The sequence below is a fragment of the Protomyctophum bolini genome, assembly GCF_963924005.1.
Source record: "Protomyctophum bolini genome assembly, chromosome: 6".
Lineage (NCBI taxonomy): Eukaryota > Metazoa > Chordata > Actinopteri > Myctophiformes > Myctophidae > Protomyctophum > Protomyctophum bolini.
In genome coordinates, this window is record NC_137867.1 from 15928972 (window position 1) to 16173237 (window position 244266).

Genomic DNA, 244266 nt, shown 5'->3' on the forward strand with positions numbered 1-244266 from the left:
TTGCACTTTAAGGTCAAAAGTGCACTTAATGTACTTTTTTCTGGTATCGGCTATGAGTATTGTAGTATTTTATTGTATTTTATTGTGTTGTTTGATGTAGTGATGACTGTCTATGATGCTGCAACCACTTGAACCTTGTTATATGGTGGCGTGACGTGTCACGAGGCGTGACCATATATGGAGGCATGATGTCACGAGGTGTGACCACTGACCATATATGGAGGTGTGATATCACGAGGCGTGACCATATATGGAGGCAGGAAGCAATCCTGTGCAACCAGCACCAAGCTTACAGGGTGCCGGACCCGTAACTGGTCCAAAAGGCCATTGATATATTTTGAAATCTGAATGAAAGATAATCATCAATACACAAGGACCTTGCCGGTTTCCTTTCTACGATTCAAGGTATATTTTTGTTTGTTTGTCTTTTGTAAATATTCCTTCAAATGACTTTCAGAGGGGTCGTCTGCACTCAGGGGGCAAGGACTCTGTCTTATATTGTTTTTGTGTCTTATGAATACTGAAAGAAAAATATCTATGTGGAAAAAACAAGAGTGTTTCATTATAAAAAAGGGTGGTATTAAAGTACTTCAAATTGAGAAAAAAACAAGCCCAAATTGATTAAATCAATTAATTACCAGCTGCATTATTATTATCTGTGGGTCTGCTGCGGACGTTATGCCACTTTTTAGCTGCGCTCCGCTGTTATTCTCAAATTAGTGACCCTAAAGAATTCTGAGGCAACATGGCTGGAGACGAGGCAGCCAATCAGAACTGCTCGACTAGCCATGCCGTGCAGACGATGGGATGTTATGGGTTGTTGCCAGTGGTGGCAACTGTCGTGACAGAAATAAGCTAAGCAGCCTCCAAAAACCAAACCAGGCAAGCAACTGTGAATGAATCCACGTTAGGCTTGGCAAACAGTGTTGCCAACTGGTGACAGCGCAGGCTCAGCAGAAAATGATCTCCTGTCGGGACTTTCACAAGCTAATATTGACCAGCTTGCAGCTGGTAATAATAAAGGAATTCTCAACCTAGGAGGCAGACAGAATGGAAAATGGAAATGCTCCTCTTTTAACAAAAAAACCCCAACAACATCAAGTACCTTATACCTTTGATGCTATATCTATATAATTGCTTTTCTCTCACACTTATTAAGATTAACTTTAAGCGAGTGGGCAGGCAGGGCCTCAGTATCATTCTCAAGGGCACTCTGACTCCTCTCAGGGTCCAATTTTGTCCAGGTAGCAGCCTGGATTGTAACAAGTGGAAATAGCTTACACAGTATAATATTGGCATGAAAATGTACAGTACATTATACGGTAAATATATATAATTTCAAACCAGCTATATTTGCAATGGTATGGAACCCTTCCTACAGTTAAATGTGGAATTGAATGTACTGTATACATTGAACTCTACCTGTATTTGTTTATACAATCACTGTACGCTTTATCAGGGTATGTAATGCAGCACCTTGGAAGCCAAAATATGATGGTATTAATCTACAATGTGATGTCAGTACTGTATAATTGTCAGGCCTCTCCATATTTTGGCTAAAAATAAGGACAGATAAAGTGCCATAGATGGAGGGAGTGAGCTAGGGCAACACACTCAACTCTATAGATGGAGGGAGTGAGCTAGGGCAACACACTCAACTCTATAGATGGAGGGAGTGAGCTAGGGCAACACACTCAACTGTATAGATGGAGGGAGTGAGCTAGGGCAACACACTCAACTCTATAGATGGAGGGAGTGAGCTAGGGCAACACACTCAACTCTATAGATGGAGGGAGTGAGCTAGGGCAACACACTCAACTCTATAGATGGAGGGAGTGAGCTAGGGCAACACACTAAGGACAGATTTAACTGCCATAGATGGAGGGAGTGAGCTAGGGCAACACACTCAACTCTTCACAGTGACTAAAGAGTGCTTATTGTTTGTAGTATATCGCCTTTTTGCTTGACTAACAAATTACAAATTACAATTACAATTACAATTTAGGCATTTAGCAGACGCTCTTAATCCAGAGCGATTTACAATAAGCAACAAAACTAAAACCATGGCAATACATCACAAAAGTAGTTATCATGAAACATGCGTAAGCTAAGAACGTAACAGTGGAATATCTATATAATGAAACTATATATAAACTATACATACTATACTATAAATATATACTATAAAGTGCTATGACTACATAAAAAGAAAGTCTGTATAAGTCTGTATAAGTCTACATAAAGTTGTATCTAAGGGGCTAGGGTAAGTGCTGCGGGCCATGATGGAGTCTAAAGAGGTGGGTTTTCAGACTACGGCGGAAGATTGGGAGTGAGGTTGCAGTTCTGGTTGTAATTCGGAAGTGCATTCCATAGTTTTGGAGCCAGAAGGGAGAAAAGTTTGGGACGTGTGGAGCGTTGTGATTAATTATTGAACTGGTATGCTTATGATCTATAATTAAGTGACAAGTTTGACAATGCATATCTTATACTACACAGATGATCTATTCTACGCCAGATTCAGGAAGGAAATTTACGACCAGGTGTAAATGAAGTGCGTAAATGAGTATGTGTATAATATGTATGTTCAATCTCACATGTCATTCACCAAAGGTTGCGTAAAGGCTTCATTTGTGCGTATCGAGGCTGTAGCCCATTTTTGCCTCACAGTCACGGGACTCTATTTCCCAGATATTTCGGCCCGGTTAGTACAACATCTCTGCCCATTTTACCTCCAAAAAGGTAACCGGAAACTGATGTTTATGGTCGCTGAAATCGACAGATCTTTAAGCTAACAGCCAAGCCCGTCGGTACCATAGAGTTATATACTGTATAAACGAAACGGTTGGTACCACCGCATAGCAACTTGTAGATCAGCTTATTTTGTCACGCTGCTGGCTGAACATTAATAACTGAAGTTAATAAAGTTTGACTCTCACGTATAATGAGAAAGAAGTTAATTTGTACAGTTCAACCTCATGACCAAATGCTATTAAAACTCGGCAAGGATAGTATAAAAGCCCTTTCTACGGATGAATTGTGCACTGCACCTTTGCAGAGGTAAAAATTTAATCTGGTAATTTTCATCAGAGTTTATTAATTACTGGGTGTGAATGATTCCCTCCACTGTCCCACTACATCGGATTAGGAAATCAAATGGAATAATGGACACAGATGTCATCCATACCGGACCATAATGTTGCATTTATTGGTTATTGGGGGTGCATACTTAGTTTAGACTAGACATGGGTTAAGGTTAGGTTTAGGTGTGCTGCCCCGTGGGAGGTTAGGTTTAACCTTGCACTTGCACTCTATATGCTGCTTTCAAAGGCTTGTATCTCCAAATGATACTCGTGGTCTGGGTTTTTCACCACCGACCGAGATAACAACAACCGGTCAAGACACCACACACAGCATTTTGTCATTGTAACACCCGGTTACATATTTGGCTCTTCAAAATAAGAAGAGCGCGCGATAAAACCTTGGCAATGCACGGTTGGATTAATTAATCCTGGCGGTCAAACGGTTTTAAGAGGATAATATTCATCCCCACTGTAGCCCCCTGCACACTTGCGTGAATTCCGTTTGTGTCCGAGCATAGGCATGGTAACGCCCCGCCTGCCTGTGATTGGCCTACCGACACTGTCCTCCGAGGTGGATATGCTGGATGCCTGGATAGTCTGATGTGAGGTGGTGGGATAGTATGTTTATGCCGTTTGCTTGATGGAATAATTGATTGAACATGCACGCCATAATATGACTTGATTTGGGTGTGTTCTAATATAAAGTGTTTGTGTTGTGTAATTTGTTTGTATGTGTAAACTTGAAACATTATTGTACTATAAAAATGTCTATTTCCCCTTCATCTTTATAATAGTATTAGTTTACTATAATTAGATTAATACACGATGATCAACAGTATCAAAGCAAACGGCATAAACAATAAGTTTGCCTCTTCTACAAAAAGTTAGTTACAAGGCTCGTGTCGCGCGTGTCAAGCTGTCATTCTCTTGTAGCCTATTATTTATTTCTCAATCTCACCATGGAGTAACCTGCATCTCGGAGGACAGTCAAGACGGGCAGTGTCAGTAGACCAATCACAGGCAGGCGGGGCGTTACCATGCCTCAGCCATGCCTATGCTCGGACACAAATGGAATTCACGCTGCACACTCTCACTCTAAGGATTGGCTATCATTAGTGCACACTGTTTACTCATCGCCAGAAATGTCGGGAGTGATGCGAGACAAAGTCACAAATGACATCCGAACTTTGGATGTCTGACGATCACCAAGGAAAGCGATTCAGCATGAAGACTAAATAAAGCATTCTAAATACATATACGCATGCCTTGAGAACTGGTACGTCACCCTCCGAGCTGACGGTGGAAATGAGCGGACGGTATGACCAAAGTCACAGCCCAAAACAAAAATCATGAATTCCACACGTGACGTACAAATGGTTGTAAATGTCCGTACGCTCAAAATATGAGCGTAAATTGCTTCCTGAATCTGGCCCTATGCGTTTTAATTTATTTCCCTACTCCACTCGCATGGTGGTCGTAGAGTGCATGTGGGGTGCAGGTGTGAAGGCGCAATTAGCTATTCTTTTACAATGATTGAACTATTAGAAGCCCTTCAAAATTAATATATTGAAGTAACATTTAGTGTATCTACAGTATACGTAAATAATTAATAAATAATTCCCCATCAGTGCTTCCGTCACCCGTGTGTGTCGGGGGGAGTGTGTATCAGGGATGGAGATGTGGAGACCCTGATGTCATAGTGAATTAAGTTATTAGTGCAGCCGCGCCCGGCAGCCGGCGAAAACTACAGTTCTCAACAGGTCCGAAAATTAAGGCCCTTAACAAACCCTATACACTCAAGAGAATGTCCCCGCTACCACCCTTAGATCTCCATATACTGTATGGAGCTCACCTGTTCTGACATTCCATATGTTGATCGGACCTCATCAAACCCTGTACACTCAGTCAAGACATGCTCCTTATATGGCCAGTACAGAATTCATTCCATGTTGATCTGACCCCCCATGCCAAAGCGCCAGAGCTCACCCTTTAGAGCAAGGTCGCTTCTCGCCCTCAGGCGTCGTACTGGAAAAAGCATTGGAAAAGGCTGATAGAATTGATTTTTCCGGAAAGAGTGAGATGAGAAAAGGGAAGCAAACAAAAAAGTCCAGACAAAAGGGATAGAGACAGAAAGAGAATTGAAAATCCCCTTTGAACAGGAGCAGCTGGTCCACTTGTGATTCCTTGTACAGTGTGTTCCCTGGCTCTCTCACACGCGCACGCACGCACACACGCGCTTACGGCGTTACCATGGAATCTACTTACTACAGACATAGTGGCTTAGAGCAGCTTTAAGCGTTTAAGGAATACAATAATTCTCATTATAGTCATTAAAGAATGTTTGATTTGATAAAAAGCCTTATCTAATTTAATCTAATGAATCCCTATTTCATTTGAGGAAAAACTTTTACATAATAACATCCATGTTTTTCAGTAGTTAATGAGATAAGAACAACTTTACCATTACTCCTACTTGTACTTACTCTATAATATCACTTCATTGGCTTCCTCTTCCTATACAATAATTTATTTCAAAGTACTACTTATTTATTTACAAGGGTTTATATGGTCTAGCAACAAGTACAATATGTCTGACCTGCTCACTTATATAAACCATTGACAGCTCTCAGATCACCTACATTTTCTTAGGTCGCATTCACACCTCTACTTCGGTAGACTTGATGCGAATGGGCAGAGAAGTTGCATCATTCTTGCATATTAATTTTGCTGTGTTTGCCTTCACACTGGCTGTGTCAAACCGCAGTAGGGACGCATCAGGGAACGTTACGTTATCAATGTGTTCAATTCATAAACCATTTAAATATATGGTGTTAAAAAAATAGAGTTCGAGTAATAGTTAGGACTTAATAGGACGTAAAGTGAGGGGGTTACGTGGATGCATTCAATGTGTCGTCAGGGATTGGACATTGGTGTGTGCGTGTGTGTGTGTGTGTGTGTGTGTGTGTGTGTGTGTGTGTGTGTGGCGCGTGCATGCACTCTTCTTTTGGGCACATTGCGGAGGCACAACAGAGACTGGAGTGCAAAATGAATTATCCAACGTTTATCCTCAGTAACGTCTATCCACGGTAACGTGACATCTTGTGCTGCGTAAAATATGCCCTCTCCGTCTCCAACTGTGTTTACCCCTCATGTTTCATTTCCTTTATTTGATGCGATTGCATTCACACCTGCAGTGAATCGAAGTCAGGTGCGCTTTGAAGCGATTTTCAGCGTTTTTTGGTGAACTAGAATGCGATTGTTTGATCCGAATCAGACCCGACGTCCTGTCAACCTACTTTCAATCAATAAAGGCCCCCCAAAAAAACAACAACAAAAAAAACTATCAGGAAAATGCAGTTGACTCAGAACGTTGCTGCTCGAGTCCTTAATACCAAGAAAGTGGAGCATGCAATATCACTCCAGTTCTTAAATCCCTTGCTCCCTGTGTGTCAAATAATTGATTTCAAAATTGTACTGTTGGGGCTCCATCTTGCACCACCCTTATCCCTTATCCCTAAACGTATTTGCCATTTTTTAATGGTTCATTTTAAAATAGTTCAACTAGCCCGATCTACATCGAAACATTGTGAGCTTGTAGATTTGAACTATTTTAAATGGTTAATTAAAATAGTAACAAAATGGCAAATTAGTTTAGGGATAAGGGTTAAGGGGTGGCGCAAGATAGAGCCAAGTGTCTATAAAGCTTGAATGGATTAGGGCAGAACATTTCTGATCTTGTACGCTATCATGAACCATCCAGGTCATCTGGGAAAGGTCTGCTTTCTATCCCTAGAACAAAAGTAAATGTGGGGAAGCACCTTTAGCTTTTATGCACCACATATCTGGAACAAACTCCCAGACAACTGCAAGGTCTGCTGCCACTCTTATTTAACAATTTAACAATTAAAACCTTTCTGTTTGCTGCTGCCTTTGTTTGAGTTACTTTTCTTATTATTTATCTCTTATCTTATTATTTCTTATCTTGTTTCATGCATCCTAATGTCATTGTATAATTGCGTTTATCCTTGTTATTGAAATGTGCAAATAAAACTGCCTTGCCTCGCCTAAAGCCTTTCGCTCCCAGCTCCCTGTGATCTGCCAGTGGCTAGCTATGGCTATGGCTGGGACAGATTTAGATGTTACCGTTAACTCGTTTCATGAGTATATTAAATAGAGAGTTTAGCCTGATTTTAGTTTAGTCAGTTTTCCATGATAAAAGAAAAAATGTGACTGACAGTCCAAACCGTCCTTATATTACTCATGGGGTGCCATGGAAGAACCAGTCATAAAACTAAGTTCACAAATCATTGTATTAATAATGTAATCTCCCGTGCTTTCCAGAGAGCATTCCGTCATGATGCATGCACACAGACAGGCTAGAAAACCTTTTGATGTCTGAATTACATAAATGAAGCCTACCTCTTTCTTGTTCTGCAGGAAGATATGGAGGCCGTGCCACCCTTACTTCAAGCTGTGCCTAGACTGTCAATGGCTGTTTTGATCTGGCTTTTATCTAGCTTTTTATTCATGAACGCAGAATCAGATACTGGCTTTCCAACTACAAACTGCCAATACATATTTGATGTGGGAAAATTAACAAGATTTCTGTTTTTCTAATTCAATTAAATTGACGTGACATTGCTCCCCCAGCTGATTTCAGAACAACATTTATTAATCATTAAATAATTACTCTAAAACGGATAGTCCCAATCCTTGATTATGATTGGCTGCTTTCCGTTTAGTAGACGTGATACAAGACACTATAATCTACTACTTAGATTAGTTTACATAAATCACAGGTGGGTTATTTGTTTCTACATATCTGTAGCTGAATGAGGGAAGGGGAGCACTTGTTTTACATATCTGTAGCTGAATGAGGGAAGGGGAGCACTTGTTTTACATATCTGTAGCTGAATGAGGGAAGGGGAGCACTTGTTTTCATATCTGTAGCTGAATGAGGGAAGGGGAGCACTTGTTTTCATATCTGTAGCTGAATGAGGGAAGGGGAGCACTTGTTTTCATATCTGTAGCTGAATGAGGGAAGGGGAGCACTTGTTTTCCTTACAAGCTGTCAAAAACGGTGAATCAAATGGGGGACACGAGATTTAGCACGGTCTACCTCACTTTAAAATATGTCCAAGATGTGTACCAAGAGGCTGGAAGGACGTGGAGAAACTCACCGCATCGATGCCATATCGCCAGATTTGCTTGGCTTCTTAGTTGAGTTCCTGCAACCATTCTATGACGCCCAGCGTGAACTTGAGGGAGACCAGTACCCCACAATAAACCTGGTGTTAATCTGGTTCCATTCTATGACGCCCAGCGTGAACTTGAGGGAGACCAGTACCCCACAATAAACCTGGTGTTAATCTGGTCCCTCCGGCTGACTCGCCACTGCAGGGAGAACACAACAGATACACCCTACCAGGCAATCATCCTCATCCGTCAACGTCATCACAACTGGATCTCATGGAAAATTTAGATAAAGGATTATCACAAAATAGCCACGTTCCTTTGGCCCAAATACAGCCAGCTGAGAATGTTATCCAATGATGAGAGTCCAGCTACACCAAGAGGTAACTCTCGCTTTATAATTATAATATAATACATAATGATTCATATTATTATTATTAATATGAATAATTAATATAAGCTTTAGCTTTTATTGTTATTGACTCATTGGCTGTTGTGCCTATCTATATTAGGCTTATAGGCAATTAGGCACTGGATTAACCCCACTGACCCAGTCATTAATCAAATCCCGTGTCTCATTCTCTACAAAATGATGCTTATTGCAAACATTATCACCTGACAATTTCCTTCTTATTTATTGATTATTGAGGTTCGACGACAGCTGAGCGACATCAACAACAACACTGTGACAGAAGTTGAACCGGAGGAGGAAGAGCAACGCGCTGTCACAGGTGGTGATGATGGCCCTCCTGCACCCCTGCGGTCAGTTCACTGGAATATGAGGACTGGGAGTCTCAGTGGGACAATGTACCTGAGGACAATGTAATTGATGAAGTCTAGCTGTATTCCACACAAAATCACGCCATGAACAACAAGAGGGATATTTTGGGTGGTGGCGAGAACACCATCTCACCTACCCGAAGCTAGGCATACTTGCCAGGGGAATTCTGGCTATTCCAGCCAGCAGCAGCAGCAGCAGCGAACGTAACTTTAGCGTAGCTGGAAGAACAATTGAACTATCCTATTCCTCCATGATAACATGCAGCTTAAAACCGTTGGATTAATGAAAATATTTAGTTTGACTAGTTGTAGGCCTAAATGTTAAACAGTGAACAGTTCAAGTTGAGTATGAGTAAATAAATACTCAATCCATGCCCCTTGCCCAATGGATGGATATAACGTGTACTATAGGCCAGGGTTCCCCAATTAGCGGCCCGCGGGTCATCTGCGGCCTGCGGAGCGCCCCCTTGTGGCCCGCGGAAGAATTGAGGAAAATTAATTGGGGAACCCTGCTATAGGCTATAGCCTACCATATTGAATAGCCTGCCGCTGATTGTTTGATTGGATACTTTATTAAGAAACGAGATGACAGAACAGTCCTAAAGTAGCCTAGCGCAGTTGCGCTGCCCGTGTGGAATTGTTGATTAAAAATGCTGAATTGCTGATGCCAATTGTCTACTCTGATCCATCAATGCTGGTAAGACTGCATGAATAATAAAAGCTATTGTTTGAGAACTGTGGAAAATGTGTGTGTAATAATGACTATGTGTATGTTTGTGCGCACAGTGCTGTGCAGTGTGTGCACGTGTTATACTAGGCTATTTATTAATCAACGTAGTATTAGGCTATAGATATAAAACGGACCCCTTTCATGGTAATTTACAAGACATAGTGTGGCATAATTATGTATAAAGGTAACAGTCAGGCAAGCTGTACATTATAACATTTACATGTTTGCTTCAAAAAATAGGAATAAAAAAAATCCCAAAAAGGTAGCTTTTTGCTCTGATGCTCTGATGAAGGCTACAAAAACTCCTACATGCCACCCGAATCCATATGCACTACATCGCTTCCCCACAACTGCCATATTTACTGTACAAATATTACTTTTGTAAGACACTGTTATTGTGCAACATTTCACTGTGCTGCAAATTACATCACAAATTCCCCATTCCTCACCCCCTCCCCTTCTCACTGCACACACACACACACACACACACACACACACACACACACACACACACACACACACACACACACACACACACACACACACACACACACACACACACACACACACACATACACAGGGCGGAACTATTGCCACTTGCCATACTTGCTTTTAGATCAAAATAAAAATAAGCAAAACAAAAAATAGGGCCACTCAGCCAGGATGCCAGTTCCAAGCAACTGGCCTGGGTATATGAAAACATCATGGGTTGCCATGACTTGATTAAGCATGTATTTTTCTCGAGTCTTCATTTTGTAATTCTCTAATGTGAAATTATGTGGGGTTATTTTGAGGCAAATCAAATTGCACTCGTCCGTTTTTAATTAGATTGCAGATATTTTTTTTCTGAGATTTGGCAGGTTTTCTTAGTTCGTTTTCTTAGTTTTTATTCAGCATTTTGTATTTTGAAAATGACTTCGAAATATAATCGACAGATAATTATAAAACAAAAAAATAACAGTGGCAGATAAATGTAAATGTTCCAGATGAATACAAAAAAAAAAAGAAAAGAGAAAAAATTTAACAAAAAAACAGTTAAACGGTTACAATAGCAGAACAATTTTGTCAAAACAAAGATTCTCATAATTGGTCCAAATCACTTTGCTCAAATCAAGGTAATCTCGTGATCCGTGATGTCAGGCCTGTTAGTGACTTATAAAAATAACCTCAACCTTTTTAGTCAAAAAAGGAGACTAAGGACACACTTTATCCTCGCTCCAAGCAGCTTGAGGATCCTCCTCTCTCCTTGCTCTTACAGTAGATGCTCCAAAAGAGAATTAACATTTGGGACGCAAACAATGTCCCACTTCAGGACGGAGGAGGCAGAAATTTGAGTAGTAGTTTTCGCCGACTGCCGGGCGTGGCTGCACTAATAACTTTGGGGCAGGCCCCTCTAGAGTTTAAATGGACAGGTATCAGTCAAAAGGGAGACATCGAAGAAGAAGGATAGATGGGGAAGGATCAACATACAGTATGGAATGTCAGAATAGGTCAGCACCATATATGGAGATCTAAGGGTTTGAGGTCAGATGTACAGTTGCTGGCCAATATTGATGACATCAGGGATCTCCATATATGGGCATTCCCATATATGGGCTTAAGGCATCAGGGATCTCCATCCCTGATGATGTCACGTGATGTCACGAGGCATGACAATTATATGGCCATGCCTGGGGTGACCAAACAACCAAACGACGACGGGAAAAAACAGCAGGGATACTGTAGGTATAGGAGGGTTGTTATGAGGCTGCAAGAAGCAATACTCACAGAAACGGGTTGTAGCACTGGGCACCACAAAGGGTTAATCTGGCACTACCCACAGGCATAATACTGAACATGAACTTAAACAAGCCCTGGGAGAAACCAAGGACAGTTACGCCTGTGCATTTTTAATATCTCTTCAAAACATGACGTCAATCGTCGCCAGGCTTCTTCCCCGTCTGTCAAAACCTTTCAACACTTGCTTTCACCCCCTCCCACACCCAGCTCTGGATCCCTCCTTCTCCACCAGCTGAGGAAGTAAACAGTGAAAGTCAAGTGGAGAACGCTTTTGTCCCTGGTGATAGCGTAGGCTAGAAGCTCTTCTAATTACACTACAAAACACCACAATTCCTCTTCCCCTCCTCATCCTAAACTCTCATTCTTTCTCCTCCCTGGGTCTCCAGCGCAATCTCCTCACATCTGTGCAGAATTTTTAACAGTGGTGAAACGCAAGCAGCGAAAGAACTCTCGCCCACTTACTTCTTCTGCTGGAGCCCCCTCTCTCCAGCTCCAAATTGTCTTGCCCTTCTGTCACCAAGTGGGAAAACTAGGGAAATACCAACCATCGTTAGCATTTACCAGTTTTTAATTTTAAAACTAATTTCTTCACCAGCTCACCTATTATACACCAAGTAATTTGTGTTTATCTGGATTGCAAGGGCAGCTAAGCTGCGGGACTGAAATGTTTATTTATATTTAAATTTTATTTGAAAAAGGCAACCGTGAAGAGATCTTATCTCATAAATATACAGCATTCATCAAGTCAAGACATTTTGCAATGCAATGGAACAGTCAGGGTCGAGGGATTATTCTTTTTTAAATTCTACTCACAACTTCGACTGCAACCACCGCAAGGAAAATTATAAAGAAGGAACTGAGGCAAAAACGTTCAACGCATGGGAGGCACTGGAGGCAAACTGGGAGGTTTGCTGGAAGTTTGATGGAATTCATTGCAGTCAATGAGAGCCACCTGAAGCAGCTTATGCACGCACGCACGCACGCACGCACAGTCGCACACACACACACACACACACACACACACACACACACACACACACACACACACACACACCCACACACACACACACACACACACACACACGCACACACACACACACACACACACACACACACACACATATGGCGAAGGAATAACGACAATAACGTCATATCTGGGGAGAGTTTTTGGGGAGTGCTGTGTAGCTATACATAGCAGATGGAGAGGTTCCATCATATGGGGCTAGATTAATGTTAGCTTTCACACGTTTCACATCGAGTAAACCAGAGGCTTGGCATTCTGAGAGTGATATGCATAATCACCACAAACGCTACCGTGGCTAACGTGGTTAACTTTTGTAGTGGTTAGCTATCCAGCTAACGTGAGCCAACGCCACCCCCACATGGAACCTCTCTCTCTGCTATTGCACACAAACGTCCACGCTTCCATCCTTTCGCCTTTTAAATCAAATTGTCCTATCATCGGGGCCAAGCAACGTGTTCTCATCTGGTTCTTCATTCATGTTAACGTGTGGCGTTTGTTGTCGTCTAGTACTAGTGGCCGATGCTGCTGCCGTGTTGTAGGTGTGGGGTGTATCAGCATATAGGGTACGTGTGGGAAACGCGCCCAGTGAGAAACGTTCCGCATTCCGTGGTGAAAAAAAGGAGCAGTTTTTCTAGTTTTGATCGGTTCGATACCGCATTTTAAGGCCAACATCGGCCGATAATTGTCCATCCCTAGCCTAACCTTTGAGGCACATACTGCTTTGAGGCAAAAAGAGATGATCAGATGGAAGAGCCCTGCTTGAAAGAATAAATAGCATTCATTACTGAATGAGTCTCCCAACACCTCCTGCCTGCTGAGCTCTCGGACCGTCACACACGTACCGCCACAGTTTAAGTTTATGAATCCCTGGACAGGCACTTGTGTGAGCGTGTCCACGAGTCCATAAGCAGCCAAATACTTCTCAGTGTTACCGCTAAAGTTGAGTCCCCCCACCCAACCCATGCCCTGGGGTGTCGTTCTTGCCAGACATAACTGTGCGGCTGTGCCTCATAGGAGCCGAGCCAGAAGGCAGAGCTATCATGGCCGCCTTAGTAATTGCACGGGTAGAAATAGAGCGTGACTCTGGGGCCTTGGTAGAGAGCATCCTGTGGCACGGAATCAAAGGCACGCAAGACTCCATCCATCTGCCTTTTTTCACTGTAAAGGTTTGGGGCAAGGTGCTTGTGGAGAGACAGGCATGTGCAGCTGTGTGCTGTGGATGAGGGCTTCAAAGAGAGACAAGGAAAATATAATATATATAATAATATATAATCCAAACACCTCTATGTCAATTGTAAACGAACAGTAACATGAATGAACTCTTCAAACCTGACAAAAAAAAACAACCACGGTTGATTTGATTGATCATAAAGTTAAACAGTGCCTGACACAGGCATGCATTACCTCTCCATCAAATAAAATAATACAATCCAAAGCAGCACAGCACACAACAAACGGCATTTTGCTTCTCTCGTGTAACATTTATAACTGAAAAAAACTCAAAGGCTTCGTGGAAATAACACCACCCGACCATAACATGAACTTTTATTAAGCACAACCAATCAATCCTGACACATGCCGGCATTCCTCTAGGTTATATGGAACTGAACTAAAAACTAAAAAAATTGGCTAAATAATGGTACTGTAGGCATACAAGTAAGTTTGCCAATCAAAACGGCACACGCTGTCAAGTGTAATCAAACGGCATTTTGCTTCTCTTGCCGTAAAACGAACTGAAATAAAGCGTCATTTAATCAAGGCTTTACGACAGCAGCGCAGCAGAGCTTTCTCGCGGACCAAAAGCGGACGCTTTTTGAGGAATGAAACACAATAGACTATAAGTTCAATCAGAGCTGCCTGGGAGAAATTAAAGGCCCTGTGCTTTAATAATCAATTAATTAATATCCAAAAAATTATCACATTTCTATCTATAAGGACAAACCTTATTAGAAAAAATATGAATAGTATATGAAAGCCTTTTGAAATGTGTATATAAGGTTACTATTGTCATTGCAGGTGCTGCAAAATAAGTAATTAGGCTACCTCATGTCAGTTGTGCAAATATATAGGTCAGATCAATTAGCAGAGCGAACAGCATGAGCCACGAGGTAAGAAACTATATAATTCTTCACTGTTCACAGCACCCAGGCAGGTGTTCTTAATCGCGTCGCATTCCTATCAAAGTAGCCTATACCACACTAACTTTGTGACCAACCTTCTTAATTTGCTTATTTTATTTGTAAAAAGCAACACTGTATTGAAACATGGCAGTATAATATTGGTGCAAAATGGAAATATGTAATTAAATACCGGTAGTTAATATCTAGAGAGAGAGAGAGAGACGTTCCATTTCAAAGAATAAAAAACGCCGTCTAGCGAGGCCTCGCAGGCGCGACTCCGTGAGGCCCTGTGAGGCCGCACCGTTCGCACAACCTAAAAAGCGGCTCTGTCTCTGAGTGCAATATTATAGTTACCGTACTTATATTAGTGCAGAAAAGAGACAATAAATCCAGCTTTGGAGAAGATATGCTCCGATGGGGTTGTAGTAGCAGCGGTAGGGAATCGGAGATGGATAGAATCCTCTTCCGCTACAGGTGCCGTGATAATGTGGCACATTATTTTTCCACCACGGTCGTGGACTTCTTTGCATATTTTAAAATGCAACCATGTCTTTTTCTGCGTGGATGGCATGACTGTAGCTGCACCTTAGAGTATATATGAATACAATATAATAATACTTCATATACAGTATACTCTTAAGAGCTGCACTTGTTGACTTCCTCGTCAACACGTGAGGACGGAGGAGGCGTTGCAGGGCGCAAGCATGGCTCGCGGACCAAAATGGGCCGGCTCGCGGACCAAAAGGGTCCGCTTAAAAAAAAAAAACTTTTTCAAGATCGACTCCTGTGCTTATCGAACAAACGTCGATTAGTAATTTTTTTGGGGTCAGCCCTACAGATGGGTGCTGCAGAATTATACGGTAATTAATATGATGTCATGTAGAATATGTTTGGTGTAAATCTGTGAGCCTTGAATATGATTATTATTTTGTATTTACATTGACTAATCCACTAGGTTGTATAGCTACACAGACCAAACGTTAGTCCCTCCAGAAAAACACAATCGCATATGTGTGGGGGGCTGCCAAGGATGGGTCTTGGCCGAGCATCTTAACCGGTTCGGTTTCCTGTTCCTAAATGTTTATGTCCATTGCCTTTTTTCCCTCCTGCTTCTCTTCCAACTAATAACTCTTCTAACTGTCTTGCATTAGCTCTGTTTGAATCTCTCACCCACATTACCTAATTCTCCCTCCCTCTCTCACTGGATATACTATATGTCTGATTATCTCCCTCTCTCCCCCGTTAACTCAGTTTTATTTCTCTCTCTCCTCACGTTATCTCAGTTTGATTCTCTCTCACTCTCGTTACCTCGGATTATCTCTCTCCTCTCTCACTCGCATTTCTCTCTCCCTCGCAATACCCTCTCTCACCCAAGTCACCTCTGTTTGATTCTCTCTCTCTTCCTCTCACTCGCATTACGTCCGATGCTCTCTCCCCCCTCTCACTCGCATTACCCGTTTGATTCTCTCTCACTCACGTACGTCACCTCTCATATACTCCCTCTCTCTCCCTCCTTCCCTCACGTTACCTTGGTTTGATTCTCTCTTTCCCTCTCATTGACGCAGGTTATTTCTCCTTCAGGAGCCAATCTTGCTGTGATTGATCTTCTCATCTGTTCAGCATTAGAGTGCTGGAGGAACAGACCGTAGTATTAACAACACCAATAAAACTGATGACGGTAATAAAGAAGCACACTAGCATTATCAGTGCTCATCGTCAAATAAGTCAAATCTATTTAAGAAGGTAATTTATGCTATAACAAACCCATAACTTTCTAAATCACTGTGTTTAACTTTCATAGGGAAACACATTCATCCGGCTCGCCGACCCTGTTGAGGCTCTGACAACGTACCTCTCTGCTTCAAGGTAAAAACTCACAGACGGACGGACGAACAGACATGGGCTTCTAAAGAACTACTCTTTTCACTTTGGATCACTGAACTTAAAGTATAATATTCTCTTCATCCTTGATATCGGGTGGTAAACTGTACCCTACAGGCATAAACAAGTACCCAGTGACACTGTGTTCATACTAAATAGAATCCTCTCAAATGAATGCTGTAGTGCAGTTAGTGCATGGTTTAATAGCAAGAGCATTTTGAAGCAATTTTCAAAAAGACAAAGAGCTGTACAGTATTTGTATATACTGGAAAATGAATGTTAATTTAACTCAGAGAGTCCACTAATGGTAAATGTAATTTAGCTGCTGGTTAATATTATAATGCATTACCAAGTTATCACCGAAAACACATTTCAGCAACAGAAAACAGTGGGGGCAGAATGCACTGCAGTACTAGGAGTTGAAACCTTTCTTATAAGCACTGACTGTAATATATCTGCATTAGAACACTTCACCTCAGCCTTGTAAGAGGGAGAGTAGCCAGTGGCATAAATATTGACCTGCAACCGTTTCGCTGCACCAGGGCCCAGATGCCATGGGGGCCCATGAAGGAAGAAGAATAAAATAAAGTAAAAGCCAAGGCAACGGTGAAAAGTTGACTCAGTCGCATGAAGACACCCAAGTTTTACACCTGTCCAAAGTCATTTCTGATAGCCTGCAGGCTGCCTGGGGCCTATCACCATGATGTTACGCCTGTGAGAGTAGCCGTTGATTCTGATACACAAACAATAAACCACTTCGACGTATTTTCTTGCAGTACTGACTGACATTAATGAGACCTGAAGTAAGACCATCTGTGAGGTGGTTTTAAGGTTTTATGTTATTTACTTTGTTATTTACTTACTTAAGCCCTTTTTAGACAAATCAGTCTTAAGTAAGACTGATTTATAACATAAAACCTAAGTGATCATCTACTGTTGAAACATGGCAGTCAGAGCTACATACAGTATACTATAATGAGGATAGACTAAATGCCTTTTTTCCACGTAATATGTGTGTATCCATTCCACTCTTCCCGTATACGGTGATATTATACAATTATTGTAGTCCTGCCCTGCAGGTAGACGGTACCAGTGTCACACAGCACTCAGATTGATTTGGCCAATAATTCCATGAGAAGCTCATTTAGGTGAGGGAACAACACCTGAGCGCTCTCCCTCTCCCTCCCTCTCTCTCTGGCTGCTCTCCTTCACCATCTCTCCCTCCATTTATCACTAGCTTAATTTCTTCTAGGTCCAGAAAGAAGTATAGGTGGTGGTACGTCAATCAAAGATGTTAACGCCTGATTTATACTTGTTGGGTGCCGGTGTCTTTCCAGTACCGAACATAGCTGACCTACAAGCTTACATCCTTCCAATGTGATGCTTATTATGGATCTCATAGATAGGAAACCAACCATTCAAATCTCTGACCTAAAAAGAGGTGGGCCCTACGGCTACTCTAACGCACGTAGCCAGAAGCCGAAGGTTAGTAGTTACCAATGACTTTTTTTTATGAATGCATTATGTAATGTTAGTATAATTAATGTGTGCCACCATGGGATTAACACCTTGAATCCCCGGATGTAGTTGGAACCGGTAAATTAGCGTGCCCAGCGATTTGCAGCTTCAGAGCCCATTTCAAGGTTGTTCCGCGCCATCTTGGAAGTAGATAGAAGTATCTAGATGTAGCCAAAATAGGAACCGGAGCTATGATTACTTCTAACGTGACAAGCGACGGGACCGCGATGGGCCCTCAAAAACACAATCTGTGGTTAGAATTGGAATCATTGATTTAGATCAAGAGTTATTCACGTTTTAAGATTTTGATCTGATCCATTAGAATGGAGGGGGAACCACTTTGGATGACATCCCGGAATTGACATTGAATGTTGCCCAACAGGCGCTCCCAGGCTGTGTGTGCTCGGTGGTGTGCTCGGTTATGGAATGATTAATGTTACGTCTTTATTCATCTCCGTTCCTGGCATCTGACGTAGTGATTTAATAAGGCGGAGACCTCCGTCCCGGGCCCTCAAACTCTTTTAACTGGCGTCCAGACTACCAATTTTAATTTGAGTAAAATAACATTGAATTGGAGCAATACGTTGTTCTTCCACGTGACATTGTGAACACTTTTCCAGATTCAGAAATAAAATAATAAAGGTTCTCATCTTTGATATTACCACTACCAGATTAATTTAGAAGGACTTGGAAAAGATGCAAAAGATCTGTGTTGTTGTCATATTACCTAGAGACCTCATTTATCAACACTGTGTTGATTATATTTTTCGCATGCATGACATTTTTATTCATTACCACCTGTTAGTAATCATCCCTTGATGAAACCCAGCTATTCTAAAACCCTGTGCTCATGCAAACTCATTCTTCTCATTAACAAAATATTTCCCAAATTAACCATACGGAATCAAGCCTTCTGAATACCACAAATGTAGCCGAGGTTGAAAATGAGACTGGCAAAGAGAACAAAGGAAAACTGATTATTAGTCACACGGTCAAAGTTTTAGTTTCACTTCTGCTATTTTCACCAATGTTTTCAATTAAAGACACTATTTTCTTGTATATTTACAGTATATCGTATATTATGTATTTATTGTTAATAAATAGTTTAATCAAATACAAATTAACACATTTTACAATTAACTTGGAAGAGAATATGGGTGATTGGCCAGGGTATGTTTCAACTGGTCACCTACACAGACAGATGTCATGAAAAAAGACGATTTGGGCTTGGTTGTATCCCGTCTCCATCTGAGCGTGAGGAGACATTATTAATCATTGCCATTAAATGCACAGCCACCTACTTGAGTAGTAACCATCAATCTCAAGCAAGTTTTCAATAGTGTGCAACATCACAGATATAGCACACATTTACCCATGAGCCATCCATTTGAAACAATGCACAATAAAGCAGTCATGCATCTCACCCTCTGACACGACATTCAGCAAAGCTAAGAGTGCAATGCATATGACCGGAGTTGTGTGTTCATCGAGTAGAAGCCTTTTCTGTTAACAATAAAAAATAAAATGTAAAGGTGCAGTAAGTGATACTTTTGTTAAAATAAGTGTTAGCTCTATATTCTGATAGCAATCGTGTATCTTCAGTAACTGTGTCTTCAGCTCTTTAGTAAACAGAAATTGCATTTCCAGGTCACGATACCAATCTACTACCCAATTATATTGTGTTTGTGTGTCCGTGGGCGTTGTTGATGTGTCAGAGTGTCCTACTTACTTGCAGAACACATGACACATACACAGCCATTTTCATGCATTGCAAAGTGTGTTATGATTAATGTAATTATTGCGACCACAGGTCGCATTACTATGAAATCGTGCATTTTCCGTCAGTCAGTCAGATCATCAGGGATGGAGATCCCCGATGTCATTAATATTAAGCCCATATATGGGAATGCCCCCATATATGGTCAAGCATCGTGACATCATGTCTAGTCCCCCAAGCCTGCACACGACCTCGTGCACACAACCTCGCCCTACCCTTAGATCTCCATATATGGAGCTGACCTGTTCTGACATTCCATATGTTGATCTCACCACATCAAACACTGTACACTCAAGAAGACACGCTACATATATGGCCAGCACAGAACTCATTCCATATGTTGATCTGACCCCCCATGCCAAAGCGCCAGCGCTCGCCCAGCAGTCTGCTGTCACCTAGGCGGATGAGTGCACGTGACCTCGCTTCTCGCCCTCAGTCGTCTTACTGGTATTTCTTTACCTTCCATTTAGTATTAAGTATGCTATTTAGTATGCTATTGTTGTTGATGTTACAATGTTGTCTTACTCATGTAACAAAAATGAATCTTTAACAAATATTGAAAATACAGTATCCTACCCATCCCATCTCAAAACAATGTTTCAAGGCAAACAAGAACTGTGTTAATTTCTGACAGTGTGGACATTGAGCCACGCAGGATGGCATGGTCCACTGAGAGGGCCTGTACTGCTGACTCCTAGAAGACATGAAATATGGATCTGCTGCTCCCAGCATCTTGATGCCCCATCTGCCCCCAAAAGGCCACGGCTCAATGACCCCAGTATGAATACTAAACATCAGCAGTATGCCTGCATATGGCAAGGGAGTTAAATATATACTGCATGTGTTTTGAGAGGTCATGGTGGTACAATTATTGTGAATTTAAGTGTGACTGGTACACGGAAGACACGCAGGTGTAGGTGTAGAGTGTGTGAAATGCATGTGAAAGTGTGTGGGACGAAGCAATGATGGCTGACTGTGAGGAAAATCTGACTGCTGCGAAAAAAGTAAATTGGTATTGTCAATGTACGATCTACGGTCTGGGAAGAAGAACAAACGATTGCTTGTTCCTGTGCCTGGATGGCTTAGTAAACTAATTCCAACTGATTCTATATGGCTCCGAGTTCTGCTTACACGTGTTCTTTTCTCTTCCCTTGGCAGTGATGCACAGGTTTTAACAGAATTTGAATCTCTTTGGCAGGATCCAATCTATTCCCCCCACACCTCTTTGTTTTATATCACTTCCTTTATCTTTATTGGTTATTGCTATGGCTAAGAATTCGACAACAAATGCCTTGAAACAGTGAATCGTCCATAATACCGTTCTAAAACTCTACAGTACAGCAGGACAAATCGAGGCACCGTGTATAGAGATTCTGCAATACTGCCTTAACCCTTAAGACTACCAACCCCAATAGCAGCTTCTGAGTGACATATGGTCATATTTTTTATTCATAATTTTAATGCCAATAGAAACATCCATAATATACACACTATAGCTCATTCTGACGCGGCAATCCTATAGTATTAGACACTCAGTCCTGAAGGTGGCGGTAACGTCACCATTATGCCGATTTTGACCCAATAGAGCGACTCTGGCGAGATCACTTCCGGTTTAACGATCCTAAACATCCGGTAATAGTTTGACCCAGTGTCGCACTATGAGATGTCCGGGAAGCTATCATCGTATTTTTCATAACTAAGTCAAATGAAGCTCTAATCAAGCCCAAAGTATCCCAAAATATCGCATTTTACGCAGCGATGCACATAAAGACTGCGCACGTGCGTGATCGACCGTGCACGCGAGGATTTCGGCCGGTTTTAGGAAGATTACATCGGCCGTTAGCCAAACTAGCTAAAAGTTGCTACATTTTGCTACATTGAACCCCCGATGATTGACAGGATTGACAGCCCGTCAATCCCGTCAACGGATGGTTTAGATGTATTGATTTAATCCGTCAATCCCGTCAATAGTCGTCTAACAATGTTGCATCCATGTTTTTACAATGCAAGCCAACGTGATGTTTAAAGGCGCCAGCATCTTCATTAGAAAGGTGCATGGACCTTAAACGTCACACTGTCCTGCCTTGCCGGCTGTTCCTTTTACACAGATGTCGATTCTGCTCTGTGACTACCTCTATTGTCAGCTAAAAGCAGCACAACAATGGCTCCCTATTCAAGTGAAGTGCATTGATGCCCAACATTTCCGCAGGCTGTGTAAAAAGGGGTAAAGAACTAGAACAAGAGTTCAGTCCAGTTCAACTATGAGCTATGACTGAGCAGGACAGAGAGAGGAGTTTCTTCAAAGCCCAGCAGGGTAAGTGAGGGAGTAGATAAGAACAGAAAGGTGTTAAGGAAGAAGAGTGAGTCTGGTCATCAATGTGAATCAATCCCAGGATGTGTTCACTGAATCCCAACATAATGCTTGGTTGTTTCAATAGTTCTAGTCACGTCACTCACGTGTACCTGTAACATACTGTGCAAACTGTATACTGTACAGTATGTTATGCAGTACAGACTCACACCTGTTCTCCAAGTAGAACAATGTGAAATCATTCATAAATGTTTGCAAACACCCTGTGTCCCAGCGGCCACACATTAAAACCCTCAGTGTTATATTGATATGTACACATACAGTATATTTTACCCTCAGTATTTTGCAGTGTACCAAGCTTTCATGTCAAAGACGGCCAGAGGATAAAAAAGGCTGCAAATGACTGCTGATGGAAGATAAAGAATGATGAAAGCTGAACGAGAGAGATGAAGGCAGACATCAATCTGACAGGCTGTCCATGAAGCCTGACCAGTGTTGGGAAAGTTCATTTATTTCATGAACTAGTTCAGTTCACAGTTCAGAAATTTAAAAAGGAACTAGTTCAGTTCATAATTCAACATTTTGAACTACAGTAACGTTCATGGTTCCAAAAAATGAACTATTTTTATTTTATTTTAATTATTGCCACAGCCCATAGCCATATACAGTAGAACAAGTTGGACCACGCCATCACAGTCATGTCACCATGACTCAGCCATAACCATATAAGGAGTCCCCAAAGCAGCTCCATATATGGGCACAAAAGTGTGACAGACAGACAGACATGATCTGCTAGGTCTCATAGTAAGTGCTCACTGCATTCGCAACCACAGAATTTAATGAATAAAAAAACCTTTGGGGATTAATAAAGTGACAACTTTTACAATATCTCCATTACCATTATCCAAATTAATTCCTTATTATATCATTTTTTCTTTTGCAATGTGAAATGCCACCGAATTCTTAATCCTTTTCCTTGTCTTTATTATGGGCCAACTTGTGAAAGTTCAAAGCTGCATGCTTTTATTGTGAAGGGTCTCAGTTCTTAGAGCCTGCAAGCTCACAGCCTCACAGCCACAGCCTACAAGCTCACAACACGTTGCGGACGCACCGCGTTGTGAGCTTGTAGATCAGCTATTTTCAGCATGGAACACGTGTACGAGGAAGAATATATCAGGCATCACTGCGCTTCTGTGGAGGGAGAGAGATATATTTTGTTGGCCGAACAAGGCGATTATGTATGGAGAGTTGGACACATACGACATACCTCATCGATGCAAAAATAACAAGCAATTGGAATTTATTTTTCGTGGCACATTATAAACACGTTTACTTTACCTTCTCAGTGTTTGGGTCGGGACATGTAGGACTGTATGTGTCTGCTGTCTGCGTGCATATGCGTGCTGCGCACTCCAGTGAAATTGTGTGGCTTGAGAAATATTAGTTAATTTGTGTTAAGGGCTTATTGGTGGGTTTTCCCCTAGATATTAAGGACTGGTTAGGGTGTGTTTTAGCGGGGGTTACGCCTCGAAGGCTCACTCACTCTTGAACGTGAGAAAGTGACGTTCACACACGCCAGAAAAGAACGTTCCCACGTTCCCACACCCCACGTTCATCAGGCAGAAATACAGTACATTCAGTTCACGTTCAGGCAAAATATCAACGTGTTCGTGAACTATCGTTCTTTGCGTTCGGGTGCAACACTGAGCCTGACAGACATCTGACATTGACGTTGTGTCCGGTTGACGTTACAATGGTTTATCATAGTTTCTGACAACTGCAACTTTGTAATGCCGAGAATAGTTAACTGTGTTCCTGGATGCTTCATTTGCCACATCAGAGGTATTACGTGTCAATATTTGTCTCCTGCGCTGTAGCAACTTGTACTAGAACAGACAGAACAGGATTCAGTCAACTAGTACAGCTGAAACGACGAAAAATCTAAACTAAAATAAGGATGACAAATGTTTCTGTAAATTAAATTCTAAGGTAGGCTACGGCACAATCTCAGATGCTTTTGCAAGTAACCTCGGCCCATAATGTAAGGTAGAAAAGACGGACAACTTACTGCATCAACTTATTTATTAGCACGACGCGTTTCGGCATGAGCTTTGTCAGGTGCTATACAGAGGTGTGAATGTGTCAAGTATATAGGGACATTCATTATACAGAACAACCCCCCCCCCCCCGGGTGTGGCATCAATGATTCAATTAATATTCATATATGTATATATATAGACATGAGCAGTTTGGTACAAACCCACACACACAATTTCGATTCGCTTCCCATGTTCCCGTTTATGGATTCCCCTTGTGGGTTCTCATTGGTGTACTGTAACTGCAGGTGGTAACTCAAACCATCTATTTAGTGCTTTCTCTGTTTGAGGTTTTAGACACTGACAGAGAGCATACTGTAGCTTGCACACAGGACTCAGGAGGCATAAACACAAACACCAAAGGAATAGAGTACCCCCCCCACCCCCCAAGCAGTATTGACCCTTTGTTATTTTTGAGGGGCACTAGCCCCTCCTATGTCCAGCTTTAAACATTGTCCTAACAGTAACAGTAAATGCCTTTTTTTTTTTTTATATATATTTTTTATCCCACGATTTTGTAACCCATTTTTCACCCCTGTGTCAATCATCTACTGTGATCCTGGGCTCTACACACCCTCCGCCAACCTGGGGAGAGCAACGGACTTAACTCATGCTTCCTTCATGCTTGAGTGTCCAAGTTGCTCCTTTACACCTGACAGGGGGGAGTTTCCCTGGTTGGACGTAGCGCGTGAAAGGAACACGTTATTCCAACCAGTTCCTTTCCCCTCCATCAGGCGCCCCGGCTGGCCAGGGGGAGGCAGTTTAGTAACAGTAAATGCCATTGACAATGAATAGCCAGTTTTGAGTGTTTGTGTAAACACAAACATTGTGTAAACACAAACATATACAAACTATATGACTAGGGATGGAGCTCGTTACTTTTTATTGATAATGAGCGACAGTGACCATCAAAAATCAAAAGAAGATGGCAAAAGTTACAAATATTTTTGCCTATCATAAAAACAACCATTCATTAATGTGAAATAAGTGTTAAATGGCTTTATATTATAGTACTGTACTGTAATAATTAATTACTATTAATCTCTATTTCTTAATTTCATAAAATGCATATTTATTTAACCAAATAAATATCACTTGCACTATTTGGGCCTTCAAATATAGTACTTTTCTAACTTTTGGAAGACAAATTTTAAGGAACTGTTAACTGGTTAATGTGTGTACCGTCACTTTAAAAGCGTAATGTTGTTTCCCGGGCAGCGCTGCTTGACAGGTATCAACCAGACCAATATGTTTGTGCCAGGATGGGTGGGGGAATAGATTTAATTCTTGATCGCCTCTTGTCTTGATTGTTTAAACATGACGTAATGTGCCGCTCTGCTCGACAAGCCCAAAGCTTATTGATACAGTGTCTCAATTTCTAATGGGCTCGGGTTTTGAGCTCCATCCCATTTTGACATGGACTGACAAATGCTGTATGGCCATTTGCCATGACCTCCCTTTCATGGTCTCTTTTTATGTGATATTGGCTTAAACAAAGAGCAATGCAAATAATTAAAAAACAGAAAGATACTTCCCTGCAGCTCCATGACCTGCAGACATGGTGAGGGCAGCTCACTAACAGACTGGTCAGACACGTGCACAAGGCCAAACATTCTTTCTATGACCTTCTACCTCCACACGTCTACATTCCTCCTTTACACAAACAATAAAATGTCTGAAGGAAGGACGGCCATGCCCCCTGGCATCAAGTCTTTTTCACAATACTGAAACTATTTCCTTGCAACTAAAGTTTTAGTTTTTTGGAACTAGAAATAGAAACTGCTGACATGCTTCCTTCTTTTATCACCAAATACATGTTTTGGTTGGATTTGTACGGTTAAACAGTAATTATAATAACTAATTTTAAAACAATTTCAAAACAACTCAACTGTGCGAATGTCAAACATAATTTTATTTCATGGTTAACAGTGTTAACCATGAAATGTTATGACAACAATAATAAAAGAATACATAACTCATCTTGTCTGCCAACAAGAAATAGGACTGAGGGGTAGTTCATTGGTGGGAAGGTCTATAATGACTGGTTAAAAAAAGAGAGGTTCCAGAAGAAAATAATTGTGGTTCAAGGTGTTCTTTATCGTTATATCTTGTATACAGGTGCATAACTAGTCATTTTGTTCCAGTTCCTTATGATATTGTAGCAGCATCAATAATAATACATAATAATAATAGTAAAAATTGATCTACGGTATAAATCTGTGGGTGCAGGCTTTCCCTGCATCTCTTGAGAACTGTTTGACGGATCAACTTTAAACTTGGCATGTGTTTTGCTGAGAACCTGAGAGTGATGTAATGAGTAGGAAGTCGGTCGGTTCAGCAGCTGTCCAGAATACTACCTATGAATCCACAAATCTCTTTTAACGTCTGCCCCTTTTATTCCCATATATATATATATATGAAGATTCTACTATGTCGTCAATATTATGTCATAGTATTGATGCCATAGACTAACTGAAGGGGCATCAGTTCCGAAGAAGAGAAGGCTGTTGCCGAAACACACATTTTGTCCAAACTCAAATTGGTACACCTTTTCTCTGTAATCATAATGTTCAATCGGTCAGAAGATGGATTTCAAAGTTTGCGGGAGAGGCACAAAATGCCACAATGAACACACTGGTCAGCCATACCATATCTCAGGCGACAACACTACTGAAAATGGTGGACTGAGGTAACAGTTACCACGAGGCCTATCGAACGGGAAATGAAAAGCACCGCTCGGCGCTCACTTCACACTGTGGTGTGATTTTTTACTTGGGTTGACACAACACAGCCTGTGACACTAACAACAGGTTGGTGAGTAAAGCAGACTCCGACCTGAGGATCTCACTGGAGGGATGGAGGAGGTGGCTAAGGTGCGTACAGCAAAGGAGATAGACTCAAAGTGGGGGGCATCTGAGCAGGATAGGAAACTACAGATTGACGTGGAGTGGCATGAGACTTGGCATGTCCTTTGTGCCAGTAGTTATGAGGGTTTACAACTTGACACATGATGGTTCGTTCTGCTAGGTCAACTGTAACAGAACTTGGAATAATATGACCTGCAATGACACTTAGGGTATGGTTATTGTACCGATTGCAGTGTAAACACTTTGACTTTTCTCTTGCATTGCACCGATTTAAATAGACACTTTTTTTGTTTCGGGGTGGGATACGGTGACACACACACGCTCGCACACACGCACACACACACACACACACACACACACACACACACACACACACACACACACACACACACACACACACACACACACCGTCAGATGGTTGCGCTCAGTAGGGACAAATTGGAGAACTAACTAAACTATTTTCTTTCTTATTCTTTGTGATTGTATGTGTGAGGGAATCAGAAACCCCACACTTTCACTCTTATAAACTCCCTGTGTTGGAAGTTAACATATCCTCTCTGAACAGATTCTCTGACCAGAACAATTTGTCCATAGTTTGCCCAACCAAAACCAGCGTGTTTCTTATGTCCCATCCTCAAAGACACATGCACATATCTTAACGGCAATCCATTACACAAGAAAGCAAATAAAATGTGTTGCGTCCTCTTTGTGTCATGTCATGTCATACAGAACACATCTCTACTGCAAGGACAAACAATGCAGGCAACAGATTAAATGTCTGTTTGTGCTTGGAGGGAGTTATAAATTCTGTACTGGCCATATATGGAGCGTGTCTTGAGTGTACAGGGTTTGATGAGGTCAGATCAGAACAGGTTGAGAACTCTAGTTTTCACCGGCTGCCGGGTGCGGCTGCACTAATAACTTTAGGGCGGGCACGTCTAGAGTTTAAATGGACAGGTATCAGTCAAAAGGGAGACATCGAAGAGGAAGGATGGATGGGGAAGGATCAACATACTCCATATATCCATATATGGAGATCTAAGGGTTTGAGGTCAGATGTAGAGTTGCTGGCCAATATTGATGACATCAGATTTCATAGTAAATGCGACCTGCAGTCGCAATAAGAATAAAAGTATAATTGCACCTCTCAGTTTTCATTTATTGTGAGGGTACTTACTCTAGGGACACATGCAATGGAGAGCATGCAAACTTCACACAGAAAGGCTGTTTCACCAACCCCAAATAGAACCCCACCTAGATAATCACAAGTCTGCTGCCACTCGTATTAGACCTTTCTGTTTGCCGTTGCCTTTATTGAGTTACTTTTCTTTATCCTCTTTCTCTTCCAAACAGTAATTTAAAAAATCCATGCATTTATTGAGACTGTAGGTAAGGAGGCTGGTTAATGAAGATGGTGGCACCCTGTAGAACGCCGTCTTTCTGAAAGGAATAAACTAGCTTAACTTTATAACACAAAGAGGGAAGAACTACAGAAGGAAGGAAATCATGCCACCAAAAAAGCAACGTTCCAACTCTGTCCCCGTGATAGAAGACGACGACTTTGAAGAGATCCGTAAGTCGCTAGACTTCATGTCAACGCTGACGGAACTTGTATCTGAAGTCAAACAACTTAAGGATAACCGAACTACTGAGGCAGTGGAAGAAACTGGATGGAACTGTAAGGTGCTAATACGGTCAAATGGATTCACTCCTGAGGAAGAGAAGACCGACATGGTAAGAGAGCTCAAAGACCTTGATGCATACAAATAATGTTGCTGTCTCCTCCCCCCGGAGGGCTCCAAGTCTAAAAAGATATGCGCTGATGAAACAGGCGCTACTATTATTTAACTTTTTGAGGCTGATTTGTTGGTTCTGCGGCTGCCCTTTGGTGCTGTCATGGATTAATTCTATTGTCAGAGGGATAGCTGGAACTTTTCTGCGTTTTCATATCCTGGGTTTTTGCATGAGAGAAGTTGCATGCCACGGATTTAGCTGTTTTACTGCTATGTTGTATCCTCACTTGCCCCCTTGCTTGCATGAAATTGCATGGAACTTGTATGGGACAGACATGCCCTAGCCATTTATTTTTATTTATTGTTCGAGGACTGTACCTGGCAATGGCAAATTATGGATTTATTTTTCTACTTTTGTGCATGGATGTTTAGTTCGTTCTACTATGGTGGACATATGGCTCTATGGGGCACTTTGCTCTGTGACTGTTTGTTTTTTTACCAGACCTATATATAACGACCTATATATATTTTTTCTCGCTCTTTTTTTCCCAACCTTTTTGTCTATTGTGTGTGCGTGCGAATTAGCGTGCATGCGTGTGCGAGCGTGCGGGTGTGCCTGCTGGTATGTGTGCGGATTTGCATGCGTGTGCGTGTCTGCTGGTGCGTGTGGGCATGTGTGCGTGCGTGCAGGTATGTGTAAAGACTTTTAATATCAATGACACTAAATGAGGATTAAATTATGCTCCCTTTTAGGGACATTGATGATGATTTAGAATCTACTGTTAATGTTAACTGTACTTGAAAACCTTAATTTGAAAAAGTTTGATCACATGGAATACAAAATGCACGATTTTGGTAGAAAATCACTTCTTTAACAGGATTAGTAATACTTGTAAATTGTGACTATTATACTGACGACTCACGAGCAATTCAAACATGTCAACATGCTTTTTCAATAATTCACTTCAATAGCAGTCTATACAGAAATCATAAAGAAATTGAGAATTATCTGAGTCAATTTAATGAATTCAATGTAATAGCAGTTTCCGAAACCTGGTTAGAAAAAGTAAAAGGTTATAATGTGGGAATGGAGGGATATGATTATGAGTTGTACACAATGGATAGGACCAAAATAAGGACAAAATAAACTGAACTGAACTGAACAGGAAAAAGGGAGAGAGAAAGTAGGAGATTGACAAGCAGCAAATGTTCTGCCCAGCCAATCCAACCGTGGACTTGCTGTCAAGAGATCAGACCCTTCGTGTTATGAACCCTAACCACATCGACACCCAAGTCCCCTCGCAAAACATTTTTCCATGGATGCAGAAACTCATTTGATAAGGAGCGTGAAAAGGCAAAATGAAGAGAAATAGATTAAACATGCTTGCAAGCCATTCACATCACACTGCTCACTAAATATTGTATCATCATAGATTCTATTCTTCCTAAGAACCCCTTGAGCTCGCCTCCCAGCTAACGCACCCACACCATCCTCCCCTGAAGGACTACTGCGATCCTGTTAAGCAGTGAAGGTTTGGAGATAAACCCCACCTATGACCGACCAGCCAGCTTCAATCTCAGAACTTGAAGGCATACTGTAGTCCTACTGTATTGTAGTCACTCACTCCCCAGGCTCCTTCTTGAGTTCAGAGTCCTCTACACCTATAGTATTGTCTGTCAATAATAAATGCATACCACTATTAATATTTAACAGCCAGGTTCAGCCTAGCTCTGCCCTGGATAGAAGACTACTCGACAGAAATGCCCAAGGCTCCCCGTGACTCGTTCCACAGAGGTACAAGCAAGAGGAGAATGAATAATTCTGGATAATATGCATAACTGTACACTACACCACCCTACACTTTTCAACTAAGGGCTGAGGAAACCAGATGGACTGTTTTCATGCCAGCAACTTTTCACAATAACTTTAGAATTTTCGCCATTGCTTCGATGTGTATTACATTTGTTTATTGCCTTGATGCTGAAGAAATCCCGGAGGATACTCCCTGAGGGACACACAAACACCATCCATCAACACTCAATCCTCTCAAGTGTGGTGCATCTGGTACACAACTGCAAAGTAGGAGTTTCTGTCTTTGTCTTGTTTAAGACACATTCTGAAGATTATATCAAAGATGGAGAAATACGTTGCATAGTTTACATGCTGCTGCTAATAAGTCTTCACTGTAGCTGCTAGGGTTGTGAAATGTGAATGGATGAAGAAAAGATAATCGTGATAAAAGCCCGTCAAGATACTCAATGCTATGTGGAAAGGAGAGACACCCGCATGGCGCACACTGCCACTTGCTGGGTTCAGAGCATTTACTGAAGCAACGTTTCGGTCTTGCGACCTTCCTCAGGCTTAATTCAAGAATGGGCTGACATTGTCACTAAATACATTTCAGAAAGTATAAACAACCAATCAAAATGCATGTAATTATCTACACAGATAACAGCTGTGAAAAACCCAAATGTTATGCTATAGAAACTGTTGATCTGAACTTCTTGACCAGCCGGTATTATAGGCACTTCAGGTGCAATGTTTTTATTATTTATTGCGTGGACGCAAGGATTTTTGCGATGGCTAGCGATGAAGCTAAATAGGCAGAAAGCAGAAAAAGCCCCCAAAAATATCTTTAAATATATATATATATATATATTATATTAAAAATATAAAAAATTGCTTTTTCTGCCTTTATTGATAGGATGAAAGTAGTCCGACAGGAAATGGGGAGAGAGATGGGGGAAAGACACGAGGCAAAGGCCGTCGGGATCGGGAGTCGAACCCGCGACAAGCCGTCAGGCTGGCTCAGCAGCCTAGGTGCCCAGACGGTTGAGCTAACCGCCCGGGCCAAATCATATATTTTTTAAACTCTGGATTAAGGCTAATTTATCAAATCTCAGGATCTCGTCACTGGCTAACTGTGCATTAGTAAATTCATCTCGGGCATGGCTTCCAAAGAGATAAGGGCCTGGTTTCCCAAAGGACACATGGTGTAAGAGGTATGGTGTTGCACATGCTCAGATGCCCTCTAGGCCGCACACAGAAGCCTGTGAACATAGACATTTCGTGCATAGATGTGCCACCCAATGGTAGGCCTCAGGCCTCAGGTCTACCATTCTGAAATTTAATTTAATAACATTTGCTGACAGTATATACGTGTATATATATATATATATATAATATTTATTATATTTATTATATTTATGTATATATATTTATATATTTTTTAAGAGTAAAGAGAGCCTACTGTCAGCTGTCCAGCAGTCCAAATATTATTAAATTAAATTTTAAAATCGTAGACCTGAGGCCTATCATACCAGGCCAGAGGCCTACCATTGTGTGGCACATCTATGCACAAAATGTCTATGTTCACAGGCGTCTGTGTAGAGGGCATCTGAGCATGTGCAACACCATACCTCTTACACCATGTAAAAAAAAATCACACCTGTGTGAACCAAGTGGTGCAACTCCCCTCTCTCTCTCTCTCTCTCTCATTAGAGACACAGCACTACCCCTCTCTCTGTTTCTGGCGCCCCCTACTGCTATAAATAAGTAACATACTCGTGCTCATAGACACAGGTACACATGTAGGTACATGGACTGCAAGCTGGTTGTAGAAGTGGTTGCACCACTTAAAAATAAATCACACCGTGGTCACACAGATGCTATTTTCGTGCTCGGACAGACCCAGCCAGGCAGCCAGAGACAAACAAAGCTCCGTAATGAAATGGTTGCACCACTTCCTACTGGAAGGGTAGATTCAGAGTGGATTACCAGAGCAAAAACACTATATAAATAATTTTCATTATAAATAAGATGTTATTTTGTAAATTGAAATACCTTTATGGTTTATTAACAAACATCTTCATTTATTTTTGTCACATTACCGGCAAAATTGTCTGATCCTGGATCACAAATTATAGGATTTCAAAATCGGATCTGATCATTAGGGATTACAAAATGTTGAACTTCTGGGCCCAAGGAATGATGTATTACCCACCACAGATTAATCATATATTTATTTAAACTACCCCTTTTTGATTAGTGGATATTGCATTAAATGAACCATCACATGGACACGGTAATAGTCATACAACCCAGCTGTAATCAGCTGTCAGCCCTCTGATTGAATCAGTGTTTCTAATCAGCCAAGCATCTACGCACCAATCAACAAGGTTTAAATACAATACTCTCTCTCCTTCACTTGATCCCTGCTATAATAATGCTGCTACACTCACTGCTGCTGCTGGCAAAGCTTTGCTTCCACCACCCTATAGCCTCTACCTTTCTAGTTCAAAGTCCTTGCATAGCTCAAAAGTTAAACTGAAATTCCATGTATTGCTTTGGGCCCACTCCTGTATAATGAAGCATTGCATTGCACTCCCTCTTTTAGCTTAGCATGCTTCTTGGATAATTCAGAGAGCAGAGAGAGAGTGGAGCCATCAGTGCCACATATAATTGCATTCCATTTGTTGTGATAATTGGTGAAATGCACAATGTGTGAGCGGTCCTGACTGAATGGCTTTTCTGGTAGTTGTCATTCCTCTTTGACAGCAGGCTGCCCCAGAGCTCAGCGGCGGCTGGCAGCGTTTGCCGACTTGGCGTCTTTGATGGAAGGCTCCAGCATGCTTGGAATATTTGTACAGTACATCCTCATTGGCTGCTGGCAACAGCAGGCGGCCATGAAGGCTTTATCAACAACAAACACTTGCAGGGAATCAGTTCCAATATACGATCTATCAACATCGTTAGCTCCCACAGAGCAGTGAATAAATCCACAAACACGATATGCAGCAGCACATGTACACAACACACACACACACGCACACGCACACGCACACACACACACACACACACACGCACACGCACACGCACACGCACACGCACACGCACACGCACACGCACACGCACACACACACACACACACACACACACACACACACACACACACACACACACACACACACACACACACACACACACACACACGGTGTATATCCATAAATACAACAATGATGGACTCATTGACTCATGGACTCACTGACAACCAACTATGGAGGGGTGACGGACGGATCGGCTGACAGGTTTTGCAGGTTTTAATAGTAATCCTGCGACCTACAGTGGCAGTAAAGTAATTGTTATGGGGGGTGCTAGCCCCTATACAGCTCTTTGTCTTAACCTATGTCACATTTGCCATTGACAATGAAAGAAGAATTTACCTCATGTATCTGAGCATATCAGCTTTTAGTGTAACCCTTTTTTTGTCCTAACACAAACATTAAATGCCATTGACAATGAAAGGAGAATTTACGTCATATGTGTGTGAGCAAATCGGCTTTTTGTGCTAACACAAACATTAAATGCCATTGACAATAAAAGGAGAATTGACGTCATATGTGTCTGAACAAATCGGCCTTTTTTTCCTACCCTAATGGACATAGGGTACACAAGCACATGGCCGTTTATCCGTCCTCCTTCTCCTACCAAACCACTCTGTTAGCACACATCTCTCCATGCACAAAAAAATCGGCATTCCACCTGAATGCAGATGCACTACATTGCATCCACACAACTGTCATATATACTGTACAAATATTGTTTAAGATCAAAACACGATCCAACTGCCCAGCTTGCTGTGACGTCAAAATTGTCACAACTTTCCACACCATCTTCTCCAAAGACTCCACCAGCACAGACTAGAGCACAGCCATCCGAAGGTCCCTCCCCCTTACTGCTGTGTGCACTGTGCACGTTCCGTACCACTCGCGCAACAGAAACAGAAACCAGTCACCATAACATGTTGCATGCGCGTGCTTCTGCAAACTTTGCTCCGCACGCACGGCCATGCACATTATGTCGCCAATTACTACAGTACGCCTACGTAATTCCCTGTGTATAGAGCAGGTCGGGACAACAGTATGGCTCCGTACGGTATGCCATGTCTTTCTCGCTCTAACACCGAGCATTCTTTCCCTTCCCCCCACAGACTCATGTTAGTAACCTCGCATCAGTGTCCCCACACACATGGGTTCACACTGGAGGACTTCTGCAGCGCATCGAACGACTGGACGTAACGGGACTTGAAGTGACGAGTGAGACTCGAGTGTGTGCCTATCGATTCTCATCTGTGCTGCTGTGCCAGGGGAAATTCTCCGTTCCGTTTCATTGTATGCTCTGCAAATAATGCATGCATTACAATATTATCACATTATATACTCTGTAACATGTGGTTCCATTTGACGTTCAATGAAAAGGAAGGGATGTCCGCACACTGTTTCACTGCTCCCAGGGAAAGCTGTGTGGGTCTTCGTCATACCTGACGAAGACCAAGTCCATCTTAACCGTCAGGTCCCGTGGGCAACAGCTCCACCAGTGCACTCTACACATTAGTTACTTCCTCCTGGGGGATCCCCAGGAGTTCCTAGGCCAGTGAGTCGATGTGCCAGTGACAGCCCCGCGTCTCCTCCCCAAGCCACTCGCTACAGTGCCGTCGTTACCTATACGCGCACTATGCACTGTGCGTAGGGCAACATGTTGCTGAGGGCAACACAATGAGCGAGGCAGCAAGCCCCCTTTCCCATTTTGAGGTTGCCCCTCCCTCTCCCCCCGGTCTGTGTGAACATTATTTTGTTTTGAAACAAACGCAAGAGAAGGACATAAAATTAAGGAACCCGACATTTACAGGCTCCAGCATCACTTGCAAAGCTGCAGGTGTGTTGTTGTGTTAATTATTTTACTAACATTAGGACAAGTGGGGAAGTGGAGAGGAGACAGTACAATACGGAGTACAGTACAGTACAGTACAGTACAGTACAGTACAGTACAGTACAGTACAGTACAGTACAGTACAGTACAGTACAGTACAGTACAGTACAGTACAGTACAGTGACTGCATTGGCTCACGCACATGACATATGTTTACTCCTACTCCAATGGCGAGTAGTTGCATTTAGATTCACAGCTATTATCATGTATTGTTAAACAGTCACAGGAAGAAGGGGTTGTTTTCCTGTCTGTCATTCTCAACAACAAAACCTGTCTAAGGTCCACACAACGCAATGACCGTACAGCAACACTACAGTTAAAGTACAGTAACAGAGTATGATTACAGCATACAGTAAGAGTACAGTAAGGGCCCAGTACCACTACAGTACAGCACACTGTACAATCACAGTACAGTATACAAAACAATACAAGCACAGTACAAGAGCACAGTGACAGTACAGTATACAGTCAGAGTACTGTATACAGTAAGAATACAGTATACAGTAACAACAGTATACAGTAACAGTACAGTGCACCGTAAGAGTACAGTATGCAGTAAGAGCACAGTATACAGTACGCGCACAGCATACAGCAAGACTACAGTACAAAACAGTACAAATTAAAACCTGCCCACTCGGCCAGGTTGCCAGGTTTGCCAAGTTTTCTTTTCCAAGCAAAAAAAAGGTATAGGCATAGTGTCTAGTTTACGTCATGATGATAGGAGCGCCCCTAACTTCACACGGGTGTGATTTTTGAGAACTAAATAGTGTTTCCCTCTGCTCCTGCTTTGACCGTAGCTCAATATGCAATTTGGCTATACATTCATAAAGTGGCAAATGCATGCAATTCACTGTGAACGCAAAACACAACAGTGTTCACCGAGTGGGAGCTAATGTGATTACAGCGATAATCTAAACCCTCAAACCTCAAATAAATAAAATAAAAAAGTTTGGGCCTTCCCGCTTCCATTTAATTTGTTTGGAGACCCATTTTTTCTGACCCCTCTATATTCCAACAAAGATGGTGAAGCATGAGGAAATTAATTCATTGGTGTATCTGCTATCATGAAAAATCATGGCAACTTAGTTATTTTGTTTGCATTATGAGGGCAATGTAGTGCAACATAAATGTTAAAAACGTTTAACCATAGTTTGAAAATAAAGCTGTCTTTGAGCTGGACAATTTTTTTTAATGTATATATGCTACAGTAAAATAGCCAGTATTCGTTTTGTTACAAGCACTTCTATCGGTTGTATCAATAAGTGATTCCGATTCCAATTAAGAACAGGTGATACAAAGTGTGGTATAGGATATGTAATGACGTTTTTATGTCATATCCTGCTCCATTCACGTAGTTTCACCTGTTTTTATTTTGCAGCATAATTTACTTCCATGGCTTGACTAAATTGCAATGTCATGTTCAATTGAATGACAGGCCAGACTAATTTGTTATTGGTGACGATACATCTGCCTGTGAAACCCCCGACGTGGTGAAAATTATAAATATCAGATCCGCCTCTGCATGAACCTGCAGATAAGCAAGAATTAATTAATATGCTAATTTAGGCAAGGATATGAGAGTCTAAAGTTATTCATAATGTACTCAACAAAAACAAAACAAAAAACACTTGGTGCCCCACAGATCCTGAGCATCTATCTACCCACGTCACAAGGTGAACCGAACTGAAAGAACTGAATCTGTCCCTTACATTATGTTGTGAACTGTTGAGACATTACATTACCATTACAAAAGGCAGCGCCATGATTCTATCTATAAAAATGTGCCACGTCTCTGTACGTCTGTAATCCACGTAACTCGAGAACCGTTCGCCCCACCGACTTTAAATTCGACACACGCATTCCACACCACCACAGGGAGTGCAGTGCCGGCCACATGATGACCTTCTGGTCATAAAGCGTAAACTGAGGTGCTATGGACACATCACCAGATCCTTAGGCCTTGCAAAGACCATCCTGCAAGGCACCGTACAAGGTGGCAGGAGAAGAGGGAGACACAAGAAAAGATAATATCTGAGAATGGACTCACTTGAAACTCACTTGAAACTCAGTGAGAAAATGAGAGCCGCCGAGGACAGAGAGGTACACATTTCACATTTCAAGTACCTCAAAGTCATCCTGGACTCAACTCTAGCTTTTAAAATTCCCATCAAGGTCTCGAACACTGTTGTACTCTTTCAGTAAGGTTTATAATAGAGCACCGAAGTCTGACGTCAATATCGGTAGAGGGCGCAAATCCATGGGTTCATGTATTTTTTATTTGCATTGTAATCCCCATAGGGGGATTTTAGATTGCCTCATATAAGAATTGTTTGAAAAATAAACAAAGCATCCAGGCCGCTTCACTCATATGAATATGAAGAATTAACTGACTGAGAGAAAACGCTAATGTTACTGCTGCTGAATTAGTTACTTTTTCGCTAGAAACAGACTATCTGGATATGAGTGACTGACTTTCGCAAACGATACAGACACCTCCCTGACAATAATAAGTAGACGATATTAAGATCACCCCATGTTATTCTCCATAGAGAAATTACTTCCATGAATCGAGGGCATGAGCGATTGACGTCAGGACTTCGGCGCTCTGTGTTCTTTGTTGTAATGTTGCTTATTTTCTCTATGGGGACTATGGATGGAAATGAGCATTCTTGCTAAATCGGGTGTATTTACACAGCATTGTATGTGTGGTGTAGATTAATATGTGCCCTCTTCCAAATAAGTGTAATTATGAAATTATGACCGATATCGGATTATTTGTAGGGTCATATCTGCCGATACCGATTCTGACCGTTTCCGATATTATACAGCGGACCAAATTGGAAACAAGGACCTAGGGGCTTGGCCCAAAGTATTCAATCAATCAATAAATAGCATAATACTTTTCCAAGTGTCTGTTTTCACAACTGAATGACTGAATGAGATGAGTACACAAATTAAATGTAGATTTTTTCATTTATTCATTTTTTGCTGGTGAAAACCGATTAAATAATCTGTATTATTTTGAGACCGTTCCGATAACGATGTGGCATTTATATGACCGATATGGCCAATTCCGATTATGCTACCGATTAATCGTGCATCCCTAACACACACACACACACACACACACACACACACACACACACACACACACACACACACACACACACACACACACACACACACACACACACACACCTTATTCAATTGATATTTTGTTTTATTTTTAATGCTGCAGAATGAGCCAAATCTGTTGTTCCTCAATAACTTTGTATGAATAGACCCTTTTACGCCTTGTTACTGTGTGCATTGCCATCCTTCGCCCACGTTATGAGCTTGTTGACATTGACACAACAATTTTTTCCAGTCTCTGAGGTCATAGGTGTGACCCTAACCACTTGCCCACCCTCCTCCTCTTCTCTGAACGCTGACAAGAGACCCTGCTGACCCAGCCCCTCATAAAAGATTTACAACGTACTCGCTGAATCAGAATTCTCAATTAACAAACAAACAGTAGTAATTATAGTAATTATAATGGGTCACATTGTTCTCATGTCCCTGAAGGGCTCGACATAGCTGTATGAATTCACCAGCATGGGACCTCTTCTATACAATAATGCCTAACACGTACTGATGTGTTGTGAGCTTGTAGATTGGATATTTTTGGCACGGTACACTATCATATAAGTATAAATCAGGCATAAACTCCTTGGACAAAGATTGTTAGTTCTGTAAGAGATGTACAGGCAGACGGGGCTTCGTTTATTGTGGCAGAGAGGAAACGATGTATGCCACACTATGCTTGTTTTAACATACAGTACAGTACATTATATTGCTCACAGCCTTCCAGTTTGAGCAGTAAGAAGGGATGCCTTTAATAGATGCCGTGACACAGACCATTACCATTCCCCCCCTAATTAATTGCATGGTGAAAGAATTACCCTCTGATTCTCGTCTAAAGCTTGACAGTTTGCTTGATGTCATTGACGTTCTCTTGTTCTCAGTTGGATTCCAATCATTGCTCAGTGACCTCTGGACAGTGTTGGAAAGCTTTACACAAACATACAGTACAGAGCTTGGAAATTGTGCCTGACCTGCATCGCTTTCTTTCTGCTGCTAATTGCCTTGTTTTCCAGCTGGAGTATCTGGCATGTCTCGTTTGCTTCTTTAAGCCGGAAATTCGTGCGGAATGTTGTGCACCGGAAATGGATGATCTACAAGTTCACAATGCATCGCACAAGGACTTATTGTGAGCTTGTAAATCTGGTATTTTTGGTACGCAACACCTCATGCAACGTATATCAAGCCTTTTACCCTTCGATTTCCTGTTCTCATATCAGCAGGCTTGGCCTTTGTTAGATTGAAGCGACCAACACTCCATGTCTTTGTAGAGAGTTGAAAATGGACATTGCTTGGGTCAGGTTAGGGTCATGGGTTTATCTATCATTAAGCATTTATGGGGCCCATTTATTCAAAAACCTGACATGTTTGTAAGGCCATGCTTTTTTTGTAGCATTGTTTTTCCATTTAAGTCCCATAGGTCCTTCAATTTCAAGGGCACTTAGTGCACTTCAGCTCAGTGCTACGTAATGTTAAGGAGTTAGACCATACACTGTGTAAAATCCTCAGTGTTCATTTAACTTGTATTAAATTAAACTTGTATTTTATGCCTTGGTTGTTTCTTAAATCTCTAAGAGTGTAAAAATTGTATATTTTTAAACTCATTCAAATTAACACAGATTTGTTTGTGCTTGCTTGTTAAATCTAACAAGCAAAAATGGCAGGTAATGTGTTGATCTGTTGCCTGTCTGGACAAATTAATTGTGATAAACGGACAGCATGTGTCATCCTCACTCTATGAGCAACATCAGTGTTGGCTAACCTTAGTTTTCAAAGTAACTGCTAACTGGTTACATTATAAGATGACTGCCATTAAAGGCTCACAATTAGTTATGCTACAATACCTACTGAGAAAAGCAACTCGTTAGAGTACCTTTAGAGTATTCTTGCATTACTGGAAAAAAAATGCCTTGTGATTCCTTACGCAAGTTGGTTATATTGTCCAGACTGAGGGATCGTAGTCTGCTGTACAGTATCTCTGCCTTTGAATGTATTGACTCTACCATCATAGTGTATGGCCCGTAATCTTTAACTCTAAAAGTACAGAGAAGGCTTGTTTCACTGACGCTACGGGCCTACAGCAAAGTAACACTATTCTAATTATCACATAAAATAAAGCATAAAACATTGTTTGAAGAGAATATTGACCACTTGGTGAAAATTATGGTCAGACTATTTTCCACATTAGTTACATTTTGATTAATATTTTTCCAGCTGAGAAATTTTAATCCAATTTGTTTTGCTTGGCCTGTATTTTAGAAAGCACTCAAAACGTTTGAACCGCACAATTTAGGTCACGGACTTTTAGTGTTTGGGTGGGTGAAGCCATTTCCATTAGAAATTTGGGTAGCAGAATGTGCAAAATAGCTCTGTGTTTCCTAATAGGATGAGGTATATTATGGTGAAATATCTTCTGATATCTTCCTTGCATTCTCTCAGCAGTTATATAGCCACCATCATCAGAGTTTTCATTTCTCTCCAGAAACAGTAATGTTATTACTGTGCTTAATCCAATCACACGACTCCAGTTCAGAAGAATGTCACTCACTAATAATAATAATAATAATAATAATAATTATTATTATTATTAATATTAATATTAATATTAATATTAATATTAATATTAATAACAATAATAAGAATGGATTTTATTTATGACGCACTTTACATTCATCAGAATCTCACAGTGCTACAATGTGGCTGAGCAGAAGGCCCGGTCACCCATGGTGCGCAGGTTGGTCTTGATATGTTTGAGGCGGTTTGTGTTTGAGGAGCGGAGCGGAGGGGGGCGAGGTGAGGGTTGATATTCCTTGAGGTAGGGGGGAGTGTTGCCGTGGATGCACTGTGATGGGTTAGCAGGGATATCTTTAGATCAGTCCGAAAAGAGACAGGGAGCCAGTGGAGGAACCGTCCCAAAATACTATTTGGACCGTTCCAAAGTGAATGTATACAGTCCCTATTTTTTTTAATGTTGATGTCATTCTAACTATTCACACTAATGTGAGGGTAGAACATATAACAGTTATTTAAAGACTTCCAGCATTGCTTTTGAAAGTGGCAAGGAATCATAATAGGTATCAAGGACAGGTATCATAATAATCCTTGATAAATGCATTAATCCTTGAAGTAAATGCCTTCTTAGAATCTTTAGATCAGCCCCAGAGGGTTAAGAATTTTTTTTGAGGGGTTGCCAGTTGCATTTCTGAATATGTGCAAAGTAAGGAAAATCTGAATAAAAATAAATATATCCATGTAAGTTTTAGTAAATATAGAATATTTAGGTAATTAGTAGGTAAAGAGTTTTCGGTCTGCGTGTGTGGCACTGAACTTAGTTTTTCCCTGACGTGCGTCAGAACCTCAGGCTCAGACACAGGGCTGATCAATGCACAGCCACAACTTGCCCACTGTGATCTTCTCACTCGCAGGTCGAAGTTGTCAGTGTGGGGTGTTAGGGTAACACCTCCGGTGTCAGGTGTGTGATATCTTTTTATGGATCTTAATTATCTTAACAATAGCAGGATGCTAGCACATTGTTCCATCCAGCTATGACAGCGAGATCGGATGGTTTGTGGGTTGGAAATATAGATTTTAAATCGCCACAGTAGCATGTCACCAAGAGTCAACTTGACAAAATGATTGCTAGGTAGCCTATGTTGTTGAGGAAATGCTTCCCCTCTCAACGCCGGTGGAGTCTGTTCCCTGGTCAGCAAAATACCAGTGAAAGCAGGACCAATGTGCAGAAATACATTTTCCAAATATCTGAACACTAACAGTGAATATTCTAAAATGGAAGATGAGCTCAAAAATACATTTGATGAATTAGAATATCTCTATAAAGATGCCTGTCAAAATTCCTGAACATGTTTTATTGTTCCACTACATTTCATAATGTTAGGAGGGAGTTGTCTTTTCTCTTACTTGCGACAGAACAAAAAACCTTCTTTTAAATCGTTTTTAAAGTAAAGTAAAGTAAAGTAGTTACTTTCATAATTTAATGTAAAGTAAAGTAACAAATTACTTTTTTAGTAACGATAACTATAATTCCTTACTTTTTAAAAGTAACTTCCCCAACACTGACGATATGTACATTTTCAGTGCAAAAACTCCTCTAGTCCCGAAACCGTCCCGGCTGAGATCAATTTATGTCCCAAATAGATATTTTATAGTCCCCGGGACGTAGTCTGGAGCCCTGGAGCGGAGGCTGGTCGCCTTTTTGAAACTAACTCCTCGTCACTTGCCCTACACACTTCCACTCGATTTGAGCATAGATATATAAATAATAGAGACAGCACTGGAATTCCCCTCCCATCCACTTGCATTCCGGTGGCGTCTCTATAATTTAAATATCTATGCTCAAACCGAGTGGAAGTGTGTAGGGCGAGTGGCAAGGAGCCGGTTTCAAGAAGGTCCTGAGTGTGATGTGCTCGTATTTACACACTCTCATCAGGATTGGAGGGGGGCGGGGGGGTCTCCCATGGACTCCCTTGTCGATTTGTCTCTCTCGTTTCGTTTTCCACCACGGGCCGGCCACCAATGTCTACTTTATCGTGTGTCACTTTTATTGTGCGTCAAAATGCGGACTGTTTGTACTTTCGGGTGGCCAAGTCATAGACCATGACGTATGCTAAAGTGCCGTTTACACCTGTGCTTTGTGGCCGTGATACGCCACTGACTTGAACAGTGCCAGCCTGCCAGGCAATCATAATTTTTCAGAGATCATCAAAAAGCAGAGTAAAATTCTTTCATGTTATTTGCTACATTTGACAGATTAACTAATCGTTCTGGTTCAATATCAAGTCACTAACAGCAAATGCGTCACTGCGTCACTGTATAAATCGACGCGTACATAGGACGTCCTCAGACGTCCTAGCGCATCCTCAATGAATAGAATGTTCAGTATTATTCCGTATGACTCCAAACAAAGTCTGCGTCTCCAAGCACTTTCCAAAAAAAGTTAATCCAAAAGCAAAATTAATCCACCCCAGAAGCGAAAGTAATCCACATGAATGTCCAGTTAAAGGGATTGTGACATAAAAAAGGTTTTTGTAATTTTCCTTATTTGGTGGTAAAAGGGGAATCCGATTGCAGCCTGGTGTTTTAGTACAGGAATATAGTTGCACAACGTCCGCAAGGACACACTGAGACTCCTCACTGGGCCGGTGGTTAGGGGACTTTAGCAAGTTTTATGGAGTCATGGAGAGAATTGACACTGGAACACATTGTCCCACAGGGGGGTTAAGACACAACACCATTAAGCCAAACAAGTCATTGTGTGTGTGTGTGTGTGTGTGTGTGTGTGTGTGTGTGTGTGTGTGTGTGTGTGTGTGTCATGTACAATAGGTCTCTTAATGTCCTCTTCCCCGATGCCCCACTGCCTCCCCTCCTCTGTCTTCACGCCCATGATGACTCTCTTGTCTCTGCCATTAGTGTTCAGAGTTCGCTGCCTGGGGGAGTTCGAGAAAATAAATGTGCCGATGCCCATCTCTGTTCATATAGAAGGTGACTACAGCCATCGCAAGGAGCTGTAATATGGAGAGGGGCAGGGGGTGTTAACAAAAGAAAAGAAAGAGAGAGAGGAGAACTAACAAAGCCTTCTGGATGTCTCATCTAAGCATTTTAAAGTAATGTAATTAGATTCTGGGGGAGACGGAGTAGAGGGAGGAATAGGATCACGATGCCGATGCATGATCTCACTGCTATAGAAATAGATAAATCAACAACTGGTTGGACCTCTGACTGAATAGGCCTGCAAGGGACGAGAAGAGAAGAGAGAGAGAGACAGACAGAGAGAGAGAGAGAATGGGAGGGGAATCACTCGTTCCATCTCTTCTTGACACAAAATGTCTCTCCTTGCCTGAATTGCCTTTATCATTTTCACCCCCCTACTTCCTTTGCATTTCAAATGTCCAGTCTCTGGAAAAAGTTCATGTTTGGTGTCGCCCGTGACATAAGAGGAAAAGGGAGACTCTAGCTTGAAGGAGTGTATACAAAATGCGCTGATAGACAATTTGGACAAAATAATGAACTAAAGTAAGGGCTGAGACATGGGGGAGGGTAGGTGTGCACAATCATCACCTACTGAGACAGAATTAGGTGGCAAACAAAAGCACAAAGTGCCACTTCCCTGCTTTCCTAGAGAGAGCTTTATGAGAACAGAATAACAGATCAAAGACAAAATCGTTCAATATGTTTCGATTAGACCCCGGCCTGTTTGTTTCTGCAGCGGAGGCATACCCATATCTAGGCTGTGGTTAAGTTCAAGGCCAGGCAGTCGTATCTGATGTGTCCTCACATCAGAGGTTAAATGACTGTCAAAAGGACAGTGGGGGACAGCGACAAAAGACAAAGATAGACGCACACATTTAAGCAGGCAGACTCCAACAGAAGGATGGAGAGGGGATACATTGAGGGAAGAATGAAGGTCACTGGGCAGAGGAGCTGGCTGTGAAGTCAGTGATGTTTCCTGTTGTTCAGAGAAAATCAATAGATGCCCTCGCCCTCCCCTGGGGCCTCTGAACACCGCAAACTAGGCCTTTTAAGTATGTAAGCCAGACACACCAACCGACACACACTTTTATCAATAAAACTAAAATGCATACTAAGAAAGTTTTGGAGTTACACTAGGCCGTGAAAAGAGCATCTCTTATCATGGGGGGAAAAAAAGTGTGTGGCTAACAGTCCCCACACGTTTGGCATGTTTGGCTGACAACTGGATGTTGATGAGTTGTTAATGTGACAGTTGAGGGATGTGTGAGTGATGGAGGCTTCCGAACTTGGGAAGGGACGTAGTGAGATAGATGACAGCCGCAGAGAGAGGGAGATGATGCTAAACAGGTGGAGGGAGAGGTGGTGGGGGAAGGTGGGGCAGCACACGGGAAGGATAAAGATAAATGCCGTTTGCTCTTCAAACAGACTGACTGATCCATTACAAGATCTGAGGCCAAGCCTGCATTTACTCTGCACCGCCCGGGAGGGAGGGAATGAATGCAGATGGCGGGAGGAGAGGAGGGGGGAGCATGGAGGGCGGACAGGTAAGTGTCACAATGTAAAATAAGTTTCCTTACGCAAAATACGCATCTTCATCTCAGCTCTCTGTGGCTTCCTTTCCCTGCTGCAGAAGAGTTTTGAGTAGATGGCGAGGCGAGGTTTGTGTGTGGGTGCATGCATATAAGTCTTTAAGTAAGCGAGGTTAAAGATAAGCGAGGTTAAAGCGGTTATAAAGCAGGTCACGGAGGGCCAGAGGAAAGAGAGAGTGAGATGGGAGGGACAAATACATGAGTGTAGGTCAGAGCACATGGATGGGAAGGGGTGGGGGGGTTGAAGAGATGCAAAAGAGGCATATAGTGTCTCCAAAACACACAGGGTCATGGGGTTCGTGGCCGTTGTGGCGGTGAGTCATCCATTAAAATCCCTGCCCAACCCACAGCCATCTCCTGCAATCCAATTTTACAAATTAAACTATCCCTCAACCGTGCATAGCTATGGGGCCCATAAATCCACCAGTGATACAAAGATGCCGACTGTGTCAATATCCAATCCTCCTGATGCCGTTAACATCTCAAATCATAAAAGGATCCTAGCAACAAATTGACCAAAAAATTGCACATTTAGAGAGGAGTCCCCTGCACCTCGGTATGGAATAAAGCTCTGGGTTTGTGTGCTGCACAATGAGGAGTGAAAACACTAAGCACATTATTATCCATAAGGCTTCTGAAATGCATCCGACCCGACCACGCACCACTACAACACATCTATCTCAGGAATGCACTTGGGCACCCAGGCATTCACACACTCATACACACACACACACACACACACACACACACACACACACACACACACACACACACAAGGATGCACTGTACATCAAAGAGAATTATCCTTGCAAACTGTGTCGCCCAGAACGTCAGGTGGACTGGATATACAGTACTGTGACTCATCTGTTATGGGGATCTGCCTAGTGAGTCACTAAGCGAGTCAAGTATTCAACGTGTGCAGCACAAGCACCATAGGAAGTCAGATCACAGATGTATTTTTATGTCATCCTGACCTCATAAACGTGGCAGACCACTAGTTGACCCTTTGTCTCCTCAAGGCCAAGAATTTGAGTGGAATAAATCTGTGGGAGTAAGTTTAACTTTTGATGAGGCATGCTGCTCCTTCACTTGTCTGGAGTATTAAAGGCTTTCTGTTCAGGTCAAGTGCATGAAATTCAATCCAATCTGCCAGGTCCCACTGGCATAAACAACAGTACATTAAGTACATCTCTGCCAGAATCAAGAGACATCTGTTGACCATCTTGACATCTTCTACTGTATACAATAACAATAAAAGGACGAGAAGGTGGATAGGTGGGCGCATAGAAAGGGAAAGAAGAGCCTGTTGTATTTTTCTGTTTTGTTTTTTGTTTTTTTTTGTACATCTGTGATGCTATATGTATTGTAAGTTTGTTTTTTGTCTTGTCTTGTAAAACAATAAAAATTTAAGTTAAAAAAAAAGAAAAGAAAGGGAAAGAAGAATCAACTGGAAGTCTATGGATCCTGCCTGTTTAAAGAGACATTGTTCTGAAATGGCTGACATTTCAAAAGGCCAGAGTTCCAGAGAGGCACCCACTCTTCCTCCATTAGAGTGGGCCAATCCATGATTACACATATCAATAACATTGCCCATCCTTTACGTAACATCTCTAGTGTGTGTGTGTGCGTGTGCGTGTGCGTGTGTGTGTGTGTGTGTGTGTGTGTGTGTGTGTGTGTGTGAGAGAGAGAGAGAGAGAGAGAGAAATCGAAGGATGTCGCCCTGCTGCATCCAGCATCCCTCTTAAGGGATGTACAGGCCAGTCAATAGGCATAACTAGGTTAAGCAGAACAAAAAGGATGTGTGTCTTTACTGACATTTAGTGATTCAGGGATATTTATAGATACTGAAAAACAAAACAGCCCTTAGCATCCAAACATGTGACATTACAAAAAATTAAGAAAACACATTTTTGTCTGCTAGCAAAGTATACGACTAACAAGTCAACCACCTGTTCCCACTGATTCATAGCTAAATCTATCATTGGATTGCATGGTCTGATCCCTTTACTTACTGAATCAATGATCCCACTTTAAAAAATCATTAGTTGGTGTTAAACACTGATATTATATAGCACCAATAATCCTTTTGCTTTTTTTGACCCCCTATATCTCCCCAATCTAGTCGTTAAGCCAATTGATTCCTCCCGACACACCTCTGTGTGTTGTCACTACGGTTGTACCCTGATCACTTGTCACTTGTCAGATGTCCGGGATGCTAAGCTATCATCGTTGATTTTAATAACTAAGTCAAATTAAGCTCTAATCAAGCCCCAAAGATCTAATTTTACGCAGCGATAAGGGGGTTAGTTTAATACATTACCCTACAAATGCAGAACACAGAGTGCGCTACACCAACATCTAACTTGTTCATTAGGGCCCGAGCACTGCACAGTAGTGCAAAGCCAATTGAAATCGCAATTATTATTATTATTATTTTATCCACGATTAATCGCATTTTTGAGACCCAGTTCGATATTTGCCCATAACATGCAGAGTGCAGACGCGCGAGGGCCCGGTCATCTTTAATTGATTTTGAGATAAATTTGAACTATTCTTGTCCTACTCTAACGTTTATTTTTGTGGTCTTTTTGGAGTCACTACTGGTAGCACTATGGTCTATATTAGTGGTTTTCTTTCAACTGAATTCTGGGAATCAGATCCATCAGATCATTATAGACTCTATAATGATCTGATAGATCTGATTCCCAGAATTCAGTTGAAAGAAAACCACTTTAAGTACCACTCCAAAGTGTATGCTGCAGGGTCGCTAGCGCCTGAGATGTTTTGGAACACAACAACTACATTGTCAGAAACTCTATAATTATTTTATTCAATAAATACAATGTCAGTACATTGCCAGTGCCTGTGTAATCTTTGCATGAGTGACTGGGGCAGAAACAGCAAAAATGTGTTTAGTGAAGTTGTACTTTTAAAAACACTTTTAAAAGTGAATGTGAAAAAGTTAGTTACACAGGATTACTTTAAAATGCATTACAATCTGTTCCAGCACCTATCTTTGTCAGTCTGAAAGACTAAGATATTAACAGTTGTTCTCTCTATTGTTTTAGAACCAAAATAGGAATCAATGTGTTATACTGTATTAAGATAATAAATTACGCCCAGGCGGTGGCGTAACCGTCTGCGGGCACCCGACTGGTAATCCAGTCGCAGTGTGCCGCGGGTTCAACTCCCGAGCCCGACACGGCCTTTACTGCATGTCTTCCCCCATCTCTCTCCCATTTCCTGTCGGCCTGTCTGTCCCTTCAAAAAACCAATAAAAGACGTAAGCCGCAAAAAAAATATATCTTAATATCTTAATTAACAAAGGGTATTTTGTTCTGCCCAACTGCTGCTTGACATTATCCAGAAATCATGGCATTGTAATAGGTGTAGATTTTACGGGGGCCAGTTTCGAATTGCAAGCTGTCAGTAGGTGCCCTTTGAGAGTGTTTTTGAAGGAGTCAAGGGATTTGCATGTCTTAATGACTGTTGGTAGGGCGTTCCACATTTTGGTGTGCTGCTTGGGATACTATTTACATTATGAAGAGAGGATATACATGGAAGCGATGGAAAAAAGCAAATTAGCACAACACCCCAATGCCCCATTCAATTCAAAGAAATTCAATTCAATTCATTGAGGGCTTATGGTAGGGGATATAGCCAATAATGCGCTTTTGCACGAAATAACACCTGTACCTCTTTGGTGGGGATGTAACAACTACAAATAAAGGTAAGAAAGCTTCTAGCATGGGAATCTCCTTTAAAGGTGATATAAGTTTCCAGTGTTTGTACACAGAATTCAAATACTGTAGCCCCACCCCCCGCCCCAATGAAATTGAGTTGACAAAGTTAACTACAGGGTAACTAAACTGTAACTAACTGTAGCATAATCGCAATATCACACGACGAGTCCTATTAGTAGTCGCAAATGAGAAGTAGCGGAGGTAGAGACTCCCTGGCTCTCAACATATAAATCCTCTTATTTTTAATCGTGCATATAAAACATATATTGCCCCTCAAATGCCCCAGCCACTACAGCATCGTGTGAACTAATTTGTCCACGGTTATTCATTGCAATGAAGAAAAATCGCTGTCACCGTTGGCGAAAATTCATTTTCATAGCATGGTGGATCGACTTGCACGGGTTGAATGCATGCTTCAAGCCGGCAGGCAGCCACGGTCGCCATGGTGGTGACATGATACTATTACTCACTATAGCGACTTCCACCATTTCAACAAATAAGCACATACAACCCACTCTACATGAACGATATTGATGTAACCAGGAGATTTTATGGGGGTCGGACGTTCTGACTTCTGTAGGATCCTCTGAGTTCTGAGGGGTGCGTGCTGCTGGTGTTTACACACCACCCAGACCATGCGCTATACATAGCGATTCTCATTATTTATACATAATCATACTATTTTACATGAACAATGTTGGTGAAACTAAGATATGGGGATATATATTATACATTGCAATCGCATCGCATTTTCATTATAATACTGCTGGGTTGAACACACCGTCACAGCCTCGTGCTGCAATTGGCTAAAAGTTTAAATAGCCTGAGGCGACGTCCCGAACAGTAAACTCTAGTGGGCATAAACAGTCCCTTCAGCCAGAGGTAGGAGAACACCTCAGCATCATAATATAAACAGTCCCTTCAGCCAGAGGTAGGAGAACACCTCAGCATCATAATATAAACAGTCCCTTCAGCCAGAGGTAGGAGAACACCTCAGCATCATAATATAAACAGTCCCTTCAGCCAGAGGTAGGAGAACACCTCAGCATCATAATATAAACAGTCCCTTCAGCCAGAGGTAGGAGAACACCTCAGCATCATAATATAAACAGTCCCTTCAGCCAGAGGGGGCCACACCTCAGCATCATAATATAGGGGAAGGGCCTTGGCCCGAAAGCCGTAAAGAAAACATTTAAAATAAAATCAAAATATATAGGGGAAGATAGAGGGGGGAAAAGGCCAGATACATTTATATATATTTTTTAATTTTGGCTTAAAACTTGTCTATATCACCTTTAAGATTTGTATTAGTGCAATCTTTCCGGTCATCTGCCATGTTGCATTCTTCACTTATTCTGCACTTCATTCTACATTCTCAGATTTGATAGATCAATGTTTCTGCATTGTACCACTACCCAGCACATTCAAGGCCTGCCCTTTGAGGATACAAACTGAGACAGAGAACAAGTTTTTACCACGGGATTCGGAAATACACTGAAATAGAAGTGCACACTGACTAATCCGAGGGGGGGGGGGGGGGGGATGAAAAATGAAAAGCTTGGTCTAAGGAACCACAAGAAGGCCATTGGGTCACCAGAATCGGTAGGGCGCATAATTTGGGATCTATGAACTCGCACAGACAATTCCATGACAATCCGGCCAGGTGTTTTTTAGTGGATAGTCATGTCCAGGTTTTGAGCCCAGTGGCCAGTGGAGAAAATAAATGATCTATGTATGATATAGCCTACTGTACATGCTATGGACAAACCGTGATACATACAGATATTGGTATGGTCCTATATTAAGCTATCGCAAATTCACCCCAGAGAGCAGGTAGAGCCATTGAGTGAGATTGAGAAACAATAGATTAAAAATATATAAATATATATATATATATATATATATATATATATATATATATATATATATATATATATATATATATATATATATATATATATTATATTGTCTACTTCATCCTACTGGGAGTCATCAGTCATTTGAAAACGTTAAAGGTAGACAGGTTTACCACTATCGACAACAAGGAAGTCTTCACATTGTCTTTCATTTGGCAACGTAACCTTTAAGGTTGAGCGACCTTGGAAGGTCATACCCATGATTCATTTTTCTGAAATGGATCAATGCCCCAAAAAGCCTGGGCTTGTCTGGCATTTGTTCTATTTAAAGGTGGGTGGGATTTGTTGTTCCTGTCACCCCTTGTCTTTGGTACCTTAAAGGAGTACTTCACCAAAGAAATTACGTAAATGATAAATTAATCATTTACGAAGTAAAACAAACGTCTGATCACCAAAAAGGCAACCAGAACTCTTGAACAAAAAACATATGCTAAAACATATAGATGTGCTTTAAACCTTGCCCTTTGTTTCTTGTATGTACAGCTCCTTCTCAAAAAAATAATAATATTGATATTGTGTAAGAGTTCATTTTCTTCTGTAATATAATTCAAAAAGTGAAACGGTCATATATTCTCAATTCATTGTGCATAAACCATTTTTTGTTTTAATCTTGATGATTATGACATATAATGACATATGGCTTCTCCAAATCCACAAAACACATGTAGACCACGCACCAACTGATAAATACAAAATGAGAGTAACAAATAAAGTGAGAGAAATAGATTTACTGGGTGAGTAAGGACTACGAGTAATGAGCAAAAGCGGAGCTGAAGGAGGAAGCGAGATACAAAAGAGGCACTACTTTGGCGCACAGCCCAGAGATACATAGATGATATGAATATGATAAAATAGAAGAAAAAAAATGTAATTGGAGAAAGATGACAGCAGAGTTTGGCATTTCTCCCTGCTGCCTTCCTATTCCCCTGTGGAAATGTAAAGGATGGCAACTCAGTCAGCAGTTTCAAATTCTATAACAGCAGGCAGCGAGAAAAACAGGAATACTAACGAGGTCCCTTCCCACAGCCTTACCAACGTTACCCCTCGGCGCCTCGGCAATCCCCTCCTGCTCACTTCATCTCCTTGCCATTTTATATTGTTTTCCACCAGTACCCTTAAGTCCTCCATCCTCACATCCCAGACCCCTCAATATACAGCGCACACACACACACACACACACACACACACACACACACACACACACACACACACACACACACACACACACACACACACACACACACACACACACACACACACACACACACACACACACACACACACACACACACACACACACACACACACACACACACACACACACACACACACGACTGTCAGCCACCAACTGGCCATAATTATTTTCTCTCATTCAGCATCCTGCTGCCTCACACTTCTCTCCTGTGACGGCATATGGCTACTTAACACCGTCTTAGCCCAGGTGATGGACAACCAAGCGAGCCCTCCCATATTAATCAACACCCCTCCCCGTCCGTGCCTTCTCTCGGCCTCACACGCTCTTTCACTCCTCCTGTGCCCCGTCCCCTCGCTATATGCGCTCACAAGTCTGATTTACGTCCCACTTTCGCCGTCTGTTCCCAGCTTATTCTCTACCAATCGTCTTTCCCTCACCACTAAATCTATGCTGCGTCAGCTTTGCACCATCCCCATCTACACTTTACTGTGACAAAAGCTTCCGAGCCCCCACCGACCCGCACTCCAACACCCCCTATTCCTCTCTGGGTTAGGCAAATTGACATTCTCTGTAGCATTACGTTTAAGCCCAGGTCCACACGTACGCGGGCAAAAAACCTAGCTTTTTATAGGCATTTGGGGGTGGTTCGTCCACACACAAACGCATTTTTGTCCAATGAAAACGAATATATTTGAAAAGATTTAGATTTAAAGCGCTGTATTTGCTGTGTAGTAGTAGGTACAGTACATGAGTGTACAACCAGTGTAGAAATAGCACCCGATAGCATTTTAGGCGAGAAATGGGCGAGAAATTTCATTTCATACTGGCAACAGTTCTGGACATAGGCTACCGAATTGCTGGTATGAGTCTGACAATATTAAACAGAGGTTTCTCACATTATAGTCATGCACAGTGGAAGTAGTAATATTCTAAGCTGTCATTGCATGACTCAATAATCAATGAATAACAAAATCACGTTTGCACTGAGGAAATATTTTGTGTAATTCAATGATAATTGATAATGTAACGTAGGGGTCGGCAACCTTTTTGACATGAAGTGCCATGTTTTTAACATTTCAACATTAAGTTTAATTATAAACATAATAAATATTTCCAACTGAGGCTATACTACAGAACCTTTATTTTTCTTCTTCAGAAATATTTTCTTGATCAAGATGTAATGATCATTAGAGAATAACCCACGCATCTCCCAGACTCCCTCTACAGAGATATCAGTTTGAATTAATGTAGAATTATATGCAGGATGTAATTTCATTTGTATATGTGAGGGGAACAAATTTAACTGACTAAACCTTTTTTTTAATTTTAAAAGAAAAAAACTTTCTCTCACACTTATGCCAGTGTGCCAGGCAGTGATCACCCTCCCCTGCGCCAATGTTCCAATTTCATACACAGATCGTTTCTAGTCCATGACCCATGCATTGAATCCAATAAGAGCCAGATGGAAAAGTGTGAGAATTGTTCTCTGATACACCTAAGCTGTAGAAGGCAGTGTGTCTTGGCCTGTCCAAGGTTGTGGTGAATCTCCCCACAGCCCTAATTTCAAATCATGATGCGGGGATGAAAAACGCCAAAAACAATCATCAATTTAGCATTTGAAGAAATAAAGTCTTCGCCCACAGCCCCTGGCCGCCACCCAACCGCTATCAAATTAAGCAAAAAATAAATAAATCTGAATTCTGAAATGACATTTCAGAGCCAGAGGGGGGGGGGGTAAGAAGAGACAGAAAGGATAAACAGACAACAGAAAGTGAACCCTAGGTCTGTGCCTGTGTGTTCAGGGGTTCCCAAACTTTTTTGGCCCAGGTACCCCTTGGGGGGAAGATTTCTTTTCCAGGTAGCCCCTCATCCTCGCAACACCGATAAGCATATTTACAACCTTACATTTAGATGCCATTGGAACTATTTGTATTAAAACTTTTTAATCAAAGTCTAAACATATTTTCACAACATTTATTTAAGATGCTATCTTAGAAGAGATGACCTATTTGACAGGGCAGAAACATAATTGCCTTCCTTGAAAAAAAACTATTCTGAATTATTTCACCCTGGTTATGCGTTGCGGACCCCCAGATTTTTTTGGGAGCGTTTTACTCATTGCAAAAAAAGAGCATTACAATTTTGACATATTATTGCTTATAGCTACTTTAATGGCTCTCCGGTTGTTACACAGCCAACACTCCTAGCCTCTCTCTCTTCAGTTCTCTTCCCACACAGTAAAATCCTTCGTAATGGAGTTAGCCCAATTTTCTCTCAAGATTTTAATTAACAGAGGATTTGACTACACTTTTAATAGTCAATAAGGGAAACATTAGTTACATTAGTGTTTAGAAACATTAGTGTTAGTTGTACATGTATGCTCATAAGCAAATTTACCCTAAAATATTTGATTGGCTGTTCAACTACTGGGCAGCCCAGAATTAACCTGGGATTGATTGATACATCAGCCAGACCACTGCTGCACAGCAAACAGCATGTATTTGGGAATATATGGGACATCTCTGCAAAGTACACTATGGGAGAATACAGACTCTAGAGCTGTACAGTAGCCCCTCCCATGACATGACATATCCCCACTGCTTTAAATGGTTATTGTACAGGGAGCAAAGACCAAGGACCCAAGGGGGTCTATCATAACTCATGACAATTCTATGTGTTTGTGTGTTATTTCAATGCTGCTGGGAAACTCATTCTTCACCCTGGCCCGCAGTAGCATGATTTGCAGAAAACAAGACACCCAACACAAAAAAGCAAACTGTCAAACCTAATCAGGATACAGAACAGACCTTAGGAGAGTAGTCTACACTTACAGTAGCACATGGGTCATTTGAATGCCTCGAGTCCCCTCACATAAACATGCATGCAAAGAGCCACAATCAAACAAGTACACACCCACACATGTAATCACAATCTCAAGCGTGCACATGTACACAAAGTTGAGAGCCCTGAGGAGCACTTGATTGATGTCACGGGAATACAGCCACAGAAATGTCCTTAAAGGGACAGCATGTCCAGCACATGTTGGGACTACGACTACCATTAATTATTTTAGTGCACAGTCAATATCTACAGCAAATAAATTAAAAGGAATTACAGCACATGCCTATTTTTTAATTTCTAAAAGTGGATAATTTCTATGCACTCTATATTTCTATATTTCCACTCTGAATACAGACGTGCTTTTCCTAAGAGACAGTGCATATTAATTCACAATGCATACTGTACAGTAGCTGTACATGACACTACATTAAACATTCTGCTTTTCCTTGCACTTAGCGGATATACTCAAAAGTAATGGAGAAATAAAGATAAACCACAGAACAGGGAGAATATAATGGGTATAACTAACACATTTAAGTGAAATGAAAAAAGAAACTTAAGCTATGCCTAATGTGAATTACTCTTTTATTATTATAATTATCATTGGCATGCTCTTGTAGGAGTTGTGAAACCGTTCATGTTAAATCATATCATATTCAATTATGCCAACAACAGAGGCGCAGTCAACTTGTAGGCTATATACAGACACATAATCAGGCTAAAAAATTAGGATATATATTGTAAGGCTTGGTTCCTGGTGAAAAAGCATGAAGCCAAGACTTAATCAATTCAACAATGAGGAGAGCAAATTACACCCTGCTTTCCTCCACGGCCCAAGATAGTGTTGGGTGTCTGCTGAGAACGATTTCAGACATACTGTAAAAGTGTAAATGAACAGCAAACCGGTGGGAACCCTTTTTAATTACATCAAAATAATGACAACTCCATTACCCCAAACACATCATCTGATAAATAAACCATTCTAATAACAGGCCTGCTCTGTAAGATTGAGCCAAACAATTTAGAGATGATATGCGTAAACATCCTACGGAGTACACTCCAAACTCCCAGGGGGCAACTCTGTGATACGGGAAGAAGAAATTACTTCCAGAGAAATGAAAGGAAAGAGGGATTCAAATTGAGAAAAGGAAGAAAGAAGGGTCGACAAATAAATAGAAAGGGGTTACATTTGAAGTACAACCCAGTGGTGGTGATGGAAAAAAGGGAGCTGATATTGACAATACAAACAGTGAGAAATTACAAAAACACCCACTAGAGAATTTGATGGAGGTATGGCGGTGCTCACTCACTACTTAATAGGCAGACTCTTTTTAGAAGCATACTGAAATGAATAAACACTCCACAAGCCTCTTCACATCATGCAGATGTAGCAGCAGCCGGCATGGCACTACAATGTGAAGTGAGAAAAACATTGCATACACAATACACCACAAAGAATGAAGTGCATGTGCCTTACACACTAGTTTAGTTTGAGTCATGAGAGCTTAGTGCAGAGGCAAACAGTTTTGGCTCAGGTAACCCCTGTACAGGGTTGGGAAGTAACGGATTACATGTAACGCCGTTACGTAAATCACATTTTAAAATGTGTAATCTGGATTACAGTAACGGGCGTATAGTAACGGGGGTTACAGGCTTGATTACAATCTCCCATTCCCCTCATCAATTTTAGGGCTACAAATAAGTTAAAACACCAAACAAACAATAAAATAATCAAATCTTAATAGTACGCATGCCTGACACATGATGCGCTGCCTGTGTGTGTCGCTGCTGCTGCCCACTGCGCAGTGAACACGCAGGCTCGCGTGGTGTGGCTCCAACACGAGCAACTTCATTATGGTGCTGTGATCTGTAACCAGCGGACAATGATGTGTAGGCAGGCTACTGTACCCGGGGCCAGTGAGAGGAGGCGCCGAGGCAGGGTGGACTGACTGTGGAGCTCTCTGGGTGAGATTATGACGGAGTGACGGGGAGTGGGAAAATGATATAAAAGACGCAACAGGGTGTAATCAACCCTCAACAGCTTCACAGTGTGGTGGTGGTCGTATCATGTAGATATAGTGTAGAATCAAACGGCATATGAATCCAAAAATGTTTCAGTTGAATCGGTTGTAATTAAATCTGCGATTAATTTCAGCTGTCACCAATAGATAGATGCCTTGCGCAGTGAAACAGTCTGAAACTCATTAACTCTGTTGCGCTAAGCTGCCTGCCTGCCTGCCTGCCTGCCTGCCTGTCTGTCTGTCTGCCTGTCTGTCTGTCTGTCTGCCTGTCTGTCTGTCTGTCTGTCTGTCTGTCTGCCTGCCTGCCTGTGACAACTTAGTGCCAGTTTTTTTCCTTCGTTTTGTTATCAATATAACAAAAATCAATATGCCCTACAGCATGACTTTGGCTAGGGCCTATATATATATTGTTTATTATTATGATTTGGAATTAATTTGCCTTTTGTGTGAACACGTGCCTTGCCTAGCTGAATAGAACTGTATTTTAACATGAGGTTCTGCTTTTTGTAAAAAGGTTGAGAACCACTGATTTAACCATATTTCTGTTGTCCTTTTTTTCATAAGCTCAACATTCTTGTCTGGTTATCAATGGTAAAACGTGTTTTATCTAATTAAATAGTTTTGCTTAAAAGTTATCCAAAAGTAACTGAAAGTAAGGATTATAATTATGCACACGCGGATTCGGGTGACAAAAAAGCTCATCAGGTCCACAGATGTTTTCAAGTTTAAACAGACATGGAATCTGATGGGAGAGGTGGTGGTGTGGGAGGTTTTTAAGATCAAAAGATACTGATGAGCAGCATATAGTGGAGGGGTAGAATGCCTGCTTTGTCTGTGTACACATGCTCCACCAGGGGAAAAGAGAAAGAGGATATAAGGGAAGAGAGCGGCCAAAGTCTTGTCACAAGATTGTGTTGCTTCACAGTCATTGTTGATCGGGAGGAGGAAGGAAAGATGAAAGAGAGTGAGTAGAGAGAGCGTCAGTTGACTGAAATGGTACAATCAATGCTTTTGGTTTAGCACACACTTTGCTACTAAAATAGTTTTGACTAATGCTTCTTTTCCTAGACTAGCCACAGTGATGGAACATTTCTGTAGGGCAAATGTAACAACAAGGGAACAGGAACACTTCACTGAATGTCCGACTGCCCTTATGTGATGTATTAAAAAAAACTACCTCTAACCTCTGAGTTTTGTTCAAGGGCAAAAGAACAAGAAGAGATACATTACATAAATCAAATACACAAATGGCCCTATTTTCACAACACTTGTCCTTGTTCAGGTTCAGTGTTAATTTTGTTGACTATGACTAAGAATAAAAGAGTAAAAGAGTAAGACTATAAGACTAAAGCATTTCAGATGACTAAATAGGACCAAAATCTGAATTTTCTGTCAAAATGAACACTATTCAGGTCTTAACTTGCACTGTGTGGGGTGTGTTCAGTGCAATGTTGCTATTTACACGCCACAAGAAATGGGCACTAGACGTCCCTGAATTAGTCCTGGGTGTGTCATGGGCGTTACATTAATAAAACCCGTGTCCGGTGACATCACCTTTAAGAACAGGTTGCGGCCTGTGTTGAGACAGTGCCATTGTGGTGAGATCAAAAGAGTACATTGCTTTCATAGCAACAAAGCGAATGTCCTGCATGAAGTGAAGCATGCCAGTTTAAAATCTACAAATTTGTTATAATAATGTCAGGAGACATTGGGTTATCTGTTATCTTGTAGTGTGAGCAGGGCATCGATCCCTCCCCTGAAGAAGTACGCAAGGATGAGGTGCTCAATTACATGTTATACAGATGGCAACGGATCGTATTGTATCGTATCGTACTGTTATTACTACACTAATGTTTTATAAATTTCCTTCCACAGAACATGAAACATAAAAATCATCATCAATCATGTTTTAGCAGACTAGGCGGTAAACAGGAAGTGATCATGCATCGTCACACACACACACACACACACACACACACACACACACACACACACACACACACACCAACATAAGATCATAACATCCGGTCTGGGTTTTTGGCTCTTCAAAATAGTTGAACGGGGGAGTGATTTTTTTATTAATAAATGCTGGCGGACTAGGTGTTAATTGTCATTGGTCGATGTCGACCGCGCCGTTTGTATTATCTGTGGTGTTTCCATTGTCAGTAAGGTGACTGCAATTACTTATAAATGTATTATTTATGGAGCAAGTGAAGAAAATGTTTGAGTGTGTATTGTTCTTACTTGTTGTTGTGGCTGCTACACCAACGCACCTGTCGCTTAGTCTTTAATCGGGTGTTCAAGAGACCTGTAAAATAAAATATGCTTAGTAATTGAACTGCTTGACATTGTCCCATACAGTAGATCCACCAAAGCACAACGAGAAGGCTACAATTTATTCATAAAAACACCACAAACACGTAGGTATTAGTGTACTGTATAGGATCTGAAAAATTGGTATGTCGGACTATTGGTTGTCGGACTATTGGTATGTCGGTATAGCGGGCCAGAATGAATGCATGAATGACCATGTATTTCAGAGGTTTTAAGCAATTTTTTGTATCTCTCTCTCCACTTTAATCAATTGGGACACTTTCACTCTAGACTCTACTGCAGTGATACTCAAACTCCAGCAATTTTGACTGGCCCGCCAATCAAATGTCCTCAATTTCATGTATCCAACAAGCTTTAAACTGAGCAGATTGGACCTTGCGTTCCAGAGATAATGACCAAAATGGTGACGATCCGTTTGGAGCCACCGTCATTTTAAGACTCAAGAGCAACCTAGAACCTGTCACTCAAACTTCACACCCACGCCCATTTACACACATCTCCGTTGCGTTGACTCGACCACTGAGAAACGATCGCGCACCCACGGCAAGCGACGCACAGAGCACCGTGTTATGAGTGTGTGGAGCACGAGAGAAGGAGTGTTGAGGAGTCACGCTGCAGAACGGCGTTGCATGTTGTGTTTAGTTATAGCTTCAGTATTAGCTCTAGTGTTGTGTGTTCGCCAGGAGGATCGGCTGCTTTCATTCCAATGTCCTCCTGAACAACTTGTTCTCCTGAAGGACAGTGTTGGTTCAGAACAAGCGCAACACACTTTGTGCACCACACACCAGTACTGTCTGTGTGTGTGTGTGTGTGTGTGTGTGTGTGTGTGTGTGTGTGTGTGTGTGTGTGTGTGTGTGTTTCTACTGAGCAAACGTCAAAATCCGGACAGGGTGGGAGTGGAGTGGAATGGTATTCTGCTGCTGAGTTTGTACGGGTTTATGTGAGCGTTCATCCACCCTTTGTAGCGTTTGATTATTTTTATTTAATACTTTATTATTGTCAGGCCTCGCCCTGACTGGCATCCCAGCAACCAATTAAAAAAGGTACCATTTCAAACCGCTACATATTGATAACAAAATTAAATTGCCAATTTTCGTTCTTTTGGGGCAGGATGGATTTGACAACTTTAGATTAAAATATAATGTATTTTATTTTATTTAGCAATATATTTTTAACCATTTATTTTCCCAAGTTTATTTAATGGAAAAGCCATGTGTGTTGAATGTGGGCCAAGTCATAAATTACATTGTGAAGCAATTGAAACAGACAGACAGACAGACAGACAGACAGACAGACAGACAGACAGACACTCAGACAGACAGACAGACAGACAGAGACAGGCAGGCAGACACACACACACACACAGGCAGGCAGACAATAGTTTGTTTTATGGAAAGTTGTTTGTGTTGAATGTGCTAATTGCACAGAATTGTTTAAACAAAAGAAAATGGCCAAGCCATAAAATTGCACATTGCACTTATCTTTTCATACGTTAGGTGGAAATAAAGCAAAAAAATGTATCATAAATGTTGTACTTTTATCGGCCCCTTGCCATTTTCATAATGTGGCCCACAGGTTCAGCTATTTGAGTATCCCTGCTCTACTGTATCAGACCACTGACAATGTCCTCTCTGTAAACTGTGTTTTTTCAGACCAAATTGAGCAGTGATCAGTTACGGTACACCCTCTGCTGATCAGGGCAGCCAAACACAGCGTAGCACAGCCAAAAGCATGTGTTTGACAAAAATATGTTTGAAACAAACTAATGTTTTATTTGGGAATAATATTTGTTATTACATTTGAGACAGGCACAACTGAAGCAGCCTAGTTCCTTGCCAGCTGTCTTAGGACCTGTGGTGTAATTGAACAAAAGTAGATCTAATGTTTGAGAACCCCTGATCTACTAGCTGGCATCTCCCTTAGAGTTAGGGTGAGAAGTTCAGTCACACGAGAGAGACTCTGAGTAGAACCGCTGCTCCTTTGCCTGGAAAGGAGCCAGCTTAGGTGGTTCGGGCATCTGGTTAGGATGCCTCTCGGGCGTCTCCCTAGGGAGGTCCTCGACGCACGTCCCACTGGGAGGAGACCCCAGGGCAGACCAAGGCGCAGTTGGAGGAAACACATCGACTCACTGGCCTTGGAGCGTCTCGGGGTCCCCCAGGAGGAAGTCAGTGGTGTTGCTCTGGAGAGGGAGGTCTGGAGCGCTCTGGTGGAGCTGTTGCCCCCGCGACCCGACTACGGTTGAAGATGGATGGATGGATGGATGATCTACTAGCTCACAACTCATTGCAGCGCAAAGTGCTGTGAGCTGGTAGATCGGCTATTTTAATTGCGGGACACAGGCACGCAAATAACAGGATTCATAATATACACACTACAGTGGGCTAAATGATGACATTGGACCAAGGAGGAGTCTCAAGTCCTCTAGAGTCATTAACAAATAATGTTCGAGGAAATAACATACAACAGTTTGTCTTCTGTTTTGTTTTGATTATTGATGTGAATTTTGATGTGAAAATGAAATTGTACAGTGATGTATCTCGACAACGCTGCATCGAACGATTGCATCAGACTGAGCTTTGAGACAGCGAGAAACAACTCAACTCAACAACTACAGCCCTATTTCTATTCTAAGCTCCATCTCGAAAGTGATGGAAAAAATAGTCTATGAACAGGTTGAAAAGTATCTTGCCCAGGGCTCGACAGTGCGACTAGGTACTCGCATTTGCGACTAAAAATATCACTGTGCGAGTTGTAAAATTAAATTTGTAGCACAGGTGCGACTACAGGATTTGACCATTCAATCGTGATAAAGACAAGTCTCTGTCTACAGCAAGTGCACAGTCTATAGTCGCGGTTCTATACCTACATTTATATTTCTGAACGGCGGTGTCGTTCGCCAAAAAGAGCAGAGCTACAAGCTAACAACGCGTCGCGGCTCAATGCGGTTTTCATTTGAAGATCTGTCCCTTTGCTCCCACCGCCCCGCCCCTCCCTGTGTTGCTGATCAGTTCTCTTCTCTTCCCTGTCAGCAGCGGAGCGAACGCAACAGGATAGCATGTATTGATAGCACAGAAGACAGAAGGAGTTGCTAGGACCCCGACACGTTGAATACTAAAGTTATTTAGAAAGTTTGTAATGTTAAAACATCACTTGATATAACTTTTAACCAAACGTGGGTGCGCACGCACATGGAGTGGACGGATTGATGTATACCGGTATACCAAAACAACCCTTGCTAAGCACCTCTCTAAAAGCGTGTGCGCAGCAGCGCAATACGAATGACCAACCTGGCTGGATATATTAGTCAGTGGCTTGCTCAGGACCAGGTCCCCCTCTCCATAACTCTAAATGCAACGCATTAGACTAGCTATGGACCAGAGCTAGTCGGTGGCCTCACTGGCCTGCATAACGAGCAACGTAAAAAGCCTATATGTCGGATTTTCTGTCTGAACTGAAGCAGTCAAAGCCAAGGAGAATGTTACATTACTAATTCACCATCGAGTAGCCTCTACACTAAATGTCACACTTGATAGAACAGCAAGATAAAAACGGATAGTCTGTCCATCCATTCATAAAATGAATTGACTATCTATCTATCTATATATCTGCATACCAAACTAATAGTCTATCAGTATAAAAACAAATTGATTATATAGATTATATAAAAAAATATGATATCCAGATGATCCAGATCAATATTGTGATAATTTCTGAAAAGATATTGTGATATAATATTTTGTCATATTGCCTGCCCCTACCTCATATCACTTTATTAAAGAAAAATCACACCTGTGTGAAGTGAGGGGCACTCTTATCATCATACATCATGTTTTAATTTACGTCATATTTAGCAGAATTTTGACCTAATTTCTCCGTTCATTGTCAATGGCAAATATTGAGACGTGTGGGGACTAAAGCTGTATATAGGAGGGGCTAGCGCCCCTCAAAAACACATTATTTGATAACTTTTCATCGTGCTCCTAAAATAATTTGTGTGCTACTAGATTTTTCAACTTAGGCGCACACGTGCTACTTGGAAAAATGCTAAGCGTCGAGCCCTGATCTTGCCACTAATAAATGATGTACGAGTTCCAATCTGGTTTCAGAACATCCCACTCCACTGACACATGCCTCCTCTATTTGAGCTGGCAATGCTGGATGCTGGCAAATACTGCGGCATGGTCATGCTGGACCTCCAAAAGGCTTTTGACACCGTGAACCAGTCCATACTGGTTAACAAGCTAAAAGCTATTGGTTTTGATAGCACATTAGTGAGCTGGATGCAATCCTACCTGGAGGGGAGAGAACAGATGGTGGAGGTGAACGGAACTTTGGAGCAACACAGTTTTTTACTTTGAATGTAGTGGCAAACTTCCTCTTCTTTAAGTTTGCACACTTAAATGTAGCAGTCTATGGCTAGGGCAAAGCTTGACGCACAAAAGGAGTTCACAGTATTGTACAAAAAAGAGGTTCTTTACTTGATCAAAAAACAATACAAAGACGTATTTCCTTTCTGTGTATGTATGTGTGGTCAAAAACTGTGTTGCTCCAAAGCTGCTTCACTTCACACTGCCAGCAAGTGGCCAGCACTATGGCTTCTTGTTTAGAGTGGGTGACAATATTATCACACGAAAAGATGAAATTACCTACCTAGGTTCCATCTTGGAGGCTAATCTTTCCGGTGATAAAATGGCCACCAACGTAATCAAAAAGGTCAATCAAAGAACAAGATTCCTTAAGTTTACAGGATCTCCTCACTGGTCAACAAAAACACCTTGAAGACCTTAACAGGAGCCCTCGTACAAGGTTTCTTTGACTATGCATGCACCTCTTGGTACCACAGCACATCAAAAGGCCCTTAAAACAAAGCTCCAGACCTCCCAAAACATCTGGTCAGGCTCCTAATTGGCCTCACCCCCCGAACCAACCTCACCCCTGCCCACTTTGACAGGCTGGGTCAACGACAGAGTACAGCATCTTGCAATGGGTCTGGTCCACAAGATTCGATACACCACCAAGATACCCATGTACCTGTCTAAATACTTCCTTAATGTTAACAAAGTCCACACCCACAACACCAGAGCGAGTGCAACAAACCATGTACAACCCAGATTCGGCACAAACAAGGGACTAAATTATTTTCGCTCCTATGCCACCAAAATGTGGAACGCCCTACCAACAGTCATTAAGACATGTGAATCCCTTGACTCCTTCAAAACCGCTCAAAAAGGGCACCTACGGACGGCTGCAATTCGAAACTGGCCCCCGTAAAATCGGAATCCCCCCCCCCTTTGTTTTCCCCCCTCACTGTATATGTTGCTTTTCCCTTTTTACCTCCCTTATGATGAATTCCTGTTCTGTTCTTTGACTATTTAGAAGTGTCTATTTGTAAGTCTCTAAATGTTTTGATGAATTGAAAAGGGTAGACCCTCTAGTAAACAAGTGTAATGCTTTATTGGGTCGTCCATTCACAGTTAACAGTCTTTTGTATTGAGTTGTGCTTGAAATGTACTGTAATTCTGCAAACTGTTAATAAATATTTCAATAAAAAAAACAGTATGTCAGGGTGCCGGCCCGATTCCGGCGAGCCACCCCGTCCGTGTCTGCATTTCCAGTTTCCACCCCGCCCCAAAGTTATTAGTAGAGTTCTCAACAGGCCCGAAAATTAAGGCCCGGCCCTACCTGGGCCCTCATCAAACCCTGTACACTCAAGACACTGCCCCCGCTGCCACCCTTAGATCTCCATATATGGCGCTGACCTGTTCTGACATTCCATATGTTGATCTGACCTCATCAAACCCTGTACACTCAAGACACGCTCCATATATGGCCAGACCTCATCAAACCCTGTACACTCAAGCCAAGCCCCCATGCTAATGTGCCAGCGCTTGCCCAGCAGTCTGCCATCACCCAGGTGGAATGCGCGCACGCGGAGTCTTACTGGTTATAGTATGTGAGACAAACTGGAAAATATAAATCAATGTAAATAGTTTTTGTAGGAGATCTGTAGTAGCACTAGCACAATTTGAAATTTGCACCATATGGCCAGAAAAAATATGAAATCTGTGTGTTTGACTAGGCCGGGTTTGACTGGATTGCTGAATTCCTACAATGACCATAATGCTTTGGTGTACTGCTCCTCCTTGTGGACAGGGGAGGCTGTCTTACTGAGACAACATTTAGTCCAGGAAGGAAGTTCCAGGAAGGAAAACATACCACCACCACCAGGAAAGTGTTTCTTGTGTCCTAAACATCATTAAAATAAAATATAGTTGCAAAAGGGGTGAAGTGGCCCTTCGATGCTCTTCAGACTAGCAGTCTTTGCCAATGTATTGTATTGAATATGTAATCAAAACATTTTGTTTATTTGTATTTATTTGCTTGCTTTTTATGTTAGCTGTTATGTTATTTAGTAGATGTCTTTAATAAAAACATGAATTGAAAACATGGGTAAACTGTCAAAATTGGTAGTGGATCCAGTAAGACTCACAGATTTTCAACACAGATCATGCCACATGTACCACATGCCACCAGTACAGTTTACAGTTAGACTGTTAAATTATTTAATGGTACTCTATGGAAGACAATTTTCATGTATTCCATCCATCTTCAACGGCTTATCTAGAGTCGGGTTGCGGGGGAAACCGCTCCAACAGAGATCTCTAGACTTCCTTTCCCAAGCAACATCACACACTTCCCCCTGGGGATCACAATGCATTCCAAGGCCATTGTGGAGATATAATCCCCCCGCATCTGATCTTTGGTCTGCCAGTGGGACGTGCACCAAGGACCTCCCTAGGGAAGTTCAGGAGGCATCCGTACTATTCCTTTTTTCATTCAAACCTTTATTTATTCAAAGACATTGAGGTTTCATTCATTTGCAGCGTTGTCGAGATACATCACAGTACAATTTCATTTTCACATCAAAATTCACATCAATGATCAAATCAAAACAAAACAGAAGCTTTCCCATATTGTGTGATACAACATAAGTTTAAAAGCAGTAGGTCTGCAAACAAAGATTTAAATTGTCTGTATATTGTGGGAGAACAGATCTTTAATTTAGCTGTAGGTCATTCCAAGTGGTTGAGGGCAGGCACTAGTAAAACAAGTCTTCTAGATGCCCGAACCAATTTGGATGGAGGGCTCGTCTGAGGACGACTTAGAGAGAGACCTTATTATAAATCTACTGAATTCTGCAGCATTGATTATACAAGGTCGACATACAAGGCTAGTACTGTACATGGATGTATGCCTTAATCATATTTTGCCACCCTGAAAATAGCTACAGTACTAGTGTCAGGTCACATTCTCACCAGAGAGCTTTGCTGCGATTAAAACGAATCCTGCTGCGTATTTTCAGAAAGTGTGCTTCGTTTGGCAGGTGTGAAGGCTCATTCGAATCCTAATGCGCAGCAAAGAACTGCATTTTACTCCGCCCAAAAACGGGGGTTTCGCTTCGCTTCCAATCGCACTTATTAAGATTCGGTGCAGGTGTGAATGCAATCCGCAGTAAATAAAGGAAATTAAGCAAACAATGTGGCGGGTGAGGAGCTGAACACAGTTGGAGACGGAGAAGGCATATTTTACACAGTGCAAAGATGTCCCGTTACCATGGATAGACGTGGTAGAATGAGGCGACTGAACTGAAGCCCTGATCGAAATGAGGACGAGTACATTAATCAATTGCTTAAGAAAACACTGCAGTGCAGTGTAATAGTATTATAGCCTACAGAATATTCTGTCTGTCTGTGCATCACTGTGCTGTCACTGTGTGGGGACTAGTGGGGAGTAGGAACTTTCATCTCAATAAACGTGTAAACATTTTGCGCTGCTGTCTGTTATATCAGTACGCTCAGCGCTGTGCCTCCATGCCCAAAAGAACATTGTGTGGCTGCGTGCGTATAGTGAGAGAGAGAGAGGGGGGGGTCCAGTCCCAGACGGCATGACACATGCACGTTATGAGTATAATTTTATCACCATAGATTTCACTGTGTAGGCTAGTTTATGAATGGAACACATTGATAAAAGGTCCCCCCCCTGCTGCGTTTCCAATTGCTGCGGATGACAGTGTGAAGGCAAACCGCAGCAAATTAAGAATCCCAAATTCTCCGCCCATACGCATTGAGTCTACCGAAGTATTAGGTGAGAACGTGACCTCACACATGAACACAAAACTGCGGGCTCAATGTATTACTGTAACAGTAGGTAGATTACTGTATCTGCTAAAATAAGCATTGTATTAGCTACAAGTACAACATCCTTTTAAATTAGGTGGCTGAGCACCGCCATCTTTGTTGACATGGCAGCAAGTATCTGTCATCTACTCATCTTGCACTGTCAGTTGGCAGTTGAAACGCAGGTGAAGTTTCTGTGAACGCATAACACAGGGATTTATTTAGCTGTCAGGCTAGCACAGCATTGAAGCAGCCTTAAAAAGGAAGGGCTTGGGCAGAACAGTTCTTCCCTCAGGCAGACAGGCTACTCAACTCCCTACCATCCCTCCCCCACATCCTCAACACAAGGCCTAATCTCCCAAAGGCCTGCCTCATCCTTGTTTAATGTTTACTGACCCTGTGTTTCCTGGAATACCTAGCATACATTCATGGTGAATATACTCTACATTCCAAAAATGCTATCCATTTTGGATACAATGAAGTCGATCGGAAAATAAATTCCAAATTATAATGAAATGGCAGTGATAAATACGCATAGTACTCGTGCAGTACATACCTCCAACCAGGGGTGAAAGTGGGCCGGGAGCTCCAAACTTTCCTATGCACTTGTGCAAATGGCAAATAAAGTTTATTCTATCCTCATACCGTATTCTATTTCCTTGTCGTCATACTGTCAACAAAGTGGGTGCACTTTAATAAATCAAATTTCCCAACAGAAAACTGGAATGTATGTAAAAAAAACAAAAAGAAAAAATGCAAAACACATGCAATGAAGCATGGTTAATCATTTGATGATGTGCATACCCGCGGAATACTGGCTCATCATTTATCTCAAGTATTTTTTAAAGCTTAGTCAAGAGTTAAATCCAACCTAAAGCCTCAGTTTTCGTAAACATCAAAGGCTGGGTTTCCCAAAGGACATCATGCGTAGGGAGTGGGCGTGTGGTTCTTCTCAACAACACCCCCTTCACTGTGAATATAGATATTCTGTGCATAGATCTGCCACACAATGGTAGGCCTGAGGCCTGGTATGGTAGGCCTCAGGCCTGGTATGGTAGGCCTCAGGCCTGCTTTTTCATATACGTAGGCCTACATTTACCTTGCCGACATCACTTCACCTCTGAAAATGTATTTAACCCATTCTGACCTAAGATCAGATTCATACAAGGTTTCCACTGGACACACACTGGTCTGATTAACCCATTCTGACCTGAGATCAGATTCTAAAAATGTCAGTCGTTCTTCGATTTTTCAAAAATAGCAGACCTACAAGCTCCTTGTAGATCTGCTATTTTTCAATAGCTAAAGCACGACATGACGCTAACACCAAAATGGGTGCCCGCCCAAAATGGGTTAATAATATTTGGACTGCTGGACAGCTGACAGTAGGCTCTCTTCACTCTTTTTTTATTTTTTTTATTCAATTCAATTTCTTTGATGCTGAAGTAGGCCTAAACATGTTTATTTTCAACGTTTTTATATTTAAATGAGATGAAGAAAGTCACCACTCAGACCACACATTTATCTGCAAATGGTTTTACTACTGCCACATGTCGACAGGTGTGTGTAGGCTAAAGAGGCTTTAGGGAAACAGGTTTGTTTATGTATTCATGCAGGAGGTCTTACAGTACGTGCGCAATGAGGACAGGTGTGCTTTAGTCTAGGTTGTCTAATTCTATGTTGTTGTGTTTGATAGTGTTTCCCAAAAAAGGACATAATGTCTGATTTGCTGCCAATTAGGCCCCACACAGGCTTCTGTTTGCGGCCTAGAGGACTTTGGGAATACCAGCCAATGTCATTTAAAAGTGAATATTAAGGTAATACTGAATGAAAGTGCAATAAAACCTTTGTTTTTAAAACCCATTGCAGCCCTAACACATAGTAGACACAGATTAACTACCACATTCCCTCAAGAGGGATGTAGATTTAGACAGATGCAATAATTGTCGAGCAGATGCCATCCATCACTGCTACAGTTCCCTCGACACAGCGGCACTCATAAGACACACCACTTCAAAAGAACAAATGCAAATCAAGTTGGCTAAAGCCAACCAGGGCAGCCTTCAAAATGTATTCTGTAGTTTTGTGGAGAGAGTTCGTCGTAAGTAAGACGGCATTTTTCTCTCTTTATTACTGTGATTAAGTAGGTTCATCTATATTCCTAGATAGAGATATTTCATCATCAAAATGCCACTCACTCTGTCTCCCTCTATGGTACCATTTCCCCACACTCCATGGCTGCAAACACACATAGCCTACACAGAGTTTGTTGTACTGCGCTTAGAATTCAGAGGTTGTTTTCAAAAAAACACACTCTCTGATAGTGATGACGATGGACTGTTGCTATGGTCACTTGTAACATAGCAACTAAGTGACTTGTTCAATATATTTTCAATAGCATGGCTGTAGGCCCCCCAACCAAGGCCTTGAGAGCAACCCCAAGGGCATAATACCCCCCCAGCAACCATGAATAAGTACGACTGTTGCGTTACACACACACACACACACACACACACACACACACACACACACACACACACACACACACACACACACACAGAGGTTGGTGACAGGAAAGTCTCATATTGATCTCACTTTGTACCCTATCACCAGCAGGGTTGGTTTTGCCGAATAGCGTACTGTTCGAAGCCAGAGGCTCAAGGCTGTCTCACAATAAAACACTATTTTACACCAAAAAACTGTTTTCACAACAAAAGAGATTCAGATATTTTGAGGCAAGTACTCAAGGCCAAATCTGTCCATGCGAACAGATTGAAAGGAAGCCATTTACTTTTCAGTGACTGCACGCATACGAACACATGGTGTGCGCGTGCGTGCATGCTTCAGAGGAAAAGTTATTGGTTAATTATTGTGCCATTTATTTCAGTCTGTGACAAACTTGTTATCCTTAAATTCACTGTGCATTAGATGGCACATGGTCTCATATGGCCTTGGCCTTATTGGCCTAGCACTGTTTGGAGCTTAACTGCTTTATTAAACAGAAGCTGTTCAAATATTGTGTTTCATTATCAGTTTGAGCCCAGGTGTGGTTTTCATTTTAGTCTGAAAATTATGAATTCATACACAGTAAAAATCTCAGTGTTCATTTAATACCAGATCCATCATGTCATGTGTGCAGTACACTTTTCAGAGGTAAATTAACTATGAGGATTTTGTAGGACAGGCTGCAGAAAACGGGGGAAAAACTGCTAATGTTGAAAAAGTAAGACTTTTGGCAGGGAGAAAGTATTATTATTTCTAAGTAACTAATAATATGTAATATATTACCGTTTTAGAGTAACTTTTCCAACACTGAAGTTACATGTTAGTGCACTGTGTTATACTCACAGGCACTGAGAGAAGGGACAATGAGAAGAGCAAAACAAATCAGTGGTGAGGATTTTCAGTGAATAAAAGTGTACATCTTCAATATGATTGGGTATTCACATCCACACAAGCAAAAATCTGCGGTAATAGCAAAGGCATGAATTCACAGAGGGAGACAGCTGAGAGAAACAGGAGAGGCTAGAGAGGAGTGATCACCTCAAAGCCCATTTGATTGCGGCAATCAACCCCCCTTCTCAATGTACTATAATTATGACACAAGCATGCCATGCACACATATTGACAAACATGCATGACATGCTACATACAACTTCCAGCGGATCAGCACAATTTAGACAGGAAATATGCCAATTAACACTCATTTACTGCCAGAATTGATTCAGTCTGTAGTCCCTTCCCTGCTCATGTAACAATGCTGTGGCTCTTCTCTCCTCTCCATCAGAGGGTGAAATAACATGATACCTCTGATCCCGTTAGAGCTCCAGCACATTGCATTAGGCTTTGAATCAGCCTCTGCAGTGTTCTCATCTCTCATTGCACCCTACCTTCATTTGCCTAACCTCAACCCACACAATGGGAACATGTTTTTTAGAGAACGCTCTTTTACAACTGTGTACTCGGCAAAAAGGTAGATAATGAACCGTCCTACAAGTACACAGGTTCACAACCTTTCAAGAGATTACTTTCCAAACCTTTAACATAACTTTAATTAAGTTTAAAGTTGAATGTGTAGCACTGTTGAAGGGTGCCATTTAAAAGCCCTGGAGCTTTTTGTCTTATCCTTTTAGTATAACTTTTGACTGTACTACACATACTTATTACTTGTTAATAAAGTACTCAATACATTGATCAATTGACTGAACAGAGGTGAATCAGGGGTCAACACTGGTGATTATTCAAATAGTATAGGTACCTTCTTCCATATGGTTTGGGAATGTCCAAATGGTTCCACATTTAGTATGGTTGCAGTTAAACTTTCATTACTTTTATGAGGTTAACATTACACCTTCTCCATCTTTATTTATTTTAAATTATGTATCCCAACTACTGGCACTTAATGGCAATTAATGGCACTCGCAAACGTGTCTTCTTTGCTGGTTTAACAGCGGCAAAGAAAGAAGTAGGTTGCACTTGCATTCGTTTGCAAGCTCCACACTTGATTTCTCTACAGCAGTTTTACAATTCCTCAAGTGACAGACAGGCACACACACAAAGTGATAAATGCAACACACACACACACTAAGTGACAAATGCAACCCACACACGAACCACACATGGTTAACTATGACACAGATACATTGCGACTCATATCAAGGATAGATAACTAGACAAGACAACAGTATACCGCACCAGATAGACAAATGACTACAGTTAAGAGAGGGAGAGAGAGACTTCAGTTAACAGAGGTGGGAACTGAACAGCACTTTCTAAATACCTGCCAACTGTACTGTACTGAGTAGTACAACAATGTGTAGTAGTACAACAATGTACAAACAGAGCAGCAAGATTTATGTTCTGACAGGAAAAGGACATCCATTGAAATACAACCACTATGAAAAAGAATAACGTTTTATTTGCCACTACTCATACAGTTACAGAGCCAGTGACGGACAAATGCAGTTCTTAAGGTCCGCAGAAATACTGTAAGTGAAGGTAAATTAACCTACAGCTGCACACGGTTTTGCACCTCTGTAGCTTACTACCAGAGAATGCCCTCTGTAGCTCAGAATCTGCTAGATATGCTGTCCATTCCAATGAGATGGACAGCATCTGAATCAAGTTAGAACATAGTAAAAAAAAATCACACCCGTACGAAGTGAGTGGTGCAACTCTGTGTGGGGGTCCCCGGGGGGTCCCCGGAGGTTCCCACAGGACCACGGCCAGGGTGCCGGCCCGGTTCCGGCGAGCCGCTCCACGTCCGAAACAGTAGAGAAATGAGAGTTACCATGTGGGGGTCCCCGGAACATCCAGACCCCCTAGGAATGTGCCCATGGGGCCGGTTCCGGTGAGCCGCCAACCCGGAATCATCATATCTACAGTTAATGTGCGTTTGTGTGTGTTAGGTTGCGCACAGGTGGTGGAAAACAACCATGCTGTTTTCGTGCTCAGACTGAGGCAGCCAGACACCCAGCCAGCCACACACACATAGCTCCGTAAGCATCAAAAACAAGCTTGTTTTAAAAGCAACAGCTGGCAGAAATTATCTGGAGTGGCTATGATTTTTTAACATTTTAACATTTGTTTGTTGTCTCCACCAGGCCGAAGGCATGGGGAGAGAGTATGTTTTGCACTCTGTGTGCGTGCGTGTGTGTGTCCGTCCGTCCATGGAAGATCATTTCCAGCACTGTTGGCCCGGTCGATGCCAAACTGTGCACACACACTCCCTGGATGCCAACACGAACCTCTGCTCCAACTTTTCCACAATGACCCGTTATAGTGCCACCATAAGGCCGATTTTAGCAACACACATTTCTTCATATTACCCCTACACATTAATTTTTGTCCAATAGCCACGGGTCTATACTATTGCGTAGACTCTGTAGAGTACTTCATGGGGGAATTAACTCACTTCTTTTGCTGTTTGTGGCCGACATGGCAGGGCAATGCGTATTGCTGCCTCTCCTTTTTTGGAGTGGTACTGCTTACAATAAGACAAGATGCCAGCCCAGTCAGAGACGTGAATTAAACCTTACTTGGAGATCCTGCTTTAATCAATTGAACCCCAGCATTCACATTCTGGGGGGAACATAGCAGATCAACAAGCTTGTATATAAGCCAAAGTAGCCCAGAACAAAAAGGAGTTGTTAAACGACGTACTCGACTTACTACGAGAGAGAAAAGTCGGCTTCTCCGTCCAGGAGAGCACGACGGGTGCATGGATCCCATCTGCTGACTGTAAGTTCAGTCAGTTGATGTTACTGTGTACTGGTTTGTCTTTCGCTGATTTGAATGAAAACACAGGCGTGCAATTATACTTTATATACAGATCCCGACAACAGTGTTGACCTCAACGAGGTGAAAGCAAACTAGCAAAGCTCAAATTAATATAAGAAGGTTTAAAGCAACCATGACAACTCTCATGTGTATCCCATTCCCCACACGTGGATAAAGAGAGAAAAGTAGGAGCTGTTTATAAGTGCATTGAGTGTCGCGCCTTAATATTCCATTCAGCCAAGACTGGTACATGCATCTGCTTCTGCTAAAACTCTGACGATTGTGTGTAAAAAACAAATGATCCGTTTGGTTGATTTTAAATGCATATATGCTGAGGAGACGAGAAGAGACGAGACTTTTTTTTCTCTCTCTCACCCTCTACTGCAGCGTGCAGCCTGCAGGGAGGCTCTCTCTCTCTGTCTGTCTGTGGCTCTCTCCCTCTCTCTCTTGTGCGCTTTAATCATAAACTGATAATTGGTCAATACGTTATATTATTTCTATATAGTCCACATGTATGTCTGCCTGGCTGGGTCGGGTCTCTTGGAATGTCGGAAATAATCGGATCTCTGTCGTAAAAAAATAATAAAAAAATAAAAAGACAGCCAACCGGAGACCAAACTATTAGTTTGTTAGGCCTTATCAGCATACATCATCTCATTCCGTCATTCCGGCTAATCACTTGAGGCGTCACGTCAACAAATTTCTGTCCATTTCTGTCCTCACTTTTTATCCTCAATACCAATACCATATTACAAATCAAAAGCCAATCAAATCGTCGCTATGGGGTACACACAAACACACAAAGCTGGGCATAGGAGGGGCTCAAAAAAATTCTGAAAGAAAAAGATTTTCTGAAGATTTTCTGAAAACTTAGGTTAGGATTTAGAGGCAGTTTATTAAATCAGCCTCCGTTCAGCTTCTGAGTGGGTTAAATAAACCTTTTTGTGCAAATGTTCATGGTTTAGACTAGAGAATATAGGATTTATTCACAAAAGACATTAATTTACACATCCCAGTCCAGACCTGGGAGAGAAAGTACGAGGTGAAATAATAATGATAGGAAAATCCTTAAGGCTTTCCTTTGCATCTAATATACTGTAATACACCAATATTACTGTTCCAATCAACATTTCCATTCCACCCATGACTTTTGTTCTGTTTTACACACCTTCTGGGTCCCATTATGAGCCACTATAAGAGTTTGAATTCAAATTGATTGTGTGTGTGTGTGTGTGTGTGTGTGTGTGTGTGTGTGTGTGTGTGTGTGTGTGTGTGTGTGTGTGTGTGTGTGTGTGTGTCACAAACAATGACAGAAAATAATTTCCTAATCTAACTCCATCTCAGTACTTTGATACAAAGGCGGCTGCCCCTTCAATCCAATGTTCTTTAGAAGTGAATGAATCAAAACATGGCCTACGATTCTTTTATCTAGTGTAGCTCTATCAAAAATCAAAGACCGTTATTCATTGTTTATAAAAACCTGAGAAAAAGGGACAATAGGTTGGCCATTCTCCATAGTTAACGACATTCAAAGATTTCTCTACACGCAATACATGACAATGTGGATGCTGAAATTGTCTGTCCAATCCTGCCCCTCTGTCTTTCTGTTTTCAATAGGGTCCAATGAAAATGAAAAGAAACTGGGATAGGGACAGGATAGAAACCGTATCTTTTGTCAAGCTTCTTTTAAGCACATGTAGGGTGGTGGTGTTAGTTACAAGATGTTCAAGGACTAATATTCTTTGTATATAATCTTATTTATTTATTCGCCGTAATAAAGTAAGTAAATTATTTCATAACTGTCAGTGTTTACAGCTGGGAAGCAGTCAGGGAATGGGTCCTTGGCGCTACAGTGTTGCCCGCCTACCTTAAGCTTGTCCGGTGAAACTCTTCGCAGTCAGGTGAAAAGCGGCTGGCAACTTCATGTGTATCAGAGGAGGCAGCTGGTTGTCTACACTCTCCCTAGGCAACATAGGACACAGCAGACCGCAGTGTAAATCGGAACTGGCAACAACTGTTGGGAGTAAATGAGAATATATTTTGTATTATTATTTTTGGCCTGCTGCTTCTGTTCTTCACTGTACACACAACATACAGGACTCACAGAGCAAGTTTAGGCACACAAAAAAAACTTCTCACTTCTCTAATCACAACCTTTGATTGACTGGTGATACATAATCGACACCAGGAAATAATGAGACTTTGCAAATTACAGATACGGTACATTTGAAAGACAGAAACATGTTCAAAATAATATATGGGATTTTACAGACATTGGAGCTGTGAGGGTTACGCACATATTGCAATGTATCAATCTGGCTATAACATCGTAACTTTGTCCTCTTGATGACATCATTCCACACAATTTGTCGGTGTGTCTAGTATCCAAATTACTGGTCTCTCTCTCTCTCATATATATATATATATATATATAATATATATGAAAGACAGTGCTGTCTTTCTTATCTAAATTATTCGGTCTAGATATGTCATCAGAATCCTATATTATATCCTTTACACTACTTCCTTGCACTGTGCCTTATTGCGTATAACCGCAAAACATTGTCATCACATGCCCAAACAGATGGAAAAAGATAGACAATGATATGATGTTAGATGTGTATGACAGATAGAGGGAGGAAGAAAGTGAAGACTGGAGACAATGTGCAAATTGTACATTAGAACTGGTAGACGATGAATGTGTATGACAGAGCGAGGGAGGAATAGTGGAATACAGTAAACAGTGTAAAGCTCCAGCTACACTACTATAACTGTAGGTAATTTAACTGCACATCACTATCATTATTAGGACAGACAAGTGTTTTTTAAAGTACACGGTGCACCTTTCTACTCTTTGTAATGCGGTGGTGTGATTCACTTCTGGAACACACACACCAGGCAGCAGACATGGACATGAATGCAGTAATGCACATGCATCTTGTATTTGGGTACATTTGTATTTGGATAGAGCTGCCAATAGTCTTAGGAAAAATATACCCACATTGTCCAATAACCTACTACCGGATGATATTTCTCATATTCTGTATTACAATTCAATTTCCCACTTTTAGTATTTGCAGATCAGCACAGGCTGTCAGGCCAATTCCATCTTTGTCTTTGACTCACTTGCTTTTAGCTGACTTCTTCACTTCACAAAATAAATCATTTTAAATTAACAAAGCGCTGCATCTACAGAAAAGGACTCAAATGTTCACTGGAGTATAAAAATGAGAATGTAATTTACAGTTCAGCCATTTAAGTGCCACTGTCAGCAAGAAATAGCTACACAAACGTGCATGAACAGTTTCCTCCCACATGGCAAAGTTATATTGGACTAAGTACAATGAATGAATGTTGAACCTAAAGCATCCACTTTGTTATTCAAATGGCCACAAAGAGACAGTTATTTGTAAAGTAAAAAAAAAAGCCTTCACATGGAAATCTAAAACAAAAAAACTATGCAAAATGCCTGCTACACTGACGTTTCTGTAGGGTCAATACCTTAACGTTGAAGGGCGCTGAACAAGCAATAAAGCATGGGGTCTGTTCACTGATTTTAAACATGCCCCACTGCATGTTAATGTTAACTGTAGGTCTGTAGCCTACTGTACTGTACTGTACTGTACTGTAGGCTACCTATACTATACCTACCTACCTACCTTACCTTACGGTTTTTCTGGAGATAAGTTGCTAGCACGAAAAAATCCTCAGCTGACAAAAGAAAATTACATATTTTCATCATTATAAATCTACGCGTTAATTTACGTTGCCTTTGAGTCTGCTTGAGTAGAAAAGGAATTCAATAAGCCCCCTGGCCTTCAAAGGAGGACTGACAGACGTACGTCAGCGTTTTGTTAGCAATTGGCACGAACAATGTATAAGTGAAATTGGTTTAAAAAGCAGCAGAATAATTACTTTTACTTACCAATACTGTAGGCTACTGAACTGAACTGAACTGCGTCACCATGCTTTCCAGTTTAATTCCACCACGGAAGTTCGGAACCGAGTGGAAAGGAAAGTTCTCCTCTTCTCCTGCAGGTATGAACCATGTGATCAACTGTTGACTTGATATCAACAGCACAACAGCTGTTGCGAATTCTGCAGGAATGATACAACACAATTAAATAGCCTATAGTACCACAAATGGTATGAAATGGTAATGTGATTTATACCTATATGACTCGCTAGCTTAAATAGCCTTACATTTACAAAGTAGCCTCGGTCCCATGAGGCTTACTTATCTGCGAAAAGATGCCTAGGTCTATTGCCTTAATCAATCTTGATCACCGGCAGATGTGAGTCAATAAAGAAAGGCATTCATTTGTCACTCAACAAAATGTTCGTGCATGTGTGTGTGTGTGTGTGTGTGTGTGTGTGTGTGTGTGGCGTGTTCCACAAGAAAACTACTAGGCTAACAGTTAATACAATTTACATTAACAAAAAGATAATACTGGATTGCAGGATAATACAAAATAATAATAAAATTGTTAAACGAAGAAGGAAAATAAGCAGCCTAAACAGTAAACAGTCTCAGCAGCACATTCACACTGCCATGCACCCTCCTAGAAAAAAGGTGTAAAGGTATGCTACAGGTAACACAACCCTCTTTAAAAAAACTCTTGGCAACAATGAAGATGCAGGTTCGGTTAGCCTACATCAAGAACACTCATATAATACATTAGTGCAGTGGGCAAATACAAGCATGGTTATATGTATGGATGAATGCAGTGATTTAGTCCGGGGTTTAGTCCATTTGAAATTTGGGGGGAAAAAGGCAATATTATTATTATTATACAATATATATATGGTTGGTGAGTGATCTAGATCCATTTTGGCTTGGTTGCCCAAAGTTGCCATGGCCACTGAATGCCAGGCAAAATGTAATTTGACCAACTCCTAGAATGATGTGTAAATCAGTTTTAGGGGTTGTGTTTAGAATTTCTGATGTTCTATTTTTAATAGCAAGTTACCTCTCACTGGCAAGCAGGTGAATTTAACATTTCTATCTGTTCAATACTAAACGTAGAAATCAAAATGTTCTTTGCAATTCCTATTTTTGTTGTTGATTTGCATTGCCTATGATTATGAACTGGAATAATGGTTTTAGTTATTTATGGGTATGTGCAATAATTATAGTTTGTCTTCTCTCAGTTTTAACCAGTGTGATGTGTTTCTAACTAACTAAACCTACCAAATATATGTATATTATGTATGCCTGTATGAGCTATGGGATATCTGAGTTTCCCTTTGGGGATTAATAAAGTATCTATCTAATCTATCTTCATCGTGTGCTACATGAGAGTGTGACAAGTTAATGTCACCTCCTTTCTATGAGAAGTGTAGGAAGAATGAAGTAGTCTACCCACTGTCAGCCAGTAGGATGGAGATGAGCATGTGTCCATGTACTGGTAATCTGGTATGTGTTCATTAACTGTCTTCGGACCAATTGGCAGAAACCACTTCAAGAGTGCTTCTGCCATCATAGGACCATTTGAGTCGCCTGTCAGCCCCCCATATGCTGCAACCGCATCAGTTTTGCGATGCAGCTGAGCAATGTATGATATGCATGCATCCCAGTCCCACCGGGATGCATGATTACATTATAGAGCTATACACCGGCTAGTTCCAGCCAGAGTATTCTAGTAAGAGAGTGGCGACACGCTTTGATCTCTCCGCATGGGCTATAGTTCCAAACTTTGGCACTATCCCATTGAGTTAGAATGAGCACTTCCGCATTCCATTGTTACAATGGGAGTCAACGCTAGTGTTGCCACTCTCTTACTAGATTACTCTGGTTCCAGCATACTTGCTTGCAGGTTACATGACCTAATGACCTTTAACATGTGAGATTGACCTGCAGTTGAAAATATAACAATTTAACCTTGACCTAACCTTTAGCACATGAGTTTTACCTGAGTACCCATACTGTACAGTATATTAATATATTCCCATACAGTGTGAGCAGAAGAGGCTGACTAACTAGCCTAGATGCTGTCAGTTGGAGACATGACCAGTGCATGGCATTTAGGTGACATTCACACCAGAAGGCTTTACTGCGATTAAAACGAAGGTGTGAAGCCTCATTCGAATCCTAATGCGCATCAAAGAACCGCATTCTACTTCGACCAAAAACGGGGGTTTCGCTTCGCTTCCAATCGCACTTGATTACGATTCGGTGCAGGTGGGAATGCAATCCGCAGCAAATAAAGGAAATGAAGCAAACAATGTGGCGGGTGAGGAGCTAAACACAGTTGGAGACAGAGAAGGCATATTTTACGCTGCGCAAAGATGTCCCGTTACCGTGGATAGATAGACGTGGTCCAATGAGGAGATCGAAGCCCTGGTCGAAATGAGGACGAATACATTAATCAATTGCTTAAGGAAATACATAAAAACACTGCAGTGTAGCCTACAGAATATTCTGTCTGTCTGTCTGTCTGTCTGTGCCGTAAACATGGAGTGCTGTCACTGTGTGGGGACTTAAGGCCTATTCATATGAATAGGCCTTTATGGCTCATACAGTCTGGATTTTTGGTAGTTAGGTGACCACCGAACTACAACATGACGTCACGAGCCGCGGTGAAGAGCAAACCACCGCCACCGCTCCAGCCCTTCTCTCTGTTTTTACTCACCACCGCTCAACGTTATTTCAGCTCCGGTGGTCAGCTCACCACCGGAGCGGTGGTCACCTCACCACCGAAAATCCAGACTATCATAGGCCTTTAGGCCAGGGACTTTTTCTGTCTGTGCTCAGTGCGCTGAGCACGCTGTGCCTCTATGATCAAAGGAACAGTGCGTGTAGAGAGAGAGAGAGAGAGACATCCAGTCCCCGACGGCACGAAACATGCACGTTATGAGTATAATTTTAACACCATAGATTTCACTTTGTAGGCTATAGTTTATGAATTGAACACATTGATAAAATTCCCTGCTCCGTTTCCTTGCTGCGCTTGACACAGCCAGTGTGAAGGCAAACCGCAGCAAATTTAATATGCAAGAATCCCATCACTCTATGTTGGGTCAGAACTCAGAATCCAAAAGTGACTTCCTGACCCACAAGGTTTTATTTGCTAACACAGAGCTAGGCACAGCAGTATTCTCTGTCTGTGCTCCATTTGATTGGAATGAGCTCCAGAAGTCCTTACAGGACAGAAGTCTGCACAAATAACTTTGGGGCAGGCCCCTCTAGAGTTTAAATGGACAGGTATCAGTCAAAAAGGAGACATCGAAGAGGAAGGATGGAGGGGGAAGGTTCAACATATGGAATATGTCAGAACAGGACAACAGGTTCTGACATATATCCATATACTAATATTGATGACATCAAGGATCTCCATATATGGGCTAAATTGCGACAGCAGGTCACATTTACTATGATCCCTGATTTACTTACGGCTGATTTGGTCTGGCTTATTAGCCAGGCTATGATTTACTATCATCCCTGATGATGTCATAGTGATGTCACGAGACCTGGGCACAATATTTGGGGGCTTTCCCCATGGGGATTTTGAGTGATACACTGACGGACAAAAAGTGCATGATTCCATAGTTAATTAACTGTTATAGTTCTTTTAAGTTCTATTTTCTGTCTTCCGATTCAAATATATTTAATTGCGAACAGCTACGCAGATTACTATGAAAACCTGCAAAACCTGTCACGCTAAAACATGTCAGTTAGTCCATCTGTCCGTCACATCTCATGTCATGTTCCATATATAGCCGTCAGTCCGTCATGCCTCGTGACACGCTCCATATATGGCCGTCTCCAAAATATGAAGATCACAACACTGACCTCTTCAAACCCTGGATAGCCATACATGGAGAAGACAGGATCATCACCTAGATCTTCATATATGGAGCCGGCCTGCAACTCTACCTGTACATCTGACCTCAACCCTCAAGCCCTTAGATCTCCATATATGGAGCTGACCTGTTCTGACATTCCATATGTTGATCCTCCCCACCCGTCCTTCCTCTTCGATGTCTCCCTTTTGACTGATACCTGTCCATTAAAATTCTAGACAGGCATAAAGTTAGTTAATTAGCACACATTTTACGCCCTACCCAGCCCCGAAAACGTTTAAAAAGTCCATATACTGTATATAGTAGGCATTCCTATATCTGTTGTTTTAGTGCAACTTCGCCCTGCTTCTCGCCCTCAGGGCGTCTTATTGGTTTTGCTATATTTAAATGTATATTGTTGTTTTTGTGTTCTGTATCTCGGCTTCATCGAAAATGAGGGCCTGGCTCTCAATTGTACTCTAAGTTTAAATAAAGCTTATGATGATGAAGTCAGGTTTATAGATTTGTTTTGTATCTATAATCTTGAATTGTTAGACTTGCTCTAATTGTACACCGTAGACATCAGTATTTAACAGACCATTACCCATGCATGTCCTACTTACTGTAGGCCTATATCTGCTATACTCCAGGGGCACCGTTCATAGGTGAATGTGGAATAGACTGTATCTGCAACCCAGGTCAATTTTCATGGCCAACTTTTGAGTTGGACTGGAGTGCTTAACTAGAGGTCATGGTGGCTCATTTAAAACGTATAACCTTCTACAACGCTCTTCACAGCCAGGTCTCCACCATTGGACTGGAACTGAAATATGGAGGAATCAACCCTGGGAACATGAGGATCTTGTGTTAGGCTGCTGTGGTCAACCTTGAACTGAGTCCCCCAACACCCTTCCGTATTTGTGACCTGACCAATGCAATCATGTCCTCATTCCAATTAGACAGATAAACTGCAGCCTGCCTTGTATAAAGGAGAGGCTAAATTGGGAATAGAGATCGAGAGAGAACGAGAGAAAGAGAGTCTGATTACACATCTTTAATTGATCTCTTTTGCATGTGGGGGCGTTCAGCTGCCATCTATGTTCTCAATATGGTATTTAGTGTGCTTTCAGCCAGGCAAGCTGGGGTTGATTTAAGTTAATTAGGCATCTGCCCCCACATATACACGCACGCACTCATGGTTGGACGCGTGCGTATGTGCACACACGCAGGGTTGAGCGGTATGCAAATTTCATGATGTTTATTAGCCACTCAAAGACAAATCAGGATATATCCTGATTTGTGTCACCACCAATATCATTATTACTAGAATCACATGTGTGCATAAAATTACCCTATTAGCAGCCTAAACAGTCTCAGCAGCACTTCACACATGGTGTGATTAAAGCTGTTGGAGCCAATACCCTTAAAGAGCCACGCCTGGCAATACAGAGCAAGTGCAATTGTTTGTTGTCCTCACTCAGGTTTAGTTTAGTTTATTCCAGCCTCCAGTTTATGCATTAGTAGCATGCAGTATGCAACAGTAAAATGTGTGTGTGTGTGTGTGTGTGTGTGTGTGTGTGTGTGTGTGTGTGTGTGCGTGTGTGTGTGTGTGTGTGTGTGTGTGTGTGTGTGTCATAATTACAGTTCTCACTACGTTGGTCACAGACCTTATGTAACATTCTTGCTTAGAATATGTGGGTGTGTCTGTGTATGTGTTTGGGGGGTATAAGCTACGCTATTTGATGTAGATATCACACATACCCAATTACCCACCCACCCATATTTGTATGCTTCCATAAATACAGCAGTTTAAATAGTTTTATATGGAATCTTGTCCTGTTTCCCTTCTTTCTGCTTTGTTGATTATTCATCCCATCACTCAGTGTCCACTAAACCAGTCTGGAGAGTCTGCTCTTTCACATCCCAATGAAATCACACTTTGCTTTCTCCAATCTGTCCTTCCCGTTGTGACCTATAAAATGGCAGCTTATGTCACTTTGTATACATGACAAATGTGTTTGAGAGGAAATTCACGCACACATTCGTACACATACTGTATACACACACACACACACACACACACTCCATACTGTCTTTGACACAGAGGTTATGCATGGCAAGCTGTGAATTTGGCTGCTGTTCATCTGTTATGAAACTCTCAAATATGCATCCTGTTAGTGTTCTCAAGGGGCAGAGTTAACTTTAAATAGAATACGTTTGTCACCAAAACAAGTGCTTCCATGTCACTTGCTCCAATTAACTTCTACTGTGCGTGTGTGTGTGTGTGTGTGTGTGTGTGTGTGTGTGTGTGTGTGTGTGTGTGTGTGTGTGTGTGTGTGTGTGTGTGTGCGTACGAATACTAGAAGCTTGCAGGTCTGCGTCACGCTCACGTTTAACACCAGTACACCACACATTTATGTTGCAGTGTGATCTGAGTGAGACACACACTATACATTTTGAACGAACGCAGACAGCGATGTATCTTTGGCCACTGACCGTGTTTTTTCCGTGCTGGGCAGGTTGTGTGGGCGCTCTGTAAATGCTACATCGCATCATGGAGAGGGAAACTGCACCCACAAAGCTGGGTTGAAAACGGAGAGGTAAAGTCAGTGACTTGCCACAAAGCATACGTCACGGTCTATGACTTGGCCAACCGAACTGTGCACAAAGTGTGCTCTTATCAATTATTTCTCAATCCTTTGCAGATTGCTTGGTACCCTTTCCCTCAGCCAGCGCCGCCGCCAGGCATACGTGCAAGGCGCACTGTGCGTAGGGCAGCGCGCCGAAGAGGACAACAAAATGCACCAAGCCGATCCTAGGTGTTATTTAGAACCAACATTAGGACAAATCAAAGTTATCAAATGGCGAAAGTGGCCGATCTACATGAAGAAACGCGACACTCTAGCTGGCCCTCAGCATCCCCAAACTAGTATTTTACCATAATTCACTTACAGTACACGTATGTCTATATGAAGCGATAGGGTCCTTCATCTGTTCCCTGCTCAGCGATGAAAAATAAAATCTAATTTGCATGCCATGAAATCGCTTCGATGACTATCTCTCTCTCTCTCTCTCTCTCTAGGTCGTCCTCGGACGAGCCCGCCATCGTTGCTTCCAGTCATCCCGGTTCTGCATACAAATGGGGCTTGGTGTCTTTGGCAGTGTCCTGCTAGTCTCATTCTGCTACCTGGGAGAGGTAGGGATGCCATATACTGATGTGTCGTATAGGCTCAATACTGTATATGTCAGTTTGTCACCTCCCCCTTCACATTAAATAGATCCTGTGATCTTTTGTGGCCAAATGTAATTCCCTGGCGTCTAATAGGACTATAGTAAATAATAATAAAGAAATCACCATAATATATCATAAAAAAGACGTATTAAGCCCTATGTTCGAATACCCCCACCCTGTCACGATGTGGTTCTGGAGATGTAGGACTCAGGTGCAGAACGAACCATAGGAAGGCAGGCAGATGAAGTTAAAACGATATTTATTGACTAACATAGGATATACACGGACGGGCTTTACACACCATAACATAAACTATAAACTGACAAGTGAACACTGAATACACAGAGGCTTAAATAGACACAAAGACTAACTAGACACAGGTGCAACATAACTACAAACAACACATGATTGGCTGACACTAAACAGGACACAGGTGAAATACAATTACAAAGCAGACTGGCGAGACAAGGCAGGAGACACAAAACAAGGCAGACAGGAAATCACAGAACACTACTACAAAATAAGGTACAGAACACAAATACAAGTAATAAGTCCTAAAACACAGACAAAGTCCAAGGGCAGAGGAGCGTACCGTGACAGTACCTCCCCCTCGACGGACAGCTTCCAGATGTCCCAAAACTCAGACAAGGAACATTGAGCCGGGTGGGTGGAGGGGGTCTGGAGGAGGGAACAGAGGGAAAGGGGTCTGGGGACAAGAACCCCAGAGGGATGGCCAGGTTGAACTGAAGGGTGGAGTTGGTCTGGAGGACGGCCAGGCAGTTGGAACCACCCAGGAGGACGAAGAAGTTGGCCTGGCCACTTGGGAAAAGGGTCAGGAGGACGGCCAGAGGGGCGGAGCCACCCAGGCAAACTGTGACATCGGCACGGCCGCTTAGGAGGGTCCGGAGGTCGACCAGATGGGTGGAGCCACACAGGAAAACGGTGTAGTCGGCCCGGCCGCTTAGGAGGGTCTGGAGGTCGACCAGATGGGCGGAGCCACCCAGGAAAACGGTGAAGTCGGCCCAGCTGCTTGGGAGGAGAGTCTGGAGGACGACCAGACAGGTGGTCCCACTTAGGAGCACTGGGCCACACAGGCCCTGGGGCGCAGAGTTGTGGCAGTGGAGCCTCAGTGGCAGCAGACTGCAGCGGCAGGACCTGAGAGGAGACGAGCTGCAGGGGCGGGACCTCGGAGGCGAGCTGCAGGGGCGGGGCCTCGGAGGCGAGCTGCAGGGGCGGGACCTCGGAGGCGAGCTGCAGGGGCGGGGCCTCGGAGGCGAGCTGCAGGGGCGGGGCCTCGGAGGCGAGCTGCAGGGGCGGGGCCTTGGAGGCGAGCTGCAGCGGCAGGGCCTCGGAGGCGAGCTGCAGGGCCTCGGAGGCGAGCTGCAGGGGCGGGGCCTCGGAGGCGAGCTGCAGCAGCAGGGCCTCAGGCAGAGGAGACAGAGCCGCAGACGGGAGTGCAAGCGGAGGAGCTGGGGCTGCAGACGGGAGTGCAGGCGGAGGAGCTGGGGCTGCAGACGGGGCTGCAGGTCGAGGAGCTGGGGCTGCAGGCGGGAGTGCAGGCGGAGGAGCTGGGGCTGCAGACGGGGCTGCAGGTCGAGGAGCTGGGGCTGCAGACGGGGCTGCAGGTCGAGGAGCTGGGGCTGCAGACGGGGCTGCAGGTCGAGGAGCTGGGGCTGCAGACGGGGCTGCAGGTCGAGGAGCTGGGGCTGCAGACGGGGCTGCAGGTCGAGGAGCCGGGGCTGCAGGTCGAGGAGCCGGGGCTGCAGGCGGAGAGCTGGGCAGTGGGGTGCTTTGGAGACCACTGGGAGGATGTTGAGAGCCATGGCGACCACGTCTACTCCTGGCAGGCCCACGGTTCCCCCCACAAAGGGCCAGGCGAGACCCCTCATAAGGGTCCTGGATGGTATTCGGCTCAGGATAGACAGGTATTTTTACCGTCATACAAAAGTAAGCCAGCAGGCTCATAGGCTGGTCTTCCAGTGGTGCAGGAGTGGGGATGGCAGAAGTAGATGCAGGCTGGAGGCCCACAAACCCGAGTCTGATTGACTGGGGCATGGGCTGGTTACAAGCAGGCTGGGAAGCAGGGGGGCCAGAACTGGACAGCTGAAAACTATTCAGCCTTTTCTTGACCACATCAAGGTGAGGGACGAAGTGGCTCACCCACGGCCTCTCACGAAACCATTTCTGCTGGGCTGAAATCCTCCCCAGCAGCTCAGCATGCTGGCTGAGAGGTGAAGCAATGAGGTAATTCACAGCATAATCAAACTCCTGTACCTTCTGCTGAAAGAGCTTTCGTTCTGCTGAGTCCATTTTGGTCAGTTTATACTGTCACGATGTGGTTCTGGAGATGTAGGACTCAGGTGCAGAACGAACCATAGGAAGGCAGGCAGATGAAGTTCAAACGATATTTATTGACTAACATAGGATATACACGGACGGGCTTTACACACCATAACATAAACTATAAACTGACAAGTGAACACTGAATACACAGAGGCTTAAATAGACACAAAGACTAACTAGACACAGGTGCAACATAACTACAAACAACACATGATTGGCTGACACTAAACAGGACACAGGTGAAATACAATTACAAAGCAGACTGGCGAGACAAGGCAGGAGACACAAAACAAGGCAGACAGGAAATCACAGAACACTACTACAAAATAAGGTACAGAACACAAATACAAGTAATAAGTCCTAAAACACAGACAAAGTCCAAGGGCAGAGGAGCGTACCGTGACACACCCCCTGTCAAAAATAGCTAAAATCTCTAAAACGAAAGAAAGCAGAAAATGAAAATAAATTCTCTAATAACAACCTAAAACATGAACCTTGGTTGAAAAAACAGAAGTTGTCCTTTAAGTACTGCACACAACATTCTGGTGTTGCACCCATCTAGAGACTTCTGTTGGCTTCAGGGTCCACACTGCCGTATAAGAGAACGAAGCTAAGTTTGATTTGACGGGGAGATTGGAATTCCATACGCCATGGCCTTGCCGTTCATGGCCCTCCATGCAAGTGCCTTCCTCACTTTAAGATCTTGCTCAGTTGAGTTGAACCATGATCCAAGGTACTTCCTAAGTCATTGACTTACTTCAGAGCAGTGATTTTTGTTGACTCATAGGTGGATGTTCCAAAGGGATGTTATAGTTGATAACCTTCTTGGCACATTCTGCCTCAACTCTGGTCAGGAGCTCCTGAGCTTGTTCCACGTGGTCGGAGAGCAGGCTGATGTCGTCCACATATAGACTAGGTCTGTCTGTATGGGGTGTCGTCTTGACCTCGTTGTTATGGTGAAGCCAAGATCATGCTCTCGTCCACTGATGGCCGTCCTTAGCACGTAGTCCAGGACTATAGACGAAGAGGAAGGGGGCTAGGGTGTGCCCTTGCAGTACCCCAACCAAAATGTCAAACCCCTCACTGTTGCCATCTGGGGTCACCACCTTTGGCCCTTGTTCCTGCATACATGGTCTCTATTGCCCGAAGTAAGTTGGGAGGGACACCGTAGGCCTTAAACGGACACTTCACCCTTTTTGCTAAAAAATATATGTTAATGTTATTAACATATATTATGGACACTTGACTCAAAGTCACATGAGACTTTGAGTTCTACAGTATAACAGAATTGCATGAGCCTGTGCAGAGCCAGATGAAAAATAAATTAGCCAATGCAGTAGGTCACAAGTTTGAACTTCAGATAGGAATAACGGTTTACTATGTTTTAGAATGCAGGTAGGGTTTAGTAAGACCAACTACAAAAGTGAATTGCATGGTAAAACACAGCACTGTAAAAGCACAGAAACTGTGTCAGAATGTATTGGTACGCGACTACTCAGATCAAATATAGTTATCACAGTTATAGTGTTTAGAAATAAATTCCCTCTTTTATCTATTGTATTTCCACTGGATGCTGTCCTACTCATTATTCACTTTGGAGCCCTGATCCACACCAGAGACAAGAGAACGACTGGAACCAGAATCAGTCAGTGTCTAAGTCGTGGAGCTAGAGGCTCAAGCTGACCAAGCATTTAATGTTTGACTGATAATCTTTGTCTGTTGGGAGGGAGTGAAAGACTTATGAGATCACAATTTGCTGTACTACACTGTAAATCCTGTGTTCATATAGAATACACGTGTCCCCTTTTCCACCGGTTGGTTCCCAATGGGAACCGGTTCAGTTATTTTTGGTTCCTAGCCAGAGCTCCAAATTGGAACGTTAGTTATGAATTGAGTAGGCAAAATAGATTGTTATCACCATGAAAATTCCCCAGTTGATTACTTACACAAAGACAATGATTTATTGTATTACAAATGTAAAAACTTTAAATATGCAAATGAAGCATTATATAGGAAAATATGCAACAAATAGAAAATATGAAAAAGCTACTACTGTCACTACTGTGGAAGGGTTATCATATATAAATGTACTTATATTGATCTTATAAACAATTTAATATGGGTATAGTTTTGCCCACTCAATTCATAATTAAAGTTCTAATTTTGGAGCTCTGACTCATGGACTAAGAACCAAAAAGAACTGAACCGGTTCCCATTGGCAACCAACCGGTGGAAAAGGGGTAATAGTGTACAAATAAAACAAAATGGAACCCTATTTTACTGTGTATGCTACCAGATTATACAGTTCACCAATGGACTCACTGAGAAATAGATCAAAAACAATATATTAGTGAAGAATACAAATTAACCCCTTTAACCCTGGCATTTCTATTTGAATTGTATAGGCAAAATATTTAAAAGAATTAAACAATGTTAACATTTCAACATTTCTAAACATTTCACACAAATTGTCGATCTACAAGCATCTACAGTTGTCAGTTTTCTGAAAACGTACGTTTCTATATCAGTGGTGCTAAAAAAAATATATATATATATATATATATATATATATATATATATACATTATTTGGCCGGTTTGCGTTGAAGTTCCTGACATGCTATGAGCTTGTATAACTGCTGCTTTTTGAATAGCCAAAATATAAAATAATGGTTTAAAAGACACTTTTCTCAGGTTTTAATGGATTAGGTCGAAGGCAAAAAGTGATGGTATATGGAAGCAGGGCAGCGTGCTGTAAAAGAAAAAGCTACTGTGTGCTACTACTGGAACTGTTGCATACAAACAGCACATCCTGTTTCTCTTCCCGTGCCAAAACATGAATACGCACACAAACGCAGCACACACACACACACACACACACACACACACACACACACACGTTCACATACTCACACATGTCAACAAATTCCCTTTTTATTTACTCTTCCACCACACTTGTCGTTGCCATTCACACACACACACACACACACACGCACATGCACACGTGCAAGTACACACACACACACACACACACACACACACACACACGCGCACACAAATACAAAATACAAAATCAGACTACAACGATAACAGTTAAAAATGACTTGACTGGATAAATCAATTAGTCTGGAGATCTTTGGAGAACGTGTGTGTGTGTGTGTGTGTGTGTGTGTGTGTGTGTGTGTGTGTGTGTGTGTGTGTGTGTGTGTGTGTGTGTGTGTGTGTGTGTGTGTGTGTGTGTGTGTGTGTGTGTGTGCGTGCACTTGTGTGTGCTTTGTGTACTGCGTGCGTGTGTGCATGTGCATTTCTGTGTGTCAGAACGAACTATGTGATCTTTCCATGGCTAAATAAAGACACAACAGTCCTTCTTGTGTCTGCATATTTGGTAACCTGACCTCACACAGCATAATTCATCTTGCTCTCTCTTGCACTCTCTTTCTCACTTTCTCTCTGTTGAACTTTATCTACTTCACAAGCAGGATCTTTTAATCAAATACTCTGTCCGTAATGATCTTTGGCTTTTATATTCACCACTATATTCAGAACATGAGAGAACTTTTGGACTGTTTTTGACCCTACTCCCTTGTGTCCGAGCAGTGGCCAAGCTGCAACTTTCCTAAGGAAATACATCTGTTCTAGCCCAGCTCAGTGTCAAGTAGTGATAAGAATGTGAGGGTCATGCACTGCCTTCCAATCTCTACTAATATGAGGCATGACGATGGCCATAAAAACATAAATAACATGAGGGTAATTGAATCCAAAGGGGAGGCAGATGTGAGTCTCATTCCTAATTCAATGCTATGTACGGGAATATTCTCCTCCAGATGATCATAATTCTACTGGCTGAGAAACAGCATGTCTTTCATTCTGCAATGTCAACGTCTATTAAGCATGTTATTTATTCTGAAGAAATTAATTTTACAGTGGCTCACTGATTATTGATTAAGGCTTAATTAATGTTACATAAGAGGATGCACTGGTACATATTCTTGCATATACACACAGACACGCACACAAGCATACAGATGCAAACTGCAAAGGCCTGTTTGCTGTCTGTAAGGAATACGCATGCAATCACGGAATGTTCAGTTTGAATCAGCCATACAATCCTATAGATGCCCAATAATGCTATTTTAGTAAAATACTACATGTTATTTGATCTTTGAGAGTGTGAAAATGGGCAAACCATGGGCAAATTTGTACAGTTTCAGATTCAGAGTTTTACTGTGTACATTGACTTTAACTGGGGAGAGTGCCAGGCTGCGTTAACTTCCGACTCATTTTTCACCCAGCCTCTCGGCTGTTTCCAACAGTCAAATTATGGAGTCAAGAAAGCTATCTGGTATTATAAAGTGAAGGATACTGGAAATAGAAAATGTTCAATGCAGCTGAACGCTTTCCAAACACATACATATTCATACTGGGGCAATGCTACATCCATCATAAATCTAAAAACAAAAGTTATCGTACGTACGTGCGTGTGTTTCACTGAGAGAAATGCAGTGGTGGAAGAAATATGATCCTAGCTTGCTGTTGGTAATCTTAAAGTGTTACTATGCAACATTAATTATAAGAAGTCATTTTGGCAACTCCTCTGGTGCTCAAAAAGGAATGCTGCATTAAGGTCCTAGTGCCCAGCGATATTTTGGAACGCAAAACAGGTTGTCAGAAACTGTAGGTATTTATTATAGAATATGCGAAGTGAAAGATTATGTCAAAAATAACTTTTGTTTAATTGAAAAGGTTCCCCATTATGACATCCTCTAACCAGGGTCGCATCTATTTTCAGTTTACACCAAATCTCACAAAAATAGCCTAGAAGCTCACAATGTGTCACATTTTGATGTAGATCTGCTATTCTTGGCAGCGTCTACAAATCTGAGGCCTTGTGCAGTCCAGGTAGGGAATGAGGCATTACCCTAGGTGAAGGAGTTTAAGTATCACAGGGTCTTGTTCACGAGTGAGAGCTAGGACGGAGAAGGACATCAGCCGGAGAATCAGAGCGGCAGGGGCGGTATTGCAGTCACTGTACTGCACAAGCGGCCGAAATGAGTTTTCTTCGACGGGTAGCTGGCATCTCCCTTATAGATAGGGTGAGAAGTTCAGTCAGTAGTAGTCTGAGTAAAAAGTGCAATATTTGCCAGCACTGCTGTGCAGTGGGATGGATGGGGGGGGGGATCCATGCCTCTGCTTGTGATACACCCCTCTGGTCTAGTGAGGATTTTTTGTCTCTGCTTCTGGAAATACGTTCATTTACTTTTGCAGACGATCGGATATGTTTGATATTTTAAAGGACCACTTCACCACTTTTCAACCTATCTTCATATAATAAGTCCTTACTAATAATCATGTCTCTCACAGGAGGGCTGTGGGCAAATCAGAAACCGTCTTCCAGTGACATCATCGATGGGGAATACAAGCTAATAGAAACTATAGGCTTTCTAGTCCTGAAAAGTTGAAATGCGAAAATGGAAGCGATCGTTCTCACGATAATGAAAATCGAAACATTTTTGTCAAAAAATCTTAAAATAAACAAAAGAAAAAGAGGTTTCAAATCAGATCTCCACATGCACTCAGAGTCACCACGTATTGCATGTGAACTCGTAGATGGGCTATTTGTACTATTTGTCATACAAAGAAATATATACTGTAGGATCCAGACATTGTAACCCCCCACCCACCAACACACACACGCGCGCACACACGCACACGCACACACACACACACACACACACACACACACACACACACACACACACACACACACACACACACACACACAACCACACAACGGTTATGTGTGAACAAGAGGCTTAATGAATGCTGTGTCATTTTGGTCACGCATGTACATGCTCCATGACAGTGTCCACTCCAGCCTCTTTTATATTCCTGCCAAGGCTGGAGAGCTGAGGAGGTTGCAAAGAGCAGCTGCCTCTGTGAATATAGAACAGTGGAAATGTGTACTTCACTGTTGTCTGCACTTGGCTACAATAAGTCATCTGTTCAACACCTCCCCCTTGCTGCTTAATAACACCTGCATGAATATGGAAATCGGTTTGTGAATACATGTGGTCGGGTACCACTTAAGTGCTGGCTGTGCGTGAGTGGAGGTCTGTGGATGTGAGTGAGAGAGAGAAAGACAAAAAGACAGAGAGCGAGAGATAGAAAGACAGAGGAAGGGAATACAGCATGGGGGGTAAGAGAACTCTCTAAGCTAAGCTATCAGCATAAACCATCCTCAATACACAGACCTGCTGACCTCACTGTAAACAAGCTGTCATAAGAAGGTGTGGGTCTGTTTGGTGCTGTAAGCCTTTTGGATCCATATAGTTATGAGTTTATACACACATGGTTGTTACATTCATTGCAGGGTTAATGCATACAGTATGTGGCCTGATTATCAGACTAGCTTTTTTGAAGCTTCAGTTGGTCACATAATAAACATGTTCTTATTTGTTATAAATTTGATGACTGCTGGCAGTGGGCCTAGTTCTAGGGCTTTTGTAGTGTCCTACTTGTCTCATATTTCATCTCATCGTGGTAAATGATTCTCCAGTGACATCTTTAAATGCATTTCCGCCACTATGCAATGGATATTTCCTGCAAAAAACAAGGCCTCCTCCATAATGACTGAGGGATGTTCATTGTGGTTCAATTTGAATATATTTGAATATACATTTGATATACCATAAAAGTAGCATCATTTGTGTTCATACTGTGTCAGTAATGACTTGCAAATGATTGATAAGTATATTTGTAGTGATACTTTCGTTCTTATTCATTTCCCGCAACTTCCCTGATGGTGTGGATTCCATCAAATCAGACAGACATAATGTTGTGCTTTTTCAAAGGGCTTTATTTCCAAACTGAAGAGACAGGTGGGAGATGATGATACGGCTCAAGTCATAGAGTCATGGCCCAGAGGGGGGAGAGAGGGGGAGAGAGAGGGGAGAGAGAGGGGAGAGAGAGATAGAGAGAGAGAGAGAGAGAGAGAGAGAGAGAGAGAGAGGAACGATCAAGTTTGCTAAGAGACAGACAACTGCATCTGTCACCATAACGCCATATTTCAATATTGTAAAACAAAGCAGCAGCAGTCTCACAACATAATGTACAGTAAAGTTGTGGAGTAGGAATTGAGTAGTCTCCTATTTACGGAAAGAAGCCTGCATACACTGTGATGCCATACTGTTTGTAATTGTGGAGAAAAAGCGACCACTTACAGTAGGTAAAGCCAGAGAAGCAACTGTAGAGCAAAGTTTGCATTAATTAATGTCAGAGTTTTTTATACCGCAGATTTTATACTTTTGCTGTCCTGCAGAGTCCCCAAATTATAGTTGAAACTGGTTAGAAGTCCAGCTGACAATTTTGTGGTTATCTAAGCGGGATCTTGCAGCTCACCTTTTTATGAAACAAAGTTTTTATTTGTGACAAACAGCAGATACCTAGCACATAGTATATGCTGTTTGTCCAAATAAAACTTGCATCATTCAAAAAGTGAGTTGTGAGACCCCGATTCTGTTCTTACAGTTTGGCTCAGCACAGGAAACGGAGGTTTTTTCTTTAAATGGTTACATATTTAGCAGCACTATGAGAGGGAGTATTCTGTAGCTATATGTTTGACAAAATAGTGTGTTTATCAGTGTGCTTGTATTTTTGATTGTGCATTTTACAGTACCATGAGAAAACAACAACAATACACATTGCATTGCAGGTTTTGTATGACACAAATGTGTCCCCAACTCAATGCCTAGTTTAAAAAAAAGAATTTTTAAAAGAGGAAGGAAAAGAATAGAGAAAACATTATTAAACATAGAATCTGTACAATGTTCTTGCTCTTTGTCCATCTTTAACTTAATGTACAATTAGGAACAGGGAACAAAAGAATAAATAGGCATAAAACAGAAAATTGTTCTTAATAAATAAAATAATTAAGCATTTTCAATCTTTGACCTCCATCTCATACACCGTCTATCAAACGCTGCTTTATTAAAGCAGAACAGAGGCATTTATTTCGAGTCGAGCTGGTCCTAAGGCTCTTTGATCCCTTGAGGGTAATGACTAAATAGCCATGCACTCCACATATTTCATTTAACCCAACCCATTAGTTAATGTGTTTTCCATACCATATAATGACCTTTTAATATTGCCATATTGTCCATTGAGCATGTTCACTTTGCGTAGGCTATATGTCCCAGGATGTTAAATGAGCTGATCTTAGCAGTAAAGCCTGATTTATGCTTTGTCGTATGACAACGTTGTGCGCTGAAAATCACCAATCTACGACGGAGCATAAATTAGGCATGATAGATTTGTATCTTACAGCATCCAGGAGACACTGACACTCTCTGGAGAAGCACAACTGAGTTGAAAAAGATTAGCACTCTGGCATGCTGTTAAAAATGGACCAACATGCATTCAACAAACTCATAAACTTCAGACACACACACACACACACGTGCACACACACACGCGCGCACGTACACACACACACACACACACACACACACACACACACACACACACACACAAACACTCACACGCATATGCACGCGCGCACACACACACACACACACACACACACACACACACACACACACACACACACACACACACACACACACACACACACACACACAGAAGCATGCATACACCCCCAGACTCAAACAACACACTCTCTTGCACAAGCAAGCAAGTATCTATGTACAGTTGTACACACATGTGCACTCACACACATGTTGTGTGTGAGTGCACCCCCCACACACACACACACACACACACACACACACACACACACACACACACACACACACACACACACTCACAACATGCATGCATGCATACAGGTCAGCAGAATTAGACAAGATTAGATACTTATCTTTGCTGACAGCCCTTGTCCCATTGAGTCTATATGCAAGTATAGCATTCACAGTTAGACACTCTTTTATGTAGGACAAACCCACAGAGCATCAGTTTATTTGTGGGAGAAATAAAAGGCATCATTGCCTAGTCTCAGCATCAGAGCAATATGCCAAATCAGTCAGTCAAATAGTGATTCAACTTAAACAGTTCTCAAAATACCTCATTGAGACATAACTGTGGGTTACATACTGTAACATGTCCTAGAATGCATGTATCCTTTGTGATTTAGGTCTGTATCAAACGTCTATATGAGCTGTGGCTTGTAATGAGCCACGGCTTCAGGTAAACTCTTGATTATGGATTATAAGACATGCTATGCCTAATCTATGCTTTGTTGCATGACACTGTTGTATGCCGAAAATAGCAGATCTCAAGCTTACAATGCATCACAGATACAACGCATTGTGAGCTTGTATAATGGACTATTTTCGGCATGTGACATCAACGTACACTACAACAAAGTGTAAGTCAGTCATACAGTAGTAAGATTCAAATAGCTTTCAGTCTATAACACCTGTCAATTACATACACACATATACAGTATATAATGATCCATCCAGTCACTTCAGGCAGTTCAAGATGTGAGGCAGACATTCAGTGTTTCTGTCAATGTGATGCGGGGGATGATTGCTTTGTGCAGTCCATCGATGTGGATCGATCACGTTAGAAAGAAGAAAAAATTACGGTCAGTTTAGACCTCACGTTTTTTATTTCATTAAAAGTGTTTTTCTTTCCTCTGTTATTCATATCCTTAAACTATTAAGGACGGGAACCCCTTTTGGGGTTTTTACCTTTCAAGACAGGAACCCATTTTTGGGTTGTTGCTATGGACAGTATATATAGCAACATAATTGTTTTGTCATTTTGGAATAAATATTTGAAGTTTTTCAGAAAACAGATTCAGAAGGTGTTTTTAGAATCAGCCTCAAAACGAGTCCATGCGATACCGTATGACTATTCTGTATTTCAGTCATGTTGTTGTGAGGTGGATTGTAGTGATAGTGAGGGTGCCATGACTCATGGTCCATGAGAGCCCATTATCTTAGGACATACTGGCTGTCCATATCATGACCCACTGAAGCCATGGGCAAGGTGTTTGGCACAAAAGTGTCTTTCAAAGTAAAACCCCACAATCTCAGTTTGAGAGGGTGCTGTGGTGAGTTATTTGCTGCCGTAAGGATCTGCAGAACAGCTCAGTTGTTGTCGGCCTCCTCAGATAAAATCTGGGATTAACACATGCTGGCCCTGCAGCCAGAAAAATGGAGACTGCAGATGAAAGTAGCATTGTGTGTTCTTCATGCTCTGTACTGATAAATATGCTGCCTTAGGCTTACAGGTATCTGAAGTCATTTCTTCTTGATAAGCTGTATTTTGCTTTTTTTTCTTTCCCAATAAAACTGAGGACTGAATCATACTGAAGTATTTAAATCATTTAAGAGTTTGTCAGCCCTGCAATTTTGTGTGGTGTGCGTTTGCCTTTGCCTGACATTCTTACTCTCTCATATCTCATATCTATTTCGCACCTCTCACATTGCTGACAGAATGATTTTATGTGCCCACATCTCTCTTACAGCATGTTTTTACCCCAATCTTTTATATAGCTCTGCTAAAAAGCTAGGACATTCAGTAAACTGAGAACCAACTCTCTTCTGCATTCTGTCATTGTTCAGTATTTGGTGCATGCATGCTTTCAAAATGTCAGCAACACAGGTGAACTTCTACAGTATTCCATTCCCATTTGTACAGTAGATCTGCTTCCAGTATAACATGATGTACTGGCTGTAAACTGCCATTTCTCAGTCCCAGTTGTGACACAAACAGTGTCATTTCAAACAGTGCCCCTCCCACCCTCCCACTTAATTATGATGGAATGGACACAGTTACACATTTTGAATCAGCAGCCCTTTGTGATATCGGTGACAAGACAACTGAGCAGACAAAGCTTTGATAGTTTTTTTCTTCTTCAATACCCCTGAAATGACAGTAGTTGTTGTTTGAGTGTCTATTCAATCAGTACACACATCATCTAGTAGAACGTGCCCTTAGTGTTGTTGCAAAGTATCTTCTTGAAGGCTTTCCGAAAGTCTTTGTTGAAAATGGTGTATATAACTGGGTTGAGACAAGAGTTGCAGTAGCCGATCCAGAAAAAGAATGTGAACAGCGGGTCTGGGATGGTGCAGGTGTCAGGGCACACTGCCTGCAGAGAGTAGGAGAAGAAGAAAGGGAACCAGCAGACCACGAAGACCCCAATCACCACCGCGAGTACAAAGGTAAAACGTTTCTCCCGGTTGACCATGGCTTTACGCCTGGCGGCTCCAGGGTTGTCCGTCTGAGATCCCCTCTCGGGCACCAGCTGAGCCCCCTTAGATGTGGCTAGCATGTGCCGGTATCGATGGGCCGATGCTGGTGAGTGAATGCCGCCTCCTGCCGGGGAACCTGCGGTGCTGGTGCTGACACTGCCCTCCCTGTGATTGTGTTCAATGTCACTTTCGTTGCTTGAGCTGTCGCCGTTGTTGTTGTCAGCCTTCCTTCCTGCTGCTCGCTTGTTCTTTTTACCCTCCACTTTGGTCTTTGCGGGGCAAAGCTGAGGCGGAGCAGCTGGGACTGAGTGGGAGACAGAGGTGGGTGTAGGGCCAAGGGGAGAGACTGTGGGAGAGTTGGGTGTCAGGGCTGGGGACAGGGATGGGGGTTGCAGGAGGTTATTGGGTGTGGGGTTATCACAGGACGGGGATTGTTTATCCCTCATCAGGGAGGGAGAAGGGGTGATGGCGAGGGTCGGGGGTCTGGCATTGGAGGTCTTCTCCTGCAAAGGGGAAGTACTGTCTCCGTTTCTGTTGCCATGGACATTCCGCTGAGGCTGAATGGGGGTGGCACAGCCCACCCCATCTTTTCTGGGCTCTCCTGGTGGGCACCTTGTTCTCTGCTTGGCAATTTGGTAGATTCTTACGTAGACAAGGATCATGATGAGACAGGGAGCAAAAAACGAGCCAATTGTTGAATACAGGATATACCAACGCTCATCGTTCAACTGGCACTGAGGTCCTCTCTCCTGTTCCTCAGGTCCAACCTCACTCTTGTTCAGCGACAGCAGAGGAGGGAAGGAGATAATGGCTGAGATGAGCCACACCACTATGATGGCAGCCTTGATGTGCTTGGAGGTCCGCTGACGACCATAGGTGACACGGGAGATTGACAGATAGCGATCCAGTGAAATGGCACACAGGTGAACAATGGAGGAGGTGCAGAAGAGAACATCCAGTGCCAGGTAGATCTCACACCACAGAGATTTGAAGTACCAGTACCCAAGCAGCTCATTGGCTAGTGAGAAAGGAATTATAAGAGTGGCCACCAAAATGTCAGCTGCAGCCAGTGATACTAAAAACAGATTCTGTGGACTTTGAAGCGACCGGCTGGTCAGAACGGCAATGATGACCAGGATGTTTCCCACGATGGTGAAGACGACCATGAGCGTTATGGCAGTAGCAAAGAGCGCTGTGGCTTCAGGGGAGTAGGGCGCAGCTTTCATCACACTCTGGTTGCAGGGGATGGATGGTCTGACGCTGACGCTACTGTTCCAGCCGCTCAGCTCCATAGAGCAACCACTGACCATAACAGAGGCCATCGGATTTGCATGGGATTCTTTTAAAAATAAAAATGAAATAATATTTAAATAATGACTGTCACTGAAAATAAATAAATATATATATATATATATATATATATATATATAGTTTGACAGCTCTTTTTTACAGGAAGAAAGTATTTGATAATTAGAACCGGCTATAGCTGTAGACTATATATTTTTAATTTAAAAGGGTTAAAAGAGTGATATTTACCTCGTCTATTTTAGTTTAGTTTTTTCTTGTGTTCTTCTCAAATGTTAGCTTTCTCGAGTCCTCCACGGCAGGTCCTCTAATTCCATTTTAATCTTTAAAAAAAAACTGTTCGTAATGCGTCAAGACAAGACAATAACTTTGGATTTAAAAAAAAATCGTTGCAATAAATTTCACAGTAGGCTAACCTATAAAGCATTTTCCGTTATGTAGGCTGCAGCTTTGTGCACCAGCACTTGCAGACTTAAATTAAGTCCAAACAATTACAACTTCTTAAATAGCGCACAAAAAGCTATACTTTTTAATTTTCCGGCCGCTTTGTTGTTTGGTTTCTGTGACATTTTGAAACTGGAAAATAAATATTAATATCCTATATTTTCAGACCGCCGAGCTATAAACGACATGTTAAATTATTATAACCTGAATTGTATAGCCTTATTTGTGCGCCTTCTGCGCGTTTGGCTCTCCTGTCATGCAGATGAACGGTTCAATAAATTAAAACAATAAAGGTAGCGCTGTATTTATAGCATTTCAATGTAAGAAATATCCAAACCTTTTTTGATGTCCAATTTCTAATAAGCGGTTGAACACTCTTTGCCAAATTGCTATCCACGCGCACCACGAACGTTTGGAAGGTATAGTCGGAGGGGAAATACACGTTAAAAAGCCCTGATTGACGCCAAATAAAAATTTGTGAAAAATAATTAGTGAAATCGGCAACCGCGTCTCAGGAGTTGTCTCCTGGTCCTCTCGGTGCGCGTATAGCCTATGTGGTGCCTGTGCTGGCGCGGCTGTATCCTCCTGAAAAGTTCAACGAGACGCCCCTGATTCTGGCGCTCATCAGAATCTTCCTCATAGAGATGCAGCAGCAGCATCGCGCACTTGTGAACAGGACAGGACGCCTATAACCAGAGCGTCTCTCAACTCCCCCTGCGTCTCTTCACAGACCAAGTGATGTCAGCGTGTTGTCATGAACGTCATGTGGCCCTTTCCTATTCTTCTCTCTCTCTCTCTCTCTCTCTCTCTCTCTCTCTCTCTCTCTCTCTCTCTCTCTCTCTCTCTCTCTCTCTCTCTCCCCCCTCTCTCCCTCTCTTTCCTCTCTCTCTCACACACTCACACACACACACACACACACACACACACACACACACACACACACACACACACACACACACACACCCAACCCTGCAAGCAAATGTAAGCCTTTTCCCAAGCAACAATTCCAATAAGCCTTACTTGCAATAAATGGCTTGTGTGCTGGCTTTGGTCAATTAACTCCACAGGACTCTGCCGTCTCCATGCAGTTGAGTGTATAAAGTATAGGTCATTTGAGTAACATCAGAGGTCATTTTCAGGACAAATAGCACTATATTTAGCTGGAAGGAACTAGTATAATCCTGTGTGCTTGCCTTGTTACTGCCATCACATCCATTCCAGATCATCATTCACTATCCTCCTTCATTTGCTCTGTCTAAAAGGCCTATAATCTTCTACCTAGCTCCATTTCAGGTTCTTCATGTTCTCATTCCGCGTCCTCCATTATCAGTGCACCATCTTCACCAATTTGAATTGTGATCATGATCATCATCCTCATGTAGTAAGGTAAGTAAGTGTTCAGTTGTCATGACACATTCAAGAAATCGCAAGACTATCAACAAAGACTTGATGTACAATGTTACGGTATACTAAACACTACATTGTATAGGCCTATATCACAAAAAGCCAATAATCACTAAAAACATCCAATATCTAGATCTAGACAAGCAACAATACAAATTACAACTTAGGCATTAGCAGACGCTCTTAACCCAGAGCGATTTACAGTATAGTCTACATAGAGCCCCATTGTGAACCCGTACATGTTGAGTAAGTAAGTAGCCTTGCCGAGCCATGAGGCCCATAGGGCAGGATCCTATCTCCTAGTTCTGTAGTGTGAGGCAGCTTGATGTACAAGTACACCCCCTGGACATGATGCTAGTATGCCCCAATGCAACCCTTGATGCTGAGTGTCAAGCAGGGAGGCACTGGGTCCCAGTTTTAGAGGCTTTGGTATTCCTGGCCGGGGATTGAACCCTGACCTCCCAGTCTCAGGGCAGACACTCTAACCACAAGGCCACTGAGCTGGTAACATGTTGAGTACACCAAGTTTTTATGTTAGTAATGTTAATTATGGGTCCCCAGAATGTAGAAACTGCCTGATGCTAACAATCACAATTGGCATAATATTATATATATGTGTCCATATACCATTAACAACTAGAAGGCAATTTCATCATGCTTTATGTAGCATGTGACATATCAAACAACAAAACAACAACAAAATAAAACACTCCTTGGGCTAAAAACAGCCATAGCCACAGCACTTGCCCAAATGTGCTGACATCATCACATTTGGGATGACCGCTATATGGCCGTTTTTAGTCTGTTTTTTTTTTTCCAAAACTAACTAACCCCCTAGTTTGACACGTCACATGCTACTGCATGCATGATGAAATTTAGATTTTCTTTTTCCTTATAAGTTGTTAATAGTATGGTGACATATTATGCCAGTTTTTTTTAAATCCGGCAGTTTCTACATGCTGGGGACCCATACTCAACATTTCTAACATAAACCGTTGGTGTACTCAACATGCCTGGGTTCATATTCTGGCACTAGTAAGCAGGGGAAACACATGGTACTACATCAAATATATAGAAATAGTCATCAAGGTTCATAAGTAAGCTAAGAACCTAACATCTGTCTAACAGTAGAATATATGTAGGCTACCGTAGGCTACAATTAAACTCTGAGTATACACTATAGAGTGCTATACCTATACAATATGCTATGTCTAAATGGCATAAGTTTAGCCATTGCATACACCTGCAAGGTCGTCGAGGCTAGGGCAGGTGCTACGGCAATTCATGCTGATAACTTAAAAAGGAAATGGTGGCCCAGGAATCTATTATTGTACGTTGTAGGCTACAATAGTCTACAACCTATACTGCTATCATATTTTAATGTCTATTTATGCTTATATCTGTGTATCTGTGAGTAAATACTAATAGTTGTATTTTCCCCCCCACATGGTTGCTTCTGTGAAATGCATGATGTGACTAGAATTCCTTGTATGTGTAAACATACCTGACAATACAAACAAATTTGATTCTGATTCTAAAAAGAATTTACTATCTGGTGAACTGCTTATAATCATGACGGTCACTTTCATCAGCTTTAATAGGCCTATAACTTCCTTCAGCTCCAGGGCCATATACATCATCAAAATATGGAAAGGGGAAGAGGTTGCACAGGCCCAAGACAAATAAAGCATACGCACAAGCCTAAAACCTTTTAAGGGACAGATAAGGTGTTCTGTTTGATGGGTGCATTAGGCTCATTTGAAGTGGAAACAGCAGCAAAGGCACATTACCAGGACCATGTGAGGGAAAGAGCAAAGGGCAAGCAGGCGTTGAGGCCACTGTGCACAGAGCCTGTACAGTATGTGTGCAGCAGCAGGTGCAATTATGGCAAAATCTAAATCTTATTTTAAATCTGAGAGTGTACAAATGTAACCAAATGGCCAAATGTAACTAAATGGACCCCATTTACATTACATTTGCATGCTCTCAGAATTACAAACCCCAATCCATAATTTAGCATTTAGCAGACACTCTTAATCCAGAGGGATTTACATTAAGCAAGAACAAAAGCATGGCAATAGGCCTACATCACATACATAAAAAGTAGTTATCTTGAAACATGCATAAGCTAAGAACGTAACAGTGGAATATCTATAATGAAACTATACATATAAACTATACACATATACCATACGATAAAGTGCTATGACAAAATGCAATTCTAGTGCTGTCTACATAACATGCTATAAGTCTGTATAAAATACTATCTAAGTCTACATAAAGTGCTATCTAAGGCCATGATGGAGTCTGGAAAGGTGGGTTTTCAGACTACAGTTTGGGACGTGTGGAGCGTTGTCCTGGCGTTTTCAGTGAAGGTACTTCCAGCTTCCCTGCGTTGGCTGATCTGAGTGCACGAGAGGGTTTGTAGGGTTCGATCATACTTGCAAGATAAGGAGGGAGTTACAATAGTTAAGTGTCAAGTTTTAACAAGACTGTTGTCTGGATTAGGAGCTGGGTTTACTCCTGGGTGAGGAACGGTCTAATTCGTTGTATGTTATTTGTTATAGAGCAGGGGTGCCCAAAAGGTAGATCGCGATCTACCAGTAGATCACAAAGGTTGTGCAGGTAGACGGTCTACTTATATATGTTTTAGGGCCATGTCATGTGGTCTACCGTAGACCACATGACATGGCCCTAAAACATATATAATTTAAATAAAAAAATATATAATTTGGCATCTTGAATTAAGGTGACTTGATTGATTGACATAAAAAATGGCCTGTTAACCCACAACAGAATACTTTGTTTTCAAGAGTGTTGAGCACAAATATCCGTAACATTAGAAAGTTACATACAAAAACAAAAACCTTTTTCATTTCCCCCCTATATTTCCCATTCCAAGTGTGTTTGTCATGTTCTTTAAACTATTTTCAGCAATGAGATCCTATTTTTTGGTGGGTAGAGCTTGTTGCGCTGGTCAGTAGCTCTCAAGTCACCCCTGTTATAGAGTGTAAACCTACACGATCGAGTGACAGCTGTGATGTGTGTTGGGACAGACGTTATAGGGGCGTTGTCTACGGAAATATATATATATTTATAAAGAAATATTATATAATATATATATTTGCACCTGACTAGACCTATTCATACACGCACGCATGCGCACAGACACGCACGCACAGACACGCACGCTGACCAGTGACCCCACTCACGACTCAAAGTCAACAACACATTAAGCTGGCCATTATATAGAGGCATAAAATTGGAATATTACTGGAATGGTGTGTTCTGGGTAGGCAGGTGACCTCTCCCACGTCAACTCACACAGGCTAAACACTCACAACACACACACACACACACACACACACACACACACACACACACACACACACACACACACACACACACACACACACACACACACACACACACACACACATTATTATGAATGGTGTGTGAGTAGGTGGTCCATGTTTATGTTTGTTTGCTTTTGTAGTGCTTCCCCCACGCAGTGCTCATTTAGTGAGAGAAACCCAGTCAGTCATCCATGGAATGACAATCCTAAGCAACACTCGATTCATTTATGTAACCTCGAACTGCAGCCGGTAATGGCTAGGGGCATTTTTCCCCCAATGATTCCACGCCATAAAGGGGTAAGAGAACAAAGCTTTTAGTTGGAGAGTGCTCTTCAATCAAGTGCCTCTGTTTTCGTGAGTGAACTGTAGTTATGTGAAACATTGAAAATGGTTTCTGGGGGCTGGGGTGTGCAAGGACCATGGAGGCCAAGGTTATGCAGAGTGAACACACACACACACACACACACACACACACACACATACACACATGCGCGCGCGCGCACACACACACACACACACACACACACGCGCGCGCGCGCGCGCGCGCGCGCGCACGCGCACACGCACACGCGTGCAAGTACCCAGCATGCATATAGGCCTGTAGTTATACTGTACATGAATGAATCCATGCCCTCACATAGTGCACAAGCATGCATCCACAGCTCACTGATACAGGAAAACATTTTAATATTCACACCAGAAACCAAATGAAACCAAAATGGGCCTGTTTGGTGCATTACTGTAAGTGGGCTACTACATTCTCAGAGTTAAATGGATAAATTAACACTCAGGATTGTGGCAGGGTACTTTAACTTCCGTCTGTCAATAGCCTAAAGTTTATTTGAAACTGATTCAGTCTTGCCTAGCCCATAGGAAGGAGTAAAACATTTTGAGAATACAAGTGGATTTGTATGTCCTAATTGAAACTCATATTTTATTCAAGACAATGAAATTCCAAGGATTTCAGAAGAATTTTAATTAGCCTAACCAAAAAAAAAAAAAAAAAAAAACGGAGGCAGGGACGACAACAATGCTCATGCTGAAGTGTCTTGCTCAGGGACACGTAAAGCAAGTACTGTATGTTAGGGAGAGAACCGTGACCTTCTGATTACTAGACGGCCCCTCAATATATTACCCACAAAAATAAGTATGGCTTTCTGTTCAGTGTAATTTCACGCTCGTGCACACACAGTGGAGACTGGTACATTCTTTCTACCTAACCATCTAAACTTCAGCATGTAGAGCACACAGTTATCCGCCCTACTTTTGTGTGCTCTACATGGATTTTTAAATCACTGTATTGTTGTTGTGGCTCCCCAGCAGTGAGTAGGCTATTGTGAAGACTAATAAGCAGACTCAATTCTTACCCACTTTCTGTTTCCAGGTTGTTTCCAGTGGTGTCAAGATTGCTTAATACGTTTAACATTAGACTGTGTATATGTATATGTAATTTGTAAGTTGATTAGCGGTATACTGTGGTTACTTTGCGCCACTTTTGATGCGTATGCACTGTCCCAGCATATGACGTCAGGGTATAACTGGTATAACTAGATCTCAATGATGACGTAATAAAGATGTGGATTAAAGGACCCAATGCCTTCGATGGTGACGTATATGTCGATCAGTGTCGGGTGGATTAAAGGAAATGCCTCTATGTATATATATGTAATTGTAAATTGATTAGCGGTATACTGTGGTTATTTTGCGCCACTTTTGATTCGTATGCACCGTCCCAGCATATGTTGATGCGTATGCACCGTCCCAGCATATGTTGATGCGTATGCACCGTCCCAGCACAATAAAGATGTGGAATAAAGGACCCAATGCCAGAGTGTAATTGGTTTTCGTTGGTGACGTAATGACGATATGTTTTAGTGTCGGGAGGATTAAAGGTAATGCTCCTACGTATGTACAGTATACATGTATGTAATCTGGCACCACTGCTGTATCAGGCACAACCGCCTGGGCCCACATCCGCTGGGTCAGCATATGGAGATCTGAGGGTGGCAGCGGGGGCAGTGTCTTGTGTGTGTGTGTGTGTGTGTGTGTGTGTGTGTGTGTGTCTGTGTGTGTGTGTGTGTGTGTGTGTGTGTGTGTGTGTGTGTGTGTGTGTGTGTGTGTGTGTGTGTGTGTGTGTGTGTGTATGTGTGTGTGTGCGTGTGTGTCACGTGCCCATGCAATTTTTCCGGTGCCCAGTCTTCCTGGTGCCCACTTTTCTCTATACCCCAGAGACTGTACAATACCTACTAATAACAGTTGTCATGTTGCACACATGCCTAAAATTGCTATTGATATTGATATTTGCGCCGCCCTCGTTGAAAACAATGTATTTCAAACTCCAGCTTGTCACTCTCCAGGCTGCATGAACAGCGCTCAATTGCTCAGTTTTCTGCCACCTCAATGTCGTAAGTCGTAACTCTGTCTTAAGCCTAGAGGTGAAGAGATGGGCAATTCAATGGACAGTTAGTCATGCAATGTGCATTGTTGGCACTTGACAGTGGCACGCAGTATGATAGCGTCATCTACTGGATATAATACCTACTAACAACCTTTGTTTGTGGTCGTCTACTAGAGTTGTCACTGGAGAGCGCTGTCTAACCATGAACAAAACAAGCCATGGAAATTCACTCTTACTCAGTGATGGATCTCTTGGTCTGTCTCTGAAACAGCTAGCGTAGGCCTACTGTTTTGTTATCACAGAAGGGAACACACAAAAACAGAGAATGTTTTACCCTGGTAGTGTGTTTCCCTGGGAAACTCCCAGTGTGGCCAAATGTGAAAATGTGGGTTTTAAGTAACACATGGAATGTCCTGACTCGTGTCCTACCATGGAGAGTGAGCAGTGGATACTCCACTCAGCAACAGGAAAGCTGAGACTAGCAAAACATAGGATATACTTTGGAATTGTAAACACTACACTGAAAGAGGTTTATAAAGAAGAGATCAGACCTAATTTCTTTACCATTAGAAGACAGATCTGTAAACAATTAGTAGGCCTAGGCTACAATAAGCCAGTGAAAACAGCCTGTATAGATGTAGCCTACATGATTTGACCATGAGATTTGTGTAAAAATGGCATTGTTTCCCATCAGACCAGGAAGCAATTTTTTTTAAGGGAAATCCCACCAAAGTTATATAGGCTACACTATATGAAAACATGTATTTTTGTAAGATGAATGTCTGCTTGCAGAAGGGTGAAATAAAGATAATGTTAAGGCTACATCTGAATTTCAGATCCATCCATAATATCTAAAAAGAAAACGTGCTTTTTGTTTCTGCTTGTCAAGTAACATCTTAACCTCAGTACAAACATTGAATGTAAACGTAATATAGCTTTCACCCAAGATGCTTTTCTGCAAGCCCATTTTGGAAAGATAGTCATAGAAATGGAAAAAGCAGGGGTAACAATAGTGTGTAGGCCTATAGTATAAAATAAGATGTGTGACACATTTAATGCCTACGAAATTACAAAGGTAGTCTTGTTTGTGTCAGACTGTTGGGCCGTTGTATTATGGAAAAATGACTGAGGTTTCTTTTAACTCACAGGTCACATTTTACACACACAGAATTGTGTAAAAACAACCACCACTCATCTGCTGAAAAAACTTAAGTGAAAAATGAAGTTCTGCACACTCAGATCTGTGCACAATCAATGTAGGCCTATATATTTTGCAAGCTTTCAGTCTACTGATCTTCTTCAGGCATACACTCAGAATTAAATTAGGCCTAAACACTTAATATTTAGCCGCGTAACCGGTAGAAAATTACAGGATATTAAATAGTTAACAGAGAGCTGTGATGAAAGGCAGGGTTTACAGGACTTAATTAAGAAGGGAAGGTGAGATGAAGGAGGCTTTGATTTATTTCATAAACCGGCTACCAGCTCTCTTATAGAAGATATTTTATTTGAGAGCGCTACTGGGTTCATGAGGGTTTAATCACAATACTCAGTCTCAATATTTATACAATCCTGGATGTCATTTTGTATCATATAACTGTCCAGCCAGCAAAGGCCAGACAATTTGGTAAAACTCAGACTGAAGCTCATTATAGATACTACATACTATAATGTAAAAAATTAAATCTATTAAACTGGCACTGTGATAAATCACATGGTATGAATGAGACAAACGTCAAAAGGCTATTGGTGTTGTTGGTAAAAGGATGTGAGTCATGGACTTCTGCCCACAGCCACCAATATTATCTACAGTAGTGGTTTTAAAACTTTTTGTGCCCAATGCACACCAATGGGCAAGTGAAAATCATTTACCATATTGATTTCCTTGACTGAAGAAAAAAGGAAAAACTATTAGGGTATAGATTTGTGCATAAAGTATGCACAAAGTAGGCTACTAATAAATAAATATTTGACAAAATGAAATGCAAATCAATTTATATCTTCATATAATGTGATACTCATTGTGAAAATAAACCTACCATTAAAATGATATAGGCAAGGGATCAAATAATTATTTCCTTCACTTGACCAATGTTTAAAACAAATATCACAAAGCAAGATATGGCTCTTTCATGGCAGAAAATACAATGATGCAGTAAAGAGCAGACAATGAATGCGTTTGTTTTCCAGCACGTTTAATTTGACTAGGGACGAGATTAGCCATACTCATTTACATATAAAGTGCAGCAACACAATTCTGTCACAACAGATAATAAATAAGAGGTAAAAAAAAAATGAATGTACATTATAAACATTTAAAAAAATTAAAAAGTTGACCTTGGTTAACCTTTTCCAGTATTGTGGTGCATTAGAATAACATGACATCACAAATAAGTGCATCTTTGCATTTTAACGAATAAAACAAGTATGCATAGACAGTGGTTGTCATAACAAGACAGATCATTTCACAGTAATCATTATCTCTGTACCTTTCGAGCATTTGAAATAGAAAACCCTCAAAGATCAGGCACCAAAACAACAAACAGATGAGACACTTGCTCACATCCACTCCCACCCAGGCACACAACACATTATCAGGCACACACGTAATTCAGGAAATAACCACATACAGTACATACGCTCATCATTCTGCTTCACAATCAAATAGAAGCGACCTTGACACAGCTCAGCTGGTCATACAGCAGTCAGTTCATGTGGGATATGTTATCCCATCACAAGGTCAGTTGCAATGACTGTTTCTCAGTTTGTTCAGCATGTGAGAATCCAGAACTGTATACCGTGTGGTAATAGCAGCCACGAGCAGCTTTGCTCTGAATCGAAAGTGCAAGACGTTATTGGTATAGGTCTCTCTGATCAACCATTATATCTTTGTTTACACAACATAAAAGGAGGGGGGGGGGGGGGGGTTGTACAGTCTTGAGTGTTTTATTCCCTGTGTCTCTAGTCCCCCCCTCGCCTGAATCTTCCTCATGCGTGACAGAGAACATCCGTCTCAAACTGGAGCAACTGTCCCATGAATGCAAGGTTGGGAGAGATGACCTGGCGGCGCCGCTTCACAAAGTCAAAAGCCTCGTCCAGTCTGACACGCTGAGCGTGCATGAGATAGGCCAGGCAGATGGTGGCTGAGCGTGAGATACCCGCCTGGCAGTGCACCAACACCCGGCCTCCACGTTCTTTCACAGATTCTAGACAGAGAGATAGAGATAGAGAGAGAGGAGATGACACTAATGACAACACCGTGGGTTTCCATTTTCTTTAAAGATCAGTCGCACAGTGTCATAGTCACTGCAAGTGTGCTACCCATTATATGATTAGACAGCATAGTGCCATACTATAGAGTGATGTACTGCAGACTGAAGGGGAATAGTCACCAATAAAGGCAATAGCCTCTGAAAAGCAGGCTCCGATATCAGCAGCCAAGTTATCCTCCACAGTCAGTCTCAGGTACATCAGCTCCCCTTCATACAGGTTGGGACAGGACGAGGACACATTGAGCACGGCCGTGATGCCTGCCGCTGTCAGGGTCTCCCTGCGAGACGAATGGATGGCACTGCCCAGAAACAGGAAGGGAAGCAGCTCCACTGGACCCTCCTGTGTATCAAACAATCAATACAATTGAGTAATTGACCATAATGTGGCAAAGGATCTTATAAGATCAAGACAAGAACTTTGGGCTGAAGTTTCATATTTGGTCATTAGTAGAGTCGTTAGTCTTTCTGGCTGAATGTTGTGGCCTTGTGTCTTAAATCGGATGAACATTTCTGTTACAATAGGATTATGTAATAGAATTATAACCAACATTTTGATTGTTTTTTGCTGACCTGATCATATAACGGAGTGCTCCTGCCTGTTGACATCGGCTCCGGCTCCATAGTAGGAAGGGTACTACTGGTTGAAGTGTAACACATGTCTGGATAGGCCTCTGAGAATCCTTCAAAACCACCTGGAAAGAAGTGTGATTAATGGAACGGTTAATTTTTAAATGGTTTTGTATATGAGCAGCTGATCAGGTTTAAAGCTGCACAAAATACAGAGCAATCTTCGTTCCATGACCTATGGTCATGTGTGGGTACTTATGACCGAAAGAATAAGGTCGCGAATACAAGCGGCAGAAATTAGTTTTCCCCGACAGGTGGCTGGCATCTCCCTTAGCGAAGTTCAGTCACGCGAGAGAGTCAGCTTCTTCGCCTGGAAAGGAACCAGCTTAGGTTCTTCAGGCTGCGGGCATCTGTTTAGGATGCCTCTCGAGCGCCTCCCTAGGAAGTCCTCAATGCACGTCCCACTGGGAGGAGACCCCCAGGCAGACCAAATAAAAGATCAGATGAAGGGATTACATTGCCACACTGGCCTTGGAACGCCTCTGGATCCACCAGGAGGAAGTTACTTTGCTCCGGAGAGGGAAGTATAGAGCTCTCTGGTGGAGCTGTTGCCCCATAGATATAAAAAAAAATCACACCTGTGTGAAGTGAGGGGCACACTGTAATGATGATGTAAATTGAAAAACAATCACTTGGTGACAAAACAAACATTAAACCTGTATATAGGAGGGGCTAGCGCCCCTCAAAAATATAGATGCCTCACTGGTCGCTGCACTTTCGTTGGAGAGACCCGTCTCCAACGGGAGGGAAAGATTGCCGATGCAATCCAATCACGCATTGCCATTGCCTCCCGTTGTCTATGTTGCCTTCCCTTTGCGATACAAACGCCCCAGGGCCGGAAGAGGTGTCTACCTTTATGTCCGACCCGACTAAGGATAAGCGGTTGAGGATGGATGGATCATGGATAGATAGATAGATATATATAGTCGTTAATTTAAATAGGCCTATAGCCTATTTGTATAAAGCGTATTCTAGGCAACAAAAACAAAACATAAATTTACCTTGTAAAAAACAGATCTGTACAGAGTTTCCATGGACTTCGTTTTGAAGCGAGGTGAGGAGCAAATTGGCCAGGCTTTCACCCTTCAGTTCGCTCACGCAGCGACTTTTCTCATCCACCACCACGACAGGCGAGAAGTCCCCGCGGCGCAGCCCTCCTAGGATGGCCTTGTCAGGGACCAGCAATTCCAAACACACCGCTGAGCTCTTTGACCTGCGACGGAGCATTGAGTTCCAGTTGACATTTCTTGATTCGCGTATGTGTCCCCAGCAGAATGATAGAAAGGGCCTGCAGTCAAGCACCACACATCCACCTGAGGAGCTGTACTGGTCTTGAGGAGTCCTAAGGATATGAATCAGTTCATTCCCTGCGATTTCCAGCGGTTCACCGTTTAAACTCATAGTTTAAAACGTTTGGATAATTGAATTCCAAAAACTAAGAAATAAAATTAAACTGTTTGGGCAGCTATATAAATGTGGATGTAAAAAAAAGAATAGGCTGTTGGGTCTTCGTTACAAATAGAAGTAATCGTTACAAACTCTAATTTCAATAGCACTGTATTTTTGAATCCTTGCTGCTCAGACAGAGTTGTTCTAAATTTACCGTTTCACTTCTCTCATTGATAACAGCTGGCTTAGGGGCGGGGATTCGTGGGTTGGGCTTGGGCCGCAAGGCTCTGGTAAGCAAGGGTGGGTGGGTGGGTAACATACTAAGGTAACACCCAGTTCTTTCCACTGAAGCAGGCAGAAGGAACAACGTCACAGCGGAACAGTCATATTTGGTCGTAGGTAAATATCCCGGTACTCCAAATATGGAGATTGACGTAGCTTTCCTACCCCGCACGTGGTTATTTAATTCTCATGTTTTTGTGTTCAACGTTCAACTCTGAGGGATTTTATAATAGCCTACCAATTGATAGGCTATTATTTGGGCATCACCCCCTTCAAACTCACATGGGACATTTTTATTTTATTTTAGATTGCTGTAGTAATTAAATTAAATAAAATATAGTCTAACTATGAAGATATAGTCCCAAATTATTTGTCTATTTTGCTTCATATAATGAATGTGATTTTGTTAAGCCCTGATTGCTTTCTCTTCCCCTTTTATTTCAGTCTGCATGTGTCTGTCTGTGTCTCTCCTTCTGCCATGATGTGGCTCGATCAGGCTGTCACTTCTAGATCTCTGACAAAACAAGAGGCAGAATTAAAGGATAATGTAAATAAAATATAAATATATGAAGTGATAATCAGGGAGTTAGGCTACTCTGACAGTTTGTATACTCCCTTTCCAGGTTTTGGATGTATTAATTATTCTCTGGATTAGAGGGCCTGCCTATCTGTCAGTTCCCATTAGCCCCGGGGACCAGGCGATTTCCTATCTGTTTGCCTTGAGGGGTGATTGTATATTGTTGAGGTTCACTGCTGGGCAAGGAGGAAGAGGAAGTTGGTTACCCTATTGTCTTGTTTTATTACAAGGTAAGGTTACCAGCTTCCCTTTCAATTCCTATCAACCGCACAAACCATTCTCTCTCTCTCTCTCTCTCTCTCTCTCTCTCTCTCTCTCTCTCTCTCTCTCTCTCTCTCTCTCTCTCTCTCTCTCTCTATATGTCTCCCACTCAAACCTCCAACACAACTTCCCTCGATCATGCTCCCCTTCCTACTCTTTCGTCTGCAGGTCTCCAAATGTTTCATGTTCCCTTACTCACTGCTGAGGCCTCATTTTACTGCACTCTGGGCCTCATTTAATCATGGCTGTCAGTAGAGTTGATGAGCAGACATTTACTGTAGTGTACTCTCAACCCACTCTTAGGTTTGCATGATGCACGCACGCACGCATGCGCGCACGCACGCACGCACACACACACACACACACACACACACACACACACACACACACACACACACACACAAAGTTTAGCAGGACTTCAGTAGTTGAATGTGTTCACAGTGTTCTCATTTTGGTTGACCTCCCCTCATGTCACTGAGCGGCAATAACTGCAACAAAAGGCTTTACTTCAATATCTCCCTCAAGCTGAAGGCAGGGCCAGAGTCATCCCTGTGTGTCTGTGAATATCTGCAGCTAATCTCAAACTATTAGACTGACCACTTAATGTCTTGTGCATGTTGCCCACACTTTATGTTTTGGCCTGTCCTGAATCATAGTTCGTAGACTCAAACTTTTCAGGGACAACATCTTGAAGCAGAAAGAGACAAAGTTCTACGCCAGTCACATGTCATTGACGCACCTGGGAGGCAAACTGATGTCAGAAGTTTGATGGAATCCATTGAAGTCAGTGAGAGCTGATGATCACAGCATCCAATCAACCCCAAATTTGAATAACATGTTGACTTCAACTGTATACCACACTTTGGCCAATAAACTGACACACTTGACTTTTGTATGTCCGTTTGAACAGATATGGACCTGATTTTTGTTTTCATCTGGCTCAGTAGTAGGCTACTAATATACTGGTAATTCACACAAGGCATTCAAGATCAACATCCCTTGTCATAGCCTTCCTGTCATTGTCCTATGCCTTTTCATAAATATGCACAATGCCAAAACAATGTCATCACATGCTCCACACAGACGCAACGATGGAGGGTGGTAGGACCATGCCTCCTGGTCTATTTGGACAGACATGGGGGCCGCTGTTATTTACATTCCTGTCCTGATTGATTTGTATTCCCAGTCTGGACCTGTACAAACATATTTGACACAGGGCATTAACAATCAGCATCCTTTATTATAGCCTTTCCCGCCATTGTCCTTACTCCTTTCATACAACGGCAAAACATTGCTATGATTTACCACACGTGCAGACAGACAGGCAAAAAAAATAATTATATAAAATTTACTAGTTACTAGAAAACAGTAAAATTATATAATCATATACTACTAGAAAATAGTGTTCCTGAAGAAACAGTGTAGCCTTGAGTAGCTCTCTACTTGACGATGATGTATGATCTCCCTGTTCTTCACATACATTGCCATGTATGTCCAATGCTGGTTGACAAGTAATCCTCCTTCCCAAATCTGTCGCCTGTTATAGCTCAATATGGTACAATGTCTGTGTTTATGCGTGTCACCCGGGCTCGAATGACCTCAATACACACATACTGTACAAACATACACGTGCAATAGGGGTACATACACGTGATTATGAGCTTAGATATGTAGAGTACACATGCACGCACGCACGCACACACACACACACACACACACACACACACACACACACACACACACACACACACACACACACACACACACACACACACACACACAAGGTTTTTCCTTGGCATCTAGGGAGTGTGCATGCACACTCCCTGTTTCACTCAGATCGGTGCATATAGGTAAAGATTTGAAAACAGGTGCTGTGCCTCTCACTCCTTTCACCCCTCCCACTGGGGGATTATCTGGGACTCATTGGGTGCCTGGGAATAATAATCTCTGCGGAAAAAAGACTATTGTGGGAGATTTACCACATCCCTTCCCTTGTTCCCCTCATCCACTCTCCCACGTGGCTGCCACCATCCTTGCGTTCAGGGTAAAACGTGCCAGGGTCAGCTTACTGATGTGTTCTTTCCAACAGGCTGTTGATGGTGTGTTAAGCCAAGCAGTTTAAGGGGTTTACAAATGTGTGTGTGTGTGTGTGTGTGTGTGTGTGTGTGTGTGTGTGTGTGTGTGTGTGTGTGTGTGTGTGTGTCTGTGTGTGTGTGTGTGTGTGTGTGTGTGTGTGTGTGTGTGTGTGTGTGTGTGTGTGTGTGTGTGTGTGTGTGTGTGGTGTCTCATAACTATATTTTCTGTACTAGGAATAAGGTTTTCCAATTTGAATATGTGATATAAAGCTAACTCATGTCATGACTCATTGGGTACTACAAATTAGACAGCAGCTGTTGTGTAATGAGAAACGTTGGTTTTGATTCCTCAACATTATAGCAACAACAACAATATCTGAATAAATAATATAAGAATAACAAGGAGTGAGGTAAACAAAAAAGCACACATAAGGTATACTAGAAAAAGTACCCTTTGCGGTTTACCTGAAAACTGTGTGCCGCCCCCCCCCATTCTGAACAGGCTGTTCAGAATGCCAAAGTGCAGACTGAAAACCAATGAACCAGAACTGAACCAATACAAATATTCATGCATTCCACCTCAATCAAGATATTAAATAGAAACATGGTACTATATGATTTTAGTGCAGTAGTAATTTCCTTTAATAAACTTATCTTATCTTATCTTATCTTACATACTGTCTGGCTTCTGTGTTGTATCATCTCTCTCGTCTTCACTCCTGCTGAATATACTTCCTTCCTACTAGTCGCTTCTCAGCTGCACTCACTCACCGTCTCAGCTCTTTAGGGGGGAGCCGCTGCCTGCCAGACACAGGGCGATGACCACAATGGAGACAGACTGCAGTAGGTGTTTAGAGAATGAAAAGGTGAGGGCTTGTATACAGTGGTCAGGGAGGGCAGAATTACGAGAGGCTTGGAAGTGTGGTTGGGCAGAGGATATGAATAAATAAATAAATAAAGATGGGAAAGGGAAAACAAAAAGTTACGTGGCAGTTGACTTGATTAGAAAGATCATGTAAGGCAGGCAGGCAACAAGTGGCAGTCGGGAGGCTGGATGGGGGATGTGTAGGAAAGGTTGAGGTTATGAGATGGGCAGATGGCTTGACTAAAAAACCAGCAGCAGTACTGCCGTTCACCAGAACTGAGTGGAGGAGCGCAGTGGTTACCCAAATTATACTTGTTTTATCACAGACTATAAATCAAGCATCAGACTACCAAGAGGAGGCCTTTTGCCTCAGCTGGTGATTTGTTTACATTCTATGGTCTTGTGTTGAGCTGGAAGGTGACTCAGGGGAAGTTGTTTCCACTTTGGTCCTGCAGCGAGCGTGTATAGCGAGCAGCCCCTGTCCGTTTACACACAGCTGATTCAGCACCATGTAGCGAGCAGCCCCTGTCCATTTACACACAGCTGATTCAGCACCACGCCTCAAAACCAGAGCTTTAAACAAACTCTTGGTCAGGTTCACTTGGAAGACACGAATGATGGAGAAAGTGTGAGGGAGTAAATGCCATATTCATTCATAGTCATTCAGCGCATGTCAGCTTTAGTCAAAATCACATTTTCTTTCATTATTTTTGTTGTGAGCTGAGACAGAGTCTTTATGTATCTGCTGAATGACAATAAAGATATCTATCTACGGTGGTCACTCCAACAACATCAGACTGAGGGAACAGTCCAACACAGCCTGACCCCTCTCCTCTGCCTACACATGCATGGAACTCTGCAAGGGAGAGAGAAGAGCAGGGGAAGGAGGGGCAGATAAGAAAGGGAGAGGTAGGGGGAGTAAAGAAAGAGAGAGAGGAGATGGAGATAGGGATAGAGATAGAGGGAGGGGAGGACTGATGTTTCATTCATTTGATCAGGATTACTAGACTAATGTTTTTCTTAGCCTGCACATGGCAGCCAGGAGCTGTATCATCAGCAGATATGGGAACTCACATTCACACACACAGGATGTTCTGAACATTGTAGAATGTAGTGTAGGCCTATACACCAATCACACACACCAAACAGACAGACATGACAACCCCTCAACGGCCAGCCACACACACACACACACACACACACACACACACACACACACACACACACACACACACACACACACACACACACACACACACACACACACACACACACACACACACACACACACACACACACACACATATATATATACACACACACATATATATCGTCACCAATAAATAACATCTAATAATGGGACCTAAATTGGAAATAAATCGCCCAGCTTCTGGTGTGATGTTATCTAGTGCTGCCCTCTAGTGGTAGAAAGCCTGTCAATTCAACACGTTTACAAATTGAACAATTATTTACAAACCAATCAAAACAAAACAATGTAGACCTATGTAGGCTACATTTAAATAGGCATACAGAAAAGTGTAAACAGAGTTGTTGCATTGAAACTTAGAGAAAACTATCTTACAAGACCATAATAATTATTATAATAGTTATACATCCATATGACAGCAGTAAAGTTATTTGTATTTCAATGTTTTGCATTCACTTTGTATGAAACCTTTGGGTGTATTCTCTGTTTAAATTTGCTCTAGTTTTGGGTCGATTCTTACCCATAATAAAAGGGGGGATCTTACCAGTAGGTCACTGTATGCAGATCCTTATGGCTCTGACTGTAGGTGTATCGGCACAACGGCACTACATTTCCCAGAAGCACAGTTAGTTTGTTTTCGGTCCACATCCGGTCACATCTCGAAAACTTGTTTTGCAAATGCGCAGTGTTCGTCAGTACTGTACCCCAGATACACAGAGGAGTCGGGGGGGAAAGGTGAGTTAACTTGCATATTGGACTAAAATGATAGACGTTTGTTGCTCATTAAAATGAACATGTTTATTCAAATGTAGCGTTAGTAAACGGCCATGGATTTCCTGTTTTTTATTTAGAAGTCAGTGTATATTTGTACGTCTCTATTAATGTTCTGATGAATTGAAAATGGTGGACCCTGTTGTAAATAAGCTTTATCAGTGTGTCGTCCACAGTAACAGTCTTTGTATTGAGTTGTGCTTTCGTGTGAATTGTACCCATTCTGCAAACTGTTAATAAATACTTCAATCAATCAATGGAACAAATGTGGAGCAACTTGCCCAGAGAATGATGCACCGAGAATATCGATGAGTTTTTCCACGGCTGTCGAAGGCATACTGTAGTAGTAGTAGTAGTAGTGGGTAGTAGAATGATATTCACCTATGGTCCTACAGTCCTTTTGTAGAAGTATGTAACCTCTACCTCGGGTAGAATAATTCAAAGACTACGTCTACGCATGAGCTGGACCAGCAGCCACAGTGTAGCAGTTGTCTACCAACAACAAGAATGAAACAATGGTGTTGAGGAACCAAAGGCTTAAACAGGCGTTAGACCTTCTAAATCATGAACAGAGAAACACTTAGGCTATATTTTCTACTATTGTAGGCTACTATCTTCTTATTTAAAAATGTTAATGAATTAGTAGTGTTTGTCCTATTAGGCAGTTAGTGTGTAATAATAAAACTAATGTTTTGGCAATATAATTCATGTAAACAGTCATGAGAGCCAGAGTACCATTGACATGCTACTACAGGGCTTGACATTAAGGCTTGTCTGCTTGTCCGGGACAAGTAATAAATCTTTCCGGACAAGTGCCTAAAAACTTTACTTGTCCGTTGGACAAGTGACTCTTGGTTTAACATTTTCTGTGACGCTCCTAGCAGCCAACAATATTGTCTGGCATTATTGTCTGGCTTTCCAAATAATCACCTTTCCAATATTGGTAATAGCCCTAGAATGTCTGTAATCTTATATACATTTCATGTATTCCAAATACACAGCAATCGATTGGTCCTATCCAAGCGCGGTTAGCAGACTGATCATGTCGGCATTTAAACTTGTAGCTCTATGTTTGTACTGCGCTTGTACCCACCCAGTAATGAATTCCTATGACTATAGGAGTCAGATATTGTGCTCTAGTTTCATATACAAGTTTTGATATAGTGCTGCACTCATTCCGGGCCCCTCACCGGAGAGAATGTCGTCCATGTGCAGCTCGTGGAAAAGTGTGATATTTAGGCTATGTAAACCATTTTTGCACAGATGCAACAAAATATCCCAAAATAAAACAATAACAACAAAGTTGAATTTGTCCAGTAATTATTGCGTTTACCTATACAGTGATTTATAAATGTCCTTATGGATCTAATTTAAACCAGTACACTTAACTAGTACCAAATTAAAATACAAAAAGACCCGTCACAATCCACCCAGAAACATTTTTCTTTTTGTGATAGAAAAAACACTTGCTGCATAATGCTGTTTATAATGCATTATGTATAATAATAGTAAGTGCTCATTGCGTTCGCAATAAGAACTCATAAATAATCATAATACTTTATGACAATAATCATAACACATTCTAAAGCATTGATTGTGATTATCATAATATTTCATAATTGCTGGAACAAATTTTGAATTAAGAAGGTTTTATTTTTCACTAACTTATACACGTACTAAACAAAATTTGCTTGCAGGCTTCCTCTCAACGGTTTATTGGGGCATTACAAACTTGTTCTCGCCTCTCCCGTTTTTATTGATTACCTGAAACACAACCACAACCTGGGCCAGAGTTGTGAGACAAAACCGTTTACCGTTGATTACTTTTTCAATTCATTGAATAATCGATTGAAGCAGCAAGTCTTCTATTACATTGTTTATATATTAAAAAATGATTCTTTTTTATAACTGACTGAATTAACTAGTCTATTTCATACTTTATTACATACAGCGGTGTGAAAATAGTCGTGTTACATCGGGACTAGTGAGCTTGTAGATATGATGATGAAAACGTAATATTTCAATACAGCTAGTCGAGCTGGAATAGAACTGAATGTGTAGTTGAGCAGCTCTGCTGTGGATGTTTGGCCCACATTGTGGTTGTGGAAATATAGGCTTTCCACACCTGAACTGTAGCAGTACAGTTATTTGAGGGCTATGCCAGATAAATAGTGTTTACAGATTTCCAAGGTGCCCTGATCTCATAAATCTGTAATTCAAACATGCTGACAGGGTGTCTGCACGTTAACATTGTAGAATCTAAGAGTGTGTTTTGCAGTGTATCTGGTGCCTTTACCTCCAGGGATTGGCATGCTGCCAGTACTGCCACACAGCAGCTGATTTCCACCGTGCTCTCAGTTGAACTGCTGCTGCAGGCAGCTGCTGTACTCTGCTGCAGACAAGCACAAGGAATGTAGACTTAAATCCTCAGATATAACTCAAGACGCTGCCACCCTTAGATCTCCATATATGGAGCAGACCTGTTCTGACATTCCATATGTTGATCTGACCTCATCAAACCCTGTACACTCAAGACGAGCTCAATATACGGCCAGTGCACGTGACCTCGTCCTTTAGGGCGAGGTTGCTTCTCGCCCCCAGGCGTCTTACTGGTATCAATTATCTCAAATAATTGCTAATACGCGATTATGTAATATGACATACTAGTGACATACTAGCGTTGTGTCCTATGTGTGTATGATCAATTTACAATTACAATTTAGGCATTTAGCAGACGCTCTTAATCCAGAGTGATTTACAGTAAGCAAGAACAAAAACATTGTAATACATCAAATACATAAGAATTGTCATCATGAATCATACGTAAGCTAAGAACCTAACGGTGGAATGTCTTTATCTATATAATGAAACTATGCGTATACACTATAGAGTGCTATGTCTACATAAAATGCTATCTAAGTAACATAAGTTGAGCCTATGCCTGTAAGGTCGTCGAGGCTAGGGCAAGTGCTACGGCAGTTGCAACAGAGGAGGGTTTTCAGACTATGGCGGAAGATTGGGAGTGAGTCTGCAGTTCTGAATGATTGCAATGGGAAGTGCATTCCATAGTTTTTGGAGCCAGAAGGGTTTGGGACGTGTGGAGCATTTTTAGGTACTTCCAGCCTCCCTGCGTCGGCTGATCTGAGGGTGCGGAAGGGTTTGTAGGGTCCAATCAGACTTGCAAGATATGGGGGGTGCCATACCTTTCATTGCTTTGAAGGCTAGCATCAGAGTTTTGTACTCGACGAGTTAGACCTTCCTCACCCAGGAGTCTGGGCTGACTCGAATGTTCTATTATTGTAACTATATTAGACTATAATATACTAGTGTACTGTAAACCCAAAGGATTGAGTGACAGCTGTAATGTGTGCTTTGAATGAGAGCTGACTGTCCAGGACAACACCAACATCCATCATGCATTGCTAAGGAAAGATAGGGAGATAGGCTCTTGACATTTCAGTCACATGGCTTGGGCACCAACGGTTCCCAACTTCCCAAGGCTACTTACTTATTCATATATGAAACCTTAACACCTTTTAGATCTGTTGATCTACAATAAACCTTACCGAACCTGTATGTTTAATCTCACTATTCCAGGGATGCACAAACCAGCAGCGATTTAGGAATACTTCTCAGCAGGACAGCAGCAGCACTATGTACCAGATCGTCCCCGGAGGTCCTGGGGACCAGATAATAGGCGGCGGGCGCGGTGGCTCCCCAATGAAGAAGAAGCTGGGCCGCGAAGGACGCCCCCTGGTGCTGGCGGGCATGTTGGGCTGTGTGCTGGTGCTGGCCGCTGTGGTCTCCTGGTGCTACTACTCCGCTTCACTGCGTAAGGCTCAGCTACTGAAGGCCGAGCTTCTCGACCTCAACAAGGACGGCTTTGTCATCCGCAACCAGGCGGGGGCTGTCATCTTCACTATGGCCTTCAGGTGGATTCCCCTCTCTTATTCTCCCTATTTAGACGTCCCTCTCTCTCTCTCTCTCTCTCTCTCTCTCTCTCTCTCTCTCTCTCTCTCTCTCTCTCTCTCTCTCTCTCTCCCCATTCTCTTTTCTCTTGCTGGACTAACTGTGTTTATGTATGAATTGAAATCTAATCAGCCTCATCATACTTTCGGCACATTGCATTGCATCTCTGTATTTGGGCTACGTTTTCTGGCACAAGTCTCATTCAGAAATGTAGTTTTGTGTCAACGTTTGTTTGAATCAAGAGGGGTTTATTTGTCACTCACTCATTGGTGTGGCATGGTCCCCAAGACTGTGCAACATCATCAATCAATACAATGCACACGATCATAATGACAATAGTGCTCCCTGCTGGGTGCCGACTCCGAGCTATACCAGCCTGTGTGTGTGCTGTGTGGATGGACAATGAGAAGCTGGACACTAGGCCGACACATAAGTTAACACACCCTGAGGGGAAGGAACAAAACCTGGTCACATGCTCGGTAGATTTGCAGAAACATAGACAGTATAGACAGAGACAGACGCAAAACAATGTCCTGCATTTACATAGGAGAGAAGGTGTGTGAATAACACAAGTTAGGATGGAGGATTGGAGGTCTAATGATATTACACAGTAAAATGTTAATTCATTCAATTGTAACTATTTTCTTTTTTACTACAATTTTTATCCCACGATTTTTGCAACCCATTCTTTCACCCAGTGTCAATTACCTAATGTAATCCTGGGCGTTACACCAGGATTATTGTAACTCTTGAAAGTGTACAAATGTAACAAAATGGACCCATACTGTATATGTCCATTTTGTTTTTGTTCACTCTCAATAGTTAAATGAACACTTTAGATTGTACTGTGTAATTGATCTAATATAAATTATGCATAGCTTGTGAACTAATTCAGGCAGATATCTTTTGAAATGGTCACAAAAATAGCTTAAATAGCAAGGTCACAACGCATTGCATTGTGAGTCGTGACACATTGTGTGCTTGTTGATTGCCTGTTTTCACTGTTTGCTGTACAATGATGTATATGCAGCTTAAAGGATATTTCACTTTCAAACATGATTGAGGTCATTTTAACTCTACTCAGAATAGGAAGGGGGCGTTTCTGATCAAAAAGAATATCAAATATCTAAATACTGAATCAACCAACTTAAAAACTGTCCGAGATGCTCACAAAAGCTTGATTAGATGTTAAAATTATAAGTGCTGTGCACAACCCCCACATGTTCTCACTTCCTCTTCTCCTCAGGTCTGGGACTCTGGACCTCGACTCATGCTCAAAAGAAAGTAACACCCTGGCTTGCAGCCAATCAGACTCTGGAAAGCTCAACTTCTTCATCCAGACAGTGGATGGACACAAGGACACGGTCATGTGCTACCGCGTTCGTTGGGAGGAGCTGGAGCATGAGCGCTTGGTGGAACACGCCATGTCCTATAATGAATCCCACTGGTACGGAGGGGCGGAGACTGCGACGCAGCACTGGCCGATCAGCATCCAGGGTGAAGAGGAACCACGCCCTTTCATCACTAGCGACGTTTATTCCAACCGCAATGCTTTTGGGGGGATCCTGGAACGCTACTGGCTGTCGTCGAACGCCACTGCCATCAAGATTAACGACTCTGTTCCCTTTCACTTGGGCTGGTCGGAGCGAGACAGGACTCTGAGGTTCCAGGCGCGCTACCAGGACTCGCCATACAGACCACTGGAAGGACAAAAGGCCCTGCCTGAACTCAGCTACAGGGTGTGCGTGGGGTCTGACGTCACCTCCATTCACAAATACATGGTGCGTTTCCAAAATATGCCATATGTTCTTACCTTGTTCTGATTTCAAGAGCTATAATTTAGTACCTGTCCAAAATGCTGTAAACAATTATTGTATTTCTTTTAAATCTATACACATTTTGCCCAAATTCTTGTGTGTTTGTGTGTCCACGTTTTGTATAGGTTCGGAGGTATTTCCAGAAGCCGATCAAGGTCCCTGCCCCTGATGTGTTCAAACACCCGGTGTGGTCCACCTGGGCCCTCCACAAGACAGCCATTACCCAGGAGAAGCTTCTGAGCTATGCCTCTGACATCACCAAGCATGGCTTCAACTGCTCCCACCTGGAGCTGGATGATCGCTACACCGCTGACTATGGGGAGTTTGAGTTCGACCCGCAGAAGTTCCCCAACGCCAGCGACATGTTTGACAAACTCCGCGAGGATGGCTTCCGGGTGACACTGTGGACACATCCGTTCATCAACTATGACTCCTTTAACTTTGGTGTCGGTGTGGAGCGAGGGCTGTTCGTGCGCGAGCCAAGTGGCGAGCTGCCCGCCCTTGTCCGGTGGTGGAATGGCATCGGCGGGATCTTGGACTTCACCAACCCAGATGCCCGTGAGTGGTACTCGGCGCAACTCCACGAGCTCAAGGAGCGCTACGATGTGGTCTCCTTCAAGTTTGATGCCGGGGAGACTAGCTACCTCCCACGGCAATTCAGCACCCTGGTGCCCCTCGCTGACCCTTCCACCTTCACCCGCCGCTACACAGAGATGGCCATGCCATTCAGCGAACGTGCTGAGTTAAGGGTGGGATACCAGAGTCAGAACATTTCCTGCTTTTTCAGGATCATTGACAGGGACTCTGTGTGGGGCTATGAGCTGGGCCTCAAGTCCATCATCCCCACTGTGCTGACTATAGGCATACTGGGTTACCAGTTCGTCCTGCCTGACATGATAGGAGGCAACGCATACCCCAACCGCACCACACGTATGTAACACCCACAGAACATATGCGTTTAAGTTGGATGACTTGTCTTGATGTGGTTTTATAATCCAGGGTAGTCTTCTTGAGTATTGTGTTGTGTTTCAGGTGGTTTAGATGGTAAAGATGGTCTGCCGGATAAGGAGCTCTACATTCGATGGTTAGAGCTGTCTGCCTTCATGCCTGCCATGCAGTTCTCTATACCACCCTGGGCCTATGACAAAGAGGTGAGAAAGCTAACCAGTTGATAATGATCACAGTCATAATTATTATAAATTACTGTCCTTGGAAACCTGTGGGTGGCTACAGGGGCACTGTTGCCTCACAACAGGAAGCTTCTGGGTTTCCCACTGGGGGCCTTTCTTTGTAGAGTTAGCATTTTCTCTGTGCTGTTCACGTGGGTTTAGTCACACCAAATGACATCCATGCTAGGTACATTCACATCTCATACCAGTGCCCTTGACCAAAAAGGCCTGGCCTTTGAGCTGGAGCTGGTGTCCGGGTGCTGGAGAATGGATTATGATGGTTAGGAGCAGGGTAGACGACAAGGGAAATTGCTCCAGTCCAGTGGCTTTTAAATATCACTGGCCCCACCATTGTAACCACTAGCGCAGGAAAATGTATCAAGAATTAAAAATTGATTCCATATAATATCATATGCAAATAAGTAAATATAAACTACTATAACTACGGTAGAAATTGTTCATTATTGTATCACATAACTCCCTCATAACACTCTCATATGAACACATGCACATCACAACAGTGAAATGTTTTATTTTCGTCTTGTACTCTCATTCTCCCTCAAATTTTCCAATGACTTTCTTTTCTTTGTCACTGGCTTTAAATAATTGTACCACAGAGATGAAAGGATGAAATAAACACTTCTCTGTGCACTGTAGAGAATGCACGCGTCTCGCCGGGGCAAGCATTGACCTACTGCAGCATTCAGGGCTTTTTTGAGGGGCGCAGCTATAGTGTCGATTTTTGTCCTAACACAAACATTAAATGCCATTGACAATGAATGGAGAATTTACGTCATATGTAGACGAGCAAATCGGTATTTATGTTAATTTCCCATTGACAATGAATAGAGAAATTACATGTCTGAGCACGTCGGTATTTTTGTCCTAACACAAACATTAAATGCCATTGACAATGAATGAAGAAATTTATGTCATGAATTGTAGACGAGTAAATCAGTATTTTTGTTAAATTCCCATTGACATTGAATGGAGAACTTACGTCATATGTGTCTGAGCAAATCGACATGTTACGTCATGATGATGTACGATGATAAGAGTGCCCCTCACTTCACACAGGTGTGGTTTTCTTTAATTATTTTTTACAAAACATTATTTTAGTAGCCCGAGCAGGGAAGTAGGAGGTGTGCTCTACTGGTCCAGACGTTTTAAATCGTTCTTCTGGGCCACCAGACCATTTATAATGTTGAACCCTGGTTCGTGGGTAAGCAGGTAAATGCACTTGCCTAAATACACCTAAGGCAGCAGCCCTTGCTACAAGGCAGTGTCCCAACTCCCTAATCAATGTGCCAACTTGCCATCAAGAGGTTAAGCTGATGGTCATTCAAGGTCTCGGTTACCCTGTCATGCTAACATGTTTATGCTGTTATCCAAAGGTTGTGGAGATAGCACAGAAGTTCACTCAGCTTCATGAGACCTTGGTGGCCCCGAGGGTTCTAGAACTGGCCGGGGAAGTGCTGCATACGGGAGACCCGATTGTACGCCCCCTCTGGTGGATCGCCAACGACGATGAGGCAGCCTATAAGATCGACTCCCAGTTCTTGATCGGGGATGACCTAATGGTGGCTCCAGTGCTGGAGCCCGGTAAGCAGGAGAGAGACATCTACCTGCCGGCAGGACGGTGGAAGAGCTACAAGGGAGAGCACTTCGATAAGGGCCCCATGTATCTCACAGACTACCCTGTGGACCTTGACGAAATAGCTTACTTTACATGGGTGCACTGAATGACAGATCACACACACACACACACACACACACACACACACACACACACACACACACACACACACACACACACACACACTGATTCTAGTGAGCACACAAGTTGAATGGCTTAAACACAACCACACAGATTTTAGTGAGCACACAAGTCAAGGGAGAGCAGGATGCTTGTTTTCATGGAGAACTGGCCAAAAGCGGACAGCAAACTCTAAATAACGATTAAGCCCACATCTCCACTGACCCTGCTCTCTGCCCACAGCTAGATCATAGTAGCGCCCCACTTTCTAATCCTTTGATTCTCATCTTTCAGCTGTTCCATCCTCATGTGTGCCTTCCAAAGCTAATAGTCAAACTGACCTGAGATTGTATCGTGATCAGATCACACAGTCTTCCATTTTACGGATGTTAGATTCAAGACTTTACTTCCTGGTCTACTACAGCACCTAGGCTTGAATGGTTGTTGTGGTTTCAGATCAACTTACGCCGACTATCGCCGTGTTTCTGTGCCATATTTCTAACGATATTTTTTCTAGTATTCTGTGATAGTGCCAAGCAATAGAGAAAAGGGATGCCAAGCAGCAAAGGGCCTCGGTGGGATTTGAACCCAGGCCACCGCGAGAAGGACTTGGCCTTCATATGGGACACGCTCCACAGGTGAGCTACCTGAGCGCCCCATCTCTGTGCCATCTTTTGAACTTTATTTCAGGGAATTTGATCAAATGGCTGTAGGAATAGTCTCATTTAGTCTCGCGTATCCAGGCAATCAAAGATCAATGATACGTCTTATTGAATGGCCTTGAATCGCGGGGAAAAACCAGTGCCAACAAACCTACGCCTACTACTTTGAAAACCCGTCTCGATACCGTCCCAATATGAAGGACCGCCCTAAAGTCTTTGCATTGGTTCTGCAATGCTTTTATTTTAACATTTCCTAATTGTTTTCAACTGGTTTAAGCTGATCTCTGATCATATGTCTACACAAGACTATGTTTAAAAGAGAGAACTCTGCACACAGTTCTGCTCCAGTGCTTAATGTATTTAAAAAACTGTTACATGAAGTCACGTGACCCTATAAGGGAGGCTGTCATTGTCATTAACTTTGTTACCTGATGAAGGCCAACCATGGTCAATATGTTGTGTCTGATTAATGCCAGTGTTTTTAAAATAAATTAAGCACTGTGGAGCAGAGCTGTGTGCAGACTTCTCTCTTTTAAACTGTATCTACCTATTGTCCAGCACCAGCGATGGACTGGATGTGTGCAACCCACCTGTTTTTAAACTAGGTATGCAAGACCAAGTCCCATATTAACGTGTGGCTTTGTGTGTGAGAGTAAAAGATGCACTGGTATTTAATAAGCAATGTGTATTTTAGTTTGTAGTTTGACACTGTTGGGGTCCTGAAGTGCAACAAATAGTGCACTCTGAGTTGGACATTGCACCCCGACTCAGAGGACATTCCAAGTTTACCTGATGTTTCCTGACCTGATGTCAACATGGAATTGGCTCTTTTATAGGAAAGCCTAAAGGGTTTTTGCTGTTCCCACCAGTTGAGCTAAAATGAACAAAACTATAAGCATATTACAACCATTTGCATTATCAGGCCAATTGTGTGCACAGTAGTCACCCAAAGCACTTTCTCTTAGCTTAGTTTTTCCTTTTTAGCTTTTGGATAGGATTGGAGCATCTGTACAGACGGGTGTTTTGTTATGTAGATCATGCTTAGGCGTGTCACTCAGCACACTGACAATGTTTATGTCAACATTCCTTGATCTGTGGTGTTAACTGTTCACCATTTGAGTGCCAACAGCTACTGTATTGTGCATTTTCACTCAGACTGGTTAATACAATCACAGCTCAGGGAAGACATTAAAGAGCCCATAAGTTTATTTTATTTATATACTCAAAAGTGTGCAGTTAATCATATGAAGGACATTGTAGCATTTGTTTGAATATGTGCGTTTCGTTTGCCTTGCTAAACAGAGATTGTCCTCAAATATCCCGTCCATGTCTTTCAGCAACATGCTCCCGCCTTGTTCCTTTGCCTTATCAGCTCAGTTAAGATATCATAACCATATAACAGCCAGCCAGGTTGGGTTAAAAAAATGCCTGCTGCATTATAATTCATGCCTACGTATATATATATGGCCTTCAATTTCCTACCTGATGGCAATGAAAGCTTGAAATAATATGATTTGAGATTTCAATCTTTTATCCAACTGCCTATGATCATAATTATTTGCACCTTGAGATTTGCTCAATGTCAACAGGTGTCATAGTAATATATTGCAAGGAAATGCTTTGAAATGACCGGCTTAATTTATTTGTGTCCACTATGTGATCTATTATTCTTATGTAATATTATTGAATGTATTACTATTATCTTGGATTGCTTTCTTGATAGGGATATAATAAGGGATTACATAAACAAAAAGTGTGTGTATTGAACTATTCATCTGCTTTAGGGTGTCAGTTTTGGACAAAATCCATCTCTTCATTCGCAATACACAACTCTGTGCTTTGATAATGACATGATGAGGAGATAATGACAATGAGCCATGGGCTCATTACCATGGGAGAGCCTTCAAAAAGCCATGGATGAATATTCTTATATGTGGTTGTGGTTTTTCATAGTGTACTGTACACTGTATTTGCTGCAACTTAAATGGAAGATACTATGAATGTGTCACTTCTCCAGCCCAAACAATTAAACACGGCATAATTTATTTATTTTTCACTCATTAGTATGTTGTCACTCTTAAACTCCTTGCTTTTCTAGTAGGGTGTAGATTTTCTTATTCCAGTCTCCCAATAAATGTTAACTTTTCTGCCTCATTAAGACTATTTGAGGACTAATAGCCAGTGTGCCATAGATAAACCACATTGCCTGATTTCCTAGTTTTTGTGGAAAAGATGCTACGCTTTACATTTCTTGTTCCAGTTTTTCAGTAGATCGGAGAGTCTACAAGTCAAATTGTGGCCTTCTCATTTGTTATCCTCCTTGATTGTGTAAATTAACCAAGAAGCTATGCAGTAAAATCTGTAGTGCTAATTATGCTTTCAAAGTTAAATTAACACTTCATATTTGACTGTGCATGTCACATTGATACACCAGTCCTCAAACTGTTTTTGTGTCGTTTTATCCCTGTCCTTTCAAAATAGGTTTTTGTAACCAACCTATTACCTGGAAATGTGAACACTGTACTGATAGTGGTCAATAAAAAGTAACAGTTTTGTGGTGACCAATTATTAGATTTAATTATTGTTCTGTTTATTAGTGTACCAGGAAGACAAGAGACTTTAGTTTAACAGATGTGATTTTCTTGCCATTGAACCAAACAAACAGGAATTGGTGCAAGGAGAGAACAAAGCAACCCATTTCACTCAAGAATTAAGTAACTTTTTTCAGATCTTCAAATTGAGGAGAATAACAGCTGAGGACAACAGCAGCAGCATGATGTTAGGACCAGTGTGCTTGGTGCTGTTACACAAGTCTCCCTCACAGCAAGCCATTGCACCTCCACATGCTATGCTGCTCTGACAGCCCTTGGTGACCATGTTATAACCTGCAAACAGAAGAAAATGGAAGAAATGAAACACTGACCTAAAAAAATAGCATCAATTGGTTGGTACAAGTTTAGGCTACTGATTACTTGATTACACAAACTTGCAACCTGTTTGATATATGACATCTCACCCATGTATAAATACCTAAATATGAACTATACTTCATACAGGAGTGGTGTGCCATCTTACCCTCAAATTGTAAGGAGAAACAGCGGTTGAAGACGATGGGACATGATTTGGTGTCTGTGCACGAATGGGGTTCAGTTGCAGTACATGCGAAGCATCTTAATCCATGAACTAGGGAGACGTTACAAATTGAGCTAGAAAAGGCCTCATTATTCTACTGTTATTCATCAACATGGAAAACATCTGTAAACAAATTGCAGCAATAAGACAACCACTTATACTGATTGTAACTTTTAATGAGTATACAGGTTTCTTACCTGTAGATATAGTCATAAAAAGAAATGCAAGCTGGGTTCCACACAGCTTCATCGTGCAAGGCTGGTGTACAAATAGAGTAATGGACTGGCTTTAAAAGAAGTGGATTGTGGGTCCAACCTTTTTAAACCGGCTTGTTTTTCAGCATTTGCATTTCTTAACAAAGGCTCTTTACAAGTGACCTGAATAACATTAGCCAAAATGACCTTTTCCTTCTACCAGTAACCAGCCTAAGTGAAAAAAGTTAATCTTGTGGATAAATTACTAGACTGAATAACTAACGGCTTGTAGGCTATATGGTAGAAAAAGTTTTGGTTGCCTACATGACCTTTCAATTCTTTCGTGCACTTGTTGTCGTTCACGTGTTCCGGTGGCTTTGTTATTCATTCCCTTCTGTTGATATTTATGAATCTTATAACTTTGGACTCATCATGCTTTGCCAATGCATATGAATATGCATGTATGAATATTTGTAATGGACAATGGTAGTCCTCGGTTTGTTGTGGTCATAGAGCATGACGCTCACTGTACAAGTAACCAGTAAGAGCGCAAACGCGGGAAGCGAATGCAGCTCGTACATATTTGGGTTTTGGACGTATAGCTGCTTTGGGGACTCCTTATATGGTTATGGCTGAGTCATGGTGACGTAATCACTCAGCTCCATATATGGGCACAAAAGCGGGACAGACAGACAGACAGACAGACAGACAGACACACAGACACACAGACATGATCTGCTAGGTCTCATAGTAAGTGCTCACTGCGTTCGCAATCATAGTAAGTGCTCACTGCGTTCGCAATGATCATGACTAGCAGGAGTAAATCTTGGGCTAGATCATGACCTTTTCAGAGCATACCTATTTACATGCACCTCGACAGTGGGTGCAGGGCCAATAAGGCAATTATGGAAGGAGGTAGGGCCCGCACACCATTCTTTTGGTAAATAATTACTTTATTGAATAAATAAACGACAACGTTTCGATCTTGACAGATCTTCGTCAGTATACAGATGCACACAAGTTCACTTTTATCCAGTACCCTCAGATTGAGTCCCTCCCCCTAGATCATGACCTTGACATCACAGTGTCAAGAGCCTGGTTCACAGTCAAGAATCTAAGATACAGTAACGGTAAGTACAATGGTATGGAATAGGAATACACAGAGCAGGTGTTCTGCCATTTTATCCAACTCCCCCTTAATTTTGAACGTATTCCCTTATTCTCAGTGCTGCTTTTTGATTGATATATTAACAGTTTGCAGAATTACAGTACATTTCAAGTACAACTCAATACAAAAACTGTTAACTTTGAGTGGATGACACCATAAAGCATTAGACATGTTTACAATAGGGTCCACCATTTTCAATTAATCAAAACATCAAGAGACGTACGAATATACACTATAGTCAAAACAGGAAATCATAGAGGAGGTAAAAAGGGAAAAGATCTAAGAAACATACTGTTGTAGTATACAACATGCTGTGTACTCATACAAGGTACTTGTATGTGAATATGGAATGTACTTGATATGTATTGTGTACTGCCTGGAGTGATAGACTGACTGTCTTGATAGCCACTGGAGACAGCTCATAGAGCAAGGTCAACTTGCTGCTAGCTGATGTTATTGTTATGTCTCAGTGGCACGGCATTAGGACACCAGGATCCAGAGGTATATATGATTCTGTATGTGTAATAAACTTTGTGAACGTTTTAATGTGACCAGCCTCGTGTCATTAATCTTCTCCCGGGCCGGCCTGTCTGTCTGTCCGCCGCCGAACCACGGAAATGTTCAACCGGGTTGTCACACACCAGAACCAGATGAGGGTCCAGTACTTAGTATATAATCATCATAACACATACAATTAGGGGATAAAGGGGTGGGTGGGGGATTCAGATTTGACAGGGGCCAGTTTTTAATGGCAGCCGTAGGTGCCCTTTGAGAGCAGTTTTGAAGGAGTAAAGGGATTCACATGTCTTGATGTCATGTCTCTTGACTGTTGGTAGAGCAAAATTAATTTAGTCCCTTGTTTGTGCCGAATCTGGGTTGTACATGGTTTGTTGAAACCCCTCTGGTGTTGTGGGTGTGGACTTTGTTGACATTAAGGAAGTATTTAGACAGTTACATACATGCACCATTATGGGTATCTTGCTGGTGTAGCGAATCTTGTGGACCAGACCCATTGCAAGATGCTGTACTGTACTCTGTCGTAAACCCTAAGCCATTCCAGCCTGTCAAAGTGGGCATGGGTGAGGTGGGTTCGGGAGTGTGCAGGCCAAGTAGTAGCCTGACCAGTTTGTTTTGGGAAGTCTGGAGCCTTGCCCTTTATTAGAGGTGGTACCAGGAGGTGCATGCATACTTGCATAGTCGAAGAAACATTGTACTGGTACTGCTGCCAGTAGATGGAGACAAATACCGGTAATCTGTTTTCAACGTCATCCCACGTCATTTACGCGCCGGTGTCGGTGTGATCTCAGCACATGCGACAGTACCACAATGTTTTGAAATAACCAGGGGTTGTCTTTTATGATATAGGTTTTGTACTGGCAAATTAATCATGCATTAATTCGTGACGCATAACCGCCCGGTTGTGTTGTTAGGAAGGAATCGCGAGCATGCCTAAATCACTCAAGAAGTCCTGCACCGGCGTCCAGACCTCCATTAGCAAGTATTTCGGGGGTTCGAGCGGCAAGAGTGATTCTCATTCTAACACCAAATCAGGGAATAACCATAATAAAAAGCCCGCTGAGCAGCACCACCAGCTTTCTAGAGGCAAGGTGAGGTAGTAGTAGTAGTCCTATCACACTTCATTGTACTTGAACTGATGTCATGTCACCAACACCAGTCACCAATCAATGTGCAGTGTATTATCCACCACCATAGCTTGTACAGTCATGTATGTTCGACAGTTCGAGAGATGTTTACTTGTGTCTTGCTGACTCTTGCAGCAGAAGCACGTCTCCTCTGGCTCTGATGATGGCTTCGGGTTGCCAGGAAAACGAGCTAAACGGTCCCACAATGGTCACCAGGTGGAGGATGTGGACTGTGAGGATGTATCCGACCAGAGCGTCAAAGAAGGTGTGTGTGTGTGTGTGTGTGTGTGTGTGTGTGTACTGACTATTCTTACGTTACGAGGACCAAATGTCCCCACGTATAGTAGAATGTGAGAGATGGTCAGATGGACGTTGTGCCCTTGGCTTGATTCCAGACGTAATGTCATTACATCTGATCTGTCATATGTCATGACAAGCAAAAAAGGGTGATTTTATGGTTATAAAAAGATTTCTTTATTGGTAGAAAAACATTCAGGTTAGGATTAGATCTTTAGAAGTTAGTTAGTTTTAGAGATTTGAGATGGAATTATGCCCATTAACAAAATAGACAATCAACTAGTCTGTGGGCTTGTAGATCAGATATATTCAGCCAGTGTGTGTGTGTGTGTGTGTGTGTGTGTGTGTGTGTGTGTGTGCGTGTGTGTGTGTGTGTTTGCTCCATAAACATCTGATTACTTTGACTGAAGAGAAATCTGAATGAACCCAGCATATTACAAATAATAGACACCAAGCACTTAATTCTGAGTAGGAGCAACTATTCAATAGTCCCCTGTACTGTCGTAATGCCATTTTAGGCATTTAGCAGATGCTCTTAATCCAGAACGATTTACAGTAAGCAGAACAAAACATGGTAATACATCAAATACATAGTCATCAAGAATCATACGGAAGCTAATAACCTAACAGTGGAATACTATATAATGAAACTATGCGTATACCATAGGGCGTATACACAGATAATACATAATGTTTCCATTATTGTATTTCCTCTTTCTTCAGAGACCAAAACACCATCGTGTCGTGTAGCAGCCGGCCTCTCCTCATACACCATGGCACGGCTGAAAGGTTTTGCCTGCTTAACTGAGCCCCATGCCATGATTGAGGGGGAAGTGAAGGGACCTGGTGACACCACAGGTGCAAGCTGTGACCCAGGAAAGACAACTACGCCCCCTTGTGATGTTAGTGAGAAGTGCCACAATAATGACAGACTCCAAAAGAAAGAGAGGGAGGCAGAAGTCACAGAAGAGTGGAGACAAGCAGGTGAAAAGCAGGTAAGAACTATTATCTTCACGGATGCTGTCAAAGGCATCAACTCGTCCGGTTTATTTTCATTTTTATGATTGCACATACAAGGAATTTGTCTCATTGAGGATGGCACATTCCATCGAAACAATGGTGTGATACGATTGAAATCAACTATTTACAACTATTTGCTCAAAATAAAGATAAGCAACAATAAAAAGTAAGCACAATTAGATAGAATGTAGGGCTGCACAATTCTTACTAAATTTTAAATGTTTTAGTTTTAGTCGACGAAATACGACAGTTGACTTAGTCTACTATAACGTATATTTACTGGCCGTGTTGGCGTTGAAATGCCTCAGCTTCTACAAGCTCAGATCATCTATTTTCGGAGTGTGATATTTGCACACAACAACAAGCATAAAATGACTGATCTACTTGATCTCTTCTCCACTAGTCCCTCCCTAACATTTTAGTCTAGCTTTAATTTGTTGACGAAATTGTCAGTATATTTAGTCATAGTTTTAGTCATCATAGCTTAGTTTTTATTGCATTTTTATTTAGTTTGTCAGTGAAAAAACCTGGTCGATGAACTGTTGTTTGTTGAAGTGAATTTCAACTGGTTAAAATATAGGTTTGTTTGGTCCATCTCCAGGGGTTCAGCATGACCAAGTTTGTCAAGCCAGGAGGAGGAATGAGTGCAGAGCGGAGTTCTCCTTCTGACCAGCCCTGTAAACGCTCTACTAAGACTGTTTACACGCCCCTGGAACAGCAGGTTATCCAGATAAAGGAGCAGCATGGGGATGCATTACTGGCCGTGGAGTGTGGATACAAGTACAGGTTCTTTGGAGAGGATGCAGAGGTTTGTGCTGTTGAACTGGTGTCATTCCCAACAAAAGTGTGTGTTGTTTTCATAATCGATCATTTTCAAAATGACACAGATGCTATTCCGGGTTGAATAGGTTAACGGGATCTGTGCCGCACATTTACGACCGTCGTTCAGGCTTCCCTGCCTATGATTAGAACCCATTTTGACCTGAGATCAGATTCTAAAAATGTCTTCTACATCCTGACAGTTTTCTGAAAAAGCTATGTTTCTATGTCAGTGGTTCTTCGATTTTTCAAAAATAGCAGACCAAAAGGCCGCCCAAAATGGGTTAAAGTTACCTTCGAACAGCCACTGCACCGACCGCTGAGTTGCTTGTCATGAAAATCAACTTTAAATGTTTTTTCTTTTTGCGTGGCTTTCGCCTTTATTTTATATTTTTTTATGGAGGGACAGACAGTAGGCTGACAGGAAATGGGGAGAGAGATGGGAGGAAGACATGCAGTAAAGGCTGTCGGGATCGGGAGTCGAACCCGCAGCACACTGCCAGACTGGATTACCAGCCAAGGTGCCTGGACCATTGAGCCATGGCCCAGGCCGAAAATCCACTTTAAAACGGTGTAATCGCTTGTCGTAGAGTTGAAAAGTATTCCAAGGTGGCAATGACAACAAGAGACCGGACGAGGGAATGACAACAAGAGACCGGACGAGGAAGCTCGGCAGCTTTCCCATTGTAAACAATAGGGACTCCCTTTGCACGCCGGCGCGACAGACCTTTTTTGCGATGACGTCATCAAAACGCGCCTGGTGGATTGCACGTATGACTTAAAACTGATTAAAAACGTGGATTAAACAATGAAAACATAACTCGGGCAACTCTCGAATCGCAGGGAAAGTGTTCTACAATTAATTATATAGTAGTAGTCAAAGTGGTAATACTAGGGCTGCAATTCAATTAATGTTTCACCCAGTTAACACTAGAGTAGGAGTAGCCAAAGTGCCCCTGGAGTCAGTCGCACCACCTCAAACGTAGCCTAGTTATAGCTTAAATGGCTTTTAAGTCAAGCAATTTACCGGTAAGCTATAACTAGGCTAAGTTTGAACTTAGTGTGAGGCTTTGATGTAAGAGCAATATGGCCACCGTGTGAATATGCTCAATTTGCTACTATTCAGCAGAGCTGAGGTTGTGGTGTGTAGACACTTTAAACCTGTCAACCCTATTTTGTTCAGTTATTATCCTATTTTATATCCTATTTTGTTCGGAAATGTTCCAAAATGTTCCATCACTATAGTGATAACCAATAATAGATCTACAAGCTCAGATCGCAGTGTAAAATAGGGCCCTGGGGCTTTGATGTGTAAACGATCGCATTTAGAACTACTTGTTGTGTATCTGTCTTTGTACTGTATGTGGGAGCAGATCGCTGCGAAAGAGCTCAACATCTTCTGTCATCTGGACCACAACTTCATGACCTGCAGCATCCCCGCACACCGCCTGTTTGTTCACGTGCGACGACTGGTCTCCCACGGACACAAGGTAGGAGAGGAGGGCAAACCAATCCAAGTGAGTTTTCACTCTGATTTCCCTACCACTCATCTGAGTAATGAGTTGTGCCATGAGTACTGAGTACGAGAAAGCCATGCAATTATTTCTCAAAATGAGGTAGATTTTTTGCCACAAATAAAAGCATAAACCTGTATGATATGAAATATTCATGATACATTTTCAGAGCTTTTATACGTGGGTAAGGCAACAATAACATAACTTTGACATAATGTATTCTCATGTTTTATAGCCATTCTATTAAGTTCTCTAATTATGTTAGCCTACTTTAAACACATAAACCCTCTATACTTAGTACACTAATATGTAGCTTATTGGGGTCGGTGCTGTACTTGGTCTGCTTTTTCCCCCTAGTATATATAGCAAATTATTATTATACAAAATGAAACAAAACGATTTTGCAAAACAAATCATAACACCTCTGGTCGAGGAGAATCATTTGAGGAGCAGTCTCTGTTTGCCCCATGGTTTCTGCCCGCCTGACGAAGCAAAATTATATCTGCTTTAGACCGTATCAGAAAACTGCAAAACAAGTTGATCCCAGTCTAGTATTCAAGTGGTGAAAATAATCATACTGTTGACTGTAGTGATTAATTTCTATTGATGATGCACTGATGAATGATGTGCTGATCCATCGTATAACAATACGCAGTTTAATAGAATAATAAATAGTTATTCAGGCTTAGTTTCCAGGCACTGTTCTGAGTTGAATACAAATTTCTTAGGAGCTCCTAAGTCTAAAGTTAAGTTGAATATTAAAATATGAATCCTCAAAAGTGTCACTGTGTTGTGTACAGCAGGTTCTTCTCAACTTGGTTCAGTGAACTGTTGTCATTGTTTCATGTGTAGGTCGGAGTAGTTAAGCAGACAGAGACATCAGCAATCAAAGCCTCAGGAGCCAACAAGAACACTCTGTTTACTCGTCAACTCAGCACTCTGTACACCAAGTCCACTCTGGTGGGAGAGGGTATCCTTTGTGTGTGTGTGTCTGTGTGTCACATACTGTGTAAAAAAGCATACTCCTTCAGATGAGTTATGCATTTAAAGGACTATAACATCATAAATGCGTGACATTTAATTTAGTTCGTAAATCTGTATTTTCTTCAGACTATTTTCAGCTTGAATGTTCAAATCAGTCCACACTTTGAAATGCTTTAAATAATATACATTTGAATGCTTACCCTACATACTCAGTTGACTGGGGTCCTCACGGCTCTGTACCTTTTGTCTCTCTTTCATGTGGGCAACGATAACCTAAAATAAATGGTCGGCATAATTCAGCAGTAATGTCAAGAATGCTGTGAGTTGTAATTTGGGATATACATGCCAGGCTTGTATGGTCCTTGATGCCTCATTTCCACTGAACTCTGTGTGATGTCTGGAATTAATATACTCAATATTCCTTCTAGTGTTCAACGCAATGAAATGCATTCATTTTACGGATTAAATCAAATGTTATTAAACCCAGTCAAGCACCTGAATTGAATGAAATACTGTCTTGTGCTTGTTTCCTGGCACACAATGCATTTCAATAAAAACTGAAGCACATCTGAGATCACAGAGGTTCCCGTAGGAATGAATTGACTAGATCGAATTACGGACATCGCACCGAGCACAGCGGAAATGAGGCGCCGTTAACAGATCCGTGTTCTATGCTCTGTATCTGACGAGTAGTACACATTTGAATGAAAGAAAATGCAGAGTGATTTCTTTAATCTTTGCCTGAGATGTGAACCCGGTGTGCCGTCTGGGAGACACGGAGGAGGGGGGTTGTGATGACCTGGTGTTGGACTCCTCTGACAGTTACCTGCTGTGTGTCAGTGAGAACTGGGACAAACCAGGGAAGCAGCTCACCATTGGCCTTGTGGTGAGTGGGATCATAGAATAGAATATTGATGGGAATCGGGAAAGCACAAAGGACCACTTCACCACTTTTCACATATCTTCATATCATTTCTACTTGGTCTGTGTCTCATAGGACTCAGGGCTGTGGGCAGTTTAGAAACCCATCCACCAGTGACATCATCGTTAGGTAGATTTATTTTTAAACAAGACTTTTTTTAAATATATATTTAGATTTTGAAATGTAACAAATTATTTGTAACAATTACAATTACTGTGATGCCCAACACGACCTACCTGTTCACCAAAAAAATATATATATTTAGATTTTTATTATCGTGAGAACGATGGCTTCCATTTTCGCATTGGAACTTTTCAGGAATAGAGCCTGCAGTTTCTATTAACTTGGATTTCCCATCGATGATGTCACTGGTGGACGGGTTTCTGATGCTATAGATAGAATATGACTTTAAATGAACACTCACTCTGGATTTCACTCAAAGGGAAGACATTCGTCTTTAGGTTTGTGTGCTGCGTTTGATGTAAGTAAATGACCTTTCATGCTGTGTGCAGGCGGTCCAGCCCAGCACAGGAGACGTACTGATGGACTGCTTCACAGACGGACCGTCCCGGTCTGAGCTGGCGGGACGGATCCTAAAGGTCAACCCTGTGGAGATCCTGGTACCTTCTGACCTCTCGGAACACACCCATAGACTGCTGCACAGCATCACCAATGCCAGGTGAGTGTCTGACAGCTGCTCTCCGATATCCTCACTGTCGGATGGAAACCTTTATGTCCCACAATCGTAACATTTTAGGAAATGGGGAAAAAATTCCATGCTTTTCAGCATAGATAGATAGATAGATAGATGTATGTTTGTGGGTGAATGGTGGCTGGTAACCTAGTCTCGCGTTACCAGACTGTTGCCTCCGCGATTCCAAACGCTTCATCATACATCTATATAGCATTCTGAGATTGTGGAATAGTTGTCTGGCTACGCGAGACTACTCAGTGGTAACCTTACCTTGTAATAAAACGAGACTATAGGATAACCAACTTCCTCTTCCTCCTTGCCCAGCAGGGAACCTCAACAATATACAATACATATATAGAGAGAGAACTACAAGCTCACAACATATCACATTGCCTTCTTGAGGGCTGAGACGGCTGTGGGTTTAATAGACCTCTTAAAATGTTATTTGTTTCCAATCATTGTGACTATCATCCCAGAGGCATCATTTAATTTGAATTTCTGTGAATGGAGATTGTAAGGGAAGATTTGACCCAAATCATCAACTGCCCCTTTAACTTGACCCCAACTAATAGTGAGAGCATGGAAGTTTCAGAATATAATTTAAAATAAAATGACAGTTTCTGAGGCAATCACGGTCTGTGAACAGGACCCCCCCCCCCCCCCCAGTGGAAAATCTTTCTAAATATACATTTACAATATTGTTGAGTTGTTTAATTAAGGACATTTACTTACAGACGTTACTGAGACATTCAGTATGACACCGGTTTAATGCGTTGTTGTGCCTTTCCTGTCCACTAGGGGGCAGTTTTCACTCATTTACCGCCATAACTTCACTGCAGTCTGAGGGATTGAGTTTTGATTTCCCCAGACTGCTGTTTTGTAACCACTCAAAAAGTACACAATAAAATCTATGCAGGCTGACAGATAAGTTGTGTCACTCTCTGGGTGCAAGCCAGGGCTTATTCAGTATCAATGATCAATTCTTGCAACATTGACCTCATAAGCAAACAAACAAAAACACATAGATAAAGCCCCTTTAGAATTATTTTAAAATAGCCTATTTTTGAAAATGTGTGAAACCTTTGCCTATAATTACATGCCCAAAATAGGGATGCCATGTTGAAGTGGTTAAAATCACAACACTGGCTGCAAAATATTATATGGATATATGGATCTGACTATTGCAGTGACAGGAAAGGGTTCCACTGGAGTTTGATTGCATTACCGTCTGAAAATGAAATGAGGGGGAGGGCAGGAGTGTAATGGATTCAATTAGAAGGCGTTAGATGGTTGAATCTTTTGTCGTCCCTGTCTTTCTCTCTTTGCTGCATTTTGCGTCACTCACCTTTCTTTAATCCCCCCCCCCCCTCCCCGTCCAATTAATGTACCTCTGTCTCATTTCCAGTTGCCTCTCCTCTTTTCAGCTGTCGTGTTTAGTCTTTATGGTGTAGATGGGCCTGTAAAGGCCAGCCCAATTATCCTGTTTGAACAGTGCTGCTCTCTAGCATTGTGCTCAGCTGAGACAAGACTCCTGTTAATTTGCAGCCAGTCTCATGCAGACACGGGCCAGGCTTGTCTGTTGACTGTTGACTTTTAGACAGAAGATTTGTAACGTGTTCACATGTGGGTGCAAGGGATAGTGAATGGAAGAAATGTGAAAGTAAACAACACTCTTCCTGGTGATTGTTTAGAATGTGACTGCGCCAGCTTTTGTACGAAATACACCATGGTGAAGGTTGAGAGCAGTGACTATTGGTGACCGTGACGAATAAACATTATCGTGACAGCTTCTACTTGTCTCCAGGGCAGGTTTGTGAGGCGGACTCCTTGGCAACAGGGAATATACAGTATGTGTGTATGTGGAGTGTCAGGTAATGAGTCCCTAGTTGAATGGTAGTAGCAGCTAGGTGAAATGCCAGAACCATGAGCCAGGACTGCAGCACTAGGAAGGATTCAGAAGTTCAGATCAGAACATCCGAAAAGGCCAATAACAGACACTTTGTGTTGAATATATTGCAAGATAAAAATGCATGTACAAGGCTGATACTCATAGTGCTGAACAACATTGTGCACACAGGCGTGTACATGCACAAAGATCCCTTAGTTTAATGCCAAGGTCTACAATTGTTGAACTGCACCTCAGAGAGAGAGAGAGAGAGAGAGAGAGAGTGTGTGCGTGTGTGTGTGTGTGTGTGTGTGTGTGTGTGTGTGTGCGCGCGTCCTCCACACCCTACACTGGCTCCCTGTCAAACAAAGAATCCACTACAAAATCCTGCTAACAAGCCACCCAGTGACCCAATCTGATCTTCTCCAACACTATGTCCCTTCCCGTCGCGTGAATTCCGTTTGGGTCCGAGCATAGGCATGGTAACGCCCCGCTTGCCTGTGATTGGCCTACCGACACTGTCCTCCGAGGTGGATATGCTGGATAGTTTGATGCAAGGTTATACTCCGTGGTGGTGGGAAATAATACAAGTTTTATTTTTGTAGAAGAGGCAAACTATTAGAGGCTAATATTGTTTATGCCGTTTGCTTTGATGGAATAATTGATTGAAATGTTTGTGTTGATTATTGTGTAATTTGTTTGTATGTGTAAACTTGAAACATTATTGTACTATAAAATGCCTATGCTCGGACACCCAACGGAATTCACGCCTCCCCCCCACCATTTCCCATGTCATGGGAGGGGCTTTCAATATGTATGTTGATGTAGGGCAGGCTACATAAATGAAATGTATTAAATATCTCAACATTACATTTCTCTATCATATTGATCATTAAATCATATCAATCATATTGAAAAACTCAATATTACGCAGCTGTGGTTCCCACTAGAAGGTATATTAAACTCAATCTGGGAACCCATTCGTTTTTGGGTTTTTTTGCCTCTGATGGCACAAACTCCTTTTTTGTGTAAAACAGGAACTTGGCTCCTCCCCTTTATTAGTCCACTTCCTGCGTGGTCGTGTGTTTACTGTGTATTCGTACTAACAACAACGTTACATGTGTAAGGCAGTAGTGCTGACAGGAGAGGTTATACTAAACTTGACTCATGCTTGAAAATGTAAGCCTAGACCAAAGTGTGTCTGGTCTGGGGCAGGATGCTTCCGGGATTTCTGGGAAGAGATCTATTTTCCTTGTTTTATTTAGAAGTCATGGGTTTAATACAGTAGCACCCCAAACAGCTGTCTCTGTAAACATTTTTGAGACACAACCTACTGTACGTCTTCAATTTAGCCATTGCAAATGGCATGCTACAAATGCATGATTACTAGTAAGTAGCTTATCAGTGACAGACAGTGCTCTGGCCACTGTGATTCATCTTCTCAACATGTAAGCTAAGCTGCTGTGGAACCTTAAACCTTGGGGAGAGAGTATGTTTTGCACTACGTGTGTGTGTGTGTGTGTGTGTGTGTGTGTGTGTGTGTGTGTGTGTGTGTGTGTGTGTTCTTTCCTACTAGGCTGAGGAATATATCCCACACTTTTCACATTGGCCTGTTATAGCGCCACCAACAGGTGGATTTATCAAAACACATTTTTGGAACAAAATGCCTCAAATCATCCAATTGCCATCGAAGGCGTAAGAAGAAATGGCACCCTTTTCACATTGGCCTATTATAGCGCCACCAGAAGGCCACAACCTGACCTGCCCTGGTGGAGTGCCCCGAGGGGCATTTTATTAGTGTGGTTGCCCTAACGGGTCAATATGTATGTTGATGTAGGGCAGGCTACATAAATGAAATGTATTAAATATCTAATTACATTTCTCTATCATATTGATCATTAAATCATATCAATCATATTGAAAAACTCACTATTACGCAGGGCCCTTTACCGTTTGTCGCAAAAACATGAATTTTGGGGGTTAAATCCCCTCCGAATTACTTACACATGATCTAATGTGTGACTTGAAATTGTAATTGGCTGGCAATATTAGTGGGAGGGGCATATGTAAGACACTGCGGCAACCACACTCTGCAAAAAAAAAAATTGGCGAATTTTCTAGTCTAGTATTATATATATGTTATAACTGGACCAACTGGTATTGCATTATTTTCACTTAGCATGAGCTATGTCCTGTTTTAAGTTTCTGAGTTAATTTCTAAGTGTAGCTTATCTTAGTTACTATTAACAGTCGTTTTGTCAGAAAACGACTTTCATTGCCTTGTCCTTGTGTTGATGTCATGCTGCTGCATTGCACCGTTCTGTGACAGAATGCAGCTGAATTGACGCGTTGAACGATTGATTTCCTCAGATGTGTAATTGCCTCAAATATGCACTGTATTGATCATTTCTATGAACTGTACCTTTCCAGTCGTGCAAATGGCTATAGTGGATGAATGTGTGTGTGTGTGTGTGTGTGTGTGTGTGTGTGTGTGTGTGTGTGTGTGTGTGTGTGTGTGTGTGTGTGTGTGTGTGTGTGTGTGTGTGTGTGTGTGTGTGTGTGTGTGTGTGTGTGTGTGTGTGTGTGTGTGTGTGTGTGTGTGTGTGTGTGTGTGTGTGTGTGTGTGTGTGTGTGTGTGTGTGTGTGTGTGTGTGTGTGTGTGTGTGTGTGTGTGTGTCAGGGAAACGGAAGAAAGAATGCTTTAACACTCCATCTGGAGGCACGTGTTTGCCTAGGTTGCCCTGGCAACAACACAGCGGACAAAGCGTGAGTGTCCTTGAATTCATCAGTGCTGAACGACTGAATGGAGCAACAGGCTGCCGTGTGTGTGTTCATGTTTGTGCATGCAACGTGTGTGTGTCTGTTTACTGTATGACACTGGGCGGTGTGCCTATTCATGAAATCTGTTTGTTCTTGATTCTTATATAAAAGTATGACTGAGGCACCTTTGTAGATATGCAAAGATATATATTTTTCATGGAGCATGTGAAAAAAAACTACTACTCCTAGTAGGACATCTTCTTTTTTTCTGTATTATGTATCAAGACTTTTAACTGCACTTTAGAACCAAGGCATGCTATTTTCTACATCTGCCATTTGGCTTTTTTTTATTAGTCACTTCATGTTGCAAACAAATCCAGTACTTCAGTACTTTCCGTAGATCGTATTTATATGAACTTATTGATTGTGAGATTTTGTTTATGTGTCTACTCTATCTTATTTGTAGGGGTGGTGCACGATTATGAAATTATGACCGATATCCAATCTCAGATTATTTGCAGGGTCATATCTGCCGATACCGATTCTGACTATATATTGAATCTGACGATATTATACAGAAGCTATAGGGTCTTGTCCCAAAGCCCTTTTAATAAAGTATTCAATAAATCCATAAATATCCTATACTGACTCTATACCCAAGTGTCTGTTTTCACAACTGAATGACTGAATGAGATGAGTACATGAATTAAATGTACATGAATATAATAAATATATATTTTACTTCACAATACACTACCCAATTTCCGCCAGCATTAATAATCCCTCGATAGCGTATTGCTAGGTTTTATCGCGCGTAACACTTACTTTGAAGAGACAAATATACTAACCGCATGTTGCAATGACAAAATGCTGTGTGTGGTGTCTTGACCAGTGGTTGTTGTCTAGGTCGGTGGTGAAAAATCCCGACTGCGAGTATCACAGCGCCTGCTACAGGCTGTTGAAAAACCTTGCAAGTGGATACGTGCGCATCTTCAAAATGGCCACGGCCACTGTCCCACTTTGAGTGTAATGCTAACGATTCGATCGGATAAAAACATGGATTAAAGAATATAAACCCTGGAAAACGTAGGTTCCGGGTCTGGCAGGCTAGGGTACTAATTTAACCCTACGGTTTCGCCGGGTTTGGCGGGCTCCGATTTCACATCATATTTGATTTGGTTCTAAACTAGAGGTATTATAAAATCAATTTATATTTATATTGAACTCATTGATTAAATTGTAAATTTTTAATTTATTTATTTATTATCAGATATCTGTATTTTTATGGCCGATTTCCGATTATGCTACCGATTATGTTGTGCATCCCTAACAATTAGTATTTAATTATGCACCAGGACCGGAGTACCCCGTTTTATCCCTTTCATCTTCCTACATGTCTGGGATGACAAATAATCCTTGATCCTTCTTTCAGTAGTAGATTAGTAAAGAGGATTCAAGTCCAGTCGACTAGTCGCACATCATTTTCCTGGATTACTTCTAGAATGACTGACATAAATGAATAGATGAAAGTTGTGAATATGAGAGGAGGAGGCAGGGTGCACTATATTTACCCAGGGATGGTGGGTGGATAGGAGCAGTTGTTTTTGTTACCTCAGCAAGGCAGGCGCGCCAACAGTATGGGTTTGAGCGAGCTGCAAGGTAAGCATGTGGCCACGGCAAGCAGCTGAGTGTGCCGTCCGAGTTGACACACCTTGGTGGACAGAATCGTTAAACACATAAATAAAAATGAGGGCTCTCTTCCCCCATCTCATCTCAGCCCCAGCCTCAGCCGAGTCGACACCAACCATCCTAGGGACAACAATATCTTACACTATTACAGTAATATTATTGTTTAATGGGTTTAATTGTTAATGCAATTATGTCTCTCCTTTGTATGTGACCCGTCCCCCCCAAGTGACCAGGCTGATGACCGTGCTCGCATAGAGAAGAGGGACAGCGCACAATTTGAGTTTGTTTCTGCCATGAACACCATTACTGAGTTCTACTGCAACACCCAGGACACGGGTACGGTACTACTACTGCATGTTAGTGTGTTTCTCTTGTGAGTTTCTGTTTGTGTGCCCACGATTCCGATGCATGTGAACACAGATACTGTGCGTGCGTGCGTGTGCGTGCGTGCACCCAGGACACAGGTACTGTGCGTGCGTGTGTGTGCGTGCGTGCACCCAGAACACAGATACTGTGCGTGCGTGCGTGTGCGTGCGTGCACCCAGGACACAGGTACTGCATGTGAGTTTGTGTGGGTGCAATCTGAGAACCCATCATCCAAAAATAAAGGAAAAACGGCACCCTTGACGGAATCAACAGTATGTCTCGAGAGACTAGTGTGGGTGTGACACCATGGTTGATCAGCAGACACGGCTGTCGCCCACAGAGTTGTGTGATGGTGCAATGAGCTTGTCCTGGAAACGCATTTCCTTCTGGACTCTCTGTGCGTGGGCAGACGGGGGCCGGGGGTACGGTCATATTTATTTGTTTTGAACACTGGGGGCAGATGGTCAATAAAGCCATTCGACTATTACGGTTCGGGGTTTAAGGGCTTGTGACTCACTGTGTGTGTGTGTGTGTGTGTGTGTGTGTGTGTGTGTGTGTGTGCGTGTGTGTGCGTGTGCGTGTGTGTGTGTGCGTGTGTGTGTGTGCGTGTGCGCCATGTGTTACTCAATGCCCCCCTAGGCTCTCGTTCCCTGTCCAGTGTAGTGTCATTGGAGATGCCAGTGATCTGTTGCCTGGGACCGCTCATCCAGTACCTCCGAGAATTTAGCTTGGAGCGAGTTTTACTGAGTGACAGGTACACACACACACACACACACACACACACACACACACACACACGGCAAGCTTTATCACAGCATTTCAAAAGCACTTACAACAAGTGAACATGCTGCTTCCCTTATAGCTCCTTCCGCCATTTGTCCAGTGAGTCAAAGGGCATGGTCCTCAGCGCCACCTCACTGAGGAACCTGGAGATCCTCACCAACCAGGTACTCACGTCAGAAAGTCCATTCAACATATTGATACATATTGATACGAAGAATTGATTTTGCCTGTACAAACTGGTGTCGATTTGGGTAGGGACGGTGTAGTTCCCTTGCCATGTGTAACTCCAGTCCAAATATTGGCAAAATGTCTTCAATAGTTTCTCCGTTGATTAGAAATTGATATTCCAAAATTGTCTCCTCATTGACTAGCATTGCACAGTGAAACTTTATTAACACACAAACAAATTCTACCAATATTAATTAACAGAATTTAAATTTGGAAGAAAATCGGGACTGGATCCATCGATCCTGTTCAGAATCTTCAAACAGTAAAATCAAGTTGAAGAAAAAATAACAAAACATGCATTGTTGGGTTTTGTAATGTTAACATATCGGCAGAATCTGTTTGTTTGCATGTGCTAAAAGTTTCATCCAGTCAACGTAACTACACAAGTGTCATTGTGCTTTAACCCATCAGGCCCATTCTAGAAATTCCTTCTAAATCAGTAGTACTCAAACTTATTGTTTTGGCCGTGGACACCCATCTGAAAATGTTTTCTGCCAGGGACCCCCAGAAGAGAAGATTTGTGTTAAGAAATTCAAAATTATTCATTATTTTTCAAACACTTTTCAAAGATTTTTCAAAAATAGCAAATGTACGCGCTCGGCATTAAGTAGCGCGCTGTCTGTGTGCTTGTATATATGCTATTTTTGAGTACCACTGTTATAAACCTATTTTATATATATATAACATATTATATGATGACAGGTTGAGCCTTTCAGAAAAATCGGACCTCATATATATATATACATATATATATATACAGGTATATACGGGATTCAAGTTCTGCCACTCCAGTTTTACAGCAGAACTGTGAGATGAGTTGAATTCTCTGTGCACCCCTTGTTCCTTGATTGTCTCCACCACGATACGGGAGGTCCCCGTAAGTGGCTGGTCGGTTAAGATAGATGTTGTGGTGAGGTTAAGACCCCAGGACACTCTACAGCGGCTCGCCTGTAAGGCCTGGGTATCTATTGAACTGCTGCGGGAGACAGCACCGCACTGCCTCTATACGGCTCGCATAGAGTAGATCAGCCTCTGTTGTTAAGGAAGCCCTGCTTGCGTGTGTTGGGAGGATATGCAGCCTTTTAGTAGATTTCTTCTTTCTTCTTTATCCTGACCAGGCAACTGACCACCAAAAAGTGCATGATTATAACCTGAAATATAATTCAGAATGTGCTTACGTTCCGCATTAAATTCAATGTTAATTAAACGGGCTACTCACCAAAATAGACGGATACAAGAACAGGGCTTTGATTTTCCAAATGTCAGAAGATTTATTATAAACTTGTAGTTACTTTACAAAAAATATATAAACAAAAAATAAGGAAAATAAATAGACATACAGAGTTTTCAGGATAGTGGAGATATATAGTAGATAATAGTGATAATGTTTACTAAACTTCAATAAGCTATCTTCCCGTGTGTTAGATTCCAGGGCTAAGATAAATTAAACAATGGTCTGGCCTGCTCATGTCCGGCTTGTCTCGTCTGTAGCGTGGTCTGTGCTGTGCCGGACCCTCCTCTGAGGGGCCTTTTATATGTGACTTCACTGTTGTCTGTCTGACTAGACCTTAGATTTATCCACAGACGGCTGGCGCCAAATAACTCTACACATTTTTGTGTAGAGTTACTTATTTCGTACGAATTTTGTGTACGTACTTATTTCACGGGCCTCTTCATGACCTTTTAAGGACCTTTAACCAAACAAACACATTTCCTACAAACATTTCACTTCAGCAGTCAAAACTAATACTGTTTCTAAGGATATAGGGAGGCTGAAATTACATCATCCCTATTTTATATTAAAACTTGTATTTCATTTTACATGTTCAGACCAACATACTTTATGGAAACCTGAGCAACCCTATAAGATCATTGATAGTACTATTTACTTTCTTTTAGTTTACTGACATATAGGCCCATGCATACACATACATATTTCCCATTCCCTCTTAACAAAGATTAATATTAACAAACTAATAAAACACCCCTGCTAGGGTGAGAGGGGGTGAAACATGAACTCAATGACCCCTGAGAGGGATGAGTAACGGAACAGGGAGGGGGGATTAAAAACAATTAAACATAATTATGGCATGATTTAATTTATGCAATGGACTATTTTGCAAACTGTCCATTTCGTGGAAAGGTACGATGATTTAAACTTGTCCATGGCAGAGTCCACATTTTCTGCCAGGGTACTCCTCTAGATGTCTTCCAGATGATCCTGCGTGACTCCTTGGTGCTGCCCTCGCTCGTAGCTGCTAGGTGTTATCATCTCGTCTCGTCTGGCGCATCCCCCCCCAGGTGTTGCGGGGATGTCCTCAGATTCCTTTCTCTGCCCCCTGGACTCTGCGGCCATCTTCCTCCTTGAGATCAGCTTCTCCCTCCCTTCTCCTCTTTTGAGGCGAGGCCTTACTTGCTCTTTGCCCCCCTGGGCCTTTGTCAGGCTGGACGTTCATCATGTCCACCTAACTGCAGTGATCGATTTCCCACTTAGCCCCTCCTCCTAAGGGCCAAGGAAACTTCACTTATAGCCAGGCCCGCTAACAATATATATATAGTTTGTAAAAACGTGTACGTCACCAAAAGGATGGCGGCGTCTGAAATCTAGCGTTCTGGGATTTAAACTCTAGCCCACATGACTCGGAATAGAGTGACGGTGGTCTGTTTTTGTAAATATTGAGCTCGTTCTTGGGCTCGACATACCTTACAAGGACAAGGAAAATGTTGTGAACAAACACGGCTGTGATTAGATACTTTGTTGAACATTAGGTCTCTGCGCCCGTGCACCGTACAGCCGAGATCCAAGCCATTTAAACTCGTTAATCTGGGTTCTCTGGCTCATTCCCTCGATGTGACCTGCTGTGGCACAGACTTATGTACTGAGCAAATCTGCACACAGTATACTCACTCAATGTAAACAAACCAGACAATTCCAAAAGTAATTGCGACCGCTACCACGTGACTTATATGTTGACACCCCCTCAAGGATATTTTGGTACGCTCTATATAGCTCAAATCTAAAATGAAACGGATGCTTTCCCTGTTTGAATGGGTTAAAGGACTATTTAATTGTCATTAGTCATTCTGGTTCTACCTCTTTAGAGCCAGAACACCATCCACTCCCATCTCATCCCGTCTCATAGTCATCAGCCAAGTGCTAGCAAGCTCAGATTTATGGCTGTGCACTGCGTGAGTTTTTATGTTTCCCAATGTAAACACTAAACACACACCAGGAGCATATATTTGAACAATGTGTGGTTCTTTGAGTTTTGTCAAGGAATAGGCTAGAAAATTAAGGACCGGCCCTACCTGGGCCCTCATCAAACCCTGTACACAAGACACTGCCCCTGCTGCCACCCTTAGATCTCCATATATGGAGCTGACCTGTTCTGACATTCCATATGTTGATCTGACCTCATCAAACCCTGTACACTCAAGACAGACACGCAGCGCTCCATATATGGACAGTGCATGCTTCTCGCCCTCAGGCGTCTTACTGTTGTATTAAATATGTTTATTACTACATACTATTTAAATATGTTCTTGGAATTATCCCCCCGCTGAGTATTACGTAACAGCAAAATGCCATACATATGTGCCCAATGCCCATGTACATTAACAGCCATTCCGTATGTTGAACTTGAAATGATTAAGTAAATAATGTTCTGAATCTGTGTGAATTCCCTCTGCTTTAAAACACTCAGAACTTTCTCTTCTTCATCTATGGTGCTGAAAATCTTTTTTGGGAATCAGACCGAGAGAGAGGAGGGACTTGGCTTGTTTGATCATGGGTTGGATGAGACACATAACTGCACTAACACTGTCACTCAACCTACAGATCAAACTGCAGCTTCCTTTGCATATTTATTTGAAATTGATTTGGAGGATAAGCCCCTTGACATGCAACATTTCGTTTTCGACATATACTGTCCTGTTCATTACACTATAAACATACACTGTGAGAGTTAACTTTTGAACTAAATTCCTCGACTTTGATTGCACACTGCTAGATGATCAATGACTATTGAACCTCACTTGGATGACCAGTACCAAAATGTGACATCTTTCAAGTATGGCAGACTGTTGCGTCTATACTGCATCGCATTAATCATAAGTTCAATGGCAGACTGTTGCGTCTATACTGCATCGCATTAATCATAAGTTCATTGGCAGACTGTTGCGTCTATACTGCATCGCATTAATCATAAGTTCAATGGCAGACTGTTGCGTCTATACTGCATCGTATTAATCATAAGTTCATTGGCAGACTGTTGCGTCTATACTGCATCGCATTAATCATGAGTTCAATGGCAGACTGTTGCGTCTATACTGCATCGCATTAATCATAAGTTCAATGGCAGACTGTTGCGTCTATACTGCATCTCATTATCATTAATCATAAGTTCAAGCACACTGACTTTCAATTTGAAGCCTGCTTTTATTTACCGGATGTTTAACCACATGGTGCCTGGTGTCACTTTTCTGGGCATGTCATAACAGGTGAACACCTGAGCTAAATTGCAAATCGGCTATTTTTGTCAAGGAGATTTGATGTAGATGTAAAAAGGAGGGGTCCAAGTACATACCCCTACGGAATCCTCGTGGTCAATGAAGTGGGTTTATGTGCTTAATAAAAGCAGACTGTGGATTTCCCACTGGAAAATATAAATTAGGTTTAAGCCTTGTGTATATTCCTTGTCTTGTAGACAGACGGGGGTGTGAAGGGCAGTCTGCTGTGGGTATTGGATCACACACGCACTCCGTTTGGGAGGAGACTAATGAGACAGTGGGTGAGCCAGCCTCTCACACGTCTACGGTGAGTACTGGAGCCAGCTGACCATCTTAGCTGAAGATTTTCTCTGATTTCTCATCAAGCATTTTTAATTATTGTTTAGGAAGGTCTTAAGCGCATGCACCCTAGCATCCCTATTCTGTGTGTGTCTGTGTGTGTGTGTGTGTGTGTGTGTGTGTGTGTGTGTGTGTGTGTGTGTGTGTGTGTGTGTGTGTGTGTGTGTGTGTGCGCGCGCGTGTGTGGAGGGGGGGGGGTGTCATACTTTTTTCATTCATCCAGTCAGGAGAGAACTCGAGAAACAGGATAAACGAGTAACATTATAAAATGTAAGCTGAATGGGTTATATCTCCTGATTGGATAATATTGGTAATTTACCTGAACATTTTTATTTTCTGTTTATTAAAGAGTTTGAGAGCTGCATAATACAAATCCAATACTAAAATGATTGAACCCAAGAAAGCACTATGGCTTGTTTACATTGTGGTCCTGTATTAAATTAATTGAAATATGCAGTGACAGACAAATACTATGCAAAAACCTCATATAAACGAGTACTACTACTACTACTTTTACAGGGGCCAGTTCAGAATTTGCAGCTCTAGAGCTTTTATAACTGCTGGCAGGGCATTCTACATTCTGGTGCCATAGCAGTAGAATTCATTTAACCCCTTGTTTGAGAGACGAATTTGGGTTGAACGTGATTTGTGGAGCTCCCTCTGGTGTTGTGTTTGTGGACGTCTTTAACGTTTTGGACGTAGTTTGACAGGTACATGGGTCTTTGTGGTGTAGGTATCTTGTAGAATAGATCAAACCCATCGCAAGTTTCTGTATTCTGTCCTCTCTACCCTGAGCCATCCCACCCTAGCAAAATGAGAAACATATTCAATTCATTAATTAATCAATTTAGAAAAGCATACGTACATATGACTTGCATAGACTTGGAACTTGTTTGAGATAGATAGTAATACAACAAGGTAAACTTTAATTTGCCATTATTTTTGGTCAATGTTATGTTATCATCCCATTATTGCAGTTGAAAGTATAGAAAATGAAAGTTGAAAGTATGCAATGATTTGAAAACTCTTTTTTTGGACTGGTGAGTGTCTCTCCCAACCACCAATCCAGGATTATATTTGTGCCTAGCTCTCAGATTATAGAGATAACCCGACGTCTACAGCTTTTCAACATCAACAAATCCAGATTACATCCAAACACATTAGTTCCAAGACAGATGCATTCGTGCACACACGCAGACACACATGCACAGATGCACACACAATACAGCATGAATTCCTGGTTGGGCATGACTGCAATGTTTTAAATGTCTGTATCTTAAAGGCATAGTATGTACAGTATGCATAGCTTGCCCTGTGTTTACATAACAGTAACACATTTTCTCTCTCTCTCTCTCTCTCTCTCTCTCTCTCTCTCTCTCTCTCTCTCTCTCTCTCTCTCTCTCTCTCTCTCTCTCTCTCTCTCTCTCTCTCCCGTCTCCAGTTGCATTTCAGACAGGCAGGATGCAGTGTGTGAGATCCTGGAGTCAGACTCTGCCACCCTAACGTCCGTCAAATCTCTGCTATCCCATCTCCCTGACCTGGAAAGAGGCATCTGTAGCATATACCACAAAAAGGTACACTCAAAGAGGCATCTGTAGCATATACCACAAAAAGGTACACTCATCTGTAGTGTTCTTCATCTGTAGCATATACCACAAAAAGGTACACTCATCTATAGTGTTCTTCATCTCAATCATCTGTAGCATATACCGTACCACAAAAAGGTACACTCATCTATAGTGTTCTTCATCTGTAGCATATACCACAAAAAGGTACACTCATCTATAGTGTTCTTCATCTGTAGCATATACCACAAAAAGGTACACTCATCTATAGTGTTCTTCTTCTTTTTAAAAGAAAACCACAACGCCAGTTTAGGCAAAGGGATGACAACACCCAATCATTCCTGGTGCAAAAACAAAGTTCTGGCCTAAGGGTGGTGCTAGAGGAAAGTCCAAGGGGTCAATATAGTAGGTTTTATCCTCTGTAGACCACGAAGGTGCTGGAAAAGTCCAGCCTGTTGTTTTGAAGATATCATATTTTGGACCAAACTGTTGAACAGACACAGACTGACCACCACTGACATGCTTAGAGCCTGCTGCTACAGTATGCTAACGGGGCTAAAACTTTACAATAATCACTCATACCATCCTTTCCTTTCATGTGTTGTTGATTAATAGTCGGGAGCACAATTTCTGGGGTATTTTATTTAACCTTTATTTAAACAGTAAAAACAAATTGAGACAAAGTGGGAACTGGCCAAGAGGCAGAAAGAAAATTGCACTTCAATGCTACATCGTACATGACAAGTTACAGAAAAGACAATAATACATCCATGATACATTTCAAAGTACCTATAAAATACCATACAAAAATCTCCAAAGTGATACACGTCTGAGATGATCCTTTTGAAACTTCTCAGTGGAACTTTCAAGGCCAAGAAAGCAAGACATGTTTAGGGAGGAAGATCACTAGTAAGAATAGATTTATAAATAAAAATATACCAATGTTGTCAGCATTCAGCCTACAGTGATGTGAACACTAACCTCAGTGGCTGACACAATCTCATCTCCTCCAGGACCAATCTTGTGTGTGTGTGTGTGTGTGTGTGTGTGTGTGTGTGTGTGTGGGGGGGGAGACACAGGGAGAATGAGCAGAAAGAACGCAGCACATAGTAATTCGCTTAAGTCGTTTACATGGAACAATTTGACTGAAAAGGTTTAAACCCACCCCTCCGTGAGACCGTGACCGATTAAAATTTCAACCGGTTGTTTGGGCATGTTTATTATGAGGTGTTTCTATGGAGCATTTTCATTCTGTTTGGGTTTTCAAATGATTAGAATAGGAATATTAGGTTCCATGTAAATCCAACAGAAAGTTTCAAAACACACATGCATGCACACACAGCCACACATGCACAGAGAAGCATTAATTAATTGTCATTTCCTCTCTGTAGGGAAATGAGGTTGTGTCGTGTGTAATGGTGTGTCACCCCTATGGCTCCATTTCCATAATGGCACGGACGGAATGGGTTATGCTCTCAGGTCCTTGTGCACTCAGAGCCATAAAATAGAGCGACGCACAGGGTGACATGAGGGACTATATAAAGTGCACCGCGTGATGGCTTCGACTATTAAAAGTGTAACACCCATTAACCCCTAGTGATCGAATCCCGTGTAGTAATGTTGTTAAAGCCAATATGAACGCAGTATAGTCTTCAATATTGCCTCCTTATGACCCTTTTAGTGCAGTCAATAAAAAAACTAAAATGATATTATCTTAATTGCCCGATGATGATACTTTGACAATAAATTACATACACATAGATATTCAGAGTCATCACATAGATCATCTGGACAGGTAATAGCCATCATATATTTACACCAACCCTTTTTAAATGTCGACAGCCAAGCCTTCATTAAAGGGCCGTGCCCTATACACAGTAGACTATACAACAATGGCAGCATTTAATTGAGCATTCATGAAGGAAATGCCGAATGAATTTGAAAACATGCTTGGTAAACGTGTGATTGTCTTTTCTTTCAGAGGTGCTCTGTGGTGTAGAGCAGCGGCTGTTTGTGGATGTTCAGGGACTGGATGTTGTTGTCCAGTGTTTAATGTCTTTGTTGTCCTGTCCCCAGGCTGTGTGTCTCTCTGTAATAGATGGTCCTTCTCTAAGCCTGGCTGTCATATCCTGCACAGATGAGATTCACTGATCTAATCTCCCTGGCTTACAGAATTCCCCAATACCACGCACGCACACACACACACACACACACACACACACACACACAAACATGCATTGCACTGGAGGATATATCTGTTACTGCTGGTTTATAACGAATACTTTTGCTATGATGAGTTGCTGCTGCCCGTACACTTTGTAAAATACAGGAATTAGAATGTTTTATAACAGCCATCTGCTCTATTAGATACAATCGTGTGTGTGTGTGTGTGTGTGTGTGTGTGTGTGTGTGTGTGTGTGTGTGCGTGCGTGCGTGCGCATGTTTTCAGTGCTCCACTCAGGAGTTCTACCTCATCAGCAGTAGTCTTTCCCGCCTGGGCTTGGAGCTACACGCCCTGCTGCCAGCCGTCCAATCACAGCTTCGCTCCTCTCTGCTCCGAACCCTCCTATTGGACTCTCCCGAGCTGCTGGCTCCCGCCCACAGCTTCCTCAAGGTGCTCAACGAAAAGGCTGCCAAGTGAGTTTATTTGTGTGTGGAAGGAGAGACTCAGTGTGAAATGAAACGTAAGATGTTTTGATTGTGCTGAAAGTTTTTATTTATTTATTAAAGCGCAGTTTGGACGCCACAGAAGATTAGCCGAGTTAGGTATGATAAATTAGGCTTAATCTAAAAATATATTTCACCATTGGCTACCTACCGCCCCCTATGGGAACGGGCGTCTAAGGAGGTAAAGCATTAAAGCTCTATATTCTTATGTAATCGTTAAGCATCGATTAAAACAGAGTCAAACTGGTGACAATTTAAATCGTGATTAAATCACAATTTGAAAAAAAGAAAAACTAAATGCAACCTTTGTAAGAGATTAACAAAAAAGAGTTTGTCATTTGCTACTGCATTGAAAAGAGAAGAAAATAGTGGAATTGTGTAAGAGAAATAATAATGGCAGGCATTGGCAATGACATTCATGAAAACACTTAATTCTATAAAAAATTTAAAATAAAAATAAAATAAAGAGCCATTCACACCAATATCTATAAATACAGTATGTTGTTTTAAACTCGTTCTAACTGAAGTGGAGTCCACACACCAACTATAGCGATCGTTTGGATCAGTTCCAGAGTGATTTTTATCAATGACCTTCAGCCAATAAAAATAGCATCAGAAGGACATGTGCGACGCAATCGGCCTCATTCACCCTCAGAGTCACATCAGTGACTGTTTTATTATGAATGGAGATGATTATGTAACGCTAGCTGGTAGTGGTTACTTCAGGTAACCTACAACTATCTCACCTCCTCTCAATGAATCGGTCAGATTATCCTTAACTAAAAATCATCACATGGATGCACCTGGGACGTATTCTCAGTGATGTATCCCAAGGTCATCGGGGTTTCGGGTCTTTCGAACATTATACCCCTCACTCAGGCGACCCAGCCGGGGTGATCAAGTCCCGACTTACGTCCCAGTAGCTACCCTAGATCAGTCAGATTGGGAAAGACCAAGGCCACACAATCCGTTGGAACCACTCCAGAACTACTCTGCCGGGGCTGGGAGGTACGCTTCTGGCGCATGGAAGGACTAGGCTCTGTGGGTTGACTCCTGTCCGGGCCCCTCCTACATCTCACCAGGTCCACTCCTGCTCTCACCAGGCCCAGGACGTATGCGTTGCACCAGAGTCCCAGCACCAGACGCTTCATTCAGGAGTGGTGGATTCTTGAGCCATATAGTCTGTTACATGTACCTTTCAGCATAATGTTGTGATGTTGAAAAAAAATGATATACTATTAGCATCACAATATCAATGTTGGGGTATTTGGTCTAAAGATATTGTAATACAGCCCTAGAATGGTGAGCTCTGTTGTGTCTTATGGAGGGGGATGTTGAGGTGCAGGTTGTGTGTCTCATGTTGTGGTGCTTGGTGCAGGTCTGGTGATAAGAAGGAGCTGTTTGCAGACCTCAGCGGCTTCCCATTGTTGAAGGAGAGGAGGGAGCAGATTCACACGGTCCTTAGTGAGATCCAAGATCACCGCAAAGATGCCAGAATTACTCTCCGGGCTCCCACACTGGACTACATCACTGTCTCTGGGCAAGAGGTGTGTGTCTGTGTGTCTGTGTGTGTGTGTGTGTGTGTGTGTGTGTGTGTGTGTGTGTGTGTGTGTGTGTGTGTGTGTGTGTGTGTGTGTGTGTGTGTGTGTGTGTGTGTGTGTGTGTGTGTGTGTGTGTGTGTGTGTGTGTGTGTGTGTGTGTGTGTGTGTGTGTGTGTGTGTGTGTGTGTGTGTGTGTGTGTGTGTGTGTGTGTGTGTGTGTGTGTGTGTGTGTGACTGTGTGTGTGCGTGTGCGTAAATAACATTAATTTTGCCGTGTAGCTGACGATTGGTATTCCTGGGTTTCAACACATCCTCTGACTGAGTGTTATCCTTCTTCATCAACATATCTTTCCTATCCTCAACCCCCCACCTCTTCTCCGCTGTGTGTAGTTTCTGATAGAGGTGAAGAACTCCATGTCTTCTGTTGTGCCATCGGACTGGGTCAAAATCAGCAGGTGAGTTTCTCGTTTGGTGTCCACACATTCACCAACACAGTCACAAATAACACACACACGAGTGCGAGTGTGCGCCCGCAACTCAGGTTTGACCTTATGTTCTTATGCCCTGTCTGTCTTGTATGGTAGATGAAGAGACATTCTTTTTTTTTATATATATCGGAACCCGCGTCCCGCAGTCCGTCTGGCTCAGCAGCCTAGGTGCTCAGATGGTTGAGCTAACCGTCCGGGCCATGAAGAGACATTCTGACACTAAAAGCATCGTAGTAAAGCCGTATGTTTTTTTTAGACCAATCATCGCAGGAAAAGATTATGAAAATATTGGCTTTTAGCTGAGAGGAACTTACAGAGTGCAAAGTTGGAGTAAGTTAACCCGAGTCAACCAACAACAGGCTAAGTGGTCGGGGGATTGCTGAGAAAACAAGCGTGTGCTACGTAACATACAAAGCTACTACACACTACAGTGTAGGACAGCAAGTAGACATCATACCAGCATCTATCTAATAAGTAGCCTGGGGTCCACCTATGCTTTCTATGGCATAGGCAGATCCGCCGGGAGAATCTAGACGCAGCTGCGCGACATGAGACTAATTAATTAGAGCGACGTGTGTGCGTCAATTTAACAAAGGTGCAGACGATCAGAAATCAGCAGAGAGTGATCGACGTTTGCGCTACTCTATGCCGAATTGAAGTGGACTCGGTCCCAAACTTTTTCTCCCTGGAAATAATAACTATAACTAATAAGTAAACAACATTCCTAGCATCTGTCTAAACCGAGAACTGACACCAAATTACATTTCATTCTTTCACTGATGTGTGCAGTTGCGTGTCGCATTTTTCAAGCTTGCCCCTCGTCACCTCGTGAAGCGACAGTAACCAGTAACCAACATTGGCCGGGTAATTGTGTAGGTGAAATAGGCTCTCTCTCCCCCCCTCAAAAAATTAACACTGTTCTCTTCTCTTCTCCAGTACCAAGACAGTGAGTCGTTATCACTCTCCCTTCCTTGTGGAACGCTACAGGAAGCTGCTGCAGCTCCGAGAGCAGCTTCTGTTGGACTGCCAGAAAGAGTGGACCAACTTTCTAGAGTATTGAAATGCAACACACAGTCACACACAGAATCCACTGATCATTGGTTATTATTACTGTATGTGCAGTAGCTACAACTTTACAAGCTTGTTTCTATGCCTATTTGTAGTTGAGTGCTACTGTCTCAGTGTCGGCTGAGCAGAACAAAAGATAGCTTAATTCCCCCCCTCTCTCTCTCTCTCTCTCTCTCTCTCTCTCTCTCTCTCTAGTGAGTTTGGGGAGCACTATCACACCATGAAACGCGCTATTAGTCACCTAGCAACCATGGACTGTCTCTTCTCATTGGCTGAAGTGGCCAAACAGGGTGACTATTGCAGGTGATGTCCTCATATGATGACCATAACTATTTAGTCAGGCGTGTGTGTATGAGCTTTTTTGTGTTCGTGCAACCATGCCTGGCTCACGAGTATGTATGTGTTTGTGTGCGGCGTGTGGGTGTCCTGTGTCGTGTCCCATAGTCTCAGACAGACTGTGTGGGGGAGTGTGTACTGGGCCTGGCAGAACGGCAACAGGCCTTCCACCCCCTCCCTGTCGACAACACTCCATCTCTGTACCCAATCCTCACCTTCAGCAGCTCTGAAGCATCCCTCCATACGTCCCTCTACCACTTCTCAACTTCATTCCCGTATTTTTCTGTATTTCATGTCTCTGTTGCCAGACATTGCCTTGTGTCTTCGGTTCTTCATTTAGAGTGTACAAATGTAACGAAATGGACCTGTAATTTGGTCCATTTGGTTACATTTGTAAACTCTTGACTTACAAATGGATAAATTAAAACTCAGGAATTTTCTCTCTGTTGATGTTCTAAAGGTCCTTACAGACTGGGTGTGCTTTCTGGAAAAACAGTGGAACAATTCCTTGTGAAATCCGAAAAATGCACCAGTCTGCAAGGACCTTTGAGTATGTGTTTTGCGTTTGTGTGTGCACCTGACAGTGTGTGGTTTTTGCCTTTAGGCCTGAGGTGTATGAGAACCGCCATCAGATTGTGATCCGGGACGGCAGGCATCCTGTCATAGACCAGCTCATGGGAGAACAACATCAATATGTTCCCAACAACACTGAACTACAGGTACTCATGCATGGCACAGTATGTTTCTTCCTTCCTCTATTCTTTTTTTCCCATTCTTGTAACTGTAAATGATGGAGTTTTTTTTATGACAAAGAATTTCACCGGCTTTTACACGTGTTAACCTGTGATGTGACAATAAAGTTGAGTTAACCACTTACGCTAGCATCCCTATTCTGGGGTGAAGATTTGGCAAAAATTGCATATCTACAAGCTGATCTATTTTCGGCAAAGATATTAGTGTAGAGTGTAGACTGTAGAGAGAAACAGGCCTACTATAGAGAGTCCTGGGAAGCTCTGGTCAACTAAGTATATTTGAGTGGTTTGAGTTGAGCATGTGTACACAAACAAAAACTACATGCACACACAGTGACAGAGCACAGACCTTCACTCGCTTACTCACTCAGAGAAATTCCAAAACAAAGTTGGGACCACAGACACGCACGCTCCTCATGCACACATGCTCACTCACTGGTGGAGTTGGCGGCTGGGCGCATAGGCTAGGTTAATCTTGCAATTGGACGCATGTGAATCTGTCCTGTCCTGTCCTGTCCTGTCCTGTCCTGTCCTGTGCAGGGTGAAGGTAGGAGGACTATGATAGTAACAGGGCCCAACATGGGGGGCAAGAGCTCCTACATTCGGCAGGTAGCCATGATCTGTGTCATGGCCCAGATGGGCTCCTACGTGCCGGCGACTGAGGCTCAGCTGGGCATCCTGGATGGCATCTACACCAGGTATGAACACACACATTTACATACATCCACATGTAAAATGAGTGTACATGTTGTAAACGGATGCATATTGTATACAGCACTCACTGAGGTACAGGAACAGAAAATCAACACCCTTGCGCACGCACACACATAAACACAGCAGGTGATGGAGAAGTCTCAGGCTTTTTTCTCTGCTTTTAAATGTGACAGGCTTAAACCTGATTTATACTCAGTAGTGCTCTGTCGCTTCACGATGCGTTGTTAACTTGTTGATCAGCTCTTTTCGGCACGCGATGCACACGATGGAGTAAAAACATAGTCTCGTGTAGCCAGTCTTCATCTGCCTTTGCAATGCATATTCATTTGCCCCAGGCAGATTAAAGGGAAACGTCACCCTTTTTGCATATGTTAATGACGTTTAGAAGATTTAGAACACTTTCCTGGGGGGTCTTTATGTGTGTAATATGTGGTTTTAGATATTTTAGATTTTAGCAGTCTCTGATGTCATGGACATTGGGCTCACTTACTTCCTGGACTACATTTTGTCTCAGTAAGACAGCCCTCCCCCTATCCACAAGGAGGAGCAGTGCACCAAAGCATTATGGCAACAGGAAAGTGTTCTAAATCTTCTAAACGTAATTAACATATATTATTTTGCAAAAAGGGTGAAGTGTCCCTTTAAGTCTGGCCCCTCTCAATTGTGGGAGGACTTCACGGCCGAAGTGGTGACGAGCCAACCAGATTCATCTGGAACCAGGCTATAACCAACCAGGGCCCAGTTTGCAAATCTGGGGCGGGACGTTGCGGGAAAACAATCTAATGCTGAGAGGGACGGGACTAATATCCACACAGTGATATTGGTATCGCTACGCGAGGCTATAGTCTAAACTACACTTGAATCCCCTCCTAATCCCATAATGCCCCTTCATCCCAATTCCCCAGACAGGTGGATAATGTGCCAGGGGGACCGCTGTGAACCTGTTATACTTGGTTGCGTACCAGTGTCACACAGTCACTCACTGACTACAAGCTCACAACTTGTCGCAGTGTGTGTGTGACGTATCGTGAGCTTCTATATCTGCTAGTGCACGCACACTGCACAACACGTATAACTTCACATGTCTCTGGCTTTATTTGATGGAGAGAGCGCTCTGCTGTGCCACTGCACATACCACCATAGTTCTTTATTTGATGGAGAGAGCGCTCTGCTGTGCCACTGCACATACCACCATAGTTCTTTATTTGATGGAGAGAGCGCTCTGCTGTGCCACTGCACATACCACCATAGTTCTTTATTTGATGGAGAGAGCGCTCTGCTGTGCCACTGCACATACCACCATAGTTCTTTATTTGATGGAGAGAGCGCTCTGCTGTGCCACTGCACATACCACCATAGTTCTTTATTTGATGGAGAGAGCGCTCTGCTGTGCCACTGCACATACCACCATAGTTCCTGGGAGCCTCGAAAGGGGGAAAAATGCTGTTGTCGGAGCGAACGTTCATTTCTTTTTGATGATGATTGTTCACTACATTATTAGCGCGTGGTCTCAGCATGAAGCACGTATGTGCTGACTTTCCATGTGCTGACTGCATGTTACTGTGGAAACATAGGCCAGTATACGATCTCCGTTATTCGGCCTTTACTACTCTATGTAATTAGGCCTAATGACTTGCAGATGTGTGTAATTGTCTGTTTTGCAGATTTAAGCATGGTCTTACGTGTGAATACATTGGGGAAAGTACTGTGTGTGTGTGTGTGTGTGTGTGTGTGTGTGTGTGTGTGTGTGTGTGTGTGTGTGTGTGTGTGTGTGTGTGTGTCTGTGTGTGTGTGTGTGTGTGTGTGTGTGTGTGTGTGTGTGTGTGTGTGTGTGTGTGTGTGTGTGTGTGTGTGTGTGTGTGTGTGTGTGTGTGTGTGTGTGTGTGTGTGCGTGCGCGTGCGTGTGCGCATGTTGTGTTAGGGTTCAGTGTTTGTTGTTTGGACTAGAGGATCTGTGTGTTTGTATGCATGTGTGTATCTGCTCTGTCTCTGTGTCTTGGGGGAATTTGTGCGTGTCTTGGGGGAATTTGCATGGAATATACTGTAACTAGGTAAAGTAGGTTCAGACCGGAGTTTGGCTTGGCCAGGTGTTTTGGCAGAGAATGAATACATAACATTAGGCATTCCATTTTAATGGCTGTGGTCTGTCCTCTCTACACCCCCATGCTGTACATGCAAGACAATTTATAGGCCAGCATCAATCTTACTGTTATTTGTCTTGGATAAGTAAACCCACTCCTTATTGACGCTACTGTCTCATCTGTGTTCGTCCATCTATCTTTCTGTATTTCCTGTTCATGACGATAGTGCTCAAATCAAAGGCAATAAATTCACAATGGTGAAGAAATGTCGCCATCTCTGTAAAGGAAAGGTGTGCAATGGCTGGGCAATTAATTACTAAAACCCTCTTGCAACTGTAGTTGGTCTATGCATTACATAGATTATGTAATGCACAATCTATGTAAAGCGCGAAACACACACACACACACACACACACACACACTCTTTTTTTTTTGTCTTTTCTCGTGAATTCCATCCACCAAACCAGGATATATAAACTACGATTTTTCAACATGATGAACTTGCGATCAATCCATGCCACTGTCTCTACTCTCTAGTGTAATATGAACAACATGTCTTCATGTTCTGTGTTAGACCGTGTGTGCGACTGTGAGATAGAGATAGAGAGATGCCTGATTTATACAGTAGTTAGGTGTCTCGCACTGAAAATACATAGGGCTCCATCTTGCGCCACCCTTATCTCTTATCCATACATTTATTTGCCATTTTTTACTATTTTGAAAAACCTTATAACCCATTTAGGCCTGACCTCAAAATTTGAAAAAAAATCTTCTAAATCATCCAGTTTTCACAAAATAAATATTTTCACGATTTTTCAAAAATAGCAGACCTACAAGCTCGAGCTTGTAGATCTGCTGTTTTTCAATAGCTAAAGCATATACATAATGCTAACACCAAAAGGGGTTCCCGCCCAAAATGGGTTAAAATAGTTATTAACTAGCTTATCTTAAGATCGGCTATTTGAACTATTTTAAAAGGTTTTTTTAAATAGTAAAATAAGTTTAGGGATAAGGGTTATATATAATATATGTGCAAGATATAGCCCCTAATGTACAAGCTCAATACAGGTCGCAGAGCCATCACATTGGGAGCTTGTACATCTGCTATTTTCAATGTAAGTAGTATAAATCAGGCTAGAGTCGTCCTGGGACCAGTGAGGAAGGTAATGACTGAGACATCCAGCATAGAGAGACACTGCGTAGGTGTCTTATTAGGATCTCCTGCCTGATTTGATCCATGTGATTGATTGATCGGTGAGCATGGAATGAAGCAAACAGAACGTGGGTCAATTTAAACCCTCATAAAGATGTTTTGTGACTGTTCGTTCTGCGCACTGTTCGACTGCTCTTCAGCGTTTATACGAATACAGCTGTTATGTTCATAGTTGTGAGAGTGTGTGTGTGTGTGTGTTGCATGTGTTGTCTCTATGACGGGGCTTTTTTTAGATTTGATTTTGTTGTAATCTGGTCCTCCTTGAACTTTCACATGCGCGCATACTTGTACTGTACACGCGTGTGTGAGACAGAAGGCATTCATGTGGGTTCCTGTTGGTATGGAGTCCTGAAGGTTATGGAGCACATTCTCCCATCTCTTCACGGTTGTTATGGAAACAGCAAAAGGAAGTAGAATGTAAAATTATGTATTGAAAAGGCCTTTTAACCCATTCTGACCGGGCACCCATTTTGGTGTTGGCATCATGTTATGCTTTAGCTATTGAAAAATAGCAGATCTACAAGCTCATATCGCGCCACCGAGTGGCGCGATACGAGCTTGTAGGTCTGCTATTTTTGAAAAATTCAAAGAACGACTGACATTTTTAGAATCTGATCTCAGGTCAGAATGGGTTAATCAGACCAGTGTGTGTCCCGTGGAAACCTCGTATGAATCTGATCTCAGGTCAGAATGGGTTAATGGACAATGGACAGTGATTATGCTTGTGCTCGACAACAGTGGTTCTCAAACGTCTTCATGTCAACGACCCCCAAATGAATATGTATTTGGCCATGGACCGGACCCCCATTTTAAACTACTTTTAGGTTTCTGAACCAGTTCATTTTCAGTGGAAACACTCTTAAACTGGTTCAATATTAGGTGGGGAAAAAAGAACCGAACCGGTTCAACGGTGGTGGAAACGGGGCCTTTGAGAACCACTGTTTTAATGGACGATGGTCTCTTAGCAGTGATTATGCTGTGCTTTACGGCTTTAAGCTCTGCTTAAAGCTTTAAGCTCTTATTAAAGCTTTAAGCTGTTCTTAAAGCTGGGATGTATTTTGGGAGGGAGTGGATAATGCCCAGAAATACGAGAAGTGAGGTGCGTACCGTTGCCAATAGCGTGTTTTTCAATGTAAGTAACAAACTCCTATGTGGGTACTGTGAGGTAACAAGGCTGACCGGCCACTTAGTACATATTTAAGGAGTCGAGTGTGCTGTGTGTGTGGAACGAAATTGCTTTATTTTTTGCCTTGATCTCCACCCCTCCTGCCTTTCTTTGTCTCTTGGAAATAACAAATAACACGATGGGAACTATGCACAAAAACATTTAATTTAATTTTTTTTTTTTTTAAACTGTGATGTGACAATGGAGATGATTCTGATGCTAAGCGAGTGGGAAATGCGTGTATCCTAATCCAACCTGCTCGTTCAGCTCCTTGCAAGCGGTGACGACGGTTAGAGCGTAAGTGTGTCTGTGCCATGTTTTGTTTGTGCCACTGGGGATTGAGTCAGATGCCCATGCCATGTGGTGCCACTTAGACTCTCGGCGTTCCATGGCACTCTGCCTTTAATCAGCAAGTGTGGAGCAAATCCACAGGCATAAAGGAATCAGTGATGGAAAGTAACTAAGTACATGTACTCAAGTACTGTACTTAACCCATTTTGGCCTGACCTCGAAATAAAAAAAAATCTTCTAAATCCTCCAGTTTTCTGAAATAAATATTTTCACGATTTTTCAAAAAAATGCAGACCTACAAGCTCGTAGCGCGCGCTATGAGCTTGTAGATCTGCTATTTTTCAATAGCTAAATTATAACATAATGTTTAAAACACCAAAAGGGGTTAAGTACAATTTTGAGTATTTCCAATTTTCAATACTTCATCATCCATTCACCACTTCAGCAGCCCTATATAAACTATTTGGAAATAGACGATCTACAAGTCTACAAGGTGTCACGATGCATTGTGAGTTTGTAGATCTGCTATTGATCTGACGTCGAAATTAGAAAAATACGTTTTCTAAATTATGACAATTTTCTGAAAGATTTGAGGCACATTTTAACGATTTTTCAAAAATGGCAGACCTACAAGTTCAGTGGCGCGCTATGAGCTTGTAGATCTGCTATTTTTCAATAGCTAAAGTATAACAGAATGCTTGAAACACCAAAAGGGGTTCCCGCCCAGAATGGGTAATAAAACGGACCCGAGTTGCACTTTTTTAATTCTACAGTACACCAAACCTCTTTGCCAAAATAGCCGATCTGAGCTTGTAGATCAGTGAATGTCGTCGTCGTCCCCCCCCAGAATAGTGATGCTGGGATTTAAATTGCCTAAACGTCAAGTATAAAGTTAAGTTATTTTCAATCCGTCTTAATGGAAACTGAGTTTTCCTTGTGACATACTTCATTCATTCATCTTTTGGGGGAAAGCGTGACATATTACATACCGTAATATGACATGTAAGGTGCTATAAAGTAACAGTGTAATTCAGGGGTGTGAAAAGGTTATTTCCAGGTGTGACCTGAGCCAGAAAGGTTTGAGAAGCGCTGGTCCACGTCATTCAGCTCTGATGCAACGACAGGCTATCATTCCCCTCACCGCCCTGAGCTCTCATCATAGCCACCTGAGCAGGCACCAGCTGAGTGGAGCCCATTGGACTAATACTAATAAGCCAATCAAAAAATAAATAAATCGCAGCACCATCAGAAGTCAAAAGAGGGGAGATGGATCATTTAAATTCCCACAATCAACTCGTGTCAATGTCTGAGTAGGGCTTCTTCTTCACCGACAATGTGTCCGATTTTGATAAACTTTGATTGAACTTACGGAAGGTGGTGAGAGAATTGCGAGGTGACGACGAGACTGCGTCTATTTCCAGGGTCTTGTTTGACAGGAGGAGGGACTCGGTGACAGTAGCTGCCTTGGTTGGCGTGGCTGGTTGTGCTTTCTCTGCAACACTTCTCATCAGTGCACACGGCAGACACAGTGTGACCCACAGCTGCCTGTACTGTATGTCCGTCCACCTCATGGGAGCTGTGTTGCATATATACCTGATTGACATCATGTCCCCAGAGCTTGATTCTCTCACACACACTCACACACACACACACACACACACACACACACACACACACACACACACACGCACGCGCTCGCACATTATACAAATTGTCTGATGAAATGCGATGGCATGTCTGCCACAGCAGTCATGCCCCTCTTCTATTTGGCGTGTGCTGCAGCCATGGTAACCAGCAGCACCCGCGGTTGGCCGTTTGACAATCATGGTGAAGGTCAAGTAAGACAGCAAAAGACAGACTAGTCGATGGAGCTTCAGTGTGCAGAGTTTGAGTTCAGAGTTTCAGAGTCTGTTTTATCTTTTCTTGGTGTAAAGACAGCCTCTTGTAAGTCGACCTTGTCTCACGGTTGTGACAAGGGTATTGTGTGCACGTGTCTTGTGAGTATGTATGTAAAAGTGGAACTTTATTAATGTGGTTAAAAGTGTCTTTCTCAGTGTCACTTCGACACCGGTGAACCGTTGAGCGAACCAGTGACCTTGATGGCCTCTACTCACTAAAACCTCATGTATGCTGCAGAGCTGCACACGGATGACATTCTCTCCATATTCATATTCATCTAATATTCAAACATGCATTCACCAAAATAAACTTACAGTTAGTTGATTTCCAATGTATTTGTGTGTGCTCGTGCATGGGGTATATATAATATATTAGGGGAAAACTCAAGCGTAGTTCAGCTTTATTTATAAATGCAGAGTGAGAGCGACCACAACAGAGAGTTAAATAATAGAGATTTATGAAGAGTACATACAGTAGTGTAGGTCACTAATTAAACTTTATGAAGAGCACATAGTGTAGGTCACTAATTACACTTTTGAGCACCTTTGGGAAAACAAACCATGTTAGAAGACTAAATGAGTATATGCCAGAGCAATACTTTCTGTTTTCAAAGCTTGACTGTTTTCTGCCAATTTCCTTGATTTACATATTAGAACTTGCAGTGTCAAATATCAAACTGTAGAATATGCTTTATAAATTAAATTTACTTTTATCGGCCAATCAATCAGTCAATTCGGTCTTCGATATTATTAGACCTTTTCTTTATTACATTACATTACATTACACTGATTACATAATAAGACTGTTCTTTATACTGTGTGTGTGTGTGTGTGTGTGTGTGTGTGTGTGTGTGTGTGTGTGTGTGTGTGTGTGTGTGTGTGCGTTATAATGAGGTGCTATTCATAATCTCTAGGGAATATGAATAGTCCCTCACCCGATGCAATTTGAATAGTCCAAAAGCCTCCAGGCAATTTGGATGAGGCAATTAAGCACACTGACACCCACAGGAGAGAGAGAGCAATCCTTCAGACATGTTATATATATGTTATTTATACTTTGTGTATCTACTGTATGAGGCTCCACCATGGCTTACTGTATGAGGCTCCACCATGGCTTACTGTATGAGGCTCCACCATGGCTTACTGTATGAGGCTCCACCATGGCTTACTGTATGAGGCTCCACCATGGCTTACTGTATGAGGCTCCACCATGGCTTACTGTATGAGGCTCCACCATGGCTTTGTGTATCTACTGTATGAGGCTCCACCATGGCTTTGTGTATCTACTGTATGAGGCTCCACCATGGCTTTGTGTATCTACTGTATGAGGCTCTACCATGGCTTTGTGTATCTACTGTATGAGGCTCCACCATGGCTTGCCAACTCAAAAACTGTTGACGTGCAAGGCCATCGTAGTATATTCTATAAAATGGCATGCATGTGATTGAGAAACCATTTATTCAGTAAATTGCAAATTAAATAGAAATAAAAGCTTGCAACAGCAATTTTACTGTGTGCATAGTTACAGAGTACAGACATAACTTTTCTTTACAGGGATTCCACCTCACATAACATAATAAAGGAGAATTCCAGACCAGCGCCTTTCTTACCGTAATCTGAGTTTATTATATCAACCAGTGGTAGAAGAGGTGAAAGAACAATAACATGCAGAGTGGAGCGCAGCTCAGATCATGCACGCTGGGTCTCAGGCTTGTTAAACGGCTAATCCGGAATTCTCCTTTAAAAGATGCAAACCACAATACTATGTCTACCTGCCTTGCTTTTCTTAAATCATATTTACACTGAATTATATTTACCCTGTTTCAGTCAACAACTCATTTGTTTTTTATATAATGGTGACATCACAATAGGGGTGATTTAGGCATACTGTATGTGGGTGCATAGACTTAAGTAATAACATAATGCCCCGACGATACATACAAGTAGATCTAAGCAGGTAGACCTGGGGAGGAGGTTATGCAATGCATGATTTTTTAAATATCAAATTGATTTACGATTTTGGCGTAAGATGCAATTTACAATATATAATAATATAGGACTTAAACAACATAATATTATATGTTTTTGAACAATGAGTAGTGCAATATATTATATCTTCAACGCAACATGCAATCATCCCCAAATTGGAATCACATGTTGAGGGGCCTCTATAGAGCACACCTCCAAAACGCTTTCACTTCTGCCCAAAGGGGCAACAGAAACACCATCTGTTGTACTCTATTTCCTTCTGCAGCTTTCTCATCTCTTGACGGCTGCACTCAATCGCAACGACAGCCCTGGGTAGTGGGTAGGCTACCCAACCTGGTGATCGGAGGAGCGCATGTTTCTAGTCCTTAGCTGTGGTGCGATGTGCAAATTATCAACCAATCACATTGCGTGATATTACCTCGTATTAGGGCTTTCACTTCTATTGATTTTTACTAGTTGACTAGTTGCCTAGTTTACTAGACTAGTTGTTTAACTAGGCCTACCTATTGTGTAAAAAATGAAAGAAAAAAATAATATTTGTACATTTAAAAACTGTGTACATTGGTGACTATAATCTAGTATTCTAGCTGATCGTGAGGCCTACAAAATACGGGAGAAAATAAAAAAGCTTTTTTCCCCTTTTTTTTCTCTTATCAACTAGTCAACTAGTACCAACGAGGTCAACTAGTGGATTTTCTAGTCCACTAGTTGAATAGTCGACTAGTTGCTTAAAGCCCTACCTCGTATAATGATCATACATCAATTGTATGGTTTATTTGACTTGTTTTAATGATCACTTTGAATGATTTTAACTAATGATATTTTGGAAAATAAATCTTTTAACTTTGAGATGGGCCATCTCATGAAGGCTTAGATTGTGTTTCTGAACGATAATGGGAGGATAGTGGAAAAGGTTAGTTAATCACTTAAACTTTACTTCATTAATTGGAGCCCCCGAGGGCTCTGTACTCAGTACTACAGTAGGCCCCCTTCCTTTTATAGGGACAATAGGGTTCATGTGGTTAGGAGCCATAAGCTGTAGAAAGATGGATGCCAAGCTTGGTCAGTAGGTTTGGAATTGGATGCATCCAGGAGCCAGGGGAGAGACATGAAAATAGGCTGTTAACTTCTTTTGACGTCAGGTCAGTACATGTCAGTAGAATTTCTCAGTACAAGACAGACTCAGACTTTACAGTGCCAAGCAAATGTGTTAAATCTGTTTTTAATTAATGAGGGGAAAGAAAGTGCAATTCCTGGGTGATGACACAAACACAGACATCCACCACCGTACATAGAGATATCAGATTGTGTGCCGTTTTTTATTATATCCTTAAGGTAATACGCTGGTTCTCAACCTGCAGTCCTGGGACCCCAGAGGGTCCTTGGTGGGGTCCATTTACCTGTTTCCCGCGCTAAATTGTTAGGAAACAAGGCCTTGAGTTAAATTAACACTAATGGATTTTACAGTGTAGATTGCGGTCCCGGACCTTATTTTGTTTTTTAATTCGTATTTTTTTTTTAAGACTTTTTATTTTGTCATCCCTCTTTTTTCATATTGTCCATGTCCTTATTTATGGCTCTGAGTGCCACTGGGGAAAAGCTCTTGCTGAGCCTTGAGCCCCGGGGAATTGACACACCCGAAACGCTTGCCGGTCTGCATTGTCACAAACAGTTAATCTCCAATGTGTTGCCTGTCTTTCATAATCCTTTTTGCTCTCATGTGTCACCTCCTGTAGAACTTGCACATCCTGGGAATGGCTAGTTCTATACCATGCAGTGATGGCCCCTGTCATTACTCTGGATTTTAGCAGAGCAGACCCTGTATTTCCTTAACTGTCTAAGGTAGTACAGGCGCAGCACATGGTATTTCCTTACTATTTAGAGATTGCACTTGCCTATATAGTATATACAGTAGGCAGGCTTGTAATGCACGCACACTGCATGTAATCAGAATCAACACAACAGCAGGACATGTGAATGTGAATGTGGAGACCAGTGAGGACAGAGGGAGAGAAAGGGCACAGATGTCTCCATGACCTTTGACCAGCAGCACAGCCACTGCGGGAGGTCCACCTGCATCCTCTGATTTAATTATATCACAATATAAAAATAGAATCTAGATGTCACTTTCACTTGATGCATGATCCATTTCCACAGCACATTTGTTTGAGGGGCGCTAATCCCTCCTATGCACAGCTTTTTTGTGTTTGTGTTTGTGTGTGTGTTTGTAGCACGGAATGTGATGATTTTGATTGGCTGATGTATGCCAAATCTGTTATCTGTTGTTTGACCAAAAAAAATTACACCCGTGTGAAGTGAGGGGCGCTCTTATCATCGTACATCATCATTGTGTAAAATAGAACCTATGCCTATTTGCTCAGACACTATGCCGCCCTTTTGTGTCCATATATGGAGCTGACTGGATGACGTGTCGTCATGGAGTCAGTTGAGGTTAGACCACACACTCCATATCCTCTCCTTGTTTTTGAGGGGCTCTAGCCCCTCCAGCGGCGGGCTTTTGAAATTACAGCATGGATGGCAGCCGAGTCTATGTTTGTTTAGGGCACTTTGAACAAAGATACTGTAGAGTGGCAGCCAAGTCTATGGACTTTTAATGTTTGTTTAGAGCAATTTCTTTTACATTTTCTTGGCACTATGTGATAGTTCTGCCACCTCCTAGGCCCTCTCGTCATCATTTGATTGTTGATAATTGGCAATATTGTGTTGGCCCTATTTATGGCCACACAAAGGGTGTATATCTAGTCCAGTATCTAGCCTCATATGATATTCACTTCCTCCAATCTCCCTCCTATCTCCCGGCGATCAGGATGGGGGCGTCGGACAACATATACAAGGGACGAAGCACCTTCATGGAGGAGCTAACGGAGGCCTCAGAGATCATCGCCCGGGCCACAGAGCGCTCACTGGTCATCCTGGATGAACTAGGCCGTGGCACAAGCACCCACGACGGGATCGCCATCGCCTACGCCACCCTGGAGCACTTCGTCAGACATGTAAGTGTGTTTGCTAGGCCAATACATTTTGAGAGAGAGAGAGAGAGAGAGAGCAAGGGGTAGAGTCTTTATTGTCTCCCACTGGTGCAATTCAGAACTAACTAGATAAAGTGCCCCTCGGGGCACAGGTCTCCACCAGGTCAGGTTGTGGCCTCCTGGTGGCGCTATAATAGGCCAATGTGAAAAAGGTGCCATTTATTCTTCCACCTTTTGTACACTCTCAGAGTAATTGGGATCCGTGAAAGTATGAAAAACACATCCTACACCACACCATTCTCCTTTTACCTGTTATTCATCTGAACCAACAGATAAACACAAAGGCAAGAACTGACACATCAGGAGTCAGGACCCATTAAATATTAAAAAGGGAATATGAGAAATGACAAAACACAGTGACACATTGGATGGTACTGCAACACACACAAAAAAGTGTGTTTGTGTTGTATTTTCTGTATGTGCGTGCTGCTGGGCACACACCTACACACATGCTCACAAGTCACATAGAGTCTCTTCTTCCCCACCTTATTTTCTCCCACACGCATCTTGTGAATTCACGAGCACTGTAGGAGCTCCACGCCAGCCCAATAAACCGCCACGTTATGGCCCTCAATTATGAGTGCATGTGTGTGTTCGTGCACTTGTCTATGCATGTACGGTATGCGAGTTGCAGCGATGGCTTGTTTTGCAGACAAAGAAAGGACTCCAGAGACACCCTGGCAGCACAAGGGCTGTGGAAGCCAGAGCTTAATTGGAGAGAGACTTGATATATAATGGTAATATGCTGCTGCAGCTGCTAGTTACAGTATAAATGCTGGAAAGGGAAGGGGGGGGGGGGGGGTACTCTCACCTCTGTGGGTTTTGGACAGAATAAATACCAGTTATCAAAGCCAGTGATAATGTAGGTTATGGCACTTGAACCTTGGTGATGGCCGTAAGCGGGTTGTACAAGTCTGTACTGTGTGTAGACCAAGTGTAGACAAGCTCCCTCCCTGCTAATCCTCCTGAACTGTGATTTCAAACGGCTGGTGGAAGGCAGAGGTATCCAAATGGAGCCAGGCAGGATGGGCATAACGGACGGACAGGTCATCTCTAAAGAAGAGGTTTTAACCACATGAACCCTAGAGTGCCTATTCTGGGCGTAACAGGCGAACATCTGACGACAAGACACATGTGAGCTTTTACATCTATTTTCGATGAAGAGGACAAAAATGACCGGGACCAAGTGTAGACCACACTGTCAATGAAGTATAGTGTTTAAGTGGTTAAGGGAGCAGACAGGTTTGGAGATTTCTGTGTGCACTCGAGCGGAGTGCTCAGCACTCCCTTTGTGTGTGTGTGTGTGTGTGTGTGTGTGTGTGTGTGTGTGGGTGTGTGTGTTCCACCACTGGGAGTACGTGAGCTTGCAGGGGTCCTGCGGGTGTTGCACTGTGTTGCAACACCAGGAGTGTGTGAGAAAGAGAGAGGTTAGAGATCTGTGACCGTCTCTACACTGACATTTAATTCCACATGGGCTGTTTCTACAACATATTCATAGTTGTTATGAATATAATTCATTAAATAATCAAAAATAAGGAATCAAACGGATAAATCAGGAGCAAACGGGTGAGGTGTGGAAATCAGTAGTGTAGTGCATGTATGCATCTCTCTCGGCCCGAAATTGTTGGGTCGGCCCGGGTCGGGTTCAGGCAGAATTTGAGAACTCTATGATTTACCCCTTTTTAAATCAGTATTTCCTGTCAAATGATGGTTTTGCTTGTAAGTTGTAATTTGCTCAGCTGTAATCAGTCCTGCTTCTCCCAGTAGGGATTTATTTTCCAATAATGACCAGCACAGCTACCGTCTATCTATATTATCCCCTACATATTTACGTACAATTACATCATACATGCAATATTTTTGGTTTTACAGCATCGGGCCATGATTGTGGTATTTGCTTGATCTGTACAAGTAATTTGTGAAAAGTTTACATAATCAAAACATCTCTCAGTTACTACCAGTCCAAATATAGAAGAATAAACGTTTTGTGTTTGAAAAAACATTTCCCACCTTTCATGATTTGCCAGTTCCATATCAAAGAGTATTGCATGCTTATGTAATTTTCTTTGGACAATGTAAGCAGCTCAGTAACAGCTAATACAACTGGGAACTGTAGTTGGCACTTGGCAGGAGGCGGAGGCCCGCTAACCACCTGTTGTATAACTGCATTGATTTGTCAGAGTGCCTCGAGAAGCCTTGCATATTGAAGGAAACGGAGCTCCAAAGAGCTGGGTGGGAGAAGTTGTGCTTTGCGGTCAATGACTGCCCTCCATACAGAGATGCCTGCTGGAATTATGCTCCTCCTATCAACCCCTACCTCACATGATCATCATCATCATCATCATCCTCACCTGTTTGTGTCAAAATGCAGAAATCCCTACCCTTCCTTTGACTCAGTTGTTATAGTAACAGATTCTTTCCCTACACTCAACACTCACCTAGATGAGTTTCATAAACCACTCAGTGAATTCAATGGCCAGGCAGCCTTGACAGCATGGGATGCAGAGAGAGAAAGGAAGGCTGAAACGAAAAACATCAGAGAGTAGTTGAATAAGCTTCTGTAGGCAATGAGAGGAAGAAGACTTTGTTTTAGTCAGGGCCAGGTTGTAGTATTGATTGGTTTTCTGTATAATTCCAGTATGTATGTATTATAGGGCCATGCCGGTGGTCTGGCATGCTTTTCCCATGGACTACAACAGCCGGGAACAATTTTAACATCCGCCAACGGCATGTAGATTTCCTCTTTGGCTGGTATATGATGGAAACTCAAGCCATTGCATACTACACCAGAACAGACTAAATGTGTTAATTTAGCCTGGTCCAAAACTACAATAATACGATATCATTCAGAGGTTTGGGTGGGCGAGTTCAAAGAACTAAATGTGGGTGTTCTATATGCCTCCGAGATGTTGTGACTACCAGAACTATTTGGTCAGACGTTCCACATAGCTTCAAGTCCATTCTGCCAGCAGTGAAGTGAGTGAAATGCAGTGGTAGTTTGGAAGAGACATGAGCCACCTTCTCCAGTGATCATTCATGAACACAACCTATCGCTAGAAAGGGCAACACTCGCCACCAGCAGTGTGAGCCGTGGTGGGCAGGGTCTGGCTTCCTGAACGCAGAGGTGTTCCGTGGTGTTATGAAATAATGGAGCTCTCCTTTCCAAACCTTTATCTGTGTGTGTGATTCTGCCTAAAGCACTAAGATTTATATCAAGTGATGCAGTTGTTAATATACTGTAGTGACGTGTGTGCAAGCCTGCATGTGACTGTGCGTTTGTGTCCTTTTGTAGCATGCAATTACAGGACCAATCAAACATACATTCAAGTGATCTCACCGGGAGAGTCCTGAAACGAGTGCATTGTGAAACAGTCGGCAAGTGTACTAAATCATGTGAAAGATTAAGTGTTTTCAGTGGAAATAATGGGGAGAGCTGGGGTACTGTCGTAATCGTATGCGTGGAGGGAATCACGTGCCGAAAATGAACAGATCTACAAGACAACAATGCTTGTTGTTAGCTTGTAGATCACTTATTTTAGGAACACGATATACGGAGAAAGCATTCTGACGGATAAACTGGGCTGTGCGCTCGGTATGCATAGCGCTGCTCATTTCATCCTGTTGGGTGCATACTTGTGTTGTCATGTATTATAGACTCATCCTCATTCCAATGCCCAGATTAGTACATCTCCTGGTTAAAGAGGCTTGAGTGATGATATGATATATGATATGATATATATGAGTCCCTGCCTGGTTTCTCATCTTCTTGTTCTGTTCCACTAACCTCCCCTGCAGGATGCTCCATGTCTACATTTATGGCAGCCACTAATGCATATTTTCATAACCGATTCATCTGTTAATTATTATTATTAATTTCATTCATCATAAGTTATCTGAACCTATGCAGACATCCTGAAATTGCTCATGTTCACACTGTCCATTTAAAAACAATGCGTACCGCCTCTTTTCGTCCTACTTCTCCCACCCAACACTCCCTGAGTCCCTGCTGACAGGTGCCGCCCACAGGATTACACGCAGTGACAATTATCACGTTCCCTCCCCCCCCTGAACACAAGCCAATTGTGTTTGTGTAGATGCCTGACAAAGACGGATGCACCACGGTAGATGTGAACGGTGTACTTGAACCTATAACCTCCAGGGTGGTCAGTGTTGGGCAGGCACTTTAGCACAGTTTTTGAGAAAAGTCTATATGATGTGGTGCACGTTATCAGCTGATCACACGGAGGAGAGGCTTCCCTTGTAGCTCATCTGGAAACGTTTTGTATTTTACTAGAATTTTCGAGACTAAAGCCACGTAGTCCTGTTGTTGTTGTTTCTCCGTGCCACGTGCGTGTCGCAGTGCAATCCGAGTGTATGTGTGTTTGGCCACTGACCGTGTGTTTTCCTTTTCCACACTGGGCAGGTTGTCTGGTGTCCACTGCTCCGTGGTGGTGTTGTTTCTGTAGTGTGTCCACTTGTCCCTGTGTATATTCTTGGGCCAGCGCATCACAGAAAGGGAAACCACGGAGCTGGGTTCCAAACGTAGGGGTAAGGGTCGTGACGTATCGCGGCCGCGGAGCACGGGCGTAGGCGGTGCTTCCGCATGCTCAGCATGCGTCGCGGTCTATTCTATGACTTGCCGAACTGAACTGCGCACAAAGTGTGTGCTTACAACTCGTTACCGGCTCAAATGTATATATGATGTATTCATTATAATGTGGAGTTGTATTTACAGTACCCAGCAAGCCAGCAGGAAGTCAGAAGGTCACAGTTTTTCTCGAAACAATATTTACGTTTAAGTGATAAATATGCCATGCAGCTTCTCAATCATGATTCATTTCATATATACACCTACTATTGTAAAACTATAAGTATTCAGTACATTCCACAGTTTCCACAGAGTAATATTGAGGTATTTTTCTGATAATCGTACTGTCCCTCTCCTTCTTTTTTGAGTGGTGCAAGTGCAACCACTCCAAGGAACGGCAATGTCCCTAATGTCCACGTACCAGTCCCTATGCCTGTCTCTATGTTTAGAGTACCAGTAGGGGCAAAAGTGGCGCTGTGCTAGAAACACAGAGAGAGAGAGAGAGAGAGAGATAGTGTTGCACTGTTGCCTGCTAATGAGAGAGAGAGAGGTGTCTGCTAAATGCTAATTCCCCCACACAGTAACTCTGTCATTTCTCGACGCGTCCGTTTCGGACGCGGGGCGGCTCGCCGGACCCGGCTGGCACCCTGGGCACGTTCCTGTGGGTCTGGAAGTTCCACAGGTCTGGAAGTTCCACAGACCCACTGGGGACCCCCACACGGAGTTGCACCACTCAGTTCACATGGGTGTGATCTTTCAGCAGAAAAGCGCTTATATTAAATGAAAGACATCCTTACCCATAGCTTACCCGCTAAACTGATATTCGATTATATAACCGTAAGGGGAACAGGAAGGGGGCCAGAGTGTCACCCTGTAGGATGCCCGCTAGAATCTCAAATTCTTTGGCGTCAACGTCGCAGGTTTGGACCTTGGCTTTATCAAAATATAATAATCAAAATAGTGGTCTTCAACAGACAAGAAGGTGGTAAAACTGGTAAACCTTCTTCAGGGTATACCGCCACTGAACCTGGCCAATGTCTGACGTGTGTGTGTGTGTGTGTGTGTGTGTGTGTGTGTGTGTGTGTGCGCGCGTGTGCGTGAATTAGTAATATAGTTTTGCCAAATCACAAGTTGGCTCAAGATTAAAGACACTTGACATGTAGTCCCAATATTTCCCCCCAAACAAACACATTTTTGACAATGGCAAGGAAATACTAAAGAAACTAGCAGACTAGTCTCTTTTCCACCAGTTCAGTTCTTTTTGGTTCTTAGTCCATGAGCCAGAGCTTCAAAATTAATTATGAAATGAATTATGCAAAACCATACCTATATTAGATTGACAATTGATTACTTACACAAAGACAATGATTTATTGTATTACAAAATTACATTTTTAAATATGCAAGTGATGCATTATGTAGGAAATTATGCAAAATAATAGAAGATATGAAAAGCTACTACTGTGGAAGGGTTATTGTGTATTAATTTACTTGTATTGATCCTATAAACAATTTAATATAGGTCTAGTTTTTCCCACCAATTTTGGAGCTCTGGCTCATGGACTAAGAACCAAAAAGAACTGAACCGGTTCCCATTGGGAACCAACCAGTGGAAAGGGGGTCTCCGTGGTTAGGGTAATTTTATTGACTAGCAGGAACTCATGTTGTCTGTTAAACTAGTGATTTTTCAAAATGTCTCATGTCAAGGATTGTTGAATAACATTGTTATTTAGCTGCATAGCTGTAAAATAAAATGGGCCTAAATGGTTGCCAGCTTGTACAAACCTGTACAGAACACTGAGTAATCCTTTGTTACAAACATCTACCCAGGTACAATGACAGCACTTCTTAACCACTTAAATCCTCCATTCTTAGTGAAACGGACCTAAGTTACAACTGTATTTGCGATCGTATCATTGAGGTGTCCATGTTCATTGAGGTGTTTTCATTGAGTCGTTATCATTGAGATGTTCATGTTATCATTGAGTCATACGTCATAGACTACTGAGGTCCCACTCTGGCCACATTAAGTCCGAGATCCATAATGGAGCCACAAAACTAAAACAAAATACCATATATCATGAACTAGGGTGTCCTGATCACAATAGTACAATATCCAAAATCACAGACACTATCCAGTCTAATATCATGATATGAATTTAATATTGACACTATAGGGATGCCCTGATCATGTTTCTTTTGCTCCCAATCTTATTCTGATCATTTTGAAATGACGTGATCGGAGCCGATCACATCATTTCCAAGGGACAACCCTATCACCCTATCATCAACGCATTGCCCTATCCACTATCAAGGCTGTGCGTAGGCGGCACCAGAAATTCTGAAAGTTTTACCCCATGCACTTGTGTCAGTGCAACCACACTTTGCAATTTCTTGACATTCTTTACTTTATACAGTGTTTCTTTCTTAAACTGACTGATCAGCTGGTTGCTATTTATTATGTCAATTTGGACAGGCATGGCGGCTCGCTGTCATTTACATTCCCAGCCAGATTTCCCATTCTGAACCTGTACAACAAACATACATAAGTGATACAAGGCATTAATGATCACTGATCAGCATCGTTCATCCTTCAACGCCTTTCCCCCGTTGCTATATATGCCATTTCATACACGCCTGCAACACCAAAACATTGTAATCACATGATACGCCACACAGATGGTATTTGTCTTTTCTTTTATCTTCGTTATCTTTTTCTTATTGAACGTTCCTCTTCATCTTTTTAAGATTGTATCTTTTGATTGCCAGATGATGTGTACATCTTTGCATAAAATGCCTGGACTAGATTTTAAAAATCTCTCACTTTTTCCCCAGGTCAAGTCTCTGACCCTGTTCGTAACACATTACCCACCACTATGTGAATTGGAGCGCATGTATCCAGAAAACGTGGGCAACTATCACATGGCCTTCCTACTCAATGAACCTAGCATCGCCACGGACACTGAAGGTAGTGCGTGTGTGTGAAAGGATTTGTGCATGCATATAAACAAGTAGTTATCTATTGTCTTTATTGAAACTATGTGATCAATTTGTCTGTCTCATCTTGCATAAAAATCACTTTAGAAACTTTATATATATGTTTTGTTTTTCATGAAATAAGAAAGATATATTTGCATTATATAGCAAAAAGCTTATTAATTTGATTATGACATTTCAATGACAGATTTGAGTGGTTGTGGCTCTGACTTGGTAACATCAATGACTTCTCTTAAGCCCACCCGCTTCTTTTTTTAATACATATAGATCGCTCATCCTAAAGAACAATTAGATGTTACATTACATCCTCTGTGTCGGTAAATGTCAGCTCAATTCATGAGCGTCATTACTTTGATTCAATTTTCTGCCATGGCATCAGGTTAAAACACCTGAGGCACATCAGGATAATTGGGTTGGTCATTGTCGTCTTACCAGAAGATAATACCTATATTTATCCTGTTGGGAAATGCAGTTACCAAACGCAGCACAGCAGTTAAGATAGCTTACAGGGCAAGAAAAAGTACTCAAAAGGGTAAAAGCCTTTACATGCAACACCATCAATAATTGACAAAATATACAGCATTATACAACCTCAACAGTGCTTGCATAGTGCAGTTCAAGGAAAATACCGTACAAGAGAATGCACAGTATGCATTTCAGATAGTGCTGAACTGTTAGTTCACTGTTAGAGCAATAGGCTCTATATGCACAGCGGCCATATCGGAAATAAATTGGGCATCTTCCTTACTTCCTTCTCAGGTGTTACCAATGATGCTCTGTTCCATTTTGGTACATAGTCAGTGACTTGGGGTTTTGAAGCGTGCAACATGCTGCAGGGGACGGGGAGAGGGGGGAAATGAATGTGTGCGTATGCTTCACGTCTATGTGTGAGTGGGGCCTGAGAGTGTACAAATGGAACCAAATGGACCCTTAAGGGAGAACCACTGTGCTACTGTGGTTCTGTGTGTGTTCTGATGTGTCCATGTGTCCATCAGACGGTGACGTTGAACCTGAGTTCATCACCTTCCTCTATCAGCTAACTGAGGGAGCAGCAGGACGGAGTTATGGCCTGAATGTCGCACGACTGGCTGATATCCCCAACAATGTACTATACACTGCCGCACGCAAGTCCCGAGAGCTGGAGAATATAGTGGATGCCAGGAGGTTAGTATAAGCCAACAAACACGCGCGCGCGCACACACACACACACACACACACACACACACACACACAATACACACCACCCAACCATTGTAGCACAGACTAGGTTACCAGTGTCCACCCGTCCCGTAAAATATGGAATCTCCCCGTATTTGGAAACTAAAAGACACGTCTCATAATGAACTGATACGGGACACACTTTGTTCCGTATTTTAAGGTTGGGGAATAAATAAGAATGACGTGGCGATTGATTTGAGACATTGAGCTAATTCTGCTGTACTACTCCTCCCACTCTGCTCTCCACTCTCGTTGCTGTGATACTGCCTGTGAGCTGCTGTGCAAACCTGGTGTCTGAGAATGCACTCACCAGCTCATTGGCCCCTTTACTCATGACACGACCAATGAGAGTTAGCGCTTTCAGTGTTGCTAAGATCTCATCTATTCAAACCAGACCAAACTTGAAAGCATGACAAACAATAACAGTGGAGCCTACACTGTGGAGCATTGGAGCAAGGCAGCCGGCCAACGTGGCCTGTGATTATTTTATTCATTGGCCAATTCAAATTGTAATCGGTCAATAGTCGGTATTTACCGGCTAGCGGAAACCCTGCGAGTGTATGCTGAACTCGAACACTTTTAATGAATTTCAGTGGCTTTGATCTGTTTGTATTTTTAACAATGTACACAGTTTTTACATCACACCACACTCAGCAGTCTCATTTATGTAATGTCACAAAGACACAACATGTAGTGGCTCAGTCCAATGTTGTTGTTTTTTTTGTTTTTTTTATCACAATGCCAACACTTCTGAGACAGAAAATGTACCAATATCCCCAGAAAACCACCTGGGTAAAAAGTCAGTTGAGCCGCGCCAAATCTTTGTCTATTGATGACTTAACACATGAAAGAACTATGGTCTTCTGGCGTTGAGAGAGACTTGTTAACAACCACAAACCTAGATCAATATACTAGGGGTGGGACTTGATTATTAATCATTACTTTAAACTTTAGCTATTATTTTAATCGTGAAAATGTGGCGCAAATCTTTGAATATATATTCTTTCAGAGCGAACGTTTTCAACTCAAATCTTTGCTTCTGGGAGGTCCGTGGAACAACATATTTTCAGATAAGGTCGGGCCGGCGGCCAATTACATATAGTTTTTGGGGTCCTTGACATGAAAGACTTTGAGAACCACTGACATAGAAACATGTTTTTTTCTGAAAACTGTCAGGATTTGTAGAATCGTCCTCAGGCCTAAATGGGTTAAAGCACGCTGCATTAACAATACGACATATTATTGAAGCATGCAGGGTTCTACCCCTGTTAAGATGCAATGCCATCACCTAGACAACTTCACACATCATATTAGTGTATTATTGTAATGCTGTTGTTATCCCTTGTCTTAGGGCATATTTATAGCCTAATTAGTCATTACTCATTTCTAATTATGTTATACAATACTATCAGAGTCACAAGTGCCCCGTTTTCACTCTTGACTATTGAGGCGTCTCCTTTATTAGGACACATTCGACTAGTAGTACGATTCTATTTTACAGTATGTGTTGGTTTGAAATAGTATGCCATTCTTCTTTTTAAGTGGTGCAACCACTTCATTAAGGAGCTATTATGAAAGCTTTATGAAACACAGATCAGAATAGAACCAGGGATGCCTTGACCATGTGATCAATATGCTTTCCATTTATCTAACCTGGCCCATATCTCAATGTTTTAATGTCCAATTAATTTGTAAATGGCAACTACTCCCACAGGGGCTGCATATGGATATGTATAGGAAGGGGAAAATCTTGCATTGAAAATATTGATTAATAAGATTAATATCAAATTATGGGATTTGAATTGCAAAAAGATAAATGTTGAGTGTAAACGTTTGTTTCTTTGTTATGTGAGGACTGATCGATACCAGGTGGAGAGTTAAAGTTGCCAAAAGTCAATTTCTTAAGGGAAATTGGATTACCCAGCAATGCGTTGTCGACCATAGAGACTGAGCCAGCAGAGACTGAGTTAGACCACAGCAGTAGTATTCATAGCCCAAGGTTGATCAGAACCAAGGCAGCTGTCAGCACATGCCTATCAGATCCATCACGGAGGGACATGCATACTGTACTGTACTGTACTGTACTGTACTGTACTGTACTGTACTGTACTGTACTGTACTGTACTGTACTGTACTGTACTGTACTGTAGTGTAGTGTAGTGTACTGTACTGTACTGTACTGTACTGTACTGTACTGTACTGTACTGTACTGTTTACTGTACCTCCCTTGGATCAGGTGCTGGCCGTGGTGCTGAACTCTGTTCTTCCCTCTGGTCTTTGTCTGATTGACCTTTCAGAGACACTCCACAGCTAAACAACCAAAAGTCTATTGTGTATGTTAATTACATGCAGCCCTACAAGAGTTGTCACTGTTGTCCAATTATTCCTTCATTTTTGATGAATAAATGAATGAACCATTTCTCATGTAAACAGCTTGCTCTGAGATGGCATCTGCATCTTCCCTTTTTTTCTTTCTCCATTGACTGACATGGCCTGTGTCATTTACTCCTTTCTGCAGCAGGTGTCTTCTCAATTATAATGAGCTTCAGCATGTTGGTCAAGCCCAGAGCTACTGTTTAATAAAATAACACAATTACAGGATACATAACTTGCAGAACAGTGCCTTCTGTTTCTACCCTTCGTCAAGCTTGTAGATTGGTTATTTTAGAGAATTCCTAAATATATAATATATTTTAACCTATTCACATGCTCAAAATACAGATGACTTACAAGTTACAAGTATTTGTAGCTGTATGGTTAATGGATGAAAGTACATTTTGTTCGTTTACAATCGAAGTGTGTGCATGCATGCACATTTTATTTGGTGAGGATTACGTAGGCGTAGGGAGAGAGTTAGTATCAGGCAGGCTCATTAAGTACACAACTGCTGCACGTCGCCAGAAGTTCAAGATTTCACATTTAAGAAAATGTGTCGCCTCGATTTGAATTTATATTACTCTAGAATAGTATGATACTTTTGTCCTAAAATCCTCCGGTGCTGAAAATGTGCGAGTACAACCAACATTCAATTCTTCGTCCAATTTTATAACCCACCAAATTGGTTAGTATTCATGGATCCGACGATGACAAAGACGTATGTTACTCTGTTCAGCCTGATTGATAAACTGTTCTATACCTCTGTACGTGGGATGAACAATAAACCAAGCCGTTTTGACTGAACAAGTAAAAACATAACTCATCTTAGTCTATTTGCATTTTAGCATGACATGCTCTCTAAAGACGGTTCTCTTTTATTGTGTATCTTACTCTATTCCAGACAGCCTGTTGGAAGCTGCTTACTCTTCTCTCTCTCTCTCTCTCTCTCTCTCTCTCTAAATAAATAAATAAATAATCCTCCTCATATGAAATGTCTGTCAGTGCATACATGTGTACACACGCACATTCACCTCTTTCCTGTCAATCCGTGTAATCCTTCCCATATGAAATGTTTGCCTTGTGTTGGAGAGAGTCCGTTCTGTGTTCTGTTCACACAGTAGGCCTGGGCTGCTGGGGGAACATTAAAAATGCCGTCATCTCAGTGAAATGTCACAGAACTTCTTTCAATATATTTGGGCTTGCAACTTGCTTTGGTCCAATACAATACTTTACCGGTACATACATTTACTGGGAAATGTCTCTGTTACCAGATGGACTGTTTCTCACATATCGTGTGTGTGTCTCTCTCTCTCTCTCTCTCTCTCTCTCTCTCTCTCTCTGTAGGAAGATTAAAACTGCCCTATCTGATCTATGGAACATCAATGACAGAAAGTCGCTGATGAACTGGATACAGTCAAACTCAAACACCTGTCCAAAAATGACACTCGCACAAGAATGATGCACTCTGAAGGAAAACGACTATTACAGAAGCGTTAGTATTGATGTGTGTGTGTGTGTGTGTGTGTGTGTGTGTGTGTGTGTGTGTGTGTGTGATTACCTAATAGTAGTTTCATTGCCAACAGTTTTTTATGCCATCTTATCAGGATTTTGTCTATCTGTGCATGTTCAACAGAGTAATAATTGAATTAAAAAAATACCAATTAGATTCCCTTTCTTGTCCTCTTTGAAGGCCATTGTTTCAGGTTTTAGTTCACCTTAAATGTTGTAGTATTTTGTATCCATTCATTAGACTATTATGTATGGTTGATCCAAGCATATTAATAAAATAAACTAGGAAGATTCAGCCCTATTAATGTCAGGAAAGTATATAGAAAATAATTATTCGCCAAGGAGCTCCAAGTGGTTGGTTATGTGACAGTACGTAAAATCTGGGTGTGCGCATGCATAAAGTGAATGGCAAATCGAGTGGCAAAGTGAGTTTAACATTGTTTAACGTCATTTAATGCAACAAATAGGACTTTTCTGTTTGGATGTGCTTTCAAGGCCAGAAAGTAGTTTTTTGCCACTCAGTAGGTGTTCCCGCAGAACATCCCGGTATAATGATGATGTTGCACATACCCTCTATTGTTGTCGGGCAGAAACTTCCTATCTCCATATTCTAACATACTACAGCATCACACCAAAGCATTACAAGCAGCAGATGCGCAAGCTTGAAACACGTAGATAAATGTAGATCTCCTATAGTATTGCTACTTTTGAATTTGGCTCCTGAAATGTACGGTAACAGCTCTGTTTCCACCCGATATACCTTGGTTTAGAAGAATTTGCATGATTTTTGCCCAAATTATTTTTCTGGTCATTTTAATTTTATAAAAACTTTAATAACATAGCTAAATATGAGGGCTAATGTATTGCCTAGCAGTTACAACCTGAAATTCCCAAATTAAGAAACTGGTTAAAGTCGGCCTAGTAGCCTAAATTTCTTTCCTGGGTTGGGGAAGAATGGAATACGATTTTGAATTCGCCTTAATAGTTCATAGTCATACTGTGAGAAGTTGTAATATACATTTGGGGGGGGGCTCTCTGTCTGTCTTTTCGCGCGTGCAGTCGCGCACACGCGCACGCACACACACGCGCACACACACAAACACACACGCGCGCACACACACACCCCCACACACACACACTGACACACACTCCCTCAACTCTAAACTCACGCTCCGCCTTTAATTCCGCCAACTCCAGCGCTGCCCTGCCCAGCCAGCCACCGAGCATCACCGCAGAGAGAGTTAACCAGTGTCAAAGCAGATTACACAGGCACATCTTATCTCTGACTGGGATTCGCTCACTGTCTGCTCGGTTGAGAGTTCTCGCCTCACAGAAAAATACGGTGATTATCCTACCTCTCTTTCTCAATCTACATGTTTATTTATTCATAATAGAAACGCAGAGAACATGGATTTTATAGTCCTCGATGGACAGGCAGACGGGCATTTTTTAGAATGAGTTTCCCCGGAGGAGTGCTGTTTCCATCGGCGGGGCAACTTTTCCGTGCGCCGCCCGCATCGCATCTCCACTCTGCTGCTGAACACTCAAAGGGAAAAGTTTGCACGCATCCCGGCGATAAGCATGAGCTTCATGTGAAAACCACCAAACGAGAACATCTCCGTTCTTAAAGAGAATTAGAAGACGAGATAAAAGAAAATAAAGAAACCAGCAAACATGCAGAAGAGTGTGCGATACAATGAAGGACACGCGCTGTTCCTGTCGGTAGTTGCGCGTAAAGAGGGGACCAAGCGCGGTTACCTGAGCAAGAAGACTGCGGAGAACAGCCGCTGGCACGACAAGTTTTTCGCACTGTACCAGAATGTGCTGTTCTACTTCGAGAACGAACAGAGTGCGCGCCCCGCCGGGATTTACCTGTTGGAGGGATGCACCTGCGAGCGCGTCCCTGCACCCAAGATGTCCGCTGCGGGGAAGGAGCCGCTGGATAAACAGGTGCGAATAAATGGCTGGCTGGCGAGGGAGCGCTTCCATATAAATAGGACTTTTAAAATAAAGTCCACGATGTTGTTAACAGTTCAGCAGAGAACCCACTCCCATGCTCTTTATAACACAACCCCTTCTCCTATCCCAGCGATTTCCTGACAATTTCACACTTGTTCATATTCAAACATGTAGGTTATTTATTCATCTGATTGAATCAGAATTGATTGATTGATTGAAGTATTTATAACAGTTTGCAGAATTACAGTACATTTCAAGTACAACTCAATACAAAAACTGTCAACTGTTGAGTGGACACCATAAGTATTACACTTAATTGTTTACAAGAGGGTCCACCATTTTCAATTCATCATATGGGCCTGCAAGTACAGACCTGTTGAATATGTGCACAGCTGTCTTTTATCACAAATGCAATGGCATAATTATGGGTTAGATTAAAAAGTCTAATAGTCTACTTTGTAGGCTATATTGATGTTTGAGTGTGTAAAGAAGATTCATTTGGAGAGAAAAGGGTCAGAGAGGTGCAGTTGTAGTAGCCTATATGCGGTGTATGTTGTTGCCATGGAAACATTATAGGCCTACATTTCTGACCATGCATGTGTTTCACTTTGATGTCTGTGTGAGAACTTTGCTCATTTGCACATTGCTTAGTGTAAGTGTATCATCAACCATAAAGTCCTAACATTATCATGTAGACAACTATGTGTTGAGAAGAATTATAATCTACAAGTTAATGGTATGGAAGGAAGAAGGAGTAACATGGGTGGATATCATCCATGCAGAAACAATGGAGCAGAACCTTCAGACCATAAATTAACTTTTTGTGGGTTTTGGGAGGTGATCTGTGGACCACTAGTGAACCTATGGTCCACTGAGCCCATATAGACTTTGTGGAAGATATTACTCTGCATGCACCACTAGCATAAATAAGTGCCATCTTTTGGCATTTAGTTCTCAGTCTGTTCTTTTTCAGTCTCACCAAAGGTTGGGTAACTCTTACTCATTAACCATTCCTGTGCATTCATCTGAATCCAGTGGTCTATGGGCTCCATCACTTATAGGTTTTCTGACATGTAAAGCCTTTTGAATTATGTATTAACTAAGCATGATGATATGAATGGAAGGCGAATCCCTTTTTTTCCCTCCCCTTCTCTCTCTCTCTCTTGTTCCAGCTGTGCTGTTTAATTAGGGGTTATTTTTAATCCGCTCTCAGCTAAAAGCTTGTGTTTTTACCATGTAACCGTGTAACTTGGATGGCCATACGGTCTGGAAGATTAACCACAATGCAATGCAACAACACTTTGGGTTGTTCGTTGAGGCCTTGTGTGGAAATGTGTGCGTGCATGTGAGACTGCAATAAAAAATGAATCAAGGAGAATTCCAGAGCGCCTGCTAGCTCCTGGTTCAATTCCCTGTGCAGATAGATGAGTGGAGAGAGGAGATGAGAAGTGTATTATGTATCTATATTTAATTCAGAGTGTAGAAAAATTTAACCAAACGTCTACACTCGGAGTCAACTACATAATCCTTATATCCTTAGTTAACCGGGGTTCAACAGTGGTCTGTACTCTGTCCTCTCCTTTTTTTCCTCCTCTGCACCAAATGCCTTTGCCAAAATGAGCCAATCTTTGCCTTGTGAGTTTGAAGTTCTGCTATGTTAGCTGATTGTTTGCATATTTTCGCTGAATGTTTGCCTATTATGGCATTCCCAAACATGGACACTAGAGTTCATGGGGCTAAATAAACACTCTCCCTCAGTCTAGCTCCTGCTCTTCGGCATTGCTTTATGCAGTAGATAGATCTGAGTCTGCCGACAACCTGCAGTATCACACCCCCACGTTGATCCACAGTGCACCCACACACAACACTGAGCACTGCTTTTTTCTCTTACTCTCTAATACGTGTGTGTGTGTGTGTGTGTGTGTGTGTGTGTGTGTGTGTGTGTGTGTCTTTCTCTCACACTCTTGTACTCAACAAAAATACACAAAACCCTTCAAATAACATGGAGAGCCTTTACATTGGTCTGAATTGTTTCCACAGTAGCTGTACAGTATGTATGTATTTGGTTAAAATGGGTAGGGTTTAAAAAAAGGCAAGAGCTTGCTCTGGTGCACTGGCCTAAAAGTGGGTCCTTAAAAACTGCTAAAACTTCTGAAATGTATGTATGGGTATGTATTTGTATGTGTGTAGTATTTAAAAGGGGGGGCCTTTTTGTAAAAAGCCCAGCCCACAATACCTTCATATATTTAAAACTAATCCAAAATAGGGTTACCAGTGAAGGGCAAAATGCCTATTCACTGGGGACTATGCAAGGCAGAGGCGTCCACCCCCCTGAGTCCAAGTTAGGCAAGACCGCATACCTAAACCATGGTCCGAAACTGTCCTCTAAAACCCAATGGTAATGTATGTACTGTATGTATGTATGTATGTATGTATGCAAAAGGCCTACATATTTATCTGTGTATATGGTTATCAGGCACAACCCCTCCCTCCCCTGAAGTGTCCATCATTAATCCAAGTAGCCTAAGTGGCCTAATTCTGCAAAGGCCATGAACCACAAACAATGTTCAAAGGTGTTCACAGCCTTGTGCAAAGAGCCCACCAGTTTCAGTGGATGTAGTTATGTTGTGTATTAAAAGGAAATATATAATATAATATAATATATTTCCCCCCAGAGAGACCTGATGCAGGGGATCAGCTGGAACCCAGCATCTTTTTTGATTGATTGATTGAAATATATATTAACAGTTTGCAGAATTACAGTAGATTTCAAGCACAAACTCAATACAAAGACTGTGAGTGGACGACCCAATTAAGCATTACACTTGTTTACACATTGTTCAATTCATCAAAACATTTAGAGACGTACAAATAGACACTTCTATATAGTTGAACAGAACAGGAATTCATCATAAAGGAAGCAAAAAGGGAAAAGAAACATATACAGTGAGGGGAAAGGGGGGGGGGCGGTGGGGGGGAATTCAGATTTTACAAAGCAAATAGATTAAAACAAGCCTTTTTGGGGAGTGAAGCTGTACCAGGCTGCTTGCTACGTTTTCTCACTTTGCTTCACAGTCCTAACGGGAGAAAATGTCTTGTGGCTTCTGATTGGTCTGTGGAGGGGGCGGGACAAAAGTTGTCCAATGTAAAACTTGAGTCACTTCCTGACTTCCTACATAATGGAAATACAAGTCAAATAGGACCCAATCTGAGAACCCATCGGCAAGTAAAGGAGAAACAGCGCCCTCTTTTCCTTTGAATGTGGAAGTTATGTCTTGAGAGACTAAATAGGACCTGACCAGACTGAGTGGCGAAGTGAGAAAAAGAAGATCATAACGAACAGACTGATTTCCAGGCTAGTGAATCTGTGAACTTTCAGTTTCAGGGTTGATCGTACAAACCACCAGGCCACGTTGCTGCCTATTAATATCCACTTAAGTGATCATTCAAGAGAGTGTCTGAGAATCTGAGGGAATAGCATAGCATAGTCTGTCAAACAAAAGTTGCCGATCCACAAGCTCACAACACCTTTAAGCTTGTAGAGCGGTTATTTTTGCCACGTGACTATGGACTCCATGGGTACAGCTAAATATAAATTGGGCTTATGGGTTGAATCTTCTGGTTGATAAAGTATGCTTGATTGTAGACACTAAAGGGAAGCATTCTCCTTCCTGGTTGCAGCCACTGCAAGAACAAGTTTTGCGTGTCAGATCTGACTTCCTGGTGAATGCATGTGCACCAGCGATCACGTTTGGCCGGTAATACCGTAATTGGCACTTTCTTTTTAGTTTTTTATGGCAAAAGACAGAAAATATAATTCCCTATGGAAGCCAAGGCCGGTAAAAAAAAGGAACCACGACAATTCATTATTACCACTGCAAATAAGACACATTTCAAATACCGGTATACCTGTACCTACAGTATACCTCACTCACTCACTCACTCACTCACTCACTCACTCACTCACTCACTCACTCACTCACTCACTCCCTCACACACACACACACACACACACACACACACACACACACACACACACACACACACACACACACACACACACACACACACACACACACACACACACACACACACACAGGCACATTCACCACAGGGAACTGCTATGAAAAATGTAATGAAAACAAGGTCAAATGCAATCTGTGCAATGTCAAGTTGTCCTACCCTACCACAAATCAATAACGATGGACACTGTCACGGGGCAGCCCGTGCCCTATAGACTAAAGAGGAACAAACAGGCATACACTACTACACAGCTGCTTCCATTTAACAGCAAGTCGGTGGGGAGGACTGTGTGACTGGACATTAGTGTTGCATGTTGTTATTTTATTATTTGTACAAACATGAATTATAAAAGGACACAAAGAGGGGGCATGGGTTTTAACAGCATTCCTGTTGATTGGGTGTTGTGTTTAATGATTGTGTCGCACCTGGCTCTCCTGCAGTACTGGTGATCCTCTTGATTGAGTGGGGGAAGGTTCCAAGTGCTATAGAGCAGGAGGGGTGTCTGTCTTATGTGTCAAGAGCTCTTGTATTATATGTTCTCTTATGTGATTAATGTGTTGCCTGAAAGGTGTGCATGTTGGACATAGGTTTAGTAAAACCGTATATAATTGTGTAAGTCAACTCATGGGCCGTAGTTTGCCTCAGTTGAGTTAAGTGGTTACCAATTAGTTCTGTGTCTTGGTATGGTCTCACCCAGTATAAAAGGGAGGCTGCAGGATGCCGAGAGTCAGTTGGGCTTGGGGCAACCAGAAGGTAACACCCAGGGAGAGCTGCTAGGGGGCCCTTGATGGAAGGGTTTTAGCCGGATAGAGTTTCTCAAGTTCTGGGTTTGGTTTCCTATTTGCTTTCAAGTAATTTTCTGTCTTGTGTAAGTTTAGTCTTCAGTGTTTCTTTTTTGTTAGACCGGTGTTCCTACTGTAAATACACTGCAACCGGGGAAAATAAAGCACCCTAAGAGGTATTGCTGGATTCTGTCACTTTTTGGAGCCTTGGCCACTCGGCCAACTTTACAGACACATTTGAAGATGAAACGGCAAACAGAGATGCCTAAAGACGCTACACAACAGTGTCCCATTTCTAGCCACACTGCAAGATTGTGTCGTCGCTGAGCCTATCACAGAAGGATCATTTGTAAGTTGTGGAGTACCCTTTGATTGCCCCTTTTGAAGACAATGCGTTCTAAGAAATCACACTGCACACACACACACACACACACACACACACACACACACACACACACACACACAGTAGACACACAGCCAAGCACACAAAATGCACCAATTTAATGTTATTAATCCGCTTGTGCAAGATTAAGCTGTTGGTCTATTCTTTATATTACTCCTTTTTGCAGGAAGGGACCGGATCTCGCCGTATCTCCCTTTTTGTTCAAATAGTTTTTGATCAAAAACAATCCGTAACTGTTAGGCTGCATTTCTGCACCTGCTTGTCGTTCATGCTTTGAAAATGGATATGGTCTTTTTATGGCTGCTGGTTTAAAATCCTAGCGCAACCTTTGAATGTGCATTGTGCACAACTGCACATGCACATGTGTGTCATAATTAGCTTTCATTTGGAAGTTCCAGTAGTTATAAACGCTCCTCAGAATGTTGCATTTACACGTCGCCCTCAGTAATAGTGAACATCAGGGACTAATTCATTACACCCTGGGCTGCTTTCCATTTCCCCCATTGTTTATGCAAAGTGTCATGATCATTCTGAAATGTAATAATGTCAGATCAGAAAATTCGCACCATTTTGCACTTGCAGTGATGCCAGGCCCATATCTGTTCGGAGTGACGAGAGGTGAAAATTAATATGCATAGATGTGCTGGAGTGTCCATGCATCTACAGTACAGTATCTCTCTGCCTCGATGCTACATAAGATGAAGTGCGACTTTAAAAGGGATGCATTACCTTCAGGGATCCATTTCTTGTCCACAGTTGAATCAAATCTTAAGGCAATTATGGCTCTAATGTTGAAATGATTTCTCGAGGGGGTATTCAATCAAATGAGTGTTGGTGATATGAGCACATAATGGGAGAAGGTTACTCTGTGCTTTTGGTTTAGACTGTATTTCGTACACAGCAGAAAACTGTGCATTAATAAATAAATAATGCATTAGGCTCATGCACACATATGCGCATGCGCGCGCACACACACACACACACACACACACACACACACACACACATACAAACACACCAATCAATTTATTGAACATCGCATTCTGACCTCGCTGGTGTTTTAGGGGAGGCCCTTCATTGATAGAAGCTCTGGGGCCATCCACCTTCTTAGATGTTATTTATTATATATCCCCCCCCCCCACAGGTACTGCTATGGAGTGGTAATGCATTTAATATGACACACTTGTGCATACACGGATTGCGCGCACACACACACACACACACACACACACACACACATTTCAGGAAGACATTTCATAACAAAACCATGGAGAGAGATTGGGAAACGGGTGCATTGACAAGAAGTGAATTAGACCTGAGGACGATTCAACAAATTCCTTCTAAATCTTGACAGTTTTCTGAAAAACCTCATGTTTCCATGTCAGTCGTTCTCAAAATATTTCATGTAATTGGCCGCCCGACCCCCATCTGAAAATATGTTGTTCCAGGAAACTCCCCAGAAGCAAAGATTTGAGTTAAAAACATTCTGACAGAATATATATTCAAAGATGTGCGCCACATTTTCCCGCCCAGAATGGATTAAGTAAAAGTATCAATACTGCAATGTAGCGTAATGTTTTGACATATTTTATGTTGGTCTAAGAGGACTAGAGGAAAGGCCATGGGGTCCCCAAAATAAATAGGGTTCGGGTTCATCCTCAGATGGACCACTGACATCATCATGCTGAGACATTACTTGTCTGCCCTGGAGTACTGGCGCTATGCTTCACTGCTGTTGTTGCCATTATACAACTTATGCCCTCCTGAAGCTCAATGGTTGCAGGGCTTCCCCAACAATCTTATTTAGTTATTTAGATTTTTGGTACCAGTTAATATCAGTAATGTCTTTGTATATTTTAATTACAGTAATTGTCATAATGTCATCATTTGAATTTTGAATCCCAAAAAACATAATTAAATTATTCATCGCAATTATTTGTACAACAATTCAACTAAAATTGTTGTGCATTACATAATAATAATAATAATAATAAATATTAAAACTTTATTTGTATAGCACCTTTCATGACATGAAATGCAGCTCAAAGTGCTTTACAGAGCAATGGAGGAAAAAAAAGAAAAGCAAGGCAACGACATTAAAAAACAAGCAGTAATGCAATACAGTGAGGACATGAATAACAAAAAATAAAAGATCAATTAAAAGCAATGTTGTAGAAGTGGGTCTTGAGCTGTGCTTTAAAAATGTCTACAGAGGCTGCCTGACGAAGGTACAGTGGGAGCTTGTTCCATGCCGTCGGCCCATGAAAACAAACACAATTAACCTGAGTTTTATAGCTGTAAAGTGATGCTTCTTTGTGACAGTGCCTTCTCCTCAGTGGTCAGTGACTTAAGATTTGTTTTTCATTTGAAAAAAGGATGACGAGGCAGATGCTGGGAAAAGAAACTGAACCAAAACTGTGACCCGAAACACATGACGCAAGGGACTTTATAATACTGTAACTCATTTTGAGTGTGCATTCCCTCCATTGTGCCTGTGTCATGCTCCATGTTGCATGGTGTGTGACACATTCACTTGTGCCACTGCCACAGCATCAATTTGTCAGCCTCATGATGAGGCTGACAAATGGATGCCCTCATTTCACTAAACCATTCTCCTTTATATGAGGATGAAGACATTCACGGTGAACGGTAGCCTTGTTCCCAACCTTGTTGAGGAGAAATGCCTGGTTGTGACCTACTGTGATGCAGAGCGTGTCTATGGAGAGGGACATCTCCGTTGTATGTTGTATGTACAGTACCATACAGGTTTCATGCACAGGGGATATAAACAGTTATGTAAAGCCTCAATGTAACTTTCTTGGGTGGCACTTCAGTCAAATTCAAGTACTTCCATTTAGACACTCACCCGGCTGCGAATATTGTATTCGTAGGCGATCATTTCCAAATCTATGACTCATGTTCCAAGCATCGCTGGGCCGGCATTTTCAACGGCAACTGCAAAAGGACAAACTTGATTTGACTGCAAAAGACATGCATGGATGTACAGTAGGCGCTGCACGCAAGGATCATGGATGTATATTATTAAGCTGCTTGTATGTATCCATTAAGAGTATCCAGCCATTTATTTATTCAGGTAAAAGCCATTTATTTATGCAATAAAATCACTACTAGTAGTAGATAAGGACAGCACCACCCGCTTGGGCGGAGCTTCACCTTCTAATACAAACAGTTCAAATCCAGCTGCTACCATTATTTTTCCAACAACCACGGACTACGTTTTTACTATTTTTCCCAACAACCTCCAGACTACTGTTAGGTTTAGGCATAGTTTTTGTGAGGTTTAACAAACAGTTCCAGTACTTTTTAAATATTGATGAATTATATTCTTAACCTACAGACACATGAGATGCACTGCACATATTTAAGTTCGAGTTCAATACAATATTCATTGCAACATTTTGTGCAGATATCTGCTTAGGGCCTGCCTGCACTAATGAAACCATGTCTTACTTTGCCATGTAGTATTGTGTAGAATAGATCAGGGTTCCTTGAGAGGGTAACTTACTATAGCTCTAATGCCAAATGCAACAGCATTAGAGCTATGGACAAGAGCACATCCTGTGTCCCTGCATTGTCTCAAAGCAGCAAATATAGTTCCGGTTCCCAAGAAACCAAATGTCACAAGTCTGAACGATTACAGGCCGGTGGCACTCACCCCTATCGTCGCGAAATGCCTTAAGAGAATAGATCAGGTTCATCATTAGATCAGTATCAGTTTTCTTACAGGCAGAACAGGTCGACAGAGGATGCTATAGCCATTGTGTTACACTCTGCTAGAACATCTAGAGCACAAGGGCACATATGCAAGACTTATTTTTGTTGACTTTAGTTCAGCCTTCAATACTATCCTGCCTAACAAGCTTCATAACTACACAATCTTTGACTGAGTAGCCTACCACATTTTTGGTTTTGGACTTTCTTATAAACCGCACACATACAAACTTCTAACCCACAATCATTTTGGAAAGAAATTAACAAGCTGGGCCCAATAAGAACAACAATCCCTATGGAGGTGTTGGGGCATGACGATAATTCAGTTCATGAACTATCACAGGTTTCTCAGGAGATATGGGATGGGAGTCCTGTGAGGTTCGATGGAAGGTCTGCACCTCCAGGTTGTGGAACAGATTAGTCAACATGAATGTTAATAGACTAACAAAGAAAGCGTGACATGTTCTGGGAATGTTGTGTTCAAGATGTTTTCCTCGGATTGGAGCAGGTTAGTGTTGTGGGGCTAAGGGAGACGCTTCTAGTTAAGATCAAACATACCTGGATAGAAGAGATCTGGAGTAAACCAAAATGACGTACATATAGGGAAATTAAATATGACTATGGCACTGAAAACTATGTTTTATTTAATTTACCAAAGAAAAAAAGATCACTTTGTGCTCAGATTAGAGGAGGTATATTGCCACTTTACATTGAAACAGGTCGCTATGTTGGGTTGGATGAAGAAGATCGAACCTGTCAAATGTGTGATCTCAATGAAATAGAGAATGAGTATCATTTTGTTTTGTATTGTCCCTTTTATGGGAGGGTCAGAGAAAAACTGTTATACTGTATAAACTATAGATATGATGGATTTAAATGATGCACAATTTATCAGCCGTTTATTTGAAAATATATATTTAAAAAAAACTATAGAAAAAGCCTGGGCTTAAGGAAAAAAGCAATATACAGCCAGTAAGGGCTGTTTTGTTTTGTTTCTTTTTGTTTTGTTGTACTCATGTTGAGTAGACGATCAGCATTACTAAAATTAGGATCTAATTTACACCAGCATTTCTTTTTAATTCTAGCTCTTATTTTGAAAAGCCACAGTTCCAGACTTCCGGTAGGGAGCTTATCCCAGGAAGTTTAACAGGTCCCGTTCAACTGTTGTTTACAATGCCAACTGGCTAGGTCTCGGCCAGCAGGTGAGCGGTAAAAAATACCCTTGTGACGTGTACATGCGTGTGCGTGTACGGTGTGTGTGCACATGTGTGTGTTTTAATGTATACATGAAAACATCCCACCTTTAGTAAAGAGTGGAGGAGGGGAGCCTCTATCCTCCCACTGTAAGGTAATCCCGGATCACAGTGTTGTGCTGTCGCAGAGCACTGCCTGTAACTGTTTACATATATACCAGTAAGACGCCCTGATGGCGAGAATCGTGCATCCGCCTAGGCTGGTGCTTTGGAATGGGGGGTCAGATCAACATATCCGCCTGGGTGACAGCAGACTGCTGGGCGAGCGCTGCCGCTTTGGCATGGGGGGTCAGATCAACATATATGGAATGAATTCTGTACATATATGGAGCGTGTCTTGAGTGTAAAGGGTTTGATGAGGTCAGATCAACATATGGAATGTCAACATATGGTTGTATTCTGCAGTTGGTTGGTTCTCATTGACATCTCGCAGGCTGCATCATTTAAAATTGGTATATTTTCATTTATAAAGCCATTCTTGGTGATTTGCCCCCTTACATTTGGTAAAAAATGGTCTAAATCTCAGATCAAATGCCTGGCTACCGTGTGTAGTGCCAGCCTTCAAATCTGAGAGGGGTAAAAAGTGTCTTGCTTTCTTTGGCCCCTGGTCGTGGAATGACCTGTAATCCAGACTAAAATTGGCCTCAAAAGTTCAAAAGAGTCATCTTAAATGTACAGTCCAACACCTGGACTTTTAGGCCTTTGCATAGGCCCTTATATTTATTTTTTCCTGTTTTAATACATGTACATTGTGTATATATTTCTTGCACCGGATCATTGTTAGTTTACCATTGTTGGAGAGTTGTTGTATACTTTGTATAGGTTTCTTGAGGTATGTCATGGATGTATTATTTGGCTGTTGTGAAATTTGACATGTATACTATGTAGCATTGAAGTGTAATTTTGTTTCTGCCTCTTGGCCAGTTCACACTTGTAAAAGAGACTCCGTAGATCTCCGAGATCAGTGACTTGAGTGTACAGGTTTGATGAGGTCTGGCCATATATGAAGTGTGTTTTGAGTCTACAGGGTTTGATGAGGTCAGATCAACATAGGAAATGTCAGAACAAGTCAGCTTCATATATGGAGATCTAAGGGTGGCAGCGGGGGCAGTGTCTTGAGTGTACAGGGTTGGGGTTCAGGCCTTAATTTTCGGGCCTGTTGAGAACTTTAGTTTTCGCACTAATAACTTTGGGGCGGGCCCGTCGTAGAGTTTGAATGGACAGGTATCAGTCAAAAGGGAGACATCGAAGAGGAAGGACGGGTGTGGTGGGATCAACAAATGGAATGTCAGACAAGGTCAGCTACGTACATATATGGAGATCTATGGGTTTGAAGTTAGAGGTCAGATGTAGAGTTGCTGGCTGGCTCTATATATGCAGATCTAGGTGATGATCCAGTCTTCTCCATGTATGGCTATCCAGGGTTTGATGAGGTCAGTGTTGTGATCTTCATATATGGAGACAGTTGAAGAGGTCAGTGTCGTGATCTTCATATATGGAGACACGAGGCGTGACAGCCATATATGGTGGCATGACGGACGGACTGACTGACGGACGGACTGACTGACGGACAGACTGACTGACTGACAGGTTCTGCATGTTTTCATAGTAATCTGCGACCTACAGTCGCAATAATCTAATGTAAATATGTGTTTTTGCATGTGTTTTTGCACCGCGGTTTGTGTGTGTGTGTGTGTGTGTGTGTGTGTGTGTGTTTTGGAGGAAGAGAACAGCATGGAGAGCAATGGAAAAGACAACCGGGTGTGGGCTGTTGATTGCCACATTAGCTGATGTACCATTAACAGAGTGCACTGGTTATTATGTAAAGTATCTCAACTGTCACTTGTATCACTTCAGTTTGTATTTCTGCAGATAGTTAATTGTATTTATCATGCTTTGGTGTGGACAGCCCATTGTTCTTTATCTCTGCCTGATTGGCATATATTATGTTTATCACTCCAGCTTGTGCTCTGTATCAGTCAAGTTTCTTTGCTCAACACAAAAGGTACTAGACAGCTAGCACTCGGGTGACGCAGTAGTAAAGTTCCTGCCCACCACCACAGAGGTTGTGGGTTCGAATCCACCGTGGTGCATATGGCTTTGTCGGGCGTCTGTGTGAACACAATTGTCCCGTGTTCATGTTCAGAAGAGGGAAGCAGGCGGGGAGGGTGACATTGGTCATTTCACGTAATCCTACGAGCTGGGGCGGCACCTGTCAGTGGGGAGTGTTGGGCCGTATATGGAGAATGACAAGTATGTCCTCCAGGTGGGGGGCGGGGCTCCTCACTGGGGGGCTCTATGTTCTCCAGGTGGGGGCTCCTCACTGGGGGGCTCTATGTCCTCCAGGCGGGGGGCGGGGCTCCTCACTGGGGGGCTCTATGTCCTCCAGGTGGGGGCTCCTCACTGGGGGGCTCTATGTCCTCCAGGTGGGGGCTCCTCACTGGGGGGCTCTATGTCCTCCAGGTGGGGGCTCCTCACTGGGGGGCTCGATGTCCTCCAGGTGGGGGCTCCTCACTGGCAGGTGAGTGAGTATAGGATACAACACAGAAATGTGTGTGGAGACACGGGAGGAATCCATGTTATATCTCTCTGCGATGCTCATGTTTGGCTTACACTACAGGAATCAAGAATCATGGCGTAATGACACTGTCTTGTTGTGCACAGTACAGCGTGTGTTCCTGCTACTGGTTTCATTATCTCTCATTCCTACAGATTAGAGGCTCATAGACCCGCTGAATCTGTTGGATGACATGATTTTCACCCTGGCTCCTGAAATTGCATAATTACAGCACAGGTTCAAAACACTACAATGCCACTATTCCTGACAGACTGTGACTGGCTGTAGCTATTCCAGTTCCATTTATATTAGTGGCCCCACACCGTAATTCAATAAACTCTTTATATTTATACTTTATATTGATAGTGGTGGTGGGGGTTTCTGGAGGTCTTCGTCATCATTTGTATTTTCAATAGGCCTATCTTATTACTGAAATGTGCAGATGCGACTATATGGCCCTGTTAATCTCTGCTACAAAACAGTGATCCAACATCCTAGTAGAGGCAGTATAATAGACTTTGACTATAGCTTCATCAGGAGTGTACAGACACCCTGAGGGCGAGGTCGCGTGCACACATCCGCCAGAGACGAAGAGTTCTTATAACTGTCTGTCTGTCTGTCTGTCTGTCTGTCTGTCTGATGTAAATAGGTTTTCAATGTAATGAGTCCCGGTATGCATGCAGGGATGGTCTTTTAGATGAGTCCCAGGGACATTTTATGAGTCCCACTTCAACGACGTTAGGAGTCATAGTTTGCCTTTTTATTTTTCAAATTGCAGCATTTAACTCCCATTTCATTTTATTGTTATAATGTGGTTATATTCATGTAGAAAACAGGAGAATAAATTATTATTATAACTAAAGCTACCAAAATATACTAGAACTATAAAAAGTGCCCCTCGGGGCACAGGTCTCCACCAGGGCAGGTCAGGTTGTGGCCCCCTGGTGGCGCTATAATAAGCCAATGTGAAAAGGGTGCCATTTCTTCTTACACCTTGGATGGCAATTGGATGGCTTGAGGCATTTTGTGCCAAAAATGTGTATTGCAAAAATCCACCTGTTGGTGGTGCTCTAACAGGCCAATGTGAAAAGGGTGGGATATATTCCTCAGCCTAGTAGGAAAGTCTGTGAAAGATTTCACGTAAATTGCACACTGCGTTCATGATTTGAGGCTTTTTGTTCAAAACGGGCCAATCCTGCAAACTTTGAAAGCCAATGCTAGCCAATCTGGATGGAATATGAAATATCGGACAGATCCATCTTGAACACATGACTATAGAGATACTGTGTAACGATTTGCCGTTCTGGAAAATGCGGAGGTTCATCGTTGGCATCCAGGGAGTGTGTGTGCAAGATTTGGCATCGACCGGGTTAACGGTGCCGGAGATTAGCTGGTAACAGACGGACACACACACTATAAACTGCGTGTGCGCGCGTGTGTGACTGCGTGCATGTGTGCGTGTGTGTGTGTGTGTGTGTGTGTGTGTGTGTCTTTCTTCACTCTCTCCACACTCTAAATGAAATTTCTTACACTAGACTGAAGGGCCCTGGGGGACATAGAGGACAGTCGAGCTCATTTGAAGAGTGAGCGAGACAGCAGTGCTGAATGGTGTTCTAGGGGGGGTAACATGTTTACACAGAGAGAGAGAGAGAACATTGAAGTAGCACTCTGGAACAGTGTAGAGCCCTTAATACATTTGTTCTCAGCAGCAAAACTATAGACACCCAACAAACCATGATGGCGGTTGGTGGACTGCTGTGTTTATAATGCTGTCATCATTACATGGATGGATAAAGGTGCTGTATAAATGCACCATTTACCATGTATTGCATGGAATGCCCATCAGTGCCATGCAATGTCATTTTAAATATTTCTATGCATTCCCCAAATCCTCCTCCTCCTCTATGTACTGTAGGCCTATATACGCCTTGTGATGCGTGAAATGGCAGGATAAATCAATCAAGGCTTAAATAGAAAATCAGTGGCACAGGAGCCTGATAGTGTGTTGCCATGGAAATATTATCTTGTTAGGTGGTGACATGGTTTCGAAATAATGTACTCCGTTAAGAAATGTTATGTAACATCTCCCTCTCTCACAATTTTTTTCTCTCTTTTATCTCTCTCTCTCTCTTTCTTTTATCTCTCTCTCTCTCTCTGTCTCTCTATGTGTCAATGAGTGCTAGATTATTGTGGACGTAATGAAATGTGGCCCTTCAGTGAATCAAAAGGACAAGGCGCACACAAAGCTGCAGTGAGGGATGAGGTTGGAGCCAGCATAGACGTGCGTGTGTCTGTGTGTAACTGTATGGGGTGGGGGTGGTTCTGTAACCTTGGTGATGGTGTGGTGGTCTCTGCAGCCCATCCCCACTCCTAGGGGAAATGCCTCCTCTGGGTTCACTTATGCCTGATTTATACTTGGTTGTGCGCTGTGTTTTGCAGCGAACATAGCAGATCTATAGAGTTCGGTCAACTGAACCCTTATACCATTACTCTGGAGGTAGTTGTGGTGGTGGTGGTGGTGAGCATCTCAGGGTGGATGGGTGGACAGAAATGAACAAACAGTATGAAGGGACGAGGGAAGCTGGAGAAAGGAGGTTTGACGAGAAGATAAGTGAGGATGGCTCGGGGAGAACAGGGGCAGAAGAGTGGGCGGAGAGGTGAAGTGAAAAAAGAGAGAGGGAGGGAGAGAGGAGGAAAGCGGTGGGTGGATGAAGAGAGGAGGGGGAGGGGGGGAGTCCATGTACAGTGCAGTTCTGCTCTCCCTTCTCTCACTAAGAATAGGAGCTCTTCTGGTAACCCAGCGCCCCAGGACATGACCGCTTGAATAAAAGGCAAAGCCTCTATCGTTTTCACGTAATGCCTGGTGCGTGTGCATGCGTTTGTGTGCGTGTGTGCGTGTGCGTGTGTGTGTGTGTGTGTGTGTGTGTGTGTGTGTGTGTGTTCATGCGTGCGTGTGTGTGTGTGTGTGTGTGTGTGCGTGTGCGTGCGTGCGTGTGTGTGTGCGTGCATGCGTGCACTAGATGTGTCTGTGTCGGCTCTGGGGAAGTAGGTTAAAGGCAGATACTCGTCAGAATAATAGGAGAGATGAAGAAGAAATTAATGTGAGAGAGGGGGGGGTCATGGAGGGGGGATCAGGGAGGGGGGACAAGGAAGAGGGTTTAATTGATGGCATTAATAATGGAGGAAGGGATTGACAGGCAAGACTAACACATAAACACATACTTCATCTGAAGACAAATCATGAAAATAGCTGTGTGTGTGTGTGTGTGTGTGTGTGTGTGTGTGTGTGTGTGTGTGTGTGTGTGTGTGTGTGTTTCTGTTTTGTATGTGTCTAATGGAGTTAATATACCTCCAGGTGTGGTTGGAATATCATTATCATACAACACATGGGGTGTGGCCACATAAAAAACATAATTTTATCACATTCTGACTGTACCCTTTTTTTTTTTAAATATAAATGTAATCTTCATCCTAGTATAATCATAGTACCTGATGATTATGTTTTAGGGGGGGGGGGGGGATCACGACACTACTGTAGGTACAGTAGGTGACGACATTTCAGGAGAGAGCACCCATTAATCAGCTTCGTTTTTATACTGTTCCAATTTTGTTCGCTCATTTATTTGTGTGTGTCATAACTTCCAAATTCACTTGTTTAATCTGTATCCTGATCACTCTAGCTGAGAGTGGGGCGGAGCAGTAGCAGGTTGACTTGTTGGTGGTGGGTGGGGCCACCAACTGGCACACCTGGGGACTATATAGGTATAGGCAAACTAGAAGCCACAGACAAACATTTGTACCTTACTGGAGAGGTGCTGGTAGCACCTCTGTGCCTATATTGATTGATTGATTGACCTTTCTATTTGCCAAATGCCCTTTTGAGTATTTGATTTGCTTAATGTGTTTATGCCTACGTTTGCTGCTATCAGTCTCTTCTTGTTCAGTTAAAATCATCACCCATCATCCGTCATTCACCATTGCCATCATGCCATACTGTATCTGCAAAGCCTGAATAAATCTCTGTGACATGTCAATACTGTCTGGTCCATGGTCCATGCTCTAATAGGCATGCTGGTGTAGAGGTGCACAGGTACATAGCCAGCAACCTCCCCTTACTAGCTAGAGAGAATATTTCATGGTCCCCTATCCTGATTGGATAAAATTGGTATCCCGATCTGAAAATGCATTTTCTGTTTAATAAAGATTTGGGGAGACATGGAGACTCCTGTTACTGCACACTCAACAATGAATACTATCAGAAATTAACACATATTTGAACTAATGAAAATCACTTACCCTACATCCAGTGTAGCTTGATTTTGGATGGACGGACGGACGGACAGACAGACAGACAGACTGACTGACTGAGAGTGGCTTATACTAAGCTCAACTGCATGGTCGCAACAATAAAAGACATCCTGAGTAAATATTGATAAAGAAAGACAGTTTTGTCAACTCCATTTTGTTTCTTCTGCAGCACTACTTCCTCATCGTGTTCGGGCATGACGGGCAGAAGCCTCTGGAGCTCCGGACAGAGGAGGAGAACGAGTGTGATGAATGGGTGGAGGCCATACAGCAGGCCAGGTATACTTCAGCTTGACTGTTGTTTGTGGTTATGTTTTGTTTGGTCAAGACCAAGGAGTCAAAGGACCATAATAGAAATACATCTTTGACTTTTATTGTGTTTCCTCCTTGAAGTTTATTTTTTTTGTGCTTTTCTTTTAAACATGACATCTAAATGAATCAAATCAAGCTTTGTTACAAGTACAATTTAAAATGTATACAGAGTGATTTACAGTACAAGAAATAGTGCCCCTCAGGGCACAGGTCTCCACCAGGGCAGGTCAGGTGGTGGCCTCCTGGTGGCGCTATAATGTGAAAAGGGTGCCAGTTCTTCTTACGCCTTGGATGGAAATTGGATGATTTGAGGCATTTTGTTCCAAAAAGGATACCAGGTAACAATGAACCCAGCATCTGTCTAAAGGATTCCAGGTAACAATTAACCTAGCATCTGTCTAAAGGATACCAGGTAACAATGAACCTAGCATCTGTCTAAATGATTCCAGGTAACAATGAACCTAGCATCTGTCTAAATGATTCCAGGTAACAATGAACCTAGCATCTGTCTAAATGATTCCAGGTAACAATGAACCTAGCATCTGTCTAAATAGGATGCAATCTGAATCACATTCTTAATATTTGTGGTAGAGAAAAATCTAATCTAAGAAACATAACATGAGCATAACATAACATTATACCAAGATGTATTGTAAACACAGTAAAGTAGAATCAAGAAGGGATGTAAGTTGTTGATTGTACAAACAAAAAGGGTCTTCTTGGTTCCAGTCCTGGACACCCAGTCTAATCCAGAGTGGTAATTTAAGGCAGAAACTCTGAGAATGGACCAGAGCTAGTCTAGTAATATAACGGTATAGCTCACAGCTATAGTTCACTACTTTGCAAGGTATTTGTACTCAAACCACATACTGTATATTGATTTTGCGATGGTATTCTTTTGTAGTTACATTCTTTTGGTACTCTTCTCTATTCATTTCTTCAGTTATTCTGACATCATCATTGAGCGCGAGGTGTTGATGCAGAAGTACATCCACCTCGTCCAGATAGTGGAGACAGAGAAGGTGGCAGCCAACCAGCTTCGCACGCAGCTAGAGGACCAGGACACGGAGATTGAGAGACTGAAATCAGAGGTACAGTATATGTACAGTATGCCACACTGCAGCTTTTCAGGCCATGAGTGACCCCCCAAAGTCATCATATTTCAACATATTGATGATGCAGTAGGGTTAAAGTGATTGAGCTGATTTTGATGCTATGTTATCTAATTTGGCTGGGGACCGGCTGGAACTCCCTAATGACCCCTGGGGGTCCCCGAACCCCACTTTGAGTAACTCTGCAGTATGCACACTCTCTCCCTGCTTTCTGGCAGCTTGTTCTTGTCTCCTTGGCGATGACGCCGCTACACACGCAACCAGCATTCTGCTTTGGAAAGCTGTTACACACACACACACACACACACACACGCGCACACACACACACACACACACACACACACACACACACACACACACACACACACACACACACACACACAAATGCACACATCTGCGCACTTGTAGAGCTCCATGCAAATCAGTCTTATGCCACAAATCATACACGTGTGTGTGTGTGTGTGTGTGTGTGTGTGTGTGTGTGTGTTTAGTAGCCCTGTGGCTACTGATGAGTGGGCGAGAGCAGCAGTCACTCACCTCAGAGTGTAGGAGGCCTGGCTCAATAGAGACAGCCCATTGGCACCCTTTAAAAACACCTGCCAAACCGCTATGCTTATCGAGCACAGCACGTTGGCCACTCGGCCATCGAGATAAATCAGAACTGCACCTCACAGACTGACACACACACACACACACACACACACACACACACACACACACACACACACAGTCCCATGAACCCACCACTACCAGCCTCTATATCATCATTAATCAGGACTGATTAGATTACTTCAACACACACACACACACACACACACACACACACATACACACACACAAGAACACACACACACACACACACACATAGTACACACGCTGACAGCAGGTAATTCATGGTTTATGCTAATTCAATCAAGGCTCTGCTTTCTTGTATGAAACACTGGGCGTAATGAGTAAGAGTTGGACACCTGAGATTAAGCCCGCAGAAACTATAGTTTATGCGCGCGTGCGTGCGTGCGTGCATGCATGCGTGCGTGCGTGCGAGAGAGAGAGAGAGAGAGAGAGCGTGTGACTTTACTGTATTATTGCACTGTGGTATCAGAATGACTTCAGCATGCATTGACAATTTGATTGGCTGTGAGGGACAAGTTCCTCACATGCTGTGAGACAGCGGTAGATGCATTGGATGGGAGGTGATGCCTATTTGGAGTCATGAGGAGATAATAGCCTGATGTAGTTGCTCTGCCATATCTCTCCCATGGTTGTTCTCGCTGTAAATAGGTCACCAGAAGCCATCACAGATTCATTTATAATGTACAGGTGGTTAATAGAGATTGAATTCTGGGCCATGCAGCTGTTTGGCTCTGGGGGAAGCTGCTCGCTTTGCTGGGCCAACTCGATGACATCTTCTTAAATCACGGCTCTATTGTCATTGCCAATTGTCCGCCCCTCCGCTACTTGCTGCGTTTTTATGTGCAGGATTTATTTTGGTGTGTTATGTCTATAGGAATGAAAGAATAACAATAACCTTTAAGTTAAGGTTATGTATTGGGGTCCCAGAGATAAAAAAGCCATTAAATAGGGGGAAGTAGCCTAATTCGGGTCAAACTGGGGGCTTATGGGGGGGGGTCCTTGTCATGTATTTTCAAATGGGGGGTCCGCAGGCTAATGAGTATCGTTTTGGTGGTCCTCAAATCTCAGAGCAACAAGTGTGGGGGCAAAAACACACTCCCTGCTCCACGGCGTGCCTACAGTACCTCACTGCCAGGATGCTGTTCCTGCTGATAATGAAGCAACAACAGATATTTCACATTAGGACACATCTGCTTGTGTAATGGGGTTAGTCATGAATAAAGGATTAGAGTTCGAGCACCAGTGTTGAGCCTTCTCATTAAAACACAGTTGTGTGTGTGTGTGTGTGTGTGTGTGTGTGTGTGTGTGTGTGTGTGTGTGTGTGTGTGTGTGTGTGTGTGTGTGTGTGTGTGTGTGTGTGTGTGTGTGTGTGTGTGTGTGTGTGTGTGTGTGTGTGTGTGTGTGTGTGTGTGTGTGTGTGTGTGTGTGTGCATGCGCGTGCGTGCGTCCGTACAGACGTTTGTTTCTCTATGATCATGAATAATGCAACCTAACTATAAACTGTAGCAGCCAATGACAATGTGTTATTTGCGGTCATTGGAGTGATACAGTGGCTGAATAAGGAAAGGCAGAGAGCAATTCACATTACTTTGGGGATAAATACAAATTTTGGTTATTATTATTATTGAATTGAATGAACCAGCGCTGTGTGATCAGAGCCCTAGGATAGAACATGTGATCAGAGCCCTAGGATAGAACATGTGATCAGAGCCCTAGTATAGAACATGTGATCAGAGCCCTAGGATAGAACATGTGATCAGAGCCCTAGGATATAACATGTGATCAGAGCCCTAGAACATGTGATCAGAGCCCTATAGGATAGAACATGTGATCAGAGCCCTAGGATAGAACATGTGATCAGAGCCCTAGCATAGAACATGTGATCAGAGCCTATAGGATAGAACATGTGATCAGAGCCCTAGGATAGAACATGTGATCAGAGCCCTAGAACATGTGATCAGAGCCCTAGTATAGAACATGTGATCAGAGCCCTAGTATAGAACATGTGATCAGAGCCCTAGGATAGAACATGTGATCAGAGCCCTAGTATAGAACATGTGATCAGAGCCCTAGTATAGAACATGTGATCAGAGCCCTAGGATAGAACATGTGATCAGAGCCCTAGGATAGAACATGTGATCAGAGCCCTAGGATAGAACATGTGATCAGAGCCCTAGGATAGAACATGTGATCAGAGCCTATAGGATAGAACATGTGATCAGAGCCTATAGGATAGAACATGTGATCAGAGCCCTAGTATAGAACATGTGATCAGAGCCCTAGAACATGTGATCAGAGCCCTAGGATAGAACATGTGATCAGAGCCCTAGGATAGAACATGTGATCAGAGCCTATAGGATAGAACATGTGATCAGAGCCCTAGGATAGAACATGTGATCAGAGCCCTAGAACATGTGATCAGAGCCCTAGGATAGAACATGTGATCAGAGCCTATAGGATAGAACATGTGATCAGAGCCTATAGGATAGAACATGTGATCAGAGCCCTAGGATAGAACATGTGTGATCAGAGCCCTAGAACATGTGATCAGAGCCCTAGGATAGAACATGTGATCAGAGCCCTAGGATAGAACATGTGAGGCGACTGTGGAACATAGCGCTCATCTTAACCTCGATCTGCTGCAAAGGAAGCTGGAGTTACCAAGGAAACCTGGCTCCTGATATGAGTTGAATTTGGAGCTTTGTTTGGTTTCGCTGTGCAAAAAATACAAACAAAAACAAATGTTTTGCTCAATCGCAGGTGTGCATGTGTACCAGTATGTGTTCTGTGACTGTGTGTGTGTGTGTGTGTCAGTGTGTGTGCGTGCGCGTGTGTGCGTGTTGACCGTGTTCCTCTGTGTGTGTGTGTGTGTGTGTGTGTGTGTGTGTGTGTGTGTGTGTGTGTGTGTGTGTGTGCGGGCGTGCGTGCGTGCGTGCGTGCGTGCGTGAGTGCGTGCGTGCGTGCGTGAGTGCGTGCGTGCGTGCGTGTGCATATGCTTGCAAGTGCATGCGTGCGTGTTTAATATCGTCTCTATACTGTATACTGTTACTTTTCAGAATTCACACGTTTTGAGCTTGTGGATCTACTTTGGATATTTTTGTGTGATATGTACTGTAGTATGATCTTAAGGAGAGCACAAAGGAGAGAGTAAAAAGTTTTAGTTAAATGGATATTTCACTTTCAAATAAACAAAATATAAACATTAAACGTAAAAACTAAATGAAAAACGTAATGGAAAAATAACAGCCCCTTCACGCATTAGAATGTTCTTCTAGTGCATGAGGAGGCTGTGATTTTTTCCATTACTTTTTGTTTAAAAAATAATATATATATACATATATATATATATATAGGACCACTTCACCACTTTTCAACCTATCTTCATATAATAGGACAGGTCCTCACTAATAATCATGATAAAATGGCACGATTTGTTTCTACTCAGTCTGTGTCTCATAGGAGGGCTGTGGTCAGTTCAGAAACCCGTCCACCAGTGACATTGTTAGGCAGAATTTTTTTACGATTTTTTTTATTATCGTGAGAAGGATGGCTTCCTTTTTCGCATTGCAACTTTTCAGGACTAGAAGAATGCCTGCATTTTCTATTGGCTTGGATTCCCCATCGATGATGTCACTGGTGGACGGGTTTGTGAACTGCCCACAGGCCTCCTATATGAGACACAGACTGAGTAGAAAAAAACCCATTTTATCATGATTATTAGTGAAGACCTATTATATGAAGATAGGTTGAAAAGTGGTGAAGTGGTACTTTAATGTCTATTTTATTTGAAAGTTAAATATCCTAGTTTTTGCCGATAGTATTAGCAACGACACATACAGTAACCTGACCTGACTAGCACTTTCTTGTGTGTAGCTGTTCAGGTGCAGAGCAGGTGGAAAAACACATTGCATGGCATTTTCATGTTCTGATATGGATGTTCCAGCAACTCAACAAGTTTGACATTGTGAAAAGTGAAATGAGCCACAGCTCCCTTGACACTTTATGTTTTTATTTCTGTGAGTCTTTCAGAGTGGAGGTCATTGAAGGGTTCTGTTAAGCATCTCATCTGTGTGATCAACCCCATCCAGCTACATTTGCCTATCCTGTGACTGTCACAAGCTGATAACGCACAATTGTGGTTTATGACCTCGTCTGTCTGTCTATCTGTCTGTCTGTCTGTCTGTCTGTCTGTCTGTCTGTCTGTCTGTCTGTCTGTCTGTGTGTGTGCACTACATTGGGTAAATTGAAGTGCATCATTGAAGTGCAACTACAGGGTCATTCCACTGACATGAGTTTATAATCTCACTTCATAGATCATAGCCCTGAACAAGACCAAGGAGCGAATGCGTCCGTACCATGTCAATCAAGAAGACGAAGACCCAGATATAAAAAAGATTAAAAAGGTACATGAGCTGGCTTGTATCAGTTGGTAGTGTGTGTGTGTGTGTGTGTGTGTGTGTGTGTGTGTGTGTGTGTGTGTGTGTGTGTGTGTGTGTGTGTGTGTGTGTGTGTGTGTGTGTGTGTGTGTGTGTGTGTGTGTGTGTGTGTGTGTGTGTGTGTGTGTGTGTGTGTGTGCGTGCGTGCGTCTGAGCATAATGTGTGCATGAAACTGTTTGTGTGCAGTGCACATACACCATGCGGACATGCATGTGTGTGTACTGTATGTGTAGCACATGTGTGTTTAACACATATAACGTGACTCAAACCTTCTTGTATGTGCAACTTCAGGTGCAGAGTTTCATGCGGGGATGGCTCTGTCGCAGGAAGTGGAAGATCATTGTTCAGGATTACATTTGTTCTCCTCACGCTGAGAGCATGAGGAAGAGGAACCAGATTGTCTTCAACATGGTGGAGGCAGAGACAGAGTGTGTGCAAATAGCTACAGTAGAGTACACCTACACACTCACAATACAATGGAGCGCAGAGAGTCTGTCAGGGCCTGTTAAAATGGAGACTTTAAAAGTGCAGTCAGTGCATTGGTCTCACAGGCTCTCTATCCATCACTTGCCTGGAGTCTAAAATCAAGTGACTGCATGCGCTTTCAAATGTGCTTTATTGAGCATCTGTGATGTGTTGTTTTTAACATTCTCAGAATATTAAAGGAGCATGACAGATTGTTATATGGTATATAATATGTTATAAAAGAAATTTCACACGTGAATAGTGATAATTAACAACAATAACAGCTAACAACAATAACCGTGACAATCCACTCTTGATTAATACCTTAAGAACATCATATCAGGAGGAGACATTTAAAATATTTTGAGGAAGTTGTAGTAAGATAAGACAAACACAATGGAGATAGAAAAAGAAAAGCACCTCTTGCGGAGATGCTTTTCTGCCAGCATCTCTTGTTCTACGTCCGTCCGTTACTGAGATATATTTGAATAATGTATTTTATACCTTCACCTTCATTGGGACTGTTACCTATCTCACGCATGTGTGTGTGTGTGTGTGTGTGTGTGTGTGTGTGTGTGTGTGTGTGTGTGTGTGTGTGTGTGTGTGTGTGTGTGTGTGTGTGTGTGTGTGTTGCAGGTATGTCCACCAGCTCTATATCCTGGTTAACTGTTTCCTCAGACCACTGAGGATGGCTGCCAGCTCCAAGAAACCGCCCATCAACCATGAAGATGTCAGCAGCATCTTCCTCAACAGGTGTGTGTGTGTGTGTGTGTGTGTGTGTGTGTGTGTGTGTGTGTGTGTGTGTGTGTGTGTGTGTGTGTGTGTGTGTGTGTGTGTGTGTGTGTGTGTGTGTGTGTGTGTGTGTGTGTGTGTGAAGCAAGCACTCAGTTGAGTAGTTCAAAGTAAGGATGCATGGTCATGGTAGAAGTAGTTATAGAAAAGAATACCTAATTTTTTGTATCCAATACGATTCCTGTTTTATTTCAAGTTTTCCCCCAAAACAGCAATCCTGTTCTTTTGGATATAAAGTGAGTGCTGGTATTCTTTTCTATGACTTCTGTAAGCTTGTGGATATGCTATTTTAGGTGTGCGACAAAGTATAAATCAGGGCTAAGGCCTCTAGACTCAGGACATTGTGATTGGGTTTGTACGTACTGTATGTGCAGAAGTTGTCGTTCATCCTGTCTTTTTCTTGTCATTGTGCTTGTGTCCGCAGCGAGACCATCATGTTCCTACATGAGATTTTCCACCAAGGCCTCAAGGCTCGGATAGCCAACTGGCCAACTCTGGTGCTTGGTAAGCTACTGTTACACTGCACACACAATTCACATGCAGACCATCGTGACATGAGTTATACATACTGTAGTTGTGCGCATCATAGTGCCACACGTGAACTTGTAGATCTGTTAAGTTTGATGTGCAAACTGCACGCAACTAAGTATATATCAGACCTCAGTTTGTACATACACGCCCCACCCCGCTCCCCATCACAACTCATCTCGCTGCTCAAGCTGTTTCTTGCTGATTCAACAATGACATCACCGTGTGTAGACCTGTAGAGATTACACACACCTCTCATTCAAACAGGCGTCGTGATGTCTTACTGCCTCCATGTCACAGACGCTACACACGCTTGAATAGAACATCAGACTCTTTTTCATGTCCTATCTCGTTCTGCGACATGCACACATGTTCTTGACCGACTTATCTGGAAATGACCCACCAAAACACAAAGGCATGCCATCATTTCAACCCACCGCCCTCGGCATTAACAGATAAGCATCACCTAGGAGACAGACTGCTGCAGGGTGGATTGTTGAAAGACAAAGAGGCAAATGTGACGTGATCAGAGAGAGTGAGAGAGGGAGATGGAGAGGGAGGGACAGAGCGAGGGAGCGAAGGTCTAGTGATTAAACACTTCCCTCTCGACTGATTTCCTCCCTTAGATTAGCTCGGCTGTGTGACACTTCTCCTCTAGCTGTGCCTTGGACCTCTTTTTCTATTAACTAGTTACGTATTACAGTACTTTACTTTTGTCCCCAAAAGTCTCACACTACCCAGTTTGTTCCGGACGGTCTTCCGCATCCGATAATTCACACGTACAGACAAGTGTGCATCGTTTCCATATCCGCTCTAGAGTCAGATCAGCAGCCTGCAAAGCAACTCGATCCCAACCCAGTCTACCATGTGATGTGTTTTAACCGTATTGTATGCCTGTATGAGCTATGGGATATCTGAATTTCCCTTTGGGGAATCAATAAAGTATCTATCTATCTAATGTAGTATGGTGACTGGTGAATTGGGTGGTTTCTTAGTGTAGACATGGATCTGTCATATATTCATCATTATGGTCCTTATGCCTCATGTCCATGTTGTGAGTGGCTTTTCATTCCAGGAAACACTGTCAGATCACTCAGGTAGAACTTGTATTTCAGAGTAGGCCTGCCTGATGCCCAGTAGCCTATTGTCTCCTGCGGCGTGGCAGCATTCCCCTTTGAATGGGAAATTGGTTTTCCATTTGGGCAACCTCGGTGTGGAGCCAGGTGGTTGTGCAGGTGCACAGTTTACAGTATATGTGCTTGTGTAATGTGTTTCTTGCATACAGCTGACCTATTTGACATCCTGCTGCCAATGCTGAATATCTACCAGGAGTTTGTGCGTAACCACCAGTACAGCCTACAAGTGCTAGCCAACTGTAAGCAGAACAGAGACTTTGACAAGCTGCTGAAACAGTATGAATCCAACGCCGCCTGCGAGGGACGGATGCTGGAGACCTTCCTCACATACCCCATGTTCCAGGTTGGAAACAGCATCTACTGTACTTTCATTTGATCTATCTTCATACTTCGGGGGTGTATGAAGTTATCAGGTGTCCCAGCCCCAAGTATGAAGTTAGAGCAGAATATCCATGTGAATATGGTCATTGGTCACTCAGCATATTAATCATTCTCATGCCCCCCCTAGTGCCCTACTTGTCATATTTTATGCTTGGTCAGGTACCTATGGCGTCCACATGTTTATGCCGAAGGCAACTTTTTGCGTTGTGTAAATTACCCTGAACTTAATCCTATAGCAAACACTTACCATATGGCCTGGGATCAATACCATTTTTAGGTTTCTGATCCGGTCGGGAGCAGAAATAACTTACGTCATGTTGTTGTCACTGGTTTGTAGTCATCAAGCAGGGACAACCAAAATCCAGAGAGAATTACAGTAAGCAAGGACAAAACATGGTAATACATCAAATACATAAAAAATAGTCATCAAGAACCAACAGTGGAATATCTTTATAATGAAACTATGCATATACACTATAGAGTGCTATGTCTATATAACATGCTATCTAAGTTCCCTAAGTTAAGCCTTTGCATACACCTGTAAGTGCGACAGGCTAAGATGGAGTCTGAAGAGGTGGGGTTTCAGACTACGGCGGAAGATTGGGAGTGAGTCTGCAGTTCTGATTGCAATGGGAAGTGCATTCCATAGTTTTGGAGCCAGTAGGGAGAAGAGTTTGGGACGTATGGAGTTTTTAGTGAATGTTCATCCAGCTTTCCTGCTTATAAGAATAGTTTGTTTGGTATATCCATCTTCTATTCCAACTCGTAGCGACTGGCAAGACCAAACTAGTATTGTAGTTATACTCGATTCAGCATTTAAATGGGGATTGGGGGAACCAAAACAAAGCGGCGCTGGAAAACCGGAACCAGCTAACCGGAACCACAGTTTTTTTTTCTTTGTTCAGTATCCGTGAGACCACGACACCAGATCACACGGGCCAGTGGAAAGTATGGTGACGCAAGGTTACTTACCATAAACATCCTAGCCCAAACTCTTACCCTAACATTAACCCTATCCCCATAGGATAGGGTTAATGACTGTGGCAAACTATTAAGTCAGAACTGCACATCGAGTCAACATGAACCACAATCCTTCGGTGTCAACTCAACATACAGTAGTACGCAAAAGGTTACCCTTGGCATTAACAAATGGTATACCTATTAACATGTTTGTACTAGTTATGAAAACAATGCATACTGCATATTCAGCCCTCCTTGACACATTGGACAGCACTGCTCAGAACCTCATGAAATGGACCCTCATTGACGTGATATTGTTCTATTTTTTTTCTTTTCCCTCATGTTGACCCCTCCCATTCTCTGTCCATCTCCTCCTGTCTTCTGACAGATCCCCCGCTATATCATCACGCTGCACGAATTGTTGGCACACACGCCACATGAGCACGTGGAGCGCAAGAGTCTTGAATTTGCCAAATCCAAACTTGAGGAGCTGTCCAGGTATGTCTGGGCCTTTGTCTCAGATGATTCAACCACACTGATTACAAACCATTTTCTAATAATGTTTGCATTGTTTGTGTGTGTGTGTGCGTGTGTGTGCGTGTGTGTGTGTGTGTGTGTGTGTGTGTGTGTGTCCGTGTGTGTCCGTGCGTGCGTGCGTGCGTGCGTGCGTGGCTAGGGTGATGCATGATGAGGTGAGTGACACAGAGAACATCCGTAAGAACCTTGCCATAGAGAGGATGATCGTGGAGGGATGTGACATTCTACTGGACACCAGTCAGACCTTCGTCAGACAGGGTGAGACTCTTAGTTCAGCACATTACTAGCAAATATTGCCATATGTTTTATATATTCTTTTATTTTCCTTTATGTATACAGGTGAAGTCCCATCGAGATTCAAGTCAACAATAATACTTTAGTATTACCTGTGTTATTTGTATTTTAAGTAATTGCTTTGAATGAGTGCCTGCAATTGGAAACTATATAGCTTCAAGGTGAAACAGATTTATACTTAGACCATGGCCAATCTTGCATTATAGAAATTGGCACAGCTGTATTGTCAGGGACTGGTCATGCTTGGTTTGCTGATGATAATGGTTGGCTAGAATGCTTCTGTTAAGGTTGTGCACAATCTGTGTGATCGAGTTAACATGATGTTTCTGGGCCACAGATATAAATAAGATTAGTTGTTAAACATGTAGTTTGATTCAAAATGGGACCTCTTGTCTGGTCACTGTCATTATGATCAGAGACCATAGAAAAGGTTCCTTGGTTGTTAAGATCAACATTTAAGACTCTCTTACCCCCTTTCTGAAGCCGCCTCCTCGGAGTCCTCGCCACTCGCCCTACACACTTGCCCTCGATATGCTCGTTCATGCGAGGCTGCACCCTATTAAGTGTCGTCCGAAACCAAGCAGCCTTGAGTGGAAGTGGCTTATAAAGCCCTCAAGAGCGAGTCTGTGCCAATCTAGTACCACCACAAATAAATTATAAATAAACTCCTCCTAAACAATCTTCATCTGATGCAGAATAGACAACGCTCCAACTGATGTTCACAAGGGCTCTTTATTTACCCCACCGTGAAAAAACTATAAATGAAACCACACAAACAAAACAACTTTTAACACAATGATTTATAAACACCATGGATGTATGACATGTCATGTCACGCTGTATTTCCTTTTTCCATATTAATGAAATCCACATGTCACACAAACATACACGATGCAATGCAATATAACTGTACAAACAAAATAACAGGTAACACAATTGCATGATGGTAACCATGGCAACGAATGGTGTCTGTTTCCTGTTTCTTTAAAGGAGGGCGAGTGTATTTCCAGTTTTTTATACCCAGCACCCTAATCAAGGGAACTTGATTCAGCTGGAGGGGCACTTCCTGATGAGGGAACCTCCCGAGAGCACTTCAAGAGACTGGTTTCAGAAAGGGCCTTAGCGTCAATCTGACCAGCCCTGATCTCCAAAAGACTGTGGAATGCCCTACTCCAGGAACTCAATCTGGCTAATTCAGTATATTCTTTTAAATGACCTCTGTAAATGCATATTTAGAGGCTCGAACTTATGTCTCCGGACTCTCCACTTCATTTTTTTTCCTCTTCAATGTTCTGTTGTCTTAACTTTTTTCTTTTTTTACTACATAAAACATAGTCAAATAGTGTTTATAATCTCCTCTCTAGGTTCCCTGATACAGCTGCCGTCAGTGGAGAGAGGTAAGCTCAGTAAAGTGCGTCTGGGCTCTCTCTCTCTGAAGAAGGAAGGAGAGAGACAGTGCTTCCTATTCACCAAACACTTCCTGATCTGTACACGCAGCTCTGGGGGGAAGCTGCACCTCCTCAAGGTGAGTGTACAGCACTTCAGTCATACTTCTCAGGTTTAAGTCTGATTGGAAATCAGATTACATTGGCAAAGTTTCACTATTATTGAGTTTTCCATCCATATAAATCAAACCGAAGCAGCAGACCATTGGACCTTTTGTGTCACTATTGTCTTGTAATGGCTTTTATACTTCAAACTATATAATTGTTTATACAGTTTTAACTCTTTTGACTCTTGTAGCAAGGAGGAGTTTTGTCCCTCATCGATTGCACTCTCATCGAGGAAGCAGAGACCAGCGACGAGGAGTGTGAGTTGACTGCACCTACATTATGAGAGGCTCTGTGTGTTGTCCATCTGTAGTCCAGTGGCTCTCAACCTTTTCAGGGCGTGACCCCCAAAATAATTATTTGAACTGGAGACGCCCCACCCTGACAAGCACTTGGAATTGTATGAGTTGAGGCATTCAATTTAGTTTGATTCGGTTCCATTGTGAAAATAGCAATCTATTTGTAGTAATCTACAAAAATAGACAGCCAAACTTGCGACCATTTAATCTTGCACTTTATTTGACAACATATATCCTGCACTACTTAAAAGTAATAACGCGAGTAAATCTCAAATTTATGGACCCCAGGACGATACGCTGTCGCCGAGGCGTCAGCTAATGGGAATCCATTTAATAAACAATAAACAATCCCCCCCCCCCAAAAAAAAGTTATTATTTTGAAATAATTTTGGAATACACAAAGTAAAAAAAGATTTACTGTTAAGAATTATAGCAGATCTACAAGCTCACAATGCGTCGTAGTGAAACCTGTTGACAAGAGCTTGTAACTAAAGAATAAGTACATTGGATCCAATGCAACACTGGTTCTTCTTCAAGTAACGGTTTTATATACAGTACAAGGTTTCCCCCCGATAGTGATGATAGTTAATGTGACAGTGTTTGGGTGTATATGTGCACATGTCTTATTTTATTACCCACTGTGAATGTACTGTAAGTGTGTCTGTCTGTCTGTCTGTCTGTCTGTCTGTCTGTCTGTCTGTCTGTCTGTCTGTCTGTCTGTCTGTCTGTCTGTCTGAATTATTTTGAAATAATTTTGGAAAGATAATTCTTTTTGATTTAAAAATCCAGAAATGAGACACAAATTGAAAAATATGTGAAATAATATTTTTTATTGCTTTTATTTGTAGTGAAAAATCAACCTAATTTTAAAACATAATTGTTACTTTATCGCCACGTAATATTTGTGTTCTGTGTGGAACTCGTGATACAAAAACCTGTTTTTGTAGACCCACAGACAGCTGTTTGGGGGCTCATTATGCCCCCCCCCCTCTCTCTGCATGCAAGTTAATTGTGTGTCAAAGTATACTGTGTAGAGAAACGACTTCCCTCAAATATCACACGGACACTCTTGTAAATGTCAGGTTGTGATCCTATGACATCACTGGGCCATTTGTTTCTCCCTGGACAGCAGACAGTGAAATGGGGACGCCCACACACAAACACATGTGTGCACTCTCCACACACAGCACACTTAAACTTCGCCCTCAGGGGTGCACGGACTAAAGATAGCAGGTCCACTTAATTAACCCCCTTCGGTTGTGTGCGTTTATGTGTTTGAGTGTATATGTGCTGCGTGCGTGCGTGCGTGCGTGCACATGTGTGTGTGTAGTATAGTATATTCCTTTTCATGTATTGTGCACATGCAGAGTGAATTTCACCAACTGTCTAATCTATTATAATGTTGTTCTCAGACAGAAACCTTATATACATATTTCCATCCATATTTAAACTAGCGGAAAATAGTGAAATGGTTACTGTGTTGTTATGAATATGTAACCAATGAAAAGTATTGACAAGAGCTTGTAACTAAAGAACAATGGAACACTGGTTCTTCTTCCCCTTTCAAGTAACGCTTATACAGTACAAGGTTTCCCCCCGATAGTGACGATAGTTAATGTGACAGTGTTTGGGTGTATATGTGCACATGTCTTATTTTATTACCCACTGTGAATGTACTGTAAGTGAACCTGTCTGTCTGTCTGTCTGTCTGTCTGTCTGAATGTAAGTGAACCACTCTGTCTGTCTGTCTGTACAGCTAGGACCAGTGAATGTAAGTGAACCACTCTGTCTGTCTGTCTGTCTGTCTGTCTGTCTGTCTGTCTGTACAGCTAGGACCAGTGGGCAAGTGTTTGGTCAGCTGGACTTCAAGCTTGTATTCGAGCCGTCTGACTCTCCATCTTTCACCGTGGTGCTGCTGTCTCCCTCTCGGCAGGAGAAGGCCGCCTGGACCAGCGACATTAGCCAGGTAAACAGCAGCAAACACACATACACCTTGACGTGCAGAAACACTGAATAACAAGAGTCTACAAACGGCACTGAGGGCCTGTCCCCCGGGTAATCGTGTCCCCTTGGTGAGAAGTAAACACAGACATAGGCGCGCCACCCCCCAACCCCTACCCCGGAGGGACCTTTGACTCTCAATCTGCCCAGAGCAGCACACAAAAACACACATGCACTCATACATGCATGGCATGCATGTGTGTGCACGCATGCACGAAGGCTAAGGCTTTCACTTCTAGTGATTTTTACTAGTTGACTAGTTGCCTAGTTTACTAGTCGACTAGTTATTAGTAAAATAGGTAGTTAATAATAATAATAAAAATAAAACCTTTTTTTTTTTTTTTTTTTCAACTTGTCAACTAGTATACCAAAGAGGTCAACTGGTGGATTTACTAGAGACAAGTCATTCTTTTTCAAACAAAAAACATAAAAATAAGTTAAAATAAGTGACCAGTGGTTGAAATTAACCAAGTGCATTTATTTAAGTATGCACTTTATTACAATGTTATGTTATTTGTACTTTACTTGAGGATTATACATTTTTGTTACTTTACATTTTGAATTCAAAGATCAGATTATTACACAAATCGAGCCATACACGTCCAAACACGGTTAAGAAAACCCCTCACTTTTATCTTATGCCATCCCCACATTTGAACGTTTAACAGTCATACTGTACTTATGCCTCCTGTATACGGGCCCCGACGACACGGGCACCGGCAACCATCTTGGAACGGTCGAGAACACAAAATGACCAAAATAACAATAATCCGTGCTCCATAGAATCCCATACTGGCTGCGATTGTTAGTGGGGTTTATCGGATTTAGGATGCCACAAAAAGGCTAGCGCATGGCTCCAGTTAGCATGTTATGTTCTCGCATGCTAGTTAGCGACCCGATTGAGCCAGTACAGAATTCATTCCATGTTGATCTGACCCCCCATGCCAAAGTGCCAGTGCTCGCCCAGCAGTCTGCCGCCAACGAGGCAGATGCATGCTTCGCAGGTCGCTAAACGCCCTCAGGCGTCTTACTGGTACAAATATAAATATTTTCATAAATATTGATATATATTGATATATCAAATTATATAAATAAAATACAATTACCTGCAATAATAAGGTGATTAAGGTAATGCAACAATAAATACGGTAATTCAGTAATATGTTTTTAATAGCCATCCTGCATAATTAGTATTTAACTTTTTGTTTTTATTACTGAGTACCTATTCCAGCATACAGTCATTTTCATCCAGATGTTCCTCTTCTTATGTCTGTCTGTCTGTCTGTCTGTCCGTCCAGTGCATAGATAATATCCGCTGTAACGGACTGATGACCAGTGTGTTTGAGGAAAACTCCAAAGTCACAGTGCCTCACGTGATCAGGTAAGTGCTTTTGTGTGACAGGAGCCATCCATTCACGCCAGTGTTGTTTGATTTATTCCATGCTGCATTACTGGGTGAACATGTAATACATGGTTTTGTAGATGTTGTGGAATTTGGTGTTATTCTTTTTATTCTATTTACGTTCACATTCAAACAGTTGATCATGACATTTTTCATTTCACACTTTAACCACTTAAGCCCTATTTACTTCACCTAAGATGAATAGTCAAAATAGCCAATCTACAAGTTCTGTCACGGTTTGCAGGTGTTAGGACCCAAGTGCCGGAAACTCAAACAAAGGCAGGACAAGAAGATCACATAAACTTGACTTTACTTAGGAAATGACATAAGATAACAGAAGTACATACACTGAACATATAAAACCTGACACTAACTTAAGATCCAGCACTGAACAAACACAAAGCAGAGTTTAAATAGTCACTGGAGCTCATCACCCAACCTGGCTCAGCTGGTCCCCACAGGTGATGGCATCAGAGTCAGAGGAGCAGGACTTGGGAGAGACAGAGGAAAATCATGGACAAACGGAGGGGCTCAGGACGTGACCATGACAAGTTCACACCGTGTCACAATGTAATGCGTTGTGAACTTGTAGATCTTTTATTTGTTTTAGAACATTTCTGAAACTTGAATGTTTTCACTTATAATTTAACCAGGTTGAAAGTGGTTAAACCATGCTCATTGTTATCCTTTGGTAACTTTGTATACTTTCCCTTTGTGATCCTCTATGAGTTCTTGATCTATTTTCTTTTAGCCTCACTTTATCCACCTTGCTATACATTAGCAGCTCGACAGTCACCCGCGCTTTGGTTGTGCTGTGTACGTGTGTGTGTGTGCGTGCGTATACCCTCCATCAGATCTGATGTCCGTCTCCATAAAGATGATGTTGACATTTGCTTCAGCAAGACGCTCAACTCCTGCAAGGTCCCGCAGATCCGCTATGCCAGCGTGGAGCGTCTGCTGGAGAGGCTGACTGACCTGCGCTTCCTCTCCATCGACTTCCTTAACACCTTCCTGCACACGTACAGGATCTTCACCACCGCTGCCGTGGTCATGGACAAGCTGGCCGACATCTATAAGAAGCCCTTCACCTCCATTCCTATCAGGTACGTACATGTGTTTTCACCGGGCGGCAGGGGACGCAAACTCACGTGCACATAGGGCTGGGCAACGATACTAACGATATTAAACTGAGACTAGTGGATATCGTCTGGGATTTTGGATATCATTATATTGCGATACGGAATGAAGGCCCAATTATACTTGTACGCGTATTTGCCCATACATTCAGAACACGCACGTATTTTGCTCACATACTCAGATCCGTACTTCAATGGGAAGGGGAATGTATGCCCCCCAGTTAAGCAATAATAATAAATGTTGTTAGAATACCCAGTGAGGTACCTGCATTTCAATGGCCATGATTTGAGAGAGAGAGAGAGAGAGAGAGAGAGAGAGAATGACCAAATATTACAGCTTTAAAGTGAGAAGTCTTCAGTCAGTGTGATGTGCATCTCATGGTATAAATATGCAACAATAGCAAATAATAACAATTAAATTAAATCAGGACTCAAGGGGATTTATTCCAGTCGTGTAGGGGTTAATGTGACAAAGGAGAGCTGCTCCTGAAAGAGTGACGGCTCCAGTGTGCATTTTCTAATGTTCACATTGCACTCAATATAATGTACAGTATCTCCCCATTTCAAACAGCTGAAAATTATGAAAAATTAACAGCCATGCCTGCCTGTCCATTGAACTGTTGCATTAGTTGGATTTTACAGGTAGGAATGTGTCTGAGAGAAGAGCAGGAGAACAAGCACTTACCATATTGCTAAGTAGGGCTCTATGGGCTCTAGTTTTGCACTTTACGCACCATATTCATGTATACAGCACTGCCCCATCAACAAAAAATAGGTTTCCCCTGAAAGCCACAGTATACTGTAATTCACAACATATATTCACAATATCGCAATATCGATATCAAGGTATTTGGTAAAAAATAAATATATATATATTTTGTCCATATCGCCCAGCCCAACGTGCACTTGCGCGCACATACGCACGCTCACACGACGTGTGACAGACTGATCCGTGCTCACATGGATGCATGCACACATGCACTTGTGCACTCACGTGCACATATCCTCACCACATCAGCCGAGACTGAAATCTCACCTCGCCTCACCTCTGGCATCATCCACAGTAATATCCTCAGTGTTCATTTAGCTCTGAGCAGCCTTTTTTACGCAGTCAAATAAATGAACGCTGATGGTTTTAATGTACTTTCTGCCATAACACACCTTTTCCTAATCTTTATTCATTCAGATTTTATGAATATGTGTGCTTTTGCGTGCGTGTGTACATACGTGCATGCGCATGCGTGTGTGCGTGTGTGTGTGTGTGTGTGTGTGCATTAAGGCTGTACCCTAGCCCTGTTTTTAGGACTCGAACTTCAGCAGGAATTTTCGAGCGAACATCCGAACGATTCGTTTGTAATTCATTTAAAAAAATTACCGGGGGGGGTGGGGGGGGATTGCATACGGAGTTTACGGATGTTTCTACTCTGCCACAATGTTATGCTTCGCACGCACGGGCAGATGCAAAAGATAAAGATCACAGACAGTGTATTTGCAGCAGGGTAGTCGTTAAGCAGCTCAACCCCTGAAACCAAAACAAACGTCCAACATAGATAAAAGTAATTACTCACCTGTTGTTCAAGATGCATGGTTTTCATATTGTAAATAATTATCGTCGCATGGTTTAGACTACCACTATGAGGACACGTAACTTTGGGACTTTTGTGAGTGTCATAGTAGCTTGTTTACAACTACGGACTTCCTGTGCAGTAACTTCCTCTTCAAAATAAGAGCCACATCTCATTAACACCTTTTGAATGCCTGTCAGATTTCTCTACATAACTATCTCAGCTGTTGGTGCGCAAATGAGCCTTGCATCTACCACGCAGAAAACATTTTGATGCCTGCGCACTGGCTGGTTGTGTACCCCCTGATTAATAACATCTAAACATGAACATGTAAAACATAGTACTCTTATTATGCATATCGCATTCTCACCAAGATATATTTTAGAGTTAAAAAAAAACAAAAAAAATAAACCAAGCCCATTAATTAAGATTCGAGTGCCAACTCACAAACTAACAAACATTCGAACCCTGAATGTTTGGGGACAGCCTTAGTGCATGTGCGTGTGTTTGTGCTTTACTAGCTTTCTGTTCTTTCTTCCTCACTGAACGGTTTAACCAGATGTGGGGTCACTGCTCTGCAGCCAACTACTGTAGCAGTAGCACCTCTGCCCGCAAGGTTAAATACATAGTGGCTCCAGTACATGCCCCGTGTGTGTGTGTGTGTGTGTGTGTGTGTGTGTGTGTGTGTGTGTGTGTGTGTGTGTGTGTGTGTGTGTGTGTGTGTGTGTGTGTGTGTGTGTGTGTGTGTAGGCCCGCAAAACAGATGCTTCAACAATGTTGCAATTGGCACAGTTATAGGAATATGTTGTATGTCTCTCTCTCTCTGTCTCTTTCATGCACGCACGCTCTCTCTCTCTCTCTCTCTCTCTCTCTCTCTCTCTCTCTCTCTCTCTCTCTCTCTCTCTCTCTCTTTCTCGACGAGTGAGTGTTTATATTCCTACTCAGAATTAATTACCGTTTCAACTGGAAAAGTTGCATATTTTTCTCTGCCTTGAAGCATGTGTGTGTGTGTGTGTGTGTGTGTGTGTGTGTGTGTGTGTGTGTGTGTGTGTGTGTGTGTGTGTGTGTGTGTGTGTGTGTGTGTGTGTGTGTGTGTGTGTGTGTGTGTGTGTGTGTGTGTGTGTGTGTGTGTGTGTGTGTGTGTGTGTGTGTGTGTGTGTGTGTGTGAGTGTGTGCTTGTGTAGACTCACCATGCCCTGTTTCATTAGAGCAGGAAACAATCTCTCTCTCTCTCTCAAACACACACCTCACACACACACACACACACACACACACACACACACACACACACACACACACACACACACACACACGCACACACTGTCATCTCTGCACTGGATTTCTTTGGTGTTCACATTTTTATTTTGTATGAATGTGAGCAAATCCATTAGCCTCCATGCTATTTCTCATACGCTGCCTTGCAATCATATTCACCTATACCCATCCATCCATCCTCCATCCATCCATCCATCATCCATCCACCCTCCATCCATCCATCCATCATCCATCCATCCATCCTCCATCCATCCATCCATCCATCCTCCATCCATCCATCCATCCTCCATCCATCCATCCATCCATCCATATCCTTTCCACCTACAGGGTGCAGTACCATTCATTTGACCGTCTGTCCATCACGTCCATCTGTTCCGACTACAGTTTGAAGATCAAGAACCAGTCTAAGTAACAATTCTGTCACTATCTCAGAATCTCTCCTTCTCTCACCTCTCACCTCTTCTTGTCTCTGTCCATGAGGCCAAAGACCTGTCTTTGCCCCTGTCCGCCGGTCCATCCGTCCGCTTGTCTGTGAATATCCGTCACCATTGGACCCATTAACATGAAACTTTGCTCACACACTCCCACTAGGCCAAGGAAGAACTTCCTTAGAACTTCCAAATGTTTGCTGAAATCTTTCAAATTGGCCCCATGGTGGCGCTATTGCAGAGCCTGTCACATTTTGGCTTATAACTCTTAGGTCGTACAAGTCCAAATCATTTTCCTAGATTACTTGGATCATGGCGTCCTCATGTAGTCCACAGTGACACACCCGTTTACACCTGATAAAGTTTTCCACCATTTTGCGTTTTCTTTCTAAATACACTTTTTGCTACTACGCCTATAGATTTTGCCAAAAACTCACAAATTGTTACACATTATCTCTGAGGTGCATGTAATCAAGATGCATCAGTATATCACTTATCTATATTTGCCTGTCTGCTCTTCTCTGGTCCTCTAACTGGATGATTTAGGAATTGTTTTCCCCTTCTCATGTTGAACTCACACAATATAACACAGATAGACCAACACAGTTCAGTTTAGGATATAAAGCTTCACTTTTAGTAGAATCCGTTTATAGTTTTCCCAGTGAGTTTCCCTCACATCAATATATCTATATGTACTTTTATGTAACCACTAACCAGCATACAGCACTCAAGTATTTCAAAGAGCTCAGACACCCTCCCACTTTTCTCGTGGGAAACTTGCACAACCACAGAGGTCACAGTTGCACCCATTTCAGCTCGACGGTAGACCCGAGGACAGAGGCAGGTAGAAGGGGAAAGAACCTTTTTTCCGGCTTGTTTTTCATTTGCAGCTCCTGATTGTCTATCAGCATGTTCTTCTCCTCCTCGCCTGCAGACGACCTCGAGGCCTTGTCTCTTTTCTCCTGCCACATTTATTCGGTTCCTTCTCTTTTGTCACCGCCCTTCGAGCCGCTTTGTCTCTCCTCTTCAAGCATCCTCCACTCTACTCCGCATTTCCTCTGCTCGCTTCAAGGTCTTCCTGTGTCCCCCCCCCCCGCCATTTTCTCATCTCTCACTCTCACTCTCTCATGCTCGTCTCATTCAGTTTAACTGTTCCATTTTCTTCCTCAGTTCTCCTGTCATTTTTGTGCGTCCTACTCATGGGCTACTCAATACTCATCCCTTTATAGCCAATCTCGCCTGCAATTTGTCCTCCCGTTTTCCTGACCATTTGATGAACAGATTGGATGCGATCAGATGATTGTTGTGTTTGTATATGCATGAGCGCTCTTGTCTAGTTGCAGTAGCACAGCCATACATCATCTTCCGACGTACTTCTTCCGAGGGCATTCCAGAGCCAGTGCAGAGGAGGGCCGAGTGCTGTTGTGGATGGATGTCTGAAAGGGGGGTGGGGGGTATTAATGGGAGCACTGACAGCCGAGTTATCAATCTGATTATGATTTTAATTTGTCTGCAATATGGGTATTTTAGGGGCAGCTCCCATAGTCAATTGCACATAGCACCAATAATACTGTAATCACAACGTCTCCTGCATGTCCAAGTCCGGTTTAGCAGACCTGTGATCCGTGTTCTCCCAACTCTCTCTCGCTTTGCCATTGTCATTCTCCAATACAATATAACATATTTTAACATGTCCCTGGTCATTCTCCAATACAATATAACATATTTTAACATGTCCCTGGTCATTCTCCAATACAATATAACATATTTTAACATGGCCCTGAGCCTGAGAAAAAGTAAAAAGTAGTGGCTGATGTTAGATGTGTGATTTTGCACTAGGACTTCAAAGGTAATTTCCAAAGTGTGGACATCCATCCGCAGCAGCCCTGTCCTGTCTTATTAATGTGCAGCACCTGCCTTGTCCTGTCTTATTATACTGCACTATACTACATACAGTATCTGTACTTAATCTTCCCCCCTTTATTTCTTTGTCTTACCGGATCTTATTCCCACATGTTTCTTAACCCATGCTGTACGTTCCATACATTCATTAACGTTTGACCTCTCGGGTCTGCCAGGTCACTGGAGCTGTTCTTCGCCACCAATCAGAACAACCGGAGCGGGGAGCACGCCAGCGACAGGTCCCCTCGGCTCTGCCGCAAGTTCTCCTCCCCTCCGCCCCTGTCCGTCCACTCCCGCACCTCCTCGCCCGTCCGCGTGCGGAAGCTCTCCCTCCATTCGCCCGTCATCTCCAGGGCAGCGGTGGGGGGCCTGGACCTGGGCGGCCCCGTGTCCAACCACAGGACCTCCCAGTCGGCCGGCAGCAGCCCCACGTCCGCCCACACGCCACAGACGCCCACCACGCCACAGACGCCGCCCGCCACCTCCCCGCCTCTCTCCTCCACCTCGCCCCCGTCCGGCAACTCCAGGCTTCCGCAGGACCTGCAGGCTCCCGTCCCGGCGCCCGCATCCTCCCCTGACCAGAGCCCGTCCTCCCCCGTCACAGAGGGGGAGGAGCTTCCCAAGATCGACGCCTTCTGTGGCAAATTGAGACGCAGCATCCGCAGGGGTAGGTCTTCACTACTAGTCTGGAAAACATACTGTATCCATGTCCAAAACGGTTACTTTTCAGGAAATAGTAGATACATATTTTGACCACCACCGAAACGTTTGTCCTGATAAACCAGAAGTTAACCCAGTAACCTTGATTCTTGATGTATGTGCGACTTCTCTACCTATTCTACTATCGAACAAAACATAACATTTTGATATTATATTATACTGTTTGACTGATGATGATAGATTCCTAGATTGCTATTTCTACACATTTCAGGTATTACCTTTACCTTGCTTACTGTAAATCGCCCTGGATTAAGAGTGTCTGCTAAATGCCTGAATTGTAAATTGTACAAAAAGTACAAAAAAGATACAATAATAACACATAACCCACTACACTCATCTTCACTGTACTCAAACATAATTAAACAAACTAACTATCTAATCCCCACTATTATCTCTAGTGTAATTTGCAACATAACCAACCTCCCATCAGAAACCAAACAAAGTGTCTGTCATATCACAAAACAGTACGCAAGACATAATGAACCCTAACTCGGATGTATAACCGCCAGTAACCAAACATGAAGGCCTTTCTTTATTCAATAACCATTGGCCATTGATAATGGCCATTATCCACTAAAATCATGAATCCAAAAGCTGAAAACATCCTAGTATGGGGGGGATTAAAACAAAGCATAATTATTAACTGACAGTATCAGAATTCAAATTAAAGTGCCATCAATTATAATACTGCTCGCACAGGAGAGAAACGGATTAGAATATTTTAATCTCCTAGTAGCCATGTAATCCCCTTCATTATTAATATTAACGTTCCTGAAAGGACGTGTATGTGTGTGTACGTATGTATGTATACACTTGTATATTTGTCTGCGTGTGCGAGACCCATGAGAACATGTGCCTTTTTACAGTATATCACACAGAAGATACTTATTTGATGAATTTCATCGTCTCTCTATCACACATAGTGCACTCTCTGTTGTATGAGTGTCCTTGTGAGAAAACAGTGAATTCCTTCCTGGTCTGAAGAGAGACTGTGTGATTACAGAGGCTTCCTCTGGTCTGAAGAGAGACTGTGTGATTACAGAGGCTTCCTCTGGATCAGTAAAAAGCCTTAAAGTCTTCTCTGTTCCATTGTGTGTCACCTGAGGTTTGGCTGCGTATAAAACCTGACACCTGACAGGTAAAAGCTGCTAAACACCTAACCAAGATTTGGATCTATACCGTCATTCAATTGTTAGATTTTTGTTGGTTGCCATTTTATAGTACAGTATCTCCTGTACCTTCAGACTCATTAGCTCCCGGGCGTCTTCGGAGAGCTCCATGGGCTCTGCCTAGCATTGTATTCCCATCCAATCGGAGAGCTCCATTGCTCTGCCTAGCATTGTATTCCCATCCAATCGGAGAGCTCCATTGCTCTGCCTAGCATTGTATTCCCATCCAATCGGAGAGCTCCATGGGCTCTGCCTAGCGTTGTGTTCCCATCCAGTTACAGACTTTAGTGACGCTATAGTCGAACTCCCCCCCCCCCCCCCCAGGTTGGCAGAGGAAGTGTAGCGCCCAGGATTACATTAGATAATTGACACTGGGTAAAAAAAAGTGGGTTGCAAAATCGTGGGATAAATATTATATAAAAAAAGAAGAAAAAAAGATCTGTCACCCCCATTAGGCCTGAGGTTGCTATCATGTTGACTGCAGTTGGTACTTTGATGACTTTAGCTCAGACGTTAATGATGCTATAGCAGTCAAAGCCTCCCAGCAGCCTGCCCTCAGGGTGATCTCCCTGGGGATTGTCACCGCCGTGGCTTCTGGGCGTTCTGTCTCAACTTAACTGTTTCTGTGTTCATATTTTCTGTGTAACTCAAACTCAATTTTTTGGGGGCCCGTGACAAGAAAACCTTTGAAATGCCGGCGTGCACATAATTATCGGAGGTGTGTCTATTCATTATACTGCTCTGTTACTACTCATACTACTCATCATACTACCCTATACCATCTGTTACTACACATACTACTCATCATACTACCCATATACCATCTGTTATACTCATACTACTCATCATACTACCCATATACCATCTGTTACTACACATACTACTCATCATACTACCCATATACCATCTGTTACTACATACTACTCATCATACTACCCATATACCATCTGTTACTACATACTACTCATCATACTACCCATATACCATCTGTTACTACACATACTACTCATCATACTACCCATATACCATCTGTTATACTCATACTACTCATCATACTACCCATATACCATCTGTTATACTCATACTACTCATCATACTACCCATATACCATCTGTTATACTCATACTACTCATCATACTACCCATATACCATCTGTTACTACACATACTACTCATCATACTACCCATATACCATCTGTTATACTCATACTACTCATCATACTACCCATATACCAATACCATCTGTTACTACACATACTACTCATCATACTACCCATATACCATCTGTTATACTCATACTACTCATCATACTACCCATACCATCTGTTACTACACATACTACTCATCATACTACCCATACCATCTGTTACTACTCATACTACTCATCATACTACCCATACCATCTGTTACTACACATACTACTCATCATACTACCCATACCATCTGTTACTACACATACTACTCATCATACTACCCATATACCATCTGTTACTACACATACTACTCATCATACTACCCATATACCCTCTGTTATACTCATACTACTCCTCATACTACCCATATACCAATACCATCTGTTACTACTCATACTACTCATCATACTACCCATATCCCATCTGTTATACTACTCATACTACTCATCATACTACCCATATACCCTCGCAGAGTTGCTGGAGGGTGTGAAGTGTTCCCTTTCTTTCCTGTTCGCCTCAGCCAAAATGACTTCCTACTTCAAAAAACCACCAGTCACTATGATCCCCTATTAGTGGCATTAAACAGCCCTTTCAGACTGGGAGCAAGACCCTAACAGTGCATTTACAGCACTGAAGCGGAGACAGGCTACAGTTAGACCTTCATTAGCATATGTGTGAAATTGTGTGTGTGTGTGTGTGTGTGTGTGTGTGTGTGTGTGTGTGTGTGTGTGTGTGTGTGTGTGTGTGTGTGTGTGTGTGTGTGTGTGTGTGTGTGTGTGTGTGTGTGTGTGTGTGTGTGTGTGTGTGTGTGTGTGTGTGTGTGTGTGTGTGTGTGTGTGTGTGTGTGTGTGTGTGTGTGTGTGTGTGTGAGAACGCGCTCATGTGTGTGTGGCCATGTGTGTGAGCGTATGCACGTATGACAGCTGCCACTAGGAGACAAAGCAGCCATTAGCCCTCCTCTCAGCAAGCTGTTCTCGCCTCCTCTCTGCACTACTCTTTCTGTCTTTTGCTCTGTTTTATATCTATCTGTGTCTCTCTATGTAGGCCTGTGTATACTGTTTGTATGTACTGTATCTCTATGTATAAATGTATGTTGTTGTGGTACTGGCAAAATATAGTGCAAATTGCTACCCTGGCCTAAGTAATGTGAGTACAACAGAACAGTCAGGTTAATGAAAAATATTCACTCTATACCAAATTAAATTATCTGTGTGTGTGTGTGTGTGTGTGTGTGTGTGTGTGTGTGTGTGTGTGTGTGTGTGTGTGTGTGTGTGTGTGTGTGTGTGTGTGTGTGTGTGTGTGTGTGTGTGTATACAGTAAGTACAGTATTGTCATAAATAAAGACGTTAAATTAACAGGGTAAAAAATGGATATACAGTTTAACAGTCTAACCATAAATATGGATTAACAATGCGAGAACAAAGTGACCAGTGATCAACTGCAGTGTCGAGTGTGAAGTTGATCGCACGAGTGCTTCTCCAGAATGCTGCAAGCATCCATACTGTGGTTCTTGACAACACTGCAAGCATCCATATACTGTGGTGCTTTACAACACTGCAAGCATCCATACTGTGGTTCTTGACAACACTGCAAGCATCCATATACTGTGGTGCTTTACAACACTGCAAGCATCCATATACTGTGGTGCTTTACAACACTGCAAGCATCCATACTGTGGTTCTTGACAACACTGCAAGCATCCATATACTGTGGTGCTTTACAACACTGCAAGCATCCATACTGTGGTTCAGTCAGACAACTCAAGGAGGATGTAATATATATATTTATTGAATATAAGATAATCAATGCAATATATTTATTATGGTTTGGCGATGTATTGGATCTGCTTTTTAGGTACTCAGGATCAAGCGCATCAGTCCCGACCATAGGGACTCTGAATCCCCCCGTACCTAAAACAGTAGATCCAAAATGACAGGTGGTAGCTGGGGTGGAGGTGGGTGCGCACTTGTATACCGCAGCGTAGAGTATACAATAGAAAGCAGCAAGCAGAATTGAGCGCAGGTTGTATGACAGCAGCACGCTGATACAACGGCAGTGGGCCAGCAAGACGGCAAAGGATGTATGACAGCAGCACGCTGATACACCAGCAGTGGGCAAGCAAGAAGGCAGAGGACTGCAAACCTCTGGTTCAAGTAGCCGGTATGAGAGATGGGGTGAGCTGTGATTGGCTGAGTGAATCATGCGGATGATGCTGCGGTGGCCCAATTAACGGCCGGCGCGCTGACTGAGGTTCCCTGACTGAACTTGCTCTGCGCATGTCTACGACAGGCACAAATGCTCATTTCTTGACAACACTGCAAGCATCCATATACTGTGGTGCTTTACAACACTGCAAGCATCCATACTGTGGTTCTTGACAACACTGCAAGCATCCATATACTGTGGTGCTTTACAACACTGCAAGCATCCATACTGTAGTGCTTTACACCACTGCAAGCATCCATATACTGTGGTTCTTGACAACACTGCAAGCATCCATATACTGTGGTGCTTTACAACACTGCAAGCATCCATATACTGTGGTTCTTGACAACACTGCAAGCATCCATATACTGTGGTGCTTTACAACACTGCAAGCATCCATATACTGTGGTGCTTTACAACACTGCAAGCATCCATACTGTAGTGCTTTATACAACACTGCAAGCATCCATACTGTAGTGCTTTACAACACTGCAAGCATCCATACTGTGGTTCTAGACAACACTGCAAGCATCCATACTGTGGTTCTTGACAACACTGCAAGCATCCATACTGTGGTTCTTGACAACACTGCAAGCATCCATACTGTGGTTCTTGACAACACTGCAAGCATCCATACTGTAGTGCTTTACAACACTGCAAGCATCCATACTGTGGTGCTTTACAACACTGCAAGCATCCATATACTGTGGTGGGGGGAACATCAATATGTAAAAATATTAATTCATACAGTATATCAAAAGTAGAATGAAATGTTGTGAAAAATGTTGTATGGCTTGCTTTTGAGCAAAGAGAAATCCCTGAGAGAAATTGGATTTGTTGCTGAGTGAAGGTCCTTTTGTCCTGTCATTGCGTTGTCATTGAAACCCTGTCATTCTCTCTAGCGGTGTTGGAGTCGGTGTCGTTAGAGAAGATCATCCCAGAGGCTCCTCAGAACCATGACGCAGGAGACATGTCTCCCTGCCGCTCCCCGTCCACACCCCGCCACCTCCGCTACAGACAGCCTGGAGGTAAGACTGCATGTGTGTAGTTTCTGTGCACACCTGTGTGGTGAATGGTAAATGGTGCATTTATATAGCGCCTTTTATCCAAGGCGCTTTACATAGATTGTGCATCAATTCACCCATTCACACACACATTCATACACCGATGGCGGCGGAAACCATGCACGGCACCAAGCAGCACATCAGGAGCAATTAGTGGTGGTGTAGGGTTCAGTGTCTTGACACTTGACACTTCGACACTAACTCTGGGGGAGCCCGAACTAGCGGGTTCGAACCATCCAGCCACTCTACTCTACCTGATCCACCGCCGCCCCATGTGTGTGTATGCATTGGAGTGTGTGTGTGTGTGTGTGTGTGTGTGTGTGTGTGTGTGTGTGTGTGTGTGTGTGTGTGTGTGTGTGTGTGTGTGTGTGTGTGTGTGTGTGTGTGTGTGTGTGGGGGGGGGGCCTTCACAGGGCAATGTTGTATACCCACTGACAGGTTCTTCTGCTTGGATACAGAGCCATGCAAAGCCGTCCTGGCTGCATGACCCTGGAACCTATAAAATCATCATGTCAGAAGCTTAATGCAAATCTAAAACACACCCAGATCACAGCACAAAGGCCCCCTGTGTGTGTGTGCGTGTGCGTGTGTGTGTGTGTGTGTGTGTGTGTGTGTGTGTGTGTGTGTGTGTGTGTGTGTGTGTGTGTGTGTGTGTGTGTGTGTGTGTGTGTGTGTGTGTGTGTGTGTGTGTGTGTGTGTGTGTGTGTGTGTGTGCGCGTCCATTTCCCTTGACTTGCGCCTAGTTAAATAGTTGGTTTGGAAGACATTAACGGAACACCATAATGTACCGTATGATTCTTTTTGTAAACAAGCAATCAGGCTGCAGGCCTTGGATCAACATAGTAAATGATGGTGGCCTTGGATCAACATGGTAAATGATGGTGGCGCTGCATGGGTGACGCTGGTGATTTGTGATAATGACAAGAGATGCTAATGATCGCGATGAAGAAAATGACAGAAATGAACAATTGTTAACGTTGAAAAGTAGAAGAAGACGTTAGTGGCTGCATGTCTCATATTAAGCAGCTATTAGTACATGTATGTTTAGAATCACAAGCTAATTTTATGTTTCATTTCAGATATGTGAAAGAAAATATTGAATAGTCAAATACTGATTTCATTGTAGCCAGGTCAGTGTACAGAGACAGGAAAACAAGGAGAGAAATTATAATAATAATCGTTTTTGTCCCGAAGGATATTCATCTTCACAGTCTGTTCAAACACCCACATCAAAAACAACACATAGCACACAAAAACCACAAGACAATACAAAAACATGACTGTATACAGAACTATCCTATCGGCGGGGCAGTTTGTTTAACGCTGTGATGGCTGAGGGGACAAAACTCCTACTAAAATGGACTACTACATTTTTTTTCCCATGGCAAAGGTTCTGTATCTTTGTCCAGATGGCATGAGGTTAAAACTATAACAGGCCAATGTGAAAAGGGTGGGATATATTCCTCAGCCTAGTAGGAAAGTCTGTGAAAGATTTCACGTCAATTGCACGCTGCGTTCATGAATTAAAACATTTTGTTCCAAAAATGTGTTTTGCAAAAATCCACCTGTTGGTGGCGCTATAACAGGCCAATGTGAAAAGGGTGGGATATATTCCTCTGCCTAGTAGGAAAGTCGCACGCTGTAAATTGCACGCTGCATTCATGATTTGAGGCTTTTTGTTCAAAACGGGCCAATCCTGCAAACTTTGAAAGCCAATGTTAGCCAATCAGGATGGAATATGAAATATCGGACAGATCCGACTTGAACACATGACTATAGAGATAGTGTGTAACGATTTGCTGGATTTTTGGACAGAATCTGTCCAATCTGGCGCTACAGTATAACAGGCTGTTCTGGAAAATGTGGGGCATCGTTAATCGTTGGCATCCAGGGAGTGTGTGTGCAAAATTTGGCATCGACCGGGTTAACGCTGCCGGAGATTAGCTGTACACAGACGGATGGACAGACACACACACACACACACACACACACGCACACACACACACACACGCACACACACACACACACACGCACACGCACACGCACACGGACGGACGGAGTGCAAAACATACTCTCTCCTCATGTCTTCGGCCTGGTGGAGACAATAATGCTTTTGTACAATAATAACAGAAGATGAGGGGCAACAGATAATGATCTTAATTTACGGATTACATGATGTAGGTCGGATTTAAACCTGTGTCCTCGTCGCACTCACAAGGAGCTTTGTAGTCTGTGCACTAACTGGTTGAGCAACCATGCACTCCTAACTAACACTTTTCAAAAAGTCTACTTCATTGCAAATAATGTAAACCAGTTCTGTGTATCTGTTTTCGTCATAGTCGACATTCCATATGTATGGAGATACATTTTTAACTATTGTAAAAAACAAGAAACTGGAAGGGAGAACAGAAACATGAGTAGGCTACTTGTTTTGCTGATCAATAAAAGTGCATAAACTAAAACATAATATAATGACAGTGAAGATGACAGTAATGGCACTTTGGAGATGAACGAGAATAATGATCACAGTGATTATGCTGCTGCTGATGATGATAAGAATAATGACTGCAATGACCATGCCTACAGTATACATTTTACAACATGATAATGATGGCATCGTGTGTGTGTGTGTGTGTGTGTGTGTGTGTGTGTGTGTGTGTGTGTGTGTGTGTGTGTGTGTGTGTGTGTGTGTGTGTGTGTGTGTGTGTAGTCCAGTCAGGGGAGAACTCGCGTTGTTCTGTCTCCCCTGCCTCAGCCTTCGCCATCGCCACAGCAGCAGCCGGACACGGTTCACCACCAGGTACTGTCACACACACACACACACACACACACCACACCACACCACACACACACACACACACACACACACATGCTGTCATTGATGTCACATGCGTATTAAAACATGTATCATAATTTCTCCAGTGTTTACTAACTCGGAGAGGACTTGTGATAAAGAGTTCATCATCCGCAGAGCTGCTACTAACAGAGTTCTGAATGTGCTGCGACACTGGGTCTCCAAACACTCCCAGGTTTGTATCCAACTCTCTGTGCGTGTCTGTATGGCATGGATGTTAGTTTTTAGTTTTGTCAACTAGTTTTATTGTAACAATGGGGTAGTCGGGTCAAAGAAAAATAGCAAAAAGAGCTCGAGGATTACCTATTCTCACTATTTGTGAAGATTTTGTGACAGTTTTGGCTTAAAACTAGCAAAACTTAAATATTGGAAGGAAAAACATTCCATATCTACCCAAAATACTAGGCTTATGTATGAATTATTGACACATTTATTGACACATAATGAATGAATTAAAACAGACATTTTCTCTATGATTTGGTTTAGTTAGTTTTGTAAACAGTTAATACAGTTTCGGTTTGATATCGTTTTCTGGTTATTCTATTATAGTGAACTACAGTATAATAGCCCCGGCGTGTACAGTAGGTGTGTGTTTGTGGGTATATACACACATTTGTATACTGTACGTGTTTTATTATACATTTATTTTCTGCCCTGCTGCTCTCACCTGAATAACAAAACACACACACACACACACACACACACACACACACACACACACACACACACACACACACACACACACACACACACGCGCGCGCGCGCAAAAGCGAACTGAAACTTGCAGCAGTAATTGGGCAACCTTTCAAGCAGCCTACCAGCTCATGCTAGATGTCCACCTTGCTGCTCTAATGAACGGACTAGCAGGGTAATTGGCTGTCTCTCCCATCAAGGAGGCCCTGTTAGTCAAGTGTATTGATCTGCTTTATGTATTTTCATTACGTAATACAGAATGGTCCGCTGACGGGGCAGCTTCCAAGAAGGCCTTATTAGCGTGTTGACACTCAGCTTAACCCATTATAACCGGGAAAGCATCTGGTGTCATTATAGTTTATTTTTGCGTTGGCTATTCAATAGCCAATAGCAGATATACGAGCTCACATTGTGTCGCTTCCTGCCGTGCTGCGAGCTTATATGTTATTTTCCTCTCATTTAAATAAAATCTTGAAAGTGTGAAGGCCTTTGTACAGTTGAATCGGCCTCAGGTCACTGACCTAAAGGCTGAGGGAAAGTACTGTAGTGTACAGTGTGGATAGAGCAGTGATGTATCTGATGACTTCTATGACCTGGGAGGGTGGATGGTTGATGGTCTTACTATTACGCTCCATCTAAGAATGGGAACTGCCCATAGTCTAACAATGTTGTGTAATGAGCATACTGTTCGTGTGTGTGTGTGTGTGTGTGTGTGTGTGCGTGCAGGACTTTGAGATGAATGCAGAGTTAAAGACGGGGGTCATCTGTCTCCTGGAGGAAATCCTCAGAGATCCAGATCTCCTGCCCCAGGAGAGGAAAGCCACTGCCAACATACTAAAGTACACACACACACACACACACACACACGCAACGCACGCACGCACGCACGCACGCACGCACGCACGCACGCACGCACGCACGCACGCACGCACGCACGCACGCACGCACGCACCACACACACACACACACACACACACACACACACACACACACACACAGCTATTTTCAGTGAACATATTTAATGTAGAGTGAAAACAGGAAGGTTTTCACTCGCTTCATTTCACTTCATTCGCTATAGCTATCGTATAGCGCACTGAAGGATTTAAGTTGTGGTTTTACAGTTCAGATGCTTCAGTGAGGTCATGTTTGGCCAATCAGATTGTCTCTCCCCAGTGTCCTTTCTCATGATGACCTGGATGACGCCCAGCTGAGGATAGAAGACATCCTACAGATGGTAAGACTACAGCTCCCACAACCCCCTCTGTTCAGCAATGAACAAGATTCACGGAATGTGTCACATTTCGTGACAACAAATGAATGATTGAATGAATATACTTTTTATTTACTACCAACAAAGACATGAATATATTAATTGTATAGTTATAATTATTTTAATTATCTGACTTAGTTGTCTGTGTTACTTTATAATAAATGGAGAAAAACATAATCCTAGCACACTAAGACAGTGTGGACAGGGCATCAAGGCCACTAGGGTGGCCACCTGCAAGACCTCAGAAAGGAGGACACTTTTTGCGGGGCTCGCTCCCCCCCCCCCCCCCCCCCCCCCCCCCCCCAGATTCCAGATATTAATATTATTACTACTACTATTGCACCTGATTTTCACCACCATCCTCTCCAGCATTATGTCCACAGAGAACATATATTTGCTAATTAAATTAACCTTTTTAAATTAGGCTATAGGGTACCACAAAGGCCATTCATTTTATAATCAATTTATTTTATTTCATGTTTAGATACCGGTATGTTTTATGTTTAATCTCTTTCTTGTGGGGTTTTTTATACAGTCTTATGGTCATCGGTGTAGGACATAGAAATAGAATGAAGCCAGTAGCCTATATGTATGTTCACAGTGCTTTAGCCTCCCTTTCTTTATGATGTCGAGCTCCATATTGTTCATTAAATGTAGTTTTTCATTTCGGCATATTTGGTTTATTTATCTCTGCATTAACTATACTAAATTGATTGTGAGAGCTCAACAAAGTAACAAACCGACCATCCACTGGCAGTGTTGCCAGGTTTTGGAAGAGAACCAAGCAACCATGTCTATGAAAACAAGCCCAAAAGAAGCCTGACTAGGCTTAGTAGCCTATTATATAAAACAAGCCCAAAGTCGCTTATAATTAAGCGGACATGGCAACACTCCGAACGTCTCCACTCGCTTCGGAGCTGAGCAGCGCTGCAGAGATTTTAATACCCAGGCAGACGACGTAAATGACAGTTATGGCACAAGCACTGTATATCACAAAAAACCGGACAATTATGTGTCCGGCCAGAGGTTGAGGTGGGAGGAGGACAGGTGGGTCTAAAACCGGACTGTCCGGCGTGAAACCGGACGTCTGGCCACCCTAAAGGCCACTGTGACCTTGATATCACATTTTGAAGAGCATAAGGCCAAAACGACCTTCCTGGCCTCTAATAAATTCCAGTGTTGTTATTAAAATTACTTAGTCACAACTTCTCTTATGTTATAAAGGCAGCGCCCTTATTAATTATTAATTGTGCCCTTTCACCTTGCCTGTGAGTAGAAACAAATCAGAACTGAGAGCTCAGACTAGCCTCATTTGCATGCAATTAATTGACTCGAGTTAATTAGCGTTATATTGTAGTCCTGGAAAGAAGGCACACAAAGTCACAGGTGCATACATTATACATACTTACAAAGATGCTCACCCAGTTCATATACTGTATAAGAGTGAAGCACAAAAGTAGTGAAAATGGCAGATCTACACGTCACAATGCAACACATAGTTCTAGTTCTAGATCAACTATTTTCAAGTTTTTTTTATTATAATAAATATTATATTATATATTTTTTTTTTCCCATCCGACAGTGACTATATGCATATACACAAACACGCTCAGTAAGAAACAAGCTCACCAATACGTCGTGCAGTACTTCTGCACGATTGAGCCACAAGTTAGACAAAGATTTCAGTGTGGCTGTTTATGTGTCACATCGCCTTTCTTTCTGAAAAGCCCTCATTCTGAACACAGTGTCCTGCTCCCCAGGCGCAGGGGGGATGGGGGTTTCATGACCATGGCTGTCTGTCTGTAGGGGCCTGTCAACTGTCACAAATCATACGTGTCAGAACCATGTGTTTCTATCGCATCGCATTGTTTCTTTGTTTGTTGTTGTTTTTTTTCCTGCTTGTGTTATGGTATGTAGTACATACTGTAGATGGGGAGTTCTGCCATGCCTCAGCCAGATGAAAGCAGGTTACAGGAGCAGGACAACACAGCATTAAACATAGAAAACACACTGGAGCAGCTCGGACAATAAGCCTTTTTTTGTATTTATGTACAAAATTTAGGTACAAAAAGACGACTCTGCTGCATCTTCCTCAGAGTCACAACTCATGACATCGCATCGAAATGTCAATCTATTTGTACCTGAACAGAAAAGAAAAGAGACCGCACAGCGGTCACGATGCAAATACTTTATTTTAAGAATATACCAATATATTTGTACCTAGCATCTTAATAAAAAAGGGCTTATTGTCTGAGCTGCTACAGTGTGTTCTGTATATTTGTGTGTTTCTGACTTGGTCATGCTATTGTTTGTGCGTGCACGTGTGTGCGTGTATGTGTGTGTGTTTAGGCGGAGTGCCCCAAGGTGGAGTGTTTCGAGTCTCTGTCAGCGATGGAACTTGCTGAGCAGATCACCCTGTTGGACCACATCGTCTTCAGAAGCATCCCTTATGAGTCAGTCCCCCTTGGAACTCTGTCGCCCTGACATCCTCACCAGGCCCAACATGACACAACTGGTTATCGCTAACATAGACACCTGGCACAGCTGCATTCCCCTTTGGCATGTTCAGTGGAAGCCTTTTCTAGGAATCAACCGCAAATCTATTATGCCATCAAAACATGTTGGGTTGAGTTGCATTCATGATGCTTAATGTTCCAATGTCTTAATAATGTGGCAAATTCCAATGTGTGGGTCTGAGTTCAGACAGTTGAAGGTGGTATTGATACAAAATCTTTATGTAGACAAATAGTAAAAAATACATCTACAAAACTTTTAAAAAGGTGACACATTGATTGATTGATTGATTGATTGATTCATTCATTGATTCATTGATTGATTGAAAATGTAATAACAGTATGCAGAATGGGTACATTTCAAACGAAAGCACAACTCAATACAAAATCTGTTACTGTGGACGACACCATGATAAAGCATTACACTTGTTTACAACAGGGTCCACCATTTTCAATTCAACGAATAAGAGGATGAATCAATGTTGAGGGCCATGCCTTGACAGAGTGTGTCGGTCATGTGACTCATGTCTCTCTAAGGGAGTTCCTGGGTCAGGGCTGGATGAAGGTGGACAAGACCGAGAGGACGCCCTACATCATGAAGACGAGTCAGCACTTCAACGACGTAAGATGAACTGTGGGTTGTGTGTGTCAGGTCTGGTTCTCAACTTCTTCTAGATCAGCGCCCACTTGAAATTCATGAAAGCGTTTGTGGCCCACCCATCTGACCACTCAACAGTGCTGTGGCCCACCCATCTGACCACTCAACAGTGCTGTGGCCCACCCATCTGACCACTCAACAGTGCTGTGGCCCACCCATCTGACCACTCAACAGTGCTGTGGCCCACCCATCTGACCACTTAACAGTGCTGTGGCCCACCCATCTGACCACTTAATAGTGCTGTGGCCCACCCATCTGACCACTTAACAGTGCTGTGGCCCACCCATCTGACCACTTAACAGTGCATTTTCAGAGCATAATAATTGTAATGATCAATCAATCGATTGTGTTCTAACTTGGAGAAATGGGACGTTGTAAAAACATTTATTTTCAAGGTTTTTTTTTGTCAAATATGTTTTTATTGAACAGATAAATTATTACAAACATTATAATATGAAATACTTTTTTTTAATGAAACAAAATGAAAGAAAATAAAAATAAAATAAAGACAAAAAAGATAAAGAAATCCCTTAACCCTCCCACCCATACTGCTCAGTGACATTGCATACTATATAATAAGATGATAGAAAGCTCATGGAAAACATCTGAAAAGAAAATGGCGTACAGTCAACCATATCAATGGTATCCTGTCTATTAATCGTTTCATTTTCAAGGTTTTTTAATAGAAAATGAGAACACTCGAGCGCAACCAACCATAAAATGACTTGTCTTTTAGTTCTACTGGATCTCTTCTCCGCTAGTCCCTCCATAACATTTT

At 42.4% G+C, this 244266-nt stretch overlaps 6 protein-coding genes across 7 annotated transcripts in view; 3 read left to right on the forward strand and 3 right to left on the reverse strand.

Moving 5' to 3' along the window:
- The window catches only part of gpat2 (glycerol-3-phosphate acyltransferase 2, mitochondrial), a 121156-nt gene extending 44906 nt beyond the window's left edge, over positions 1–76250 (reverse strand). Inside the window, exon 1 of the mRNA XM_080765222.1 lies at positions 76228–76250. The gene's annotated coding sequence lies outside the window, so the exon portion shown is untranslated. The remainder of the gene's footprint in view (positions 1–76227) is intronic.
- Positions 76251–98516: 22266 nt separating this feature from the next.
- adra2b (adrenoceptor alpha 2B) lies at positions 98517–100924 on the reverse strand. Its single transcript, XM_080765339.1, has 2 exons — positions 100471–100924; positions 98517–100273 (listed from the first exon to the last, which is right to left on the reverse strand). Exon 2 carries the CDS (start codon positions 100254–100256, stop codon positions 98661–98663), a length of 1596 nt encoding a protein of 531 aa, XP_080621465.1. The 5' UTR covers positions 100257–100273; positions 100471–100924; the 3' UTR covers positions 98517–98660.
- A 9095-nt stretch (positions 100925–110019) lies between these two features.
- On the reverse strand, positions 110020–113312 carry dusp2 (dual specificity phosphatase 2). The gene is made up of 4 exons (XM_080765985.1): positions 112742–113312; positions 111684–111805; positions 111234–111453; positions 110020–111047 (listed from the first exon to the last, which is right to left on the reverse strand). The coding sequence occupies exons 1-4, from the start codon at positions 113139–113141 to the stop codon at positions 110830–110832; spliced, it is 960 nt and encodes a 319-aa protein (XP_080622111.1). The 5' UTR covers positions 113142–113312; the 3' UTR covers positions 110020–110829.
- Positions 113313–119082: 5770 nt separating this feature from the next.
- On the forward strand, positions 119083–131101 carry LOC308316559 (myogenesis-regulating glycosidase-like). Its single transcript, XM_080765236.1, has 6 exons — positions 119083–119131; positions 122765–123099; positions 124383–124917; positions 125079–125883; positions 125986–126104; positions 127517–131101. The coding sequence occupies exons 2-6, from the start codon at positions 122822–122824 to the stop codon at positions 127862–127864; spliced, it is 2085 nt and encodes a 694-aa protein (XP_080621362.1). The 5' UTR covers positions 119083–119131; positions 122765–122821; the 3' UTR covers positions 127865–131101.
- A 3272-nt stretch (positions 131102–134373) lies between these two features.
- On the forward strand, positions 134374–187128 carry msh3 (mutS homolog 3 (E. coli)). 2 transcript variants are annotated; one of them, XM_080765304.1, is made up of 24 exons: positions 134374–134641; positions 134813–134942; positions 135698–135969; positions 136596–136802; positions 138187–138303; positions 139180–139297; positions 140058–140197; positions 140746–140912; positions 147488–147597; positions 148267–148381; positions 148490–148574; positions 153345–153454; positions 154928–155060; positions 157501–157688; positions 159097–159265; positions 159650–159714; positions 160684–160800; positions 161011–161118; positions 161756–161870; positions 162444–162601; positions 174082–174268; positions 181727–181859; positions 182884–183052; positions 186827–187128. In XM_080765304.1, the coding sequence occupies exons 1-24, from the start codon at positions 134480–134482 to the stop codon at positions 186939–186941; spliced, it is 3390 nt and encodes a 1129-aa protein (XP_080621430.1). In that variant the 5' UTR covers positions 134374–134479; the 3' UTR covers positions 186942–187128. The 2 variants fall into 2 exon arrangements, with proteins under 2 accessions (XP_080621430.1, XP_080621431.1); XM_080765305.1 differs by having other exon boundaries at positions 134816–134942.
- A 1420-nt stretch (positions 187129–188548) lies between these two features.
- Positions 188549–243461, forward strand: LOC308316927 (ras-specific guanine nucleotide-releasing factor 2-like; the record flags this gene model as incomplete). The annotated part of the gene is made up of 24 exons (XM_080765711.1): positions 188549–188941; positions 206178–206284; positions 207261–207408; positions 212376–212465; positions 212791–212927; positions 213601–213717; positions 214181–214260; positions 215570–215763; positions 217150–217259; positions 217438–217556; positions 218957–219117; positions 219336–219402; positions 221271–221407; positions 222741–222823; positions 223699–223947; positions 227148–227228; positions 229327–229817; positions 235339–235464; positions 238211–238300; positions 238423–238529; positions 239774–239886; positions 240221–240281; positions 242667–242770; positions 243368–243461. The coding sequence occupies exons 1-24, from the start codon at positions 188666–188668 to the stop codon at positions 243459–243461; spliced, it is 3342 nt and encodes a 1113-aa protein (XP_080621837.1). The 5' UTR covers positions 188549–188665.
- Between the last annotated feature and the right edge of the window lie 805 nt (positions 243462–244266).

Bases quoted from the DNA above. Each gene is read 5' to 3' on its own strand.
- dusp2 (XM_080765985.1), bottom strand. From the start codon at position 113,141: ATGAGTTTAAACGGTGAACCGCTGGAAATCGCAGGGAATGAACTGATT. The intron at 111,806-112,741 runs GTAAATTTATGT...ACTTCTTTCCAG, and splicing joins ACAGATCTGTTTTTTACAAG to GTGGTTTTGAAGGATTCTCA. The intron at 111,048-111,233 runs GTGACTATTCCC...CTCTCTGTCTAG, and splicing joins AGAGGCTATTGCCTTTATTG to AATCTGTGAAAGAACGTGGA.
- adra2b (XM_080765339.1), bottom strand. From the start codon at position 100,256: ATGGCCTCTGTTATGGTCAGTGGTTGCTCTATGGAGCTGAGCGGCTGG.
- LOC308316559 (XM_080765236.1), top strand. From the start codon at position 122,822: ATGTACCAGATCGTCCCCGGAGGTCCTGGGGACCAGATAATAGGCGGC. The intron at 123,100-124,382 runs GTGGATTCCCCT...TCTTCTCCTCAG, and splicing joins ATCTTCACTATGGCCTTCAG to GTCTGGGACTCTGGACCTCG. The intron at 125,884-125,985 runs GTATGTAACACC...GTTGTGTTTCAG, and splicing joins ATACCCCAACCGCACCACAC to GTGGTTTAGATGGTAAAGAT.
- msh3 (XM_080765304.1), top strand. From the start codon at position 134,480: ATGCCTAAATCACTCAAGAAGTCCTGCACCGGCGTCCAGACCTCCATT. The intron at 162,602-174,081 runs GTATGAACACAC...CCCGGCGATCAG, and splicing joins CTGGATGGCATCTACACCAG to GATGGGGGCGTCGGACAACA. The intron at 174,269-181,726 runs GTAAGTGTGTTT...CTTTTTCCCCAG, and splicing joins TGGAGCACTTCGTCAGACAT to GTCAAGTCTCTGACCCTGTT.